The sequence below is a fragment of the Arabidopsis thaliana genome, chromosome 5 (assembly GCF_000001735.4).
Source record: "Arabidopsis thaliana chromosome 5, partial sequence".
Lineage (NCBI taxonomy): Eukaryota > Viridiplantae > Streptophyta > Magnoliopsida > Brassicales > Brassicaceae > Arabidopsis > Arabidopsis thaliana.
The window spans coordinates 10,762,748-10,972,947 of NC_003076.8; the positions used below are offsets into that span (position 1 = coordinate 10,762,748).

Sequence of the window (210,200 nt, forward strand, 5' to 3'; positions counted from 1 at the left end):
CAAAATTATGGTGGTTTTCGATGAAGTGATTTTATTATTCTACACCCTTGTTAAAAAAATTATAAATTTTTTATACATCTATATTAGTTAAACAAATATTTTTGGTTATGAGATAAATTATAATTAATTACCGTTTCATTGTCTTTCCACCATTGTTCAGATGCAGATAACATGGATGTCGTCGGATCAACTGAAATGCCGGTGGACGTTTTCATAAGAGCTTTCCACTTCTTATACTTCTTTTTGAAATTATCATGTTTTTCTTGCTAACATTCATCTTGAATTCTTTATTGAACTTTCGAGTGATAAACTCTTTACCATAAGGCGTCGGATCTTTAAGACAGTAATTATTCATGGCTAGTGCTTCGTCATACAATTCAATGAGTCTTCTTTTTCGTTGATAAGTCCATTTAAAATTAGCTTCACTTTACGAATTTAAAAACATATATTTATAATTTTAATAAAAAAATATGAATACATTATAAATTTAAATTAATTACAATAATAAAAAAATTACATGTGATGTTGTTTGATTATGAGCACTTGTGTTGCTTTTCTCAAGAGAATTTGTGTTTCCTCGACGATTTAATGTCATTTCTACAATCAACTGGTTAAAAAAAGTTAGCATATTAATTTTTATTATTTAAAATTTTTATAATAACTTGTAACATAATAAAATAGCATAATCCTTACAAACCAATATATTTAATTAAACTAATTTACTTATAAAATTGTGTGGTTTATAAAATTTATCTAAAATATTGTAGTTAATTAAATTAGTTCATATAGAATAATTTGTTTTTTAATTTAACACATTAGTATTACAAATGAAAATAGTTTTTAAATTTAAACTGTTTTATAACTAAATTAATAAAAAGGTGTTGTGCATTTAATTTATTGGTTATTTAATATCCCATTTAATATTTTAAACATATATTTAATAAATTTATTAACAATATATTTACAAGCTTAAAAAATAATAATTGTTAATATAGGATTCACTGTAAAATTTATATCCTACTATTATATAATAGTTGCTTAAATTTTACAAATAAATTAAAATGTAAGTTCAAATTTGTTTTTAATAATTTTATAACTTATTTTACAAAATTATAAGTAATACATTCATATTGAAATAAATGAGCATTTCAAAAATTAATAATCATTTGTATATAATTTAATTTTAAATTTTCTATTATTTTGTAAAATTCATATTTCAAAAAATAAGAAATGTATTTTGATTTTAATAATCTAAATTACTTTAACTTCAAATGTTCTTTTTGATTTTAAACTCATTTTATAAAAACCACAAGAAATACATTTATATTTGTGTTACTCTAAATTTCAAAAGAATAATTATATGTTATTAGCCATAAGTTTTTATAAAGTTATATCACTTTTCAGCTATTTTCAAATCAGTATTGTACATTAGAGGAAATTTGTAAAATCTCACCAAAATTTTAAATATTTTTAAAACTCTACTTTTTTATATTTGTGTAACGCCCGTGAACCGGAAAATCGGTTAGGGTTTGTTTTTAAATCATCCGGTTTAATTGGTTGGGTTAATTGGAAACCGTAGAGTGTGCCTATAAAAGAAGAAAACTCGAAATTAGGGCTTTGGTTAGCCACTTTTCGTTTTATAAAGGAGAAAAAGAGAGAAAAGGAGAAGGAGCAGAATCGTTAGGGTTTGGGAGAAATCAGTTTCGTCATATCAAATCGTGGTAAAAGGTAACGAACTTTGGTAGAGTTATTCCCAAGTCCTTTATCGTTATTCTCCAGTTTACAGAATTGAATTTGGATTAAAATTGGTTGAGTTATTCGCAGTTTCGTGAGACACGTTTTCTCAGACGCGAATTAGGACCAGCGGAGGTTGAAACTGATATCGTGGTCTCGTCTGTTTTCCGATCGGCACGAGATTTTGTGGGCAGCTTTGTGACGTCTGCGGCTAGGATTTCACCGTAGCGATTGAATAGTTAACGGTTAGTTTGTATTTTAGCGTTTCGTCTTTGAGACTGCTTGTTTCTGGTTTTTCCTGTCCAGTTTGCTTCAGGGTTGCTTTTGGTGTGGACTTGTTGTAGGACGTTTCTGGACTGTTTCAGACGCAAGGAGAGTCTCTCCTGGGTTTAATTGCTATTAGAATCAATTTGTTAAGGTGAGTGCGTGACCATGAGCTTATCTGAGCGATTGGGTTGTGTGTTTGTTTTGTGTGATGATATGTAGGTGTGGTGAATGTGTTTTGGGTGAATTGTTCAATGACTGGTTTGTTGTATTGTATTCGTGATTATACCTTTTTATTTGCTTGTGTGTATAGCTCGTAGATGGGAGGATCGCCTCACTAAGTATTTATGATAATACTTACGCATCTCATTGTGTTGTTGATGCAGGTAAAGATAAAGTGTGATCGTGGAATCATGGCAAGGAAGAGAGGATGATCTAGGAACTCGTTTGTTTTATGTTTGGTGTTTTTGGTTATTGGAACCCGGTTAGGATTGTCAGTTATTCTTGGTTTTGTTGATCGAATTATTTATTTATTCATAAAATAGTATTTCTGACTTGCGGTTTAATTATTATGTTATTGGTTGGTTTAATTAGATATTTATGGGAATATTTAATTATATATTTTTTTTTAAATGGGTTGGGTTGTTTCAATTTGGTATCAGAGCGATTACGGTTTTAGGTTGTGTAGAAAAATTAATTGATGAATTATTTTCCTGTTGATTGATGTGGGATGAGTTAGGGTGTTAGCATATTGAGGATTGATTATGGAGTGTTTAGTCAATTGTGTGTTGTCGGAGTCCTAGCATCATCTTCTCTGAGCCTTAAATGAGATTCCACAGTAAGTTGTTTGTGATATATTCGTTTGTTTTAGTTTCTTAGCCATTTGTTCTTGAGTAGCGCAGATGGTTAGAGGAGCTGGAGTTCGTGGTCGTGGTCGTGGTCGCGGTAGGGAACAATTCCTCGAGGGTACCGGCGAGAGTGATGGTCACAGTGCCACAGTTGAGCAGAGTGTGGGTTCGCAGCCTGAGTTTGTGGAGCCCGGGGTTAGGAACGGTCTTGGTGCCGATATAGCTGGTGCAGCCGGAGTGGGGGCTGGTGGAGCTGGTGTCGGTACCGGTGTGCATGCCGTTGGTGCTGAGGGCCCAGGAGTGATGGGTGCCGCAGCCGGAGGAGCCCAGATTCCAGAGGTTGGTTTGGCGGGCCTGTTGAGGCAGTTGTTGGAGCGGTTACCAGGTGTGGTACCAGTGGAGGCTCCAGTTGCGCCACGAGTGGCGGAGGTGCAGCAGCGGGCTGCGGTTGCTGAGGAGGTTCCATCTTATTTGAGGATGATGGAGCAGTTGCAGAGGATTGGCACCGGGTATTTTTCTGGTGGTACTAGTCCTGAGGAGGCCGACAGTTGGAGGTCGCGGGTTGAGCGGAACTTCGGTTCGAGCAGATGCCCGGCGGAGTATCGGGTAGATCTAGCAGTGCATTTTCTAGAGGGTGATGCACATTTGTGGTGGCGGAGTGTTACTGCCAGGAGGAGGCAGGCGGATATGTCTTGGACAGATTTCGTGGCTGAGTTTAATGCCAAGTACTTTGCGCAGGAGGCGCTCGACCGTATGGAGGCGCTTTTTCTTGAGCTGACACAGGGTGAGCGGTCTGTTCGGGAGTATGACCAGGAGTTTAACCGACTCTTGGTGTATGCGGGTCGGGGCATGGAGGATGACCAGGCCCAGATGAGGAGGTTCTTGAGGGGACTTTGACCGGATTTGAGGGTGCGGTGTAGAGTGTCGCAGTACGCCACGAAGGCGGCACTGGTGGAGACGGCTGCTGAGGTAGAGGAGGACCTTCAGAGGCAGGAGGTGGGAGTGAGTCCAGCGGTACAACCGAAGAAGACTCAGCAGCAGGTGGCACCTAGCAAGGGCAGCAAGCCTGCGCAGGGGCAGAAGAGGAAGTGGGATCATCCTTCCAGAGCTGGACAGGGTGGTCGTGCAGGATGTTTTTCTTGTGGGAGCCTTGACCACAAGGTGGCGGATTGCACGCAGCGAGCTGAGACGAGGGAGTGCTACCACTGCAGGGAGAGGGGACATCTCAGGCCGAATTGTCCTAAGCTGCAGCGGATGGCAGTGACAGTGGTACAGCCGGCGGTGCAGCACGGAGCGCAGGTGCAGCAGGGAGTGCAGCAGTTGGCACATATTGCAGCGGCACCGCAGGGTTACACTACGCGTGAGATAGGCGGTACCAGCAACAGAGCGATTACTGGTATGATTTCTGAGACTCAGACTTTGTGAATTATTTTTGTTGTTTTGGATATCATTGTTTTGTGATGAATGTTAGGGTTCTTAGCACATGAGGTTTGTGTAGAGACCTTATTAGTGGGCGGTGTAGAGGCCCATGTGTTGTTTGACTCTGGAGCATCGCATTGCTTCATTACCCCGGAGAGTGCCTCGCGCGGCAACATCCGTGGGGATCCTGGTGAGCAGCTTGGAGCCGTCAAGGTTGCTGGAGGGCAGTTTCTAGCGGTTCTGGAGAGAGCGAAGGGTGTGGATATTCAGATTGCAGGGGAGTCAATGCCAGCACATTTGATTATCAGCCCTGTAGAGTTGTATGATGTTATTTTGGGAATGGATTGGTTGGATCATTACAGAGTACATCTTGACTGCCACCATGGGAGAGTTTCTTTTGAGCGGCCAGAGGGAAGGTTGGTTTATCAGGGAGTGAGACCTACCTCAGGGAGTCTCGTCATCTCAGCAGTGCAGGCAGAGAAAATGATCGAGAAGGGATGCGAGGCTTACCTGGTGATGATATCTATGCCGGAGTCTGTGGGGCAGGTAGCAGTGAGCTCGGGTTATTCAGGAGTTCGAGGATGTGTTTCAATCGTTGCAGGAATTACCACCATCACGGTCTGATCCTTTCACGATTGAGTTGGAACCAGGGACAGCGCCGTTGTCTAAGGCACCCTACAGGATGGTTCCTGTAGAGATGGCAGAGCTAAAGAAGCAGCTAGAGGATTTGTTGGGTAAGGGATTCATTCGTCTGAATACTTCACCTTGGAGAACGTCGGTGTTATTTGTGAAGAAGAAGGACGGGAGTTTCCGCTTATGTATTGACTACCGGGAGTTGAACCGGGTCACTGTGAAGAACAAGTACCCTTTGCCAAGGATCGATGAGTTGTTGGATCAGTTGAGGGGTGCTACTTGTTTCTCCAAAATCGATTTGACGTCGGGTTATCACCAGATCCCGATAGCGGAGGCAGATGTTCGCAAGACTGCTTTCAGGACGAGATATGGACATTTTGAGTTCGTGGTGATGCCTTTCGGGTTGACTAATGCACCTGCAGCGTTCATGAGGTTGATGAACAGCGTGTTCCAGGAGTTTTTGGATGAGTTTGTGATCATCTTTATTGATGACATTCTGGTGTATTCTAAGAGTCCTGAGGAGCATGATGTACATCTGAGGAGAGTGATGGAGAAGCTGCGGGAGGAGAAGTTGTTCGCTAAATTGAGTAAGTGCAGTTTCTGGCAGAGAAAGATGGGTTTTCTGGGTCACATTGTTTCTGTAGAGGGAGTTTCAGTGGATCCAGAGAAGATTGAGGCTATCAGAGATTGGCCTAGACCGACGAATGCCACTGAGATCAGGAGTTTTCTTGGGTTGGCAGGGTATTACAGGAGGTTCGTCAAGGGGTTTGCGAGTATGGCACAACCGATGACTAAGCTGACGGGGAAGGATGTTCCTTTTGTGTGGTCACCGGAGTGCGAGGAGGGTTTCGTGAGCCTGTTGACGAGTACACCAGTGTTAGCATTGCCAGAGCATGGAGAGCCTTACATGGTGTATACTGATGCCTCGGGAGTTGGTTTGGGTTGTGTTCTAATGCAGCGTGGGAAGGTTATTGCCTATGCATCACGGCAGTTGAGGAAGCATGAGGGCAACTATCCTACTCACGATTTGGAGATGGCTGCAGTAATCTTTGCCTTGAAAATTTGGAGGTCTTATCTTTATGGCGGGAAAGTGCAGGTGTTCACGGATCATAAGAGTTTGAAGTATATCTTCACTCAGCCAGAGCTGAACTTGAGGCAGAGGCGCTGGATGGAGTTGGTGGCTGATTATGATCTGGAGATAGCTTACCATCCTAGTAAGGCTAATATGGTTGCAGACGCGTTGAGCTGTAAGCTCGTGGGCGCGGCTCCAGGGCAGAGTGTTGAGGCCTTGGTGAGTGAGATTGGTGCTTTGCGGTTGTGTGCTGTGGCACGAGAGCCATTGGGATTGGAAGCTGTGGATCGAGCAGATCTTCTGACTAGAGTTCGGTTGGCTCAGGAGAAGGATGAGGGGTTGATTGCGGCTTCTAAGGCAGAGGGCTCTGAGTATCAGTTTGCAGCTAATGGGACTATCCTTGTGCATGGGCGAGTTTGTGTGCCTAAGGATGAGGAGTTGCGACGGGAGATCTTGAGTGAGGCTCATGCGAGCATGTTTTCCATTCATCCAGGAGCGACTAAGATGTACCGAGACCTCAAGCGGTACTATCAGTGGGTCGGGATGAAGAGGGATGTAGCTAATTGGGTTGCAGAGTGCGATGTTTGCCAGTTAGTTAAGGCTGAGCATCAGGTGCCAGGTAGCATGTTGCAGAGTTTACCCATTCCTGACTGGAAGTGGGATTTTATCACGATGGATTTTGTGGTTGGGTTGCCTGTGTCGCGAACCAAAGATGCTATTTGGGTGATCGTGGACCGTCTGACTAAGTCAGCATATTTTCTGGCCATCAGAAAAACCGATGGAGCGACGGTGTTGGCTAAGAAATATGTGAGCGAGATCGTGAAGTTGCATGGAGTACCTGTGAGTATTGTGTCAGACAGGGATTTCAAGTTTACTTCTGCATTTTGGAGAGCCTTTCAGGCAGAGATGGATACTAAGGTGCAGATGAGCACGGCTTATCATCCACAGACAGATGGGCAATCTGAGAGGACTATTCAGACGCTTGAGGATATGTTGCGGATGTGTGTCTTGGATTGGGGAGGTCATTGGGCGGATCACTTGAGTCTGGTAGAGTTTGCTTATAACAATAGCTATCAGGCGAGTATTGGGATGGCTCCTTTTGAAGCGTTGTACGGGAGGCCATGCAGGACACCGTTATGCTGGACCCAAGTGGGGAGAGGAGCATATATGGTGCAGATTATGTTCAGGAGACCACGGAGAGGATCCGGGTTCTTAAGCTGAACATGAAGGAAGCTCAGGATCGACATCGGAGTTATGCTGACAAGAGGAAGAGAGAGCTCGAGTTTGAGGTTGGGGACGGAGTGTATCTTAAGATGGCCATGTTGCGAGGTCCGAACAGGTCTATCTCAGAGATTAAGTTGAGTCCGAGGTACATAGGTCCGTTCAGGATTGTTGAGAGGGTGGGACCAGTGGCATACAGGTTAGAGTTGCCTGATGTTATGCGTGCGTTTCGCAAGGTCTTTCATGTGTCGATGCTGAGGAAGTGTCTTCACAAGGATGATGAGGTGTTGGCTAAGATTCCAGAGGATCTTCAGCCCAACATGACTTTGGAGGCGAGACTAGTGAGGGTTCTCGAGAGGAGGATCAAGGAACTTCGGCGGAAGAAGATTCCTTTGATCAAAGTCCTGTGGGACTGCGATGGTGTGACAGAGGAGACTTGGGAGCCAGAGGCGAGGATGAAGGCAAGGTTCAAGAAGTGGTTCGAGAAGCAGGTTGCAGCATGAGTTTGCCTTTCCTTGGTTTCCAGTTTCAGTGTTGTTGAGTTTTTGAGCTTTTGAGTTGTTGTTCTTATTTCTTTTTCATTTGTATTTTCGTTTGGAGTTGTAACGATCATGACAGTTGATGATTAATAAGATGAGTATTTTTTTTTCTTGGATTTGACTTGAGTTGTCTTATTTAAGAATATGTTATGCGGTTTCCAAAAATGGAAAGTTTCCTAGAAAGGACTTGTTTATTTTTGGAAAGTTTGAGTAAACAACCTAAGAGAAACGTGTGTTTACGAGATGGCCGGGAGTTGGTCATAAGGATATTCTCGAGGGGATATGATGGATGGTGAGGCATAGAGGTGTCTTACGCGAATCCATGAGAGAGTCTGGAGATATGCTCGGAAGCGTTTAGTATTGTTGCTCGAGGGACATGAAGGTCCCAACGACTCGTGAGGAGCGGGGTATGCTCCTGAGGTACCGGTAACTCGAGGGACATGGTGTCTTTAGAGTACGAGGGGTACGGTGGCTTCGGGTGATGATCCGAGAGCACGCTTTAGAAGGACGACCCGAGAGCGAGTTTTGTGGTATTATTTTCTCCAAGTGTCGTAACTCGATGACTTTGTGGCTGAGAGTGAGCCGACACAACTCAGGGTTTGACTTTGAGTGGGGAAGATAATATGTGTGATACCCGAGATACCGTAGCCGAGGCCTGAGAGTGACGGTTTATGCTCGAAGATTGCGGTCTGAGAGTGGATAGTGAGTTGTGAGCAACAATGACTAGTAAATCGTGAGTATATCGACTGGATAGAGAGACCTAGAGGGGGTCTGGTTGGAGGGAGTGCGGACTGTAGTGATGGTTGCACGGAGTTCCTCAGAGTGGAAGGGTGAAGCTAGATTCGAGGACGAATCTATGTTAGTGGGGGAGAATTGTAACGCCCGTGAACCGGAAAATCGGTTAGGGTTTGTTTTTAAATCATCCGGTTTAATTGGTTGGGTTAATTGGAAACCGTAGAGTGTGCCTATAAAAGAAGAAAACTCGAAATTAGGGCTTTGGTTAGCCACTTTTCGTTTTATAAAGGAGAAAAAGAGAGAAAAGGAGAAGGAGCAGAATCGTTAGGGTTTGGGATAAATCAGTTTCGTCATATCAAATCGTGGTAAAAGGGTTTTGGTAGAGTTATTCCCAAGTCCTTTATCGTTATTCTACAGTTTACAGAATTGAATTTGGATTAAAATTGGTTGAGTTATTCGCAGTTTCGTGAGACACGTTTTCTCAGACGCGAATTAGGACCAGCGGAGATTGAAACTGATATCGTGGTCTCGTCTGTTTTCCGATCGGCACGAGATTTTGTGGGCAGCTTTGTGACGTCTGCGGCTAGGATTTCACCGTAGCGATTGAATAGTTAACGGTTAGTTTGTATTTTAGTGTTTCGTCTTTGAGACTGCTTGTTTCTGGTTTTTCCTGTCCAGTTTGCTTCAGGGTTGCTTTTGGTGTGGACTTGTTGTAGGACGTTTCTGGACTGTTTCAGACGCAAGGAGAGTCTCTCCTGGGTTTAATTGCTATTAGAATCAATTTGTTAAGGTGAGTGCGTGACCATGAGCTTATCTGAGCGATTGGGTTGTGTGTTTGTTTTGTGTGATGATATGTAGGTGTGGTGAATGTGTTTTGGGTGAATTGTTCAATGACTGGTTTGTTGTATTGTATTCGTGATTATACCTTTTTATTTGCTTGTGTGTATAGCTCGTAGATGGGAGGATCGCTTCACTAAGTATTTATGATAATACTTACGCATCTCATTGTGTTGTTGATACAGGTAAAGATAAAGTGTGATCGTGGAATCATGGCAAGGAAGAGAGGATGATCTAGGAACTCGTTTGTTTTATGTTTGGTGTTTTTGGTTATTGGAACCCGGTTAGGATTGTCAGTTATTCTTGGTTTTGTTGATCGATTTATTTATTTATTCATAAAATAGTATTTCTGACTTGCGGTTTAATTATTATGTTATTGGTTGGTTTAATTAGATATTTATGGGAATATTTAATTATATTTTTTTTTTTAAATGGGTCGGGTTGTTTCAATTTGAAAACTAATGCTTTGTAAATACATCATTTCTAAAATTAATCATAACAAGTCTTACTTTTTCTTTTCTAACTATGATCTATATCTTTATCCTTTTTTTTATTGTATTTATTTTTTTATTTTGTAATATCTTCTTCATCTTCATAATTTGCACAAAAAAAAAGTTAGGGATGAAAAACAAACCTGAGCTCCAAGCTAATGCAGAGTAGAAAAAGATCGTGCCATTTTGTTTTTTTGATTGTTTGTTCTTCAAGTACATACCTTATAAGGATTTCTTTATATATTAGAACCCCTAACACTTAAATAGGTAAAAAAGAAGGTTGGTATATCACGTTTTTTTTGTTGCTGATTATCATTTCATTTTTTTTATTTATTTAAAAAAAAAAGCACCTCAAACACTCCACACAACATGTAGTTTTACTGTTCAAGGCATTTCAATCTTCTTTCTTCACAAAATTTGACTCTCTTATACAATAAGTATGAATTTTCTTTTCTTATTATTTAATTGGACTGTCTTTTTGTACCACCTTTTATTAGATGAATGGTAACAAAACCACAGTTGACCCACACTGCGGCGGTTGAGCCATCCTAAATTCCACTCACCATTCACAACCTATATAGTAATGCAAACGTATATGTCCACATCAGTCCACGTATAAAAACGCACAACATCAGCTATATATGTATATCTACGTATAAATAACACAATGCAGAATTTTATTATCATGTTCTTATAATTGAAATTACAAACAAAGCTAAAGTAGTTTACCTTACAATTAGAGAAAACTTGGGTAATAATGTGGAATTAAAGAATTATGTGTTTGGAGTTTTTTTTTTTTTTGACAGCGGAGTTAAATCGATTTGTTTATATAATATGACAAATATGAAGTGATAAACTTTAGAACATTTTTTGATAATATCATGTTAGATTTTAATATTTAAAATATATAAATTGTCTTTATCTTAAAATAGTTAAAAATAATAATTAAGATTTTAAATTAAGTTTTTTTTCCAAAAATTCGTATTTAATTTTAGTTTATTAAAAATACAGATTCTGTTTTAAATCTAGACAGAATTGTCATTTAAGATATTTAAAATTGTATTTAATTAAAAATAGGGTAGAGTGTCTTTTTCAAACAGAAACTCAAAAATAGGACAATTTTCAAAATCACCCTTTATTCAATTGGTTTATAGATTTTGGTTAAACTCAAATTAACATTGGTTTAGAGATTTAACTTGGTTTGATTTAATTTTACAAAAATTGATGGGTTTAAATGGATAAACCATTGACTCATTACAACCCAACTCATTTCATTCATAAAACCATTTGACCCAATAACTCATTTGATCAATCAACCCATTTGAGTCAAAAATTTCAACCCATCAGAGTTCATGAATTGAATTAAGTTAAGATGAGTTGACCCATGAATCTTAACCTATTCTGACACCCCTATAATCAATAATCTTTCTAAAATTAATTACAAATAGAATACATTTATTGAGTTTAAAAAAAACATTTTTTTTTTTGATGTAGTAAAAATATTAAAATTGAACTCTATAAAGAATTAATATATATTGAAAAAATAATACTAGAGCCATATTATACTAAATATTTTACATATAATATATATGTTTATATTGGTAAATTTATATAATTATTAATATATAATATTGATGGGACTATATTTTATATATGATTTTTGAAAAAGTTATTATTTTATTAATTCATCGATTAATATTATTTTTTATAGTAGTTTCAATTTAAAACTAGAATAATTTATTAATTTATAAGTTTTTACCGTACATATACATATGGCTCTGACTGGTAGTGTTTGATAGAAGAAAAAAAAGAGTAATAATAAAAAAAAATCTTCTTAAATACATTGACTTGTCACCAGTCAGATAGAAAACACAAAACAGTAAAAAGGAGAAAAAAAAATTCCAATACGTAAATCGAACTCATATCATTCTTCTAACTAGGCCTGGGTTTACGGCAAACACCGTTCAAACCGAACTGATCAAACCGAAACATTCGGTTATCGGCGCTGACATTTAAGAAAGGAGTAAACCGGTCGGCAAACTTAATTTGAGATTTCGGTTAACGGTTCGGTACGGTTCGGCAGACACTAACCGATCGGTTTATTCGGTTTAAAGGGGAACACATATAAAAGCCAAAAAACCCTAGATCTAAGTCATTATTCTCCCTTCAAAAAAAAAAAAAAAAGGCTACTCTTCTTCTTCTCAAGATTTTTTTCCCCTCTTTCCTGTTTCTTCCTCTTCTTTGACCTTCTCCCTCTTCTCCCGTCTGTTTTCTTCGATCATTTCTTATTATATTCTTCTCCACCGCCGCGACATCGATTCTCCTTGATTCTCCCTTGCGTCGATCCACCTTTTCTCTACGCCGTTTTCACTCTCCGGTGTCGTCAACACTTCTTAACTCCATTCCCGTCTTTACAAATTTTAGTTCATCAAATCCGAATGAGTTGTTTGGCTTCATGAATCACGGCTTGGACTGCTTTTTCAACTCTCAAGCTTTTCTCATCCACGATCTCCTCTACAATCTTAATTTCTCAAGTGGACCTTGATTAATGATTTGATTTAGGTCCAAAAATAATACTTTTGGGTTTTCTATTTTGTACTTTTAAGCCTATAATAAATTTTGGTTACCCTAATAAAACCCGAATAACCCGGAATAAATTTAATTCGGTTAAAGTTCGGAATCAATTTTAAAGCTTAGAACCGACCCAAATAACCCGTGTACCGACCGACCCGAACCGAGATTTATTTCGGTGAGATTCGGTGAAATTTTTTGTAAACCGAATTTTCCCAAAACCGATTAACCCGACATGACCGAACTCCAAGGCCTACTTCTAACCAAATACAAGTGGTACATTATCATCTAGATTAATGACACATTTTCCAATGCAATATAATCAATTTTAATCATTTATATGAAACAAGTGGGGAGAGAAAACGTGATTTTATTTTGCTATATAGAGGAATGATTTCTTCTATAGTTTATACAATCAACACAATCAACCAAATTTTCTATCCCTACAAAACAATAAGCTCTAGAAGTATTTTTTGTTTTCGTAATTTTTTTTCAATCTAATATTTCATTCCAAGAATTAGCATAACTCAATCTTGAAGGTATTTTTTAATTCCTGTATATCACATGTATTATTAATTTAAATTTATGGTATATTTAATATCTACAATTTCTTTTAACTAGTTGTTTTTCTAGCATTAAATTAAGGAGTTTTTTGTTATAATATTAGTACTTATTTTGAATGAGTCAGATTATATATTTTGTAAAGGTTAATTTAGTTTTATATAATTATTAATTTTATTGGTGTTATATATATTTTTATATATTAAAAACGTTCGATGCAAACAAAAATGAAATGGAAAACTAGTTTGGCTAGAATATTTTTCGATGGTTTATAGTTTAAGTAGTATAATTTCTATAGTATGGAAACATTCAAATAATTTTGAAGTATAATTTGTTTAAGTAATGGATTTACATCTTAATAATTTTATGATATATTATGAAGATGACTGGCAGGTCAGATAATACACGTAGTAGAGGTTGTCGTGGAACTATCGGTAGAGGACGATCGATTCGTGAAAATGCTGGTGAAGGAACATCGAGTAGAGGTGCAAGCAATACAAGATGCAATGTATGTTTATTAAAGTTTTGTGTATACTATTTTATAGTTTTACCTACATATTATTTTTAAAATATAATTGTGATTGTTTAAAATTTGAAAATGTGGTTAGCATAAATGGACGCCTGGAACAACTTAAATTTTTCTAGAGCTTGTAATCGCTGAATTAGAAGCGGAAGACTATACGATTAGGATACCATTAGCTGCTGGTAAACGGAGAATCGAAGAAACATTTGTTGAACTAACTGGTGATTCGGTTAAATGGGACCCTGAGATGAAAAGCAAATTTAACTATTTGAAAAAATAGTGGTTTTTCAACAACATATTATCTAAGGGTAGTGGTACACATGTTGAATTATCGGGGCAGATCATAATAGAACCGTCATGGTGGGACAATCGATGCACGATAATAATATAATTTTAATTATGTTTAACATATAGTTTCTTGTAAACATGTTAATCGCATACTCATAAATCATATTTATTTTACAGGAATTTGGTGAAACCAACAAAAATATATATAACTGTGCTACAAAATAAGCCTCTTCCTTTCAAAGATTTACTAGATGTTATACATAGCAAACATGATCTTGAGCAAGATTTTCGCTATTCACCCCACACACTTGGAGTTCAGCTTGATCTCGAACAAGAACCATATGATGATGATGGTGTGCCAGCAGATGACATAGAAGAACATGGTCAAACAGCACCTCCCTTTGAGAATTCTAATCTAAGAGCATATGATGATGATTTACCACGACTCTCTCGGTCAACTGATAGTTAGTTTTTTTTTAGCTTAACTATGTGCTGAAGTGTGGTGTGTTCAGTTCAATTCCCCTTAAACACTAACATGTCGATGCAGCTATAGGGGGTGTCAATCCAGTCCACTGTTATTGCTAGCAATCAAGATGTGTATAGAAACAACTAAGTCAAGCCAGATTATAATGATGGTGGGTTTCTAGTAACAATCCTAAATCAAGATCCGAATAACAGAAATGAGAACTTAAGAGCCCTACTCGATCATTGGGTCGAGTAGAACCAACATGCAACAAATTTACGAACTAAAATGCAATAAAAGGTGACACAGATAACAGGTGAATAAAAGTGCAATCAAGGGGTGAATACAAATAAATCTAAGAAGAATAGAAGTCCTAAGGATGATTCATTGATAAGGGCAACTCTAGGGTTCATCAGGTGGCTAACATGCGAAAAGCAGATACCCTAGACGATAGATTCAAAAATCGGGTCAATCCACTCTCGGGACAGAGACCCTCATAACTCTACCACTTCCTAATCTCAACTCTCGTTGATGAAACATAGCAGAACAGGGTTTAAGCAACAATCTACAAAATTCAATAAGCAGTCTAAACATCCAATCTCTTGGGCTAGAATCTACAAATCTCTGGAATTCGTAGATCAGGCATCCATTTGAACGTCTTTTCGACGTTGGATACCTATGGTCGAATTTCCACATTAGCCAGCAAAAACCGCATGGGGGCTAACGAATACAGAAGGAATCTAACCTAATCTTAACCACCAGACTAACTTAGAGATTACCGTAATCTAATCCATTCTCAACAACCCTAATTACTACTCAAGCAACATACTCAAGAACATAAACCCAGAAATTACTAAAATCATATCAAAATGTAGATCTAAACAAGATAAACAACTTTGCTCAAAGAACTAAATGCAAAAACGAAATAGATTAAGAGTAATTAAGGTTTCAAGATTCTAAAACACAAAGAAAAACTAAGAGATAAAAGCTTGGTCCTTTGGACAAATCCCAAAGTGACCTATTTATACTAATGTCTCAAAAACCCTAGATTCACTAGAAGACAAGAGACTTGAGGCGGTTTGGATAGATGTTCGATCTTGGAGATCGAGTAAAGAGGGTGCTGCAAAGTCTGCGCATTTGCCTCCATGCTCCAAGTGATCAATTGGTCGAGTAAATGCTTCTTCCTCTCCTATCTGTATGCTCAGATGTCTGGTTGAGTGGGGAATGAGGAGGATCAGAAGACGCTTTGAACGATCAACAAGTCTTGTAGAGTAGGTTGCCCTTGATCAAGTAAACTGGTCGAGTAGAGGATCGAGTAAGGGGTCGAGTAGAGTATGTTGCCTCGTCTATAGCTACCTGGATCGAGTAAAGGGGTCGAGTGAATTGCTCTGCTGCTTCCCTCTTGGTTTGATAGAGTAGAGGGTCGAGTAGATTTCCTTGTGAGCTCCTTCTGCACCTGAAAACACACCAAAACATGCAATATATATGTAAGATGATCCTAAATGCCTAAGTGTGCAAAATAAGCTAAATGTGATGCAAAATGATATGATACAATGAGTGATCACTAAGCTAAATGATGATAAATACATGCCTAAAATGAGTAAAATACAGTGTTATCATCAACTATAGAGACAACTCGACATGCTCCACACACAACGCATGGGACGGCTTCACGTGCTCAAAATACTTCGACACGACGTACTCATATGAGAAGAGCAAATTTTGAGGCACGAATTGATGGAAGCTTTCAACGTACGGAAGAATCTCGTAGTGAGATTGATGACTCTCCTACGTCTGTAGGTTCTAGTTCTGCTAATGCTCCGGAAATGATAAACTTTTTTAATAGGCCAAGTGAAAAAGATGGGAAGAAGTAGTGATTATTTGTATTAAAAAATTTTAAATAAGAATTAAGTTTTTCTCTCATGTATATTTTATATGTTCATTAAAATATTTTCATCAATGTCTAATACAAATTTACTTGAAATATCAGGAACGAATTGTCGAGTTGCGTTCATTTGGAATCGAGAATCTTGACGACGAAGAGATTGCAGAGTTAATGTTACTAGAAGAAGAAGCGAATATGGAAGAATGCATAGCTCGTATGTTGCAATATTACACGAGATGATTTTACAAACAACCTATGACATCATATGGGGGAAGAGGATGGCTAATTGTTCGAGATCAAATTTACAGTAATGAAGTTTCATGTCAGACACTTATCCGAATGAGTTCAGAGGCATTCACACAGTTATGTGAAATATTACATGGGAAGTATGGTTTACAAAGCTCGACGAACATAAGCCTCGACGAGAGTGTTGCAATCTTTCTAATCATTTGTGCCTCAAATGATACACAACGTGATATTGCATTAAGGTTTGGACATGCCCAAGAGACAATTTGGCGAAAGTTTCATGATGTGCTTAAAGCAATGGAACGATTGGCTGTAGAGTATATACGCCCAAGAAAAGTCGAAGAACTTAGAGCTATCTCTAATCGTTTGCAAGATGATACAAGATATTGGCCATTTTTAATGGATTTATTGGTGCACTTGATGGAACACATGTACCTGTTATGGTGACACCAAGGCGAGAAGGTCTTCGATTTATAAACTGAAAGGGAATTGCAAGCTTCAATGTTCTAGCTATATGCGATCTTGACATGCTTTTCACATATTGTTTTGTCGGGATGGCAGGATCTACCCATGATGCACGTGTCCTTTCGGCTGCGATAAGTGATGATCCACTATTTCATGTACCTCCAGATAGTAAGTATTATCTTGTAGATTCTGGATATGCTAATAAACGTGGATATTTAGCTCCATACCGAAGAGAACATAGAGAGGCACAAGATATCATCTCCAATAATTTTTTAACGGTGAACCTCTTCGAAACAGTAAAGAAATGTATAATAGGTGGCATGTGTCATTACGTTCTGTTATTGAACGAACGTTCGGCTTATGGAAAAAAAAATGGAGGGTCCTAAATGAATTTCCGAGATATGATATTACTACAAAAAGAAGTGTTACATTCGCTACAATGGATCTGCATAATTTTATTCGTCAGCATAATATTAAAGACTATGATTTTGACAATGTTGATTCTGAGAATAATGTTGTACAAGCTCCACATGATGCGACAGATGAGCAAGATAACAATGATGGTATTGAAATTGAAGAATCATCAGAGGCAGAAATGTATATGCGGATAGTTCGTGATCAAATTGCTGAACACATATGGTCAGTAAAAGGATATGGATCTCGACGTTGTCGATAAAATTTATATTATATTTATCATAAATTTTTTTTATATTTAATTGAATAATGGAATCTTTAAAATTGAAACACATAATAATTCTATAATTTTAATTTAATTTTTAAAATAATTTGAATTTTATTTATAAATTTAAAATAATAACCTAATTAAAACGTTTAACAATTCTTCTCGATCAGTCTTATTAACCACCAGTCAAATAAAAACAACTAATTTTCTCTTTTCTTCTCAATTCTTCTTACACTCACCAATCTCTATCAGAGAGGGTAATTTCGTAATATTATAATATAAATAAACTTATAACAACACTTACCTCAAATCAAATCACTATCGTGTCTTCTCTTTTCCCCAACCCTAAAAAAACGTTCACGCCGGAGAAACAAACCCTTCACCGTCTTCTTCGCCGTTCTTCACCATATCGCCGGCGATTAGTCCCTCACATTCTCACAGGTAAAGCTTCTCATTCTAATCAAATCCTTCTCCACTCCCTTCAGATTCGCTTAAACAAGCTCTCAAATCCCTAATCCTTTTCGTTTCTCCATTCTAGATCTAAACTATATGGCGATTTCCAAAGATCTCTATCCTTCTCAAGAGGATCTACTCTATGAGGAAGAGCTTCTTCGAAACCAATTCAGCTTAAAGCTATGGTGGAGATACCTAATCGCAAAAGCTGAATCTCCTTTTAAGAAACGCTTCATCATCTACGAGAGAGCTTTAAAAGCACTTCCTGGAAGCTATAAACTGTGGTACGCTTATCTTAGAGAACGACTCGATATCGTTAGGAATTTGCCTGTTACTCATCCACAGTACGATTCTCTCAACAATACTTTTGAGAGAGGTCTTGTTACTATGCATAAGATGCCTAGGATTTGGGTTATGTATCTTCAGACTCTTACGGTTCAGCAATTGATTACTCGGACTCGGCGAACTTTCGACCGTGCGCTTTGTGCTTTACCTGTTACTCAACATGATAGGATTTGGGAACCGTATCTTGTGTTTGTGAGTCAAAATGGGATTCCTATTGAGACTTCACTTAGGGTTTATAGAAGGTATCTTATGTATGATCCTAGTCATATTGAGGAGTTTATTGAGTTTCTTGTCAAGTCTGAGCGTTGGCAAGAATCTGCAGAGAGATTAGCTTCTGTGTTGAATGATGATAAGTTTTATTCTATTAAAGGGAAGACTAAGCATAAACTGTGGTTGGAGTTGTGTGAGCTTCTTGTGCATCATGCTAATGTGATTTCGGGTCTTAATGTTGATGCTATTATAAGAGGAGGTATTAGGAAGTTTACGGATGAAGTTGGAATGCTGTGGACTTCTCTTGCGGATTATTACATTAGGAAGAATTTGTTGGAGAAAGCTAGGGATATTTATGAGGAGGGTATGATGAAGGTAGTAACTGTAAGGGATTTTAGTGTGATATTTGACGTTTATTCACGGTTCGAGGAGAGTACGGTCGCGAAGAAGATGGAGATGATGAGTTCAAGTGATGAAGAAGATGAGAATGAAGAGAATGGCGTAGAGGATGATGAAGAGGATGTTCGCCTTAATTTTAATCTGTCGGTGAAAGAGTTGCAGAGGAAGATACTGAATGGGTTTTGGTTGAATGATGATAATGATGTTGATCTGAGATTGGCTCGTTTGGAAGAACTGATGAACAGAAGACCTGCACTGGCAAACAGTGTGCTCCTTAGGCAGAATCCTCACAATGTTGAGCAATGGCATCGTAGAGTCAAAATATTTGAGGGAAACGCAGCAAAGCAGATTCTCACATACACAGAAGCAGTGAGGACTGTTGATCCTATGAAAGCAGTTGGGAAGCCTCACACCTTGTGGGTTGCTTTTGCCAAGTTGTATGAAAACCACAAAGACCTGGTCAATACTAGAGTGATTTTTGACAAAGCAGTCCAGGTAAACTACAAAACCGTAGATCATCTCGCCAGTGTGTGGTGTGAGTGGGCTGAGATGGAGCTGAGACACAAGAATTTCAAAGGAGCATTAGAGCTGATGAGGCGTGCTACAGCTGTACCGACAGTAGAAGTCAGACGGAGAGTTGCTGCTGATGGCAATGAACCAGTCCAGATGAAGCTGCATAGATCCTTGAGGCTTTGGTCCTTTTATGTTGATCTGGAAGAAAGTCTGGGGACGTTAGAATCGACAAGAGCTGTCTATGAGAAAATATTGGATTTGAGAATAGCTACACCTCAAATTATAATGAATTATGCTTTTCTTCTTGAGGAAAATAAGTACTTTGAAGATGCGTTCAAGGTGTATGAAAGAGGTGTCAAGATATTCAAGTATCCTCATGTGAAAGACATTTGGGTAACCTATCTTACAAAGTTTGTCAAGAGATACGGGAAGACAAAGCTGGAGCGGGCAAGAGAGTTGTTTGAGCATGCTGTTTCAATGGTAAGCTCATCTGTCCTTTTACCCATACTTTTGTGCTGTCTGATTACAGATCCGATGAAACTAGCACCGAAGTTGACTAATTGGCCAGTGGCTTAGAGAACTTGTTTATTGATGTGATAATATTGAAATGTGATCTAACTTGTTTTTTGTCTCTCTTGCAGGCCCCATCTGATGCTGTCAGGACGTTATACCTTCAGTATGCTAAGCTAGAAGAGGATTATGGTCTGGCTAAACGAGCCATGAAGGTTTATGAGGAAGCCACCAAAAAAGTTCCAGAAGGTCAGAAGCTTGAGATGTACGAGATATACATTTCCCGAGCAGCGGAGATATTTGGTGTTCCCAGAACAAGGGAAATATATGAACAAGCAATTGAATCTGGGCTTCCACATAAGGATGTGAAGATCATGTGCATAAAATTTGCTGAGCTGGAGAGAAGCTTGGGAGAGATTGATCGTGCTCGTGCACTCTATAAGTATTCCTCCCAGTTTGCAGATCCAAGGTCCGACCCTGAATTCTGGAACAAATGGCATGAGTTCGAGGTCCAGCACGGGAACGAAGATACCTACAGAGAAATGCTCCGTATCAAGCGAAGTGTTTCCGCAAGCTATAGTCAGGTCTGCATCAGTTTCTCTTCTTTCAATTTTTTGTCATTTGTTTTTGGAGTCGAAATCTGACTATATTGATCTTTTTTGTTTCAGACTCATTTCATTCTACCAGAGAACATGATGCAAAAGGACAAGCTGCTTGATGTGGAAGACGCAAAAGGCGAGCTGAAGAGAGCCGGTTTACCTGAAGACGAAATGGCGGCTCTGGAGAGGCAGCTTTTGTCTACAACTACCCCCACAGAGCCAGCAAAAGATGGCGGGAGAAGAGTTGGGTTTGTAAGCGCAGGAGTCATCTCACAGTCCGGTGAGAATGAGGGGAAACCAGTGACAGGGAATGGAGAAGACATCGAGCTTCCCGATGAAAGTGATGATGAGTCTGATGGAGATGACCATGTGGAGATCTCTCAGAAAGAAGTCCCTGCCGCTGTTTTTGGAGGACTTGCTAGAAAGAGAGACGAAGACGGCGAAGAAGCTGGAGAAGACGGTGCTGCCCAGAAATTGGGTGCACTTGAGAGGATCAAGAGACAGAAGCTTAATCAGTGAACAAGCGAGTCGTAGACAATTAGTCTTGTGCTTAGTGATTCTGGAACCAAACTTCATTGTAATACCCAGAAACGTGAAACTTAGAGAAAAATTTTGTATTCTGTTTTGTTTTATAATTCGACACTTTGTTTACATAAGAGTTCTCTGTATTTCTTTGGTCTTTGGTCTTAACTAGAGTTAATTTGTTTGTGCAAGTTCTTTGCTTCTTCTACTCGAAAGAGCCTTCTAGATTCATCAAACACAAATTAATTTATACTTTTCATTGGAAGGCTATTTTGTTTCCTCCAGACAATAATATTTGATCTAAACTCTTCATGACATAAAATTGTTGTAGCTACAAGGAAAAGCAAACACTGAAGTCTCTCATCTTCATACATTCTCCTTTGAGCTTGAAGAAACCTCAGTTTTTTTCTCCTCTTCTTTGTTACTCGTTGCTACCTGAGATGATTCTGCAACAGACTCTTCGGGTTCTGTCTTAAGCTCAGACTCGAACTCTTTTGCAGCCTGCGTTATACCAAACCATACAAAGCTTCATCAATACAAGTAAAACGATAATAGGAACACAGAAAAACATACAACAAACAGACAACCATGAGAGCCATAACAATAACCAGAAGTTTTCTCGGAGCTAATATCACTCCAATAATAAAATCACGAGCTACCTCTGTGATCGGTTTTTGAATAGAGATTGCATTGCCAGATTAACCTAACATAACAACATGCTTGGTCTATACTATATAGCAAAATTTTATTATTGATTTAACATAACATAACATAACAACAAGCTTGATCGACATTTCATGAATGAACTTACTGTTACAAGCAAATAAAATGTTTTATTCTTGATCTATATACTCTATAAGGTAAAGTTGTCCCCACTCAGTAACTAATCTTTCTGAGTGTTCTTATCAGTTCCTCACAAATCCACAAAAAGTATACACATTCATTTTACATCAATCCCAACTACAACTAACAAGCTATTCACATGAATTGAATAAATTTCCCCGTTTGAGCTAACATAACATGCTTTGATTTATAATACACAGCAAAGTTATCAATGAAACTTAATGTTTACAAGCAAATGAATGATTTATTCTTCATCTACGGTCATACAGCAAAGTTATATAAACCACTCAGTTTCCAAGTTTTTCTTAGTATTCTTATCAATTCCTTACAAATCTAAACATAAACTCATAGAAAAACTAAGCACCTGAAACATGAAGTTTCCTCATTTTGACCTTTTACATCAATTCCAACAACAATCAACAAGCTATTCACATGACTTGGCATAAGAAGATTATCACATCCATATTCTATCAAATTTGTTATGATCCTATACAGCAAAGTTTACAAGCAGATGTTCTATATAGCAAAGTTATATAACCACTCAATTCCACACAAATCCAAACATAACTAAGCATCTGAAACAGAAAGGTCCCAAAATCACATTTCTTCTTACCACAAGAATCTCCAGAATTGCACAATTTTTTGAAACTTGTTATCAATTCCTCACAAATCCAGACACAACTCATACAATAACAAAGCAGAACTCAAAGAATTTCATAAAGATCCCAACAAAATTTCTATGTAGCAAACCTGTTGAAAGCTCTTGACGGTTTTGCCAATACTCTTGCCAATCTCAGGAAGTTTCTTAGGTCCAAAAAGCAACGCAGCGACGCCAGCAATCACAGCAAGCTCAGGCACACCGAGACCAAACAAAGCATTACAAGTCAGTGGCTTTCTCGTTGGTTCTTGTCGGATTCTGCGTCCAATCGCTACCAGAGAACGAGTGTTTGGTCGGGTCGTGACTGTGAAGCAATTGGAGAAGAAGGAAGAGCGAGATGATGAGAGGAGAGGTAGAGATACTGGTGGTGGAGAAGATAGAGTCGCAACAGATGTCGCCATTGCTGCTACTTTTTTTTTTTTTTCTGGTTCTAAATGTTATCTGTGTTTTCTTTTTCTTGGTTTTACCCAATATAATCCATTAAATAAAATAATATTTGTTTTAGGCTTTTAGCTGGGTTTCAAATGAAAAATTGATATTCTGTCACATTTATCTAATATAGTTTTCATTTAATTTTATATAAAAACTCATAATAAATTATTAAAAAATCTTATGCCTTTAAAAAATTTACAAGATCCAACCGCAAATCTGCGGATAGGACTGGATCCAACCTAGTTCTAATGGGCTTTCCCCTAAAACCGAATTATTTACCCTAATTATTAATATGAACTTCCGTCATTTTCGAAATCCTAAACTGACGAACGACGATTTCGATCGAAATCCTTTCTCGCCGAGCAAATCTCCATCGCCATCGCCGAATCTTTCCAAATCTCCATCGCCGGATCTCTCTCCTCTCTGCTTCTTCACCACCCGCCGTTACAATCCGCCGTTACCGCCGCCGTTCCAAATCTCCATCGCCGAATTTTTCCTATTGTTTGTAAGTACCGAATCAGCGTTTTGTTTTGAATGTGAACCCTAATTTCTTTTGTAATCAAAATTTGGTTTTCCGGTTGTTGTTTTGCAAGGGAATTATGGTTTGTGCAAAGTTAGTGGATCCTTCAAGTTCGAGTGAGAGTGAAGATGAGAAGATTCGTGATGACATGATCCGTGAAGCTGATGTGAACCGAAAAGAAATGGAAGAAGAAGTCGTGAAGAAGAGGAAGAGGAAAAAAGAGTGGAAGAAGAAAACCGTGACGAAGAGCATCAGGGAAACCTAAACGAACGGGAAGAAGAAAAATATGAGGTATATACAAATATCTGAAAATTTTGTCTGAATATTGAAATTAGTGTATAGGGACAACTAGAAAACAATTAGTACAACTTTATAGTATAGGTTTGTGTGATTAGTGCATGGATTTATACGTTAACGTGATCCATCATATATTGGTTTGCATTACAAAATTTTATTATGAGAAAAGTTGATAATGTTGGGCTGAGATAACTAGTACAAGTAGTACAACAAAATATTAAGTTTATGTTTGTGTATGAATTTTTATGAAATTGATGATGAGGAACAACCAATGCAACCACAAAGGATGTTCTTTGGTCCAAGTGAATACCAGAAGATGTGTAAGGTAGGGACGAGATGTATTGTGCATCATACAGTGAAGTATTTGGAGGAGTTTGAAGAAGATTTGTCATGGTTCAAAGCGCATTCACAGTTTAGGCATGTATTCCACATGCCTAAGGAAAAAAACCACATGACTCAAGGCATGTGTATGCTTTTGCTGCGCACGGCACAGACAGAGATGGATAGAGAGTGCTGGTTTGTGGTGAATGGAGTGCCTATTAGGTAGTCCATTAAAGAGCATGCGCTCTTAAGTGGTTTTGAGTGTCATGAGTACAACCAATGCAACCACAAGGGATGTTCTTTGGTCCAAGTGAATACCAGAAGACGTGTAAGGTATGGACGAGATGTACTGTGCATCAGACAGTGAATTATATGGAGGAGTTTGAAGAAGATTTGCCATGGTTCAAGGTGCATGCACAATTTAGGCATGTATTCCACATGCCTAAGGAGAAAAACCACATAACTCAAGGCATGTGGATGCTTTTGCTGCGCACGGCACGGACAGAGATGGATAGAGAGTGCTGGTTTGTGGTGAATAGAGTGCCTATTAGGTACTCTATTAAAGAGCATGCCCTCTTAAATGGTTTTGAGTGTCATGAGTACTCCAGTGAGTTGTAGCCCAATATGATCAGCAAGGATGAAGAATTAAAGTTTGCATAAAAGATGTTTAAAAATATATTTGGGATTAAAATCATAGATGTTGGAAAGAAGCTGAATGAGATGAAGGATTGTGGAGAAAGAGAGAAGGTGGATAGAAAGAAGTTGGATATCTTGCTATTTTTATGCAAGGTGATTGTTGCGAAGTCAAAGGATGATGGTAATATTGATCGTTTCTTACAGAAAATTGTTGATGATGTGCATGCATGCGAGACATTTCCTTGGGGTCGTTTCACATTTGATGGGTGCATGGAAGGGATTAAGGTGATAATGAACAACATGAAAGGAAAAGCAAAAGTGCAAACATGTTTCCCGGATTTATTCTTCCTTTAGAGGTAACAATTTATAGTATTCTTTGATTCTCATGCATTATTAGACTTAACCTAAAATTGATGTGATTTTTACATTGAATGTGTAGATTTTGGCATTTGAGGCTATCCCACAGTTGGGACAAAATTTAGAGAACCTGTAAGGTTCGAGAATGAGTGTCGAAGAATGTGTAAGAGTAAATTCTGTAGTAGTGTCATGAACATTGGAAGAGATAAACGATGTGCTTGAAAGTGTAAAGGTAAGGTTGTGAATTATAAGTTATTATATGATTATGAGCTTGAATATAATTATTTTAATGTTTGAATTTTTATAGGATATCTCTAGCATCGTAGAATATGATGTTGTTGATGAGAAAATAGGTTTTATTGATCTGGTTGTTGATAGTTGGAGAACCCGTCTAATCAAAGAGAAGAAGAAAATCTGGTGGAAAGACATGTTTGACCATGATGTGCGTTCTCGAAGCGACCAGCAAATGGAGGAGCAACATATCTCAGAGAATGTTCCTCATGTTCTGGACATTAGCTCTTTAAAAGAAGCAATTGATGCAGACTTTAAACGAGTATGGAGATGTTGAGAGAACACAATCAGAGGCTTCTAACCATTGAAAGGAGACAAGATGGTGAGAATGTGCCACCATTTCAGGAGAAAGTGAATGTTGATGTGAATGTGGAGAAAGATGTTGGTGAGAATGTGCCACCATTTGAGGAGAATGATGTTGGTGATAATGTGCCACCATATGAGGAGAATGTGAATGTGGAGAAGGATGTTGGTGAGAATGTCCCACCATTTGAGGAGAACGTGAATGTGGATGATATGACTGAGGGTGTAGAGACTGAGGGTGTTGAGACTAAGGGTGTTGAAACTGAGGATGTTGGCAAGTGTAGTGGAAACATGCACTGACTTGGTTCTTTTTGTTGGAGGAGCATCAAAAGGTATGTTGGCAAGTGTAAAGGTTTTGTCAATCTTTGATCGTGTTTAATATTTGATGTGTGTTGGTTACAATGGTTCTGATTTACTGTTGAACAAGGTACAAATGATGAGACTGAAGCGACTGAAGGCGATGATGTGACGCCGAAAAAGGAAAACAAGAAGAAAGAGAAGAAGAGGAAAGGGTAGTGCAACGATCAGAATAATGAGAAGAAGAGAAGAGATGAGGATGGCAAAAAACGTGATAAAAACGTAAAGTAAACCCATCGAGCCATCTCAAGCCACTTTATACCGCTGAGAGGATGCGAGGCACTAAGGGGCATGTTTATGTTTGGGGAAAAATGTACTGAACAAGTACAAATGACTACATCACCAATACAATTGACTTCAAAACAAGTACAAATGACTTCAAAACTTATTTTTGAAAAAGGAATTCAACATAGTTTCAAATTTTAACATACTTGTTACAAAAGGAAATACAATCGATAGAAAATGATTCAATTCCCATTTTACTTCTTTCCAAGTGCATCCATCAGCTGTACGATCTCTACATCTTTCTTGTCCAAGCGGTCCTTGAGCTTCTCAATTTCAGCACAAAATTGGTGAATGGCTCCACGATTACTATCACCTCCAAATTTTAATGCGTTTTGGATCAATTGCATGTGATCGCCAAGTCGTTTGTCAATGCAAAAGCACTACTCGTGAACTGCGAGATCCCACCACTTGTCTATGTGATCTTGACCACTCATTGGACATTTGAGAAATGTCTTCTTTTGATTGTCAATGATACGCTCTTCAAGGTCAAGATGTTTGCCACAAAAACAGTTTGTGGGAACACCATATTCACCATTGTACTTGCAAAGATCATCAAATTCAGGTCGTTCCTCTGATGAAGAAGGTGACGAATAACTAAGCGGCATTATTTGCTGTAGCCAGACACATGAAATCAAAAGGAGATAAAATCCAAAATCCAAACCCTAAATCTATAAGAAAATCCAAAATCCAAACTCTAGAGATTATCAAACTATCATAAACGGCAACCCTAATTCCATTTCAAACCATAATTCGATGCAAAAGGGGAAAAAATCAAACCCATAATTCCATTTCAAACCCTAAACCCAAACCATAATTAATCAAATTAAAACCCGAAACTTACCTCTGGTGCTTAAATGGATGTCAGAGAATTTGGATCCGGCAGCGGATGCGGAATATTCGGTGGCGTAGGCGGAGGTTTGTCGGGAGTGTTCTTCGGCCGATAAAGAGAGAAGTTAACAAAATGAAAGAAAAAGAGAGAAGAAAGAGAGAGAAGAAAGAAAGAGAGAAGAAAGAGAGAATCGAAATACAGAAATACAAAAGGAAAAATAAAAGGAAATACAAAAGAAAATACAGAAATAAAAGAGTTATTACCAAAAACGTGGAATGCGTGGAAAACGTGTTGTGGGCCCCAACAAAAGACTAGTTGTCCCATAAGTTATTTAGTTGTCCGCTTGTCAACATATTTCTACTTATTCGAAGTTTTAGTATTTAGACATATGATATAATATATTATAAGTCAACATATTATAAGTTAATAAATGTCCTTAACTTATAGTTGGACATATGATATAATATATTTAATAATAAGATATAATATTTTAGTTATTTAATTCTTATGAATTCGTGCGTTTCGTCTTGTTCATGCCAAGTTTGTCCAACATGATATAATGCATACCATATAATGGAAGAAGTGTTTTCTGAATTGATGTGTATAATATCTTTAAATTTTTTTGAAAATTAGTATAAGTGATTAATAAATGTTCCAAAACATGTATGACTGATTCTTCTTTAGAAAAACAATTCCCTTAAAACAGAAACAAATGATTCTAAAACAAGTACAAGTACATAAATTCCCTTAGCACCAGTGGCGGACCCATTAAAAGAGAAGGTGGGTTAGTTGACACAAGTTAAAACTATAAATTCAATTTAATGCATCAAATATGTCAAAGAGAAAGTAGCTCGGTTGGTAAATTTTGTGTCATTGACACCTCATAACCCGAGTTCAAACCTCCTCCATGTCACTTATTAGTAATTTTTTTACTTTTTATATGTTCAAAAAACAATATATGAACCAGGTAAAAATGTTTTCTGGGTCCGCCACTGCTTAGCACAAGTATAACACAAAATACACTAGTACAGACGGTACAAATACACGGTAAAGACATAACAACATAACACAAAATTACAAAGTACTTAAAATCAAGACATAATACATCAAAGCAAAATACACATTAAATTCGGGAATCAGACTCTCGGGTTGCAACAACGCATTGATATTAATCCCAAGCTGAAACTTATTATTAGTGTTCTTTCGACGACGTTCTCCGATTGATGGAAACTGGGTTTCTTGATTTCTCCCCGGTTTAATTGTGTTTTCCGGCGGTAAGACGCACAATTGTTTTATCTCATTTAGAATAATCCAAACTGATGAATGCGAGACTAAATCGATGGTTCTGTGGTATGCCATTATCCACGTATTCATATGGTAATCATGCGAAGTTAGGTCTTCCATTTCGATACTCTCTGTTCTCCATTTGGTCTCCATAAAGTTTTGGGCAGCGGTAATCGTATGTACACACGGATACTTGTCTACATCAAAACGTCCGCAAGAACAAGTTTTCCTTAGCAAGTTTACTGAATAAGACATACCACCTTCTCCAATAACGATGTATTGACGTTCGAAACTGTTAAACTCGGTCACCATCATCGTTTTCGCAATTGGGCATAAGGTGTGAATTTCATTCTCCACAAGGCACAAGACCCCTTGTTTCAGATTATTTAGATGACTCCTTCCTATGTCTGTTAACCCATTCTGAATTTTTTTCAATTATCACATCAAGCATAGGTAAAAGGAAGTATTTTCTTGCACGCCTAAATGTATTGTTCAATGATTCACACGCATTGCTCGTGTCTATGTTGTACTTCTCCCCTTCAAAATAGCATCTCGCCCAATTTTTCAAAGGAGCCCATTCATACAAATACACTCCGAGATTAGGAAATCTTCTCCTAAATTTAGCATACTCTCTACTGAACTTAAACTGAGTATAAACATGTGCGGATGCGCTGAATTTAGCCACCGCTTCTTCATTCTCATTTTTCACCTTTACTTTCACGTTTTGAGACAAATGTCAAACACAATAGCCATGTCTCGCGTTTGGAAACACCTGCATAACTAACTTGATGATGCTTTGATGTCTATTTCTCATAAAAACCAAACTTGGTTCATCCGGTATAATGGTTTTCAGCTTGTTAAAAAACCAGGACCAACTCGCATCGTTCTCCCTATCAATTACAGTAAACACAATGATATAATTGTGATGATTAGGATCTTGGGCTGTTGTGAAAACTAGCTGACCGCCGTAAACGGTCTTAAGAAAAGTCGCATCCACAATAACAATCTTCCTCTTAGCTTTAAACCCTTCAATGGAAGCAAGCACCCAAAGCAACGAATAAGTACTTGAACTTTTGTTGTGCATCCACTTCCACATATGATATTGTCCTAGGATTCACCTCCTACTTTAACATGTACAGATAAGAGTACAAGTCAATGTAGCTTTTTTCAGGACTACCACGCACATCACTAATGTGTTGTTTTTTTCCTTTCCATGCGGTAGCATACGAACAATGCAAACCCATTCTTCCCCAAACAATACTCATTATGCTTTTAGGTGGTGGAGTTTGAAACTCACCTGAATAATCCTCATGCAAAACAGACACAATTAATCGTGGTGTGCCGGTATGTTTACAATTGCTTGAACTCTTATCAGCCCGCTTGCATATATGCATCTTCCTGTGAACTCTAACACTGAAAGAATTTGAGCTCTTTACTTTTGCAAGTCGTAAATACCATTTACAACCTGTTGTTGTAGATTGTCGGCATCGTAACAAGAGTTGCTTTGACTTTATAGTTGCGGTCGCAAAACAATACTTATTTGCAGCTTTGTTAACCAAATCTTGCATTGCCTCCTTAGAAACAAATTTTTGATGTATTTCAATCCCCGTCCCATCTTTCCATTCCTCAACACTCTCACTTTCTGACTACTGTGACTTCTTTCACCAGCACATGAAAGCTCATAATACTCAATTCTACCATCCACACCATTATCCTCTTCACTATCCATCCGGCTATCCACATGCTCCCTATTGTCAATAACTGCATTCTCCATAGCCTCTTCTACACTATTAGCCTCTTCAAAAATTCGGCTATCCGCATTCTCCATAGCCTCTTCTACACAATTAGTCTCTTCAATAATCGGTTCATCATTCACCCCATTACCTCCTACAATTTCTCCTCCAAAAATCGTAACTACTCCACCATTATCCACATCAAATGCATTCAACTCCTCATAATTAACACCAACTGAACTTCTTCCCTCTACCCTTGAAATTTGTTCCACCCTCTCAGATTCTTTATTTACTACCTCCACGTGCAAAGCTGGTCTAATTCCCTTAGCATTCACTACCATTAGATACCCTAAAAAGTCATCATCATCTACAATAGATGTCTCTCTCTGAGATGTGCATAGAATGTAACTCAATTTCACCTTCCTTGAAGTTTCATCTATTGCAATCTTCTTGCATATATTTTCTACTAACAACGAGTATGTTATCTTTGACGTCTTTAACAATATACCGCTTAAAGAATTGTTTAAAATCCACTCATGCTCTTCTGAATAGTACCCATAGTCAAATTGTATGAATGTGTGCTTGTTCTTCATCGCCCCCTGTAATTACAAATAAATTATTTAAACACAAATACATAATCATTTAGATTTAGACATAATTGTACCAATTGTCCTATATTATGTCTCATTAATACCATTTATACCACCTGTCCTATTTTATCTTAATAAAACATTTGTACCACCTGTACTATTATGTCTCAGTTTTACCATTTGTCCCAGTTCGTCTATCCTGGGTTTCTCAAATCGTGAAATTCGATTGAACACTGAAATCTCCGATTCAAAACGATACAACAGCCCATAATGAACAATACAACAATTTTATGTTATTAACAAATAACTCAAACAAGAAATTCACATTAATCTACAAATCAAAAGGAGATCGGATTTACTTTTGCCGGTGAGGAGGAAGCTAACTTTGAGAGCAGATTATCGGATTGGAAGCTACGGCGAGCCTAGAAGCTAACTCGCCGGTGAAATCGGAGCTCAAGTCGCCGGCGAAATCAGAGCTCAAGTCGCCGACGAAATCGGAGAAAATAAGGAACCGGAGAACTCAGAAGAAGGAGACGCGAAGCGATGGATAGGAATTAACCGTTTTTTTTTTTTTACAAATCGTTTATTCTCAATTACTCATCTAAGGGTAATTGCACACCCTTGAGTGGCACTCTGAATAACTAGGGGTACACCAGAACGTTTTTTCACTTTTGGTGGCTAAATAGAATTGTCCTCGACAGGTTTCAAATCTCTTCTAATTTTTTTTTCCAAACTTTTAGTAAATATATACAATCATATTGCAACATCCAACATTGGATAAACCGAGGTGGAGAGGCAAGAGTGAGTTACAACAAAATGTACAAACTGATAACCATAAATATATTACAAACTAAAGTGTAACAGGAAAATGGTAACTTGGTAATAGTAAATCCATAGCAAAACTCAATAAGACCAAACATTGAAGCTTCAAGCTTGCAATTGGTCCTATCGCATCCATCATCTGCTTACTTTATGGTTGCATCTTGTTCCCCATCTTCAACTATAACAGATTTAGTAGTACAAAGTATCCAAAAAGGCAGTGAAAGCAACCAAGCAGTGGAAGTATACCACCGTGTTGCCAAAGTAAAACCGGATAAAGCCATAGTGGCATCCAAAAAGAGTTGCAACATCACGCACAAGGTAGACCTGGAAGAGGTTCATATTTTCTAATAAACTGAAAGCTTTATCAGTAGGATGAAACTTGAACTTTATAATTAAAAGATTGATAAAAAAAAAATATAAACATTACGAGCCAGAACATAAAGCAAGTATTCTTAAGTACACGTGTCATCAAACACTTCAACCCAAACAAAAAAAGATAACCCATTGAAGGAGGAAAGCCACATGTCTACATCTTGTTCGTAGGATGACGATAACCAGAACGATGGTGAGCACCTCGAGAATCCGTCGGAAAACTAGTGAAACCATTGAACCACTAGAGAAAGCTATCGGAGATTTCGCATGGAAGCGGACGGCAAGAACACAACAATGGAAAAAGTCATGTTGACGGTAAAAACAAGACAACGGAAAAGTTGTGTTAACGGCTAAACTGACGATGATACCAAACTTCGGCCGATCACAAAATCCAGCAAACTAAGCTGGATGGTGATGACTTGAAGAACCTCCCTCTCTCTAAAAAGTATTAGAGAGAGAAGAAAGAGAGAGGTTGGCCATCTCTAGCGCATGTGTATCCCTTCTAAATTCTAATAGATGAAAACTACAGTATTTTATTCTTTAAAACAGTAGTTTAAGATGAAAAAACAAAAACAAAATACATCAAAATTACTTTTTTTGGTTTCCGGCAAAGTTCGGTTTGTTGCGAGCTTTTGTTAGCATTTGTGGCTATTTCTTTTTAGTTTTTTCTTCTCCTTTCCTTTTGCAGATGTCGTTAGAGGCAAAATCTGAGGGGTAATTCCAAGATTCTGAATATTCATCTGCTTGATCTCGTTTCTGAGGAGAGTAAATCCTCATACCGTTTAGTGGACATCTAATCGGCTTTGGATGTTGGTTTCTCTTTGAGCTTGTGAATCGTGAAAGTTGGATTTCGTGTCTGGTTGAGACCAAATTAGCAAAGCGACGTATAGCGACTAATTTGACATCTCATCTTCTCGCGGATTCCAGAGTTTAATAGATTTGAAGATTCAAGGACATCGGTTTTCTACCTTTTCAAAAACGCTGCAAATGGATCTGGTGAAATACGGAGTAAGAAGCTGAAATCTGTTGGAATCAAGTGCTGAAAATGGTGATTTTCCTCACTGAAATTCTTTTGAATCTGACCGGATTTTTCCATTTTTGGTGGCAAGTCGGTTGTTTTCCACCACTCCTTTGTGCAATAACACGTGGGACGTGGCTAACACGTGTCTCATTTTAAACCTAGTCTTAATTTGATGTATTATTGTATGGGTTTAGTTTGGACTTATATCATGGGGTTTTGGATCCACAAATTTCACCTATACTTCTCTTATAATTTGCCCTTTTGGGTTAGTAATCAAAGAAATTGTCGACAAAAAAAAATACGTCAAAAGTACTCCTAAATTTTATATAATATACAAAATTTCTAAATATTTCATGAATATTAATTCTACAAAAGAGCATATTAATTCTTATTAGAGATGTTTTATCCGATCTGAACCAAATCAAAATAATCGATACGAAAAAACGAACATAATTGAATATCTTAAATCATAATTTAAAGGTTACTTTGAAAAAAAATATAAATTAATAAGGTTTAATTATAGTTATTTTATTTATATATATATTTATAATCTAATTCGGATTTAAACAAAAATTATTGATAGAAACCCGATTCTAAGAGCCGAAATTTGGGATTAAACTCGTAATTTCTAGTTTCAATAACCAAAATTATACGTTTGCATCGTTGCCTCATCACCATTTCAATAGTTTCACTAGGTGAAATTGATAAAACTTGTAATTCTTAACAGAAATTAGAAAAACTTTGTAAATTTAACAAAAGACATGTACAATGAAAATTAGAAGTTCAACACAAACAATCAACGAAGAAGACAAAAAAAAATTTAAATAATCTGAAAAAACAATTCTTTACAAAAACATACAACATTTTGTCTTAACATATGTCTTAAGATTAATGTTACAAATCAAGATTCTTCTTTAACAGCTACTGATCCCCAACGCTTCGAATACGTTTCTGCAGATGTTCCAAGCTCTCAACTCTACGCATCGAAGCTGTTCTGTTCATCTTGCACCCTATCAAGGCCTTGCCTTTGTTCCCCGAGCTAATGATCTCTGGTGTAGTCACTTGGCTGCTTGTAGTGTCTGGAGAATTTGATGTCTCTGAAGGAAGAGAGACAGTTGAAACAATCTGAGGCATATTGTGGAACATTGGGTTAAAGCCAGTGAGTCTCTTCACTGTCTCTTCAGCCATTTTCACCTGCCAAAAACAAACATGCTTCAATAGCGAGTTTTGGTAGACAGAGAGATAAAAGAAAGTATTTTACCTTTGCTCGTAGTGTCTCAATATTGGCTTTTAAAACTCTGTTTTCTACAGATGCATCATTGAATGTTTGAGTTACATCAGTGAGACCCTTCATGAGTTTTGAATTCTCTACACGAAGCTGTGAAACCTACACGAAATGGAGATTGTCGCACAAGTGAGCTAAACAAAGTTAAAGGAGAAAGAATAAGAACGCTGCGAGAGTAACATACTTGTGTCTCTAGCTCACTCAAGTGTGCTTGCTTTCTTCTTCTGGACCGTCTAGCTGATTCTCTATTAGAGAGCATCCTATAACAAACAAATTCACGTTCATGTTCATGTTCAAGTCCAAGAAAGGATGTAAATTTGTTACCTTTTAACGCGTTTAACATTAGTAGGGTTCATATTAGTTTCACCATCAGCTTCTTCTTCATCACCAGAGAGCTCAGATCCACTTGTTATAGCACTGCTCATCATTGGTGTAGCTGCATACAGATTGGTCCATTAGCATTTACAAGAAATCTTGAAAACAAACACAACAACTATCAATAACATCTTAAAAGGCTTATCATAGATGTATTGTAAAACCTTTGGAAGAAGCAAGAGAGGCTTGTTCTGATTCATTGGCTCCACCATTGTCAGATCTACCAGAAGTATCCTGAGGTTTGATGAAAGTTCCCTATCAAATTTTCAATATTAACACCACAAAATCAATTAACTAATGCAAATTATAATCTCAAGGAAGATAATGGCAAATCATATACAAAAGGTCCAATAAGATCTTAACACTCAAACATAACAAAACAAGATTAGTTTCTTAGCTTCAAGTGAACTCATCAAACTAACAGATAAAAAGGTTTTGTTTTTCTTTTTCTATGAAAAAAAAAAAAACTCAAACTTGAGCAGAGTAGTGAGTACCCTTTTCATGGCGACAGCAGCACAAGCAAGATTAAGTTTACTCTTGAGAAATGCTCTGTATTCCTCTGAATCTACAGGAACATTAGGAGGAGAGGAGACGGAAACACCACACGCCGTCGTAGATTCTCCGTCGTCTGCAGCGGCGGAGGATTCTTGTATGAAACGATTGAATGCCCATTCGGAAGCACTGCGATTCAACGACGTCATTCCATTAACCGACCAGTGATGGTTACCGGAGATTTCTTCGTCGGAGAAAACTTTTTCCATCTTTTCTCTTTTGTAATTTGTTTGTTTCTTTAGTTTTATTTATTTTTTTTTGGTTTCAAATTGTCAAAACAGTTTCTTCTTATCCGATTGGGCAGTCTTGCATTTTAATAATATGTTCTTTTCAAGTTTTGTTGTTTTGTTAGATATTTAATTGTCTGATTATTACCCTAATGGCCCCGACAAGAGTCGTGTATTTCTATTTACAGCAAAAACTTTTGATTTATTCTGTTAGGTCACTGTTTTCTTGTAGTATCTTAAAAAACGACAGGTCATAATACAAAAAATTATAACGATTTTTATTAACAACAGAACTAATAATAAATAAAAGGAAAAAAGTATCTGGAAATATGGTTTTAGTTATACTAATTTTTCTACTTTTTAGAACAATTTTTAGTTTATAAGATATATAGAATGGAAAAAATAATTAAAGTGTCAAACTTTTTTTTTTCTTTCTTAAAACATGTTTTTAAAAAAGGTGAGATTCGCCTACAGTTACAACGAATAATAATATTAAGATACACAAATTAAAATAGAAAAAACTGATCAGAGTCAAAAAAGAAAATTGTATCCTAGTGGACAATGGAAAACGGAGAATCTACTGCTTAACCCACCTTATCTCAATATCTTTCTTCGATCTCACAATGGCCGACACAATGACCGAGCTACGAGAAAAAATTGTTACTATCACCAACGTCCTCTACCATAAAGGGATTTTTCGAGGTAAGGGATTTTACTCACTCTTGAGCACTCAAGATAAATTCCAAGATTAGCGGTAAAAATCAAAAATAATCGAAAATTTTAAATTTAAAAACGATTCTTTAAGAAAGAAAAAACCGTTAGAAACGATGTAATGATTGTAATTTTTCAGACCATTTTATAAAAAAAATAAATAATATTATTAAGAAAACAAAAATTATTAAGATTATCAGAAATGCAGTCTCCTTCACAAACTTCATTGCCTAATTGTTTACTCAAATGTGTAATATATATCGATCTTATATTCCACGTTTGAAAGGGGACGATTAGGGGTTCATATTTATAAACAACAAATGTTGGTGTATAATTGATAAAAACAGAAGAATATGAGGAGCTTAAAGTAATATTTAAAATATACATGTAATAATATTTGTTTATGCCTTATTGGATTTAATAATATTTTTTTCAACGCTTTTTGGGGCAAATCCAAGTCAGACTGACGTGGCAAGGGGTATTTTAGTCAATTTAAATTTTGATCTGCATCACAAGAATATATAAATAATAAATATTATAGTTGTCGTCGGTTTTGTAACGTAACTTCATTTCATGGGTCCATTTAATATTCCCATTTGCATTTTACAAAGGAAAGGAGAGATCCGAGAGGAACATAATATATAGTTTTGTAAGTGAAGTTAGATTAGAGAAATGTACTAAACTTCTGATTTTTGGATAAGAATCTATCCAAATTCAAGTTGCATATTTTGGTGGGTCCTTTATTTTTGCATATATTAGTACACTTGTGCAAAACCTTTTATCAAGAGAATATCTAGTGAGAGAGAAACATAACACTTGCAAACCAAGTGGATGTTGGTGGTTTGACTTTGAGAATATCAGTAGTTCAACTCTATTTGAAAGAATGATTTACGTTTTATCAAAGTACGTCTCTATTACACCATTAGTAGAATTTTGTAGACTTTTCTATGTTAAAGTGGTTTAGAAAAATCTCAAACTGTATAATTTCGTGTGACATTTTGTCTTATTTTAGGAAGAATTATTATGTAGGTTAGGTTATGAATCAATTTCTAAATCATTCTTATTTTGACCTGGTGTCATGTTTAAGGTTTATTAAAAATCCGATGAATGGACTATTCAACGGCTACACTCAGAGTTGGTCCTAAAACCCAAAATATTTTTTGCCTATAAATATTTAAAATATAGCAAAATGATGCATTGGAGACTTAAACCTATAACATGAGAAACAAAAAAACCCGGAAAAATCACTGTCCTACAAGAAATTTATAGTTTTGGTGCTTTCAAAATGAAATATATATTTTGAGGCTTAAAACCCTTAATTGTTCAGCTTTAGATTAGGACAGACAGTGGATACATTTACTTTGAAAAAGTTTGTCGATGGTAAAACTGGAACACCCCTGATTATCAGATTTTTTTTTTTGTTGTCTTACTTTCAAAAGAGTAGGTTTATCTGTTCAAGAAACTATTTCTACATTTTTTTGTGGATTTTTTTCGTGTCGTGTATGGGTTATTTATTCGTTGGTTTGTTTTTCTTTTTCCGTATAATGCTGAAAGATTTGGAAAATAGAACATTGCCAAAAAAAAAAGATATGCATGCAGCTAGGCCGGTGGGATCAATTAGTGGGCCTAATGAAACGTGTTGGCTCATACATTTGGGATATATGGCCCCATTTTTTAGCAACAAGGCTCAATAGCCACATGAAATATTTATATTTTGTTCATGTTTCTAACGAACAAATATTTGAATATCATTCGGACCACATTTTCTTGGACAGCAATGTTTGGATTGCTTAAATAATATTGAGTACTAATATTCATATTTTTTTGTGTGGCTGTGGTTTATAACATAATGTTATAGTCAATTTCGCTCAATTTGTTTGTTAATATTTTGGAGTTGTAAATAACTAAATACTAAAATAGAAAGAATTTGAAATTCTTAGCAGAGAGAGTACAAAAGCTTACTAAAAATTGTGGTTTTTAAGTTAAGAGTTTCGCCAACATATAAAGACTAAACTTATATGTGAAGTAAGGAAATGGAGTTTGAACACATACGATTAAAGCTGTCGATTGGGCAATCACCCATGGGGTTGCTCAGTCCAAATACAAATAGGCGGGTTTTGGTCCAGATCAAAAAACAAATAGTTCAATTAGTTTAAGACCAGTTTTATCCGCAGATGAAATGGGGCCGGCCATGTGGACATTGAGCTTGCATAAACTTTAATAAAAATCTAGATTTTTAATTTGGGAGAAAATCAAAGATTTAAATTTAAGGAAATTTTCCAAATGTTTAAACAAGAGGAGAGATCAAGAAGAGAGATTGAGTATTATGTGCTTCTTCTCTTTATCGTTCACATTGATTAGAGTTAAAGTTTTCGTCTTCATTTTTGCTACTTCGCTTCAAAGAGAAGAGAGATCGAGTGTTTCCATATCCCTAAACGAGAAGAGATATCGAGTGTCTCAAGATTGATCTGTTTGACGACATGGGTATCAATCTTTCTTCCCTCTAATTACAAAGTTTATTGCTTTATTAGATAAAGCGTTTGTGGGTTTTGTTTTGAGCTTAGAAATGTTTGGGTTTTCTTAAGATCTAAGGATTTGTTCATTATTTGTAGCAATGGACTCTAATGCATATGGTATAGAATTTTAATTCTAATTCAACTGATATCTCCTGTTTTAGTTTCGATGGATCAGTGTGTTAACTTTGTTGAGTATACGATAATAATATGTTAAGATTTTGGATCATGCTTTTTCTCTTGGGAGAACGATGCTTATGTTTTTGTTTTGAATTTGTAATCTAATGTAGAACGAAACTACTGAGGAGGTGAAGAAGTTTAGATGTTGTGTCATTTTGGAAAGACAATGCAACCCACTTTAAAGAATTGTCATCAATGGTATGTGACATACTTAGTATTCCTATCACAATTGTGGCATCAGAGTCAGCGTTTCGCATCAAAAGTCGCGTTCTCAACAAATATCTTTTACAAACAAATGTACAAGCTTTTAAACTATCTATAATGGTTTACTTATTCAACACCCTCTTTTTCACTCCACATCAGTTTCTCTCTCTTCCACCTAATTTTTCAACACCCATTTCAATTTTATCCTCTACAATAGTTTTTCTTTGTTTTTTGATCAAAGGAGAGATTTCATTAAACCGAACTAAACCGGGATTGGTACAGAGTTGTGAATTGCAAGCTTTGCTAAAGCATCCGCCTTGCTATTCAATTTCCTAGAAACAAAGACAAACCTAATTTGTTTAAAGGAGGAAGATAGAGATAGGATATCAAAGAGAATCCCATAGAGTTCCATCTGAGGAATCTCTGACGATATGGCTTCAATTAACTGTTTCGAGTCAGAAGCGATTAAAAGGTTTGTGAAACCCAAACGAACGGCCGTTTGGAGTGCAAAGAGGACAGCGGTAGCTTCAGCCAGGAGTGACGATCTGATACAGTCCACCCTGACAGATCCGTGGTTGCTTGGACCCGCGCTGCAGTTTGAGAAGATCCATCCAAGGCCTGCCACTTTGAGATCGCCTATCCAAGCCGCATCGGTGTGACAGACTACAGCTCTTGGGTCCTGTTGGGGAAGATGTTGCCGCTGTGAGAGTTGAGGGGTTAGGCTGGTGGGAGCTTGAGAACGGTTCCATTCATGAGCCAGGGATATGGCTTGAGTAAGGGTTTCGCCTGGGTTGGTTCGTTTGTCATTGAAGATCCGTTGGTTACGGGTGATCCAGATTGACCATATTATCCAGGGATATAGTGGTCCAACATTTACTCCACAAGGGGGAAGACAGGTATGGGTTTTTGCCTTTTCGATAAAGGCTTGGAGTGAGGTAAAGGTAGCCGGATCTAGATGTTTCTGGAAAGATGCATGATCCCAAATCCAGGTTGCGAACTGGCACTTAACGAATAAATGAAAGGGAGTTTCTGCCTCACCACAAAAAGGACAATTTGCCTCGACTCTTAAACCCCGCAACCGGAGGTTTTCCCCCGCAGGTAAAGCCCCTCTCATAGCTTTCCACAGAAGGAATTTTGTTTTAGGTGATGATTTCAAGTTCCAGATTTCTGAAGACCATTTGAATTCAGGACCTGCAGGTGCTGGTTGGTGGGCGAGGGCAATAGTTTTGTTTAATAAATTTCAACACTCTACCATTTTTATTTTATTTTATTTTATATTCCTTTTTATTTATGTTTTCTACTTTTATAATTATATATTAATAACGATTAGCGATAAAATAAAATAAAAATAATTAAGAGTTAATAATATATAAATTTTAGATTTTTATTTTCTTTTCCAAATAATATATAAAGACAATATATAGATATTCATTATGAAGATAAATAAAGTTCAGAAACATAAAATGCAATATATGTTGGTGAAGAAATTTGTTGAAAAAACCATAATTTGGTATATTTTAGAGTTGGTTGGAAAACTGATTTTGAAATTGATATTTGTTGGGATTTGGATAGTTAAAAATGTTATTAGAAGAATTATGGGTGTTTAAAGGGTTATTATTGACATGTTGGGATCCATTTTATAAAAAGAAGAATTTTTTTTGTCAAAATCATATGAAACAAGTATCTATTTATATAGAGTACTAGATCTTGAATCGCACGTACGTGCGGAGTGTATATATAAAGCATATGATTTATATTTAGTAGTATTTTAAATGAATTTTTTTTTGTAATAAAAATTAGATAAAAGTATAGATGAAAGAATAATAGCATAGTAAATAAGAATATTTGTACACAAATTGATTTTCTGTTTGATTAATCATACATTACGAAGAGCATGTGTAGTTATTAATATATGTAACACTTAGCATAATAGGCAAATATTAGAAAATTATATAAGTAGTAAGGTTTGGTGCAAAACAAACACAATTACAGTATTTATGTTTTTTTGTGAAACATAAGTCATGTGTTTAAATAGATACAATATTTTCCTAAAACTTTCAAATAAAACTATATTAAAATTATTAAAAAATAATACATGTAATTTGTCATGAACCTCTAAAGTCTAAACGCATCTTTTTTTGTGTGGCCCAATATCAATATTTAGACCGGAGATTTTTTTTTTTATGGGCCGTGATTAATGTTTTAGATGAGCTAAATGACATTATTGGATTCATTTGTTGAATTGTATTTATTTAATTAATGAATTTTATTTGTAGTTATCTGGACATCTATTTTTTATTTCAACACTAGTTCATTCCGAGCTACACCCGATATATTTTATTAAAGAAGACTTCAAATTAATTTAGTTGATATTGGTACATGATTAAGATTAAATCGGGAATCTATATTAGTTGATGTTGCCTCTCCTAAGAATTTTTTAAGTTAGCTGATGCGATGGTATATCTTTAGGCTAATTCTTACATTGGTTTCAAAAACAGGTTGATCTTTTGTTTGCTGATTTGTCTATTATCATTTTTTGAGTTATATATCTATTTAAGGCCCTGAATGTTTTGTAGTTTTTTTTAATTGATTTTAGTTTCTGGGTTTTGGATTTTGGTTTTTGATTTTTGTAGTTTTTGATTTTTCATGTAGATTTTAGTTTTTACAAAATCCTGAATGGAAATTTATTTAATTTTTAGTTTTTCTATATAAAAAATAAATGTCGCGTAAATTATTTTAAAAAACCCACAAAACTTGGTTTTAACAAATAAGTAAAATCTACTAAAATCTGGTTTTCCTACTTTTTAAGAAATCTACTTTTTGCAGAATTATGAATGGATAATTATTTGGTTTTTGCAAAATCAAAATCCAAAACTACTCCAAAAATTACAACCATTCAAGGCCTAAATTGTCTTCTAAATTGGATTTTACATGTATGAGAAATTCTTTGAGAATAATGAAAAGGATTTTCTTCTTTAGCTCTTGTTTGAAACCATTTAGTAATATTGTTATTTGGTTTGTGGGAATCGTTGTTTTAGTTTATTTTTGTTTTTTTCCTAGTTAGTTTAGTTGGTTATTTCTTTAACGAATTCTTTGATATTTTGTTATGAGCAATTTCTAAGTTTTAATATGTTTACTATTGTTAGCTATGAATTTTGAACGGCAGTTTCATCATTATGATTATGATAAGTAAATTGAAAAATGTATGTGTTGCAGCTAAAATAGTGAAAGAGTAGCCAAAAGTCGACATAATTGAAACTCCTTATTTTAGGCTTATTTTGTGTATGTCAGATAGCCTCATTAGCAGATAAATAACTACAATCGAAGAAAATACTCTGTTCTTGAATTTCAATCATTTCTTTTACAACCCTTGTTGTATCTTGAGTATTGGAGGTTGTGGTTTTGCTTTTGTCGATTAAAATGGTTGCTTTATCCACTTCTTTTGTAACATATTTGAAGAGATATTTGATAGCATTTGAAGTATTACACCATTCCACATTTTTGAGGTTGTAAATGGAGTCACACTTAAAACCCTTTTGGTAGTGGAATCGCCGGTTTGCAGATATGAATCCTTGCACTACGTTTAATTGTAGAATGAATGATTAGTTTGGATTCGTGTTGGGTATGTATATTGACCATATAATAGACATACCTAAGAGTCGATGAGCAGTAATTCACAACCCATAAATATGTTGTCTTTTTTGAAATTGCGGGCTGCCTAGTAATGAATTAGTCGGAGTAAGACTTCTTTCTCACTGAAATCTACATCAATATCAACAAAATTCTGAAAGCTGAATGGTTGGAGAGACTCTTGAGCTTTATTTAGTGTCATACTTTGATTGTATTGAGAGGTCGTTTTTTTTTTTTTTTCTCTGTGTGTTGAGGGAGATTTTGTTTTATAATGAAACCCAAAGAGATGTGAATGAAGATAGTGGCCATTGAAGTAGATGTCTCGGGAGTAAAGATGCGGAGGGGATAATGTTGAGGAAGTGGAGGTTTGGTAACAGTGGCGATTTTGGTTTTTTTATTTATTAGGAATCTGAAGCGATATAACTTCAGAGGTTAGAGATGATGGGGAGAGTTGACGATGAAGGGTCTGTGTTTTATTAGTGTAGACTTACTTTTTTGGGGTCTACAATTTTAAGAGATACAGGTATTTGTTTGGGCCAAGTTTTTTAATTAGCAGATTGGCCCATTGGAACTCTTGTCGTGTAGTATTTTTTATGGTTTTATTGGCATGCGTTTTTGTTTTTCCAAATGAATACCTGCTGATGGTAATATTTGTTTATTAATTCAACTGTTTAACTAATTAGATGTTTTTTTGGCAAATTCCGACTGCTAAATTTATGATTTATGTTTTACCATACCTCCAAATTGAATTTTATTTTTATGAACTTGATTTTGTTTTTTGATTAATTGAGTTAGGTCTATAATATAATTTTGGTCGTTTTCTTAACTCATTGATCATTTTTTAAATAAATGTTTATATGAAAAGTAGATTATATCCAGTGTACATTTAATTTTGGTTTTCTAATTAATTATTTTTTGGGATTGAAATATTTTCATTTGTATTTTTATTGGATGGCTTATTTTATTTTTTTGATGGTGTTTGTGTTGATTTGGATTTGGTTCAAAAAAAGTTTCCGATTTTGAAACGTTTAAGTTTTTATTTTGGTTTCTAATTTGCTAAATACTGAGGTTTTTCTATGCATGACTTGAAAGTAAATGTTGGTAATAAGACTATTGATTTCAATTTGTTGTAATGAAGCTAAAGATATGTTGTCTTACATATTGGACAATTTTTCTTTGCATACAACCAAGTCACTATACATTCATGGTGGTAGATGTGGTTACATGCTAGGTTGTTGATAATATCCCTTCCTTTGATTGTTTCTAGGCAAATAGCGCAGTATTCATTTTCCTCCAATGTGGTTGGTACTCTTTTGGCTGTTTCTAGATGGGGAATGAGTACGTCGGTGTCAATTCTAGAAGTAGCTTGGAAGTTGTAATCAGTAACCTTGAAGTATATAATAATGGCCATACTTCTCTGACTTTCTGTTGATATGTGGATTGGTGTAGAAATTGGATGAACATTGACGTTATTCTTGTTGCGTTGCTCTCTTGAATACACCCTCCATAGTGTGTGATGGTCTTTGACAATCTTCTTTAAGATGGGTTTTGGATTACATAATTATGCCGTTACTGGACTCTCTGTATTGTTAATAGTGGATTAGTTAGTTTTTTGTAATGTGAAAGTGGACAATTAAATTTAAGGTTATTTATATTTTATTCTTATCTTCTTATTAAGAAACGTAGCAGACACAAATCTGGGATTTTTAGTCGACTGTTATTTTATAGGCGTTCTGGAATGCCGGCGCGGACCGAAGGATGATGTTTATTAGCTAGAAAAATCATTCATTCTATATGGGTAGATCTATATATGGGCCAATAGTTAAGTTATGTAATATATCATTTTTTTGGTTAACGAAAATCCATGTCATTTGTAAATGGTCCTTCTCATTTAACGGTATTTTGGATAATCAAATTGGGGTTTTTATATTTTGAGTTAGAATCAAACGTGCATAAAGTCTGCGCTGTTTTTTTTTTTGAATACCAGAAGGTTCGGGGTCAAAGCCCGTAATCCCCCCGAGCCCGAAACCACATCATGTAATATTATTTTCGTCCCAAGCGTCACTCGAGCCGACGACCTCTAAGCTTCGCGTAAGGTCTTTACCAATTGAGCTAACGACCTCTAACCTTCGCTTCGTTTTTTGACTGTAGTGTTTTTTGCTTTTTGATTTTGTTTCCTGGTGAGTGCCTAATTCTTTGTTTATCTGTTAATTTCGTTAGGGGCAATTTTTCGTTTTTGGTGTGGGTATTTTGCATCAATTGGAGTGAGTAGAAGGAGAGGATTGATTGATTTGGTGTTCCAATTCTACCAACCGGAAAGGATTAGAAGCGATGATGTATCTTCAGACCAACTATTACATTGGTTTTGAAAGAATAGGTTTGTCTTCTGTTTGCTAATTTGTAATTGTCATTAATTCAGACTTTATATCTATTTTAACCGTTTGGTAATATCGTTATTTGGTTTGTGGGATTCGGTGTGTTTTAAAATTTCTATTTACTTGGTAATTTGTTTTAGGAATTATTTTATATTGCTTTATGAGCAGTTTGCGAGTTAGGCGAGTTTCAATTTTTCGTAATTTCCTTTTGGCTATGAATCTGAAATGGAAGTTTGATATATGTAATAAGTAAATAGGTAAATGTATGTGTTGCACCTAAAGTAGTTTAACAATTGGTAAAAGTCGATAATTGTTCCCAAGGAAATAAACATATTCTGCCAAGTTAATATCTTTCTTCTTTAAGACTTGATGGTTGAAGTTTAGAATGATTCCATACATCCTCGTGAGTGAATCTGGCAATGGAAAGAGTATAAATCTTAATCTAGACTGAAATTTCACAGATTGCATGAAAATTTCTATGTGATTCTTTTCACCATCGTATTTTCTATTTGGAATGACTTACCATGGGATGATTTGATGCTGTAGCTGTGTTTTCTAGCTCCATTGAATTACAACCTGATGTTGAGATAAGCTTGAAGTAACTTGAGGAATAAGTTAAAGAGAAGATAATGTCAAAATATATTTAGGAGTTATCTAATATATTTTGTATTGTGATTTGGAGTTATCTAAAGTTCTATATATAAGGAGATGCAAGGGTGTTGCATTACTTATGAGTTTTGAGATTAAGAACTTTGTAAGGATTAGGTTTTGAGTTAGTTTCCTAAATCACTAAAGAAAGAGTCATTATTTACATTGTGCTTGATCTAAGGAATTGTACAAAGGGTCTTATTCAATAAAGTGGTATCAGAGCATAAACAAATTGAATTAAGAACCCTAGACGTGTGTTGTATTGAATTGACGGTCCGATCAAAAGCTGCAAAATATGGGAGATATTGTTGCAGCACATCCGAGAGAGATCTCCTCTTCTTCGTCTTCCATTCAGTGTCTGATGCTCAATAGCACAAACTATACAGTTTGGGTTATTCGCATGGAAACCACTCTGCAGGTAAACAAGGTTTGGGAAACGACAGATCCGGGAATAGAAGACAACGACAAAAACAACATAGCAAGGGCTCTTCTTTTCCAATCTATACCAGAAGCCTTAACGTTATAAGTTGGAGTTCATAAGACTGCAAAGAGGTATGGGATGCGATAAAAGAGAGAAATATTGGTGCGGAGAGAGTTAAAGATGCAAGGCTACAAACTCTAATGGAAGAATTCGAAAGAATGAAGATGAAAGATACGGAGAAGATTGATGATTTTGCTGGTAGACTTTCAGAAGTATCCACAAAATCAGCATCATTAGGAACCAATATTGAAATGCCAAAACTTGTTAAAAAGTTTCTCAATAGTCTGCCAAGGAAAAAATACATTCATCTCATTGCTGCACTTGAGCAAGTACTTGATGTCAACACGTTAGGTTTTGAAGACATTGTTGGACGTCTAAAGGTGTATGAAGAGAGAACGTGTGACGAAGATGATCAAGGGAAGTTGATGTTGCGGACTCTTAAGATAAATAGAACGCAAACCGTGGGAGAGGTGGTAGATCCTACGGAAGGGGAAGAGGACGAGGTCGTAATGGAGGATATCGTGATAGATCTAAAGTAATATGCTACCGTTGCGACAAATTGGGACATTATGCTTTGGATTGTCCGGATAGATTACTAAAGCTACAAGAGACTCAAGAAAGTGAGAATGGAGACACTCAACAAGCTGATGCCTTGATGATGCATGAGCTAGTATACATTAATGAGAAGAATGTACAACGAAAAGCTCTTGAAGAGAACTCAGATTTTAAAGACATGTGGTACTTAGACAATGGCGCTAGCAATCATATGACAGGAAACCTTGAGTATTTTTCTAAAATTGACAAGACAGTGACGGGGAAGGTTCGGTTTGGCGATGACTCTCGAATTGATATAAAGGGAAAAGGTTCCATTCCCTTTGTAAGCAAGAATGGAGACTCAAAGTTACTAGAAGATGTCTACTACATACCGGACTTAAGAAGCAATATAATAAGTCTTGGTCAAGCTACTGAGGCTGGATGTGACGTGAGAATGAGAAAGGGATACTTAACGTTGTTTGATCGAGAGGGAGAGCTTTTGATCTGGGCAAACAGAGCAAGAAATCGTTTGTATAAAGTGACACTTGAAGTAAAACAAAACAAGTGTCTCCAACTCTCTATGTCTAGTGACTCCATGAATTGGCATGACAGGATGGGACATATTGGCTTTGACAACATGAAGACAGTGATCAACAAGGAGCTAGTTATTAGAATACCAAAACTCATCGTCGAGAAACAAACGTGCACTTCCTGCTTACTTGGGAAGCAAGTAAGGCAGTCGTTTCCTCAATCAACTTCATACCGAGCTTCAAATCCTCTTGAACTAGTACATGGAGATTTATGCGGACCTATTACACCTCCCACAACAGCAAACAAGAGGTATATCTTTTCTCTTATTGATGATTTCTCACGATATATGTGGACGTTTCTGTTAAAGGAGAAAAGCGAGGCCTTCGACAAGTTCAAGATCTTTAAAGTAAGTGTTGAACAAGAAACCAGAGCTACTCTTAAGACATTTCGAACATATAGGGGTGGAGAGTTTGTGTCCTTGGATTTTAATACGTTTTGTGATGTCTCTGGCATTAAAAGACATTTGACGGCACCATACTCTCCACAACATAATGGAGTTGTCGAAAGACAGAACAGAACGCTCTTAGGAATGACATGAAGTGTTCTAAAACACATGAGTATTCCAAACTTTCTTTGGGGCGAAGCTGTGCGGCATGCTACCTATCTGATAAACAGAATTGCGACAAGAACTTTAAACAATCAAACTCCGTATGAGGCATTAAAGAACAAGAAACCTAATGTGGAGCACTTACGTGTGTTTGGCTGTGTGTGTTACGCAAAGACTGAAGCTCCTCATTTGAAGAAACTTGATGATCGATCTCGGATGTTAGTGCATTTAGGAACATAGTCGGGGTCAAAAGCATATCGTCTTTTGGATCCAACAAAGCGGAAAATAGTAGTAAGTCGAGATGTAGTCTTTGATGAAGACAAAAGCTGGAAGTGGGACAAAACTGAGCACGAGAGTGACAATGATCGAAGAATGTTTAGTGTCAGTTTTGGAGTTTTTGGAAATAAAGGCATAAGAGACGAGAGTGTTGATCAAGAAGCAGAGAAAGATGAAGAAGATAAAAATGATCATGAGGATATACAAGAAGATTCAGCTCTTGATGGAAACGTCATAGTTCCAATACAAGAAGAAATACCCATGCTAAGAAGATCAGAGAGACAAACAAGACCACCCACCTATCTAAAGGATTACATACTCTTGTCCGAGTTAGAGGGTGAACGGCTCCGGCTTGCAATCGATGAGGAACCATGGGATTTTTCTGAAGCTATGGAACTAAAGGAGTGGAGAGAAGCATGTAGAGAAGAAATATCGTCCATTGAAAAAAACAGAACGTGGAATTTGGTTAATCGTCCTCCTCAAGCAAAGGCGATAGGACTTAAATGGGTTTTTAAGCTCAAACGAAACTCCGATGGAACCATCAACAAATACAAGGCGAGGTTGGTAGCTAAAGGATACGTTCAGAAACATGGAGTAGACTACGATGAAGTCTTTGCTCTGGTAGCTTGAATCGAAACTATACGTTTTATCATTGCACTTGCAGCTTCTAGTGGTTGGGAAATTCATCACCTCGACGTGAAAATTGCTTTTCTTCATGGTGAATTAAAGGAAGAAGTCTATGTTGTTCAGCCTGAAGGTTTTATTGTTGAGGGAAAAGAAGATCAAGTATACAAGTTAAACAAGGCTCTTTACGGACTCAAACAAGCTCCTCGAGCTTGGAACCATAAGCTGAATCAAATTCTTATGGAATTAAAATTTGTTAAGTGTTCCAAGGAGCCCTCGTTGTACCGTAAAGGAGAGAATGAAGATCTTCTTATTGTGGCAGTTTATGTTGATGATCTACTTGTAACAAGATCTTCTCTAAGAATGATACTTGAATTCAAGAAAGAGGTGTCAACAAAATTCGAGATGAGTGATCTAGGAAGACTCACTTATTACCTTGGTATAGAAGTGTTACAGCATGAGAATGGCATTATATTGAGTCAAGAGAGATATGTGAATAAAATTCTTGAAGAAACAAAGATGGATGGATGCAACGCTGTTCATATACCAATGTGTGCAAATTTAAAGTTGAGTAAAGCAAAGGAGGAGGCTAGTATCGATGAGAAGTAATACAGAAGAAACATTAGGTACCTTAGATATCTACTTCATACTCGACCGGATCTCTCATACTTCGTTGGAGTCTTAAGTAGATACATGCATGAACCAAAGGAATCACATGGAGCAGCGCTTAAAAAAGTCCTAAGGTACATAGAAGGAACAAAATCTTACGGGCTATGCTTCGAGAAGAAAACAAAGAGAGATCTAGTAGGCTTTAGTGACAGCAGTCACAATGTGGATGAAGACGATGGCAAAAGCACGACCGGACACATCTTCTTTCTTGACGAGTGCCCTATTACATGGTGTACATAGAAACAAGAAACAGTCGCTATGTCGTCTTGTGAAGCCGAGTTCATGGCTGCAACTGAAGGAGCTAAGCAAGTAATTTGGCTTCAAGAGCTTCTTAGTGAAGTTACCGGAGAATCATGTGAGAAGGTGAAGCTATTGATTGATAACAAGTTCGCAATAGCTTTGGCAAAAAATCCGGTGTTCCATGGGCGAAGCAAACACATACACAAGAGATATCACTTCATTCGTGAATGTGTCGAGAATGAGAAAGTTGAAGTACTACATGTACCCGGGGAAGAGCAAAAGGCCGACATCCTAACCAAAGCACTTGGTAGGATCAAGTTCAAAGAGATGAGAGTTATCTAATATATTTTGTATTGTGATTTGGAGTTATCTAAAGTTCTATATATAAGGAGATGCAAGGGTGTTGCATTACTTATGAGTTTTGAGATTAAGAACTTTGTAAGGATTAGGTTTTGAGTTAGTTTCCTAAATCAATAAAGAAAAAGTCTTTATTTACATTGTTCTTGATCTAAGGAATTCTACGAAGGGTCTTATTCAATACCTGAAACATTTAGAATAGAAAGTAAGTACCTATATTTTGTTTGGAAGTTAGTGTAAGTAATTTACCAGTTTCTTTTGGGAGGTCATTGTAGAATTCCTTGTAGACAATATTTTTAACTTCATCATTTTTTTGGTCATCTCCATGTAGAATTGTTAGGCCAATAGGTGATGTAACTCTAGAAAGAGCTACGTAGAGTTGTACATGACTGAAAACTGGATTTGGTAGATACAGAACATCAGATTTTAAGCTTTGACCTTGATTTTTTATGATGGTCATGGCGTAGCAAACTCTCATTGGAAATTGTTGTCTTCGAAGTGTAAAAGGATGCTCTGATTGTGGTGGGGATAAGATAAATCTTGGTATAGAAACCATTTTACCAGCATGCGTGCCTGTTACTATTTGGGCTTCTATCACTTGTTCACCCAAATTAGTGACAATCAGTCTTGTACCGTTACACAAACCTTCCTTTTGGTTAAAGTTTCGCATCTGCATAATTGGAACTCCTTTTTTTAGGCTTATTTTGTGTTTCGGCAAACTAGGAAACTCTAAAGAGTTTAAATACTTGACATGGTAGAGGGCTTCATAATCTGCTCCGATCGTATCCGCTTTTCCAATGCTATATGAGCTTAAATATTCTTTTGAATCCCCTCCTACCTGAGATAACATGTATGCATTTATCTCATCAACATATTCATTGTGTGGTGTAAGAATTCCTCGTTCGGTCAAGTATTGGAAGTTGGGTTGGGAGACACTGAATTGCACATATGCTCCCTTTGTGACTTGTTGGAGACGATTTCCGTTATGCTTCAAAAAGAAAGAAGTGTCCATTTCGACGACTTCACCATCATCTGTTTCACATGTTGGAGCGTTTCCGTTTCCTACACTTAGTAGCCAAGCTGCAAATTTTGTTTCTAATTGGTGGAGTACTCTCATGTTTTTTTCTAAAACAAAGACATGGCAGGCATCCCATAAGTAGGACTGACTTATAGCAGCAAGTACAGTGTCTGCTCGTGTTCCATTTGGTGTTTATTCCTTCATATGAATCTTTTCCTACAGCCTGAGATTGAGAGAAAATAATTTTAGTTGGTGGTGTTAGTTTATACAACAGAGAGTAGTGGTAAGGAAAAGTATACCTCCATGTATTCATTTAAAACATCACGAACGCTTCTTCCAGCAATTTTGGTGCCTTCACCATCAAGGACAACAAAAGTTCCAACGTCTCCGTTTTTATCACGCACTCTCATTTCGAAACAGTACATGTGGATTTGAGGGTTGGGTACAACGTTGTGTAATGTTTTGTAAGAATATAACCTCATTTAGGTGGTTCATAGTTGTCAGACCTGATAAAGCCAATGTTGTTGTATTCTTTGCAGTGGTTGTAGTACATTGATGTGTCTTCGGTTTCAATTTTATTGTTGCAAATGCTGCACGAGATGTAGTACCATCTATATTGTGGTTGTATGTCCACAACTATAGCAAAGCAAGTGAAGCTAACTTCCTACATTGGTAAAGTTAGGTTTCTTAAAGCAGTAAGAAATAATGGTCAATGTGATTTGTAAATAAAGAGAGAATACTTTGAATATAACATGTGGGTTTTCATTTTGTAGAAACTAGTTTATTTCATTGATTTTGATGTCTCCAGTTTTATTACAGCAAAGGAGGAGCTTGCGATAGTTGGCGTTTTTTTTACCACTATCTCCTAACATGGTGGTGGTAAGTTAGTGACTTAGGGATGTGGAATATGGTTGTTTAAGGAGATTCTTATGTTAGAAAGAGATGCATACCAAGTAAGAAACTGGTTGGTTTCGTCGAGGTTGGTGTCAAAGAATAGACGCGTGGATGATGTGGAGCTGAGAGACACAGCAGCTGAAGAGATTTTGCAGATTAAATTTTAGAATTATTGTATAATTTAATGTTACGAAGAATATGGGACAGTGGTGAAGAAGTGATTTATACCTCCAATTGTTTTCGGGTTGACAGTAGTGATAAGGAGGACTATTGGTTTGAATTCACTTTGGTTCCACCTTTCTCTAAATGTTGCCGCAATGTTTCGCTAGAGATTTATGCGTATGGTCTGACCGCTGTAAATTAAGAGCTGGTTATATTTTTTATATATAATTGGAATGAATGTTTTTGAAAAGAAGATGATAAGATGCATTACTATTTGAGTAGTAGGTGTAAGAAAACTCGATCGTTTGATCTGGTGCCTTCAACATGGGGGACTGTTTCCATTCTGGTAGGGGAGTGTAGGTTGTCATCACTAATTAGGCGTAGTTTTCCAATGACGTCTACAAAACACATAAGTAGAAGGAGTTGTCGTGAAAATATTATTTGAAAAGCGTAGGATGTATTAGAAGTAGCTTACCAAAGAGGTCAATATTTGTGTCCACAGTTGAAGCAAATTCTTCGAAACCACATAAACTAAACTTCTGCTCATCAATTTGATGGTCTGCCGTTAGGCATGAGTACCATAGACGTTTTGTCGTTGAAGAAGATGTCGTGTTTGTGGTCGGAGACTTTGTATATTTTTTTGCAGGGGGTGATCAGAAATTTTTTGAGCTTGTGAATGGAGTTTCGTTTAAGACTCTCTTGGTAACGAAATAGACGGTTTGTTGATATGAATTCTTGCACTGTGTTTGACTGTAGGATGAATGATTAGTTTGGATATAAACGACGGCGAGTGTTGGTGACGACGTAGGTTTTTTTTTTCATTTTTTTTTGACGAAGTAGGGTTTATATTGTATTATTAGTAGATTCTTTTGGGCCAACGTTTTTGAAGAGATGTGGATTTGTATTTATTTTGGGCCAATGAGTTTTATTAGTATTGGTCCATTAGAGTTGTTGAGGTGTACTTTTTGATGCTTATTTTGACATCCGTTTAATTCCGAGAAAGTAGATGCAGACGTGTCTATTAGGGAGAGCACTTTTGAGAATATTGAGGTGGACACCTTGAGAGGCCTCGAGGAGTTCCTTTTATTAGTAGTAGATTCATTGTCTTACTTTGGAAAAACATCTTGCCATCTAAAACAAAACAAAAATCATTGTCGGCAGATCGATGATTTCGTACCAAAATTCACATATAATCGACATAAATCGTCTTTATTTATACTTTGTTGTTGGGAAATTGTTAGATCTGAAGAGAGGTAAGTTTTTTCTTTAATCAGATTCATGTTTTTCCAAAACCTGTCGATTGAGTTTATAGTCTCTGATTTTTTTAGTTTCTGTATAAAACTTTGTCAAAAATAGTGAAGTCGCCAGAGAAAATTGGGTAATTATTCACCTTTGCATATCTTATTAGATATCTACGTGTTAAACTTTTGTAAAATCATTTAGCAAGTGTTAAACTCAAAAAAGTATATGTGTTGTAAAAGCGTGTCAAAAATCAAAATAAAATTACAATAACATCTAAAAATTAAAACTGTATCACTCCGCTAACCTTTAACATCTTCTTCAATGGATCTGAGTAGCTCAAAATGATGGCATTGAACCTCCCTTTCATAAGAATTATACTTTGACATGAATATTGGACTGCAAACATTAAACTTTCAATGATTAGGACCATAAAAGTTAAAGTGACCGGATCACAAATATACAATGATTTATTATTGTCTGATAATTGGAATAGAAAGATTATTTTCTTCGGAATCATCTTCTTTTGGCAAAATTGTCTTTGTAAAACTTATCTTCTCTGCTCTTCTTTCACTATAAGAAAACATGCGATTTGCGAGGAAAATTTGGAATGGAAAATATCCTTCGCAAATTGCTACAGAATTGCAAGACGTTTGCGAGGGAAAAGGACAACCACGCTACTCCGTCGCAAAATATGCAACGAGCATTTCCCTCGCAAATTTGCGAGACGTTTGCGAGGAAACTGCGTGGAAAGCACGATTCTTCGCAAAAACATCGCAAATTTGCGAGGGAGTTGCGAGTAACATAAATCCATTGCACATTGCGACACCTTTGCGACGCGTATGTATTCTGTAGCAATTTTTGCGACGGATTTGCGAGTCTTCGCGGGTTAGGTGAGCACGTTTTAAATTATCTTACCGAACTGGTTGGTAAGTGGGATTCCCTCGCAAATTTCTAGCAAAAAAGCTTAGTTCCTTGCAAATCCCTCGCAAGCGGCCTGGCAATTCCCTCGCAATATTTTTTTGGACATCTATAAATAGCCAACGTAACGTCTAAGAAATCATAACTCAAATCACAACATTTACTTACAAACAAAAAAATCTTTTCAAAAAAAAAACTTCTTACAAAAATAATAATGTCTTGGGGTGGAGAGCATGAGATTTACACATTACGAAGTTGGATGTACAATCATAGAGATCAAGCGACTGGTGAGGTGACGAGAGAGTATTGTGACGGACTGTGCAGTTTCAATATTCTGTCCATCTCGTAAGTGTCTCAATGAGAAATATTTGGAATTTAATGTAGTCAAGAAGCATCTTTATAATAGAGGATTTATGCCAAACTACTATGTCTGGTTACGTCATGAAGAGGATTGTAGATATAGCGCATGAACTAGTAAAACAAATTATGGTGTCGAGCAACCTAGTAATTTTAATAATGATGCGAATTATGGTCAGCATGTACCTGATCAATTTGGTTATGGGCATAATAAGGAAAATAGATTTCATGATATGGTTACAGATGCATCCATAGCAATTTGCGAGGGACTTACGACTATGCCTCACAATTCACTCGCCGAAGGGGCCGAAAACCCTAATCGAGTATTCCTTGCAAATTGGTCGCAATTTGCGAAGGATTTACGACAACGCCTCGCAAATCCCTCGCAGAAGAAGTCGCAAAATCCTAATTGAGTAACCCTACTTTTGCGAGGAATTTGTGAGGGTCGTTGCAATTCCCTCGTAGAAGAAGCCGCAAACCCTAGTTGAGTAACCCTAATTTGGCGAGGAATTTGCGATGGTCGTTGTAATTCCCTCGCAGAAGAAGCCGCGAAACCCTAATTGAGTTATTGTCTGTTGTGGTTGTATTTGTCTTGGCATTGTTACTTAGCTTAGGGTCTTGGTTTCATTATGTAATTGGATTCGTTATTATCTTGATTTGTTTGTCTCTGTTTTGGTTGCATTATGCAATAGTGACTTGGTATTTGTTTTTGGTTTTGAGTTTCTCTTAGGTGGCTCCAAAGAAGAAAGGGAGGATATATGGGGCTGGTTCATTGCAGCTAGAAGCCTCATCAGCTCACATTGGTCCTTCAGTTCCTCGAGAAGATCCGGGTGAACTCTCTCAAAAGCTGGCTGCCGCTGAAGCTCTTATTGCAAACCAAGCGGAGAAGATTAGTTGCTTTCATGTGTACTTCGACTACCTTGCGGAGAAAGATCCATACTTTGCTGCCATCTTTCGAGCTGGATCTTCTAGGACAGAACCTCTCGGCTCCAACCAGCCACCTGAGATGCCAAATGCCACACGAACTACAGCTGTTGGGATCGCACCACCTGTTGCTGTTGAAGCTGAAACAGTTAGAGCTGAGGAGGCAGTTGAGACTGAGGCAAACAACATTGGATCCTCTCCATCTCTTGCTTTCTAAAAAACTTGCAACACTCTGTTTTTATTTCTCTCATCTAAACCCTAAAACTTGCAACACTCTTTTGTATAATTATTTTGTTTGCTTCATAATTTTATTTGAACACCAAAGTTTCAGTGTTAATAATATGAGTTTAGGCTATCAACTAAGTTTCTAATTCAGTGCTAATACCAAAAATTAAGATTAAATTAAGTTAAGCAAACAATTAAGAAGACAATTAAGCTAAACAGAACAGTAATCACGTTTACCTAATAATTAAGAACGTCGCAAAAACATCGCAAATTTACGAGGGAGTTGCGGGTAACAGAAATCCCTTGCACATTGCGACGCCTTTGCGACGCGTATGTATTCTGCAGCAATTTTTGCGACGGATTTGCGAGTCTTCGCGTGTTAGGTGAACACGTTTTAAATTATCTTACCGAACTGGTTGGTAGGTGGGATTCCCTCGCAAATTCCTAGCAAAAAAGCTTAGTTCCTTGCAAATCCCTCGCAGCGGCCTTGCAATTCCCTCACAATATTTTTGTGGACATCTATAAATAGCCAACGTAACGTCTAAGAAATCATAACTCAAATCACAACATTTACTTACAAACAAAAAAAATATTTTCAAAAAAAAAACTTCTTACAAAAATAATAATGTCTTGGGGTGGAGAGCATGAGATTTACACATTACAAAGTTGGATGTACAATCATAGAGATCAAGCGACCGGTGAGGTGACGAGAGAGTATTATGACGGACTGCGCAGTTTCATGTATCAAGCGACAAACGAACCATTTGCTCGTGAGAACGGTACAATATTCTGTCCATGTCGTGAGTGTCTCAATGAGAAATATTTGGAATTTAATGTAGTCAAGAAGCATCTTTATAATAGAGGATTTATGCCAAACTACTATGTCTGGGTACGTCATGGAAAGGGTTGTAGAGATAGCGCATGAACTAGTAAAACAAATTATGGTGTCGAGCAACCTAGTAATTTTAATAATGATGCGAATTATGGTCAGCATGTACCTGATCAATTTGGTTATGGGCATAATGAAGAAAATAGATTTCATGATATGGTTACAAATGCATCAATAGCAATTTGCGAGGGACTTACGACTATGCCTCACAATTCACTCGCCGAAAACCCTAATCGAGTATTCCTTGCAAATTGGTCACAATTTGCGAAGGATTTACGACAACGCCTCGCAAATCCCTCGCAGAAGAAGCCTCAATATCCTAATTGAGTAACCCTAATTTTGCGAGGAATTTGCGAGGGTCGTTGCAATTCCCTCGCAGAAGAAGCCGCGAAACCCTAATTGAGTAACCCAAATGCCACAGGAACTACAGCTGCTGGAATCGCACCACCTGTTGCTGTTGAAGCTGAAACAGTTAGAGCTGAGGAGGCAGTTGAGACTGCGGCAAACAACACTGGATCCTCTCCATCTCTTGCTTTCTAAAAAACTTGCAACACTCTGTTATTATTTCTCTCATCTAAACCCTAAAACTTGCAACACTCTTTTGTATAATTATTTTGTTTGCTTCATAATTTTATTTGAACACCAAAGTTTCAGTGTTAATAATATGAGTTTAGGCTATCAACTAAGTTCCTAATTCAGTGCTAATACCAAAAATTAAGATTAGATTAACTTAAGAAAACAATTAAAAAGATAATTAAGCTAAACAGAACAGTAATCATGTTTACCTAATAATCAAGGATGTCGCAAAAACCTAGCAAGTCCATCGCAAAAGTTGCGAGGGATTTGCTACTACAAACGCAGGAACTCGCAACTCCTTCGCAGGTTTGCTACAGAATTATTGATTGCAAATCCCTCGCAAAGTTTGCGAGGAATTAGGGAGACAGCTCATTTGCGGTGAATTTGCGACGTTTTATTTCCCTTGCAAATTGCAAGAGGTTAGCGAGACATCTATTTCCTCGCAAATTTTGCGAGAGAATTACGACCGTTTCTCATTTGCGACGAGCGTTTTGCGAGGAAGTGTCGTTCGTCGCAATTTCCTCGCTAATAGCTATTTGCGAGGGATTAGCTACGGTTTTGTCCCTCGCAAATGACTTGTTTTCTTGTTGTTTGACAACTTGCACTATCTGTTTATAATAATCTGAAACAATTATAAATCATCATGTCCTTAGATATATTTCAGGTTTCACAATATACATAAAAATTGCATATTGATACATATTTTATTTTTGTTGAACAATCTGTTTCTACAAAATTTTAGTTTATATAGACTAAACAAGTATAATCAATTTGGAATCAATATGAAATTTTTATGTATATTTTGAAACCTGAAATATATCTAAGGACATGATGATTCTATAATTGTTTGAGATTATTATAAACAGATCGTGCAAGTTGTAAATAAAAATTGAATTCACGTGACTATATAAAAATTGAATCAGTTAAAAAGGGAAGGGAAGTTTGACTGTATGTATAGTTCAATATTTATTTAGTTTAGAAAGAGTGGGAAATGCAAACTTGGTTTTTAGATATTAGCCATACTCACTAAAAATTGGAAAATAACCATAAAAACCCTAGAACAAATGGGGGAATCTATACTATATAAAAGTTGAGGTTATTTGCTTCTATTGGCGTCCACATAAGATTTAGAACGACCAATCGAGAGCTGCCACATCAATAATTAACATATTTAGCATCTAATTAATTAACATTTTTGAAAATAGTAATTACTTTCTATTTTTTTAAAGGAAAATAACAAAGTACTAAATTTAAACTTATAAAAAAGGAAACTAAGTAATTATAATTATGTAATATTAAATCCAAACTTATAGGATTTTACAAAACTAATCCAGAGCAGCCACACCATAAGTTAACATTTTTAAATCTAATTAATTAACATATTAAAATATATTAACCAAAATTCTTTTTAAAAAAACATGATGCAATTTATTCTAATTAATTAAAATTACCAAATTTTAAAATTTATAAACTTCTAAAGACATCCACATAGGATTTTAAACGACCAATCGTAGTTAGCCATGTCATGAATTAACATACTTGGATTATGATAATTTTCTATTTAAAATTTTAGTAAAAGGAAAAACGCCAATAAGAAAAATATTTGAATATATGAAAATATTTCAAAATATAATCTTTTGTTATTATAAACATAATATAAAAATAATCAAATTTTAAAGTTTTAATTTAGTGATTAACATTTTTAGATATCTCACTAATTAAGTTTTCCAATACTTGTGGATTTTAAATCGTATACATGTGAACGTATTAATAACTAAGTGCAAGTGGTGGCGTTGTTGGTCTTGAATTGCACAAATCTTACGAGAAAAGAGGTTGCAGGAGGTTGGTTGGGACAAGTTGTGTGGTATTCTAAAACAAATTATTTTGAATGGTTATTCAGTAATTTTGAAGAATGCAACATCAAATGCTTATATTCAGAAATTGTCGATGGCTTAAAAATCTAAGGAAGTATAGGTGGTGGTAAGAATTGAGGAACATACATGTAGGACCGTGGAAGGAAGTTGTCTTAGGAATATGTTTAGATCAATATAGTAAAAATTGTTTACGTGAAATTGTAAGTGGATGGAGCTATGGTTAGTGACGTAAGTTATTACATGGTTCTTTTAAAAAATTTGGTTGAATATACTTTAGTTGGATGATATCTAACAGGAAAAAAGGTATGGAGACTTGTGTTGAAATTGTGGAAGACGTTGTTCTTCTTGGAGTACAAATTTCAATCTAGAACGAGAATCGGCAAGACGTAAAAAAAGGGATAAAATTTTAACTAATGAGAGTTCTCTTGCATTATGAACAATTAAAGTCATAATCTAGATAACAAAGATAAATGTTTTCCATGTAAAAATTGAAGGAGAAAAAGATAAATGTGTATAGATTTGCGACAAGAAAGAGAGATATAAAGAGACAACCATTTTTTTATGAAGAAGAGGTCATATTGTGACAGTATAAGACAAGTTTAGATTAATAGTTAAGAAAAAAAGGTGAGAAAACAGCTATTACATGAACTCCTTAAAACAACATTTAGTTCATATATTTAGGAGTTTCTGGTATTAATATCTTTAGGTTGAATGGTGGATATACATTCAAACGTTTTTTGTATGTGTATTTTATCTAAGCTTCTTCAATCTGTTTGAAAAGATTTTTCTTCTTAAGTTTTAAATATGACCAGTCTGTAGAGACATCAAACAAACATCCCAACATAGTTGGAATAATCTGAAATTTGGTAGGAGAAGTGGAACTAAGTTCTGGTATGAAGACATCAAATTTTGAGTTCAAAATGTTAAATGAACAACAGTGTTCCGGGTTGTTTAATTTATTTATAGGCTTATAGAACTATGTTGGGTTAAGGTTAGTATGTTTAAATTCATTCTTGTTTTCAACCCATAATAACGGATGTATTACGTAGAAGAAGATGGAGGAGAAGATGAGGAAGAAAATGATGAAGATGACGAAAAAGAGGAAGAAGAAGAATATAATAAAGAAGCGGATGGTGAAAGTAACAAAAATAATGACCATGAATTTGATAATAAAAATAACGAGAAGGAATATAAAGAGTATACAAAGACATGTGTTGACAATGATTTGAATATGAGAAATGAGTTTTTTTTTTTTTGGAAATAGTAATTTAAAAATTTTAAAAACCATCACATTATAATTATACTGAATTTTACTCAGAATGACTCTAATTTTGAAAGAAATAACTATTTTGACTCACGTCCTAGATGGTTTACTACAATGACTCACATTTTAAGTTAAATGACTAATTAACCTTGTTTAGTTGTAATTCCTTGTTTTAATTCAAAATGTTTTTATTTTAATAATAATATTAAAAAACTCTCAATCCCAAATAACAAAAATAAGGAACTCGTATCATTAGGTTCTCCACTCGCCGCATTAGGCTTTGCATGTCTCTTCTTCACCGATTTTTGATCGAAACTCCAGCAAACCTGTAATTGAATTCGCCGTTTTAGAAGGCAGCTTTCCGAGTAGTAATCATCTCTTCTCCGGTGGTGGCGTTGCTGCTTCTTCTCACTCAATCGAGGGATACTTCTTCTCCGGTGGTGACTGCGTTGTGGGTTTCGGATACACAAACGGCTGTGAGGAGTTTGCCTCTTTTCCAGTTTCACCTGCGGAGGTGGACAGCGGTGGGCGTTCATGTCCGACGGTTTAGGGTTCTTCCCATTCATCGTTAATAACTGTTGGGTTCTTTTTTTAATTGGATTCGATATAGGTAAATTCAGAGTCAATCAGATGTGAAATCAGCTTTAGATTCATCCCTTTTCCAATTGAAGATTGTGAAATTGACTCTCGACTAATGAAAATTGGTTTTGGTTTGTTGTATATCTACATGTTCTTCTTCTCCGGCCACACAAACGGCGGCGAATTGGTGTTTCTCTCAATCAGGTCTGACGGTTTCTCTCCTCTGGTGGTGGCAGTTTCTCTTCTCAACATTCGTTATAGGTAAACACATTTAGAATCCGGTTTTTGATTAATTCCCTTTCCGATTGAAGTTTACGAATAGGACTTTCGAGTAAAGAATTTGTTATCAGTTGCAGATCTTTTTTCTAATCGCCGGCGTCACTGGTCATAACTCCGGTAAGAGTATCGAGAATAACTCAATACTTTTAGAAAAATCCTATCGTTTGCATTTCTGTTGCTTTGGAAATCAGAGTGTGATTTATTTGTATTGTTGCAGATCTTTTTTCTCATTTGCATTGGTGGATTTAGAGTTCATTACTCTAGTCTCTAGTAAGTGTTTGAGCCTATATCGTCTGTATTTTGTTTTAAGAAAAACTCCCGCCTATGTATGATTTTTCTTTTGAATTTCTGAGTTGTTTTGACAGATTTATTCAATTTTTAATAGATTGGTGACAGAGTTGTTATGATTTTAGTTTGTCAATCTCATAAGGCACCTAAGATCTTAAGTTATTTGCTTATGCAACCTTGTTTTTTCTGTGATTAGGAATGGCGTCTTCTAGTCATACCCGCAGTTATCCGCTTCGCTTGTATCAAGAAGGAATATCACCGTTGCAAAAAAGGAGTATGGCCCACAGCTGCTATGTTTCTCAAATTGGGAAGATCAAAGATGGATTAGGTGCAGATGTGTGGGATGAGTTGAAGAAAACTTCACTTGGTCTTTTTATAAAGTTTACTGAAAGTGGATTTGTATGGGTTGCCCAGACAGTTCATTTCTTCCTCACGAATCAGTTGCGAGTCGACAACATGCATGAGATGTGGTGTTTGTTGATCGCAGGCCAATAAGATTTTCGCTCTACGAGTTTGAGAACATAACGGGCCTCAATTGCGATATGTTTGACGAGTCTGACACTGGTGAAACTGATTACATAGTTTTCTGGAATTAAATGGGGGTAGCAACGTCTGTTGGTCCATTGTTTACAGAGTTGGAACGTGTATTTGAGATTAGCAAGACATGGAGTTTGGAGAAGAGGATGATGGTTGGTAGATTATGTTTACTATCTGTTGGAGTACATGGGATTCATCACGGTTCTAGAGTCCCGTTGTCGAGTGCTAAAAGAGTGCTTGATCCTGTTGCTTTTGAGAAGTATCCTTGGGGTCGAGTGGCTTTTGACTCTCTATTAAGGTCTGTGAAGATTGTCAAGTGTGACGGAGATTCTTATGTAATTCACGGTTGTGTTCAGGCCTTGCTTGTGTGGATATATGAGAGTGTGCCTGGAATTGGAGAAGCTTGTGGGTTTGGAAAAACAACACTGACGTGTGTTCCGCTACTTGATTGGAGATCTTCTAGAAAACGTTTCAACTTTACCGCTTTCATTGAAAAGGAGAAGGCTGCCCACAGACAGGTATGCAAGGTTTTCTAGATCAAATCTGCTGCTTGTCTTTAAAAAAAACTGAAACTAAACTTGCATAAACGTTTTAGATTAAGCTTGTGATTATATGTATGTAGGTGCGTGTGAGGCATATGATCCCTGTATCCGAAGAAAACATGTACCCTAAATGGAGTGACTCAGCAGAGAATCAGGATATGGCGCTTGACAACTTGCTTAAAGACATCATCCACAACCGTTTACAGCCTCATGCGTTGACACATGTGGCAGCACGACGTAAGAGGAAACAGAATCAGGGATCATCAAATGAGGATGGTGAGAGTAAACTGATGGAGTCAACGCCTGCAGATGATGTTATAGCAGAAGTATCTCATAAGAAGCAAAGAACAGGGAAAGCTCATGTTTTTACCATTTCCGATTTTTTCATATACATAGGTCTATATGTTGACAGTGAATTAACTAACATTGTTATATGCTTCATTATAGGTCAATGAAGAGGAGAAGACAAGCTTGCTGGATATTTGGAATATGTTAGAGAAAATGAATGTCACAGTTAGTGACATTGACAAGAATGCAAGCAGCAGATTGGATGGGTTGCAGAAGAAAGTTACTTGCTTAGAAGCGAGTGTAAAAACAAGGTTTGAAGCTGTGGAGACTGATATGAGAGTTCTTAAAGAGTGTCAGCCCCCTGTAGTATCCAATGAAGCTGCCACATCAAACAACAATGATGAATATGAGGCAAATAGTAACCAACCTGTAAGTAGCTGTCAGTTATTAATTTTACATGTTTTGCATTTTGGATTTGACTTTTGACTCTTTATTAAACCGTATGTGTACTGTGTTTTTTTCAGTCTTGGGTAGTAGAGGAGAAGCCAGGTTCTGTTGATGGGTTGCCTATTCAAAGAGTGGTTAAGAAGGCTGTTAATTCAGTGAAGAACAAGGAAGCTGGTACAAAGGTCCTTACTAAGAAGAAAGTTGCAAAATCTGATAAGAAGAAGATAATTGTCAATGTAGAGAAGGTAGGAAAACCAAAACCTGAAATGAAGAAGACAGTTGTGAAGGTAGAGAAGGTAGATAGTTCAAAACCTGAGAAGAAGAAGTCTGGTGCAGCTCCAACAACAAAGACGTTTGATGATGATGTTGTGGATGTCACTGACAAGGTTAATGCAGACAATCTGAAAATGGCATCAAGTTTTGAAGAAACATTCTCCAATCCTCTAGATCAGATGGCTAATAAGGCAACGGCTGATGCATTGAGAGCACTTCAAGAAGGACTAGATAATCTGGACTGTGTTCCTTGACTCATAATTGAATATTTAATGCATTAAATTCAAATATGGTAATATTTCGGAAACATCTGCCGGCTAATAAAAAAGTCTGTCGTAACGTTTTCAAAAAAAAAAAAAAAAACTCGAATCATACCGGATTTAACATACAATCAAACCGGAAATAATTTAATTGAGGGCTAGCTAATAAATCTCATATAACAAAAAAATTTGAAATTTTAAAAACAAATCTGCCAAAAAAGTCTGTTATTACTAAAAAGGTTATTCTAGTCATAAACAAATCGACCATAATATTGACATGAGTAAATCTGTTATGCTTTTGACACTGAAAAACAAAACTGCCATCACTAAAAACAAATCTGTTATCACTATCTGACTATCTAGTAATTTTATTTTTTAACCAAAATCTGTTGTAAAATACCAGATTTGTTAACAAGTTAATTAAATATGTGATTACAAAAACAACTTTGTCATGACTATATAACATTTTTCCAGGTTAACAAATCTGTTATAACACAAAACATTTTTGGGTAGAAATAGAAAATCTGTTGCCACCATAAAGAAAAATCTGCGGTATGGAAAACAAATCAGTGACAGATTTGGTTTCAACATTCTTAATTTTGAAATTTAAATAAAATCTGTGGAGACTATATGAAACAAATCAGTCACAGTAAAAAAATCTGCGAAAAAATAAAAATCTGGCGTAACATAACACAGTAAAGTTTGTGGTACAAAACAAGTCTGATGTAAAAAATTTGTGGTTGACCAAAAAATCTGTGATCGATAACAAATCCGTCGCAACAAGAGCCACAAATTTACCAAAAACGACGATGACATTTTCGTAAATAAATGTGGTTTTATTGCCATGCTGGAATTAAATAGTAATGGCATTTCTGTAATATTGTTTTTCTGTAAAGGAAAACAGGGATATTTTTGGTTTATTACTCAAATAACCCATTTTTTTAGCATTCCTTTTGGGTCATTATGTATAAAATATGGGTCACTCTAGTAATTTTTCCTTAATTATATAAGATAATATTTAATAACTATCATCAATCAAAAATAATTTTAGCCAAAATATATTAAGTAACCCCACGCGTAGCGTGGATTCAAAACCTAGTAATACAACAAATTAATGATGAAATGAATGTGCACAAGTAAAACCATTTGAAAAATAAATGGTCCCGAGAGAAATTCTACTGAAACGAACATTATATTACAATTCAAAACTTACATCGTTCCAATAGTTAACAAGTACAACGATCCAATCCCCAGAAATAAAAACTATCCACAAGATGTTGTCCAAAGTTTGCTACATTGTTCTAATAACTTACAAAAATAGGTAGCATCCTATGTCCAAAAACAATTACCACAGGACTATAGTGATTCAAACGCATACCAACCACCAGTAATTTCAAAAAAAAGAAATCTAATAATAATATTATCTAAGAAAACACCATCTATGCAATCAGTAGATGGTGACATAGTTCCACGAAAGGGTGCTTACCCTATGGATCATTTGACGGGTTAACATAGATGAGAGCAATGTAGTGTTGAAAAACATTCCTTGCGTACTGCTGTCTAAGTCTGTCGACATGGTCATCACTTAGCAAACCAACAGTCCCGGTATAATGCATCTCCATCAGCTTAATGGATAAAGGACCACAGTCCCCTGATCGCACATCTTGTACCCATCTTTAAGGCATTGCCACATGAAAGGAGCTAAGCCACCATCTTGAGAGGGCAGAGGTTCACACTATTTACGGATTAAATAAGGGACTTGCTCAACAACAGGGGCGATTTAACTTTGAGACCTTCTTGTCATCTATGAGATCAACAATCAGGTCAAGAATCTCAACAAGTCTATTGCCAAGGTGGATTACTACTCCAACCCAATGTCTACCTTCCCATAACAGTGGAAAGTAGACAGTGTGAACATCGATAAACCATGTTTTTCCGGGAGTGGTGACAAATTTTCTTAAATCATCAAACCATCTAAGTTTGTTCTTGCATTTGGCTGCCAGAAGAGAATATTCTTTAGTTAAGATATATGTTTAAAACCGAATGAGTAAATTAGAGATATTTAGACAAAATTTAAGGGATTTATTTTGCGTTGGATTATTGTTAGGTGTTAATAAATTTGTTTGTTAAGGAAATTAAGCAAATGATTTTGTTTGTTTAGGTAAATTGAATGCCTACAAATATTAAGGTATATTTTAACGAAATCTATAATATTGTTTTATTTAGGAGATAACAGATTCTAAAATTTTATAAAGTCAATGATTTGAAGATAATATATGTTAAAATCCCGCACGTACATGCCATCAATAATTTATTTTTAATTTTTAATAGATTTGTTTGTTATGGAAACTATATGTAAAAGGTTAGATTTGAATATGGATTCGAATATATATATGATAGAGGTAATATTTACAGCTATTATAATTGGTAAATGATAGAATATGAATTTAAATATATTGATTGATCTGTAATTTTAGGTTAGTTATAGAAGTACAAATATTTTTTCCGATGAGATTTACGGAATGCAATATTCTTAAGGTTAGTTATAAACACCTTTATATTGCCTTATCTGCAAGAATTTAAGGAATGCAATCTATTCTTATTCAATGTAATGAATTATGTTTAGAAATTTAAGGTGTTTGATTCAATATTAATGGGTTGTTATTTTGTAATATGCACCCCCATTAAGCCCATTAATGTCTTGAATTCTTGCTTTGTTTTGGATCCAAAAACTAGTTCCATTTCAGATTGGATAGTGATCTGCTAGAATTTATTAAATTGGATTAGTTGTTAATTTACTAAATAATCCATGCGAAAATTCATTTAGTTAGTCTTAAACTACCCCTCAAATGTTGTAGTTCACAAAATGATTCCCAATTAGTAGTATAGATGTATAATTGTGAATGGAAAATTAGATTTTAAAAAGTGTAAAAACTAATTTTTGATAATGCAATATTATTATTTATTAATTAAAATTTGATAATTCAGAAAACCTGTCTAAAGTGGCCCATAATTCAAGCCGAAATATATGTTAACATTTACCCAATTTTGAAAGACTCTTAGTTTCTTTATAATTTTTTATTGTATTTTTTTTGACAGATCACTTATTGTTTTTAGAACAATGTTTTCTTATCTTAAAAAAAAAAGAAACCCACCGAATACAATTAAGAATAGTGGTCGATCTCATAAAGAATTGGCTATTTTTGTCTTCAATTAGGATATGTGTTTTGCAAAAACGAATTGTATAAAGAGATAAGCTTATTATTGAATTAGGTTTTTTTTTTTACTGTTTTTAATATGTAGATTCAATTTCAATATGTTGTTCTTCCCCTTTTCGTTTTTTAAATTTGGGATTCCGCATTTCGTAATGCTATCATTCAGTCTCGTACCAAAACAAATCTGCTAAATTTGATGATAGAGATTGAAATTTAGTGTCTTTTGAGCTCGAAATTAGATTTTATATTGGTTTGATGCATATGTGATGATGGTTTCCTTAGCATTGGTCTTTTCGATTAATTGCTTCCTTGTCTCTGAATTCTTTTGGGCTCTTTTTTTCTTATCAGTTTTGAATTAGTGAAGCGTTATGCTCTTGTTGTATAGTCTCTAACAGGTTTTACTCAAAATATGTGTTTTTTTTATCTCTTTTAGATGTTGTAGTTTGAAATTGCCTTGCTATGGGAACAATCGTCTTTATGTTGGCCGCTTATCATCCATAACTCGTACCGACACATTAACGTCTATTTAGCAGATATCGAAAGTAATTTCTTATTCTATATCTCTTTCAGGCATGTCCATTAAGAAACATGAAAAATGTTCCATCTTTTTCTGTTCGAAATTTTGCGTCCCATAATCGTTTTTGTTTGCAAATATTTATTTTGGGTCAGTAATGTGTGATAAGGAAAGTAGATCCAATACTCATATTTCCGTCTATCTCATAAGGAATGCATATATTATCGCTGATTTGTGGCCTTGTTGTTGACATCATGAGTTTTCATCTCGCCAAAACTTACGACTTGTACGACTAATACTATTTGGTTTTAAAAAAAAAACTAAAATAAATACATGATAACAAACCCGTCTGCCCATGGAAAAAAGAAGAACCTCTATCTCGCTCCATCTCTCGAATTCACATAATTGGTAGTGAGAGCAAATCAGCTCAAGGTAGGATTAATCTCGTATTTTTGGATTGAAACCTTAGGGAAAAACAGATTATGGTAGGATTGATCGAATCCTCGTGCTAATGATGATCACACTCTCTCATATCAAGAATTCAAGTATCCCATTGAATCCTCGTGTTAATGATGATCTCACTCTTTGATGTTGTAAGTGATTTTGTTTAATTCTTTCATTCCTTTATAACTTGATTCGCGTTTAACAATGTGTTATTACACCTTTTGATTGAAGTTGAGCCGATTTTGTTGAAGATCACGTATCGTTGCCAGAACACTGATTCTCATAACTATCTCTCTAATTGATTTGAGATTAAACCATGATCTTTGTTAATTCTAGATTTGTAGCCCCTTGATTTCATTCTATCAAATCACTGAAATTTATTTGAGGAATCAAAAGATAAAGTTTATAGAATTAAATCTTTGATTTTCACTTTGGTGTTAATGTTAGGTGGTGATATATATACATGATCAATTAGGGTCTTCTCACTTCAAGCTTGCATCCTTTTCTCTTTCAAAGTGAGTGTATCTCTTGATTTTATTTACGCTCAATGGTTAGTTATTTTTTATAGTCTCCAAGTTGCAATCTATTGTTGTGTGTTACTTTTCGTTTAGATGCTGTTGTTCTTGACTTATGTTCATGTAGTTTTTATAAACTAAAAATTATGGGGGTGTGGCACAAACGTGATTTGGATGTGTGTTGGTAATTGTTAATTATGAATAGAAAGCACCATCCTTGTTCATTGAATGATAATGTAGATTGTTAGGTTTTAACTAGTGATGTATTGTTTATAAATATTTTGATGGCTAGTTTCGATATTACGATGGGAGATTCGCTAGATACACAAGGTGTGAAATCTAAAGGTCCAAATAAAAATTGGTGTGAACCTGAACACAAGATGTTAATGTGGCTCCTTATGAAAGAAATTAATCAGGGTTTACGTGATGTTAGTGGCAAGTTTAACAAATTAACGGTGGAGACAAGTTTTTTACCAGCTATACACAGGCAGCTTGGAACAAACAAAACCTCACCGAGTAAAGGAATAGGATGAAGATCTTGAAGGGTATGTACAAAAGCTTGTTTGATCTTCTTCGTTTCAGTTTTGGGTTAGGGTGGGATCCTACAACGAAGAAATTCACGGCTAGAGATGATGTATGGGATGACTATTTGAAGGTACCAAAAATTATAACATGTAATTAATCAACATAGTAGTACTTATGTATAAAATTAAATTTACTGATTCTTTGAACATGCTCATCTAAACAAAAGTCATATGTGTAATGCGTCATTTGAAGATTTTGAGGATTTAAGAATGATATTTGGATTGAATGTGGCAACTGGACAAAATGTTGTGGGATTAGGCGATTCCATTGTTGTCGATGCTTCTCAAGTTGGAGATGATGATGGGCCACATGATTTAAGTCATGTCCAAATATTAGATGATATGGGGGGATCCCATGACGTTTTCTCATCATTAGAGAAAAGAAGGGCTGAATCGATGCAAGTTCAGGCAAGGGAATGGATGAAATACATACAGTGAAATAGTTTGGTAATCAAATTTTGATATGATTCCAAGAAGATGGGAAAAGGAAGCTGAAGAAAAGGAAGTCGAAGACAAAGCTAATAATGTGTGGGATGCTATCAAAGAAATTTCAGATTTGGATGCAGATTTATGTTACGAGACCATGACATTGGTTGACAGTTTAGGTATGAAATCTGTATTTGTGCACATGTCAACAGAACAACATAAGGGATGGATTATGCGAAGCCTTCGTAAATAAAAAGAATGAAGTTGGATGCGTCAAATATTTGGATGGTTTTCCACGTTGGAGTTATTTTTTTTTGCTTGCAATTCTTTGAACTAGATTATGGTTTTTTACTTTTCGTTTTAGCAAGTGTTCTTTAAGCTTTCTTTGATTTTATTTTCAATTTGAGCTTGTTCGTTAACTAGTTTCTTTTTGGTGTACGAACATATGAATCATCCATATGTATCAGTTTTGAATAAGTAGTTCCTCGTTGTTTAATGTTTTTGTATCATATGAATCAGTTTCTACAATTACCCTGTTCGGCACGTGGTCGCAGCGACCAGTTTCTACAACTCCAAAATAGACGTCGACGGAGTTCAGATTATTAAAAGGAGTCGCTCAAAATTCCAGCGATCCATTTTATGTTACGTGACACTCCCTATCTCTCTCTTGCGACACCTACTTCATATCGTCACCGCCGTTTTGCTTTGTGCTTTGCTTCCGTCACTGCTGTTTTGCTTGGTCTCTGACATAGTCGTAGAGACTAGTTAAAGAACATGGCCAATTATGCACGAACTACTTTTAAAAGATGGGAATAAATCAAAACCAAATACTACTATAAAAGGTAAAACAATCGAAGCATATTGCAACTGATAAATAAAATTTCCCATCTTTTAAATAAAACAATCAAAGCATATTCAACCTCAAAATTTTGACAGAGATGAATGGTAGCAAGAAATTCTGTGTAATTTCCAGAATTAGCACCCAATATTCGACAATTTTCCCAAACATAGAATAGAAGATATACCTATATTTAATTATTCTACCTAAAATAAACAAAATAACATATTTTTATTTTCTGGTTTTGATAACTATAATTGTAGCGGGTAAATATAATTAAGCTTGGTGGGGATTATTTGGAGGATAAACTAGGTCTACATATGTATATAATGTGACCTCTCCCTCATTCTCCATTAGCCGCCGACTTGTTGCTTTCTTAAGCGTGAGGTACATGCGTTTCTATAACTTATTTTATTCTGCCTCAGTTGAAAAAGTTCTGTCTCTATGTATTAGCAGTAGGAACATCCTTTTTTTTTGTTTAAGCAGTAGTAACACATCAATCTGATTCAGTCTTCTTTAATTTGTCATTTCTAATCAAACGATAAAAAGTAAAATGTTGGTTATTTTGTTTGTAAAGAGTTGATCGTGTTTAATTTGTGAGATCGTTAACAAACAAAAGTCGTCTCAAGGACAGTTACTCTGTTGGAGAGTTACTCAAGTCGTCTCAAAGAGAGTATATTAGCAGTACGGACATCCTCTTTTTTTTTTTTTGTTTAAGCAGTAGTAACACATCAATTCTGATCCAGACTTTCAGTTTTGTCTACTTTTCTTGGTGCTAAAACGTTTTATGTAATTATGTTTTCGTATAGGATTTTGATAATTGATCATATTGTTCAACAAAATGAAGAGATGCAAGGTAGAAGAAAAAGAAAGAGAATGAGAAATTTGAGTCAGATGTTGATATTTTGTTACGGGATTTGTCGATCCTTGCGAAAATTTGATATTTTGCTTCACAAATGCCACAACATATTAGAAAACCAACTACTAGACTTGGGCATGAATACATACAAAATGTGTTGGTTGAAGATCGCGATCATTTTCGACATTTGTATCGCATGTATCCAGAAGCATTCCTGAAATTATGCAGTATTTTTCGAGTGACGATTGGTTTAAGAGATACAAGGATAGATTCAGTTTCAGTTGAAGAAATATTTGCCACCTTTTTGTTCATTGTTGGGAAAAATTCGAGGTATATACAGGCTCAAGATAGATTGAAGAGGTCGAGAGTCTCAATACGTACGAGCTTAAATACAATCTTGAAGGTGTTAAATGCACTTGCACCAAGCTATATGGCTAAACCTAGACTTGCAGTGCCCACCAAAATAAAAGACAGCAAACAATTTTATCCTTATTTTAAGGTACGTGGTTATTTTTTGTGTGTTTATTTCTTTTAAGTATAGTAAATTTTAACCATTTGTTTTAATTTTCCTAGGATTGTGTGGGCGCTATTGATGGAACACATATCCCTGCAATGATAACAGGAAAATAAACAGCTAGTTCGTAATCAAAAAGGACAATTATCTCAAAATGTTTTAGCTGCATGCAATTTTGATTTAGAATTTATATACGTTCTAAGTGGATGGGAACGTTCAACTCATGACGCAAAGATATTAGATGATGTCTTAACAAGAAACAAAAACAAATTAAAATTTCCTGAAGGTATATCGTTTAGAATCTAACAAAATATTATTTTTGTTATTAATTTGTATTTTATCCTACTTATATTTGTGTACTTTAAATTACAGAAAACTTTTATTTAGTTGATTGTGGAATCGCCACTCGTCGTAATTTTTTAGCTTCATTTTAACGTACTCGGTATCATCTCCAAAACTTTAGAGGACAAAGTAAAGATCCCAACAATCAAAATGATATGTTCAACCATCGTCATTCTAGCTTGCAAAACGTAATAGAGAGTATTTTTATAATTTTCAAATTAAGATTTTTCATCTTCAAATCTGCACCTCCCTTTCCATATAAGACGCAAGCATAGTTAGTACTTGCATGTGCTGTTTTACGTAATTATCTTCGTAAAGAATATCGTTCGGACGTGTTTCTTCCTGAAGAAGGTGTTCTCGAAGAAAATGACATTAATGAAAGCGGCGATGATGAAAATAATGCGTATGAAGAGGCTCAAGGTATTCAAGAACAACAAAGAGTACTTGCTAATAATTGGAGAGCAACAATAGCAGAAAACATGTGGACATCTGTTATGAATATAGAATCATAATGATATACATTTTATGTTATATTTTTAGATTTTATTTTTTATATTGGCTTGTTGAGATTTGAGACTTGACAGTGTTGATTGTCAACATATCTGACTGAACGTCAACAACAATTCTTGGAGCAAGAAGCTCTTTCGCTTTTTGATTGAATTATGATTTCATATTTTTTGGCTTTATCAAGATTATATGAACGTTTCTATGGGTCTTACATGTGTTTGGGCACATAATATGAGTTATAGTATAAAAATGTTAATAATATGATCATTTTATGATAAAAATAAGATCTAATGAAGCAAAGAATATATAGTCTCAGCCATAATCATTTCCAATGTTTCACTAGTTTATTGTGTGTATTGTGTCTAGGAGTGGACAATCTTCACTTGGTTCTTCCAATTCATCTTGAAAGGTGTGATGTCAGCAAGGTTGGTGATACCAAAATTTGCAGCCATGTTTTCAAAGGAGTATGTAGAGAAGAATATTTATATGAAAGGTTATTGTGTATATACACTTATTACACTATGACTATATTTATATGAAATGAAACGGGTGAGATTATTTTAGGGTTTAGAGAACGAATATCAACAACCGTATATTAGCGAATAAGGATTTTAAAGGTATATGCTCGATTTGATAATATCTCAATATCTAGTTTTCGCTAGATTTCGGAAATAAAATACTTTTTCATTGTATATAATGATATTATGATTTATTTAGTTATCAATATTGAACTGATTTTTTTGTTATGAGAATGTAATGATTAATTCGAATAATTTTCTAGTTCTCGATATTGAATTGATTTGTTTGTTATATATGGAAATCAGGTTAAATGATAACTTACAAAACCTTTTATGTCATTAATCTCCAAAGATCTCACTAAATCTCTTGAAAACTTGACAGGCTGAATCTCCGAAGATCTCATTCAACAACCACAAAGCCATGTTCAACAACCACGAAGCCCGGTTAAACAACATCGAAACCTTATAACATTGAGAAGCAATGGCAATCAGATCATCCAATATTACACTCTAGATCCGCGTGTTTTACCGTATTTAATAAATATAGATCTGACACGACGTTGTGATGTCATTTACGTTATTTTGAAATAGTATAAATGTTTCTAATTAAAAATTTAAAACAAATAGTTGAACCATCATTGGTTCAGGTGCAAGAGCAAATTAGATGAACCGCATGGCAGAACTTGATCTGGTTCTATTTTTATGTGTTTTTTTCCATCTTCATTGGTTCCAACGGTGGCAGCTGCGAAATCCGCTATTGGGTTAGCCATTTTCGTTATAACTTTCCGAGTCGTTTTTATATATATAATACATATAATATTTTTTAGAATATAACTTAAAATCAGTTTAAAAATTACTTCATATAAAATGTTTTGCTATATTATCATCTGTTTATTTTCTTCAAAGAATCACATGTTTACTAACATTTACGAAATATCTCTTAAAGTTTTAAATAATAATATATTTTGGACTCTTAAAGTATTTGTTCATTTAATTCAAAAATACATATTCAAATATGGTAAATTAATAAAGAAAATTCAATTTAAGATATTTAAAAAATTACGTATTTTTAAAATCTTTTATTTAAAATACATGTTAAAGAATATGTGAAACCAATATTACAAATTAATATAATTATTTTAGTATGTGTACTTTATGTAAAACATTTATTTAAAATTAATATATATATTTCATTTGTAACGCTTGATCCGCTTTCACCATTCAACAAATATTTTGACGTGTTCGAACCGCAAATTAAGAAAATAAGTAAATATTTTGTCTTAACTTTTACTAATACCTTTTTCCAAACAAAATAAAAGAGAGTCAAATTGTGAGTGAAAATGTCATAAAGATATTTTTAATATAGTAAAGGTGAGTGAAAGTTTATGTTCAAATTGTGAGAAGTAAGAGTGAAAGTTTGAGCTCACTGATTGAGGTCATTGGCTTAGGGTCAAGATCGTAGATCTGAGGTCATTCATGTCGATGTTGTTTCCATTCAAGAGATCCACTCTTAACATTTTGGTATCTTATAGACAGATAGTATATATATACGAAACATAATAATATACAATTAATTAAAAATTGCAATTAATCAAAAATAACAAAACTAAATAAAATCAACAACCAAACATATACAAATATTAAATAAATTTACCCTACATATATATTTGAAAATTTCAAATATTTAATTTTATATGTTAAGTTTCTTCTATATTTGAAATCATTGATTTTTAAATTATATAAAAAAAACTGAACCTTGAATAAATTAATTTGTATTTATATTATAATATATATTAGATAAATATAAAACATAAATATTCTAACTTTTTTTTTCTTTTTTTTTATATATATAAAACCGTTACAAGATAGTATGACGGTGATCATACAGTTCAATAAAGCGGAAAGAGTAACAAAGCACACAAAAGATTTCAAAGCATGACAACTAGGGAGGAAAAAGAAAACGTTTTGAAACCAAATTCGACTATATGGATTTAACCAAACCCACCTCGTCGACCACGATTTCCTCGACCTCGTCTTCCTCTTCCTCTTCCTCCATGACCAATATTTATTGCCTTGTTCGGAAATTGCAACGGTCTGTCTTGGAGATGTTTTCCTGAAAATGTTGACTTTAGATTCATTATGAGATCCTCATCTGAATCCTCAGACTTGTCAGAATCAACCATGTTTGAATCTTCGCGCAGAACCACATCCGATGCTAAATCCAGCACCGCAAATTTATTTGAACTAGAAGCTTTGCGGAAAGAAGTATTAGTACTAGATTTGACCCCTGCAGTAGAGGTAGTGTTATTTGTAGAGACCTTTGCGGGAGTAGCCATCACTTTCATGGTTGAAGAAAGTATGGCAGTATTTGAATCTGAAATTTGCAAGACCTCCTTCTCAACTAGCTGAGGACCGACAACCACATCTTTACTTGCATCAGTAATTGCTACTGATCCCAAGCCAATGACAGTTTCTTCTTTCGAGTTTGAAGAGGAGAGAAAGTCGGTGATAGTACCTATAACTTGAAGGGGTAAAACCGATGTGTCATCAACAGTTTTGTGAAACCCTTTCAATATCGCTGCACCATTAGAAACAATAGCCGTATCTAATGCCTTGGTTGAAGCATTGACAATGCTATTCTCATTCAAAGGAGTACCATTATTACAAGCTGAAACGACAGTCTTCTCTAAACCTAGACCCAAACACCTAGATTATTTATGTCCCAAGTGACCACATAAGCTACACTTAGAAGGCAGCCACGAGTAAACGACATCAACCATAGTTATTGAGCCACATTCTTCTTTTAAAGCAACCCTTTGAGGAAAGGGTTTATCAAGTTTTACCTCGACCAAGATCTTAGCTTCTCCCATTTGGGTTGGATCCAGCCAAGGTCTGCTAGTTAACATAGTCTCCCCAATCCCCGAAGCAATCCATTTAATCCCTTTAAAAGAGTATAACTGGTTAGGGATGTTCTTGAGCGTAAGCCAAGCAGGAATCATTGTGATCTCCGGAACTTCGAAATTGGCAACGGGTGACCAAGTTGAGACGAACATCAAACAATCATCCACGTGCCACAATGCTCTCTAAAGAATCCAACAGCGAGTTGCCTCATCTGGAATGTGAAAGAGATAAGAAGACTCACTCAGTTTCTTAGTAAATATTCTACAATTTCTTCCCCAAATCTAAATTCATAACAGCATGAACCAATCCTCCAGAAGGAGCAACGCATTGATAGAATTGTCCTACAATAAACTCCTTTTGATTCTCAATCCCTTATGACAAAACATGACTAGGGAGATTTACCAAAGGGGTTCCATGCTCTAAGTAATCCGGCGTAGTAACTCGATGCAAATTACGCTTCGATTGATCCATCTTTGCAGCCCAAGGATAATCCTTTGAAAAAACTTTCAGAGACTCATCCTCAACTGTTCGAGACCTATCAATAACCTTTGAATCCTTACTATGATCAATACCAACAGTAGTCATCCGCTTCTTACCACTAGAGACCACAAGTGAAGGCCATCTCTGCGTAGATGATGTGTCTGTTAGCTTGACCTGCTGCAAGATGATGAGAGGTAGAACTGACGTTGCAAGGAACCTGCCAAGCTCCTTTGAGAGTCGACACCGGAGAGGCAGGGGACTTCTCTGGACAACAGGTTCAATTGTCGGAGTTGCAATCTCAATCAAACTCTTCACTAACGGTGCTAACTGAGACTTGGTAGTAGCTGAATCAATTGAAACCGCCGGAAGAAAATAATCTTGAATAGATCGAGAATTACTCAACCCTATTCTAGCAGCTGAGAGAATCAACGGTGTATTTGGGGGAGGATTAACCGGTGGGGAAGAGCTCTCCTGCGTCCACCTATGTAAATAAGGCCACCTAGGGTCTGGAGGATCGACGACAGCGACGACTCCTCCGGGAATTGCTTCTGCTCCTTTGTCGCGAGATGAACTAGAACTTGAAATCATTGAAAGACTAGGTAATCTCGCCGGAGAATAGCAGAACGAGAAGCAATCGACAAATTCGCGGTGATTACGGCTTCGCCGGAGAGTAGCAGAGCCGAGAACTTTTTTCTTTGATACCAAAAAGAAAAATAAATATTCTAACTTGAAATTGATGTTATATTCATAGTTAGATAGAAAATATAAAAATAAAATTTTTTTTGTTAAATTATAAGAAAAAATGATAATTGATTAGTGGTACATATATATTAAAATGACAAGGATTGTATAAACTTTAGGTCACATAATTAATATTCTATATTCTAATGATTTATATTATTTTTTTAGTCATTACGTATATATATACTCTATATTTACCAAAATATTATAATGTTAATGTAGCTCAATGGTTGAGTGTCTCTTATGAGCCCAAAGGTCAGCTATTTGATTCCCCTTGATCGAAAATTTTTCTTCTTATTTTCTAATGTCCAGAACGACATCGTTTTTATTTCACGGAGATTATAATGGAAAGTTTCAGCCCCGATCGTTTGGTTGATGGAAACATAACGACATGCCTTGAATGGCCAAGTCAACAAAACTTGATCATTTTTTTCAAAAGTCAAACTAAAAGTTAGGATTTAAATGTCTTCTCTAAAGTTTATGCTTTTTTATCTCAAATTTGAAAGTTCGCGATTTTTGACATTTTTACTATTTATAATTGTCTACATTAGTATCAGGCCCGGTTATTGGGTTGTGCAACTAGGACAGATGAACATGATTCAATATAATTTTGACATTTTTTCAGTATTTAGGCCCGTTTGTATTAAAAAAATTTAGAAAAAGCTCAAAAAATTTGAATTCTGTTTATATACATCATTTTTTTTTCAAACTATTGAGATCTGGACCCAATAATAAACTAAGCCGGGCCTGATTGGGATAGCGTGTATTATGGGTTTGTTTCTTTCCAAATGAGCTATGTAGATCTTAGTGAGTCATAGTCCGTTCTAAGAAGAAATCTATGCAATAAGAACATGACATTCTTTTTAAAGTTTATCCGCACAATCTTCCTCCTTTTTTAAAGTTTATTTCACATCCAAAACACTAATCATTTATAATTTCTACTAAAAACATAATTTTTTGGATGTACATACGGTGAACGATGGAGTTGGGATGGTAGGATTGTACGAAATGTAATTATGACAAGTGGAATTAGGGTGAATTCTATCTTTTAAGATTTGTTTCACACAAATTAAGAAAATAAGTAAATATAACAAATCTTGACTAAAGGTTTGGACTAAAGGTCTATGTTTGACATTTGAAAATGGACTAAAGGTCTCTATTTTACATTTGAGAAAGAAAACAAAAACAAAATTGGGTACCCAAGGGTAGTCTTGGATCTCATCGGGTTTTTTCAAGATCCAAAACCCATTCGGGTTTATTGGATTCATGTTTTTGGTTGACATGCTCAATTTGGGCTTGGGTCGGGCTGGGTTTTTTTCCCACAACAACATCCCTACTAAATATTATTTCTTCCCTTTTCAATGAAGATCCTTACATTATGAATACAATACAACGTTCTCTATACAAATTCTTTATATATTTTTCATATTTTCTTATACTTTAACAATGCGTATTTGTCTTGTACTTTTGTCTTTGAGAGTTTTAACCCACAAATAATATAAATACTTGAGTGTGTAAATCCGACATCAACTGAGACATGAGTTCCATCAAGTGCTCCAACACAAATCTCTAAAAAATGCCAATATCGATCATCATTCATCAAAACAGGGTTTACTCGTGTAAATTTACCTTCTTGTGGCTTTAATGTATCCGCTGCAAACTTTAAAAGAGCACTCAGAACATCTTCAATCTTTTTTTTCACTGTATCCAATGATCGCTGATATCTTGCAGCTATATCTCGAACATTCTTATCCTAACAAACCATCTCGAGAAGCATCTTACATAAAGCTTCAAATGTTCTTTGGTTCATTCGGAGAATGTCATAACATTGTTGATCTGATCCATGCATAAGATGTTGAACATGACGCCATCCTGCTCCAAGATCTGTTCTATAATTTAATCTCTCCATAGTAAGTGAGTTAAGAAAACCATAATAATCACCATCATCATCATCATCATCATCACCCAACATTCACCTTCTAACCATCTGCAAAAAAGTAACTCCCCATCAAAAGATATTCAGATTTAATTAAGTGTTAAGGTCATACAAAAAAAGATAAATTAGCCACGACCAAAACATGGTTACCAAAATATGACCAAAACAAAAGAAAGATTCAAATTTCATCAAGTGTTAAGGTCATAAAAAAGACACGTAAAGACAAAGTGAAACTTATGCATTTTTGCTTCAGATTTCAACAAGTGTTAAGTACTAAAAATATGATTCAGATTTCAACAAGTGTTAAGGAAAGATAAATACAAAATACTGAAAATCTCATCAATCAACACTAAAAATCATCAAGGAACCTTCTAGTCCTAAGCTCCAAAAATTCAATTTTATCTTCAGCCCTAGGAAACGTTATAAAACAATGTCGGCTGGCTTCATCAACTATAAGATTCTCAACTGTTGCTTTGTGAAATGGAGACCACATCCTAACTCCAGGCAATCCATTAAGCTTCTGTAATACACTCTTAACACTATATTCATTCTCACTCTCCAACATCTGTACTGCTATCCTATTCTTCTTGTCAAGAACTTTGGTCCGTCTTACAACAGCTTCAACAGAACCACTTAGATTTGAGCTAAGCAAAGAACTTTAACAAAAACCCATAAACATAAGATCAAAATAGAAGAGAAGAGTCAAGAGAAGAGAAAGCATTTCTTAAATTTTCAATCTCACAAAACAAACCTGAAGAAGTAGATGTCGTCAATGTTTCAGCTTGATGAAAAAAGAAAGGTTATGAACAGAGGAGGATCGTCGAAGAACAAGCTTGAAATCGCCGATAGATCATGAGAAAAAGAAAAAATTTCGATGAGTAGCTTTAGCCGCAACCATTGGGGTTAGATGTTTTGTGATTCTCAAACATATTGAGGGTAATGTTGTTATTTTCCACTTAAATCGCAATTTAACGCTGAATTAAAACGGCGTCAACAATTTTTAGCAGCAGCTACTTGCGTTTGCCATAATGTTTGGCCGCATCGTCTTGCGTCCACCTAACGAACATGCACATGCACATCGCGGCTGCGATTGTCGCAAGTAGCTGCGGCGACCAAACGAACAACCTAAACTTAATAAAACATAGATTAGATACATTTAGTTGGTGAAACTTAATAGAGAAGCATGAAATTTTATGGATTAATATGTAATTGCCTAATTAAATAAAGCAACTTATAAATAGGAAGCCATTGATCTCAAGTATACCTATTTTCACTACACTTTCTCGATACCTAACTTATATACTTGCCTAATCTACTCGTCTGCTTACAGATTTGTTTTGGTAGACGGACAACCATAGATGAAGATACGCGTAAACACTCATTGTTCGTCTTGGTCTAGCATTGAGTTCAAAATTGTAGTGGATCACTTCGTTGATATATAAACAAATTACTACATAAAATGATTCACTTTTTTAGTGCAAACTGAATGAATATACAGGCAAGTGAAATGAAAGAGTTCAGAAATGGAGAAAACGCTTACTTAAGCAATGAAGTGATGGGAGTTGATGGAAAATGGAAAATGGAAAGTTAAAAACAGTGAAATTCCATTAACTTACCTCCGTTTATTTGTTCATCGTGTAGTGTAGTATATACGACTCTTTGACTGGCTTCTTTTTCTACACAAGCTTAACACCGCTATCGTCACACATCTTCAACGCTTCTGTGTTAAAACCAAACAAATAAAGCAAATCGATTAGGAAAAGAATCACATAACAGAATCACATATTGTTTTTCATTGGCATTCGCTTTGATCAAAATTTCAGTTTCAATTATTATAAATTGGAAACTGAAGCACCGATGGAGATGAGGCAATCAATTATGGGAATCTTAGTCACAATCTTAGGATATTTTATATAGGAAATTATGAGACGTTTCTACTCATAATTTAAGTGAGGAGCGAAAACATTTATGGAGGAGAAATAACACAAGGACGTGAAAACCTAATGCACTAAAAAAAATTGGATGGATAATGTGGCAAGATTTAAGAGAAGTTCTTCTTATTTGATGAGATGGACACCTTAACTGATCTCAAAGAATTCATTTTATCAGTAGTAGATTGTACAATATAAAATCCTAGTTAAGAATCCGCACTATGTGCGGAATAAAACGAATAAATTATTATGTGTAAAATTATTATGTGAGATATAATATTTGTTTGTATATAACAAAATATGTAACTAAAGTTTTTTGTTTTATTTAAACTTACGTTGATTTCGTGTAAGAATACGTTCTACCCATGAAATATTTAAACCTGATTTTTGAAATCTTTTGAATTTAGGCGGTATGTTAAAATTCTCTATAATCAAATAAATATAATTGACTCAAAGATTAAAATCGGAGGAGAATGCAAATTGTTAACATGTTTATCATATACTGTAAGTAGTCATATGATATATTGTTCAAAATCGTATATTTTTTTAATGGTTTTGTGTTAATGATTATTGAAAAATTAACTCTAATGCCCTCTCCTTGATGCCCCTTTTCAACTCTACCCTTTTTTTTGCTATTTTCATTTCTACCCCATCTAATAGTTTTATCCCCAAACTACCCCATCTAATATTATTATTCCCAAACTACCCTTAATGAACTACAAACACTTCATCGACCTAATTTTATTTACTCTTTCTCTTGTTCTTCCTTCGTCGGAAATTGTTTAATTTGTCACCGTTGCATCCCGTCGTCGCCGTCGGAGATTGTCGGATTCGTGTTGTCGATTTCACCGTCTCAGTCTTCATTCAATCTCTTGCTTTTCCCAGGTTTGTTTTTCGAATCGATTTCGAATTTGTAATGTTAGCCTAAATGTCTCGATTTCGAATTGGTTTATTCGATTTTGTTGTTGCTTATGTGAATTCGATTTCTAAATCATATTATCTGTCGTAAGTAAGAACTCTTTCAAGGAGAAACAGATTGGTTGAGAATCAACTCTAAACCAAAGAGTTTATCCTTTAGTCATCACTCTCTTCTGCATGAGGTAGTGGAAAAATTTCCCTGAAAATTTTACACCCCTCTTTGCCTTCATTCTTGGTCCCAATTCAACTAAAGAACCAAAAAAAGAACTTCTAATCTTGTCAAATAAACTCTCGCCTAACGCTTCCTCTACTTTATTAACTAAAATCCAATCCGAATGTTGCTGAACCGTACCCATTGCAATAGATTCGTTACCTTCTTTGTAGATCTGTTCAGGCAATGTAAGGATTTCACTCTCTGAATCCATCTGCGAAACATGTACAAAATAAATCAGATTCGAACTGAAATTTAGATCTAAACTATTGTCAGATCCACTATAAAATCGAGAGTCATATTACCGTCGGATTTGGCGATTTCTCTGTCGGATCTATCGATCTCCAAATCGAAGGAAACTCTTCGTCGGATTTCTCTGGGGATTGTTTCTCGTTAGAGAGAAATAAATTCGGCGATAGATCAGAATTCGTCGTCGGAAAGAAATGAATTCGGCGTCGGAAAGAAATTAATTAGGCGTCGGAGAGAAATGAATTCGGCGTTGGAGAGATCTGAATTCGTCGGCGAAGAGGTTTGTCGGAGAGAACTGAATTCGTCGGCGAAGAGGTTTGTCGAAGAGGAAGAGGTTTGTCGACAGGAGAAATAAAAGTGAAACTCTAATTATTCATTAAGATCAAGACAGTAATTTTCCACACTAGAAGGGGCAGTTTTAAAAATGGCCATCAGGAAAGGGTATTGTTGCAAAATGTCATTAGAAAAAGGGACTTTTGCAAATCTCCCATGATTATTAAGATTACTCATGTTAGGTGTTCAATTTTGTTAATTAAATAATAAATTGTAATTTTGTTTAAGGGCATCTCTAACTCATCCCTATTTTTGTCTCTAAATTCTATTTTTTGTCTCTTTTTCACTCCAACTCATCTCTATTCTCACCTCTATTATAGAGATCTCTATTTCTTTCTCTATATATAGAGACAAAAATAGAGATCTCTATTTTTTCCTCTATTTTTCCTTCTAACAAATAGAGATCTATATTTTTGAGGAACCATTGGAGTAAAAATAGAGATCTCTATTTTTGTCTCTATATATAGAGAAAAAAATAGAGATCTCTATTTGTTAGAAGGAAAAATAGAGGAAAAAATAGAGATCTCTATTTTTGTCTCTATATTTCGAAGAAAAAATACAGACAACCATTGGAGATGGTCTAATTAGTTGAGTAAAAATATGTGGTTGTTGCACTACAAGAATATTGTGTTTTAATAGCACTATAATATAGCGTTTATGTCATTAATGCTATTGTTATGTAACCACTTTATTTTAAATAGCGTTTGTGCATAAAGAAACGCTATGATATAATAAACTTTAAGTCACATTTTTATAAATCAGGTTTTCAATAGCAGATATAATTAAAAACGCTATGTTAAAGTTAGGCGGTAACCTAAAAAATTAGATCCCGCTACTTAGAAAAAATTCATTCTTTCTGGGATCGAAAAATCCCCAAATTTGCAAACCTAATTTTTTGCTCGATTTCTTCCCTCTCTATCAATTTGTCTCGATTTCTTCCCTCTCTATCAATTTTGCTCGATTGCAAACCTAATTCCATCTCAGTATTCTTTTCCAACCAAATCTAGCTCGCTCAGTCACATTATCTCATCTCCAGCTCGATTTAGGAAGACGAGAAGACAATATCTAGCTCGCTCAGTCTCGTTCAATCTAAGTCACGTTCTTCACGTTCTTCATCTCCGGCTCGATTTAGGTATTTCACTCTTATCCTCTATTGTTATCAGATCTCCTACTCTATTGTTGTGCATGCTTAACTGGAATTCTCTTTGATAATTGTATACACCTTCCGTCGGAGTGTTTGTACCATGGATAAAGCTTGGGTCTGGTTACCAAGGTAAGACGTTGCTCTCGTTCTCCTTACTCTTCTTTAATCTCGTTCTCGGGCTGAAAAAGTTTAAGTTTTCTAAAAGAATTTCAATTTTGATTGCTTACAGGATTTGCCTTGAGTATGAGGAAGGAGCGACTAAGTTTGTATTTGATTCAGCAAGCTGTTTGGGTAATGTATCAGATATGTTTTGCCCTTGTGTTGATTGCCGCAATATGGTTCATCAGTCAAATGAGACAGTGTTAAAGCATCTAGTGATTAGAGGGATGGATATTAAGTATAAGAGAAGTAAGTGTTGGAGTAAACATGGGGATAGAAGTAACAATACAGCAGAACAGACGTCTGAATATGAGGCTTATGATTTGTTTAGCACAGCTTTTATGGCAAGTGAGGAGAAGCTACCATCGCCGCACCATAATGTTGAAGAGTCAGAAACAATGGACAGTAAAGAAGAAGTTGAGTTCAGAAAGAAGTTAGAGGATGCAGAAACTCCATTGTATTCGACTTGTCTGAACTACGCAAAGGTTAGCGCAATCAAGGGACTTTACAGGATAAAGGTCAAGAGTGGTATGTCAGAGAATTTTTTTGATCAGCTTCTGAGACTTTTTCATGATATGTTACCAGGAGGAAATGTGATGCCTAAGTCTACAGATGAGATGAAGAGATTTCTGAAGATTTTTGGTTTTGGTTATGATTTCATTCATGCCTGCAGAAATGATTGTATACTCGACCGGAATCAATATGAGGACTTGATGAGCTGCCTAAGATGTAGTGAATCACGATGGGAAAAGGACAAGCATACGGGTGAGGAGAAAAAAGGGATTCCAGCTAAAGTGTTGAGGTACTTTCCTATCAAAGACAGATTTAGGAGGATGTTTAGATCAAAACGGATGGCTGAGTCTTTGTGTTGGCATTTCACTAATGCTAGTGAAGACGGTTCAATGCGGCATCCAGTAGACTCATTTACATGGGTTCATGTCAATGAGAAATGGCCAGAGTTTGCTGCAGATCCAAGGAATCTTAGACTAGGTCTTTCTACTGATGGGGTGAATCCCTTTTCTATCCAAAACACCAAGTACATCACATGGCCTTTGCTCTTAGTCAATTACAATATGGCTCCAACTGAGTGTATGAAAGCAGAGAATATCATGCTAACAATGTTGATACCTAGACCAACCGCTCCAAGCAACAACATTGATGTATATCTACAGCCGCTGATAGATGACCGAAAAGACTTGTGGAATGAAGGTATGGTTGTTTATGACTCATTCAAGAAGGAGAGTTTCACTTTAAGAGCTATGCTGCTATGGAGTATCACTGATTATCCAGCATTAGGTACATTAGCTGGTTGTAAAGTGAAGGGCAAGCAAGCATGTAATGTTTGTGGGAAGGATACACCTCATAGGTGGTTAAAGTTTAGTCGCAAGCATGTTGATATGGGCAACAGAAAGCATTTGAGGCCTGGTCACCCTTACAGACGTAAGAAAGTGTGGTTTGACAATACAGTTGAGGTTGGTATTGCAAATAGAATTCAGAGTGGAGCAGAAATCTTTGAGTGCCTTAAAGACTTTAAGAATGAATTTGGTAGATCTTTAGAGAAGAAAGGCAAGAGAAAAAGGATTGAAGCAGATGATGATGATGATGACTTGAACGCAGGTGATGAATATGCAGAACACGATGATCAATGGCGGTGGAAAAAGAGATCAATCTTATATGAGTTAGCTTATTGGAAGGTTAGTAGTCATTACCTAGAAGTTTTTAACTTATATTGAACTCTAATTACTAAAATGTCTTACTGACAATACTTTATGAACTTTAACTTGGCAGGATTTACCTGTGAGGCATAATATAGATGTCATGCATGTGGAAAAGAATGTCTCTGATGCACTATTATCACTTCTGATGCATAGTGTAAAATCCAAGGATGGTTTGAAAGCAAGAAAATACTTAGAAGACATTGGGATTCGAAGCAACTTACACACAGAGAACCGTGGTAAGAGAACTTACTTGCCCTCAGCTGCATATTGGCTTTCTAAGGAAGAGAAACGAAAGTTCTGCAGAAGGTTAGCCAAATTCAGAGGCCCGGATGGATATTGTGCCAACATATCCAACTGTGTGCCAGTAGATTCTACCAACATTGGTAGTATGAAGTCACATGACCATCATGTACTACTACAGAATCTGTTACCTGTGGCATTAAGAGGTTTACTGCCTAGAGGACCTCGGATTGCAGTGAATCGTATCAGCAATTACTTCAATAGGTTGTGCCAACGTGTAATAGATCCAGAGCAGCTGGTTACCTTGGAATCTGAGTTTGTTGAAACAATGTGCCAGTTGGAGAGATACTTTCCACCATCCCTTTTTGACATTATGTTTCATCTGCCAATTCATTTAGCAAGAGAAGCATGCTTGGGTGGTCCTGTACACTTCAGATGGATGTATCCGTTTGAGAGGTATGCTATTAGTATGATGTCTCTTTAAATTAGTATGATGTCTCTTTAAATTATGTCTATATTAACATTTTGTTTCCATTGTAGGTACATGAAGAAACTTAAGGCTTATGTGAAGAATTTTGTAAGGCCAGAAGCTTGTATGGCTGAAGGCTATTTGGCTGGTGAATGCATAGCATTTTGTTTGGAGTTTCTCAAGAAATCAGTTCGAGTTCAGGAAACAATTACTCGCAATGAAGATGTTGAGACAGATGGTAATGTCCTTGAAGGGAGACCACTGAATAAAGCCATAGAGAAGACTCTCACAGATAAGGAACGTGACATTGCTCATCGATATATTCTATTCAATACACCAGTCATGGATCCATATATTGAGTAAATGCATTTCTATTTATCTTCATACACATGTTGAACTTTAAATCTGTCTCAGACGTTACCTTAATGGTTTGAAGGTTGCATCTGGAAGAGCTGCAAGCTACTAATGCAAAATGTGCAAAAAATGAAACTCTTTTGTGGAAATATTATACAGAGAGGTTCCCACAGTGGATCAAAGACAAGGTAATGTTACTGAACTTGTTAATATTTCTGGTTTCTATTACCTCTCAATGATTAGTGTAATATTTCATGGCAGATACAAAGTAACTCAAAGGACCGTCTACTAGGCTGAGATGGCTTGCTTTCGGACCAAGACATGTTGTTCAAACTCACAAGGGTTATATAATTAATCGCCATCGATTCCATACAGATGATGTGAAGAGGAAAACACAGAATAGTGGAGTTACTTATGAGGCGTTTTCTATGTGTAGATCTAGTGCTAAAGACACTAGACAGATGGCCGACATAGTAACATTCTATGGAGTGATTAAGGAGATCTTATTGTTGGATTACCACATGTTTCACGTTCCACTATTTAGGTGTAGTTGGGCTAATAAGGGGAATGGAGTGAAAGAGGAAGACGGTTTCACACTTGTCAATCTACATATGAACCAGGCAGCATTCTTAAATGATCTGTTCATTCTAGCATCGCAAGCTAAACAGGTTTTTTATTCTAGAGATGATGACAATTCTCCTTGGTATGTTTGTACGAGGGCGCCACCAAGAGGATACTATGAGCTTGAAACAGTAGAGGAGTTTGTTTCTGCACCAATATCAGTCCAGCCACTTAAAGATTTAGGAGATCAATCTTCAGATGACGAGAGTTTTTATGTTAGGGCTGATTGTGAAGGTGTTCTAGTAGAGGATTAACCAATCTGTTTTTGTGTTTCAGGTAATCAAATACAATGAAACCTGTTACTGAAATCCGTCGCAGTAAACGACAAGCAGGCCTTGATGTTACTCTTGTAGTGTCAATGAAGAAGAAGAAAAGGATACTGTAGAAAGAGAAGTCGGTTACAGAGGAGAATGAAATAGATAAGACTGCAGAGATTGGAGAACAGGTAATTGGCGATGGTTCCAATGGAGAAGAAGATATCAGAGAAAAGGATACTGGAGAAGAAGAACATATTGGAGAAGAAGCCAATGGGGAAGAATCCAATGGAGAAGAGGAGAATGGAGATGAAGATATTGGAGAGATCAATCCACAGCAGGAATCTCCTCAGCTAGAAGAAGAAACAATCCCTAATTCCACAGCAGGCGTCTCCAACACTTCTGAATCAAAAACACAACAATGCTCAAATAAAAAGAGGAAATCTAGAGGTCCAACTAGAATGCGCAAAGTGGCAAAGCATCTTGAGGACAAGGTTGAAGTAGAATTTAGTGCTCTTGGTGAGCATGTTGGTAAGGGATCAGTTACACTCTCCTATTTCCTTGGTCCTCTTGTGAGAGAGCATGTGCCAGTTCTGCTAGATGACTGGCGACAGCTTGATTAGAGGACAAAAGACTTGATGTGGGAAGAAATTCAGGTTATCACTATACTTGATAATGTATTGATTTTGCAAGTTCTGCTGTGAGTGTTGTTATATCTAAACTTGTTAATGTTTGGCAGGGGAGGTTCAATATGAAAGAAGATTGGCAAAAAGATGCAATCTTTAGACAAATGGGTGGTTTGTGGCGGGCTGCTAAATCTAAGCTTGTTAGTAAAGTTAGATCTGCTAAAAGCAAGTCTGCTCTACAAGCAATGAAGCCTAGCAACATCCAATTTACATCATCTTGGAACAGTTGGGTTAAGAAAAAGAACAATACAGCTTTTAAGGTAATTGTTATGTATTGATCCATAACAGCTGCTGTTTTTTACTCGAGTTTTTGTCCACTAACTCATTATGTCTGTAGGAACGAAGTGAAAAATTCAGAAAGCTGAGGAAGAATCAGATTCCTCACACAACAAGTCAAAAAGGAATGACTCGATTAGCTGATGAGATGGTATGCATTTAACTGATCTTGTTTCTCATTGTGTTTGATAGTTGTATTAACAATTTACTCATGATGAACTTGCAGAAAAAAAACAGTTCTGATCCTAGGAAAGTTACTAGAAATAAGGTGTGGATAGCAGGACATACCCATTCTGATGGGAGACCTGTGAGGGAAGAATTTGCAGAAACTATTGTAAGAATCATAGTGTCTTATCTTCTTAAGGTTCATTTAAAAGTAGTTTCTACTCAGTGTGTATTGTTTTTGATTTCAGGAAATGATCAAGACAATTGATAGTGAAATGGACCCCACCACATCCACAGATAATGTTAGGGACGATGTCGTGAGTCAGGTACTAGGAAAAGACAGACCTGGAAGACTTAGAGGAATGGGTAGAGGCGCTAATGTTACCAAGTTGGCTTTCTTACAGACTAGAGACTCACATGTCCAGAAACTTGAAGCTACTCAAGCAGAATTACTTAGCAAGATTGAGAATTTGCAGAATGTGGTTAGTAACTTAGCTAGTAAAAAGGTAAACCTTTTCAACTGATCTTGTTTCCCATTGTGAACTCTTCTGTTCAATAAGATTAGATATTTAAAAACTTGTTTGTTTTCAGAGGCAGAATGACAAAGTCTCGATGTCTGATTTAAGCAATGTTAGCAAAGGAGGAATTAGGTGCCAGCTTTTAGATTGGTGTTTTACTGAAGAGGTGATAGTTGGTGAAGGAGAATTTTGTTCAAGTGAACAAACTTATAAGATTGGTCGCATACCATTAGGTCGTAATGCAGCTGCTGTACTTTTGAAGTCTGCATCAGTCATGAGTGCATCTGTCTGGAGACCTACTCCAACCATTTTCACACTTGGTGAAGCTGTAGGAAGTAAAATTGCATGGCCCGCTGACAAGATAATATTGGATGAAGATATTGACTTGACACAACCTAGCAATGTGGGATCAGAGGTAAATTAGAACTCCTTCTATGTTCCTCTTGCAGTCATATTGATTAGATAACTACTATAGACTCTGGATTATATGCATGACTCATTAGAAAGCGGATGCTACCATTGGAAGAGTTCACATCTATCAATATTGGAATGGAGATGATGAATTGATTGCTGAAGGTTTATTGTTGTCAACTGATGGTGAAGAATTGGTAGACGGTAGACCTCTGGGACATGGTGCTGCAGCCATTAAGATTGTGTTGGTGGTTAAACCTGAAGCTTATTTATGGAGACCAAATCCTCCAATCTCATTGATGAGGGATGCACTAAATGAGACCATCGCATGGCCTATTGATAGGTTACACCTACTTGATCTACCTGCAGCAGATGAATCAACCAGAAAAACACATCGAGTAAGTTTTTAATTAAGTTGGGAATATTAGAGTAGCTTCATGTTTAGATTAGAAAATGGGAATATTAGAGTAGCTTCATTGATGTGTTGATGTTGTTGTGATGTTGATGTTGTTGTGATGTTAATCTGATGAATTGTTTTAAATTTTTTGTTGTTAGAGTACTAGTACTCCCAGCACTGGTAATAGCAGCAAAAGGTTCGAAACAAAAGTTCTTTCTATTGGATATTGATAACTCTGGGCAGAAAGTTGCAGTAGGTTGTGTGTCTTCAACTGATCCAGCAGAGAAGGTCCATCACGTCCCTTTAGGTTCCAGCGTTAGCAAGGTCTGGGTAGAGGTTTCCAAGGTTGATGGTGCACGAGTGTGGAGGGCAAATTCCGAAGTTACATTCATAGCTGATGCAGTAGGAACCACAGTTGCTTGGCCTAATGAAAAGATTGTATTTGTGTGACAATATTTTGGGGTTTTCAGGAAGTCTTAAGTACAATGAACTTCAAATCTTGGTGTGTATTGTGTAATCTAATGTTGTATGTGACAAATTCATAAGTATTTTCATTCAATATAATCGTAAATTTTAAATTTCGTATCGAATCAATTATAGCAAGAAACAAAATTAAACCATTACATTTGTTAAAATGCTATATTAAAAATAAACATAACAATATAAAAACGTTGTTAATAATCTCATTATAACAATATGATTACGCTATTAAATAATATTTAATTGCACAGAGAAAACCGCTATTGTATATTATAATATAATAGCAGACAATATAAACGCTACCTAAAGTGTCAGACCTACGATGACGGGCACAGAAATAGCACTTAACAAAACGCTATGAAATAGTTAGATAGCGTTATTCGTATGCTACCAAAAGCCAATATTCTTGTAGTGATGGCAAATTGATGTAAATATTCTAGTAAAAAAGGACAAACAATTAATTGGGTTATGGAGCTTTCGGAGCGCGACATGTCATCATGACATTCTTGTTAATAACACGTAAGAATAAAATTTATTTTCAAAATGTTTCTCTATTAATATAGAACAATTCTTAGGTTCACCCCTTAGGGGTGAACAAACTTCATTCACCCCTCTTTAATAACCAATAAAAATACAATAATACGTCATATCATACTATATTTAAAAATAAATCAAAATTAAAATTAGAAAACAAAACAAATTAAGAAAATAAAATCTTTAGAAACCGAAAACAACATATAATTCTATTAACTTTAAAATCTAAACCCTAACCACTCTTTTATAAATTCAAACCAACATATAATTTTGTTTAATTGAAAAATCTAAACCATAAACCTCATTTTTATAAACCCAAACCGACATATAGTTTTTTTTAATTGTAAAATATAAACCCTAAATATTTTTTATAAGCCCAAACCGATATCTAGTTTCATTTAATTTTAAAATCTAAATCCTAACCACTACTTTATAAATCCAAACTGACATATAATTTTGTTTAATTAAAAACACTAAACCCTAATCCTCATTTATAAACCGAAACCGATATATAATTTTGTGTAATTATAAAATCTAAACCCTAGTCCTTATTTATAAACCCAAACCGATATACAATTTTGTTTACTTATAAAATCTAAATCCAAATTCTTATTTATAAACACAAACCTATATTTAACTTTCTTTAATTAAAAATATACTGATTTTGTTTCTTTAATTTTTTTTCCAAATTTTAGTTTTAATTTTTTTAAAATAAAGTATAATATGTCATAATGTTATATTCTGATTGGTCATTAAAGAGAGGGTGAATGAAGTTATTCATTAATGTATAGGGGATTTGTTTTCTGAATATCAGAAATAATAAAATATTGAAATCATAAATTTGTTCTTAAGAAAACATAAAAATACCATATGTTTTCCGCCATTTAAGTCCATTTTTTAATTTATTCTTTCAATTTTTTAAAAAACTATTTTGACATTTTGTCAGTGAGCATTTGAAGCTCATTCTTATAGTTCACCTACGCAGGCCAGGATAGCATTACCGTTATATTTCCAATATACATCAGTCTTTGGATTTGAATGGTGACAGCATATTTGGCAGTGCGGGAAAAGCGGATTTATACTGCGGTACGGTAAAACTGCGGTACATGCGGGAGAAATTTATATGCGGTACAAGTGCGGTTTTTATAGCATAAGCGGTACATAATAATGTTTGATTGGTAAGAAAGTAATTTGTGGAATTTGTTTGATTGGTAAATAGATATTTAAGATAAATAATTGATAAACTAATATATTAGTAATATAAATTTAATTATAACTATAAATTTTCATTTATTGTTAATAAAATAATATTTTTATCTAGTATTTTTTTTAGAAATTTGTTATAGTTAAACCTATAATTTCTTTTTAAACTATTGAGTAAAAATTGACTAAAATGATTATTTTACTAAAAAGGATTATTTTATAACTTGTTAATTGTTAATTTACTTTTTGTAAACTGTTGCATCAAATCATTCATGTATTAATTAGTGGTTGTTATTAAGCTTTTTTCTATTTTTATAAATTTTATAAAACAAAATCACTTTTTTTCTTTGTCTAAGTGCTGATTTTGATTTGAACTACTGCTCAGCTAAATAAATAAATGCGTTTTCATTAATTAAAGTTCTTATATTTTTTTATTTTTTAAAAAATAACACAATTAACAAAATAAATGTGATTGGTAACTTATTGAAGTTTTCCAATACTACTAATATATTTCTCAATAAGACCATCTCCATTGGTAGTTTCTTACTGAGAAACTCTATATAAAAATAAATCAAAAATATTAAAATAATTTTTTTTAAATCAGTTTTGTTCAGAATTGTTTCTGAAATGAGAAACTTGGAGAAACTTTCTCTCTCTTCCACATGTCACCTTCTTATTAATTTCTTTTCTTTGTTATAAATAAAATCATCTATACTTTATAACATCAACTAAATACTTTATATGTTTGTTAATTTTTTTTTTTTACTTTTAAAATTCATAAAATTAAATTATCTATATAACAAGCTCTATTATGTATATGTTTAAATTATATACTAATATTATTTAATTGGTGTTAGTTAAGCATTAAACATAATAATAACTTATAGATAGAATATGTTTTTTTAATTAGAAAACAAACATTTAAAAATTTCTATTTTTATTTTGCAATATTTTCAGATTAATGTAAAATTATGATTTTAGATATATGTATTTAAAATTTAATCATCAATAAATCTTTTAATTTCTACTTATCTTGCATAAGTGGTAATCCATTACCAAGTGAAAGACTTCAACGTTTAATTGAATCGATATTGAATTTTCTGTTTAATTTATATATTTTTTTCTATTTAATTTATGTTATTATGGTTTTATATGTAATTTTATGTTTAATTGATATATTTTTATTATGGTTTTATATGTAAAGTAATGTTTAATTATGTTTAGTTATGGTTTTAAAAATAATAAAACTATTTAATAATATAATTTGTAAAAATAATAATTGATATGTTTGAAAATATTATAGAGATATTAAATTTAATATATGAAAAAAGAAATATAATAATATTTTAATGTTAATGAGAGACCTATAAAAATACCTCACCAATAAAAGCGCAATTTTAGTATAAGTTTCTCAACTTAAATTAAATATAAAAATATAAATAATATATTATGAGGTTATCATAGAGTATCTCACCTAAAGGCCTTTAATTATAACATTGGCACCGACCGAGTCAACGTAAAACATTGACTGAAGAAAGAAAACGACAAAACTTTTCAAAACGGTCTTTCTCTGTAACTTTACCTCTCTCAGATTTTTTTCTCTCAATCTCTCCAATGTCGAACACGGCGGGATTAACGATTTTCGACGGTGATCTACTTAGATCCATCGATCTAAACCTACCGGAACACCAACACAGAGTCACCGGAGCTCAACTTCTCGAGATCTCTGAATCAAAAGTTTCTCAATCTCTCTCTGGTCTCTCACTACCACCACATCTCAAAGAAACAGCGATTTCTCAAGTCTCCGATGGAGATCACGTCACTTTCCGTCGTACGATGTTCAATAAACAACAAGCTTCTGAGAAACTCGGAGTTTTCTTCTCCACCGTCGCCGATGCTCTCAAAGGTACCGTAGAATCGCTTCACATATATTAAGTCTATAGAACGGTTTATCTAAACCGGGAATCAATTGTTGATTATCATCGGTTAAACCGGAACCCTCTCATATCTATTAAGAAGAATAACAAGTATAGGTTTTGGTTATGTGATTTATATAGATACACCAATTGTGGTGTCAATATTGGATGGGACTATGTTGAAGATGTTTTTGGAGGATGAAGATGATTTTGCAATGTTGGCAGAGAATTTGTTCACTGATTTAGATGAAGAAGATAAAGGAAAGCTTTGTAAGAGTGAGATACGAAAAGCTCTTGTACATATGGGTGTTGAAATGGGTGTTCCTCCACTCTCAGGTTTTGTTTGTTCTTTCTTTGCTATGTTTTTGTTTGCATTCTAGCAGTATTAGCAGTGTGGGCATTGTCATTTGGTTTAGGCTTCACAGAGATTTTCTAGCAGTTAATATAGTATCTACTGCAACAACAATATTTGTTTAGTATGTCATTGTCACGGAATTGTAACCGGTTGGCGAGTTTATGAGTTTATTTCGTGAGCTCTGAAATGAACCCTTTTGAAATCAGTTTTAGCAGAAGTTTTCTACTGTGACATCAATCTTGTGTAGTATGTCATGTATTATTGCTTTTTGTCTTTGTAGATTAGGATTCAATTTTATGCTGCCTTTGGATCATTTTATTCTCATTGTTGTCTTGACATAGTGAGGCTTTGTTTGAAACAGAATTTCCCATATTAGATGATATCATTAAGAAGCATGATGCTGATAGTGATGAAGAGCTTGGACAAGCACAATTTGCAGAACTACTGCAACAAGTTCTACAAGAAATAGCAGATGTCCTTCATGAGAAACCAATAACTATTGTCCTAAACGTTGAGATTTTCACTGGATCAAGGATTCGTAAGGTTAGTCCACTCTCTTTTGCTTAAGATACATGTTGTTCTTAAGATAAAGCATGGATCTTTGACCAACTCGATCAATAATATTTCTCAGATTCTTGCTGATGAGAAGACACTCAAGTGTCTTGTAGAGAAAACGATTTTGGAAGAGTCGAACGGAAAAGAGAGCCAAGGATGGTTAAGGACGTTGATAATAAAGAATGGGAAAGAGTTAGGATTGCCTCCGTTATCTTCAGAAAACGAACAAGTGGCTCTTCTCTATGAGACCATAATTTCTCAGTTGAATAACAAAGAGAATGCTTCTACAAAAGAGGAGTTTATGGATGCTCTAAAGGATATACTTAAGAAATTTGAGGAGTTGCTCGAAACAACACCGGTGTTTTCTGCTATCAATCTCTAGAAGACTAGAACAAGCCATTATTCTCTCGTTACAGAGAGGCAGAGAGAGAGAGCTTGACAAAATCTCCGAGGTGTATTATTGTATATCTAAGAATATTAGTCACACACACACCCATTAACTCTGCCATATAGATAGGCACAGTAAGGATTCTGAAGTATAAATGGTATGTATGATTATTGATTATGAAAACATTGTAATTAGCATTTGGACAAAACTATTGTTGTGTAAGATGACTTTTTGAGACAGAAAGTTACACAGGCGTTGGTAGATCAGAGTCGTTTTGCTGCTTGAAATTTAATTATTCAAAAAAGTTTGTAACATTTGGGAAATGAACCCTGGCCTTAGTCACATTTAAAGATACCCATACCACTTGAGCAATACTTACTGAGAGATACAATCATTTTCTTTATATACATATATAAGTATGTATCTCTATAGTACAGTTTAAGAACATTTGTTATCGGGTGGGTTAAATTGTGATCCTTCATATTTTGTACCTAACTCGATAACAAATTTATAATCATATTTTTCTTTAAATCGGGTTATAAAAAACCAAACTCTTACACCGAATATTCGATATTCAACAATATAGATATTTAGAAGATTTGGTTAAGATTCTAAATTATGATTCTTCTATCATTTTTGTTTGATTTTTTTCTAAGTGTTTTTGAATCATCATATAATATATAAATTTGAGAAAAAATATTGAATCTCAATATTTTTCTGCATACATTGTGATTCTCCAAATTTTTAAAACAAACATATATTACCCAATTGATGAAAAAAGTTTATGTTCAACGGGGTTATATGACGAGAGAGATTTGAATCAATATTAATAAAAATTTAAAATATTATTAACCCGCCACTATAATACGGATTAAATCCTCATTTTATTATTTGGTAACATCATCAATATTAAACATATCGAATCATCGTGTTTTAGATAAAAAGAAACCCAAATTGTCATATGATATACCGATACTTTATAACAATTGTAAAATATAAAATATAAATATCTTATAAAATGATATAATTGGTAAACTTTTATATATAATACATAATTATTAAACTTTAAAAATTAAATCACTACTATTAGAAAAAAAACAAATTATATGCGGAGTACCACATATTAAAATTTAGTCTTCTATTTGTATTTGTAGATAATCACACATATATTTATTTATATATTTTTACTAAAAACGATAATATACATATAAGTACAATTATATACATATATATATATATATATATATATATATAACGGTTGACAAAATTATATATAATGTTGATATGTATATAGCACCACATACTTGTACATGTTGGAACTAAAATGCACTTTGCAAATTGTTGGGGTCCAAAATATCCTTTTTACATGGTTGGCAAGGATGAGATATTATGGAATTTCAAGATATTCGTATATAACCAAGTTCTATAAAAATTAGGTTAAACTAATTAAAATAATATATCTTCACTAGGTAATAATTTAGTTAATATTATATATTTTATTATTAAAAGTTTGGTTTTAAATTTTAGTAACTCATACGATCGTGATACTTGTAAAGTATATCGATTGGATTTTGACACGTGTTAAAAAAACTAAAACAACATACGGTAAGTTATAATTCTATAAGGAAATGGATAAAATAAAATAATATTGTAAATATTTTTTTCCTAAAATGAAAAAAATTTCTTTGAAAATATTATGTTGATATTCAAGTTAAAAAATATTGTTTTGTTATTAGATACAGGTGAAATGTATGGATAGAACCAAAAATATTGTGAAGTCGAATCAACATGATTTGTTTGCTTTAGCAAATGAAAGTACATGCTAACTGGTTGTGGATTCATAGGTGTATAGTTTCAGAGTTGTTCATTTTTTTAGGTAACTAAAACACTGGAAAACGATGTAATCAGCAACTATTGAGTAGACATGAATATGACCCAATGCCTCCTCTAGGGTACAAAAACTTAAAACATCCCTTACACCTACATCAACTCGAGGAAGACCAAAGATTGATGGAAATTGTTCTTGGCACAAAAATGAGACATATTTATTTGAATGCTTTCTATGGATCTCATAATTTTGGATGAATCGTAATGCGGCGATAGTGTTGGAGGCAAAGCAGACATGTGGATGCTCTGCTTTACCTATAAATATCCCAAATGGAAAAAGGACAATAGAGATCCTCCAACCCACCAAGAAATCTCATCCAACTTGCAATGTCAGTAGCAACAAAGCCCCAAAACATAAGATGTTTAAATTGATCCCTAATCTGGCCTATTTGATAGCGCCACAAAGCGTTTCTCATTAATTCTGCCAATTGCTGTAGAAAAAATCATGTGTTTTAGTTAGTTCAAAATTTTAGGTAAAACATATTGAATTAAATCTTCTTCTTTCAACAAATTAATGTTTTCAGGATATTAGAAGAGAAATTAGGCTGTGAAAGAATAAAAGACAAATGACTTAGAGATATTATTTCCTTTCATTTTTGGTGGGTTGTTGAATTCATTTTTTTTTGTTTTAAAGAATATTGAGAGATTAATTTAATATATGTTTTCCATTGTTTGTGCGGCTTGCCAAAATGAGAAAGTTAGGTCCGTTGGTGTGATTCAACATAAACTGATTAGGTAGTGGATGCACAATAAGTGCTCGGGCAAGTGTGGGCTAACCTATGAGGAAAGAAATATGGTTATCGTCAATGTCGCAAAATCTTGTCCAAAAGAGAGATGTCTGAGAGTGTTGTGGAAGGATGTAGATTTAGAGAATATATTCTTCTTATTGATCATAAACATGTGTACAAAGTATATATAGAGAGGAGATTGTCGAGATAAACCTAACCGACTATACATGTTAATATACAAACTCACAAAGCCCATATAATCTAACTTAGCCCAATAAAGGAGAGTAAAGTGAGGTGTTGGTGGAAACTAATTCATCTCTAAAAATCTGGAGAAATCGGACAAAGATGATGAACTTGATGATCAATATAGTTTAGGCTTTTAGGGAAGTGTGAAGATGAACTTGATGATCAAATTTTAGTTAACCCAAGTTAAATTTGGGTTGAGTTAAATGCTTCATTTGCTTTTGCATATGATATAAAAGGTGATTTGGGCTCATTTGAGAAGCGACACGAAGAAGAGTGAGAGCAAGAGCAAAACCACAACAAAAAATTGGGTGATTGTTGAGTTGATGATTTGAAATATATCGATTGTCTTATTTTAGATGCATAAATGAATATTTGTAGTATGATGCTAACGTCAAAGATTTTTGAAAAAACACTGATAACATATATATTCAAAGAAGCTAACAATTGAGCCGAAAGTTGCTTAATTGTTTTGAGATTTTACTATGCTTTTCCTTTTGATTTAGTGGTTTTTTTCTTAGTTTTGGATTAAGTTTAAGCTTTATTTCCTTTGATATTATTTAAAATAATAAAAAAACATTATATGTTATGTTATAATAATATCGTCCTTATCTCATATTTGTTTTTTGATAAAATGTATATTCAAAATTTAAAATAGTAAATACGTTATTTTTCGGATCATCTCGAGTCTAAGACCAAATCTTAGAACATGGATAAAAATCTCAAATTTTAGATATTTTGCTGATCGGGAGAGTTGCATAAAAAAAGCAATATATAAACTTAAAACCTTATGATTTATTACGTGTGACATTTTTGACCGAGGAATGGGATAAAGAAGTGGATGGAAGAGAAAGAATGGTGAGTCACCGTGAGTGATCCCTAACCTCTAGAGATGTGTGAATAGATGATAAGATGCAAGAAAAAACACAAGCCACTTACTTGTACTGGTCCGTGAGAGGACCACGACATCAACTTGACTATGATGATAAACATACATACTGTGAATGAAAGGACCACAATAATATGATAACAGACTTAACAATGCAAGCAAACTTTTTCAACTAAACATAAACAAGGATTAGCAGAATAGAAGGAACCAAAATCCAAAACACTTATTATTGCTTTTTTAATAGGAAGCTACCTAAAAATATATCTAAACATTTTGCTGAACTTAAAAGGCCATATTTGAGCTTGACTTATACTTTGGTGAACTTCACTCTTTTCCATCAGCCGCGCGGAGTGAGCCTAGCTGAACCGGTGCTTGAGTTCCAACCACCTTTGATGACCCGTAAAGCGACACATCGCTTCCCTTTGCTTTCTCTTTCTCGATCTGTTCCTTTATCCAGAAGTAGGTTATTCTAAGCCCCTCCTGTTTAACGATTATGGTCAAAACAATATCAGTAATAAAAGAATTAGATTATTATCTTGTCTTTGAGCTACTTAAGTAAATAATGTTGGTACCTTCAATCTCATATTAGGAGCCCAACCAAGCTTTTCTTTGATCAGATTGTTGTCTGAGTTACGACCACGAACACCTTCCGGGCCAGGAATGTGGTGAATTGGAAGCTTCTTTTCCTCAAAGCTGAGAACCATCTCAGCCATCTCATTCATGCTCACCATCTCATCGCTTCCGATGTTCACCGGCTCACGGAAATCTGATTTTGTCAACCTATAAAACAAAAATGACGAAAATATCAGCCAATTACGTCTAACATACAACTTCATCAACATCAGGAGATACCCTCACCTGAGTACACCTTCAACACACTCATCGATAAAGGTAAAAGAACGGGTCTGAAGCCCATCTCCCCACATCTCAAACCTATCAGTGGAAGTCTGAGCCTTCCTACAGAAAGCAGCTGGAGCCTTCTCCCTTCCACCTAAGTTGATCCAAGCAAATATTAATCCCAATAGTAAACAACTAATCATTCACACAAAGTACGGAAACTGTTTATCTGTATACTACCTTTCCATGTTCCAAAAGGACCATAAATGTTATGGAACCTTCCAATTCGACACTCAATACCAAAATCTTTGTTGTAATGCTTACACAACTCCTCCGTAGCAAGCTTCTCCAAACCATAAGCATCTTGAGGCTATATCAGCATCAAAACATCACATAAGAAAAGACTCATAAATCTTTAGCAAGAACATATAAAAAATAATCACAAACCTCTGCAGGCCAAGCATCTGACTCCTTCAAGCTCACATTAGTAGTCTCCAACTGCTTAAACTCTGGATAGATACAAGCACTCGAAGCATAAAAGAACCTAAAGCAAACAAAAAATCCAATCTTTTTAACTTGTTTTAAGAAACCGTAAACTGCGAAAACCGAAGAAAACAAAATCTAACTAACCTCTTAATCCCATTGATCCTAGCAGCCTCAATCATATTGAAACTAATCATAGTATTATTATACATAATCACAGAGTGATTACTCTGGATAAAACCCATACCACCCATATCAGCAGCTAAGTTAAAAACATGATCAACTCCTTCAGTAACTTTGAGACAATTCTCCATAACCCTAAGATCAACAAGATGGAACTCATCACAGAACATGTCTTCAGTCATGTGTTCATTCTTTTTCCAGTCAGAAGCAATCACGTAATGACCTTCGTGCTTCAAACGACGAGCAATGTGAGATGCAATGAAACCTCCAGCTCCTGTTATTGATATCTTGAGATTCTCAGATGGCCAATATTGCTCTCTTTCTAGCTCCTTGTATGTGTATGCTCCATAGTCTGTTCCATTGGTAGTTCCCATTCTACATTAACAAAACAAATCTGTTAAAAACAATAAGATCTCTCATGCAAAAGCTAGACATCACTGTAGAGTCCTAATTTGTGATAAATTTCTATAAAAAAGATTTGGGATTTAGAGAGTTTTGACAGAGGTAAGATTATTGATGCATTGGATTCCGGCGTAAGTTAGCGAAAAACACAAAACTGCGAGGCGTAAGTTAGCCAAAAACACACAAAATTGCAAAACAAATCTGTTAAACACAATAAGATCTCTCATGCAAAAGCTAGAAATCACTGTAGAATCCTAATTTGTGATTAATTTCTGTAAAAAGATTTGGGATTTAGAGAGTTTTGACAGAGAATGCATTGGATTCGGTGTAAGTTAGTGAAAACACACAAAATTGCGACGCTTAAGTTAGCCAAAAACACACAAAATTGCAAAGAAATATGTTAAACACAATAAGATCTCTCATGCGAAAGCTAGAAATCACTGTGGAATCCTAATTTGTGATAAATTTCTGTAAAAAGATTTGGGATTTAGAGAGTTTTGACAGAGGATGCATTGGATTCGGCGTAAGTTAGCGAAAAACACAAAATTGCGAGGCGTAAATTAGCCAAAAACACAGAATTGCGAAATTCGGATCTCAGAGAAGTTTTGATTCAGGAATCTGGGATTTTAAAACCCTAGATTAGTGGAATTGTAAGGAAGATTGGATCTTTTACCTGAGGAAGGTTTTGGAGAGTTGGAGAGATCGAAGAGATAATGCAGAGAAGAGTCAGAGATTTGAGGAAGAGGAAGAGTAAACTTGTATTTATAGAGAGAGAACAGAAGAAGATGAAGAGGAAGATGGAGAGAGCAACACCACTCGTTGTTTTAGTTTTCCAACTCCTATTGGTATTTGTGCCTCTTTCTGTTAAATTTATTTTATAACTAATAAAATCCTTCGAAAAAAAAAATTAATACTTCTTTTGTAGAGAGTTTTTTAGAAAATAGGAGATTTTATAGAAGATTTATTACTTTTTATTAGGTTTGATGATTTATATTATGCATATTATTTTTACTATTTGTTGAATCGTATTTAGATAGATAATAAGAAATGTTTTAGTTTAGAAAAAAAAAAAAACTAAATATTTTCTTTATTGGTGCACCAAACAATTTCATAATTTTTTTATTTTCTAGCTTCAATATATAAAAATATTTGTAAATAATAAATATATGTATATTCTATATATTAATTGAGAAGTTTTTTTAATAAAATATTTATATTGGCGTGTTATTAACGAAACCGTCATGTTGTGATTCTAATCCATTTAAATAATTGTCCAAATTTTACTAGATTATTACAGATTTTTCAATTAGTCTTATTCATACATATATATAATACACATTAAAAGGAAATTCTTATAAAATTCAAATAATTAAGCAATTAATCTTTAAATAATTATTATTTTGAGAAAAATTACTTTAATTTTTGTTATTTTCTAATTAACTAAAACACTATTTAACATATTTTGTATTTGCAAATAATAGTACATCTTCATATATTAAGAAATGTGTTGTAATAAATTTTTATTAAATATATAATTATTTTGTTATTTTAGTGATATATACTGTATTGAATAATTATAATGTACACATAAAAATATAAAATATTATTTATGTTTGTTTATGACATAAGAGCAACCATAAGTCCATTTTTGGAGTTTGAAACTGAAGAGTAAATTAGAAAAAAAAATCTTAAATTAAAATATAATATAAGTTAGATTGATGTTAAAAATTATTTATATAGTTATAGTATATATATAACCTAAACTATATTAGTTGGTTGAAATATTTGAAATAATAATGATTTTAGTAGTATTTTAAAGTTCATAACAATCAAACGGTCGAACCGAGATCAAACTGATTCGAGTTAATGGTCAGGTAGATTTTTATTAAACTTGTAAACTATCAAACCGTATATAAAACCATTAAAATGATTAAATACGTTTGCGAGAAATATAAATATTTAGAGATAGGCGTAATTCTCATTCAATTTTATCATGTTCCATTATATCTTACTCGTTCTCCAATTTATTTCTCATAAGAGAATGCATTTCTAATATGAGAAAAAATTTGTATTCCGATTAGAAACAGAACGTGATGGAAGCAAAAATTCTCTATATCCTGTTTGGGACAAACACAAATATAATTCATGTATATTTTTATATGATATGATATAATAAAAATATTACAAAATTAATTGACTTCTTTCTTCTTATTGTTTAATATTTTGTTCATAAATATTAAATTACATTTGTTTATTTTTAAATTTTAACTATTATAAAGCATACTATAATAACATTTATTATTTTGAGCATTTTTATGCTGTATAAATTGAAAACACATGTTACATATTTGATTGCAAACGTTAATTTGCTTAAATTGTAACTTGTTGTAATCTAAAAGCTATGTTTTTATCCCGTGTTGGCTCCTTCTATGTCGTTCCTTTTTCGTCATTCCTATTCTCGTTATATTACATTAAATATCATGTTCCGAGTTCATTTTTACTTATCTTTAAACACAATACCAGATACAGCTGTAACTTTTGGGGATTAACATATGCTTTGTTAAAATTTGTAAACATACCATAAATTAAAACATGAAAACAAATTGAAAAAATAAATGATCTATCAACTATAATATGTCATACTCATACATTTGTTCTTGTGTACGTGCACATATATGAAAACAAAATTATATTTACTATTTAATATAAATAAATAAACACCGACTTGATATATTATCTCAAATCCAGAAATCCTCTTGTTGATATAATATATAATTAATCAAATATATATATTTGAATTTATTTGATAAACTTTCTTAACTTCAAGAAACAAATCTTAACAATATCATAAAACTAAGAGATAGTTTAATGTGAATAAATTTAGAGAATTAGTTTGAACTAATTGCAAAAACTGTGTAAATTTAAAAATAGCTTGTAATTAGTTAAATTAGTCATCTTGATCTAAATTCAATAGTTCCTTAAATTTGCATTAAAATTACAACATTGGTATTTAAATTTATTTTAATGTTATTTCAAAAAGAAAATAATCAATTCTAGAAGAATGTGTATTCCAAAATCTTGTAACAATTTGATACAAAATAAAATAATTTATTTGATTTGAAATTGAATAATTTATCTGGCTCTAAATAAAACAATCAGATATATTAATTATTATAATTCTTTTTAAAAAATATATTAAAAATTTGGGTTAATTATATATTTAAAATAATGAAACTACCCGTTTTTAAAAACAAAAAAATATATTCTAAAACTTTATATCATTGAAACTCTAATTAAATGTTAAAATATTTTAATATACCCTGGAAATATTTTCTAGATATTTAGAATCCAAAAAATAAGTTTTTGAATAAGCTGTATTTTAAATGATAGAAGTATTTCGTTTAGATTATATACGACAAATATAATAAATGTTTTTTCATATCTGAAAAATCATAATTGAAAAATCTTTTTTGTCATGTATACAAATGAGATTTAATTAGCATAGTTTTGTTAAGGAAGATTTTAAAATCTAAACGAAATGATAATTTGTTATTAGATTGCCATATTCGAAAATATCTAATAATATCTTACGAAAATAATTTAGTTTACATATATGCATTTTTCAATTAAACATACAATATATTTGCATTTTTAAAGATATTTCTATATTTTAGTAGTTGTTAATTTACTAAATTACTCATGCAAAAATTCATTTACCTAGTTTTAAACTAGGGAGATTTGCAAAACTACTATTTTTTTACTACCCTTTTGCAACAATACCCTTTTATGTTGTCCATTTTTAAAAATACCCTTTCCTTTGAATAAAATGACCAAATTACCATCATCTAATAGAAACATGTAATTGGAAACTGAACTTTTCCCGCCAATTTTTTGGCGCCAAAATTTGTTTTTCCGGCCAAAAAAAAAGTTTCCGCCAAACTTTTTTCCCACCAAAAATAAAAAAAAATTCCCGCCAAAAAAACAATTTCCCGCCAATTTTTTTTTCCGTAACAGATTTTTCCTCAGCCAAAAAATGATTTTAAAAATCCTTGTAAATATTTTTTGGCGGCAAATAGATTTACATGGGATTTTAAAAGGGTTTTGAAAGATTTAAAAGAGATTTTAAAAAGGTTTTACAAGATTTACAAGAGATTTTAAAAGAGTTTTTAAAGATTTACAAGGGATTTTAAAAGGGTTTTAAAAAATTTACAAGTAATTTTAAAAGGTTTTAAAATCCCTTGTAAATCTTTCAAAACACTTTTAAACCCTTTAAAAAGCTTTACAAATCCTTTGTAAATCATTTAAAGCCCTTTAACATCCATTGTAAATATTGTAAAACCCTTTTAAAATCCCTTATAAATATTTTAAAATCCTTTTAAAACAAATTTTAAACCCTTTAAAAATCTTTAAAAGATCTTTGTAAATCTTTAAAATCTCTTTAAAATCTCTTGTAAATCTTTTAAAACCCTTTTAAAATGCCTTGTAAACCTTTTAAAACCCTTTTAAAATCACTTGTAAATCACCCTTTTAAAATCCCTTGTAAATCTTATAAAACTCCTTTAAAATCCCTTGTAAATCTTTGAAAACTCTTTTAAAATACCTTGTAAATCTATTTCCCGCCAAAAAAAAAAAATTGGTCGGAAATTTATTTTTGAAAACAAAATTTGGCGGGAAATTATTTTTCGAAAATTTTTGGCGGGAATTTTTTTTTCGAAATGTTTTGGCGGGAAATTTTGTTTTAGAATATTTTAGGCGAAAAATATTAATATTTCATTTTGTTAACCTAAAACAATTTCCAAATAAGGGTAAAATGGTCATTAAAAATTTAAAGATGGTAGAAATAAATATGGATAAAATAAAAGGGTAGAGTTGAAAAGGGGCATCATGAAAAGGGCATTAGAAAGAATTTTTCTTTAAACTACCCTTACAATGTTGTAGTTCACAAAATGTTTACCAATTAATAGTATATATATATATATATATAAATATATATATATATATATTTCTTTAAATACAAAATATGTTATATACTGATTTAATTAATTTGAAAACGAAAATAGCATTACTTTATCTGATATAATATTCTTGAACATGTAAGCATATATTAAATTAATATATTGTAATATATTTATATAACTTTAATAAATATAAATATTGCTAGGTTCATAAATCCAAACTACATTTATGAAATTAATTCTCAAAACACAATCTTAATTGAGCCTATTATTTTAACAATAATATATTAATTCTCAAATTATGAAGGCAATCCAAATTTCCATTTAATCTTTTAAATCTTCATCAACTCTTTTACAAAGATGTATATGTGTTTGTGAGACCAGAAGAATCCGATGATAAGAAGCACCTAAAGGAGAGCTACTTGTGACTATGAGGGTCTTAAGTGTGCTAAACAAAGTTGAAGAACAAGCGCAAAGAGAGAATCTGTTCCATACAAGGTGTTTGATTAAGGGAAAAGTGTGTAGTTTGATTATAGATGGTTGAAGCTGTACCAATGTTGCAAGTGAGACTATGGTCCAGAAACTTGGTTTAGAGGAGTTTCCGCATCCTAGACCTTATAAACTGCAATGGCTAAATGAGAGTGGAGAAATGGCTGTTACCAGACAAGTTCAAGTGCCGTTAGCCATTAGGAAGTATGAGGATGAGATCTTATGTGATATTCTGCCCTTAGAAGCCAGTCTGATCGGAAAGTGATACATGATGGGTTTACCAATAGACATAGCTTTGAATTTAGAGGAAGAAAAACTGTTTTGGCACCTATGGCACCTCATGAAGTCTACTTGGATCAGCTTAGCATGAAAAAGGATCTCAAGCTGTTAAATCCAAAACTTCCGAGAGTAAACCAAAGGGGAGTACTAAACCTAATCTTTTGTTTGTCTTTAAAGAAAACTTATTGAATATAACAGCCTTGGAACCGGCTTTGCCGAGTAGTATTAAGTTTCTTTTGCAGGACTATCAAGATGTTTTTCCCGAGGAAAATCCAGAAGGTTTACCACCCATTAGAGGCATTGAGCACCAAATTGACTTCGTTCCAGGAGCTTCTTTGCCAAACAGACCAGCTTATAGGACCAATCCCGTGGAGACCAAGGAACTAGAAAAGCAAGTGAATGAGCTAATGGAGAGAGGCCATATTCGTGAAAGTATGAGTCCATGTGCTGTTCCAGTGTTGCTTGTACCTAAGAAGGATGGGAGTTGGCGTATGTGTGTTGATTGTAGAGCAATCAACAATATCACGGTGAAGTATCGACACCCTATACCTAGATTAGATGACATGTTAGACGAATTGCATGGTTCTACCATCTTTTCTAAAGTTGATCTAAAAAGTGGATATCATCAAATTAGGATGAAAGAAGGTGATGAATGGAAAACTGCATTTAAAACTAAACAAGGATTATATGAATGGTTAGTGATGCCATTCGGGCTGACAAATGCACCTAGTACATTCATGAGACTAATGAATCATGTTCTTAGAGCTTATATAGGACATTTTGTTGTTGTTTACTTTGATGACATCTTAGTTTATAGCAAGAGTCTAGGAGAGCATGTTGAGCATCTAAAAATGGTCTTAGAAGTGCTTAGAAAGGAAAAGCTTTATGCCAATCTTAAGAAATGTACTTTTGGAACGGATAACCTTGTCTTTTTAGGTTTTGTTGTGAGTACAGATGGAGTTAAGGTTGATGAAGAGAAAGTGATAGCAATTCGGGAATGGCCAAGTCCAAAATCTATAGGAGAAGTAAGGAGTTTTCATGGACTTGCCGGCTTCTATAAGAGGTTCGTGAGAGATTTTAGCACTCTAGCAGCCCCACTCACCGAAGTTATCAAGAAAAACGTGGGATTCAAGTGGGAACAAGCTCAAGAAGATGCATTCCAAGCCTTAAAAGAGAAGCTTACTCATGCCCCTGTTTTATCTATTCCTGATTTTCTTAAAACTTTTGAAATCGAATGTGATACCTCCGGGGTAGGAATTGGTGCTGTCTTAATGCAGGATAAGAAGCCAATAGCTTATTTCAGTGAAAAGCTAGGAGGAGCTACTCTCAACTATCCTACATATGACAAAGAGCTTTATGCTTTGGTGAGAGCTTTACAAACGTGGCAACACTATCTTTGGCCTAAGGAGTTCGTCATTCACACCGATCATGAGTCCCTAAAGCATCTCAAAGGACAGCAAAAGCTTAACAAAAGACATGCTAGGTGGGTCGAATTCATTGAGACGTTTCCCTATGTCATCAAATACAAGAAAGGTAAGGACAATGTAGTTGCCGATGCATTGTCAAGGAGGGAAGCACATGGTGGAGGCTTAATGGGACACTTTGGAGTCTCAAAAACTCTTAAGGTTATGCAAGATCACTTTCATTGGCCGCATATGAAGAGAGATGTGGAGAGAATGTGTGAAAGGTGCACGACCTGTAAACAAGCTAAGGCTAAGTCACAACCCCACGGTTTGTATACTCCTCTTCCTATTTCTTTGCATCCTTGGAATGATATTTCTATGGACTTTGTAGTAGGTTTGCCAAGGACTAGGACAAGTAAAGATTCCATTTTTGTGGTTGTGGATAGATTTTCTAAAATGGCACACTTCATTCCATGTCATAAAACTGATGATGCCATGCATATAGCCAATCTGTTCTTTAGGGAAGTTGTTCGCTTACATGGAATGCCTAAAACCATAGTATTAGATAGAGACACTAAGTTCCTTAGTTACTTTTGGAAAATGCTTTGGTCTAAGTTAGGAACTAAGTTGTTATTCTCTACTACTTGTCACCCGCAAACTGATGGACAAACTGAGGTAGTTAATAGGACTTTGTCTACACTCCTGCGTGCATTGATAAAAAAGAATTTAAAGACTTGGGAGGATTGTTTACCTCATGTTGAGTTTGCATATAATCATTCTGTGCATTCTGCTACTAAATTCTCGCCTTTTCAAATTGTTTATGGGTTCAATCCCATAACTCCTTTGGATTTGATGCCTTTACCTTTGAGTGAAAGAGTGAGCATGGATGGAAACAAGAAAGCAGATTTAGTGCAGCAGATTCATGAGCAGGCGCGAAAGAACATTGAAGAGAAGACCAAACAATATGCTAAGCATGCAAATAAAAGCAGGAAGGAGCTTATCTTCAACGAAGGAGACTTGGTTTGGATTCACCTCCGAAAAGAACGTTTTCCTAACGAGAGAAAGTCTAAACTTATGCCGCGGATGGATGGACCTTTTAAAGTTCTCAAGAGGATCAACGACAATGCCTACTCTTTGGATTTGCAAGGTAAGTATAATGTGAGTAATAGTTTTAATGTTGCTGTTCTTGTTCCTTTTATTGTAGATGAAACAGATTTGAGGTCAAATCCTTTTCAAGTGGGAGAGGATGATGTGATAATGGGAAGCTTGGATCATGGAGCTAAGGAGAAGCTTGAACCCGAGGAGTTTGGAGAAAGAAAGCAGCTTGAGGATGGAGAGCTTGGAGCTAAAAAGGATGAAGCATTGCATGTTCTTGAAGGTCCAATAACAAGATCAAAGACAAAGCTACTAAATCAAGCTATCACCACACTTCTACAAAAGATTGAGGGCAGCCTTAAACAAGAAGCTTGTCCAACCATGTTGGTTGTGATTCAAGCCGTTTAAGCAACAACAATGGAGGTGTGTGACTTGCACTCTTTTTCCCTCCTCTTGGTTTTGTCCCATTGGGTTTTCCACGAGAGGTTTTTAATGAGGCAAGCCCACACACTCTTTTCATGGCCCATTGTTGTTTTTGAAGCCCATTAGCAAAGGAGACATCCAAATTTCGTTTTTGTGTTTTTATTTCTCTAGAATGACTCTTTCTCTTCTCTAGGGCTCCTCTACTTCTCTATATATTCTATTCTCTTCTCCTTTGTAAGACTTATCAAATTTTTTATTATCAAAACCTCTTTCTAATTGTTTGATCTGAAGGGTGTGTAATATCTCTTCAACTTGTGATTGCTTTGGTGTGTAATATCCTAGCAAGATTGAGCCCGAAAGTTCAAGAGTCTTTCCGCAACTCTTGGAAGTTTCACTTCATCCATTTTCAGTTTGTTTTCAGTTCATCATCATCCCATCTTCAACCCTTCAACTTCCCACAGATCCATTCATTCACCATATCACCATCACTTCATCACAATCTATACAAAGAGACTTCAAGGGACTGGATCTTGTCACCCAAGATCATATCAGTTTGTGATTTAAGTTAGAAAAGAAATTGTCGTATTTAATTATTTTATAGGTAAAACTAATTTCGATACGAAAAATCGCCGCTTGGAATATAAGTTTTTTTTCTTACATTCAAAATACACTAACTGATTTTGGATTCAGAATAATTATATAATAACTTTTGTAACTAAAACTATAATGCATTTATTTTATTGTCATTTTTATCCCGCACCATTAATTATCTAGTATATATATATATATATATTTGTGGAACAAAAAAAAAAAGATCAAAGTTCAAGAATTTCATGATTTTAAATTTCATAGTAAACCTATTTGTAAATTTAAAAGGAAAATTGTGGAAGCACAAAAAAAAACTCAAAACTAAGCAATTTCATGATTTTGATTCTGTAATTAGAATATTTGAAAAGATTTGTAAATCTACATATACATTTTTGCAGCCATTTTGTGAAATAAATGCTGAAGTTGGGACTTATTTACAATGCATGCCACTGGCATTTATTATTTAGTTAAAAAAAATTAAAAAATATATTAACCAAACTATATCTTGCCTAATTTGTTTCTAAAAATCTCTACACAATATTTTCATATATCTTTTTTAAAAAAATCGTGAATTTTACTTCACAAAATATGCATAAATCCGATTTATAGCAAATATTTATATCAACATTTTGCATAGCAATAAAAATACTAATTTATAATAATTAAAATATTCACATAAAAAATCATATACACATACAAGAAAAAAAACTATATTTATCATCATTTAAACCGTTCTTTTATTTAAATTAAAAGCACAAAACTTGAAATCATATACTTTATATGATAAATTTAAAATCTATATTAGTAATATAAATTTTAAATCATTCAAGGAACGGTATACCACGGGTGAGATCCTAAATTATTGGAATTAGAACAATAATAATTTATTTTCTTGGATTTTATAACACTAATAATTTAGCTAACGAGATAATATAGACGGATTTATATAGGATGACGGGTTTTGATCAATATTAATAAAGAATGGTATATCACGGATGAAATCATAAAATTAACAATCAAAATACAATCATACAACCTTAAACACAAAAACATACAATATTAACAAAACAAATATAACTTAAAATTTAAAAAATTTAGCTATAAAAAATTGACCCGCGGTATACTGCAGACAAAATATTCAAAATTTTAAAATCTACCATATATTGTTACTTAAAAAAATATATGTTTTCATATCTATACTTCAAAATTTGAAACCTAAATAATAGTAATCATATACTAAATAATACAGGGATAGATATCTATATTTTAAAATACAAATTAATATGATATATCTTCAATTAATCTTTTAAAAAATAAATTTACATTTTTTAAAACATAATAGCTCCGCGGTACACCGCGGGTTTAATTCTAGTTTATACTAAAAACATATTTGTGGAAGCATTTTGATTTATTTTTTACAACAGATATGGAAATTTATTCTAAATTTCTATGAAACTATATTTTCTCGAATGAATGACTACAAAAGTTATCAAAAATTTTGGAATGTTGTTTTGCAGATTTGAATGCCGTCGTGGTCTTATATACTAGTAGAGATATATATACGTCTTGGAGTTAATAGTGAAACAATTCATCTTAGCTGCTAGTTAGATCATATGGGTTGATCCATATTTGTATTAAAATTATATCAAATATATATGGTGTTGTAATATAAGAAAAATAAATTAAAATATGAATATAATATCATATTGATATAGGATTTTTGTTATCTAAATTGGCATATTATTTTAGATGCTCTCCGCCTCTCCCATTTCTTATCATGGGTCCATTTTGTTAGCTAATGATACAAATGAAAGGTACCAAAATATCATATCTATCAATTACAATAATGAAATTAGGATTTAACCTGCAATATATCAAGAGACAAAATTTGTTGTTGTAAAATATCAAATATATATGGTGTTGCAATATAAGAAAATTTAAAGTTTATAATATTAGGTAAAATTAAAAAGTTCAACTAACACCAAATTATACCGTACACAAAATTTTAAATTTGGATGTTTGTTAAGTTAGACTTCATGTTCATTCATATTTGGATTTATTTTGATCTTATTTTTGATATTACTCCAAATTATTGTATGAATATTTCAGCCGAGGTGAGACGTTGTATACTTTTTTATTAATTGAGTAATATACGCCCGTTTCAAACGTTTGAATCACAATATATGCTGAAAACTTATATTTTTATTAACTTTATGTATTATATAATGATTCAAAACAATTAAAAGACAAAATCAAACAAAGAGGATATAGGAGAATCATAATTTAAAATCTTAACAAAATATTCAAATATTTGTATTTAATTGTAGTACAATATGTTGATGTTTACAATTTTATATAAAATTTTAAAATCTTTTCATTGTGTTTGGTTATTTTAATCCATATTTTATCGATTTTTAGAGTTTCTTTAACAGGAGTCTTTAACCTTTTTAGTAAGAATAAGATAGTTTTTGGTACTTTTATGTTGTTTAGGTTTTTGCGCTTGTTGTAGTAAAATGAAGAGTTTTGGAATGGAAATGAGATAAGAATATGTGATAAAAACTATGATCAATCGGTATGCTTTTGTAATCGGTTGGTACAGAAGACAAAGCTAACCGATCAATAGGCATTTTGAATTTTTTTCATTTTCTTAGATTGTAGGGCTTTCTTCCTTTGTATATAAATACTCCTTCATTATCAGCCTCAGAGAAAAGTTTTTGTGTGCGATTTTCTCTGTTTGAAGGTTGTTCTTAGTTTTAGGATTTGTAAAGAAACTTTTCTTAAACATTTATTATTCTTTTATAATTCTATTATTAGTTATTATTCTATTTCTATCATGTCATTTATGTTCATGTGTGTAGTTTATGTCATTGAGTTTTGGGGTTTTTGAAGGAAACATCATGTAAATTTTTATGGGATTGATTTAAAGTTTTTCGTCTGAAATTGTATTTCAATTTCTTTGATTAAATCCTGCTAGTTGGATCACAACCCCAATCGATTTCTCGTGGCACAAAAAATGTTGTTGAATCGATGGACCTATTTTAATTGGGCATTACTTCCTTAGCCACGAAAGTTGTTAAAATCCATGTTTGAATAACATATGATTTATAAATTATACACAAATTTCTTAAAATTTTACTTTCAATACACCCCCTTTAAAGTTTGCTTAAATTTATAGGGGTAAAGGACGTGAGTTCGAGTACTCCTCTTAGCAATTCTTTTGATTTTTTTCTTCTTTCTTCTTCATCCCTTGTTAACGGCTGTTAGCTTCCGGATTTGATATCACCAATAGTTTATATACGAAGTATTTTGAAGCTACAAATAATTAGATGAGATATTTTTATTTCAACAAAAAGTATTAGGTATTAAACGCTCATTTTATTATACCGGTTTTAGTACATCCTGTACTGTTGCGATACATGGTTAGTGATCAGAATAGTAAACTTGAATTGGTCGGATTAGTAACTGCTTAGTGCTTACCATTGTTACCAGTTTTTTTTTGTGCCGATTTGATAAAACATTAAGCTAAAGCAGTACAAATCCTTAGCGCTTTCTCTTATCCATAAAAACAATACCTCTAAAAGATTCATGTCCTAGGATTCCTATAAAACAAGAACTAACCAACATATAAAGTAACTATGGCATTGATTTTCACAATTTTTGAACAACTGAAGATCATGAGAGTAACAAAGCTCTAAAGTACAAACAAAAAACCCAGAGATGGAGCAAAGTGAATGCAATACAGATGAAGAAGCCGTAAAGCGATGAGCTAAACGACGACGATTATTAATCAATATAGTTGTAAAATCAGCTAAAAATGAAGAGAAGTTAGAAAACAACTCCAAGCTAAGTATGATACTACTGGCTTCTCCCTTGTTTTTTCACTTGCCTTCTCAACAAAGCTCCAAAGATTCTTCTCAGGGACTTTCTGTTTCTCTTTTGCATGATTAACTAATATGATGAAATAACAACATATCCATAACCTTCAACTTCTAAGTTTTTTTGTTTCCTTTTTTAAAAAATAAAATCCATTCTAGAGATTATGATTTTCTTTTGTTGACTTGCTACCTCTTTGAACTCAGAAGGGAGCCTCCAGTGACGAGTCATCCCAAACCTCAGCACTTCCATTGGATGCATCTTCAACATCTTCTTCCATTGATAGCCGAATATACTCTCTATGTGCAAAACGGTCCCAGTCTGTCAATGTCGGGTTCTCGCGCTCCTGTTTTCGTTTGACATTTGAAATGTTATAAGAGGCCCATTGTGTCAAGAAAACAGCAAGGTTGAATATCAAACGTGGAGTAGTACCTGACGAATGAGGAACGGATCCCGGGTTTCAAATGCCATAAATTTGTTTAGATTAAAAAGGATGTTGAAGACGTTTCCAGAGAGCTTTGAGCCTTTCAGGTCATGCAGCGTTATATGGCTTTCGTTCTGTGGAAGGAAATAAAAAACAATCAAACACAAGACAAAATCGCAAGAGTCAGAAAGAAAAACTGGGAACCCAAACTACTTCTGTGACTGTCATATATCTTCCTTAATATAGAAAGAAAAAAACAAGAGACATATTGTTGAACCTCAGGTCCGATCATATCAATCATCTGACATAAGATATCCTCGAAAAGAACAGCCTCTTGCGCCATGCACTCCATTCTATGCAACTGCTCTTCATAAAAGAATTGCATCTCATTTCGCGTTATAATCCCATTTGCATCCAAGTCTATGCACTTAAACCTAGTCCAACGTATACTTGTGTCAGATAAAAAGACTTAAAATCGTATCTGTCTGCAACTTTCGGACCCTTATATCACAACTTACCAATATTCTAGGCTAGGCACTGACGATTTATCTTCTTCCGCAAGAATGAAATAGACAAAGTCTTCATACCCCATCTTCCCTTCAACTTTGCTAGTGAACTTCCTAGCAACCTAAGTAGAAACCAATGCATTATCCATGATGACAGTCCTCTTAAGAGTAATAATAACTTTGAACGAGGACAGAACTCTTAAATGGAAGCAATATAAACAAAATCCTCAAGTAGAAAGATTTTTTAGACAGAACCTGGGAGAATATTCTGTCGACAATCCGGTAGGTAAGAGCATGGTTTCCATATCTCATAAGATTTTCTTTGTCAATCAGGAAATCGTGATCCGTATCCAGCTCCCAGAACTTGCAGTATATGACATAGAAATGCTCATATGAGAAGTATCTATTTGCCAAAGTAAGTAGAAAAGTCATGTTAAATGAGCAGAAACAATACCATATATACAACAATAGCACAAATTTGTTTTTGTCAGTACCTCAACACTTTGTTAATATCTTCTTCTTCATCAGCATGTAGCATAGCATCAATTAAGTTTCCCCGTTTAAGCTCCCTAAATGTAATTCGACCATTGCCAGATCTATTTATGTAGTAAAATATTCTGTAGGTGACAGTTTCAGCTGTTTCATCAAAATGCAAATTGTATCAGCATGTAGCATAGCATCAGCTGTTTCATCAAAATACATGATTCATAAACAAGCTCCAGATTTTTTTTTTTTCTCTAATATTGATTCATCTGCAGGATTCATAGACAGAAGATGATTCATGCCGTGCTTGAAAGCTTTATGGATTTGCAAGTTATAAGATGATGTCTAACACAACACAACACAACAAAGAAACCGTATCTTATAAAATGTTTCAAATCCATACAGAGTAATACCACATTTATTAGTGTATCTTGATGCATCAATTATCAAAATTATCTTATTTCACTAGAAATACTATTGATGTGGTAACCATTCGACAGATTTAGATAAGTACATCATACCGAAAATGGCAAACTTATTCACTCATTCTTCTCAACTAGGGCTGTAGCTAACCATATACTTCGAAGAATAAAATGTACAACCAAACTCAATTACTAAACACCATTACTCAAGCAATACCAAGCAGAAAAAGAATACATTAGATAAATTAGGAAATGTAAATGAAGTTGAGACCTAACCATATCTTTCTTGGAATTCAGGTGTGGATTGCAGGAACTCTAGGCCAGGATGCGTCGCCAACAGTTCTTTAAGTAGTGGTTTGAAATCATCCTGCCATGAAAAAAAGAAAAGAAAAGAATAGAATCTGGAGTATAAACTCGCTTTCATGACTGACTGAATATGCAAATCAAAAGAAAATTACCTTAACAATGAAACTCTGATCTTTCTGCTTTAGGATCTTGAAGATTTGGGTCGTTGTATCCATTATCAACATGTTCCCGTTTACCCAAAAATCAATAAATGCATCTCTGTAGAAACAAACACGACAAAACTGTTATACTGGGTGGTGTTTCAGTAAACTATGCAGACATGAAGAGGAAGCACCATACAAAAAAAAAAGCATAGAAGCAGCAGCACACACCTAGTAACAAAACCTGTATTGTTGAGATCGATCTTCCGGAAAAGGGAAGTGGAGAAGAAAGATGGGAGCTTGCAGATTTCTCTGGTGACTAACTTGAATTCTGAGTATTGATTGAAAATGGAGAAAAAAGTTAATAAACAGTTAAAATATAAATAGTAGAAAACAAATGACTGACTTCTAACCTTGTATCTGCAAGCCATCCATGTGACCATAAAAGAAGTGATTGATTCTAAACATACATTGCTCTTTAATCTCGCTTGGTGGAGGGCGACCATTTTGGAAATAAAACTAGAATCATTTCAAGTTAAGAAATCAGTGAGTTAACTCCATTCCATTACTCTATATATATAAAGAAGGAAGTAAAAGAGGAAAAGAAACCTGAGGTATAGGCTCTTTAACAGGCTCGTTGACTACTTTGAGAGTAGAACCTAAGTTAGAAGGGGCTCTCTGTTTGGTTGTACGGGGTGAACCACAACTTCTTGGTGAAAGAGGAGGAGCGCTTCCCGCAGGAAACATAGATGGTATAGTGGCAGAATTAGAACCCGATGCACTTCCAGTAACATTGATAGGAGCTCCAGCTACAGCATCCTTAAGCAATGATCCAACCTAGAAAACCGATTAGGAAACGAGAAAAAGATTAGACTAGAGATTCCAGTGAATAGAGTAATTAACCTCAGTAACCTCCTAAGGCATCATTGTCATAACTCACACAACCCAAGAAAGATTCAACACCACAGAGTAAATCTCAGTAACCTAAGCATCATTGTAACACCCACTAACACTATCAAAGAAAGATTCAAACTTTACACCAATGCTCAACAGAAGCCAGAGAGTAATTAAGATTATGAAAGAAAGATTCGAACTTTACACGAATCTACAACTCACACAGAGTAAGCTAAGCATCATTGTAATAACTAACACTATCAAAGATCTGAACTTTACACCAATCCTCAACAGAAACAAATCTCAGTAACCTAAGCGTCTTAACTCACACTATCCAAAAAAGATTCAAACTTCATCACAGTAACGTAAGCATCAATGTAACACTCACCAACAGTATCAAAGAAAGATACGAACTTTACACCAATCTAACTAACACTATCAAAGAAAGATTCGAACTTTACACCATTCTCAGTAACCACCTAAGGCATCATTGTAATACTCACTAACACTATCAAAGAAACAAAAAAAAAGATTCAAACTTTACACCAGAGAGTAATTAAGCAACCAAATCTCAGTAACAACCTAAGGCATCATTGTAATACTCACTAACACTATCAAAGAAAGATTCAAACTTTACACCAATCCTCAACACAACAGAGTAATTAAGCAACCTAAGGCATCATTGTAACACTATCAGAGAAAGATTCGAACTTTACAGGAATCTACAAGTAACAGAGAGTAAGCTAAGAAGCATGAGTGTAAGAATTGTGAAGGCAATTCAAAAGGCAGAAACCTGTCGCTGAGCTTCGGGAAGAGAAAGCCACTGGTCGAAGAGCTTCTGAGTGAATCCAGGTTTAGAATTGAGAACAAAGGAAGACATTTCCTGAAGCTGCAACAAATCTGCATCCAAACAAGCCATATCTCCGGGAATAACCGTATCCACCATATTTAATCAATCGCATCAAAGTCGAGAAGATGAGAGAATGATCTTTGAGGCGAACGAAATTGGAATTTTGAACAAAGTCGAGATCTTCTTCACCAACACATCGAATCTAGTCTTCCTTCTTCTCCGATTCCGAACAAGGAAATGAGACAGCCAAATTCTTTTATTTATTTATTCTTTTGAGCAATCTGAAATAAATAAATAAATTAGAGAGATACCCAAAAAATACTTGAAACAGAAAAAGTTGATTTTAAGGGTTTATAATTTATTAAATGTTTGGGTTTGAGTTAAGTTTTTTGGGGTTTAGGGTTTATTTTTTAGAGTTTAGGATCTAGTTTTGAAAACTTTAAAAGTAATTTTGTGGTATTTTCAGAAAATAATATATTTTAGTGGTACTTTCAAAAAAATATAAACTACTAATAATGTTTTATAATAAAAATTAATTTTATGGTATTTTAAAAAATATGTCCATAAATAAATTAATATTTCGTTGACTAAATAATAAAAATAAGTAAGTGTATTTGAAGTAGAAGTTTTTTTTCTCAACATGTGGTTGAATTCTTGATTTTTTCTATATTTTGTCAACCACACATTAGTTAAAATATTACTTCATAATTGGTAGTCCAATCTTAAGGAAAAATATTTACGAAACAAATTTCATATAATATACTATCTAGAGTAACGAGTTAGACAATCTACCTTATACAAGAGCCATGAATTCTAGAAAGAAAAAAAGTTTTATATATCATATAAAAAATACTTGACGAATGAGAAACATATGATGTGTTTCATATCATGTTTTCCATATTTCATAAGGTTTTCTTTGTCAATCGGGAAATCGTGATCTTTATCTTTATCACATAAATTATAATATATGACATAGAAATGCTCTTATGAAAAGTATTTTGTTGCCAAATAAATAGAAATGTGTTGATATCAAAAAAACTGACACAAAACTATAGTTTGCAAATACGTGTAACTTAAAGTCTGACTCAATATTTATAACAACAAGAAAAAAAAACTATTTTTGTTAGTATCTCAACACTTTGTTGATATCTTCTTCTTGATCACCATAAAGCATATCATCAATTAAGTTTCCACGTTTAAGCTTTCTAATTGTATGTAGATCATATCTAGATCGATTTATGTCATAAGATATTTTATAGGTAACTATTTCAACTAGCCCATGGAAATAAAAATTGCATTCTTGAAAACCTGAGACATGGTAAAATCTAATCAGGTTCACATAATTTTTCTTGACTAAATCACATATCATATATAATTCATGTACTTTTACCAAATTTAGCAAAATTATCCCCTTATTAACAACATTAACTAGGGAAAAGAAAAACTATAGTAGTCATTTAGCTATGGAAGACAACAAAAATGATCATTCTCTATATGGGAGACTGCCATGTCATGCTTGCCAGCCCTAGAGAATCGAAAGGTAATAGAAGATGTTTAACACAACAAGAAAATCTTATTTTAGAAAGTTCATATACAAACTTGCAAGTCATACACTGTAATACCACATTATCCCGATGTACCAACGATGAAATTAATCTTAGGCATCTAGTAATGATATTAATGAGAGAAATTGTTAAGTGATATTTTTAACATTTTTTTTAGGTTTATTATGTTTTATCAACTCTTTATTCGGAAACAAGTCGTTTTGGATGTTTTATCAACTATAAGCCAAACCCTGTATTTCGCGATCTACCGAACAGATGCTCTATGGGGAGTAAGCTGAGCCCAACATCTCGCTCCCCAAATAATATGGTGAATCTGCCTCACTTATTTTTTACATAGCCCGCAACTCCCTCTTCAAATTATACATAGGTCTACTAGGCATAAGCCGAGAGACGTCTCGCGCCTAGTACACACCGAATACTTTTATCATAAAAGCCAAGCTTAGTCTCGCACTTAACATCTAACTCGGACTTTGACAGAAAAAATTGAGTATGACTTCTGGTGAAAACCAATCTACTCAAAAGCCGATCTCGAGGATTCGCAGGAAACTTATAAGTCATCTAACAAACTTAAATGTGAAAGTCATAAAATTGATATTAATAAATCAAACAAAGTTTGCTGCCATTACAAAGGCATTTATTCGGAAAAAGTAAAAAACGATCAAACAATTGATCTAATCTTATTAAATTTCAAAAAGCAGAAAACATCAGATCGCCCGATTCGAAACAGAATGGTTATCCCTCAGAAGGCGATCTGGCATAGGCCATACCAACTGCAAGTCGACTTTCTCCCAATCCTCTGACAGAATCTCCAACGCTTTGACCATCTGTTTGAATTCATCCAGACGAGCAGTAACTTTCTTCTGCTTAGCTCTTATTTTGGCGACTTCGGCTTCAAGTTCCTCCGGACGGGAATCCACCTTGCGCTTCTTATTTCGGAAATACTGAAGTTCACGAAATTGATCCTGGTGCATAAATCCGACCTGGATCGAGAATGAAAGGCGGAGATAATAAACATCAAGATAAAGCAAGAAGAATAAAATAGATGGTTCATACCTGGTTGACAAGTTTTGAGATTCGGTAACTTCAGCATCAGAAGTTGACGGCCTGAGATAAAACAGTGAGGGCGTTCTGGGAATAAAATCTCAATCTGCAATAATACTAGGATTCCTCTCTTTCAAGGTGACAGTAGCATCTTGAACACATCAGTTGGCAGGTTAATGTCTGGCATGGGAGCCAACCTTTGAAAACCATTCTTAATCCAGTTTTGTGGATGAGATTCTAACATATCCAATTTATGAAGTAATTCGGCTTTATGATCTTCATAGTAGCTGAGTAATTCACGATACTCTTTGTGCCTTCGTTCAACACATGATAGGAATCCTACCGCCTCATGCCTCTCCTCTGAACCTTCTCAAAACTGAAGAGTCGACGAGACTCAGATATTGTTGAAAAGGGCATTTCCCGTTCGATTGCTTCAGCATTAGAAAAGGTCGGGACATTTTTGCTAACAAAGAAAGAAGATCTGGAACTCTCCATTATGCGGTAAAAGGAAGAAGATTTAGATTCGATGGAAGAAACGATGGCGCTTGGAGAAGTATTTATAAAATCAAAATAGAAGTGGGAAGGAACTTTCCCTATTCTAAAAAGGAATTTTCACCTTTTTCCTTTTCTAGAGAAAGTGGAAATTGAGATAATTTCCTTTTAGTTTTGAATGAAGCAAAAGTAAGTCGATAATAATCTAAAAACTAGAGAATAAATTTAAAACCGCCCCGCGTGTTTCGATATCCTTGACAAATACCATATGAAGCTGAATCCTACCAAGTATACGTTCAGAGTAACATCTAGCTTATTCTTGGGATACATAGTCACTAGCAAGGAATCGAAGCAAACCCAAATCAGATAAGTGCAATAATCAAACTACCGACATTCTAGAATAAAAGAGAAGTCCATAGGCTGACGGGTCGCATTGCATCTCTGAATCGCTTTATCGCCCGATCAACGGACAAATGCCTTCTGTTCTACAAGCTTTTATGCGGCAATAAGGACTTCTATTGGGATGGGAAGTGTGAGACCCCTTCCAAGAACCTAAAGCCTATCTCATGAGAGGGGCGATCTTGGCCACACCCGAGGTCGAAGAGACATTGTATCTCTATGTCCCGGTGTCAAGTTCGGCCATGAGTGGGGTATTAGTAAGGAACGATCAAGGTAATGAAAAACCAATCTTCTACACCAGCAAAGCCCTGAATGACGCCGAGACAAGATATCCAACGCTGGAGAAGCTAGCATTGGCAGTTATGACGGCAGCACGAAAGCTCCGGCCTTACTTCCAGTCGCATTCCATAGTGGTTTTTACCGATCAACCACTTTGGACAATGCTGCACAGCCCAAACCAGTTCAGGCGAATTGCGAAGTGGGCAATCGAACTGAGCGAGTACAATGTGGAGTATCGCTCCAGGTCGAGTCTCAAATCACATGTCTTAGCGGATTTCATGATTGAATTGTCCCCAGATGTAATCGATGAGGTCCTTGAAGAAAACTGGATACTCTATGCAAATGGCTTCTCGTCGCTGCAGGGTTCTGGTCTCGGAATTCTACTCCAGTCCCCAACTAGAGAAGTGCTCGAGCAATCGCTCTGACTTCAGTTCAAAGCATCCAACAATGAGGGAGAGTACGAGGCTCTCTTAGCAGTACTTCGCCTTGCCAAGGGAATCAGAGCCAACCGGATAAAAGCTTTCGGCGACTCGCAACACATAGTAAGCCAATTTAGCGGGGAATTTGAAGCTTAAAGTGGATGAATGTGAGCTTACCTTTCGTTGGTCGAAGACATGTCCAAGAAATTCGACAAGTTCGAATAGATAAAAATACCCTGGAGTGACAACTCGTCAGCGGATGCTTTAGCCGCTTTTGCTTCAAACACAAATCTTGATCTAAGACGCACGATCCTTGTCGAGAGCATAAGCAAACCGAGCATCAACCTCCCAGTTCGACCTGCATCATTGTCAAACCCGTAACAACTATGGACGTAGATGCCGAGACATCCGACAAGCCGGATATTAAAGTAGACCCGCAGCCTACTAATTGGAGAGATCCCATCAAACTCTACATTGCTGATGGCGAAATTCCGGCAGATCGGTGGGAAGCTCGTCGCCTAAAGGCAAAGGCGCGACCAAGGCGTTCCTCACATGCGTAAACAAAGAGGAAGCCGCCATAATCATGAAGGAAACGCACGACGGGGACGGAGGGAATCATTCTGGTGGACGAGCTCTAGCGCTCAAAATCAAGAAGGATGGTCACTACTATAACGTCCCCGAATCGTCCTATGGTCAGACAAGCCATAGGCGACCCAGTTACGCTATAATGAAGATGATCGACCACAACTTATTAGAGATTCCAAATGAATTCGGTTCCTTAACCAAATTATAATGGACCCTCTTCTCACTAGGAACATCACTTAGGCTTGCTGACCCTCGTGATATTCTAGTGTTGAGCGACCTAGACTAGGTCTTATATCATTTAACACTCGGCTGCTTTTAAGAAAACACTTTATACATAGTATATAGCTTATACTTTGCAAAGAGTTAGCAAAAAATATATCTGTATGTCGGATCCTTGTTAAAATTTACATAATAACAAGTAATTTTTGCAGAGGCAACACAAATATCCTATTTCTGACAATTCCTAGTGTTCGTCTCCCTGCTAAGGTCATCCCTCTATGGTTACCTGTAAGACAAGTAGAATCATGAGTAATCTAACATTACTCAGTGAGCTGGGTCTATGCACAAATAAATCTCTAAGGTTGAATCAACTCATTAAGTAAACCTAACCATCAGAGATCACGGAACATGCAGCAAACGTATTATCATATACTTATAATAATACCAGAAGATGCAGCCGAACTAGACACATGAATGAACCTTGGGCCCAACATACTGCCATCCTTACCAAAAACGTGCACCACAACATCAGCACAAACTCCCGCATACATGTATACATGTTCTCCACACGTATGCTACCACACACACGTACGTGCACACCCACACCACACGTACGTACACAACTGTGAACACCCGAGCTATAGCCACAAAGGCTTATAAACGGAACATCACTCTAATGCATCGTCATGCATTACCCGGCATACGCTCCTTGTCTTGTGCCATCATGTAAGTGACCACTCAAGGTCAAGACTTACTAACACAATCACAACACAAAAAGGGAGGCAACAACTTACTCTAAGCATGATGGTATCGGGTAAACCCTGAATACCACTTAGACACAATAACCTCATCCAATACCTAATATAAGTAGTTTACCATACCCAAACAAGTATAGCACAATCAAGTACCAATTCACGTATTTATATATATGCATAATATATCAAGGACTCATTCACAACTTCATAGTATATTTCATATAAGTATAACAATCTAACAAGGCAAGTAAGCCCTCGAATCAAATCATTAATCATCAAGTAAACTTAATTACGTCCTTATTCACTTAGCCTAGCCATGCACCAATTCATTTTATCCCTTAACGTTATTAACTATCAAGTTCGTCAAAATGCCCATATCATTTTAAGGTTCAAGTTCAATTTAGCCGAATTCCAATTAGTTAAGTCTAAGTGAGTAAGCATGCATATGATCTAAAAACTAGCTATAGAAAACATGCAAACAAACACACAATTCGTCACAAACTCACGGATTCGGTAAGGTTTCTTAGTCGCAGGCAAGACTTCTCGATCATGGTCGACAATTCTTTACCCACGGACGAGTTCCCTCGACCACATGCAATGATTCCCCAGTAGTTGACAAAGTTCTCTCGACCACGGGCAATTTTCTATCGATTCGGGGAAGTTTTCTCGGTTTCGGACAACTTATAAGTCAAATAAAAATGAAAATAGGCGAAGTTTGGCATCTATTTATAGTCCGCCTCAACTACCCATGCGGCACCGCAAGCCGCCACACATCAGGACAGCTATCGCACCCGTGGGCGTCAAGTGCCATAGTCGACGGCGTGGTGACAAGTGGCGACGGGTGTCACTCCACCGCCCCATCAGTTTCGGCCCCAAGACTCAGCCGACTTCAGCTCAAAGATTAGTGACTTGAGCCGCAAGGCACCGCAAGTGAGGTGTCCACACATGTCGGTTCCGCGGGCGCCATTTTGGGCGGCCAACTTGGTTCTGCGGGACGGCAAAGTTTTGTCCAATCTTTCCCATCTTTGCCCATTCGTGCCCATTCTTGCCCGTTTTTGTCATTTGATAGTTTGGTACCTTTGGGCACATTCAGTCTATCGGCCGTGTATTCGGTCAACTTTTTCTCATTCGATCCTTGGCCCATGCCCGATGCCTTTATGCGGGTCACTACAACTACTGGCCAACTATGCTGCCGGACTGCGAGGCTTATTCGGCGAAGTGCAAACCATGTCAGCGACATGGCCCGATGAAAAATGTGCCACCTGAAATGTTACCCTCAGTAACAGCTCCATACCCGTTCATGTGAAGGGCCATGGATATCGTAAGACTATTTCCTCCTTCGTGATCCAAAAGGTTTATGCTGGTGCTAACTGACTATTTCACTAAATGGGTTGAAGCGGAAGCATATTATGAAGTCCAGTCGCCTGCGGTCATCGCATTTATCTGGAAAACATTATTTGTCGACACGGTCTTCCGTATGAGATCGTAACAGACAACGGGAAACAGTTTGTCTCGCTCATCACAAAACAAATTCCTCACCAAGTGGAACATACGTCTTAGTAACTCGACGCCGAGGTACCCTCAAGGAAATTTACAAGCCGAGGCAACGAATAAAACCATCATAGCTGGAATCAGAAAACGACTTGGCCCGAAGAAAGGAAATAGGGCGAATGAACTGGAGGGGGTGCTCTGGTCATACTGAACTACTCCTCGAAGACCTACGGGGCTATCTCCATTCTCCTTGGCTTATGGAGTCGAAGCAATGACTCCAAGTGAGGCAGGAACTCCAACCTTGCGCATATGTATGATGACGGACGATTCCAGACTCAATAACTGGCTATTACACGATCACAACGACTTTTCGAGGAACCTCGAGATCAAGCTCTAGTTTGGATCCAGAACTATCAGAACGCAGCGGTGAAGTACTACAACTAGAATGTCCAAGAACACCGTTTCAATATAGGTGACCTCATCCTCCGAGAAATTGATATATCCCTATTTTTACTGATTTTATCTATGTTTTAGGTTTAGGATTTTAAGTCTTTATGTTATTTCTCGAGTCTTTTTAGTGTATTTTCATGTATTCTATGCAGTGGGACAGCGATAGAGATGAGGAGACATTTTGGAGCAAAAGCTAAGGAAAAGGAAGCTAAGGACGATTTTGGATTCCTGATTCAGAGAGAGTGTCGATCGATGCCCAGCAAAGTCCATGACGCTTTCAAGTTTACAGAAGTAGAAATTTGCCCAAGAAGACTTCTTTATTTGCATTATTAGTCTTTGGACGTTTTATAGGGTTTATATATTTTTTTAGAGGTCATTGTTTAGACCTATCACTTTTCTATCAAGATGGCCTCGCGAAGCCAAGCTGGTCAAGAGACATGTTAAGATCAGTCGCTCCAAATTCGATGACCTCCAGGGCATCAACCTTATCGTTCCCTTTCTAGGTTAAATTCTTGAGGTCATCAGTTCAAACTCTGAAATCACTTCGCCTCTTTTCATCCGGATTCTGACTATCTCTTCTGCACCATGGGCCTGATTCAGAGCGTCCACCTTTGGCTTAACAACCTCTTCTTGCTCGGTGAGGTAGCCTTCATTTTGTCGAGTCGAGCTTGAGCCTTCCAAGTAATACGCGCGACCTTGGCAGCTCAGTCACCCTGAAGTCTGTTGCATTCCTTTTCCATGTACTCCTTGGCAGCAACAAGTGCGATCTGCAGCTTCTCGACCTCCTATGAGAGCTCGGCCTCACAATTGTTGAGCCAGGCGATCTAATCATTCAATGAATCGACCTTCGCCTTATTTGTCTCAGCAGCCACCTTCAGAGTGGCCATCTCCTTCATGTCTACGTCATACCTGATCCTCGTCTGGTCGACGCTTTTCTTTAAATTGAAGAAGGCGTCTATGTCCGCAAGCTTTAGTTTTAGCTTACAATCGTAGGTGGCGATCAGGTTGTTGGCAAGCGTGGTCAAAATGTATAACAGATGGTCATGTTAGAAATAAACCTCTAAGGATGATCTGGCAAACTGATGGTACTCTTCTCTTAGTACCAAGTCGTCAGGATTGGGAAGCGCATTCGCCCCAGGGAGCATCAAGTTGCGCCATAGGTGACTGGCCGCTTCCTGGTCCCTCATGAGGAACCGATCTCCAACATACTTGAATGAAAATTGATCAGGGTTGATAGATTCACCCCTAGATAAGCAGAAGGTCTTGGGTGGCGGAGCTTCGTCGGTCAAAACGGCATCAGAGGTTGATCTCTTCTTGGCCTGATTAGCCATTCCTTTTCCTTTCTCTTCACGGGACTTCCTTGTATTCTCGTGTTTCGCAGGAGTTTCATCTCTGGTTGGATAAGAGATGGTCTGGAAAACGTCGACCTGTGTATTCTCAGGCGCGGTGACTTGAGCAACAGCAGGTCAGTCACCCGCATTAACCTGTACAGCTTGAGGTGCGACTACCTGAACAACAGCAACTTGAGCCTGATCATTGTCAACGATCACTAGAACTTGAGCATCTTCTGCCCCTTCAATAAGTAGCAGGTTCTGGGTATCTTGAGCGACCTGGTTCTCGTCGAGAACCTGATTGATATCAGAAGAACCGGGGGTTGTGGTAGTTAGCGCCAGGGCTGATGCGTTAAAAGGAAGAGGATTCTCTTCTCAGACAGGAGCTTGAGGAGGCGGTAGATTCATAAGCCTGGAGGCGAAGTTGACAAAAGATTTCCTGACTTTTCCCATAATGCGGGCGACTCGTAGTCTGTTGACGCTTTTCCACATACGATTTCGAGCTCGGAATATTGCCGCTCTAACTTCCTCGAACTTCGCTGGGAATTTTTGGCTGGCTTTGTAGCGATCTGAAATAAAAAGAAAAGACCATAAGAGTAGATACAGATCGCCGCGGGAGTAAGCTGGGAGATCGCCAAACGACGGCAAGAGAGGAAAGAAATAATTAAAGACGGAATCGGGCACCATAGATGGCACTGCTTGAAATACGCCTCATGGAACCAGACATAGCCCTTTGGGGGATTCCGTGGGTGGTCATCTGTTCTGGGAATCATGTCAGTAATCCCATAATTCACAAAACCACAGGAGGTCAGCATGTCGCGATAGAGCGCTCCGTGGAAAGGGTCGGATTTGCGGCGATCTTGTCGTTCTAGCCGACGATCGGGTCAAGATTGAAGTCAACAATCTCAATCGAGAGTAGCTTCGCCTCAACCTCGGCTTCAGTATACTTAGGATGACCGTCGTACTCGTCTTCTATATCGATGATGCATTCAAATCGATCTAAGCCATCCACCAGTTCATCATGGGGAATAATCAGATTTCCACCATCTTCTTCTCGATCTGGCTCATCCCTTAACGTCGGGATGTCAATCTGATTGGCTCGACTAGATTGGGCCTCATCTCCTCGGCTTTGAACAAACCGAGAATTACGACGAACTAACATAATAGTCTCACTGTCATAAGAGGAGCAGGAGACAATAACTGCCTTACCCATGGTCCTGAAGTTGTCAAAAATCAACGAAAGCACAAAGAACAGAAAATAGTTCGTAGGAGAAGGAGCGAGAACTACCTTCGATACTTCTTTTGCAAGCGGCGGAAAGTGAAGAAAGAATGGGTTGATCGAATTTATATAGAAGGCAATGTGCGGCAGACCTACAAAAATAATCATTAGACCTACAAGACGGTTCGGTTGCCAAACTCCACGCGTGCGTGCGGATGCCAGGCTATGACACGTGTTGGAGACGTCCGAGAATATGAAACGATTCAGAAATCTAATGATTAATTCACACATTCCTAAGTTATAAACAAAAGATTGACTTCCTAAATTCGGAAGTTCCGGATTAAAGTATTCGGATCTCCCGAACTGGGGGAGGCCTAATTGTTGGTGCAAGAATTAACACCTCCGAAAATACCAGCTTAAACCGGAGGTATTGTGAATAAAATCGAGAATTCGACTAAACCGGTGTACCCCAGTTAACCTACCAAAGCAATGAGGTCGCCAGCCGATCTAATTCAGCAGTTGGAGATCGCCCAGCCGACTTCCTGAATTGAAGAAAAAGAAGACTTCCATGTAAACTAAGAGAATGTCATGAAGAATGGAAGGAATGAAGATTCAAGCTTTAAATAATTAGAAGTTTAGCATATCTTTAAACCATCTAAGTGTATAAATAGAGGGATTTGTCCTCTATTCAATTCATCTTGAACTTAATACTAAAACCCTACTTTTCTGAGAGAACTCTTGAGCAAAAATCCTAGCTTCCTTCTCAAGCTACCATGTTCTTCTTTCGTATCGAGCCTTTGATTACTTTTGAGCCTAAGAGAGAAGTAAATTTATCTAAACCCTTAGTATAAATTCATTGTTTGATTTACTGAGTCAATAATCATTTAGGTGAGTTCCTTGGATTCACTCTCTTCTGTATAAATGGACACATTTTTGGAAATGTAAGAATATTTAAAATAAATGTTTTGAAACAATATAAACTCAATGCATACATTTAAGATAATTTAACTAAAAATAATCAAAGATCATAATATTTGAAGTCAAAGATTAAAAGAATTGTTTTCATTTGCGTGTTCATCAGCTTTTCTAGTGTAGACATTTAGTTGCTAAAGAAAAAAAAAGTGATTTAAAATTTTCAAATTATTTATGTATTTTATGTTAGGAACATACCATATACATTCCTATGTTTCCAAGTTATTTACTTATTAAGGTTCCAAATAAACAACACAAAGGTTCATTCTGTTTTTAAAATGAGATTTATAGAAATCGTCTTTTCCCAAATGTTCAGACGAAGATTCCATCAAATCTACATTTGAGCTATACCCAAATTTCTGTAAATTATTTTAGTATATTTGTCAAACTGTGTTAAATTTTAATATTTTTAATTCAGTCTACATATTATAATATTTTTGTTTGAAAAATATACATATTAATAATACAAATGTATTATAGAAATATGATTTTGATGAAATATGGGTAGTACTTATATTTTATTAACTAAGAAATGTTCTCAATTTTTAGATCATTAAACGGAATATAATATATTTACGTTTAAAAAAATAGATAGAAAATAAATACTGAAGATGAAGAATCCACTATTTTTGAAGAGACGGTCTTACATTTTTAGTCGGAGAAAATGGCACAGACCCCTCCTCTCTTCATGTGGAAATGGAAGTAGGGCTAGCCCTAAGCACATCAAAGTGAAATATTTGCTGTGGTCCAAAATTTAAGTGGCCCATTAAGGAACAAATTTTTTTATATGTATAATTCATATAAAGAGTTTCATAACAAAGAAACACAAACCCAAAGTCTAATAGATTTTTGTATGGGCTGATTTTTATATGGGCTGCTTAATTAATAAACAAACCTATTTTTTAATTGGTTTTGTACTTCTTGTATGGTATGACAATGGAAAATTTTGGCCCCCATTTTTGTTTTGCTCTAACACAATTATTCTCAGGGTCGGCCCTGCATGGAAGCTCCTTCTGGGTTATGAAAATGATCCTTCCAACATGTATTAATTGTCATATGTTTGATACATATAATATAGAACTATTTTCGATAGTGAAAACACCGGAGGAATGGCCCGCTTTTTCTCATTTTTAAGATGAGATTGATATGCTAAGTGATTTGTTTCCTTTTTACTAGCTTTCTAGAATGCATGCCTCTTGTAATGATAAGGCATATTGCCTAACTTGTTACTCTAAATTTTAATTATATTTTCTGAAATTTCTTTTGTTAATATGTTTCCTTTATATTGGGTTACTAACACATGATTGTTGGTGCGGAATTTAGCACCTCCGACAATACCGGCCTAAACCAAGGAAATTACAAGTTAAATTGAGAATTCAGTTAAACTGGATACCCAAGTTTAGCATGTTAATTGGTTAAATTTAAAGAGGTCGTTCGCCTATCTCGACCTGAAGTAGGGAAATCGCCAGCCGACTTCGTAGTTCGAAAAGAAGTTATTCTCCCTACCAAAAAAAAGAAAAAAAAGAAGCTTTCCTTTTTGGATAAAGGAGAATCGCCAAAAAATAGAAAAATAGAAGATTCAAGCTCCGAATAATAGAAAGTTTAGTTTATCTCTAAACCGTCTTAATATTGTATAAATAGAGGAATTTGTCCTCTATTTTAGACATGTGTAACTTATTACTAAAAACACTACTTTCTCTATTGTTCTTGAGCAAAATCCTTACTTAGCCTCAAAGCAATCTCAAATTCATTTGTAATCAAGTCCTTGATCAAGCTAATACAAGAGAGTTAATTGAAATTTTTTTTCCCCTTTAAACAAATTCAGTATGTGATTTTTTTGAATCAACAATGACCAAGGACATGTTTTCTGAAGCTTCCCTGAAAACAGACTCAAAACACTTAGACAACTTCAACTTACTAGTCTCATCATCTCCTTCTCCATCACGATGAAGGACATGTTCTTGACCCTGATTGGTCTCATTCCAAGCCAGGTACTCCTTGCAGATTTGTTGATGATTCTTTAGAAATGTTGTACCATTTGATTTAGCACATGCCATAGTTCTAGCACAATAGTGACATCTATATATGTTCCTATTATCCGGCTCTCTTGTGTAATGTTCCCAGACCCAAGACCTAGTTCTTGGATTCTTCTTCTTTGACCTAGAACCTCGAAAGAACTGTCTGCACTTCTAGGAATCCCTTTCGTTTTGCTTACATTTTCAGGAGAATCACACTCTTCAGTTTCTATTCCCTCATCATAGGCATCATCATTTCCATATCCTTCATTCGGGTTTGAAGAGTCCATCTATAAAATAAAAAACCCTGACAGATTATCAGATTTTAAACTCATAAGCATCCTCAGTTTCAGACATGATATGAAAATCTCGAAAAAAAAAAAAAAAAATAGGAAAACAATCTCAGATTCTCAGTTATAAACCCTATTTCAAAAATTCACATACATACTCATTTATACACTCTAAACCGAAGCAAAATCGAACTTAACTCAATCAAACAATCTAAGTTATAAACCCTAATTCGAAATTCACATACAATCCCATTTATAGACTGTAAATGGAAGTAAATTCACACTAAATAACAGAGATTTGAAACCAAAGGCAAACAAAACATAAGGTGAAAAAAATCAAACTAATATAGAAGAGTAACCCTAGAAATTACCTGCTAATGATTTCTCCGTGAAGTTGCAAGAGGAAACAAAGTTGCAAGTCGTCGGAGACTAGAAACGAAGAGTGAAATGCGAGTGGAGGCGACGAGAGAAATGCGAGAGAGAGAAAGTGAGGTGAGTGAAACATTAGGTATATATACCTAACCAGATTAGGGTTAGAAACTTAGGGTTAAGAAATTAATTTCAGGTTTATTCGGTTATCCGAATTAATATCGGCTCGATATGAACCGAACCAAAACCGAAATTAAAATCATATACAAACCAATGGAATTTTAAGACATAACCGAATCTGATCTCAATCACAATTTTAAACTCAGGCCTAGTATATGTGATAATTGTAGAAGAAAAATCACAATTTTTAATGGAATTCTACCAAAGGAATCTAATTTCTAAGCATCTAATATAGTAAAGTAAGGTTTCCCTTCAAAACCAAGCTCTTAGAGGATGACCATGGCATCCCTCCTTTTGATATGTGTCATTCTCTCAAATCCAAATACATCATGTTTCTACATTTGTTTTTTTTTATCAGAAAGTCAACAAATCAATGTCAAATTACTTTATGCCGAAACAAAAATATCATTATATTTATTTTATAATTTTAAGCTAAAAGATCAATTTATTTTAAGATGTAAAGCAAGAAGATATCCTTTTATCTTATAAATCACAAGTCAGACTTGCCACATAGGTTTCTATTTTTTATTTTTAACGCGATTAAACAAATAGTTGAAATCGTGCAATAAACAAACACAACTCATGGCTATCTAAGCATTTTTCAATAACGGATTATGGTCAAAAATTTATATTGCAAGCCCAACCCAGTTTTTAAGCACAATACCCCATCTTAATTCATAGTATTTTGCAAGGTTTTTTTTCTCTTTCTTCCTCATCTATCGACAACTTTATTCAAGAAAATCTCCGTCAACTATCAAAAAAATCTAATCCCTAATTTTGCTCCCACTAACACTTCCACGTTCAAGCTAATTTATAACTGATTCATCTTCTATTTAACTCCAATTGTAGCTACATCTTATGTTGATTTTTCATATTCTTTTACCCTTTTTGATAATTCAGAATTGAAGATGCTTCTGGATTTTACTCATGTTTCACATCTAAATTCTTCAAAAAAAATTATGAAAGATCAGAGCTTGAATATCCCGGACTTGGGATTTTTATCCCAAAGACAAACCTGAAGTAATTCTCGGCATGGAAGTTATTCTTGTGGATGAAAGGTATAAAAATTTTCGATTTCCAGTTTTTATAATAAATCAGAGGTTTTAATTTGACGTTTTGGTTATGTATTGTGAATTTTTCTCCTTTATTCGAAAATTGTGGGTGCTATTGACTATAATGGGTGTAACTGTTGGGAATTTGTTTTCATGGATCTCTACGTATCAATGTATTGAACTGATCGCTTTGATTTCTTTTGTTATCTGCTATACTGTTTCGTGATTAATTGGGCATTTTCTGTGATAAGGTGTTATGTCTTATTATATTCTAGAATTGCAAAACAAGAGTCATGTCACCTTTACTAAATTAGCAAACAATAAACATTGTGTAATCTCTTTTGTGAACAGAGAGATCAAATTCAAGCATCTGTGAAACAAAAACTAGCTCAAAAATTTGGAAACGAATTGTTTGAAGGAGAATATTGTGATATCATGACTTTTGAAGTGTCTAATAACAATGGTGACTACAAGGGAACCACACATCCTTACAAAATTAACTTCATGTATACAATGTGTATGAAGCCTTCTGAGCATATCTCTGATATATCTCGCTTCAATTTCTCTCATTTTTCAGAGATTTTAACTCAATCTAATGTCGATGAAACTTTCATTGGTTGGTTTTATTTCAACAATATTCTCCATGTCAATATGTCTCGCTTCAATTTTTCTCCTTTTTCAAAGATTTTAACTCAATCTGATGTCGGTGAAGCTTTCATTGGTAAGTTTTATTTAAGCAATTTTCTATGTCAATTTACTTTCATAATTGAATCAGAGATGTATATCAATTATATTTTTTGCTTTTTCAGATGTTAGTGGAGAAATTATTGGTATGAGTGAGATTATTGTGAAAGATTGTTCGGATAATATGTCAAAGTTGTTGGATATTCAACTTAGAGATCTCAGGTTATTCATAGCCTAACTATAATGATAACATGGTTATCTCAATTTAATCATTCTTTAATTATTTGATTTTTGTTGCAGTCAAACTATCCCCGAATGTACTTTACGGTAAACTCATGTTGAAGATGTTCATTCTTATGTCACGAACAATAGTGAAGGGCCTCTAATTTTACTTGAGAGTCTTATGAGGACCAAAAAAATTAAAGTTAAATAAATCTACTTTTAAGATTGAAATGCCATGTCAATTTTAAATATTGAAATGCCATGTCAGTTTATTTTATAGGTAAAATATATGTTCAGAATTCCAGTATCTATAAAGTTGTTTCTTAACAAAGATCTTTCGGATTTAAAACACAGGAAGAATATTTTTGTTTTCATAACTATAATTTTCATGAATAGCTATTACTTATTTTTAAAATGTTGAAGGATGCCTGATAGTGAATCAAATGATGCTCTTAGAGTTTCTCAACTCATGACTCCGGAGTTGAGCCAAAAAGAGAAAGATTATTTTCCGTTAGGTAGATGGAAATCTATTGATCATATTACTACAAATTTTGAGGTATTAGTATTTTTATTAAACTCAATTTTATATAAAGTAGTAATATACTTATATGATCTCTATTCTACAACATTAGGAAAGTAGTTGTGTTACTTATGCAAGAATTTTGGAATTTCAAAAGGAAATTCCATGGTACAATGTTTCCATTCAGCCATACCCTATTTTAATCCAATAACTGATGAATATGAGTACAACAAGTATTCATGTGAACCTTGCAACAAGGTAGAAACATCCACGAGTATAAAGTAACATTTGCCTTAATAATTTAATAAAGCATGAGACTATCATATCACAAGGACTTAAGAAATATGTTTTTTTTTTAACTTGATCTTCAGGTACAAAGTACATGTTAAAGTGGTTGATCATACTGCTACAACCAATTTGTTCCTTTTGTTTGATAGGGAAGTTATTGAACTGATTCATAAATCTGCCTATGAATTACTTGAACAACAAGTACATGTGTGTTTTGCATTGTTTATATATCATTTTCTTGATTGTCTGTATAATGGAGATTTCTATCATGGTATAACCAAAATTTCTTGTGTATTTTTAAAAATAGTTTAACCGTGAAGTTGAAATTCTTCAAGATCTCATTAGTTTTAGAGGAAGAAACATTGTTTGGATTGTAAATGTGAAGGGTACTAAAAGAAACAATCGGCATTCAAGTTTCAAAGTTGTAAAACTCATTAAATAACTAGAAACCTTCTAGCAATATGAAGATAATGTGATCTTTCAGGTATGTTATAGTAGTTCAGCCTTAGTAGAAGTAGATAGCGGCACAGTTCGATGAAAGCATGCGAATTAACTTTAATTGCAATTTTAAGGAGGGTACTCATTTTGAAATTCCTACACTTTTAATCACACTAAACGCTATTCAGGTTATATAGTTCTACATATTTCTCATGATATATTATTATATTTTTCATTAGATGACAAGTTATCGCATATTTGCAGATGGAAAATACGTCTTCGGAAACAAACAACGATGAGTTGCCTCAATGTTCTTCTGATACACCAAGCAGAAAACGAGAACGTAATGATGTAATCGATGAATGAGTTCAAGAATCTTAAACAAAGCAAAAAGTATCGTCAAAGATGGTTCCAAAGAGCTGAAAAAGTGATACTTTATGTAACTTACTTTTTTATTTTCATGAATCTAAGCATCTATATGTACCTTTATTATTAGCCAATTTCTACTTTAAGGTATGTAAATATTTCGTATGACGAGTAGGTTTTTTCTTATTGTTGATGGTAAATTATGTATTTTCATCTCTATTCACAAGTACTTTAGTTTTTTTTTTAGAACTCAGAATTTATAACACTCCTTGAACATATTTACAATAAAAAACTAAATCTTAAATTTTAATTTAAACGAATAACTCTCAAAATATAATATAAACTAATCGTCATGATAACCTCACAATTTTTCAACGATTATTACTGTTCAGTCGAGTTTCAGCAAACTACTTTGACATGATATCATATTTAAGTTACATCAAAATCTAATAACAAAATATGTGTTTTTAATCAACACAGTTTCAATATTTTAGAGATTTTACTAGAGAACTTAAATAAAACATATATCAGTAATAAAATCCAATGGTTTTACATTTTCTACACATTATTTCAGCTAGAAGAATTAGGAACAAAAACTACTGAAATTTGCTCAGAATGACTCTACTTTTAATCAAAATAAGAATGACTCCCCTAAACTAGAATGACTCAAATCTTTAGTGAAAAGACTAATTGACCAGAATCAAAATTAAACCCACAATTCTCTTGAAAAAAACCAATTTAGAAAAATAAGAATAGTTAATTAAGTAAAAATTAAAACAAAAATGATAAATATTAAAAAGAAACAAAAACGATAAATGATAATAAGAATAGTTAATTAGGTTTTTGCCGTCAATATTTTTCTTTCAATCTTCTTCTTCCACTTCTTCTTCTTCGTCGATATACCCAAAACCACGATCTCGAAATCAACTTCTCTGACAACAACAACGGTGGCAATATCATCAGGATTTGGCGATTTCTCTTTGCCCTTGGTGAGTGATTTGTTTCTTCTCATATTTTTCCCTTTGCATGTCTCTTATTCTTCTTCTATTTTCTATCGGTTTGAATGAATTGAATGTTTGGCACTTGGAAAGTCATTCGATGGATTGTGTGATAGAAACATACAAGCCCTGGGGATCAAACTTGGTGCGGAGATGTTTGATGAACTAGGAGAGTTTGTTGGGACGCTTAACTGTGAGACTCGTCAGAAATAATTCGAGATTCCTTTGTGGTTTGAGCGTTTACTTTCTCCTTCACCTCAACACAAAGCCGAGCAGTTTCTTTCTTCATATGCCCCAAAAAAGCTTGAAATTGTCTATTATTACCAATAATAACTGGTGGTGTATCTGTTGGTAGTTTTTTTTATTTGAGATCTTGTAACTCAAAAGTACTTCGAATAGCCTGTTATCCAAACCGTAATCCTCATACACCATTGGAACAAAATCATGAAAATTGGTTTCACTGTTACCTTCAAGAACTCGACAACCTTTACCATTATCAACAACATAAAGCCATTTGGTTTTCTCAAAAATCCATCTTCCACACTCGAGAATAATCTGATCCATACCCAACCCCTTATTCTTAGTATGAAGAAAACGAATTAGAAAGCGAATTAGAAAACATGAATAAAAAGTCACAGTAAAAAACGTAGATGAACTAAGAAAGAGAACAATCCACTGAATTTAAGAAATCCCGAAAAGGAAGGAAGCGTAATCGTAGTGTATAATTGAAACAGTTGGAGCGTAAAATAAGGAGAAAAAAACGGAAGTGAATAATCTCAATTTAATGCACCAAATGTCAATATGAAAATAAATTTAACAAATCTGTTGTCATCAATTATAAGTCTGTCGTAACACATTGTAAATAAACCGGTTCACCCAAGCTCTCAAACCGGGTAACGTTTTTGATTGAGCGTTTAACAAAATTTTGAAAACAAGAATGATGTTTCAAAATTTGAAAACAAATTTGTCAACAAAAAGTTTGTCATCAATGAAAAGGCTATTCTGTCATAACAAGACATAAGTAAATCTGTTATGCTTAAGATCTGAAAAACAAAACTGTTATCACTAAAAACAAATTTGTTATCACTAAGATACTGTGTAGTAATTCATTTATTTTAAAGAAAAATATATTATAAAACGACAGATTTACAAACAAGTTAATAAAATCTTTGATCACATATAACAAATCTATCATCATTGAATTTCATTTTATTTGGATGAAAAAACTGCGGCAACACGACAATTTAAATTGTAAAATAATAAATCTGTTACCAAAACAGAATAACTTTGAGATTTTTCTAAACAAATCTGTTACATACTTGATTTTCCTAAACAAATCTACGACAGAAACAAAATAACTCTGCTCTTGTCGTAACTAAAACTAAATAAATCTGTGGAACAAGAAAAATCTGCCAATCAAAATCTGTGGTGGACAAACAAATCTGTCGTACAAAATAAATCTGTCGCAACATAAATACCAAATTTTTCAAATTCGACAAAACTTCTGGAGTGGCAATTTCATAATTAAAAGTACTTTTTAATTAAATAAGAATTGCATTCTTGTAATATTTGTTTTCCTAACAAAGCAAATAAAAGACATTTTGGTCTAAAAAATTACTCAAATAACCCATATTTTTGGGATGTCATCCTAGTAATTAACTCTAAAATAGGGGTCTCCCTAGTTTTTCCCCTAAAAACTATCTAAAATCCCTAAAATTTCTCACTCACTACACCACTATAATGATCTCACGATGTTTTGACATTTGGATTCATCTCAAGTTATTTTCAACCGTTTCATCCTATATATTTTAAAACCAGAAACAACTTCACGTTCTCCTTTTAGCTCTTTTTCTTCGTCTCTCATGCTTTCAATTCCTTTTTTTGTATATATTTGATACCGAAAATGAAGTAAGCAACAGAATAACAACATTCAAGTAATTATCTAAACTTTCACTTAAAATTAGATCACCATCTTTCAAGCATCATGGTCGACTTAGAGCACCTCCAATGGAGAGAGCCCCTCCAAGGGTTCTCTCCATTTTTTATTGATTAAAATTTAAAAAAAAAAAAGACAAGAGAGCTTTGTATTTTTTTCTGGTTTTTCATACTCCAATGGTAGGTTCTCTGAGCGGGGTTCTCTTGAAAAAATATATTAATATAAATTTACTTATTTCATACAACTTAACAATTATTCTAAAGCATAAAACATTAAACATTCGTTATTTTAAAATATTTTAAAATAGATGTGAAACAAAAACACATAATGAAGATCAATTGTTCTGTTGATTGTTGCGAATGTTTTTTCTATATATGCTCTACCAAATCACTTTTCAATTGCAGATGCATCTCTCGATCACGAACTTGATTTCGAATGCCAATAAAATCTCTGACATTTGTAGGCATAGTTGTAGAATACGATAAATCGACTTGTGAAGTTCGGTTTTCTTTAACGTGTATGAATTGCAACATCAAATTGAGTATACCAATCTCGTTCGTCTTCAACAATCATATTGTGCAATATGATACATGTTCGCATAATATTCCATATTTTTTCCTTATCCCAAATAAGAGTTGGGTTTTTAATAATGTGAAACCGAGCTTGCAATACTCCAAATGCACGCTCGACATCTTTACGGACGGTTTCTTGATATGATGCAAATAAAGATGATTTTCGACCTTGTGGAAGTCGAATAGATTGGATAAAAGTCTTCCATTTCGGATATATACCATCTGTGAGATAGTAAGCCAAATTATACTCTCGTCTGTTGACGTTGACCTTGTAACGCAAATTTGGAGCTCGACCTTGTAAAATTTCATCAAAAACTGGTGATCGATCAAGAATATTGATATCGTTTAAGGTACCTGGAGGTCCAAAAAAATGCGTGCCATATCCAGAGATCTTGTGATGCGACTGCCTCTAAAACAATGGTTGGTTTTCCAGAGCCTCGCGTATACTGGCCTTTCCAAGAGGTTGGGCAATAATCGTTTGGGAATATAGGATTATCACTAAAATAATCGTTCATCAAGAGGGTGTGTCCTTCTTCTCGTTTTCTCTCAATAAAGGCTTGTTTCCGTGTTTTCTTGGTGCCTTCATCGTCACTAGCCAAATCAACGAACATATTATCGAATTGTTAATCAAGTAATTGGTCAAAGCTTTGTTCCATGGCATCATCGAAAGGAGTACGGGATGAAGAAGCCATATTGTTTGAAGTTAAAGAAATTTAAAGATTGTAAATAAGAAGAAAATTGTGGATTGTTGATGTTTTTGAGGTAGTAATTTAAATGAGAAGAAGAAGATTGTGAATAAGAAGAAGAAGATTGTGAATTGTAAAGAAGAAGAAGATTGTTAATTGTTGAGAAGAAGAAGATTGTGAATAAGAAGAAGATTGTGAATGGTAAAGAAAAACATCAATTATATATAGGATCGGAACAAAACAAAAAAGACAAACAACTTGTGGTCGGAATACATGACAATACAAAGCTACAAACATACAAAGCTAAAAACAAGACAACTTGTGGTCCAAAATACAAAGCTAAAGTTTTTAAGAAAAAGTTGTGGTCAAAATTACAAAGCTAAAAACATACAAGTGGTGGAAACATACAAAGCTAAAAAGAAGACAACAAAGCTAAAAAGAAGACAACAAAGCAAACGAATCACATCTCTCTTTTGGCATCAAGTCGAACATGAGTTGCAAGTAACGCTTCTTTGTCTGCACCTGCAAAAAACCCAACAAACACTTGTGACATATAAGCCCAAATATGACGTGACACATAAGATAACAAACACATTAATATCATAAAACTCATATCATACATAACATTAATACAATATCATACTTGTGACACATTAAGACAAGGAATTAAGAACTTGACCTTCTTTAAGAGAAGGACTTGTGACACATTAAGACAATATCATACATAAACTCAAAAACCAATATCATACATAAACTCAAATAACCAATATCTTACATAAACATGAAGTACATGTCACAGCTGTGACTTAAAAGCAATATCAAACATACTAGAAGTACTTAGACAAAAATTTAAAAGCAATATCAAACATACTAGAAGTAATTAGACAAAAATTTAAAAGTTAGAACATATGTTACAAACAAGAAGGAACAAGAACTTATGAAAATAAATCCCCAATTAGCTTCTTCTTAAGAGTCAAGTCGCAGTCTCAAAGAGGCTCGGTCCTTGAAAGAAGACTTTCAAGCATTAAATTTTTGCTTTCCTTGTCTTTATTATCCCACTCTTTTTTCTTAAGCTTCCACAAAAAGTTAAATGTCACACTGAATTAACTTCTTCTTTTTTTTCACGTTTGGTATCTTCTTAGTTTTTGCTTTCGGAACCTTCACCCGTAGAGGCCGGGCCATTACATCATAATCTTCAAGATTAATAGGCTGTGAACTTTTAGCTTGAGAACCAACCTTCCTTCTTTTCGACATTCTTTTCTCTTTAGGAGTATTGGATATTATCCACTTTTGCTCATGTCGCACTAGCCTCCATGCATGATCCAAACTGAACTTCTTCTTCATATCATTTTCAAATAGCTCGTTGGCAAAGAGCATTACATCATTCTCGGTTTGACCACTTGCTTTCTGGTTTGTTTCTGTGGCATAACATCCCACAAACTTCATGACTAGCTCATTCATCTTCGCCCACCTTTGCTTACATTGTGCAGACTCCCTCTTTGGGAAACCAACAAGGTCTGGACTAGCTGCAACATAAGTAGCAATCCTTTTCCAAAAAGCTGGAGCTTTTTGTTCATTCCCGACCACAGGGTCTTTGCTTGTGTTTAACCAAGCACTAATAAGAATAACATCCTCTTTTGCTGACCATTTCTTTTTTGGAATGGCCACCTTAGGAGTGTTTACATCCTCATGGTCTTCATCAGACAATTGCGGATTGTTCTCATTGTTGTAGCTTTCTTGTTGACTTTGTAACAAGTCCATAAAACCGGAAGTGTAAGAATCCATTTGAGGGTTTTTTTGGTTGTTAGAAGAGAGAAAGAAGGGAAGACTGAATGGTTAAATGAGAAGCTTTTTAGGTTTACAACAGAGAATGGTTAGGTTAGAAGGGAAGACTTTATTATTTAAGCTATAAACAATTTTTAAAAACTGTTAGCAATAAAAGCACAACTAAAGTCTTTACCTAATTACAACCCACTAAAGTCTTGTGTTATGCTTATTAGTCGTAAACAAGGACAACCAAACATTTATCACAGAGACTAGCAAACATCACAGAGAAAAGCAAACAATTACTATGATGACCTGATGTATATCAACCAAAATAACAATACATGCTTTATAGCAAACAATTAAATAAAGATTTACCTTCATTCAAGTCGGAAGCTTTCTCCTTAACTAAACACCACTTGTTCAGCATTGATTGCTTTCTGTACTTGATGATGCATCATTGTCACTCAACAAAAACAGAGAAAATAACAATTAGCATTTACATTTAACTTTCCAAATTGATTCAATGAAATAATGCAATGGAAATGTGCTATATAATGTTTTCTTCTATTTTCTTTATTATTTCAATGTATCAAGATTCATTTTCTATTAACTTTCCAAATTGATTCAATCAAATAACAGCTAATCTCACAAGCTGAAGCAATATACTAGGCAATTAATCTCACGTTGAGGAAACAACATAGTAACTATCAGTTTTTAAGTATGGCGATGACTTACAATATCGATAAATGAATCCTCACTGGCTGAAGCAATATACTCTCCCGAATAGTTGAAGCTTATTGTTCTCACGGGCCACCTATGAGAAATAGATGTTAATTTACTAACTTGCAAGAGAATTAAACCGGTCTGGGATAGAAGAACATAAATAGAACAACAGAAATTATTGTTCTGCTAGATATAAGTTCCAGGTTGGGACTCACTCGAGTTTGGTAAATGTTCTCAAACAAAGCATGTCTGAGATATCCCAAAGGCTTACTAAAGAATCCGCACTCCTGACACAGCAAAATATTTGTTATCCTAAAGAGAAGGAAGGGATTAGAAGCAACTAGAAAATTATATTTATTTGTGTCTCCGAACAATCAAAGAAATGCCAAATTACAAAAAAAAAAGGCTCCACATAGATCCACAAACACTCTAAATGCCCTTCAAAAACCAAAATCCCTAATTAAAAAAACTTAACCCTAATTTTATTTCAATCTGAAAATCTTGGAGATTTAACCACAAAATACAAAACTAAATCACAATTTACACTTGATAATTGCTTGATTCATACCTAAATTGGAGCTTCCATCACATAATTCATCGAAAATCATAGATCATTGGTTTTTGGTTTGATCACGAGAAAAAGAGAGAGGGAGAGAAAAGAGAGTGGTCGCGAGAAAAAAGAGAGAGAGAAAAATAGGAAAGAAGGGAAGGGTTTATTTTTTGTTTTGTTAAATATGACGATCCAATCATGTTAAGACACGTCGTCACCTCTCTCACTCTCAAAAATCTCTCTTCACAGAGCCACCTCTCTCAATGTTACTCATTTTCGAATTATTTTTTTTCCAAATTACTTCAGAGAACCCCCCATTGTGGATGGCCTTTGATTTTAACGTGAAGTATACTAATGTTTACAATTATTAATTTATTGTTTTTGATTTTTTAGTGCAAAACGAATAACACCGACTTCAGATTCCAGAACATTAAGAGATGATATTGTCGAAGCAATAAAATCTATGCTAGATGAGTGCAATCTATACTTTAAGATACTCCGAACAACAAGGGATCGTATCGGTGATTCATTACAATCATCAGACGTGAAGATTGTTTTGATTTCTAGGCGTGAATTAGGGGACAAGAAATATACTCTCCCTACAAGTTCTGAAGTTGATGTATTAGTTGTTGGTTGTGATGAAAATGACATTGAACATAGAAATATCCTGGTGGAAACAAATAGTAAGGGATTGGAAAGAATAAGTGAGCTTCATCTTAGATATCTTCCCTTGCAATATCCTCTTTTATTTCCATAAAGACAATATTGTTATAATATTGATCTACATCTTAAGAAGACGACAACATTGTCGCAAAACCCACGATTATGAGGGAGTTTCTGTATATAAAATAATTGAGTGTTATGGTCAATTTAATCCTCTTCCACATTTCGGGAAGCTGTTTCAGCAATTTTTGGTTGATGGTTATACAATGATCGAAGTAGAAAGAATAGGATATCGTGGGAGGACAGATAAGTACATGATGCTGCTAAGTGTGGGAAGCGAATAGTCTTACCATCAACTTTTATGGAAGGTGCTCGATATATGCAAGAAAAATACAAGGATGCAATGGCTGTTTGCCAATATTATGGCTACCCGAATTTATTCATTACATTCACTTGCAATCCTAAATGGCCAGAAATTACAAAACACCTACAAGAAAGGAAACTAAAGGAAGAAGATAGGGCTGACATTCTATCCCGAATGTTCAAGATGAAATTAGAGAATCTCATTTTTGGCATTCATAAAAACAAACTTTTTGGTCATTCAGCTGCAGGTAAGCTACATTTAATGTTATTCTAACTATTTATCTTTATAGATTGCTTTTACATGATCCAACCCCTAATCTATCTTCATCATATATACAACCGAGTTTCAGAAAAAGAGGTCTACCACATGCTCATATTTTGTTATGGCTAAAGCGTGGCTCAAAATTGCCAACCACAATGGACATCGACCAAGTCATATGTGCTGAAATCCCTGATCAAGCCACTAACCCAGTCCTTAATGAAATTGTCAAGGAACTCCTGATTTATGGTCCATGTGGCTTAGCAACCAACGTTCACCATGCATGGAAAAAGGTAATTACACTAAACATTTTTCCAAGGAGTACTGCAATGATACGAGTATCAACAAAGATGGTTACATAGTCTACCAAAGAAGAAAAAATGGGTGATATGTTGAAAAAAATGGAACTCCCATAGACAATCGTTTTGTAATTCCTTACAATCCTCATCTACTTCTCAAGTATTATGCGCATATTAATGTTGAATGGTGTAACCAGAGCAGAGATCAACTATTTATTCAAATATGTGAACAAAGATAACAATGACAGGATCACCGCAACATTCGTTCCGACAGTCATGTCGACAAATGAAGAAGGTACATTAAGGGTTATAAACGAAATCAAACAATACTATGATGCCAGGTAATTTTAATAACATTAAAATTGATTACCTACCTCATTTTGTTTACCCCAAAATACTAACATTACTTTTTTTTAGAGGTATATGTCATCTAGTGAACAACATTGACAATGTGGGGTTTTGACCTTCATCACAGCAGCACAACTGTGTAACGATTGTCATTTCATTTAGAAGGAGAGCAAAATATAACTATGGAGGATGATGATGACGTTAATGAGGTTTTGTCAAAAGAAGGAAATCAAACTTCATAGCTTTTAGAGTAGATAAAAATGAACCAACGTAACGTGGAAGCACAAGAATTGACTGATGCAGAGTTTCTCAAACACTTTGTTTAGAACAAATGCACAAAATTATGGAGCAAGCATAAAAGAAATTCAGCTGTAGGTCGGATGCATATTATTTCACCATCTGCTGGTGATGAGTTTTAGTTGAGGATCCTCCTAACCAATAAAAAAGGTGCAACCAGTTTTGAGAATTTACGTATTGTTGACGGCATTTTGTATCCGAGGTTTCAAGATGCATGTGGTGCTTTGGTTCTCCTTGAAGATGACCAATTGTATATCAATGCAATCACAGAAGCCAGCCGATGGGGATCAACTAAGTACATGCGTTGATACAGTGCCAATTGCCTTAAACACACTCTTTCAAATAAGAGATCAGTTGTAGTATTTAAGGGTCGGATTTCCACAAAGTCCTTTTGTTCACACAATGAATTAAGTATCAAGATTAAGGTAGAAGGGAATATGAAAAAATAAAAAGATAACACAGTAAACAAATTGCAGATTGATTGGTTGTGAAGCAAGATAATAAAGAGTCGGGTTTAGGGTATTCTCAGGATACTATTGATTAGTAGATCTAATGATAGGTAGGTTGTTATCGAACCATTTTTATACTCAAACTTTAATTTTAGAATAACACATGGCGTTCCGCGAAACTTCCTATGCCTATAGCTAAGATTACCAAAGAACCCGAGAAATCTTATACTTAAGCATGCATTATAAACGAGTTCAATTCAGTTCACCTTAGTAAATAGGCCGATTCTTATTACACACCTAAGACCAGGCTCATCAAATAATAGTTTCAACTACAGTGACTTCATACCTATGGCGGGTATATCTATTGTCTGGATTCAAGTTCTAGTTAATTACTATAGAACTAGCATTAAGAAAATTTAAAGATGAAGAATTCTACAGATAACCTAGCAAAGAGCCGATCTACTAAACCATATGAATCCCTAATGAGAAACCCTAACCTTAACAAGCAAACTACTCAGACGTGGAGATTAAAACAAGCAACATATATGAGTAAGAAAGCATAAACAATTCAGTAAAAGAAAGAGTTAGAAAAGATCTCTTCACTGTATTGAAATCTGAATGAATCTCTGAAAACAAGGGATGAATAGCTTATGTCTCTAAGAGAAAACTTGATAAAAAGCTTGATAGATCTAATGACCTCTAATACTATTTATATGACCTAAAAAACGTTCAAGGAGTAATAATGCGAATAGGGAAGTCTTCTGGGCAAATTTCCACTTCTGTAAACTTGAAAGCGTCATGGACTTCTCGGGCCAAAACCAGGGTCGATCGACACCAAGAGTGTGTCGATCGACACTCTTATCTGAATCTGAAAGTGAAATCGTCCTTAGTTTCCTTTTCCTTAGTTTTTGCTCAAAAATGTCTCCTCATCTCCATTGTTGTCCCTTTCCATAGAATACCTGAAAGGACTCTAAAAAAACTCTAAAAATAACAAAAAGACTGAAAATCGTATATCTAAAACATAGTTAAAAACAGTAAAAATAGGGTTATAGCATGCGTCAACTATTGTGAGGCTCCTGACTTCAGAGAGTTTGATAACACCTAATCATGTTTGGTTAGAAACTTGGCATTTGCTTACAGAATATATGTTAGATATGCAAAAAAGAATACTAGAAAGATCTGGTATGAATGATTAACCCTTTATAGAAATGATATGTTTTATTACCATCTTTTATAACTAACATATTTTGTATAACTCACATGACTCATATGAGCACATAGCAGCTAAAGAATCAAGCTTTGCTTGAAATTGAAAGCTTTTACGGTCAAACGGAAGTACCTTTAGTAATTACAATTCACTGCCATTTCCCAACTTCAACCAACAAATTGATTACTGAAGAGTTGTATTACAACATAGAAAAATCCGCTACAAAACATCAAAAGTTGCTTCCAGATCATATAATGTGTAACATATGAACAAAATAATGTGTAAGATCATATAATGGCTTCTGTCAAAACTAATTTTGGAGGTGTATATTTTGTTTATGGGTTTGGAGGTACGGGAAAGACTTTTCTTTGGAAAACTTTGTCGTCTTGCATCTGATCTAAAGGACAAATTTGTATTAATGTAGCCTCTAGTGGAATGGCAGTCTTACTATTAGAAGGAGAATGAAATGCTCATTCACGTTTTTCAGTACCAATACATCTACATAAAACTTCAACATGTTCAATTACCCATGTAAATGATCTAGCTGGATTGCTATTTGAAGCTAAGTTGATTATTTGGGACAAGGCACCAATGTTGCATAAACACTGTTTCGTTGCTTTCGATAGAAGTATGAGAGATATAGCCCGAGCAGCTAATGTTACTAATGATGATAATTCATTTGGTGGGAAAACTATAGTTTTCGGAGGTGATTTTCGACAAGTGCTTCCTGTAATTGCTAAAGGTAGCAGACGACAAATTGTTCAACCTTCTTTAATTTGTTCATTGTTATGGCGTTTCTGCACAGTTCTTCGTTTGACAAAAAACATGGGTCTAACTATTGTTTCAGATCCTGCTGAGATAAAATCCATCAAAGAATTTTCTGAGTGGATTCTGAAATTAGGAGATGGAAAGCTTTCAGAACCAAATGATGGTGAAGCTGTGATTAATACTCCAAGTGACATGCTTCTTATGGATAATCTTAACCCTATAGTATCAATTATCAATACCATTTATCCATCTTTGATTCAAAATGTAGAAGATGCTTCTTTCTTAGGGACATGCAATATTATATCCTACCAATGAAGTTCTCGACGCGATTAACAACTATATCATGAATCTTTTACCAGGAGAAGCAAAGGAGTATTTTAGTTGTGACAAAATCTATAAGTTTAATTTTTTTACTATCAGATACGGTAATGTCTCAATTGAGTTCCTTGAGTTCCTTAGCTCAATCAAATGTTCAGGATTGCTGAACCATGTCCAGAAGTTGAAGAAAGGAGTTCGGTAATGCTTTTAAGAAAACTTGACCAAAAAAAGGTTTGTGTAGTGAGACAAGATTGTTGATAACAAGGTTGGGAGAACAGATCATTGAACCAAGAGTTATCTCCGTAACCGACGACAACGACATTGATGATGAGAAAGTTTATATCCCTAGATTGGCGCTTACACCTTCAGATGTTAAAATGCCTTTTCGATTTCAATGGAGATAGTTTCCCAAAGCACGGAGATATGGGAAACTATCTCTGTGCTTTGGAATGACAATTAAGAAGAGCCAAGGTCAGAGTTTATCTCATGTTGGAATTTATTTGCCAAGATCCATGTTTAAGAATGGTCAGCTTTATGTAGATGTGTCATGAAGATCCTAGTTGTTGATGATGAGGGGAAAAGAGATACAAAAACAACTAATGTTGTTTTTAAAGAGATTTTCAAGAAAATCAGAGAATGATGACTCATACTCTGGTACAACCTTTTTCTCTAAAAAAATATATTCAATTTTGACATTATTTATGTATTACCAAATGTTTCTGTAAATATAACATTTATCTAATTCCCATTTTGAGAAAATTTTCGGTTTCAAGAATCTTAGTCGGAAGAATATTCAAGACCAAGTGTGTTTATTGGTTGTAACTCTTTTTTTTTGTTTTTTTAAATGTTAATACAACTATGTAGTATTTATCTTCCACTTTCACAAATACTACGATCCATGTAGATTTGCTGATTTTATTTGTTAAGTGTTTCTAAATTTCCTAAACCATAACCCCCAATCAATTTCGGCTTTTTGTTTTACGTATTCTACCAAGGAACCTTATAAATCATGAAACGAAGGTCTATATATAATAAACCAAAACAAATAACAAAAAGAGGTCCAAATTGAATTTTCGGGCTTCATAATTTTTAGGCCCTTTTCAATAACATCTTTTGAGTAGAATTATTATAAAAAAACCTATAACAAATATTTGTATTCCAAAATTGGCTGACACTAACACTACAACGCTTTATTTAAATTGTGGAACATTATAATTGATTAATTTCCTATTTAACTCCACTTATATTCATCTTCTTCTCTGCTAGATCTATCTATCTATTCATCTTCTTCGTTCCTTTTTGTTGTTGCCATAGTCATTGACTATTAAAGTCTATCCAGGTTAAAACTTTAACTTTTGTGCAAAAAAACCTCGAACTCATCCATTTTTGCAATTTTACTCTCCACCTCCAACATATGTAGATTAATTCTATGAAATCTAAATACGCATTGTATCCTTTTTTTGCTCTTTTTGTTACCATTAATTTTGTAAAATATTGACATATAATATGTTAAATCGAAGCCCTCACGATGAATAGTTCAACTCTACCTTTAAAATTATAAGATTATAATGTATATGATCATTAAAATGGATGAGTTCGAGGTTATATTTGCAGAAACCCCTTATTTATTTATTTGTTCATTCTTTTTCTCTCTAACACATTAATTCTAATTTCTTCAATCTAGTTGGCAGATGCTTGTGAATTATACACATGATTCTAAGCTTTTGGAGTGGATGAGAATGAACCAATACAACACGGAATAATCCATCTGACTTACATGGATTTTCCTAATTAATTTGTTTGGAGCAGAAGCACTAAAACGTGGAGCAAGCGTAAAAGAAATTCGGCTGTGAGACGGATTAACCTTTTTCACCTTCTATTGGTGAAAACTATTGCAAGAAGCTTCTTCTAACACTTTATAAATTGAGCTAATTATAAATCTTTAAATTTATATAGTTTATGTTGGCGATTCAATTAAAAGTGCATTTAAGTATTTATAAATTTTATAATTTTGATTAAAAACAAATGGTACTCGTGCTTGTATTGGTGATAATATTAGTTTATTTATATTTTCGTGTAACATATAACATATTTTCTATAACTCATATGACATTATTATTCTATTATTTTACTAGGTCATTTAAAAAAAATGAAAATCGTGTTATAAAATATAACGCATATAAATATATTATTATTTTATTATATGAATTATGTTGTATTTGGAACATTATAAGAGAAGAAAAAAATAATTCACTTCTTGTTCTTATTCATTTCAATGTACAACAACTATTTACAGGGATAAGAGACTTGGAGTTCAAGTGACTTAATGTCCAAGTCTTAAGAATATAAGATGATAAGATCAAATAGTAATACTCCCCCTTGACTATCCATTACTTTTGATGAGTAACGTACTGACTCGTCAAAACCTTATCAAGGAAAAATCCATTGGGATAAAAACCATGATAAGGGAAAAAGAGTACAGTGACATGAACTCCCCCTCGAAAAGACTTCACAAGTCTCATAGATGACGCATTGCAATACTTTGAACATGCTTTATAAATGTAGAAGTTGGAAGCGCCTTTGTAAATAGATCTGTTGCATTGTCACTTGGACGAATGTATTGAACGTCAACTTTTTTATTCTTCTCGAGTTCTTGAGTGTAGGAGAAGAATTGTGGAGGAAGATGCTTTGTTGTATCGCTCTTGATATAGCCTTCTCTGATTTGAGCAACACATAAAGCATTATCTTCATATAATCTTGTTGGCTCTCTTTTGATGGCTACTCCACTTGCTTCTTGAATATGGTTAGTCATGGATCTAAACCAAACACATTCTCTACATGTTTCATGAAGAGCAATAATTTCTGCGTGGTTTGATGAACTGGCGACTAGAGTCTACTTTTGAGAACGCCACGAGATTGCAGTTTCTCCTATGGTAAAAACATATGTGGTTTGTGATAGAGACTTATGAGGGGCTCTATATATCTAAATCTGCAAAACCAACTAGACCAAACTCGGGGTTTCTAAAATAATATAATTTTAAATCAATAATACTTTGAAGATAACGGAAGATGTAATTTATCTCATTCTAATGCCTTCGTGTAGGGGATGAATTGTACCTTGCAAGCAAATGAGTAGCAAAAGCAATATCTGGGCTTGTAGAATTTGCAAGATACATAAGTCCACCGATAGCACTTATATAAGGTACTTCGGGACAAACAAATTTTTTCGTTATCCCCACAAGGTCTAAATGGATCATTTTCAACATTTAAAGATCTATTGACCATTTGAGTACTTAAAGGATTTGCTTTATCCATATTAAGCGCTTTAAAATCCTTTTTGTATAATTGGATTGATGTACAAATGTACCTTCTTGTAAATGCTCAATTTGGAAACCGAGACAAAATTTTGTCCTTTCAAGATGAGTTCCCCTTGAAATATAATCCAAATAACAACACTGGTAATTCTTCTAATATATATTGTCTCTCGGCTACTATGCAAAGATATTCAATGCCATCTTTATTCATAATCTCTATATGATATTCATTACTTTAGATATCTTTGAAACTTATCAAGTTTTTATGAGACTTAGGAGAATATAATGCATCATTTACTTTAAAATGAGTTTTCTTTAGCATTGTAAAATTGGCTTCGCCAAAACCAATAATAATCTTTGCATGACCATATATAGTACTCACGCTTCTATCAAAATCTTTTATTTCGGGAGAGGAGAAGTACGTTTTATCTTTAAAGATTGTGTGCATAGAAGCATTGTTCGCCAGAAAGATATCTTCATCCTCAATCTCATATTTTGACATTTTTCTGGAAATAAAATATTTGTTCATTAAAAGTTTGCAATAGACTATTCATATGTCATAATATATTACAATAAAAATATTATCCCAGAAAACAAAAGCATCCGCAATGTTTGTCATACATAGCATGATCATACATATAGCTATAATATATTACATTGATTTCTCGTTGTCATGATCAATAGAGAAAATCTGCCATATCAAGATGATTATCATCATCTTGGCATTTAAAAGAAGGTAGGATCCCCATGTTCATGTTTTCGTTTGACATTCCATAATGTTAAGAAGCATGCTTCAAGAACCACAAAGTTTAATATATCATACAAAAAAATATTTAACGAATGAGAAACATATGATGTGTTCCAAATACCACATATCGGCAAATGGCTATTGTGTTAGTTAGGAAGAATGACTCTTTATAAGGTCGTATCTAGATCTCGTGAATGATTATTGTTACGAGTAAAATACACATAATAGTTTTACGCTTAATATAGACCGCAAATGCACAGACAAACTCAAGAGTATTTAATGATCGAATCCACATAGACTAAAGAAACATACATAAGACTTCAATTAATCTAGGATAACAACGAGTTACAATAACTCATGGAGTTTTGCATAATCTATCAATAATAACAATATGAATAAATGTCTTTTGCACTTCCGAATAGTTGTGTCTGTTAAAATATTATTGACGTTTACTTTTTTACATTTGTGTCTTTTCATCGTAAATAGTTGTGTCTGTTAAAATACTGACAGTTACGTTTTTACATTCTTGTCTTTTCATTGTAAACATTTTTGTCTATTTAATATTGACGGTTATGTTTTTACATTCATGCCTTTTCATCGTAAACAGTTGAGTCTGTTAAAATATAGACGGTTAGTTTTGGTTGTAAAGACTTTGACTTTAAATTTTGGCTGTACAAACTTTGACTGTAGAGACTTTGACTGTAAAAACTTTGGCTGTTAAAATCTGATTGATAGAACAAAACTGTAGAAGCTGTGACTGTTATTTTTTAGGATTATATATATTCAGAATAAATATAAATATATTATAAATGAACTCATGTGATAATATAATTTTATTAATGATAAGAATTTTAAAAAATAAAAATATCATAAATAAATGCATAGAAAAATATTCTAAAAAAAATAAGGGAGATTTGCAAAACTACCCTTTTTTTACTACCCTTTTGCAATAATACCTTTTTGTGTTGTCCATTTTTAAAAATACACATTTCCTTGAACAGAATGACCAAATTACCCTCATCCAATAGGAACATGTAATAGGAACAAGTAATAGGAAACTAAAATTTTTCCGCCAAATTTTTGGCGCCAAAATTTATTTTTCCCGCCAAAACAAAATTTCCGCCAAAATAAAAAAAATTCCCACCAATTTTTTTTTCGTAACAAATTTTTTTCTCAGCCAAAAAATGCTTTTAAAAATTCTTGTAAATTTTTATTGGCGGGAAATAGATTTACAATGGATTTTAAAAGGATTTTAAAATATTTACAAGAGATTTTAAAAGGGTTTTAAAATATTTACAAGAGATTTTAAAGGGCTTTAAAAGATTAACAAAAGTTTTTTAAAGATTTTTAAAAGGTTTAAAAGTATTTCAAAAGATTTCAAGGGATTTTAAAAGGGTTTTAAAGATTTACAAGGGATTTTAAAAGGTTTGAAAAAAATTTACAAGAGTTTTTAAAGTCTTCTAAAACTCCTTGAAAATCCCTTGTAAATATTTTAAAACACTTTTAAAATCACTTGTAGATATTTTAAAACCCTTTTAAAACAATTTTAAACTCTTTAAAAATCTTCAAAAAACCTTTGTAAATCTTTTAAAGCCCTTTAAAATCCCTTGTAAATCTTTTTAAAATCCTTTTAAAATCCCTTGTAAATATTTTAAAACTCTTTTAAAATCTCTTGTAAATCTTTTAAACCCCTTTTAAAATCTCTTGTAAATATTTTAAAAGCCTTTTAAAATCCCCTGTAAATCTTTTAAAACCCTTTTAAAATCCTTTGTAAGTCTATTTTCTCGCCAAAAATTTTTTTTTTCGGAAATTTTTGGCGGGAAATTTTTTCAAAATTTTTTTTGGCGGGAAAATTTTGGCGGGAAATTTATTTTGGAATATTTTAGGCGAAAAATATTAATATTTCATTTTATTAACCTTAAACAATTTCCAAATAGGGGTAAAATGGTCATTAAAAATTTAAAGAGGGTAGAAATGAAAATGACTAAAGAAAAAGAGTAAAATTGAAAAGGGACATCATGAAAAGGACATTAGAAAGAATTTTTCAAAAAATAAACGAAATATGTATTATTCATTCATGTTTAATAACCTAACATTGCATTAAAAAGTGGAAAAACTAAAAATCAAATTATTAATAATAAAATATTTATTTAAAAGAAATGACAAAGGTTCAGAACTAAAATAAGAAATAAATATTCTAAATGAACACATTTATACCAATATTAATGGTGATTATGAAAATAAAATGATTATTATTAAAATGGATCTTAAAAGAAAGATTGAAAAATGATAATAATTAATTTATTAAATACTATTTGTGAAACAATATTTGTAAACATGTAGAAAGATTCTAATTATTATTAGGAGAAGAAAAATAAAAGTTTTTAATTATTATTTATTTTAAAGTTTTATTATTTATTTGAAAGCCTCATATTTGAGACTTCAGTAAAATGAACGTAAAAAAAAAAAAAGTGGGCTCTCAGACTTTAAAAAAATCTAAAGTCCTAAAATTATGATTGGTAAATATTTAACTTTTAAGACTTTTAAAAAAAGCTATAGTCCTTAAAATCTCAGCCAATCACCCCCACATTGCCGGTTATTTTTTTCGTTGTCTTTTTATCGTAAATTCTCATAAAACTGTATTTTCATCGTAAACAGTTGTGTATGTTAAAATATTAATGGTTACTTTTTTTCATTCATGTCTTTTTATCATAACTTTTTGTTATCATTAACTGTTATTTTTTCGGTTAGTGTCTTTTTATCTCAACTTCTCGTAAAACAGTATTTTTATCGTAAACAGTTGTGTCTGTTAAAATATGGGAAAAATTTCAAAACAAAATCGCAAACTTTCAAATTTGGGACGAAAAAAGCAGGAACTTGTGAAATGCCATTTAAATCACGAAATTTTGTTTGATTTTTGGATAAAATAGTCAAATTTTGTTGACTAGGCCATTTTGGTCATGTCGTTATTTTTCCGTTAACGAAGTTAAATTTCCGCTAGAAGTTTCAGTTAAATCGAAATAACGTCGTTTTGAAATCTCTAAAACGACATTGTTTTATCAGAAAATAATGATAAAAACTGCATCAATGTAGACTTGAACTGTAATATTTAACGGAAATTTAACTCCGTCAACGGAAAAATAACGACATGACCAAAATGGCCTAGTTAGTCAAAAAAAATTGACCATTTTATCCAAAAGTCAAACAAAAATTCGTGATTTAAATGACATTTCACAAGTTCATGCTTTTTTCGTCCGAGATTTGAAAGTTCACAATGTTTTGACATTTTTCCTGTTAAAATATTGACGGTTATTTTTTTACATTCATGTCTTTTCATTATAAATTTTTGATATATGGTTATTTTTCGTTAGTGTCTTTTTATCGTAATTCATCATAAGTTTTTGATATATGGTTATTTTTTCCGTTTGTGTCTTTTTATTGCAACTTTTTGATAAATATTTAGGGTTATTTTTCTGACGTTGTGTCTCTTTATTACAACTTTCTGTTATAATATTGACAGTTATCTTTTTTTGTTTGTGTCTGTTCATCACATCTTTCCTTATGAATAGTTGTCTACATAAATGTTTGTAACTATTCAACTCTATATATTCATCAGTCTTCTTAAAAATTCTAAATTTTTGTTCTTTACCACAGATTCTTTGTTTCATGATGAATTAACAAAAAAACCCAATGTCTTTACATTTCTGAAGAGTTTTGTTTTTTTAACGAAATATTTGGTTAAAATGTTAACGGTTACTTTTTTGGGTATGTCTTTTCATCGTAATCTTCCACTAACATTGACGATTGTTTTTTTCGTTAGTACCTTTTTAGTGCAACTTTCGTTTGTATCTTTGTCATTTAAATATTGATGGTTCTTTTTTCTTTGTGTTTTTCTTATCGCAACATTTTGGTAAAATATTGACAATTACTTTTTTAGTTAGTGTCTTTTCTTCGTAACTTTCTATTTACATTAATGGTTATTTTTTAGGGAATTTGCAAAAGGATCTTTTTTCTACTACCATTTTGTAACAATACCTTTTTTGTTGTCTATTTTTGAAACTATCCTTTTTCTTGAACAAAATGATCAAATTACCCTTATCTAATGAGAACATATAATAAGAAACTGTAAATTTTCCGCCAACAATTATTGGCGGTAAAATTTACTGGCAAAAAATTTATTTTTTGGAATATTTTAGGTTGGAAAACTCAATATTTCATTTTGTTAACTTAAAACATTTTCCAAATAGGGGTAAAATAGTCATTAAAAATTAAAAGAGGGTATAAATGAAAATGACAAACAAAAAATGGCATAATGGAAAAGGGGTAGTGTTGAAAGGGCATTTTTAGCAATTATTTTTATTTTTTCCTTTAGTGTCATTTTATCGCAACTTTTTATTTGTGGTTTTTTCATCGTAACTTTCTGTTAATATCGATGGTTATTTTTTCGTTTGTGTCTTTTTATCGTAATTTCGTAAAAATATTGACGGTTATTTTGTGGTTGTGTCTCTTTATCGCAAGTTTCGGTTAAAATATTGACAAGTTTTTTTTATTCGTATCTTTCCATCGTAACTTTCCGTTAATATTCGCGGTTATTTTTTCGGTTACCGTCTTTTTATCGCAACTTTTTGTTAGTGTCTTTTCAACTTTTCCTTAACATTGATTGTTATTTTTCCGTTAGTGTTTTTATCGCAAATTTTCATAAAAATATTGAAAGTTAATTTTCCTTAGTTGTGTCTTTTTATTGCAACTTTCCGTTAAAATATTGACGGTCATTTTTTCGATTGTTTTATTTATTTAAAATTTCCGTTAGAATATCGACAGTTACTATTATCGTTCATGTTTCTTCATCGTAACTTTTCGTTGGTTTATGTTTTGTCTTCATCGTAATTTCTTTTTATAAAATGTGATTTGTTTTAAAGGAAATCATTATATAATCATATTTAGTATATTTCCCCTGCGAGGGGAGGGGGTCTGAGTCCTACTTATAATTGACAATAAAAATACATAAATAAACTTATATAATAAAATAAGATTTTTTCAAGTTCATGCTCTAAAAAGTTGACAAGTGGCGCTATATTTATTTGACATGTGTCATTTGCGTTAAATTTAAATACAGTATTTTCATATTCACTTTGTTTAGTTATAGTTTTCTGCTAAAACAATCTCTTAACATTTTGCAATGCCCTTTTTGTAATTCATTATTTTTCCTAATAATGTATCATTTATCAATATTTCATTAAATTAACATAACATTAGAATTTCTTAGGAATTAAAGAAAACAATATTAGTTTTATAACTTTCAAGCCAAAGATCTAATAATTTTTCTCTAAAATAACTTCAAGATAAAAATATATATGAATATATTATAATATGTGTTTGTTGACAATATGATATTTTATTTATCTTTAATAATAATCAGAATCACAATTTATTGCATATTTATTCTTTAAAATGTAACTCCCATAATGTTTGACAAAATAAAATAACTCAACATATAAAAACACTATAATGGATTAACTACCATCTAGTTTATGTTTTAGTGGAAAACATATGTTTTTACATTTACAACAAAAAGAAACACTCAAAATATTTATACCATATTGTACTAACTGTCATTCTCTTTATATCTTTTGTGGAAAACATATTTTATTACATTTTAGAAAATAAAAATAAAACACAAACAAAAATATATAAAAAACACAATCATGATAATTTATATTTCTTTAGTAATATAATCACATTATTTTTTTTGATAACTCGATCGGGTGATCTAGTTCAATAGACACCACAATTTCCGAGCCAGGTTGCAGTGATTTTTCTCCCTAGATGGTTCTCGGGTCAACGGGGCATGAGATCTGAGTAATCCCGGGGCCAAGAGGAGGCATATGAAAAAACCCTCACACCACACGGAAAGTCACCCATCCTTAGATTTTCCCAGCTTAAGCAAGCTTAACCGTGGAGTTCTCTCAGGACGTTTGACCGAATATATAAGTATACTTTGGTGATATAGTCGGTGAAATCACTTCTTTTAAACCTCTACGCATACACAACCATATTCTAGAAACCGGGGTATTACATTTACCTTCACTTTCTTCTTCTTCTTCATGTTTTGAAGTTGACAAATATTATTTACAAAATGCATGTTTAGTCAAGTTGCTAAAATTCATATTAGTCTTTAAATGTATTTTAGTTTTTCAGTCAAAAGACCAAAAGTGAGTACTTAACCAAATGACAAACATATCTATATAGGCAAATGTTCATTAGATACATAAGATATTTCCAGGTTGGTGCTCTTAATATATTCACCTTTTATTTTTATTTGTGGTTACTTCTTTTCGTTTCTTTCATTTAGTTTAAAATTTCAATATACAAACATTTCTCCTATTTGTATACACTTAATTTATTTTTGGTCAAATTTTTAAAATTTTGATCTTTGCAAATCTAGATAAAACCTTATGTACTAAACATGAACTTATAACTCAATTTACTGATCATAACAATTGAAAGAGTGTTTATCTTTCACTTATCATGTTGAACTAGGTGAGTGCCCGCCCTAATTAAAAAAAAATTAATTAAAAAAAAAAATTTTGTAATATATTTAATTTATCACCCTTTTTAAAAATGTTATTTTATAAGAGAAATTGTATTATGAAGGATGAAAATTAGATATTTCTTATTAAGTACTGCATATTGTTTGTTAATTTTTACTCATAGGTAGAAGATTTGAGTGTGTTGATGAAACCGCATAGTCCAGTGTTGTTTGAATATTAATAAACAAAATTACATATATATATATATATATATATATATATATATAAGTATGTATTTATTTTTGTTAGTATTTAAACTATACCGCACTTAATCCATAGTTTAACCACATCTCTAAGCCTAATTTATAGGTATGTTATATATACTTTTTTTTGGTATTGGTAAGTTGTAAAGGATTATAGAAGAGCATCATTTTAGCTTACTCGTGCATATTTTAATAAATTTAATTTTGTTTTTAACATTCGTTTTGTTCTCCTTTTTTGTTCTTTTGTAAAATTGTATTTTAAAATAACTATTGTTTTCAAATGTTTGCTACTTAATTTGTTCGTATTTTGATTTCTTACCCATATATATATATTTATTGATGGATGGTTAACAATTTTAACAATATTTTGAAACTACTCTATGCAATGATTGGTAATATAAGAGTTGGATTTTATTATATTTAAAAATTCTCTGCAACAGCAACAGAGGAAAAACATGAAAGTAAAAAAAAACTACTTGAATTTATTTATTTTGAAGCTTTATGATAGTTCATTGGCTAAAACATTATTGGTGCTAATTTTAATGAAATGATAGTTGCTGACCAAAACTATTGTAATAATAATAATTTAAAAAAAAACAGTAGAAAATTATTATTGAATTATTGTTTTGTGTTTTGGTATTTTTGTGCTTTATCCTTCTATCAGCCTTTACTTTTTTAATATACCCTAAATTGGTCCGACACAAACAAAGACTTTTTATGCTTCAGCCTTCAAGTAGGGATTTGTTAATCGTCTATCGATCTATGTTCATATCTAATTTAATTTGCTTTACTGTTGTTTGACGAATTTTATCTCGTCGGATGGCTTTCGCAATTCTCCGTTGTTTCTTAGGATGATTAATCGTCAAATCTATTAGTTGGAACTAAGCCTTCTGTAAAAATAAAATATCATTCTGGGGCATCGGTGAATCAAATGATCAAAGGTTCCAGCTACTGTTGTCGGTACATTGAAAGGCATGCGTCTGGAATATCAAAGTCGACAATTCAACATGTATACATAGTATGTTAAGATTTAACAAAAAATTACATTCGAATATCTGTAAATTTCATTTTTCTTTTTCTGTTACAATTTAAAACATGCACCTAATGTATTATTATAGTTGTCCAAATTAAAAACAATTTAATTTGTTTTAAAAATTTGATTTGAAAAATGCTAAATAATATGTTTATATGACAAACAAATGGATTTTAACTACAACTACTAAGAAGTATAAAACACTCGGCCATATATATACGAAAACCAAACCAATATCTTCACTCTCTTTTATCAAAAAGCTTTTAACCTCAGCTGTTCAATAATTCACCAATCATGGTGACCAGAAACATCGCCTTTTATGGATTCCAATAAGAGGTCTATTATCTGAACGCACTTAGGGTTGTGCTCTCAGAGTTTATCTCGACTTTGATCTTCGTCTTCGCTGGCTCATGCTCCGGAATTGCTTTCAACAAGCTCACTAACAATGGAGCCACCACTCCTACCGGCCTCGTCGCCGCTGCCTTAGCTCATGCTTTAGGTCTCCTTGTTATTTGTTTCTGTTGTCGCTAACATTTCTGGTGGCCACGTTAACCCTGTCGTTACATTCGGTGTCTTTCTCAGTGTGTCAGAGGTAACATCATTCTCCTCAGTGGTATTTTCTACTTGATTGCTCAGCTTTTTGGCTCAGTCGCCGCGTATTTCCTCCTTATCTTTCCCACTGGTGACGAGGTAACATCACTTATTACACTTATTGCCTTACTAAACCAGGTTAGTATTGTTTTCAATTTGATTTTAGTTGTAATTTCGATTATTGGTTTTTTTCTTCTTCTCTATTTTCTTCACAGTTGTTATTAACCAAGAATAGTAAATATTTAAGATTCGTATAATACAATAATGTTTCTATTATATTTATAATTTCAAGCTGAGACTAATGTTAATATTTAGATATTTTAAATAGAAAATCATATGTTTAGTAAATATTTACCAGGTAATGGAAGATTTGTGTTGGCAAAACCAACCAAGTGAGCGTAATTGTAAACTTTAAACCCAATCGCCTATGTCTATAATCATAATAATTTAATATCTTTAATAACACCATACCAACATATATGAACTTCATACGTTAAAAAATAACTTGAAAGAATCACAATCGTTATAATTTACCGTTTATTTTTCTTCCTATCATTTTATAAAAAACAACTATATTTTCTAATTGATCGACACACATTTCACCAGCTAAATTTGTTATGAAATCAACATGTTAGAGGATTTGTTACAAATTTAAGGTTAATAGTGCTCAAGAAAATATTTAAAAATATAGAAAGAGTGATGGTTGAAGTTCTTACTTATGATAGGTTCATATGTTGAATTAATTACTAATTATATTTTACTTATTTTAATAAGTCTAGGTGGCAAGCTCTCATGTGCTGATGTGTCAAGTTGTGGGAGAGAGTTGAGCTCCTTTCATATATATAATTTACGTTATATTTTGCCTCTTAAGTTTTGTAGTGACCATCATAATTTCTCTTTTGATGTCTTTGTGGGCAAATGAGGTAATCTAGAAAGAAATTACATGGATGAAGATGATATAGAACATACGAGATCTGATGAATGACAGATTACTATAGTTTTTCTTTTCCCTAGTTAATGTTGTTAATAAGGGGATAATTTTGCTAAATTTGGTAAAAGTACATGAATTATATATGATATGTGATTTAGTCAAGAAAAATTATGTGAACCTGATTAGATTTTACCATGTCTCAGGTTTTCAAGAATGCAATTTTTATTTCCATGGACTAGTTGAAATAGTTACCTATAAAATATCTTATGACATAAATCGATCTAGATATGATCTACATACAATTAGAACGCTTAAACGTGGAAACTTAATTGATGATATGCTTTATGGTGATCAAGAAGAAGATATCAACAAAGTGTTGAGATACTAACAAAAATAGTTTTTTTTTCTTGTTGTTATAAATATTGAGTCAGACTTTAAGTTACACGTATTTGCAAACTATAGTTTTGTGTTAGTTTTTTTGATATCAACACATTTCTATTTATTTGGCAACAAAATACTTTTCATAAGAGCATTTCTATGTCATATATTATAATTTATGTGATAAAGATAAAGATCACGATTTCCCGATTGACAAAGAAAATCTTATGAAATATGGAAAACATGATATGAAACACATCATATGTTTCTCATTCGTCAAGTATTTTTTATATGATATATAAAACTTTCTTTCTTTCTAGAATCCATGGCTCTTGTATAAGGTAGATTGTCTAACTCGTTACTCTAGATAGTATATTATATGAAATTTGTTTCGTAAATATTTTTCCTTAAGATTGGACTACCAATTATGAAGTAATATTTTAACTAATGTGTGGTTGACAAAATATAGAAAAAATCAAGAATCCAACCACATGTTGAGAAAAAAAATTTCTACTTCAAATACACTTACTTATTTTTATTATTTAGTCAACGAAATATTAATTTATTTATGGACATATTTTTAAAAATACCATAAAATTAATTTTTGTTATAAAACATTATTAGTAGTTTATATTTTTTTGAAAGTACCACTAAAATATATTATTTTCTGAAAATACCACAAAATTACTTTTAAAGTTTTCAAAACTAGATCCTAAACTCTAAAAAATAAACCCTAAACCCCAAAAAACTTAACTCAAACCCAAACATTTAATAAATTATAAACCCTTAAAATCAACTTTTTGTGTTTCAAGTATTTTTTGGGTATCTCTCTAATTTATTTATTTATTTCAGATTGCTCAAAAGAATAAATAAATAAAAGAATTTGGCTGTCTCATTTCCTTGTTCGGAATCGGAGAAGAAGGAAGACTAGATTCGATGTGTTGGTGAAGAAGATCTCGACTTTGTTCAAAATTCCAATTTCGCTCGCCTCAAAGATCATTCTCTCATCTTCTCGACTTTGATGCGATTGATTAAATATGGTGGATACGGTTATTCCCGGAGATATGGCTTGTTTGGATGCAGATTTGTTGCAGCTTCAGGAAATGTCTTCCTTTGTTCTCAATTCTAAACCTGGATTCACTCAGAAGCTCTTCGACCAGTGGCTTTCTCTTCCCGAAGCTCAGCGACAGGTTTCTGCTTTTTCACTATTCTTACACTCATGCTTCTTAGCTTACTCTCTGTTAGTTCGAATCTTTCTTTCGTAATGTTACAATGATACTTCGGTTGCTTACTTACTCTGTGGTGTTGAGGATTGGTGTAAAGTTTGAATCTTTCTTTGATACTGTTAGTGGGTATTACAGTGATGCCTTAGGTGGTTACTGATATTTGGTTGCTTAATTACTCTCTGGTTTCTGTTGAGGATTGGTGTAAAGTTGGGATCTTTGATAGTGTTAGTTATTACAATGATGCTTAGCTTACTGAGAATGGTGTAAAGTTCGAATATTTCTCTGATTGTGTTAGTGAGTATTATAATGATGCCTTAGGTGGTTACTTAGATTCGGTTGCTTAATTACTCTGTGGTGTAAAGTTCGTATCTTTCTTTGATAGTGTTGGTGAGTGTTACATTGATGCTTAGGTTACTGAGATTTACTCTGTGGTGTTGAAAGATTGGTGTAAAGTTTGAATCATTTTTTGATTCTGTGAGTTATGACGTATATTCTTATTTTCTTATGTGAGTATTACAATGAAGCTTACGTTAATGAGATTTGTTTGCTAAATTACTCTGTGGTGTTGAAGATTGGTGTAAAGTTTGAATCTTTCTTGGATTGTGTGAGTTATGACAATGATGCCTTAGGTGGTTAATGAGATTTGGTTGCTTAATTACTCTCTATTCACTGGAATCTCTAGTCTAATCTTTTTCTCGTTGGTTTTCTAGGTTGGATCATTGCTTAAGGATGCTGTAGCTGGAGCTCCTATCAATGTTACTGGAAGTGCATCGGGTTCTAATTCTGCCACTATACCATCTATGTTTCCTGCGGGAAGTGCTCCTCCGCTTTCACCAAGGAGTTGTGGTTCACCCCGTACAACCAAACAGAGAGCCCCTTCTAACTTAGGTTCTACTCTCAAAGTAGTCAACGAGCCTGTTAAAGAGCCTATACCTCAGGTTTCTTTTCCTCTTTTTCTTCCTTCTTTATATATATATAGTAATGGAATGGAGTTAACTCACTGATTTCTTAACTTGAAATGATTCTAGTTTTATTTCCAAAATGGTCGCCCTCCACCAAGCGAGATTAAAGAGCAATGTATGTTTAGAATCAATCACTTCTTTTATGGTCACATGGATGGCTTGCAGATACAAGGTTAGAAGTCAGTCATTTGTTTTCTACTAATTATATTTGAACTGTTTATTAACTTTTTTCTCCATTTTCAATCAATACTCAGAATTCAAGTTAGTCACCAGAGAAATCTGCAAGCTCCCATCTTTCTTCTCCACTTCCCTTTTCCGGAAGATCGATCTCAACAATACAGGTTTTGTTACTAGGTGTGTGCCGCTTCTTCTATGCTTTTTTTTTTTTTGTATGGTGCTTCCTCTTCATGTCTGCATAGTTTACTGAAACACCACCCAGTATAACAGTTTTTCGTGTTTGTTTCTACAGAGATGCATTTATTGATTTTTGGGTAAACGGGAACATGTTGATAATGGATACAACGACCCAAATCTTCAAGATACTAAAGCAGAAAGATCAGAGTTTCATTGTTAAGGTTATTTTCTTTTAAGATTTGCATATTCAGTCAGTCATGAGAGCGAGTTTATTATATTCCAGATTCTTTTCTTTTTTTCATGGCAGGATGATTTCAAACCACTACTCAAAGAACTGTTGGCGACGCATCCTGGGCTAGAGTTCCTGCAATCCACACCTGAATTCCAAGAAAGATATGGTTAGGTCTCAACTTTATTTACATTTTTAGTATCCTAAGTTATCTCATGTTTTCTTTTTCCGCTTGGTATTGCTTGAGTAATGGTGTTTAGTAATTGAGTTTGGTTGTGCATTTTATTCTTTGAAGTATATTGGTAGCTACAGCCCTAGTTGAGAAGAATGAGTGAATAAGTTTGCCACTTTGGTATGATGTACTTATCTAAATCTGTCAGATGGTTACCAGATCAATAGTATTTCTTCTTGATATTGCTTGAGTAATGGTGTTTAGTAATTGAGTTTGATTGTACATTTTATTCTTCGAAGTATATTGGTAGCTACAGCCCTAGTTGAGAAGAATGAGTGAATAAGTTTGCCATGTACTTATCTAAATCTGTCGAATGGTTACCACATCAATAATATTTCTAGTGAAATAAATAATTTTGATAATTGATGCATCGAGATACAGTAATAAATGTGGCATTACTCTGTATGGATTTTAAAATTTTTATAAGATACGGTTTCTTTGTTTTGTTGTGTTAGACATCATCTTATAACTTGCAAATCCATAAAGCTTTCAAGCACGGAATGAATCATCTTCAGTCTATGAATCCTGCAGATATAATCAATATCAGAAAAAATAAATTCTGGAGCTTGTTTATGAATCATGCGTCAGTTAGTAATGAATTCCCGAGAACACTTTGATTGCTTTCTAGATATCTGGAGTCCATATTCTTTGGTATTTGCTGCTACCGGTATCAAAGCTAAATTTTTAAGGATGCTTTTCTGTCTGATACAATTTGTATTTTGCTGAAACAGCTGAAACTGTCACCTACCGAATATTTTATTACATAAATAGATCTGGCAATGGTCGAATTACATTTAGGGAGCTTAAACGGGGAAACTTAATTGATGCTATGCTACATGCTGATGAAGAAGAAGATATTAACAAAGTGTTGAGGTACTGACAAAAATATTTGCGTGCTATTGTTGTATTTATAGTATTGTTTTTGCTCATTTAACATCACTTTTCTATTCACTTTGGCAATTAGATACTTCTCGTATGAGCATTTCTATGTCATATACTGCAAGTTCTGGGAGCTGGATACGGATCACGATTTCCTGATTGACAAAGAAAATCTTATGCGATATGGAAACCATGCTCTTACCTACCGGATTGTCGACAGAATATTCTCCCAGGTTCTGTCTAAAAAACCTTGCTCTTTAATGCCTACTACTTGAAGATTTTATTTATATTGCTTCTATTTTAAGAGTTCTTTCCTCGTTCAAAGTTATTATTGCTCTTAAGATGCATTGGTTTCTTCTCAGGTTGCTAGGAAGTTCACTAACAAAGTTGAAGGGAAGATGGGGTATGAGGACTTTGTCTATTTCATTCTTGCGGAAGAAGATAAATCGTCAGTGCCTAGCCTAGAATATTGGTAAGTTGTGATAGAAGGGTCCGAAAGTTGCAGACAGATACCATTTTAAGTCTTTTATCTGACACAAGTATACGTTGGACTAGGTTTAAGTGCATAGACTTGGATGCAAATGGGATTATTACGCGAAATGAGATGCAATTCTTTTATGAAGAGCAGTTGCATAGAATGGAGTGCATGGCGCAAGAGGCTGTTCTTTTCGAGGATATCTTATGTCAGATGATTGATATGATCGGACCTGAGGTTCAACAATATATCTCTTGTTTTCTTCTTTCTATATTTAGTATAGTCACAGAAGTAGTTTGTGTTCCCAGTTTTCTTTCTGAGTCTTGTGATTTTGTTTTGTGTTTGATTGTTTTTTATTTCCTTCCACAGAACGAAAGCCATATAACGCTGCATGACCTGAAAGGCTCAAAGCTCTCTGGAAACGTCTTCAACATCCTATTTAATCTCAACAAATTTATGGCATTTGAAACCCGGGATCCATTCCTCATTCGTCAGGTACTAATCATCTAATTTACCTTGCTACTTCTTCACACCACCACATGCGTCTTATAACATTTCTAATGTCAAACGGAAACAGGAGCGAGAGAACCCTACATTGACAGATTGGGACCGTTTTGCACATAGAGAGTATATTAGGCTATCAATGGAAGAAGATGTTGAAGATGCATCTAATGGAAGTGCTGAGGTTTGGGATGAGTCGTCGCTGGAGGCTCCCTTTTGAGTTCATAAAGGTAAGTCAACGGAAAACCGTAGTGTCTAGAAGATAAAACTAGTGGAAAAGGATTAGAAAAAAAAGAAACTGAAAAAACTTTGATGTTGATGCTTGTGCAAATGTTATTATTTCATAATATAACTTAATCATGCAGAAGAGAAATGTAAAGTCCCTGAGAAGAACATTTGGAGCTTTGTTGAGGAAGGAAAGTGAAAAACAAACGAAAAGCCGGTAGTATCCTCTGTTGAATACCATACTTAGCTTGGATTTGTTTTCTAACTTCTCTTTATTTGTTAGCTGATTCTACAGTTATATTTATTAACAATCGTCTAGATTTTACAGTCTTCTTCACCTGTATTGCATTCACTTTGCTCTGATGTTTCTATCTCTGGGTGTTACTTCATCATCTCCAGATGTTGAGACTTGTGAATTTCAATGCTATAGTTCCTTTAATTTTTGGTTGGTTCCTGAAGACACAGGATGTCACTGAGATGAGAAGAGGTTGGTTGTGTTATTACTATTGATCTTGAAGTGATGTCTTTTTATTTGTGAAATTCTTAAGGAAAAGCCACTTTGCTCTGTTCAGTTGATCTTCAAATCTTCACATCGGAATCGGTTTAGTTGGTTTGCGGTTGCTCTGAACTGTTTGTCAACCAAACCTCCCTTTATTATACTGAAAACTCTTTGTGCAACAGATGAAGAAAAAAGGAGAGGAGTCTTATTATGTACATAGTGTGGAACTCGCAAAGTTACCAGAACCGATCTTTATTGACACTGAGATAACCAGACATGACTTTCCCACCCGTATTCCTCATACCATCGATGAGGAAACACCAAGTGGAACCCAATGCTCCGACGAAGAAATCAGCTTCTGACGCCATTAAGAAGTTAACCAGAGGATAGTTTGTGCTCATCTCTCTCCCGAGGCTCGCTTCATACTCAGCCATCGACTTATTACCGACTTGTCTTGCCACTTCCGTGTAATAGAATCTCCAGTGAGCATAATCTTTACTTCTGTCCACCACTTCCTTCATCTCTGTAGAGAGCCAGATCCTGTTGAGCTCTGGAAACCGATCTCTGATCCGATCAGCTAAATGCATGTACTCTTCTAAAGCTGCGACTCTCATCTCGCATGCTTTGTCTCCCATCCGTACGTGAACACTCAGCATTGGCCTTGGAAGCCACGGCTTGTGATCCGACCACACCTGTTCCTCAATCTCTGTCCTCATCTTCTTATTCTTCTTTCTCCAATCTCCAGCTGAAAGAACAATCTTGGCAGCTTCTTTTCCAAACGCGGAATTTCGAGCAATGTTCATCAAACCGCAAGTGTATTCTGTTTGATATCTCATCAAGTATCTCACTGCTTGTGCTCTCCACCATCTCCGATCCATTTTCCGATGATTGGAGATTAAACTTCCGTTGATTTCTGTAGTTGGCTTCATATAACTCCAAGGCTTACCCCATTGCTTTGGTATAGCCCCAGCCCAAATCTCCTTTGTGCTATAATTTTGTTTCCCTGTAACAATCCCACTCTCCCACGCTTCTCTCTTCTTCACAATCGCAAAGGCTCGTTTTCGACACTCTTCTGACGTTTCCTGTAGAAAATAGCAAGACCAGTTTCCACGAAAAGAACCTGCATCAAAACAAAAGAGAAACACCAAATCAAATCCAAAGTTTGGTTCTTATATACACTTTTCAGCGTCTAAAACATCTTGATAAGAAGATTAACCAAGAAGATGTAATTTGTGATAGTTGCTGCTATATGTTAGAGTGAAGACTCAAAGGATTAAAGCCTTTATGTACCTTTGCAACCATCATGATCTGCTCGGTTGTAGTAATTTGCAACAAGCACTCGGTTTTCATTTATAGCTATCGCGAGTAGACCAGTCATTCCAGCTATCTGAGCTCCTATTCCAAAACCAGGAAGTGTTTCCCAATCAGCTACAAGGAACTTGAGACTCTTGTTTCCGCAATCCAAAGGATGCTGATGAATCCATATATCTCTTTGCACTCTCCTCGTTAACGGATAATTCTCTTCATCTCCTCCACTGATCTAAAACACAAGCTTTTGATTGTTCATTCACCATACTAATTGCTTGATGACAAAGAACAAGAAAAAGAAGAAGCATACCCAAGGAGGAAGTGTCCAGTTCGCCAAACGTGTATCCAAACGCTCCCTAACTCGAGCCTTCTCCTCACAATTCTCCAAATGTGGACCATTTGGTACATCGGATTTGTTAATACCTACCTTCTTCAAGAAGTCTTCTTCATTTAGTAATAAATTATCCCAAGCAGAGACCAAAAGTTTCACTTCATCTTCTTCTTCTATCTCAACTTTGTTCTTCCATTTCAGTTTCCGGTCTATACTTGCAACCATATCTACATATCAACAAATTTTCATTACCAAAAACCAAAAAAAAAAACATACATAAGAAGTTACCAAAAATCAAAATCTTTGAGACTCACTGATGATGTGAGAGGTGGAGGAATTGCAAGGAGGAAAAACAGAGGAAGAGGAGGTGAAGGAGAAGGCGGCGAATTCGAAGGTGCCAAGAGAAGTGAGAGCAGCTAAGAAGAGTGAAGTGAGACAGATTCCACATAGAAACCCAACTACACATATTTGACATGGAAATGAATTTCCAAGTTTTAATGCTCTCTCTGAAACCACTCTTTCTAATGACTTCATGCTCATACTAACTCTAGTTTTTCTCTATATTGGTCACTAAATAACCAAACCCAATTTCTTCTCCTTCTATTTTGTAACTGAAATTTTTTCTTAAGAAAACAAAAGATTTTCTCGGAAAATGCTTTCTTTTGTAGCCACACTTTTACCAACTATCAACCAGAAATCACATGATATTTCTCCAACTTTTTGTTTCTTTTCTAAGACAAAAATATATCTTTTGTGGAAAAAAAGAAAGATCAAGATGGTTCTATCAAATTAAGTTTGTTTCCTACTTTCATCAGTGGTCCATTTTCTTCATTTCCTGCAACAGAGAAAATAACAAAAGGTAAATAAAAATTCTCATTAAAATAGATCAAACCATAATGCCATAAAGGAAAAAAAAAAACACCTTCAAAATCTGATGAACCTTAGTACAATTATCAGTCTTTCTAGCTGAATAAGGAAAAAAATTTGAATATTATTTAACAAGGAGAAAAGAAGAAGAGAGAGGAGAAACCTATGAAACGGATTGTTATACAATTATGGAGATATTAAAGGAGAGAAGAGCATAACCGTTGAGCGTATCTAGACCTCAATTATTTTAAAAACATTTTTGAACTGTATTTAAAATCTATTTTCCATTAAAAACAAAGGGAATTATGAATTTCGATGAAAAAATGACACTTGGATTATAAAGAGAGAAAGAACAAAAAGCCTTTTAACCAGCTGGTCTGAAAATGAGGCAGAGAATCATAACACAAATCCACTACATACAAGCAAAGAATCCACCCACAAAGAAATATCTGTGGACATTTGTTTACTTATAATTTTGTTGAAAATCATGGAAAGGGAAAGAAAAGAGAAAATGCATTGAGAAACTAACTTTGAAGCTCAGTTTCTTAGGACATAGAAGTGACAAGAGAGTTTTGATGTGAGCGAGGTTGTGTTTTGTTGTGTTGTGGCAAGACGTAATATTGTCACTCTTTTTGTTTTTTTAGTTTTCAGTTATTTATTTTGATGTTTGGTGAAGCAATTAACTACGATTCGTATGGTTCCATGAAAAAGTAGAAATGACTTGATTTAAAAGTTTAGTATAAAACACGGGATAATAATGAGAATTTCTCTTCTTTTTCTTCCTTTGCGTATCAACAAATTGAATGGAAGCCTTTCCTCGAAAAAAAAAAAACAATTTAAATCATTTTTAAAAAAAATATATAAAGCACACTTCCAATTGGACATAGGCCTAGCAAATACAATATTCTTTTTTTTTTTTTTCTATTTTATATCAGATATTATTTAGAGCTAAGACTAACCAAAAATGTGGGAAATTGTTTACATAAGTAACGTGAAGCGGTTCGACAATATTCAACAGTTACAAAACAGAAAAAATTCCGGTTACCGGAAAAAGAGAAGGCATAGTTGGATTTGGGCAGTGAAACGGAGGCAGCGAACAGATCTAATAATACTGTCGTATACAAAGCCCACTACTTTGCAACACAGCCACCAGAGCGACAACAAGGACCGGAGCATATGAATCCTGACGCAAATCTCTTATCAATGACCGGACCTGCACCAAGCTTTACGGAATAAATCCAGTTTCCGACTCTCGGCCACCCAATTTGGTCGATCCCCCAACCTAGCAAAATGACCACTCATTTCCAAGCCTCTGACCTCCAAAACCGTAGCTCTGAAAATCTTCCAGAAGCAAAGCAATCTTCAATCTCGTCCGATGGAGACAAAAACACGGCGGTTAGGGAAGGGTGAAGGCTCAGACAACCCCTCCACAACCAAATCCCGCATAAGCCATCTCAGATCCAAAACTGGATCTGCCGTTAAACATCAAACACGCACCGGAAACCCACCTATCCGCAGCGTCTTCCGCCACAACTACAGCTTCTATCCGATCGGTTGAGCCAAGAAAGACTCCACCGATCTTCACTGACATCCATAACCAGGAAGACTTGGAAGAGAAGCCTCTCGTCCGCCAAGAAAGGGCCACCGCTGCCACGCTAAACGGAAAAACCACACCACTCCAATGTCGGAGAAGTAAGCTTGCCTCACTCCTGCATCATCTTGCAAATCTAGGACCTACCATGAAGAACGAAGGTGAAAAACAAAGTAGATCTAAGAAATTGAAAAAAGCTTCAGAAAGAGAGAGAGAAATGAACAGTAGAGGAACGATTGTCCAAGTGAAAAAATATACCAACAATTTAAATCATGCCAACGGTATATTATTGTTTTATTTTTGATATCTTTGTGACATTTATTGTAGATCGACATTGTATCTCGGGGATGTAATGAACGTGAACTTTGATAATCAATGATTAAAACGTGTTTGGAAGCATTTTTCTTTAAGAGTATTATCCTTCTCAAACTTTGGGTTACACGAAATATCTCCTAAGATATGACAATCAAAGTACTTTATATTGTTCTAGGCTAGATACAAGAGAAATAAATAAAAGTTTTGTGTGTTTCACTAAAGATTCTCTCAATCTTTAGTTTCCTGAATCTCTCTTGTTCTCTCTTGTTTACTTTGTTTTTAACACAAGAAAACAGAGTTATATATGGTCGGAAAGTTATAACGTATGTTTGAAACCGTACATTTATAATATAACCATAAAATGAACAATTGCAATGGTTAAATAAATAACCGTTGATTTAAGTAGTTTACACTTAAATATCCAACACATAAACACATAAACCAAACTCATGCATAAATATAAATATATAGAATTTACATATTAGTAATATTACACATCCAAACTTAATTGACGATGTGCATCTTACGGATTGAATCCTTCGACTCATTTGAACACATGAAGATAAAACACACACGAATTCACCCACTAGTCTAAGCGTTTAGCCTTGACACTATTATAAGTTATGTGTCCTTATCCTTTTTTGAGTGTATACAAAGATAAGTCCGAGCTTTTTGAAGCCGCTACACTTCAAACTCATATAGGTAGATCTTTTAATCTTTTGCACCTGCAAAATGTAATTTTTCAAAAGATCTATTAAGAAGAAAAGTTTAACCTAACATTTTCTTGGAGATCGAAGCACTTACTTTGGGATGATATAAACCAGTGCTTCAATCTCTAAGTATGGGCTTTCCGAATTGAACTTAGCCTCTAACGTTGTATTAGAGGGGAATTGGGTATTCCACAATTAAAAAGTCTAAATGGACTTTAATCCCACTCCTTTAGCCTACTTGATCACCATGTCTCTAGCTAATCCTTTTTTTTAAGTGATCCGCTAGATTTTGTAGGCTCCGAACAAATTCTATAGTAATCACCCAATGGATGATTAACTCACGTATTGCGCTATGTCTAACGCCTAGGTATCGCGACTTACCGTTATACACTGGCTATAAGCCTTAGCCAAAGTAGCTTGACTATCACAGTGGATAGAAATGAGTGAAACCGATTTCAGCCACAAGAATCTCGGAGACTAAGTTTCTTAACCATTCTGCCTCTCTCCCCGCAGCTGCTAATGATACAAATTCCGATTCCATATTCGAATTTGTAATACAAGTTTGTTTCTTTGATGCCCATGAAATGGCACCTCCTTTAAGTAAGAACACCCAACCACTTGTAGAAGAATGATCTTCCTCGTTGTTGATCCAATGCATCCGACTATCCTTCTAAGACAGAAGAAAAATGATATGGATCAAATTACCCTCGACCGCTTTCTCAAATAAGAGGTCAGTTGTAGTACTTAGGGATCAAATTCACAAAGCTCTTTTTCACACAAAAAGTTAAATAATCGAGATTAAGCTAAATCAATAAGTGTCAATTTTGCTAATTGATTTTACAAATTATATTATTTAAGTTGGCGATGTAAAATAATACCTGTTTCGGTTAAAAACTGATGAAAATATTATTTTTATTCACATATGTGAAATTATATCTATTTCTATTAAAAAAGCCTATTTGGTTGCCTTTTTTAGAAACAAAAACGTAATTAAAAATAAACTTTATCTAATACATAAATTAGAAAATAGATTACATAATTTATCCATAATGCAAATCCATAAAACAAAAATAAACGAAAGTTGATAAGAAATATTGCTATACTAATGTTGATCATGATCATTAGAAGTGTTTCCACCGTTTGAATTAACATTAGCATCATCACTTATTGCTCGAGAAAAAAAACATATTAGTGTATGAAACTTAGAATTTGCTACAGAAAGCGAGAAAATGGCGTAGTATCGAACTCAATCTCATTAAAAAGGTTTTTTACGAAATTAGTATATAAAAATCATATACCTGATTAGCATTAGAAGGATTTAGGGTGTTTGCAAAAATTGGATTAGGTATGTTCGCAAAAGCTATAGCAAAACTTGTAGCCCATGCTCTTGCCTAAATATATATTAATGTATTTGTTTTATATATCAAAGTATAATGATGCAATTTAACTTAGAAACTATCTTTATATTAATACATGATCAGCAGTTGAAGTACCAATTATTTGTTGGACAAAGATAGTCAGTCCTCTAACTTGATCTGATAATTGCTTCACTTGTGTATTCAGCCCAACGACCAATTCAGAATTTTCTATCTCTGCTCTAGATGTAGTTAAGCGTTTCACTAACTGTGAAGGTGTGGATCCCCGACCAACACAACAAACTCGTCTAAGACGCTCTGGACCAAACACTTGCGAAAATTCATCATCCAAGCTATCTGCAACATTGTTTGTGCTGTGGGGATTTTGACTTATCAAAACTAACAGCGCATGTTTTAGCCTCTTCACATACAAAATTTCCATCGGTTTCATGCGAGTCTCAATGAAAAACTCCGCTCGACATGGTTTTTTCCAGTCTTGATTTTCTTCATAAGAGATACATGCATCACTAGTATACGTTAATATCAATATTGTAAACAAGTTTTATTATACAACTAAGTTACTTACAATCTCATCTCTTTTCCTTGAAAAGCTCTTTCTTCAACACACGTGAGGCATAATATATATATATATATATATATATATATATATATATATATATATATTGGTTTCTTCTATTCTGCTCTTGCATATTTTGAAAGAGCTCACATTTAAAAGAACTTACGTTCATTTGATATGAAGAGATAGAATTATACATAAATATTCAATGAATAATCTACACCTTCCACTTTTCAACAAACCTCATGTGAGCAAAATGATCCCATTGATCTTCAGGAACACCAGTGGGTCGATTCTCCAACGTTTCACTTAGATTACTTCGTTTGTATGCTTTCCAAAGACGTAGTTTTACATCCTTGCATCTGCTACCTAGAGCGCCCATCACATATCCTTTTCTCAGTGCCGGATCATCAAACAAGAATTTAGGCTTAAATGAAATCACATACAGCTATCATCAAACCAGAATACTGTCTTAGAACATCCCTCGATTTATAAATATCTTTAGAAACAAATAGATGGTAAAAGTTACCTCAATCACATCCCATGCCTTTTTTTAGTGTGAGGATTAACCAGCCTCCAATTGCTGTAGTTGATGGGTAGCAAATTCAGATCATGACTTAATTGACCTATCCATGATCCAAGTAAACCACAAGAATCTCCAATTGGATGACCGCTATCTTCGTTGAAATGCACAATCACTTTGTCGTTTAGAAATTCCAGACATCTTTACATGTCACCATTTTGCCTTCTATGCGTCCATCATTATCTTGTTGATAAACACAAACACCAGAAGGAATTCGATTAGTATAATAGTAAATTAAATTAATATATAGGATTACTTTGAGGACTAAAAACAAAAGAAGAGCTATGCCTATAAATAAACACTACCATCAAATGTTTAGATTTCAAGTATGTAAAACGATAAGTGATATATCCCTATTTTCACTGATTTTATATATGATTTAGGGTTAGAATTTTGAGTCTTTATGTTGTTTCTCGAGTCTTTTTAGTGTCTTTTCAGGTATTCTATGCAGTGGGACAGCAATGGAGATAAGAAAACATTTTGGAGCAAAAGCTAAGGAAAAGGAAGCTAAGGACGATTTTGGACTCAGGAATCAAGAGGAGTGTCGATCGACACACTCTTGGTGTCGATCGACACCAGTTTTGGGCCAACAAAAGTCCAAGACGCTTTCAAGTTTACATAAGAGGAAATTTACCCCAGAAGACTTCTCTATTTGCATTATTAGTCCCTGGACGTTTTTAGGGTTTCATATACTTTGTTTTAGACCTAAGTTTCATCGATCAAGTTTTTATCAACCTTTTTGCAAACCCTGTTACTGAGAGATATAAGCTATTCATCCCTTGTTTTCCAGAGATTCATACAGTTCTTAATACATTGAAGAGATCCCTTCTTTTCCCTTCTCTATTTACTGTGTTTATGCTTTCATACTCAAAGATGTTGTTTGCTTCAATCAATATGTCTGAGTAGTCTGCTTGTTAGGAATAGGGTTTCTCATTAGGGATTCATATGGTTTAGTAGATTGCCCCCTTTGCTAGGTTATCTGTAAAATTATTCATCTTTAACTGTGTTTAATGCTAGATCTAGAATAGCTAACTAGATCTTGAATCCAGACAATAGATATGCCCGCCATAGGTATCTGTAGTTGGATATATTATTTGATGAGCCTGGTTTGTAGGTGTGTAATAAGAATCGGCCTATCTACCAAGGTGAACAATCGAACTCGTTAAGAATGCATATTTAGGTTAATAATTTCTCGGCTTCTCCGGTTATTCTTAGCTATAGATATATGAAGTTTCGCGGAACGCCACCGGTCATTCCATAATTAGAGTTTGAGTTTAAGAATGGTTTGATAACAACCTAGCTTTCATTAGATCTACTAACCAATAGTTTATTTAATCGTTTACAACACAATCAACCTGCTGTTTTCTTACTTTGTTTTCTTAAAATTTCAATCATCACCTGCTAGCTTAATCTCGACATTCAATTCATTGTTTGACAAAAGAACTTTGTGGAAATCGATCCTTAAATACTGCAATTGATCTCTTATTTGAGAGAGTAGTTCTAGGGAAATTTGAACCATATCAACAATCATGTTCAAGCTACTACAACAATTTTAATGAAAATAATTATTACCTATGACTTATACTTTCCATTTGAAGCTTTTACATTCTGGAGCAAGTGGAGGAGGCGTTGTGATCTTCCAAAGATGGTGATTCATCAAGGTGCCTCTGAATCCATGGATCCATGATTGATCCTAGACTAGAAAAAAAAACGTTAGTACTACAAAATTGAAAACCGATTTGCAGAATACGTAATATTAACAGATTCATAAAACAAACTTTAAATTTGAAAACCAGTTTAAGTGACCTTGAGATAATCAATCCTGATTCTCTAAAATTGCTCTCTACCAGTTTTCCCTAGAGACCCTAAATCCAATAATTTGTTGTAGTTAATTTATACAAAAGAAATTAATTCCCGCTGAGGATAAAATAACTAGCCGGATGTGAAATTGTTTAGTATTTTCACGAAATCTAATTATATTTTTAAGAGATTTTACAATTTAAATTAGAGAAAAAAACGCAGACGACTAAAAGATATTCACACACAAAAAAGAAAGAAAGAAGAAAAATTAGCTCACAAAATAACAACAATATAATTAATACCCAAAAAAGAAAAAAAACTAACTGAGTCCATGTTGAATAGATCTCCTATAGATGTAAGGAAATACTCGGCTTCTACATCTTAATTAAGCATTACTTCCTATTTCTAAATAGATAGGAAGATTCAAGAGCTTCTCTCCCAGACGTGATTTTTGAGACAGCCTTTTCATCAATTTTTTCTGGCACCGGTAGAGCGTTAGCTCGTCGGTGCCAGGAGCTAGCTTCTTCTCACCGGTTTCCTCCCATAAGCTCTCTCATCGGTTTCTCTGTTTTTTGTTTCGTGTTGTTTCGTCTCTTTTCCCTCCTATTAGATCCATAAAGCTTCATTACCGCACAACCTTCGAAACTACTCCCATCTGGTATTAGCTCTTCTCTTACCTTGTTCGCGATTCTCGTGGATCCCTCTCCTCGGCTTTCCTTAAAGTCAAGATCAGCAACTCTTTGGTCCTCAATGGATGAGAGCTCGGCCTCGACGTGGAAACTGTGGAGGCTTCAAATCACAAAAGAATCTTCTTCTGCAGACCGAGATTCATCACTCGCACCTCTCGATGTGGTCGTTTTAGTCTTAGAAGCCCTCAATTCGGTCACCAGAATGTTGCATTCAGTTGTGCCACCGCCGCTTTTGGTGAGGAAGAGAAGAACCTGGCTAAACCTAATGGGTCTTCGGTTTGGGCCAAGCCCAAGCCTCCTTTGCCCTCCCTCCTGTCCTTTACCCAAAGCTTTGAAGCCCACAAAGACTTCTGCTGACTTATGCCCACGTCTTCTAAGGCCCTGGTCTTGTTTTAATTCTATTCTGAACAGCCCAAATTTTCTGAAACTGTCATCGTTTAGGGATTGTTATGGACGCCTTCCTGTAATGGTGATGATGGATTTAGTTTGGATTAGTTGCTATCTTTCACAAAACCTGGTTGCTAGTTCTTATCGTGTGGTCCGTTTGCGTGATTGTCCGAGTCTGATCTCAAGTAGTTTGGAAGTAGTTTCTCTTTGGAAGTGTCCTAGATTGTTGTTGCCCGTGTGAAGTATCGCTAATATCCTGTCAGGTTCCCTCCCTTTAGCACCCTTTGTCTCTGATATGGCTGGTTATGGACGCCACGCTAATTTACCCAACCATAGTCATTTGCTTGGTTTCCTTTGGACCCTTTCCGAGACTAGTTTACCCAACCATAGTCATTTGCTTTTTAGAGTTAAGAGTACCGGCATTATGACCCTATTTCTACGGAGTAGGTGTTACCGAAGCCTCTACAACTCTCTATCTACCCATACACCAATTATCAAGGTCAGTCATGTATTAATCTTTTGCTTGGATAATTTGCAACCTTCTGTTTGTTTGGAAAAGTACGGCATTATGACCATGTCTTTTAGAGTTGGTTACCGTTTCCTTTTCAACCTCACCAACCCAACATCCTCCTCCGTGGAGCACATGATCAAAAGCTCGGATGCATTGTTTGCAAGGATTTCGCCAAGCCCGACTTCATGGTCGAATCTTTCAATCCTTGTAAGCTTTTTTTAAAAGTACACATCTCTTTGAAAAACTCATGAAGCCCCTATCTTTAATTTCATTGTATTATCTTATGTCTTTGTGTATGAACCTCCTTCTTTTGAGGATTGAATGAATGAAGATCTTGTTTGACAAAAAAAAAGAGATAGATTTGTTCTTTGTTCTCGCTTCCCTCTTAACATTTGTTTCCAAAAATATGTAAGATAAATCATCCATAATTCTCTGTTTTTTAAAACAACCAATAATTATATGTGTTATATCACGTTTATGCGATCCATAATTTTTAATATATTAGAGATGATCATGATAGTGATTCTTTAGCTAAAACTCGTCATCAGAGGAAGCCGACTCGTCGTCATTAGGAGTTGCTGGCGTAGCTGGAGCTAGTGGTTCACTAGTGATATCATTTGTGTCAAGGTCATGCAACTTGAGACTAGAAGCAAGGTTGAGACTCGTATCGCTTAAATCCCCGTCAGAATGGTGTTGGCGCGGATTTTTTCCTTGGTTGAATGCTAGAAAATATGTGGAGGAGCGTACTTCTTCACGGCGCGCGTCAGTTTAGTGATGATCAAACCCTGACATGCTAGTTTCCTGTCAAGGCGTGCTTGGTTGTTCTCCAGCCTACTGATAGAAGAGTAGAACCACTTGTCCGTCTCGGTGCGCAGTGGAGCATTTACAGGTTGGTGAAATGGTGGATAGATAGAAGGGTTCTCACTGGAGAGCTACTTGGTGTCAATTTGCATTGACTTTCGCTTCTTTGTGTAATATTTGCTTAGCGGTCTGTTGCTAGTAGCTACATAGAAGGAACTTTCTGAAGGCGGAAATGGTGTACTGTTCGACTTAATCGATGGAAGATGCTGGCTGGATAACAAAGATATTTGCTCATTTTCATAAGATGCTGTGAAGCGGTAAGCAAGTTGTAGAGGGTTATCAACCCATCCTCCCAAGTAGTGCTTACGCCCAAGGAAAGCAAGATCAATCTTTCAGATCAATCCCACAAGCCTCCAATATTACAGATCAGCTCCACCAATGCCAAAAACAGCTCACGTGTCCCTTTTTTTGTAAGCATAATGCTTATATTCTACCAACTCACAAGTGAGAAGTGCTCCAAGGTTTACCTTCTACGGGTCGTTGATGAATGGTGCCATCATGATATAGAACTCACCTTCTTTGATTGTGATAGTATCTGCGCCAAAAAACATAGTGTTGGCTAACATTCGAAGGGCATAACGCAAAGCATGATGCTTGATTTGTACCGCTTTAGAACCACCTTCGTAGGTATCATATGCAAATTTTGTCCATTTAGAGCAAGTACTTTTGCAGTGTGTGAACCGAATCTTGTCCTTATTACTGAAACCAAAGGCTTGCAAAGATCTCGAATCGTGATAGAGTACTCTGTGTCACCAATGCGAAAATATAATATCGCGGTTTTCGGTGACTTGACATCCTCAAAAGCAACTCTGACTGTTCCAAGAAACTCCTTAGTAAGCTTCTCATAAGCTCCGTACTTCAACAAAATGAACTTTCGTAATCCCCAAGAGCCAGGCCACATCATCGCAAATTCCCAACGCGTCAAGAGTGAAATCATCGGAATAGAGAGTGGATACGACTAAAGCTCCTTGACACGCAGCTCTATAGTTGACGCCTTTAACCATCTTTGTGCCCCATTCTTTCTTTGGCAGTTCTTGTTGTGGAGGTGATTCAGGTTGTGCTTTCGCCTTTGCTTTTACTTTGGATCTGGTAGCCATAATCGTTTTCTTTGGTTTTGCTGGTTCTCTTTTGCTTCCCTTTCTTGTTGTTGGTACTGTTGTTCTTGTCATGTTTACTAAGTGGAAAGTCTACAACATCCAAGGCAATTGAAATATTTATCAAAGGGAAAAGAAATGTGAGCATCAAGAACATCACCTAAATTCTGTAAATTCAAAGAATAATCAAGGAGATATATGTGAATCAAACTAATTATATGTTAAATTATGCCACTATTTCAGCTCATATCTCAAATTCCATGTCAAATATAAACAGCCTATATACAAATACCTCAAACTTAACCATAAGATTTAGGTTTCTAGAACTTACTTCAAATTAAGTTAGACGAGAGCAACAAAATCACACCTACGTTTGTCTTCTTGAGTTCTAAAAACGTGAAGAGATTATTTTTTTTCTTTGTAGGGAGAAACGTGAAACCACGGTGAAGAGATGAAGAATGTAAAGGCAATTATCGATTTGGTTAATAATATCTCTTTGCCTTTTTTGATTAAAAATTTAAAGTAATCAATTTAGATATGTGAGAAAACCGGTTGGAACTTGCCTTAACCAAGAAAAGCTACAAAATATTTTTTTTCTGACAAAAAAAAGAAAAAGAAAATCGATTTTGTGGTTTTCTTGGTTAAGCCAGGTTCAAACCGATTTACATGCATGTGTTGGATGTGTGAAAAAATCAATGTGCCGTTACATGCGTCTGATGGAAAAGATGCGAATGTTATATTGGAAGAAATAGGGTAAACGTCCCCACGAAGTTTCATATAGTACCACAACTACATAGATTTCAGACCTCGTTCTTAGTCCACACAAAATGAAAATTAAAGTTTTATATCCTCTAAATCGAAAGTTCGAGACTTGAGTCTCCATAAATTCAAATTTTACGGTTTAGTATTGGTTTAGGTTATAAACTTGATACCAAACCAAAAACCAATTATAGTAAACCGAATTGCATCCGATTCGACTTATTCACAACCCGAAATAAAAACCAATTAGAGAAATCCCCAAATTGAAAATCTAAGAACCCTAATTTTGATTCCCTCTCTTAACATCTTACGTGTGAGCTCTAGTATGAGCAAAACATACTACATAAATAACAAATGAAACATAAACGGATTTGAGGTAGAATTTAGATTGAAATTGTAAACAATTTAGAATATTAAATTAATCAAGAAAACAAAATTGAATGAAGAAGGAAACAAACACATTATTTCTTCGATAAATCTTTGGCTTTCTTCTTAATTCGTTGAGCATGATGTTGTTACACAGAGTATATGCCGTATATTCTTGGAGGTCTCACTATATCCGACATTGTCAAGTTTATTCCCAGTACCATCCTAAGAACTTCCAAAACCCACAATGAATCAATGCTGATTGAGAGTCTTTTTAAATCTCTTGGACATTTGGCCAGCCACAGTCATTTGCACGATGCTTTCAAAACGTTTTCTCTTCTTCATGTTCAATCGAGGAATATCATACTCTTTCAGACCATTACCATCTCTTGCATTCTTATCAGCTAATAACAACTCAAAGATGTTGAAGAGAGGGAATCGAAATTAGTGTTCTTAGATTTCTCAGTTTGGGATTCTTCTAATTGGTATTTATTTTGGGTTGTAAATAAATCGAATCGGGTTGCAATTCGGTTTACTATAATGGGTTTTTGGTTTGGCATAGGGTTAATGATGTAAACCAATATTAAACCACGAAATTTGAATTTATGGAGACATAAGTATCGAACTTTCGATTTAGGGAGATACAAAACTTTAAGTTTATTTTGTGTGGACTGGAAACGAGGTCCGAAATCTATATAATTGTGGTACTATATGAAACTTCGTGGGGGGACAAAGGTCGTTCACCCGAAGAAATACAAAAAAGTTTTGTCCAACACACGTGAGCGATACTGAATGCGTAAATGGTGATTTAGTCTAGTACAGTGGACCAGTATCGGCCCAAATGATTTTAACTTTGTTCGGAATGTGGTTGTACCTGCAAATATCACCCAAAAATACCTACAACTCGTTTATGAAGTGACGAGTGTATACAAAAACAATTTAAAAAGAAAATAAACATAAAATAATCTTAAAATGTTGAAGATCATAATATTTCTGAATAATTCTTATTAGGACAAAGAAACAAAAGCTTGCTAAGCATGATTGGCGAAATATGAAAGTCTTACTCAAAACATATTGTCTAGATTTACACAACTTCTCCTCCCTCACACAAAAATGTCACCTCCCTGGTTATATAAACAAGCAACAAAATTAGTTATGTGGTTTCTGTTTAGTAGAATAATCATATCTAATAATCTCGCTCCCTTATTTAACAAGCTTATAAGATGCAAATAAGTCCTAAAAATAAGACAACCATCAAACTAATGCCAACATATCAACAAATATTGAATTAATTACTCAGATATTATAGAAAAGTATGTTTATTACTATAATACACTACAAGAAAACAGGTGATAAACGACTTACACCGCAGTCGCATAGTAAAAAATGATAATACGACTAGTCGGCGACTAAAGACGTTAGTCATTATTACATAGTCGCTGAGTGAGATAGTCGTGGTCGTTGATCGACGACTATATTACGACAATAACACAATCAGTAAACAATTGTCGTTGTATAGTCGTATAATATTGGCGACTATTTAACGACCATAGCACGATTAATTATCCTGTACAAAGCGTGTGAAACACGTGGTCGTATAATAGTCGTATAAGTGTTTCCGACGAGTTGACGACTATTTGAAGACTAATTCTATCAATGTAAGGAAATAATTCTCGTTGTCATATAATAGTCGTATAATGTTTTACGACTACTATACGTCTCATGGACGATTATATTGTGACTAGGTTGGTTAGTCGGATAATAATCGGTAATTAATATGACTATTATACGACTATTTTACGTCTAATTTGCTACCTAAATACGACTACTGAGAGACTACTTGTTTTGTCCGAATAAGAATTTGGTCATCGATTGTTGGGTTTCTTGTTTGTTGTTTAAAGTTATGATTTTTTCTCTTTTTTTATTTGAAATGCTAAAAAAGATGAAAAGACTTGTATATATAGAAAATCAAGTTCAAATACAAATACAATTATCTTGTTTATTACACAAACAACTTATTCAAATAAACATAAGTTCAAGTAGAGTTTGGGCAAAGATAATCTAAGGATCATTAGGTGGAGGACTTGGTAGATGTTCTGTGGTTGTGGTAGAGTGACTGGCCATGAAGTCCAAGAACTGCGGATCGGTTTGGCGGAGATACTTCTCGACTAAAGACAATTGCTCGAGCTTGTCCTTTTGCTCAGCTGTAACTCGAGATGACTCAGCTTCTCGGGCAGCAATCTCAGCATCTCTCTTCTCATTATATGCAACCTGCTCTTCTATTTTCCTTTGAGCTTCATGCAGCCGTTCTTCTAGGGCTTGAAAGGATGATGAGGAACCGGAGTGATGGCGGTTGGCGCTGCCTAGAGTGTCTTTTAGACATCCAAGTCCATAAGGATTGCCTCTTGAATCCTTTTCTGTGGACTGCAAGAAATAGAGAAGAAGCTCATTAGTGATAGAATATTAATTGGACTCTAAGACTCATAATTATACTAAAACATCTTACCTCGAGAAAGATGGCTGTATAATCATCTAGTGTGAGCTCCGGAGGTCGTGAAGAGCCATCAGAGACAGCAGAAGCAGCCGCCTCTAGTGCTGACAACCTATCTCTCACATTCTGCTGATAAGCTTGAGCAATCTTCTCCGACTTCTGATCAACAAATGAGCCATCCGACTTAGTGTGTGTTTGGATGAACACCTAACCAAGATGGACCGGTCTTCCCAACTTCTCTTCCTACAAACACAAATCAATATCAACAGTAGTCAACAGACATAAGAACTCAACATACTCACAAGAAAACAGACTATATTGGATTGAAAACAGAAAACAGAAAACTCTAACTTATGAGAATCTGCAGAAACACTTACCAATTCATCTTGGATTTCTTGAAAAGATTTTGGCCCAGAGTAGTGGACGTGACGACCGATACCGTTACGGTCAGAGAGACGGGCTTTGGAATAGGTCCGACTCCTTTTCTGTGCTGCTTCTGTGTCCCAGTAAGCACACATTGTTCCCCACAGCGTTTCTCCAATCCATGGAGGCTGCTCTCGAGTTGTCCTTGCGGTGCTAACCATGTCCTTCAAGCGCCTCTTGACAATCTCATTGAAGTAATACTGGACTGTCCCTGTTATTAAGGGATCCCACTGGTGAGTTTTCTACAAAAAAAAGGAAGAAGTTAGTAAAACTACAGAAACTTAACTTGAACAAGAGCACATATAGAGGAAGCTTACCGCAAACTCTAAAAATAATCTTTCTCTTTTATCAACTGGCACACATGACCAGTTATAGAAGGGAGCATCGAATTTTTGTAAAAAAATTCTAGTGATCTTCCTAACCAAGCGAGATCCTCTGTCTCGAGTAAACCTCCAAACACATGCAACAAAGAAATAAGTAAACATGTTACAAAAGTGAACAAAGTTATGTTCCCAAAAGAAATACAAGTCACACACGACTATAAACTATGTTCCACAATAGTACTGTCTCAACAATAAAGCATCATTCACAATCAAAGCATCATCATTTGTGTAATATAGAACAACATAACACGAGTTTAGAACTGAACTAAACTAATGACCAAGAACTAATGTAATCACAACACAACACTCAACTATGTTTGACCGATTCACAACAGAGCATCAAACAACAATAAAACAGGCATTATTACATAAACTAATGAGTCTAGAACTAAACTTGACTAAATGCCTAACCCGAAAACACTAGCAACACAAGAGCCAACAATGTTTCACAACACAACAGCCAACAAGGTTCACATTTTCGGTTTGATTCACAACAGAGCATGCAGAACAAGAAAACAGGGAATTTAAAGTGAACTTACCATTCGGTTTTTGGCCGGGGAATGGGAGACAACACACAACACCACGCTTCTCTGCCAGGCACAGAGAGAATGTCATTCAGAGCAACCACAAAGTCTTCTTGGAGCTCCGGCAACACTGCAAGAATGCCCTCTTGGAAGTTGTTGCCTTGCGATGAGGGATGACTGTGAGATGCAGTTTCTGGATCCGGCGAAAGAGGAGGGTCTTGCTGAGCAGTCTCTTGTGGTGGCAACGGATCTATACACTGTGGTTGATTGGTGGAGTGTTGCTGCGGTGGTGGGTAGTTACGGTAGTGGGGGCAGAGGATGAGGCGCCGGCGCCGACTCCTTGAGGCGGAATCGATGCAGAAACTTGAACCGCCGCCGCCGCCGGGGTGAAATCGTACTGCTGCGGTAGCGAAGAGGGTCTTCCAGCAGGCGTTGAACCTCCGGCTCTTTGAGTCACGTTTGGTGTGGTCTTCCTCTTTCGAGATCCTCCACGACCGGCGTTAGGCATCCTCTTGGAGATGAGAGAATCGAGATGGATCGAAGAGGCAAGGGAGAGTTTGGCGAAGAAGAGAGAATCGAAGATGAGAGAATCGAGATGAATCGAGATGTATTAGGGTTTGTTGGTGAAAGACGGATCGATTTAGGGTTAAGAAGAAGAAGAAGAAGAAGAAGAAGAAGAAGAGAATCGATTTAGGGTTAAGAAGAAGAAGAAGAAGAAGAAGATGAAGAAGAAGAAGAGAATCGATTTAGGGTTAAAAAGAAGAAGAAGAAGAAGAAGATCGAAGAAGATCGAGGAAGAAGAAGAAGTTCGAAGAAGAAGAATAATTTTTGGCTAAGTGTTTGGATCGAAGGGGAAATGAATCGAATTAGGGTTTTCAACACTGGAGTAGTCGTATATTTGTCGCTCATTTGTCACTAAATCAATTGGGTTTGGGCCTCGACGATTAAAAGCCCAATAACTTACACCGTAGTCGCCCCATAGTCGCCGAATCGTCACAAGTGTTATGGGCTTAGTAATTTTGAAGCCCAACAACATATACAAGTGTCGCTGTATAGTCGTATATTTGTCACCACTTAAGTTGGGTTTGGGCTTTGTTATTTCGAAGCCCAACAGCTTACAAGATAGTCGCTGTATAGTCGTATATTTGTCACCACCTGAGTTGGGTTTGGGCTTTGTTATTCGAAGCCCAACATCTTACATGGTAGTCGCATAATAGTCGTAACTTCGTCACCTTATACCTTTTAAAATTATTTAATAATTTTTTAATAATTATTCAAATACTTATTCAAATACTTATTCAAATACATCGTATATTACAAAATTTATTCAAATACTTATTCAAATAATTATACATATATTTCACACAATTATTATTCATCTTCGTCTTCTATTTCATCTTCATCCAAGGACGATAAATTATATCGGAATTCATCTTCTGGTTCAGCATCTCCAATATCGTAATCGAGGATGATTGGGGTTACGCCTGCTACCGGATAGTCTATTACAAGATCTTCAATTGTAGTCTGCAAAACAGCTTCATCATCCTCGGTTTGCAACAGTCTCGGATCAGTATTTTCATATTGTCCAGAAATGTTTCCCCTTGGATTGACCTTTAAAACACTGAGCCAAATGTTCTTTGGTTTCTTTGTATATGGATATGGAATATAACAAACTTGATCTGCTTGAGATGCTGTTCAAACATGTTATACATATATCAACAAAATCATATGCAACATTATTTATTAATGAATTAGAAATTTCAAGTATACTTAATTACGTACCAAGAATAAATGGCTCGTATTTATTGTATTTCCTCGTAGGTAGAACATCTACAACGCCACCATGGTTTCGGCGAGTTCCTCTCCCGAGCTTTGGGTCATACCACTTACACTTAAAAAGTGTGATCCTCAAATTGACGATGCCCTCATACTCAAGTTCTATGACATCAGTTAAGGTACCGTAGAAATCTGCTTCATCAGATGAATCAGCGTAATTTTCACCTTTAACACATACCCCATAGTTACATGTCTTTCGTCCAGCGCCGTGGGTTTGCGTATGAAATAAATATCCTCTTGTGAAATACATTGGCCAAGTTTTAACCTTGTTCAAAGGTCCTTGCACAATCTCTTGAACCCAAGTAGGAAATGGAGAATTAGTGTTCCAATATGTTACCTACATAATATAGATAAACAATATCAATATGATCTTAAATTAAATCACTAGCTACAAGAAAACAGACAAATAGTTATATGCATGAACCAAAATTAATGTAGACTTACATATTCTTTAACCCATAGATGATATTCTTCAGCTCTTCTGACGTAGAGTTCTTTTTCGGCCAAGGATGGATATTTCGCAGAAAGATAATCCTCGAACATACTGTCTCAATAAACGAAGACAAATAAATCAAAGTGATCTTAGCTATGAATAAATCAAAGTGATTAAAAATACCTCTCAAATGGTTTAAAATAGTCACAATTTCTTAAAACATATGCATGTGCATTTTGGTAATCTTTCTCTGAAAGCTGTTCTACATGCAGCACCACTTGGACGGCCGACCTGCATAAATATGTTAGGTACTCCAGGGACATGATATACATGAACTTCACCTTCATCGAATCTTGTTAACCTGCCACATATAATTGAATTAAGATCGAAGTAGTATAGCAAATTGTTAAATAAATAAAGGTATTTACCTTGATTTTGTTTGTATATGATCGACAAAGTAGTGCTCTGAAAAATAAGCAATCTCGTCATTGATATATGACTCAACAATTGAGCCTGCAGCATATCTTTTGTTCTTTGCTTTTCCTTTCAACTTTTTGAAAAACCTCTCAAATGGATACATCCACCTATATTGGACAGGGCCACCCAATTCAGCTTCGTATGGGAGATGGATAGGTAAATGTTCCATAACATCGAAAAATGATGGTGGAAAGATCTTTTCCAAGTTACAGATGATTAAAACTATGTTCTGTTTGAGAATTTGAATGCGACTTGTCTGTAAAGTTCTCGAACATAGGTCGCGGAAAAATGCTCTAATTCCTAAAATATATGTGCAAGTTAAATAATTAGATAAAAAAATTTCTGCTTAAAAAATAGTTAGTATTGTACCTGATAATGCAAGGTGGACATTCCGGTCAAGAAGTTCGGCAAAGATAAATGGAAGTAGTCGCTCCATAAAAACATGACAATCATGACTCTTCATGCCTGAAAACTTACCATTCTCCAAATCTACACAACTAGCCAAATCTGAAGAATAACCATCAGGAAATCTAACATCATGTTTCACACATTGAAATAAACTCTGTTTGGCTTCTTCTGTCAATGTATACGCTGGAAAAGGAGCTTTACCCGTACTATCAATATGTAAGCCTGACCGAGAACAATATTTCTCAATATCCAATCTTGACATGATATTGTCTTTTGATTTACCCTTAACACCCAAGAGAGTGTTCATGATGTTGTCAAGAAAATTCTTCTCTGTATGCATAACATCAATATTATGTCGAAGATTGAGGTCCTTCCAGTAAGACAACTCCCACAATATGCTTTCTTTGTGCCAATTATGTTCCTTCCCATAGCCTCGCATCTTCTTTTCATGACCGTTCCCACCAACATCCTTCGTTTTGGGTGAATTTACACTAGCCAACCGCTCGTAATAAACTTGCTCCCCTGTCAAAGATTCGGGTGGATACTCGCTAGAAGCGTCTCTTCCTTTGAGAAAGTCTTTTTTGTTCCTACGAGATGGATGACCATGAGGAAGAAATCTACGGTGATAATCAAACCAACATGTCTTCCGTCCATTGGGTAGATAAAAAGACTTTGTACTTTCCATGCAAACTGGACAAGACAATTTACCATGAGTAGTCCATCCTGATAACATGCTATACGCCGGAAAGTCGCTAATCGTCCAGAGTGGTACTGCTTTTAGATTAAAATTTTGACTCAATGAAACATCGTACGCATCGACTCCAGTACACCACAACTCTTTTAGCTCCTCAATAAGAGGTTGGAGGAAGACATCAAGACTAGCTCGAGGATGATTTGGTCCAGAATTCAGAATGGTAAGAAATAAGTACTCTGTATTCATGCACATACCAGGGGGTAAATTATATGGAGTTAGGATCACAGGCCACAACGAATGATTACGAGACATGCCAAATGCATTGAACCCATCAGTACACAACCCGAGATAAACGTTACGGGGTTCTTCAGCAAACCGGGGATGTAACTCTTGGAAATATCTCCACTCTGCCGCATCTGAAGGATGATTCATTTCTCCCTCCTTTGATTGGTGCTCAGCATGCCATCGCATAGCCGCAACTGTCTTATGGCTCTGATACATTCTCTTCAACCGATCTGCAATAGGTAGATACCACATACGACTATATGGTACTTTGGTTCTTCGACGGTCGTCCTTAGGCTTCCATCTTTGTGCGCCACAAAATCGACATTGATCTTCTTTTTCGTCTTCTTTCTAAAATAACATACAATTGTTTTTGCAAACATCAATCGTATGATATTGAAGTCCTAAATTGCGCATCAACTTCTCGGTCTGGTAATGTGAAGTGGTAGCCTGGTTTTCTTCTGGTAAAAAATCTGTAAACATTTCGCAAACGGAGTCCACCAACTTTTCACTCATATTATACTCCGCTTTGTTGTGCATGAGTCGAGATGCTAATGATAACTGCGACTGCCCTTCACGACAACCATTGTACAATGGATTATTTGCACCTTCTAACAAGTCGTAGAACTTATTTGAATGGTTACGGACCGGCTCTTGCACATTCTGATAACTACCATCATGATGATAGTTATCATCATGACCCACGTTATCATCATACCCCACGTTAAAATTAAATGCATCGTTCACCATATCCACATATGGATCTTCTACAACATTACCCACTTCTTCATGATTCTCACTAAAATACGTCCTATCCGTGTAACTAGTTCCGATATCCATATTCAATTCTTCTCCATGCTTATACCAAACATAATAATCAGGCATAAATCCTTGACTAAACAAATGACTACTAACTCTTCTACCCGAGATGATGTGTTTTTCATTCTTGCATACACTACAAGGACAATGAAATTTACCTCGACAACTCTGTACTATAGGCTGACTATTAGCGAATGTCATGAATTCCTCAACTCCTGCGACGTATTCGGCTGACAAATTCCCCGTCACTTCATCGAATCTCTTGTACATCCAATCTCGATAGAAACCGCCACTACCGCAATAATTGTAGTTTCCCGCCATTATAGAATAAACTAAATTTCTATTTTTTCCGTTTTTTTTTCCTTTTGATTGTTGTTTTGATTTGTTGGTGAAAGAAGATTGTCGTGAATTTTGATTATATAGACGAATTTTTATGACTAATTTACGACTACAACAAACAAATTAGGTGTACCTACTTGGCAATGCGGAAAACGTTTTCCAACAACTTAATGCGACTACTCTGCGACTCAGTTGCGACTATTTTACGATTACAGAAATGTGTCGTATTTTAGTCGCCGATTTGGCGACTAACTGTCGCAGTCGGAAATTGTAGTCGTCCATTTGCGACTATGTAACGACAAACGTCTCCCTTCAATAATATAATCGTTAAATAGTCGTTACTATACGAGTATTTGCCGACTAACATATTTAGTCGTAAAATAACGACTATTTGACTACTAATGTTCAGGTTGTCGTATATGTGTCGTAAAACTGTCGTGACGTAGTCGCCAAAAACGACGACTACATCTGTTGTTGCTTTCTGTAGTCGTTGTTTGTCTGTTTTCTTGTAGTGATATTATACATGTTTTAAAAATTACTCATATATTTTGAGTATTTGTGTAATTACAATTAACACTCTTGATTATTTTATTTTTAATAAAAAATAATAAATAAAAATTTGACTGTCCATGTCATTAACTCACGTCACCAATCTCACACTCCTCAAAATCATTTTATTTCCCTCCTCTTTTTTTTTGTCTCAAAATCCAAGAAAAGCTTTTAGATCTAATAATTGCAACTTGGGTACAACATGGACATAGGTCTTCAAATTATATGATTGGGCTGGATCTTCCTAGACCTCAGAGCCACAACGCTTGCTATAGGGTCCCAAATCAAAAGCTTCGTCAGATCTACACGCAACCTCGTTCACGAAAAACATCAAAAATAAAAATCCAAATCAAAGAGGTCTATGGAATTCTACATGATTTGTTACAGGTTTGAGTTGAAAGCAGTAATAGCTACTCTTTTTCTTTGGATTTACATGATTCTCTTTTAGTCTTCCTCTCAATCGATCTATTTGGAGACATTTCTACATCTATCGATGTTTTGATTCATACAGTTTTGTTGACTAGTGACTCTTCTACTTCTATCTATGTTTTAATTCATACAGTTTAGTCTTCCTCATATGTCTCCCTTAAATATATTCTTAAGTTTTTAATTTGATTGTTGTTATTTGACCAATAAATTTTATATTTTCTTCCCAAAAATATTATTTTCCGATATGTATTATAACTCAGCTGTAATGTGATGTAACTCAGTCGTAATATGTAAATCGTGACAAATCAGTCGTAACATATAATTTACAAAACATTTCGTCTTCTCTAAAGCATATAACTCAGCCGTGACATGTAATTACCAAACCTTTTGTCTTCTTTGAAGCATATAACTCAACCGTGACATGTAAATTTACCAAACCTTTCGTCTTTCCTGAAGCATATAACTCAGCTGTGACATGTAAATTTACCGAACCTTTCGTCTTCTCCAAAGCATTAAAACTAAGTCGTAACATATAATTTACAAACCCTTCTTCTTTCATGAAGCATATAACTCAATCGTAACATGTTAATTTACCAAACCTTTCGTCTTCCCTGAAGCATTATAACTCAGCTGTAACATATAATTTACACAACCTTTCATCTTTCCTGAAACATATAACTCAACTGTGACATGTAAATTTACCGAACCTTTCGTCTTCTCTGAAGCATTATAAATCAGCTGTAACATATAATTTACACAACCTTTCATCTTTACTGAAACATATAACTCAGCCGTGACATGTAAATTTACCGAACCTTACATGTTACAGTTGAGTTATAATGCGTATGGCTGATTTGTCACGAAAGGTTAAAACTCAATGAGTTATAATGTGTTATGGTTCTTAGAGTCTATAATGATAGGTGATTTGTCACGAACTACATATTACTGCTAATAAATAAAGAAGAGAAAGAAAATTCTTGCAAACAATACTATGTCCGACAAGTTTTAGCATTATACCCAACTTGTTTAGATAGAGAACATGCATGTTGCTTTCTAAGGCGTTTATTTCCAATGCCGACTTCCAAAGATAATGTAATCCTAATTTTCTTGGGCCTTTCTTGCTGGTTTACAACAATCGGAGGCAAGCATATCGAGAGAAGGATTAAAGAAAATGAAGAAAAATGAGGAAGACGATGACGAATTAAAAGTTCTGGTGATGTGAAAGACACAGGTTAAAGACAACTCGGGTGAAAAACAACACAAAGAAGAAGAGAGAAGTTGAAAAAACTAGGGATGTTTTGTATTTCCGTTGATGATGATGACATGGAATGTTGCATCAGACGTCATTTTTTAATTGATGAAGTGGCAAGTAAGCCACCAAACGAACATGTAAATTTGCCTAAATCAATCAGCTATCAAGCAAAGCTATAAGTCAGTCGCAAGATGAATACTATTACAGTAATTAAAAACAAAAAAATGCCAAGTTAATTCAGCCTTCTAATGTCGTAACTCAACCGAAAATCTTTAACTCAGCCGTATCGTTTAATAATTCGGTTGTAATTGCATGATATTATAGTAATTAATCTTTTGCTAATAAGTCAGGCTTAACAAGGCCAAGTTATCCGCTAATCCAGCTCTCTACGGCTGATTTATGACACTCGAAAATAACTCAGCCATAACGACATCCCATAACTAAGGCATCTTTGATAACTCAGCCAGCCGAAAAATGATAAATTAGCCGTGTCGAGGAAATAACTTAGCCGTTTTCTCATAACTCAGCCATAACGTTGTGTGGGTTATGCTTGAAATTCTCATAACTCAGACAAATTTTATTAACTCAGCCGTAACGTAGGCTGGATTATCTCATAACTTAGACATATTTTATAAATCAGCCATAACTATAGGCTAAATTATACTCATAATTTCGTCGTTTTGTCATAACTCAGCCATTTTGTCTTTAGTCAAACGCAACATACCCTAAACTCAGCTGTAACTGCCGCTGTATCTCCTAACAGTCGAGTTCATTAATACACGTCAATTATTTCTGACGTGGCGACGCGGGTTTGCTGACGTGACAATGGCATTCCTTGTAATTATATTTTTTCTGTAACGTTTAGTAGGTTCACGATGGGTATACCAAATAGGTCCGAAATATGATAGTAATAAAAAAATGTTCTACAAGATTCCGGTAAATACACCTAATTTGTATGACATTTGATTAAAGATCCCACAAATATTATGATTATGGAGAAACAATTACTAGCAGCCACATATGCCGACATTATAAATATTTTCTTAGGAAGCATTAGTGGAGTTGTGAGGGCCAAATTCATCATTCGGTTGTTCTATATCTCCCATGTCATACATGTCTCTATGCGGAATATATATGAACTGCAATCTTCCAATCACTCTAAGAAGGATCTTGTACATAATATACCATTCTTGCTTGAGACTCCAATATATATGGTTCATCCTCTTTGTTATCTCCAGTGTGTAAAAATTAACCATATGATGACCATATGTATAATGCCTCGGACCTTAACTATGACCCGGACGGTCGAACGTGCATTCTGTCGAGTAAAATGCGAGATCAAGCCAAGGGAAGGCAAGATCAGTCGGGCCAATTAGTGTGGTAAGTCATGGGTAAGGAGCATTGAATAGGATCAAGTACATGGGTAAAAGAATGAATCTCCATCTGACGGGCCAAGCTTAGCTACGATGCGACTATCGGTAAACCCCAAGAACTAGTGTAGCTTAAGGAACCTTTGTTTTGGTTTAGGAAACCTTAAAGGGTCGGGAAAAACTTAGAGGGTCGAGGGAAATCGATCTCGGGTAGTCCAATATGAGAGTGGGTCGTGTATGGTCAAAATGATTGATTGGACAATGCGGATGAGTGACGATAGCTGGCATGCTCGGTCAATTCTGGCATGGAACGTATTATAGTCCTAAGCAAGCCTTGAATTGTTTCACGGACCCTCTTGAGATATTGGTGACGGAGAATGTCGTCTCAATGTTCTTGCGGACCGGTGATAAATAGTAGGTTTCGCCGAAATGAGAGAATGGACGGCCATGATTGAATAGTGGCTCAAGCTTATCCGTTAGGTCCGATGCTTATCTACATTCCGATAATCCTTATCCATTTAGGGTCGAGCTTATCCACTTTTGAATGATGATTATCCGAAAAACTCGAAAGAACCAATCAGAGGCCGATTAGTGTCCTGAAGCGCCTGTGGGACAAAATCTGCCGCAATTTGATTCGTCCAAGGTCACCTCGTGCTTCCATGGCCGACATAATAGCCGACTTTAGGACCTTATAAATACTCCCTCCTCCGCCCATTTGTTCCTAGATCTAAAATAGTTAGAAAATCCCAGTTCGCTGAGAAACCTTCGGAAGCCTAAACCGCTCGGAAAATCCAAGTGAGTCTCAAGTCACGATAAGTAGCACGTGAATAGGATATTTAATTCACTTATTTCCTTAATTCAGCTTAGGAGGTTAATTTTAATTACTTATCTTAATTATTTGCTTAATCCTTGATTAAGATAGTTAATTAGGTTTATTAATTGTTAATTATGATTAGTAATGGCTAATTAGGATTAGTATTTCCTAAGCATGATTAGGGTGAGCTAAACAAGGATTAGTAGTAATTAAGTACGATTAGTTGTTTGATTAGTAAAGTTTTTCATATAGGATGGAATGCATGATAGTATGTGAGTCTGTTGTCATGTTAGTTAGTCAACTAGCATTAGCCGGATCTTGTTATTCCACCCATAGGCTGTGCGTCGCGTGTAACTTCGTTCCGTTATGACATACGAATGCTCGGGGCTGGTTCGCTACAGACCAGGCGCTAAATGACGATGTAGTATAAGGAATGACGATCTTCTTTAGACTCTGTGTCTATGAGTGTGTAGGCCATTGCCTCGGGATAGCATGTATTCGTAGAAGGCCTTACCTAGGTTATCGGAAGCATGCTTGCATTAATTGTCCGCTGCATATTAGGAATTTGAGTCTGCATGCATTATACATTGTGCATTACATTTTGCTTGCATTGTGTGTTGGGTGTCATCTTTGATTGTGCGTTGCTTGTATAACTCGTACTTATTTTTGTTAGCTCGTAGTATTATTGTGTGTTGATTTCTGCTTAGGGGTAAGGGTATTAGGTTAACTCTATCTAGATTCGGGGTTCACTAAGTAATGCTAGATTACTTATGACGCTACTTATTTTGCAGGAAACCTTAGTTGACCAGCCTTGTAGAGGGCGCAAGAGACTTAGGACGAACCGATGTAGGTTTTACAGCTTTTTGTAAAATTCTTACTAAGCATATGATGTATGGTTTTCAAAGAGGATGCGAAAACTATATGCGATTTGGTATATATGTATAAAGACTCAAATTTCTAAAATTTATATGGTAGACCGACTGATATTAGTCTTTTCTGACTTACACAACACTCGTGTGCAATACGGGTTGAAAAGCCTTAGGCCATGTTCGAGAGGCTGGACACTTACGGTTTGACGACTCGGGCAAACGAATTTGTTTCGAAAACCTGGGTTGGCCGACTGCGGGCGTCTATCGTGATGCTCCTATTTTGTTTATATTTTAATAGCGGGATAGGGTGTTACAATATGCATCTATTTTATATCCTTTTACTGTAAGAGTGCCCGCCCACTTACACTTGAATATTACAACTTTGAAAACTTCATGGTAGTTTAACTCTATAACTTTGATCAGATTCCGATAGTAAGCTACAGTTCCCTTTCTTGGGTTAGGATCACGAGAACTAGCATAGCTCGTAGTCTCAGTAGCCACAAAAACACCACTATTTTGTGTTTTCAGGTTTGATTCTCTTTTTGTTGTCCGGAATTTGAAAACATTGACATCATAAGCTTTATACTTTAAAACATTTTCAGATGGACCCAGAGCTAAGCATCATATCATCAGTTAGCTCATCTAACTCATTTTGTCTTTACTTTCTACTTGATTCATTTTGCAAAACTAAGATGCATTTCTCTGTCAATATCGATAACACGATTCCTCCTGCTTTGATGAGATTGTTTATTCAACAACTCGGTTTTATATTTCCTAAACATACAATAACCATAACGTCTACATTAGTGAATTTCAATAAAACATAAATAAAATTAGTTGTTCTTGAATAAGAGAACTTACTCCCGTAGGTGATCTAGTAGTTGGCAGTTGACCAATACATGTCGATGTGCTTGTTGCCGCTCTACATGATTAAGAGTATAAACTTTACCCGCTCCAACAACTATTCCAAGGTTTGGAAATAAAAGTAAAAGTTCTGAATTTGGGTTTATGCTAGTCTCAGCTAGAGGTCGATCATCAACCCGGCCAATCCGAGTAAATCGTGTCTCTATATCATCGAGATACATTGAGCAAAATGTTACACACTCATCAGCTAAATATTGCTCACATATAGAACCTTCAGGCTTAGCGCAATTTCGAACATATCATTTGAAGTGTCCTAACATCATGTGTATATAATTGAATCTAGTAAGTTTCAGTTTCGTATATATATATATATAAACATAAAATGGGAAAACCTCACCTCTCGGTCGGATACATCCAACAAAATGGAACGGTCCACCGTATTTTGCCTCTTCGGTGAGATGTACTACTAAATGCACCATCACCGTGAAAAATGATTGAGGAAAAAAACCTCCATACGACATAAAGTTACTAAAATAATGTATTGTAATTTATCTATCTCATCGGTATCAAGCACCTTTGCAGATATATCTCTCAAAAACGACAAAGCTCAACAATTGTTGATGTCATGTTTGTTGGTAACAGATTTCAAATCGCAAGTGAAAATAGATTTCTCATTATTACATGAAAATCGTGGCTTTTTAAGCATGATAGCTTTCGACCATTGACATCAACACAACTTGATAAATTAGAAGCATAATCATCCGGAGTTTAACATTCTGGAAGACACTTAAAAAAGTGTCTTTCGCTTGATTGTTCAAAGAAAAATATGTTGCTTGATATTTCTCATTATCATCAGGCCACAAGTCAGAACGTATACCTAGCTCACGAAAGAATACTCAAAAAGACAACTTTAGAGAATACTTTTTTTCTTCCACTAATAAGTACCACATCTTCCTGCATCACGTTGCTTTCTTTTTTTTCCCAACTCCAACTAAACCATTTTTCTTACCAAGAGTAACATTAACTTGTTCTAGTTGATGAATAATAGTAGAACCTGTCAATGTTACTGGCGGAGATCTTGTTTCTACTTTTCCGTCGAAATGTACCATGTTTTGACGAAAGCTATGATCCCGAGGAAGAAAACGTCGATAACCAATTAAACAGTTTTTTCATGTCGTAAACATTATCCACATGATAGCTACTCGCATGTTAAATGTTTGCTTTGTGGAAGCATCTAGCGTTTTAATTCCATAATCACATAACTGCTTCAAGTCTTTGATTAGTGGCTGCATATATACATCGATATCATTACCATGAATGTGTTTCCAGGAGATAACCATATGGAGGATCATTGATGTGTGATTCATTGACATCCACTGTAGTGACCCTTGCTTAAGGGTAAATGGCCGTACAAGGGATGATCAAGAGGAGACCAAGATGAACTTAAAAAGAATCTAAAAACCATTAAGGATAGATAATAAGTAAGTTGGACGAGTCAAAATTAGTTTGGATCGGGAGAATTTTGAAAAGAACAATGGTTTGGTGAGATAATAGTGATTCAGGCGAACGATGATTAAAGTATTACCAATCCGAGCGACAACGACCATACCACATTATACAAGCCGCAACCTTTGATCAACCATTGACCAAACATCGACCCTTGACCAAGTCGTTGACTGAGAAACTTGGAGCCAAAGTTTAGAGAGTTGGAGCCAAATTTCTTGTTGCTTTGAGCCAAAGTCGTCGGAGAAATGTGTCGCCACCGTTCGCCATGCTTGACAGTTGTCCCGTGAGGTGTCAACACTCGCCAATATCTAATACCTTGGAGCGCAAGGTAAATATGCCTATAAACACTCGATTAATCCCGTGTCATTTAAAAGGAAGAGAGGGAAAACACTGAAAGGCTGCTACGGAGGAATTGTTGTGATCGTGAGCAATATCCAAGAATTCTGATTGAGGAACGTCAAGCATAATCAAGAAATGATCGAGAAATCTGATAGTCTGTTTTCTTTGAATCATTCCCATGATTTAGTTTTCGTCTAGAAACTATTTATAAGGGTTGATTTTGAGTTAACCGTCAAGATTGAAGGCTATTATTATAATGAAGAGTCGTTAAATCAAGATGAATGAAGTTGAGATGAGCCAAGGGAAGTTGAGTTGGGATCATAGTTAGGAAGTCATAAGATGTTGAGATCGTTGCTAACCTTAAACCTTTAGCCGAATCTCTGTGAGTCTTGAAGCGTGTGATATGGCAGATGATAGGTTTGGGTGTTTTTTTATTTTTCCACAAACACCATTTATATTAAGTTATCGGGAAGAGACTCTCCGCTAGAGAGAGCCATTCAGGAACCGATGTGCTTACATGGGAGAAAAGACTGTTTCAAGGCCAAGCTTTTTTAGCTAAACTATCTGCTCGAGTATTAGAACTACGAGGAAGAAATCTAATATTGAAAGAAGGGAAAAAACAAACTAAAGATCGGTAAGAAGCCAATTCCGCTACGAATGTCGGCCAATCGTCTTGGTTGTTTAGGATAGAAATCAGGTCTGAGCAATCTGAAGCAAAAGTACTAGAAGTATCGCCAATGGAGATCATGCATTCCATTGCCCATAACAAGGAGTCAAATTTTGCATGGAGCGGTGATAAGCTTCGACGAGCACTCTTGAGCCCAAGATGGAGGATTGAGTCTTGTCGAACAAGGACCCATCCATGCCCGCTAAGAGAGTCATCGGCATGCCATGAAGCATCAAGTTGACTTTCAGAGAGACGGGTAAGCGGGCTCTGAGAGCTTAGAAAAAAAATTAGGCAGATGTGTGCATCTTCTTTTAGAGTTGCATGTTTCCACACCGCTGCCTCTTTAAGTGCCAACGCCAAAGTTTCGGGGGGGGGGGGGAGGTTCCCTGAAGTTCTCAAAAACAAAACGGTTTCTACTTTTCCAGATATACCAAAGTATCCATGGAAAGAGTTTCAATACCTCCTCTCCGATTTCAAATTCTCGCCCACGCCAAAAGAGAAAGACAAAATTATAGAAGAGGGAATTTCTAGGGAAAATATTCCCTGAGGTAGGAATAGGCGATAATGCTTGTCTCGACGGTGGACAATGAAATAGAAGATGATTGATTGTTTCTTCTGTTTCTCCGCAACGAGGGCATCCTTTATCCGTACCCATATGACGATATGTAAGTCTTTGACAGGTAGCTAGACAACCAGAGATACATTGCCACGCGAAATGCATAAGCTTCCGCGTAGTTTTAAGCTTCCATACTTGTGCCTGAAGTGCCGAAACACCTGGTCCCTGAAAAGGGGGGCCACAAGTAGGACGAGACAGATCTCTCGCAGCCCAATATCCTGACTTAACAGGTATTTATGTGGGTGATTGATTGCTTGCTTGGTTGTGTGCGTTTAGGGTGAGTTCTAGATATGGTTTGATTACATAGTCTTACATTCATTGATTGATTTCGTGAATTTAATGAGTATTGAATATTAATTGATGGTGTGAATGGTAGTATTAAGCCGTATAAGTTATCATTTAGATTCTTATATGTAAAGGCTTATATATGAGAGGTTGTTTAGGTAAGGATATTGATGATTCTATGTGTTTAATTAACCATATGTCTCATAATATCTTGAAGTATTGGGTCTTGATACATGGTGCTCGTGTTTGGAGTCAGAGTTAACCATAAGCGTATCAAGACAGTGATATAGCTGTCCTTCATTGTAGGTCGTGTAATACAGGATCAAATATGAAAAGAACTTTAAATATCAATGGATTCTAAAGAGCAGATTCATAGCTAAGATTTCTTGTTCTTTTGTATCAATGGTTCAAAAGAACATAGAATTCAAAGACTTTAGAAGAGAAGAACTTCTATGTTTTATTCATAAACCAAAAGCTGCATTTACAAATCCATAGAAGTAACCTTAAATAAGACTTAAAACCCTAGAAAGCAACACCGTCAAAGAACGAAAAGTAAATAAGAAATAACACCAAAGCCCAAGTAAAAAGCCCAAACAAAAATAAGAAAGATAGACCAATATCAAACACGTAAAGCTCAAGTGTGTTTGATAAGAGAAGATGCGCTACATCAGGTCTCTTGGGTGAGAAAAAATTTGACCTCGAATTAGCATTGTCATCCTGAACCACTAAAGGAATCTCCTCATGAAACAAACCAGCAACATCGTGGAGAGAGTTAGGAAAAGCTAAAGCTGCATTTGAAGAAGATGACATATCCATGGTCGTCGGCGGAGCCGACATCGTATCCGTCTCTTGAGTAGCAGCCAAAAATTGTGATCGAGTACAATACTTAGGAGGTTTGTGTTCCCCGACCTTTTTGGTAGCCTGGTCCGCAACTTTTTCACAGAAACTCTTGTTTGAAGTCTCTTGGAAAGGCAATAATGGGATGCGTTTTTCTTCAAATGTGAAGCTGTAAGTGTTGACAAAGCCATCATGCATTCTGCGTCTATCATATTGCCATGGACTACCCAAAAAGATGACACGCATCCATGGGAATGACATCACACCAAAGTATATCCTTGTAATTTTCTCCCTATGAAAACAATACACGGCATCACTTAGAAATACGCTTATCTGTTTTCGATTGTAACCACGCCAAGCGATATGGAACTGGATGCGGTTCAATAGACAAGGCGAATTTATAAACAGTCTCTTCTGAAATGGCATTGGTACAACTACCAAAATCGATAACGAGGCGAAAAACTTTTCCACGTATTGTGCAAGTCGAGCAAAGAATGTCCGTACGCAGCCAAGGCTCTTCGAGACTATTGGGCATCAAGAAGCTTCTACGTGTAATCAACCTGCATATCCTTTTCCTCATCCTCTACAGCCTCATCGTATATCGGGTCATCTCTGATGAAGAGCCCTCATCTCCCTTGATGAGGACAATTAGATTTTCTATGCCCTTTTTCTCCACATCCAAAACATTTAGCAAGACGGTTACTACGATGGGCAATTGTACCTTCGCCTGCGTCAATTGCTCGTGGCGGGATAGGTTGGTGAAGAGTAACCTTTGTTTGCTTATTGTTTCCCAAATCAATAAAAGAACCTCCACATTGACCTGTTGTTGAAGAATTCCATGAAGAAGAAGCGTTAACGGCTTGTTTTTTGATTAAGAGAGCTTGCTGGTGAGCTTCAGATACCGAAATGGGGTTTACTTGGAGAAATGAATTCTGTAATTGTAGACGCAAACCACCGATAAATCTAGAAACCAATTGTTCTTATGTTTCGTGTAGTAAGTTACGTGACATCACGTTGGTGTCGAACATGATCCCTTGCAAACGAGTTATCTTCAACGTCATCATCCTCATCATCAACGTCTTTTGAAAAGTTGTCTTTTGTTGTTGCAAGAACACGGTTGTCGTGAGCTTGAGCAAGAGTTCTCACCGCCGCTTCCATGGTGGTTCAAATCGTATCACCAAGGCTTTGCTGAAACTCTGTCATCATCTCTCTGAACGCCAAGGTCTGCTCTTCGAATGTTGCTTGAAGACTCTTCTTAGGTGGCATGATTAGGATCGTTTTGTCTTTGATACCTACTAATGCAGGGAACAAATATGAAAAGGACTTTAGATATCAATGGATTCTAAAGAGCAGATTCGTAGCTAAAATTTCTTGTTCTTTCGTATCAATGGATCAAAAGAAGAGAGAATTCAAAGACTTTAGAAGAGAACAACTTCTCTGTTTTATTCATAAACCAAAAGCTGCGTTTAAACATCCATAGAATTAACCTTAAATAAGACTTAAAACCCTAGAAAGCAACACCGTCAAAGAACGAAAAGTAAATAAGAAATAGGAACAAAGCCCAAGTAAAAAGCGCAAACAAATTAAGAAAGATAGATCAATATCAAACACGTAAAGCTCAAGTGTGTTTGATAAGAGTTAATGCGCTGCATCACCGTGCTATCGTGGAGTATTGTTTAACTTTGGTAACTCGATCTACACGTAGTGCGAAGGGCTCGGAGAGATTGGGTTAGCTACCCTAGCTGATGCAGTCTACACGACGGTGTAGCGTTTGGTACTGATGCTCTGGTTACATGTCTTTGTAGTTGTAACTTGGGAGTTCACAAGAGTGTGTATGGTGTGGGTGAATGTGTGGTGTGGGTGAATGTGTGGTGTGGGTGAGTGAAGGCAGCATATCAGGCCCTATAAAACTTATTTAAATATGGAGTCAAAATTGCATGTGCATGTTTTTGTAATTGCTTCGGCAAGCTACCTTTCGTTGCTATTCTCTGATGCGTGTTTCGTGTTAGAATTATGGGATGAAGAACTAATATCTGTTACAGGGAATTACGAGCTCACTAAGTAATGTTAGATTAGTTATGACTCCATTTTATTCTGCAGAAAACCTTAGTGGGAGCCATTAGAGAGATGCTCAGGACATAGGAATGTAAATATAGAGTTATTGGTTTTGCAAAACTTAGTGATTTCGATTCTTGTTGGATTTGAGCGTGTATGCTCAAGGGCCCATTGTTAAAACGTTTGGATACTTGTTGTACGAGAACTTATATGTTATAAAATATTATTTTCGTATAAAGAGTGTGTTTCATTCGATATTAGTCTTGTCCAGACTAACACAACTTGCGATCATGGCAAGGGTTGAAAACCCTCAACTTGCAATTTGAGGGATTCTTCATATGGATGATTCGGATAAGGGTCTAAATGCGTTTGGAACCTAAGTTAACTCGTCTATATGAGCTATCAACGTAGCGTTTTTGGCTTGCCCTTGGTTTGTCCGACCATAGAGCAATTCAGGGGCGTTACATCCACGGTGGAAAGTTATAAGGAACTAGTATCACTGGCCAGATGCTATACTACTACTCATAGTACCAAATGGGTAGAAACCATCATTTGCTAAACCAAGTCTGACATTTCTTGGATCAGCTGCGAATTTGGTAAATTTTTAATCAAATGTCTTCCAAGTCTCTCCATCTCTTGGATGTCGAAGTTTACTATCATTATATTAGCAGTTGTATGCCATCTCATGTGGGTAGCTGCTTTCGATGACATGAATAAACATTGCAGTCGTGGCTTTAGAGGAAAATAACGCAAAATCTTTGTAGGAACTTTATTTTTCTTATTCTCTGATCCAAAAACCATACTCTGCGAAGAAATGTTATCTTTCCAACAAGAGGGTTTACAAACTTTGCGAATCTCCCTTTTTAAATTTGCATCCCAATATAACATGCAATCATTTGGACATGCGTTAATTGATTCATAAGTCGTTCCTTGTTTTCGAATAACCTTTTCATGTCATTAAATGAAGCTGGTAATTTGGCATGTGTAAATGCATCTTTCAGCAAATCAAGCATCATAGATATCTCCTTGTCACTAATTCCACACAAACATTTGATATGGTACAACTTCAATATGAAAGACAACTTCGTGAACTTATTACTTCCCATATATAGCTTTTGGATAAATTCAGCAAACAAATCATCAAAACCTTCTCCTTTTCCACAATTTCCACTTGAAGTTGATGGTATATCAGTGTCCACAGGTTGATCACACGATCCAGGTACGTGTTCACCAGACAAATTCGAATTAATATCGGTGAAAAGATCATCCAAGAGATTCAAAGTTGAATCTAAATCAGCTCGATCAATATCAGAAGGTACTCTTGCATTCCCTGTGACACATATATCCTCTCCATGTAATACCCAAGTTGTATAAGAGCTTAAAAAGCCAATGCACATCAAGTCACATTCAATATCTTTTCTTGACTTCATTTTTGTTACATTTAACGAATACATGGACACTTCATCATTTCTGCATTTGATTTATATGAATCCAAGAAATTTATCACTTCTAATATTGTATTCTTGAGATAAACTTGGTTTGTCTATCCATGACTTATCCATTACAAAACCTAAAAACATATTCTCACAATTTGTAAGCTTAAGAAATTCAAAAAAATAATATTAAAGTTCAAACAAGAGAGTAATAAAGAGAAGGGTATTATCATTATCTCTACTCAAAAGACTGTAAAATTAAGTCACTCGATTTTCAACTGTTCCCAATACTCTGTTCATCATACAAATACAATTGTACCTCTATAACTCATTTCAAAATTTTCATTACCGCTAGCCTAGTATTGTGTCAAACGACAACATAATCTTTTCAGAGATTTGATTTGGAGAAGCGTGATCCAATTAATAAAGAACTAAATAGAACTTTGTTAGAAAATATTGAAGAGTCGCGTCTCCATGTCCTCTATATTTATCTGTTCTCATCTTCGCTCATTGAGACACCATAACCCTAGAAAAACTTGAAGAGAAAACCGTTTACCAGTGCACAAACTTTTACAGTCCAATCTCCTAGTCACAGTCCCATTTGGAGTCGGTGATCTTATATTTCTTCTTCAGATTTAACTCACAACCTGTGGATTTCACTTTATATGGTATGGATTAGAGTTCAATTCTCATTATCTTAGGGTTTCTATTGCCATTGCCGATCATGTTAACCCAATTTTTTTTTTCCGTAGATGGGGGAGGTTGATTTACCGGACCGATTGATTGCTTTTGGAGAAGAACCGCTAGGCGAAAGGGTTAATATGCCCACCATATGTACTTGCTATTTGATCCATCATAGATGAGCCTTAGGCATCTAAGAAAGAACATGTAGGCTCATAGAAGGGCTCTGGTTTAGATACTAGGTGAACTAATCAAACTTGATAATAATGCATGTTTATGTTAAAGATCTCTTGGCTTCTCCGGTTATTCTTAGCTATAGGCATAGGGAGTTTCATGGCACGCCCACCGGTTACTCTAAAATCATAGTTTGAGTTCGAGAACGGTGCGATAACAACCTAGCTATTTCTAGATCTACTATCATCTGTTTCTTGAGAATACCCCAAGCCTGACGTTTTTATTATCTTGTTTCACAACCATCCAATCGATTGCTATTGCTTACTTTTTGTTTCTCTTTATTTTCATAACTGTTTTACTTAGCTTAATTCAAAACCTTAGTCTATTGCGTGATCCGAGAGCTTTGTGAATTCGATCCCTAAGTGCTGCAAATGACCTCTTTATTTGAGAGAGTGGTCTTAGGATTAATTTGACCTATATCAGGTACTCCTGTCCAGTTTTCGTTAAAGGAGTTTAAGATAGTTACCGGGCTTCCGTGTGGCAAATCCGAAAGTCTTAAAAAGAAGAAGAGAGGGACGGGTGGAGAGCAGATCCTTTACTACAGTTCTTTGTTTGGCCTTGAAGAAGATGTTACTGTTGAGAGGGTTATTACAATGCTAAAAAGGGTGGTAACGGATCGGGATATAAGGTTGTGATATGCTTGTTTGGCTCTGGTTGATGGTTTCTTGTTACCCACCTCTCATTACCCGAAAATAATGAAAGATCAAGCAAAAATGGCTGAGGATCTTAAGGGGTTTCTGTCATACCCTTGGGCTCGTCTCTCTTTCGAGATGATGATGATTTTCATTAACGAGAGGGAAGTTGAACAGCTCTCCACTACGTGTGTGGCAGTTCAAGGTCTTCTATACGCTTTGCAACTCGTTGTCTTGGAAGCATCCCCCGCCATATAGGAAAGCCCTCAAATAGATGAGTTTGCTGGGTCAGACTCAGATGAAGAGGCCGCCGTTGAAGTAGGTTCTTGTCAGGGCGTTGCCCTCAAGCTTGGCAATGCTAAAGATGTGGATGCCAAATGCGAGGTAATGTTTTTTCACAATAAGTCGATAACATTTTGGTTACCACCATAGCATTTGAGTTATAGTTTTTAATAGCTTTATTATCGTAATTAAAGTTGCCACTAGAGTTATCCGATAATATTTTTAAATATGATGTAACTATTTATCATGATAACGATTTCATTAACATATTTTATATGGTAACTATTACTTGCAGTATCATGTTGATCCAATTATATTCCCCGATTCTCGGTTGAATCCCAAAGAAGATTTAACATGGTCTGACGACGAAGATGATGTTAAGGTTGAGAACATTGTGAAGATGGCTGAGGAAGGCAAGTTCGAATGAAATGTTTTGTGGCGGGTGTATCCCATCTAAGATTGTGGTTGCGTCTAAAAAAAAAAAAAGGTGGCAAAACCAAGGTGGTTCGTGGCAGGAAAACACCATTCAATGCTAGATCAGCTACTAGTCTGAGGAGAAAGCATCAAAGTCCCATTGAAGAGGAAGGTGAAGGGTCTGGTGGTGTAGATCTCGCTGCTTTGTCCTGCATGATTGATGACAAACTAAAGGCACAAGCCAAGAGGATTATCAAAGGGTGATTCATTGGTTTCCGGAAAATTTGATTGTTGATTCTGGTAATCTCAAAGGTGCTGCTTTTGGGGAACATGGTCCTCAAGCTAACAAGGAAGCCGCCGATGCTGATGAAAATGCCAATCCAGTTCCTCTCCGGAGTCCAAAAACAAAATTGCTGATGCGAATGTTAACCTCAATCCACCGTCGAGTCAACCCGTACCTATGCAGACTGATTTTACCCTTCCGTCTTTTCACGGAGACCAAGCTATATCTGCTGTAGACGACGTTGTTTCTTTCTACAACTCGGTGGATGTACCGGACGGCCAGTCTTGCGGGGGAACAAATTTTAATAATGAGAAGGAATTTCAGGTTAGCGGATACTAATGATATCGGGTTAATTCGTTGAAGAATTTTTTTTTCTTTCTTAATCACGCCTTTGCGCAAGGCGACGTGGGGATGAGAAATGATACAACCACAGACGAACGACCAGGTTATATCGTTAGCGGATACTAACGATACTGTGTTAAATTGTTTTGTACCTAATAATATTCTAACTTATTCACGTTGGCATTGTAGGGCGACGTTGAGATGGGAGATGATATTACCACAGGCGCGGACGACCAGTTGGAAAGATAGTTAAGTTTGTTGTATTACTTATAAAGATAGTTAAGATTAGTGAAATCTTACAAGTTTTTTTTGATGAAATTAAATGATTCTCATCCCTAAACGTTGTTACTTGTTAGCGTACTTAGACGTTAACAAACCAAATATCCGGGCATTTTAACCTTCTTCTTTTCACCAATTCGGTTCTATCTCTTCTAATTTCCAAATGTTGTCTTGGTTGTAGGGCAAATCTGACATGGGAACCATGTTAGATAATAAAGGAAGATGAAAAAATAGTTAACACGGTTTTGTAGTTGTCCTGTTGTCAATGCTTGTTAATTGGTAATCATACTATTATCGGGTAGTTTTCTATAAGATCTGCGGGGAACGAAAATTTTTTTTGCTTTGATAACATACTTATCCGGTAACAAATTACTATTCTTTTTATTGTAAATTAGGTCAATAACATTTCTGCTTATCTTATACATGTGTGCTTACTAATTTATATGTGCTTATCTCCCATAGTGGTGAATTAGGTCAGCGCTACCCTAGAGCCTCCACCGTCCTCCTGTCGAAGTCTGATATAACAGAAGTTAGTTGACTAAATTTCTTATTGCCGCGGTTTTTTATTTTTATAAATCAGCACTCAGTTACCGGTTTATGGTGGTTTAACAATTCATGATACTACTCGTGGATTTGATGTTGCACCAGATCGTGTTGAGGTATGTTAGAAGTTTAATTATCTTGTTAAGAGAAACACACTTGTGAATCTATCTGCCAGTTAATGTTCTAATCTTTATTTTTGCTTGTAGATTAGTGGAATTCAAGTCCATGTTTCATTGAACCCCGTCATTCAGTTGAAACCCAGTTCAACTGTCTCTGTTGTCGTTCCACCAATCGTTGTACCCATTCCACTTGCGGTACACGCAGAGGTTAATTTTTTTTTGCCTCTTATCGGTAATTTTATTTGTAGCTGCTAAAGGTTTAAATGTCCCGTTTCAGGCTGGTGACGATTTTCCTATATATTCTTCCCAACACCAAACACGTGTCAGCGAGGAGGTTTGTTACTAGTTTATTATTTTTGGTTGCACTTGTTAGGAAACTTTCTTGTTAACCTTCAGAGGCATTCTATAATTTTGTTGAATCCGCAAATAAATTTTCTATTGTTTTATGCAAATCGTTCCAGCTCAACCCGCTATATCTAATGCTTCCCTGAGCCAGTAAATCCCTTCGAAGGTTGTTTATTTATTTTTTCATTTTAACCTTATAGTAAAAATCATTATTAGATACTAACGACGGTACATACGCAAAAGGATTATTATCCTGCTATTATACTTAGGCATCTTGGTAAAAAAATTTTAATAGGTTGTGGATTTTGCTTCTGGAGAAGCTAGTTTCTTACCTACTCAACATGTAATAATTGTTCTTCTTTGCTAATTTTAATTCTGACATTCAACATCTCTCCACTGAATAGTCTCTAGTTTAGTATCTTCTTACACCTGTTTATTTCCCTTTTTCAAATATCGATGATTGATAACGCTCATCAGGATTCAGATGAGGTAAACAAAATTTTTTCCACGTGTTTTAAATTATTATCTTTTTTTTAACCTCGTTAATTTGCTTTTTTAATATTTTCTAGGACTTTACTACGCCGCATAAGATCACTATTCTCGATTCCAACATTCAGCTTCGCCGAGATTCAGCGTTATATGCCAAACTCCAGCCGTTGGCTGCCATGCTCCCTTACCTCTTCAAACAGTCTAACTCGTCAGTTGGTCCTATCTTACTACACCCTTTCCCGCTTGATCGCCTGCATAGCATCCCTCAGGTCTCCTCTCCCTTTGATTTTGTGTTCTCTCTGTTTTCCTCATACATGCTCATGCTGCCGGTGAGGTTGAAGAATGCGTGAATTTGGATGTTGCCACTTTGGATCAAGAAGTTAAAAAAATCGTCTCCACTATAATATTGTCTAGGGTTGTATCCTAAGTTATTTATTATCGAACTATCGACTAACATACTCAGTTTTTCTTCCTTTCGCCTTTTGATATGTTTGAACTGAATTTCCGGCTTTATTTTGTGTATGGTATTTTGCTTATGTTTATCAAGCCGTAATACTTTTATTAATTCCATATTGTGATCACCCAAATTATGTTACCGTGTAGCACAGTCAGTTAATTGTATTAGTTGCTAACTACAATCAAAATCATACGAGGTTTATTGTCAATTACTCCATAACTTTCGTGCTCTGGTAGATCCTAAAAATACACTTTATAATTGTCTGATTACTGCGCACTTGATTATGTTACCATGTAACCAGACGTTTAGTTAATGCCAACATTTCTTACACTCCTATGTGATTGGAAAAGCTT

At 34.9% G+C, this 210,200-nt stretch overlaps 17 protein-coding genes, 7 long non-coding RNA genes, 4 other non-coding genes and 28 pseudogenes across 64 annotated transcripts; 25 read left to right on the forward strand and 31 right to left on the reverse strand.

Annotated features, from left to right (window-relative positions):
• Nucleotides 1–2,900: 2,900 nt before the first annotated feature.
• On the forward strand, nt 2,901–7,730 carry AT5G28715 (annotated as a pseudogene; the record flags this gene model as incomplete). The annotated part of the gene is made up of 1 exon: nt 2,901–7,730.
• A 5,653-nt stretch (nt 7,731–13,383) lies between these two features.
• AT5G28720 (uncharacterized protein) lies at nt 13,384–14,205 on the forward strand (the record flags this gene model as incomplete). The annotated part of the gene is made up of 2 exons (NM_122755.2): nt 13,384–13,433; nt 13,914–14,205. The coding sequence occupies 2 exons, from the start codon at nt 13,384–13,386 to the stop codon at nt 14,203–14,205; spliced, it is 342 nt and encodes a 113-aa protein (NP_198224.2).
• Nucleotides 14,206–16,255: 2,050 nt separating this feature from the next.
• AT5G28730 (nuclease) lies at nt 16,256–17,471 on the forward strand (the record flags this gene model as incomplete). Its single annotated transcript, NM_122756.1, has 4 exons — nt 16,256–16,298; nt 16,380–16,741; nt 16,816–17,091; nt 17,262–17,471. 4 exons carry the CDS (start codon nt 16,256–16,258, stop codon nt 17,469–17,471), a joined length of 891 nt encoding a protein of 296 aa, NP_198225.1.
• A 284-nt stretch (nt 17,472–17,755) lies between these two features.
• AT5G28740 (Tetratricopeptide repeat (TPR)-like superfamily protein) lies at nt 17,756–21,249 on the forward strand. The gene is made up of 4 exons (NM_122757.4): nt 17,756–17,918; nt 18,016–19,877; nt 20,039–20,491; nt 20,576–21,249. The coding sequence occupies exons 2-4, from the start codon at nt 18,027–18,029 to the stop codon at nt 21,023–21,025; spliced, it is 2,754 nt and encodes a 917-aa protein (NP_198226.1). The 5' UTR covers nt 17,756–17,918; nt 18,016–18,026; the 3' UTR covers nt 21,026–21,249.
• On the reverse strand, nt 21,227–22,981 carry AT5G28750 (Bacterial sec-independent translocation protein mttA/Hcf106). The gene is made up of 2 exons (NM_122758.4): nt 22,622–22,981; nt 21,227–21,529 (listed from the first exon to the last, which is right to left on the reverse strand). The coding sequence occupies exons 1-2, from the start codon at nt 22,928–22,930 to the stop codon at nt 21,395–21,397; spliced, it is 444 nt and encodes a 147-aa protein (NP_198227.1). The 5' UTR covers nt 22,931–22,981; the 3' UTR covers nt 21,227–21,394.
• A 579-nt stretch (nt 22,982–23,560) lies between these two features.
• AT5G28760 lies at nt 23,561–26,202 on the forward strand (annotated as a pseudogene; the record flags this gene model as incomplete). Its single annotated transcript has 8 exons — nt 23,561–23,719; nt 24,041–24,321; nt 24,411–24,706; nt 24,797–25,020; nt 25,400–25,645; nt 25,729–25,964; nt 26,007–26,038; nt 26,114–26,202.
• Nucleotides 26,203–28,292: 2,090 nt separating this feature from the next.
• AT5G28765 lies at nt 28,293–30,767 on the reverse strand (annotated as a pseudogene; the record flags this gene model as incomplete). Its single annotated transcript has 1 exon — nt 28,293–30,767.
• A 1,387-nt stretch (nt 30,768–32,154) lies between these two features.
• AT5G04815 lies at nt 32,155–32,695 on the forward strand. Its single transcript, NR_142788.1, has one exon. It is a non-coding gene; the product is annotated as an other RNA (long non-coding RNA).
• A 1,014-nt stretch (nt 32,696–33,709) lies between these two features.
• On the reverse strand, nt 33,710–35,558 carry BZO2H3 (bZIP transcription factor family protein). Of its 4 annotated transcripts, none has more exons than NM_122760.4 (6): nt 35,134–35,558; nt 34,804–34,894; nt 34,589–34,700; nt 34,449–34,524; nt 34,241–34,366; nt 33,710–34,173 (listed from the first exon to the last, which is right to left on the reverse strand). In NM_122760.4, exons 1-6 carry the CDS (start codon nt 35,398–35,400, stop codon nt 33,901–33,903), a joined length of 945 nt encoding a protein of 314 aa, NP_568508.2. In that variant the 5' UTR covers nt 35,401–35,558; the 3' UTR covers nt 33,710–33,900. The 4 variants fall into 4 exon arrangements, with proteins under 4 accessions (NP_568508.2, NP_001031962.1, NP_851088.1 ...); NM_180757.3 differs by having other exon boundaries at nt 33,712–34,173; nt 34,804–34,873; nt 35,134–35,490; NM_001036885.2 differs by having other exon boundaries at nt 33,710–34,366.
• A 3,730-nt stretch (nt 35,559–39,288) lies between these two features.
• Nucleotides 39,289–40,140, reverse strand: AT5G28773 (annotated as a pseudogene; the record flags this gene model as incomplete). The annotated part of the gene is made up of 1 exon: nt 39,289–40,140.
• Nucleotides 40,141–42,321: 2,181 nt separating this feature from the next.
• On the forward strand, nt 42,322–42,651 carry AT5G04825. The gene has a single exon (NR_142789.1). It is a non-coding gene; the product is annotated as an other RNA (long non-coding RNA).
• AT5G04835 lies at nt 42,484–43,044 on the reverse strand. The gene is made up of 2 exons (NR_144238.1): nt 42,679–43,044; nt 42,484–42,603 (listed from the first exon to the last, which is right to left on the reverse strand). It is a non-coding gene; the product is annotated as an uncharacterized misc_RNA (transcript).
• Nucleotides 42,890–43,104, reverse strand: AT5G04845. The gene has a single exon (NR_142790.1). It is a non-coding gene; the product is annotated as an other RNA (long non-coding RNA).
• Nucleotides 43,105–45,954: 2,850 nt separating this feature from the next.
• On the forward strand, nt 45,955–49,986 carry AT5G28776 (annotated as a pseudogene; the record flags this gene model as incomplete). Its single annotated transcript has 1 exon — nt 45,955–49,986.
• Nucleotides 49,987–50,159: 173 nt separating this feature from the next.
• Nucleotides 50,160–51,426, reverse strand: AT5G28780 (PIF1 helicase; the record flags this gene model as incomplete). The annotated part of the gene is made up of 4 exons (NM_122761.1): nt 50,160–50,170; nt 50,248–51,065; nt 51,166–51,239; nt 51,316–51,426. 4 exons carry the CDS (start codon nt 51,424–51,426, stop codon nt 50,160–50,162), a joined length of 1,014 nt encoding a protein of 337 aa, NP_198230.1.
• Nucleotides 51,427–54,446: 3,020 nt separating this feature from the next.
• Nucleotides 54,447–55,730, forward strand: AT5G28785 (annotated as a pseudogene; the record flags this gene model as incomplete). The annotated part of the gene is made up of 3 exons: nt 54,447–54,519; nt 54,833–54,912; nt 55,320–55,730.
• A 1,695-nt stretch (nt 55,731–57,425) lies between these two features.
• On the forward strand, nt 57,426–57,778 carry AT5G28790 (annotated as a pseudogene; the record flags this gene model as incomplete). The annotated part of the gene is made up of 2 exons: nt 57,426–57,509; nt 57,557–57,778.
• Nucleotides 57,779–60,608: 2,830 nt separating this feature from the next.
• AT5G28810 (Ulp1 protease family protein) lies at nt 60,609–63,899 on the forward strand. Its single transcript, NM_001344084.1, has 7 exons — nt 60,609–60,951; nt 61,125–61,181; nt 61,258–61,316; nt 61,417–61,469; nt 61,684–62,542; nt 62,647–63,283; nt 63,379–63,899. Exons 5-6 carry the CDS (start codon nt 62,084–62,086, stop codon nt 63,019–63,021), a joined length of 834 nt encoding a protein of 277 aa, NP_001318670.1. The 5' UTR covers nt 60,609–60,951; nt 61,125–61,181; nt 61,258–61,316; nt 61,417–61,469; nt 61,684–62,083; the 3' UTR covers nt 63,022–63,283; nt 63,379–63,899.
• Nucleotides 63,900–68,480: 4,581 nt separating this feature from the next.
• Nucleotides 68,481–68,751, forward strand: AT5G04855. Its single transcript, NR_142791.1, has one exon. It is a non-coding gene; the product is annotated as an other RNA (long non-coding RNA).
• A 300-nt stretch (nt 68,752–69,051) lies between these two features.
• On the forward strand, nt 69,052–69,785 carry AT5G28820 (Myb/SANT-like DNA-binding domain protein; the record flags this gene model as incomplete). Its single annotated transcript, NM_147945.1, has 3 exons — nt 69,052–69,177; nt 69,308–69,508; nt 69,594–69,785. 3 exons carry the CDS (start codon nt 69,052–69,054, stop codon nt 69,783–69,785), a joined length of 519 nt encoding a protein of 172 aa, NP_680250.1.
• Nucleotides 69,786–75,101: 5,316 nt separating this feature from the next.
• On the reverse strand, nt 75,102–77,079 carry AT5G28823 (uncharacterized protein; the record flags this gene model as incomplete). Its single annotated transcript, NM_147946.1, has 3 exons — nt 75,102–75,802; nt 75,854–76,193; nt 76,414–77,079. The coding sequence occupies 3 exons, from the start codon at nt 77,077–77,079 to the stop codon at nt 75,102–75,104; spliced, it is 1,707 nt and encodes a 568-aa protein (NP_680251.1).
• A 2,833-nt stretch (nt 77,080–79,912) lies between these two features.
• AT5G28824 lies at nt 79,913–83,009 on the reverse strand. The gene is made up of 4 exons (NR_144276.1): nt 82,534–83,009; nt 82,391–82,442; nt 80,785–80,888; nt 79,913–80,003 (listed from the first exon to the last, which is right to left on the reverse strand). It is a non-coding gene; the product is annotated as an other RNA (non-coding RNA).
• Nucleotides 83,010–84,151: 1,142 nt separating this feature from the next.
• On the forward strand, nt 84,152–90,666 carry AT5G28826 (annotated as a pseudogene; the record flags this gene model as incomplete). The annotated part of the gene is made up of 1 exon: nt 84,152–90,666.
• A 3,247-nt stretch (nt 90,667–93,913) lies between these two features.
• Nucleotides 93,914–95,940, forward strand: AT5G28830 (calcium-binding EF hand family protein). The gene is made up of 4 exons (NM_122766.4): nt 93,914–94,345; nt 94,497–94,691; nt 95,072–95,253; nt 95,342–95,940. The coding sequence occupies exons 1-4, from the start codon at nt 94,054–94,056 to the stop codon at nt 95,645–95,647; spliced, it is 975 nt and encodes a 324-aa protein (NP_198235.1). The 5' UTR covers nt 93,914–94,053; the 3' UTR covers nt 95,648–95,940.
• Nucleotides 95,941–98,026: 2,086 nt separating this feature from the next.
• Nucleotides 98,027–98,408, forward strand: AT5G04865. The gene has a single exon (NR_142792.1). It is a non-coding gene; the product is annotated as an other RNA (long non-coding RNA).
• Nucleotides 98,409–99,268: 860 nt separating this feature from the next.
• Nucleotides 99,269–102,199, reverse strand: GME (GDP-D-mannose 3',5'-epimerase). Of its 2 annotated transcripts, none has more exons than NM_122767.4 (7): nt 101,979–102,199; nt 100,868–101,278; nt 100,685–100,781; nt 100,478–100,607; nt 100,259–100,391; nt 99,973–100,180; nt 99,269–99,880 (listed from the first exon to the last, which is right to left on the reverse strand). In NM_122767.4, exons 2-7 carry the CDS (start codon nt 101,275–101,277, stop codon nt 99,725–99,727), a joined length of 1,134 nt encoding a protein of 377 aa, NP_198236.1. In that variant the 5' UTR covers nt 101,278; nt 101,979–102,199; the 3' UTR covers nt 99,269–99,724. The 2 variants fall into 2 exon arrangements, with proteins under 2 accessions (NP_198236.1, NP_001190417.1); NM_001203488.1 differs by having other exon boundaries at nt 99,426–99,880; nt 100,868–101,297; nt 101,979–102,156.
• Nucleotides 102,200–106,831: 4,632 nt separating this feature from the next.
• On the forward strand, nt 106,832–109,934 carry AT5G28845 (annotated as a pseudogene; the record flags this gene model as incomplete). Its single annotated transcript has 1 exon — nt 106,832–109,934.
• A 4,106-nt stretch (nt 109,935–114,040) lies between these two features.
• Nucleotides 114,041–118,738, reverse strand: AT5G28850 (Calcium-binding EF-hand family protein). Of its 2 annotated transcripts, NM_122768.2 has the most exons (12): nt 118,379–118,738; nt 117,301–117,528; nt 117,105–117,210; nt 116,923–117,022; nt 116,704–116,809; nt 116,522–116,612; nt 115,835–115,976; nt 115,596–115,743; nt 115,353–115,462; nt 115,112–115,268; nt 114,843–114,968; nt 114,041–114,756 (listed from the first exon to the last, which is right to left on the reverse strand). In NM_122768.2, exons 1-12 carry the CDS (start codon nt 118,529–118,531, stop codon nt 114,613–114,615), a joined length of 1,611 nt encoding a protein of 536 aa, NP_568509.1. In that variant the 5' UTR covers nt 118,532–118,738; the 3' UTR covers nt 114,041–114,612. The 2 variants fall into 2 exon arrangements, with proteins under 2 accessions (NP_568509.1, NP_851089.1); NM_180758.1 differs by having other exon boundaries at nt 114,068–114,756; nt 116,522–116,809; nt 118,379–118,697.
• Nucleotides 118,739–120,704: 1,966 nt separating this feature from the next.
• Nucleotides 120,705–121,536, reverse strand: AT5G28860 (annotated as a pseudogene; the record flags this gene model as incomplete). Its single annotated transcript has 2 exons — nt 120,705–121,104; nt 121,385–121,536.
• Nucleotides 121,537–121,735: 199 nt separating this feature from the next.
• AT5G28865 lies at nt 121,736–126,463 on the forward strand (annotated as a pseudogene; the record flags this gene model as incomplete). The annotated part of the gene is made up of 1 exon: nt 121,736–126,463.
• A 67-nt stretch (nt 126,464–126,530) lies between these two features.
• On the reverse strand, nt 126,531–128,674 carry AT5G28870 (annotated as a pseudogene; the record flags this gene model as incomplete). The annotated part of the gene is made up of 1 exon: nt 126,531–128,674.
• Nucleotides 128,675–131,350: 2,676 nt separating this feature from the next.
• On the reverse strand, nt 131,351–131,957 carry AT5G28880 (annotated as a pseudogene; the record flags this gene model as incomplete). The annotated part of the gene is made up of 1 exon: nt 131,351–131,957.
• A 2,036-nt stretch (nt 131,958–133,993) lies between these two features.
• Nucleotides 133,994–135,433, forward strand: AT5G28885 (uncharacterized protein; the record flags this gene model as incomplete). The annotated part of the gene is made up of 5 exons (NM_147948.1): nt 133,994–134,279; nt 134,368–134,464; nt 134,543–134,569; nt 134,888–135,020; nt 135,422–135,433. The coding sequence occupies 5 exons, from the start codon at nt 133,994–133,996 to the stop codon at nt 135,431–135,433; spliced, it is 555 nt and encodes a 184-aa protein (NP_680253.1).
• Nucleotides 135,434–137,261: 1,828 nt separating this feature from the next.
• On the reverse strand, nt 137,262–137,638 carry AT5G28886 (annotated as a pseudogene; the record flags this gene model as incomplete). The annotated part of the gene is made up of 1 exon: nt 137,262–137,638.
• Nucleotides 137,639–139,357: 1,719 nt separating this feature from the next.
• Nucleotides 139,358–140,268, reverse strand: AT5G28888 (annotated as a pseudogene; the record flags this gene model as incomplete). Its single annotated transcript has 1 exon — nt 139,358–140,268.
• A 434-nt stretch (nt 140,269–140,702) lies between these two features.
• On the reverse strand, nt 140,703–143,366 carry AT5G04875. 3 transcript variants are annotated; one of them, NR_144239.1, is made up of 4 exons: nt 142,974–143,012; nt 142,771–142,849; nt 142,411–142,498; nt 140,703–140,790 (listed from the first exon to the last, which is right to left on the reverse strand). It is a non-coding gene; the product is annotated as an uncharacterized misc_RNA (transcript). The 3 variants fall into 3 exon arrangements; NR_144240.1 differs by lacking the exon at nt 140,703–140,790 and adding an exon at nt 141,986–142,012; NR_144241.1 differs by lacking the exons at nt 140,703–140,790; nt 142,411–142,498 and adding an exon at nt 143,327–143,366 and having other exon boundaries at nt 142,708–142,849; nt 142,974–143,045.
• AT5G28890 lies at nt 141,355–142,053 on the reverse strand (annotated as a pseudogene; the record flags this gene model as incomplete). Its single annotated transcript has 1 exon — nt 141,355–142,053.
• AT5G28892 lies at nt 143,191–149,014 on the forward strand (annotated as a pseudogene; the record flags this gene model as incomplete). Its single annotated transcript has 1 exon — nt 143,191–149,014.
• A 1,789-nt stretch (nt 149,015–150,803) lies between these two features.
• On the reverse strand, nt 150,804–151,646 carry AT5G28894 (annotated as a pseudogene; the record flags this gene model as incomplete). Its single annotated transcript has 1 exon — nt 150,804–151,646.
• Nucleotides 151,647–160,461: 8,815 nt separating this feature from the next.
• On the forward strand, nt 160,462–160,941 carry AT5G28897 (annotated as a pseudogene). Its single transcript has one exon.
• A 1,946-nt stretch (nt 160,942–162,887) lies between these two features.
• Nucleotides 162,888–167,715, forward strand: AT5G28900 (Calcium-binding EF-hand family protein). The gene is made up of 13 exons (NM_122774.4): nt 162,888–163,257; nt 164,004–164,231; nt 164,322–164,427; nt 164,510–164,609; nt 164,725–164,830; nt 164,917–165,007; nt 165,802–165,943; nt 166,035–166,182; nt 166,312–166,421; nt 166,505–166,661; nt 166,794–166,919; nt 167,002–167,155; nt 167,291–167,715. Exons 1-12 carry the CDS (start codon nt 163,105–163,107, stop codon nt 167,143–167,145), a joined length of 1,611 nt encoding a protein of 536 aa, NP_198242.1. The 5' UTR covers nt 162,888–163,104; the 3' UTR covers nt 167,146–167,155; nt 167,291–167,715.
• A 76-nt stretch (nt 167,716–167,791) lies between these two features.
• Nucleotides 167,792–170,441, reverse strand: AT5G28910 (alpha-(1,6)-fucosyltransferase). 2 transcript variants are annotated; one of them, NM_001036886.3, is made up of 5 exons: nt 170,211–170,314; nt 169,603–170,123; nt 169,268–169,515; nt 168,940–169,189; nt 167,792–168,769 (listed from the first exon to the last, which is right to left on the reverse strand). In NM_001036886.3, the coding sequence occupies exons 2-5, from the start codon at nt 169,826–169,828 to the stop codon at nt 167,886–167,888; spliced, it is 1,608 nt and encodes a 535-aa protein (NP_001031963.1). In that variant the 5' UTR covers nt 169,829–170,123; nt 170,211–170,314; the 3' UTR covers nt 167,792–167,885. The 2 variants fall into 2 exon arrangements, with proteins under 2 accessions (NP_001031963.1, NP_198243.2); NM_122775.5 differs by having other exon boundaries at nt 167,822–168,769; nt 168,940–169,184; nt 170,211–170,441.
• A 634-nt stretch (nt 170,442–171,075) lies between these two features.
• On the reverse strand, nt 171,076–171,983 carry SADHU4-1 (annotated as a pseudogene; the record flags this gene model as incomplete). The annotated part of the gene is made up of 1 exon: nt 171,076–171,983.
• A 994-nt stretch (nt 171,984–172,977) lies between these two features.
• AT5G28916 lies at nt 172,978–173,485 on the reverse strand (annotated as a pseudogene; the record flags this gene model as incomplete). The annotated part of the gene is made up of 1 exon: nt 172,978–173,485.
• A 599-nt stretch (nt 173,486–174,084) lies between these two features.
• Nucleotides 174,085–175,470, reverse strand: AT5G28917 (annotated as a pseudogene). The gene is made up of 4 exons: nt 175,224–175,470; nt 174,942–175,133; nt 174,244–174,633; nt 174,085–174,162 (listed from the first exon to the last, which is right to left on the reverse strand).
• A 1,734-nt stretch (nt 175,471–177,204) lies between these two features.
• AT5G04905 lies at nt 177,205–179,063 on the reverse strand. The gene has a single exon (NR_142793.1). It is a non-coding gene; the product is annotated as an other RNA (long non-coding RNA).
• AT5G28919 (uncharacterized protein) lies at nt 177,286–179,024 on the forward strand. The gene has a single exon (NM_001125825.1). The coding sequence runs from the start codon at nt 177,837–177,839 to the stop codon at nt 178,401–178,403; it is 567 nt and encodes a 188-aa protein (NP_001119297.1). The 5' UTR covers nt 177,286–177,836; the 3' UTR covers nt 178,404–179,024.
• AT5G28920 (uncharacterized protein) lies at nt 177,288–180,631 on the reverse strand (the record flags this gene model as incomplete). The annotated part of the gene is made up of 8 exons (NM_122776.2): nt 177,288–178,145; nt 178,758–178,877; nt 179,212–179,343; nt 179,421–179,507; nt 179,610–179,863; nt 180,049–180,069; nt 180,154–180,390; nt 180,491–180,631. The coding sequence occupies 8 exons, from the start codon at nt 180,629–180,631 to the stop codon at nt 177,878–177,880; spliced, it is 1,260 nt and encodes a 419-aa protein (NP_198244.2). The 3' UTR covers nt 177,288–177,877.
• A 523-nt stretch (nt 180,632–181,154) lies between these two features.
• On the forward strand, nt 181,155–181,315 carry MIR5027. Its single transcript, NR_142794.1, has one exon. It is a non-coding gene; the product is annotated as a microRNA ath-MIR5027 precursor (primary transcript).
• A 2,499-nt stretch (nt 181,316–183,814) lies between these two features.
• On the reverse strand, nt 183,815–186,082 carry AT5G28923 (annotated as a pseudogene; the record flags this gene model as incomplete). The annotated part of the gene is made up of 1 exon: nt 183,815–186,082.
• An 874-nt stretch (nt 186,083–186,956) lies between these two features.
• AT5G28926 lies at nt 186,957–190,844 on the reverse strand (annotated as a pseudogene; the record flags this gene model as incomplete). Its single annotated transcript has 1 exon — nt 186,957–190,844.
• Nucleotides 190,845–194,144: 3,300 nt separating this feature from the next.
• Nucleotides 194,145–195,136, reverse strand: AT5G04925. The gene has a single exon (NR_142795.1). It is a non-coding gene; the product is annotated as an other RNA (long non-coding RNA).
• A 1,207-nt stretch (nt 195,137–196,343) lies between these two features.
• On the reverse strand, nt 196,344–198,632 carry AT5G28927 (annotated as a pseudogene; the record flags this gene model as incomplete). The annotated part of the gene is made up of 1 exon: nt 196,344–198,632.
• A 688-nt stretch (nt 198,633–199,320) lies between these two features.
• On the reverse strand, nt 199,321–200,367 carry AT5G28928 (annotated as a pseudogene; the record flags this gene model as incomplete). The annotated part of the gene is made up of 1 exon: nt 199,321–200,367.
• Nucleotides 200,368–203,778: 3,411 nt separating this feature from the next.
• AT5G28929 lies at nt 203,779–204,885 on the reverse strand (annotated as a pseudogene; the record flags this gene model as incomplete). Its single annotated transcript has 1 exon — nt 203,779–204,885.
• Nucleotides 204,886–205,499: 614 nt separating this feature from the next.
• Nucleotides 205,500–209,740, forward strand: AT5G28930 (annotated as a pseudogene; the record flags this gene model as incomplete). Its single annotated transcript has 15 exons — nt 205,500–205,562; nt 205,714–205,776; nt 206,112–206,267; nt 206,394–206,499; nt 206,587–206,678; nt 206,872–206,993; nt 207,092–207,169; nt 207,250–207,373; nt 207,457–207,597; nt 207,805–207,851; nt 208,475–208,553; nt 208,644–208,763; nt 208,834–208,890; nt 209,379–209,390; nt 209,471–209,740.
• Between the last annotated feature and the right edge of the window lie 460 nt (nt 209,741–210,200).

Bases quoted from the DNA above. Each gene is read 5' to 3' on its own strand.
- AT5G28810 (NM_001344084.1), top strand. From the start codon at position 62,084: ATGGGGGTAGCAACGTCTGTTGGTCCATTGTTTACAGAGTTGGAACGT. The intron at 62,543-62,646 runs GTATGCAAGGTT...ATATGTATGTAG, and splicing joins AGAAGGCTGCCCACAGACAG to GTGCGTGTGAGGCATATGAT.
- AT5G28750 (NM_122758.4), bottom strand. From the start codon at position 22,930: ATGGCGACATCTGTTGCGACTCTATCTTCTCCACCACCAGTATCTCTA. The intron at 21,530-22,621 runs GTTTGCTACATA...GGTATAACGCAG, and splicing joins CCGTCAAGAGCTTTCAACAG to GCTGCAAAAGAGTTCGAGTC.
- AT5G28830 (NM_122766.4), top strand. From the start codon at position 94,054: ATGTCGAACACGGCGGGATTAACGATTTTCGACGGTGATCTACTTAGA. The intron at 94,346-94,496 runs GTACCGTAGAAT...TGATTTATATAG, and splicing joins CGTCGCCGATGCTCTCAAAG to ATACACCAATTGTGGTGTCA. The intron at 95,254-95,341 runs GTTAGTCCACTC...AATATTTCTCAG, and splicing joins CTGGATCAAGGATTCGTAAG to ATTCTTGCTGATGAGAAGAC.
- AT5G28900 (NM_122774.4), top strand. From the start codon at position 163,105: ATGGTGGATACGGTTATTCCCGGAGATATGGCTTGTTTGGATGCAGAT. The intron at 164,831-164,916 runs GTTATTTTCTTT...TTTTCATGGCAG, and splicing joins ATCAGAGTTTCATTGTTAAG to GATGATTTCAAACCACTACT. The intron at 166,920-167,001 runs GTACTAATCATC...AAACGGAAACAG, and splicing joins ATCCATTCCTCATTCGTCAG to GAGCGAGAGAACCCTACATT.
- BZO2H3 (NM_122760.4), bottom strand. From the start codon at position 35,400: ATGGAAAAAGTTTTCTCCGACGAAGAAATCTCCGGTAACCATCACTGG. The intron at 34,701-34,803 runs GTTTTACAATAC...ATCTGTATGCAG, and splicing joins CTCTCTTGCTTCTTCCAAAG to CTACACCAATGATGAGCAGT. The intron at 34,367-34,448 runs GTATGTTACTCT...CATTTCGTGTAG, and splicing joins TGAGTGAGCTAGAGACACAA to GTTTCACAGCTTCGTGTAGA.
- GME (NM_122767.4), bottom strand. From the start codon at position 101,277: ATGGGAACTACCAATGGAACAGACTATGGAGCATACACATACAAGGAG. The intron at 100,608-100,684 runs GTTTGTGATTAT...ATGCTGATATAG, and splicing joins CAGATGCTTGGCCTGCAGAG to CCTCAAGATGCTTATGGTTT. The intron at 99,881-99,972 runs GTACCAACATTA...ATCGTTAAACAG, and splicing joins CTCCTAATATGAGATTGAAG to GAGGGGCTTAGAATAACCTA.
- AT5G28740 (NM_122757.4), top strand. From the start codon at position 18,027: ATGGCGATTTCCAAAGATCTCTATCCTTCTCAAGAGGATCTACTCTAT. The intron at 19,878-20,038 runs GTAAGCTCATCT...TCTCTCTTGCAG, and splicing joins TTGAGCATGCTGTTTCAATG to GCCCCATCTGATGCTGTCAG. The intron at 20,492-20,575 runs GTCTGCATCAGT...TTTTTGTTTCAG, and splicing joins TTTCCGCAAGCTATAGTCAG to ACTCATTTCATTCTACCAGA.
- AT5G28910 (NM_001036886.3), bottom strand. From the start codon at position 169,828: ATGAGCATGAAGTCATTAGAAAGAGTGGTTTCAGAGAGAGCATTAAAA. The intron at 169,190-169,267 runs GTATGCTTCTTC...CTTGTGTTTTAG, and splicing joins ACTGGACACTTCCTCCTTGG to ATCAGTGGAGGAGATGAAGA. The intron at 168,770-168,939 runs GTACATAAAGGC...GTTTTGATGCAG, and splicing joins AGATCATGATGGTTGCAAAG to GTTCTTTTCGTGGAAACTGG.
- AT5G28919 (NM_001125825.1), top strand. From the start codon at position 177,837: ATGGATGAGAGCTCGGCCTCGACGTGGAAACTGTGGAGGCTTCAAATC.
- AT5G28850 (NM_122768.2), bottom strand. From the start codon at position 118,531: ATGGTGGATACGGTTATTCCCGGAGATATGGCTTGTTTGGATGCAGAT. The intron at 117,023-117,104 runs GTTAGAAGTCAG...ATCAATACTCAG, and splicing joins GGATGGCTTGCAGATACAAG to AATTCAAGTTAGTCACCAGA. The intron at 114,757-114,842 runs GTACTACTCCAC...AAACGAAAACAG, and splicing joins ATCCGTTCCTCATTCGTCAG to GAGCGCGAGAACCCGACATT.